This window comes from Ambystoma mexicanum, chromosome 1p (genome assembly GCF_040938575.1).
Source record: "Ambystoma mexicanum isolate Mex_15411 chromosome 1p, UKY_AmexF1_1, whole genome shotgun sequence".
Taxonomy (NCBI): domain Eukaryota; kingdom Metazoa; phylum Chordata; class Amphibia; order Caudata; family Ambystomatidae; genus Ambystoma; species Ambystoma mexicanum.
The window spans coordinates 193,770,236-194,000,628 of NC_090921.1; the positions used below are offsets into that span (position 1 = coordinate 193,770,236).

At 45.6% G+C, this 230,393-nt stretch overlaps 1 protein-coding gene across 1 annotated transcript; it reads right to left on the minus strand.

The window, feature by feature from the left end:
- Positions 1 to 98,331: 98,331 nt before the first annotated feature.
- On the minus strand, positions 98,332 to 213,132 carry LOC138464096 (extracellular calcium-sensing receptor-like). Its single transcript, XM_069607215.1, has 7 exons — positions 213,065 to 213,132; positions 177,146 to 177,440; positions 161,313 to 162,140; positions 142,301 to 142,517; positions 124,560 to 124,570; positions 99,356 to 99,479; positions 98,332 to 99,260 (listed from the first exon to the last, which is right to left on the minus strand). Exons 1-7 carry the CDS (start codon positions 213,130 to 213,132, stop codon positions 98,332 to 98,334), a joined length of 2,472 nt encoding a protein of 823 aa, XP_069463316.1.
- Between the last annotated feature and the right edge of the window lie 17,261 nt (positions 213,133 to 230,393).

The following is a 230,393-nucleotide window of genomic DNA, read 5'->3' on the forward strand; positions in this document are numbered from 1 at the left end:
AAGTTCAAACTATTGACTTTGACAATGCATGTTTCTTTTAACTAATGAAAGCAAGGAAGATCTCCTGTACTATCTCAGGTTATTACACCAGAATACCAAAGTGAAATTAAAATTAGATCAGGAAGGCCATATGACTGATGAAGTCATACAGAACAGATGGGTTAAACAGGGGTACGTGACGGCCCCCTTAGTGTACAACTTATATGTACATGATATACCTCTGACAATAGCCTTAGCTAATAATTGTCCTCCGAGTATTTGCAAAATACATTGCCCGTCTCTTGCATATGCTGATGATCTGGTGATCTTTGATCACACTATTAGTGGATTATGTCGATCAGCCCAAGCCCTCTGGGAATACTCTGGAAACAATGGCCTTGCTATTAATGAAGAGAAAACTCACGTGATAAGATATACAAGTAAAACAACTACACATGTTAAGCTCAATATTAATAGCGTTGAAATTACATATGTTCCTGTGTATAGATACCTTGGAATCGATTTTGAACGCAAAGGTAAATATCTTATATGCATGTGTAATTGTATGCTAAGAGCAGCTCAAATTACAGCCCTCTTTAAAAGTTTTACAATAAAACGGGGTGGCTATACCTTTTGGGGAACTTTCCATCTATATATATGTGTTCAAGTATTCTGTCCTATGATGGTGTATGGATTAGAAGCAATGATTCAACTGGAGCTGAACTGGTTACAACTGATAGAGGGAAGATATTGGAGGAAGGTATTGGGACTCCGTCCTGTATCCCAATGGCTCTTCTAAGACTTGAGCTTGGATTGATATCTCTAAAAGCATTGGTCTTGAAAAAGGGAGTAGGGCCTTATTTAAAAATGGTGAATGGAACAAGAAATGCTCTATTGACGACAGTTGCCCAGGAAATTAATAGAGAAAGTTTTAACTATCAATGGTAAAACAGATGCAACAACTACTAAGGGACATCTGTTGGTCACATTGAGCAGGGCCGTATACAGAGGAAATGCAGGTTGTATTCGGTAGAGGAGTAGAGCTATGGGACTGGCTGGAGAATTACGATCATCTCCGCAAGCTGAAAAAGTATAATTTTGTGCAATCTAGGTTATACACATTTAAGAAGCCGCAACAATATTTGATGCTATGCCCGTCCAGTCGGCTCAGAAGAGTTATACTCCTATTAAGATTAGAACATCTTCCCACTAAGATGATTACGGGGATGATAGAAAAGATACCTAAAGAACAGCGATTTTGCTGCCTCTGTCAGAAGCAAGAATTACTTGAAGCAGCTAAGCATGTCCTCACTGAATGGCAATCAATGGAGGGTGACATGAAATATTACCTTGGAAAATATGTGCATAATTGGGATATAATAGGGGAGATGTCGTTTTGGAATCATTGTATGAATACCGAAAGTATGCGGCTATTAACTGCACTTTATAATGTGTGGCTGAAGGTAGAAGTTTAACTGGGTGTATCATTATGAGGCCTGTTATGATATATACAGGCCAAGCTGGCAAGACTAAGAGATAAAGACTATTGTTGTGGGGTGTTTAATTTGGTCTTGATATAAAATGTATATTTTTGGTATAGTTTACATTTTTTTAATTTTTTCTTTAATGTATATATATTGTCTGTTTTTATGACATTATGTTATTATGTTTTTATGTCTCTATATGTAGTCTGAAATGATGAATATGTGTAAAATGTATTATTTAAACTAAATCACATTAAAGATATTATTAGTAGAAAGCAATTTGTTTTATAAGCAAAGTGTGTTTCACAGAACCTATACAAAAGTCCAAACTATTGGGCTTGAAAAGACGCTTTATTTTGTTAATGATGAAAACAGTTCGCATTATGAGCAAAGTGTGTTTCACAGAGCCTATGTTAGGCAGAATTATATGCAGTACCCTTTGGGAACACCACACACAATTAGGACTACAAGTGACAGTACACATTCACCTTTGGTACAAGCCTGTACTACACATTAAAGTGGTAGTGATGGCTGAGCAGCCAGACTTATCTCAAGAGTAACATGAGCAGTATCAATAGTTACACAAACGACAACAATTACTATGATTCAAAAAAACACTGACTCAAGGTTTCTGAGTAATAGAATATACATTTAATTACACATCAGTTATTAAACATTTCACTATTATCAAGCAGTTGAAAAATCACGATTCAGATACACAACTGCACACCCAATAGATTCGGGACAAGGTAGGCTCAAAATGAAGTTTGAGCAAAAGGGCACTCCAGTAATTTAAAAGGGAGGGAAAGACAAAGTTAGACAGAAGTTGAGCAGCACCAACAAGTAAGTAAGCAGGGTAATCTAGAAAAGGGAACTACAGTGAGTAAATCAAATCAAGAGGCCAGGGCCAAAGTCACTGGACCAAAGTCTTTGCAGAGTTTGACACAGTTCAGGGTAGTTCACGGTTAAGTATTTGCCAAGAGTTCAGTTACTTTAAAGAATAGAGATGGCCAAGCCCATGGATTGGCAAAAGATTTCACACACTTTCACCATGGCTGGACGAAACAAACAACCGGGTTAGCATAGTACCTTAACAGCAGAAGAATGCTGTAGCTGAGGCAGACGTTCCTAGCAGGTCCTGCAGGCTCATGGTTCCTGAAGTGACTGTCGGACTGACAAGAAGGAGGAAGACTGGAGGGTCCTACACTGCCCATGGAAGAAACCAGCAGCGGAGCAAAGCGATTAATAAAAGGTGTGCTCCTTAAAACCCAAGCAGGGTCCGACCTTCCTGGCTATCCAGTTCACTGTAGCTGTCTACAGCAAATTTGACCAGAGGAGGGAGGCCTGGCTTGCAGTTTGGCGAACTGGTTGTTCCCACCAGCTAAAGGGGAGTAGATTCCTTGCAGATCTTCCATGTCATCGAAGTTTGGAGATTCAGACCCACAGCAAGGCTTCACCAGGAGGTTCAGTCGTGCTAGAGGTCCTCTTCTGTCAGCTTCTCTTTGGTTCTCTCGATCCAGTGGCGACTCTGCCTTCTCAGTCCCAGAGACCTACTTTTTATGCAGTTTTCCCCCATTCACCCAGCCTGGCTGTCAATCACACAGCAGGCTGGCTGTCCGGCCAGGACAGTCACCACAGTTAATCATACCAGAGTGCAACATGGGTCTCCAAGGAGACCCTGTGCAGGGAGTCTCAAACCCCTCCCTCACATCCTGTCCCCCTCAGACATACAGGCGCCAAAGGAGGGCTTCTGTGCAGAAGCCCGTGAAAGGTTGCCGAACAAAGTAACCAAACCTGGTTTGGCGTGCAGAGTAAAACACGAGAAAGACTTTTACAAAAAGAAATGGTGAATAAACCAAGCCGGAACCGTATAAAAGAAAATATGGTCCAGCGGGATTGAGTTCAAGGCTACTAAGATAGCCTAAAACAATACCAAGGCTATTTAAAATAACCACGGTAGGAAAAATAGGGTAGTTACCACTGTCAACAGCCAAATCTTAATGAAAAGGGAACACAACTGTGGGCCTCATTATGAGTCTGGCGGTAACCGAGGCGGTAAAACAGCCTGGTTACTGCCGGACTCGTATTACCATTCCGCCTCCATGACTCCCAGAAATACCAGGGCATTATGTCCCTGGTGTCCCGGGAATTCCGGAGGCGGAATTTGGTTAATCCCCATTCCCATTGAGTCCCATAGGACTTAATGGGAATGGGGAAGTGGAAACATTGGCACCATCTCGTGATGGTGCTGGTGTTTCCACGTTGCCTAGAGGTGGGCGGTGTTAAACCCACTAGGTCAGACCTGGCGGGAACATCACCTCCGTCTGCAGGAGTCGGGATCGGGCGGTCCGGAATTAACAGTGGCGGCGGGTTTACCGCCACTGTTATTTCCGGACCGCCCGACCTGTAATGAGGCCCAATGTTCCATGAGAAACAGACGAAAAGGGATAACTAGTAACCCTTTCCCGTACTCTGTGTAAGATAGTTTGTACTGGGTCTGTGGATTTAAAAAGACAAATAAAGTCAATGGTAACCTTACATGTTCATAGAGATAGTGTCAGTCCCAGAAAATGGAGTCCGAGTTGGGAAGTCTAAAAGACAACCCTGTGTCACTGCACTGAAGGTGCTGTGTAACACACAGTAAAAAGATACCTATGGTGTAGGTGAGGCTCCACAGTCTATGAACGCAAAAATGTTAAACACACACAGCAAAACAAATGTAAGAGTGGGAAAAAAGGCTCACACTCTTATCAGGTGAAAAAATAAATCCTAGAAATCCAGCAAAGCTGCTGAAGGACTGAGTAGGTAAGGGAAATGAGTGTGCATGGCATCTCTGCAGGGGATTTATCCGGCAATTTTCTATAATTCTAGGATTTGAACCTGTTTATTAGAACTATTGAACCTTTGAAAGTCACAATGGACCACTCGATTTTCCGCGCATTTCATGGACTAACAACCATCTACATATAGACTCTTCATAGCAGGACTGAAATCGGGATTTATTAATCCCAGAGTGACTTAAGGAAACTACAATTTATTCAGGCCTTTAGAACGACCTGGAAGGTCTAAACACGTGTCGCCTGTTCAGAATAAACAAGATCTGAATACTCACCATTACATACTATTGTTCAAATTTGAATGCAATACTATTGATTGCGCAAGTTTTGTGAATTGAAGTTAGAGCTGAGCGCGATTCAGTCTGATGACATTTTCAGTGACAAGAGAAATTAGCCATTTTGGAGAATTCTCCCTAACAGCCTATACAAAAGTCTGAACTATTAGCTTTAAAAATGCATGTTTCTTTTAAATAGACTTTCCTAACTGCTTAGAGAACAGCCATGTTATAATCAAAACGTATATATGATCAACATTTGCTACCTGAGTAATTGTTCATTTGTTTGTGAGTGGTGGAACAACCAAGCAACATTTTGGTGTTGAAGGAGATGTCAAGTGCTTTGTCCTGTGCCTTTTTTTGCAGATTAGAGGCAGACTTTGAGGAGAACCATATATATTCCAGCAATCCATATGATGAAGAAACTTTTGTATCTGTCATTTGTATTTTTGCCATGGCAATAGTTTTTGTCTTTTGTGTAACTCTGGTGAAGACACTTATTCATTATTTGAAAGAAACACACCTTGTCAAAGGCAATAGTTTGGACTTTTGTATAGGCTCTGTGAAACACACTTTGCTTATAAAGCAAACTGCTTTCATTATTTAAAAGAAACACACCTTGTCAAAGCCAATAGTTAAGATGTTTGTATAGACTATGTGAAACACACTTTGCTTATAAAGTGAACGGCTTTCATTATTCAAAAGAAACATGCATTGTCACAATCAGTAGTTTGGTCTTTTGTATAGGCTCTGTGACACACTTTGCTAAAAAAGCAAACTGCTTTCATTATTTAAGAGAAACACACATTGTCAGAGCCAATCGTTAGGTTGTTTCTATAGCTCAGTGAAACACACTCTTCTTATAAAGTGAACGGCTTTCATTATTCAAAAGAAACATGCATTGTCAAAGTCAATAGTTCAGAATTTAGTATAGGCTCTGTGAAACACACTTTGCTTATAAAGCAAACTGCTTTCATTATTCAAAAGAAACACACATTGTCAAAGCCAATAGTTAGGTTTTTTGTACAGCTCTGTGAAACACACTTTGCTTATAAAGTGAACAGCTTTCATTATTCAAAAGAAACATAAATTGTCAAAGTCAACAGTTTGGACTTTTGTATAGGCTCTGTGAAACACACTTTGCTTATAAAGCACACTGCTTTCATTATTTAACAGAAACACACATACTCAAAGGCAATAATTCAGATTTGTGTATAGGCTCTGTGAAGCACACTTTGCTCATAAAACAAATTGCTTTTATTATATAAAAAACAAGCATTTTCAAAGGCAATAGTTTGAATTTTTCTATAGGCTCTGTGAAACACACTTTGCTTATAAAGTGCAATAGCTACCTTATTTATATTCTATAGTCACATAGGTTAAATGCAGCTACTCTCCATGTTATGGGAAGTGCCTTGGCAACCATTACAGTGTTTTGATTTGTCAACTTGGCCACCTTACACAACCACTACAATTGCAACACATAGGTTACACTTGAAACATTACCAATAGCAGTAATAATATGTACTTAATAATACACAGGTGTCTATTGGCACCTCCAACATGAAAAATCATAACTTTAGAGAGAGTACATTATTAAGAAATCAAATTTGCTTATGCATAAAATAGCAGCAAAGGGATTTTGCTTCAATTAATAAAGCCCTGTGTTGCCTTCTATTGGGTGTTCCAATTTCTTCTCTTGCCCGGGCAAAGGCCGCCTCCATCAAAGTGCGAGTGATAGATACAAAATTAAGTCATATGTTACCATAGGAGGACATGGTGGTGTAGAGGATTTTGCTGAATACTTGGCACTAACTTTTGTACTCAATCACACTGGTTGTTCAGACAGTAGCAGTTGTTGTAGAGGAAAACTGTATTCTTTATGACAATTGATCTTTTCCTTCAGCTATACCTAAGAAACACTTTGGGCCTCATTTCGAGAAGTGCGCTAAAAACAGGGTCATTACTGGCATGAAAGAACTCGCGGGTCCGTGCTCGTATGACGCCGCTAATAGCAGCTGATTATGAGTACGCGAGCATGCGCGAACCCCCATGCTGGTAATGGCCCTCCAACCCCCTGATAGCGCCATCACGGGACCCGCCGATACCGCTTCCGCTTAGGAGGCACCCCTTAATACCAACCCGGTAATAACATCATGCTAATACCAGGCTCGTAATACCGGACCTGGAAGTAACGTCATTGCGTCGGAACAGGAAATGCGCCCGGCAGCCATCTTTAAAAACACAATCCATTGCAATCCTTCCAAACCACCAGTGTTGCACCGGAGAGACCAGGGACTTCCAAATCAACATGTACAAGGCATGCAGAAAATCGAACCCCTGCCTGTGCAAGAAGTATTTTTCTGATGAAGAACTAATCATGTTGGCGGACACCTTCGCTGCCCATGCTGAGGACATAAATACCTATAACCTCTAGGGGGAGGCGCAGCAGAGGAAAAAGGAGATCTGGGAGGAGGTAGCCCACAAGGTATCTGCAGTCGGCGCAACCCCACGGACAGTCAAAGACTGTAAGAAAAGGTGGGATTACCTCCACCTTAGGGTACGCAACATCCTGGCCAGCAATCGGAGGGAGGCATGGCCACAGGCGGGGGTGTCCACTCCCCGACAAAATTAATGCACTGGGAGGAGACGTGTAGTACCTTCATCCAGATGGAGTCCATCGAGGGCTTCAGGGAGATGGAGACGGGTGCTGCAACATCTGGAGATGGAGGTGAGTGACCCTGCAGACGCCAGTAGGGGAAACCATGACGTAGCACAAGTGATCTGGAATAGAGTCAAGGCAAGGCAATGCATGTCCCAATACACACACATCAACACATACATGACCAGATGGAGGCCCAAACCCTGCTACACTGAAATGCATGCTGAGTGCTAATCCCATTACCAACAGACAGCCAACACACACTGACCATTCCCATGTCATACATAATGCAAGATGCATTAAATGGTGCTGTGGAGATTTTCATTTATCATGCATTCATATCTTACAGGTGTGTCACACAAGGTAGTTTGAAGGGGGGCATTTTGGCATTTGCCATGACGTATCAATTCAGGTATGCTGCATGGCCGGTGGCAAGCCGTTGTATTGTATACAAACCCCAATACAACGGCATGCCACCGGCCATGCAGCATACCTGAATTGATACGTCATGGCAAATGCCAAAATGCCTCCCTTCAAACTACCTTGTGTGACACACCTGTAAGATATGAATGCATGATAAATGAAAATCTCCACAGCACCATTTAATGCATCTTGCATGTAACACCATCACCACCCTGCATCTCTTCTACCTCCCCCAGGCCCGACGGAGAAGATGCAAGTGAAATACCACCCACAAGGGCATCCACGTCCCGGGCCAAAACAACTGCCACAGGCAAAACCATCTCCGGTGCAGCCTCGCAGGCCACACCAAAACTCAGGGCGAGTGCCCAGGCCATGGCCGCACATGAGGGCCCCACAGCTACGCCTGAGACCGGAACCACAGAGCTGGCAACACCAGCAGAAGGCGAGGCCAGTGGTACCGATTCCGCAGAAACAAGTTCTGTGGGCGAGGCAGCAGCCACTGCCCCACTGAGCGACATTGAAACTGGAGCGGAGGAGCATGTGGACGAGGAAGGGCTAATCCATGTGGCATGTCCACATACCCCAATCCCCCTGTCCACCCCCAACCCCACACTCAGGCCACACCCACCAGCAACATTGCAGATCCTGCACTCCACAGTTCAGACCTCAGCACCACCCCCCGTGGGCAGCCCTACCAATGCATGCCCGGTCGCAGCACCACTGCTGCTCCCACCAACCTTGAGGCATGGCTAGAAAGGGTGGAGGCAAGACAGGACTCCATGCTGGAACTTGTCAGACAATATGTGGCGGAGGGAGAGGACACGAGACAAGAGATAGCGCAGGCCATTGTAGCAAACACTGCAGCCATAAATGCCTCTGCGGTGATGATGCGAGACAGTCTTGGGGCCGTCACTCAGGTCCTGACCTCAATACTGCAGCACCTGCAGCAGAAACAACCTATGCCAGCCGTGCCAATCACTACAGCATCCACCCATCCACCACACCCCCATCCTCCATGCCCGCTTCCTCTGCTCCCTCCATCCCTGTGCGTCTTACAAGGCGCAGTGCGAGGCAGTCAGAAAGGCTACCCCGGACACCAAGAAATCACAGAAATAGTGTGGGACAACAATGGGAGTGGGGGAGATGTTGTGCGTGGGGTATAGGTGTCTAAGGGGGTGTTCTTTGGGGGTATGGGGAGTTCTTTGGGGGGAATGGGAAGATCTTTGGGGGTATGGGGAGTTGTTTGGGGGTATGGGGAGTTTTGGTATTTTGGTGGGGGGAGGGTGGGTAGTACTTTACTATTGTTCACATTAATACACCTGTTGTGTAAAAAATCATTTCATGCCTGGGCATTGTTCATTTCGTGTGTATCCATTTAATTCATGACAGTGCACAGTGCCCAACTCCCCACATACCCTGTGTGTATGTCCACATAGACCCAGTGCTCAGTGTAGCACTGACACATATCCATCAATGTCCCTGTGGGTCAGAAGTATTCATCAATCAGTGATTGGCATACAGCACGGCCATCTTGTGCATCACGTACTGGCAGGGATGCTCCTTCTCCTCCGTCTTCATCCTCATCATCCACACCCGGTGCATGCATGTCAATGTCAGGTGGCAGTGGTACATTTCTCCGGACGCACATGTTGTGCAGCATGACGCAGGCCATGGTTATCTTTGCCACCTCCTCAGGCCTGTAAATGAGTGCTCCACCAGACCTGCTTAGGCAGCGGAACCGCGCCTTCAACAGGCCAAAGGTTTGCTCAATCACAACAAGGTTACGGGTATGAACCCGATTGTACTCGTCTTCATGGCTGTTCCACGGGTTCCGCACAGGGGAAAGCAAATACAAATAGGTCTGTGTGAGTCACTCAGAGCTGCCACCTTCAGGATTCACAGCCATGGCCGCAGCAATTTGGTGTTGGCATGCACATGTCCCTGTACGTATGCACAAATGTTATTTAGATGCATTGTATATTGAAATATGGTGTGGTAGTCTGGATGGTGTTGTACAGATGATGCAGGGTGATTGCTTGCATGCTGATGCCGATGTACTGTGGATGCAGGACGATGTTTTGCCTCCCATGATTGCTGCGTATAGTACACTGTGCATGATCACACTAGCCACATTGGCACAGTTGCAAACATGTTTGGTCATGCATTGCTTGACATTCCCATGGTGGCCAGGTTGTGCGTCTTACATGTTGTCATTGATATGCGGCATTGGTCCAATGTGTGGCAGTGATGTGTCATGTTCGGGTTGGGAGGTTCAGGTCGGAAGTGTTTAGCTCTGCGTGCATTCTACACTCACCGCCAATTGCCACCCTGGTGGAGTATGCATCCACCCACCTCACAACTCTGATGCACTGCCATGGGCCAGTCAGGCAACTCACCAAGCACCAGGCACGTCATTCAGCATGTCGCTCCATGTGACGGGGTAGCGTGGAGTTACGCAGCACCATGGCATCATGTGCAGATCCGGGATATCGGGTGCAGCAATGTGTTTTCAAAACCCCTCTTTGATATCTTAGATTATCTGGGTGTCACCTACACCAACTATGCTGATGACACCCAGATACTCATTCCCATTACGGGTGACCACACGGCCGACACTAATGCTGTGAATGCTATCTACCAGGTCATCCAGGCTTGGATGGCCCAACACAAACTTTGTCTCAACGATGAAAAGACTGAGCTAGTCATCCTTGGCTCTCATCTTAGATTTAAAAGACTTGACCCCGCTTTTGAAGCCATCGTCATCGATGGTAACACCATTAAAGTTTCCAATGATACTAAAACATTAGGTATTTACCTTGGCTCTACGCTATCACTATCCAGACAAACTAATGCAGTAATCTCGGCCTCCGCTTATACGTGCAAGCTTATTACAGCCTGCCGCCCCTTCCTCCCCACGGCCAACTGCACCTCACTGGCCAGAACTTTGATCATGTTGAAAATTGACAACTGCAATGCCCTCTATTTAGGAATTAGTCAACATAACCTCAACAAGCTCCAAGTCACCCAGAATAATGCCATCAGAGGTGCAATAACATCCCTAGGAATCAGCATATTTCAGACACAAGAAGGAGCTTACATTGTCTCTCTGTATCTCAAAGAGTCTCACTGAAAACACTAGCTCTGACACATAAATGTCTGGCAAACCAAGCACCCAGCTACCTTTCCTCTCGCTTCACCCACCACACATCGAACTGCCCTTTCAGAGCGGCCCAGACACACTGTCTAGCTATAACCAGATACAAGCTCCAGAAATCAGGTGGACCTAGTTTCCCAGTCCTTGCCGCAAAACTCTGGAACTCACTGCCAAACCCCATCAGAGCTGAATCATCATTCCACGCCTTAAAGAGTATAGCCAAAGCCTGGCATCGCTCGCAAGACCACCATAGCACTACTAGTTCCTAACCTGCTCAGCCTCTCACTTTCCGCTGCTTTCCACTGACCACTACCTGATGTAAATAGTTGATAAACTTGCACGTGTGTAATCTTTTGCAAGCTTCTCTCACTGTACTGCTATCATCTATGTACATTATTTTCTATGCAAGTATTCCTGATTTTATTGTATTGCTCTCATGTATGTATATTATGTAACTGTAACCTCAAGAAACACGCCTAGATGCCTCTGGGCCTGGTGCGCTATAGAAATAAATAAAATTAAATACAATAGGGGGTGTAGCAGATAGACGCCTAATGTACTTAACCCTTGTAATTCTTCTATCCAGTATTCGATTTCATCACACAGGTGCCAGCAAGAGGGATTTAGTACTTGACTGCTTTTATCTACAGCTTAGTCCTCCAATATAACTGGGCACAGAATATCAAGCGCATTAATCCAGGCATTTTTAAAAACTGGAAATAGACATGAATGCAGTACTTGAAAGCACGTTTATTTCAAAATATGTGTCAAGAGAAGGTACCACCTCTGCCTCCTTTTGGCAAGTGTGTTAATACCTCTGATATACTCAACATTCAACATGCATTTGGGGAAGCAATGAAGGTATCGTAGATCCCAGGGATGGGTAGTGAGCATGAGCCCTGAGAAGAGATACCCATCCTGTACATGTGAAAACAAGAAGACGGGGAGACTGAGGATACCCATGTTTCCAGCATCCAGTCCTTAGGGCAGGTAGTCTTTTTAGATGCTTTCCATACACCAGATACTTTATAAATCTGTATACTTGTTTTAAGAGCGCTGAGTTATTGACACGTATGACTTTCATATGTTTCCCTCGCGGGTTATGTTTTGTACTTCAAGATAATTATGCTTTTAAGTTTTGACTCTATCATTTGTCTTTGTTTAGAACGTTGAATTTTGCTATATGTAAGTTTTCACAATTGATTTTCTGTTTTGTCGTGATACAAACTATGTATATTCGCAGCCCCTGATGTGTGTGAGTTTCTTTTTCCCTTCTGGACATTTTCATGGGCTACGAACTTAGGGATCTAGTCCATAAGTACAAGTATATAAGGTTCCTCAATACAATTTATATGTTTTGTTTCATTTATTGACACAAATTGGTGTGAACCCCTAGAGTAGCAGTTCTACCTTCTCTTTGGTTTTGCCATTGGACGCCTGGCTGCAACTGAGCCTGCCATTAAGTAGTTCTTCAGGGAAAAGATGTTTAACACTAGGGAACCGGAATCTGATTCTAGAAGTGCAGCGGTGCAAGCTGCACATGTTTGAGTTGGAGGATCAGCGGACTGCACACAGGGCCACGCTTAGTAAGTAGAGCTTTTCCAGGAGCCTGAGATAAGTCTAGACAGAGGATGCCAAAACATTTTGTTCAGACTTTTCAGCTGGGGAAGGGCATAGGTGCTGCTATGATAGACTGGAATTAGCTTTCCAACTCCAGGTGGTGGAGGAGATATGTTAGGGGGGATCCTTGATGAGTTGCCTGCTGACTCAAGGCATAGGTGCTGTGATCCAGCTTACCCCAGGGAATTCTCATTATGTTTTGCAAGACCTCTTAGCAATCCTTTATTAGTACTGGAGAACTCACCAAGAGGGCTAAGCAAACTTTCAAACTATTTGCTCATTTGTCTTTGAAGTTTCCACAAGTTTGTGTAAGTGGTAACAATGTTAAAGCATTTGAAGAATACATCATTTGGTAGCCAGTGATACATTCGACTGGGAAGAGGTCACCAGGGGGCAGTACGTTCCCCATATATTCTAGGACTGGAGTTAGAATAGTAATTCATACCTGTCCTAGAATATGTGTGGGAAGGCTTTTAGGCGTGCAGGGAAAAAAGTCACCTTCCTAGCAACTTTTTCCCAGGGGACATTTTAACATAAAACCCATAATTTGATTTCTATAGAGAATATTATGAACGATTGTGAGGCAGATTTCTAGAAACACCTTGTGGACAAAAAGATCACAGACTCTGCAGAGCTGGCCAAAGCAGCTGTCAGGTATGTGAGAATCCAATCCCAAGAGAAAACCCAAGCAAGAAAACCCAAACCAGAAAAAAACAGCATTCAAAACCACTAGACCATGCTTTGTGTGTGGAGACCTGTCCCATTGAAAAGGAGCTCCGGCTTTCAAGAGCAATAACAGCCTTTAGTTAGTGTCAGCTTCATAGATTAATAATTCCCACTAGGCCTGGGAGTTGCTGAATATGTGCTCTTCGTGGTCAGTGAGAAATGTGCTGCTTCCCCAGTGGGGTTTGCAGATCCTGAGGCCACATAGCTATTTATGGAGCATGTCTTCATAAATGGACACACGCTACCTGCGCCCAGTGACACCAGAGCTAGTGCCACCACTATCCAAGAAGAATGGGTACAACCTGAGTAGCACACCCAAGGCCAGGATCATGCTGTTAGAGGGTGGACCGGGCAAAACACGCACCCAGTGGCTAGTATAGAGTTTAGGGGAGGGTAGAAACTTCCCATCAATTTTTTGCTTTTAAACCTTAAATTCCATGAAGTTGTCTGTTTAGGTAATGACCTGCTTGATCCAGAGATTGTAGCACTGGTTACTAGAGCAAGAGGTCTGCATGAAGCCAAGTAATGGCATCTGAGTTTGTTGGCTCAGAGAATTTCTTCCTATTAGAGAGTCTGAATGACGAGTTACACCAGTAGCATCAAGTCCTGTGCTACAGTCCACTGACTTGCATTCTCCTGCAGGAGAGGCATCATTGGCCAGAATTTCCTGCTAGTGTAGAGAAGGGATCAGAGATTGTATGGTTGACAACTACTGTAGAATCCGAACTGGCATTGGACATAAAAACCGGTCATGAAGGGTATTCCAGATCTGAATAGGTTTTCATTAGCTAGAGCCCCAAACCAGATTGACATTTGCAGAATAAGAAGCACAGAGGAAAGCTTGTGGCTTGTTCAGATAGAATGACCTCCTTCAACAGTGAGTCCTTCTGAGCTGTAATGCAACCATAGGTGTCAATGGATCTGATTGCAATTTTTCCTTGTGTGTATTTTCCCAAAGAGGTTATCTCACATAGAAGCTCCAGCTTCATATTTGCAAATATGAGAGCAATGCGGGATGAATGTGGAGTGATATGGACGTTCTCTGCATTCTTCTATTCACAGATGAATGGGCTAGTGGAGAAACCCCTAACATGATGATAGGTGACTTGGTGGAGTTCCTAAGGAGGGAATGGAATGTTCTCCTGGTGTGTCCCATATTCATCTGGAGAGAGGTATCACAGAGTAGGATTTAGTCAATTTGTAGCTTCTGTTTGATTATCCTGTGGGAGTTACCATACATCTAGTAAGAGGAGTGTAGGAAGGTAATGCCCAAATGCCTTCCACATGACATAGTAGACTTGGATTAAGATCCTTAAATGTTCTAGTATATGGTCAACTTTCAGGTTAACCTGAAAGTCAGACACAAACTGGGTTGGATAAATGAACCTATCAAGTCCAGTCCATGTCAAGACAAGTGGACTGGACCCTAAACTGTTCATTAGAAAATCAGTGAGGTTAATTATCTCCATGCTACTAAGCTGTGATGATGGTTCTAAGGATGCACCCAAACCCTTCACAGCCACAGAAGTCACTGATGGACCAAGGGCTCCTTTGACCTGTCAGAAGAGCAAACTCAGGCCTGCTGGAATATGCTGGGACAGGTTAAAGATTTGTGTTTACAGACTCCAGTTTTAAAAAAACGGGCGTGTTCATGATGTTGACACAAGGGACAGTAACCTAGTGAAGCGAACGATTCACTGGATGTCCAATAGAGGGAGGGGCAACATCAAAGGGGAAGCTTCTAAAATATTGTACCTTTGAGAAAATTGAGTCATCCAGTAGTGCATGGGGTAGCTCAGTGGTATTGATTCCAAAGACATGGAGCCAGATATGGTTGTTTTTGTGTTAATTACCGAGGGTTCAATGCTGTTATCACAACAGATTCCCAACCTATAGTCTGAGCAGATGAGCTTATTGATAAGTTAGGCAAGGACACATTCATGAGAACCTTTGACCTCATGACTGGGTACAGGCAGATTGGCTTAACGGATGGTCCCAAGGAGAGGTCACCGTTTTCAATACCGGAGGGCACTTCCAGTTTACTGTGATTCTTTTTGAGTTAAGAGAACTGTTTTTGAGTGAGGGGAAGTGTGCCTACCATTTTCTATTGAGGGATAAATTAACCCCGATGGGGCACGAAGACTTCAGTATTACCTATTTAGTTGGCATTATTGAGTTTAGTCACACATGTGAACATCACCTAAGCCACCTGGAAAAAGTGCTTGAATGCTAGCTTACCTATCAAGAATTCAAAATGGCAGCAAGCACAGGGAACTGTTACCCAAGTGCAAGTTTAGTAAGAACCAGCCTCCCTAGGTTAATGTCCAGGTGTTCCAGCACTGCAGCATTTCAATGACAGAGACCCAGGCGTGGGCATGTCTTGATGTCCCTGGCTACTAGCACTCCTTTATTCATTGTATGAGAACTTTGCCCCTTCCTTGTATCATCTGACGTCCAAGAAATTATCAAAGGAAGTAGAGCGGAGCCCAGATTTTACAACTTGAAAGGTGTTTTCTTCAGGGCACTAGTTCTGAAGATCCTGGACATTATCATTATCCAATGATTATCCAATGCTTATGATTTTGGGCCTGGAGCATTTAGGGGTATTTAGCACAGTTACATTCTACAGCACTGTATTTAGCACAGTTGCATTCTACAGTAGCAATACAAGCTGGCTTCATTAGCAGACGGTTGACAAAAGGCTTCATGGTTCAGACCAACGGCAGGCCTTTTAGGTGATTAATAGCTATGGACGGTGAGAATCCAAGCTTTTGAACTGGACCATATCCCTACATGGACTTGCAGCACAAGCCTGGCTCTGAACACTCCACATTCCTGATGGCTTCAGTGGACCTATGCAATTAGAAGGTGCGCAGGACCGCTCCAATGAGTATGCCTGCCATTTTAAGCTGAGGCAAACAATTGGCAGAATGCCAACAGTGTGGGTGCACTCTCCTGAACCTTTCTGACTTTTGCTATGCGAGGTGAATATCCTTTCTCTGCAGAAAAGGGTGTTCTGCTAAACGGACACACTTAGCACATATGTCTTCTTGCTAGAAAGTAAAGCAGCGATTACACCAGAGCTGGTATGAAGCTCCATAAGTATGGCACACATTAACTGCAATTTAGATAGTGCATACATGTACATTTCAGCTGTGCACTTTGAACAGACACCAGTGGTTGACATGCCAATTAGCCACATACAGATGCAAAGGTGTCATGTTACTTTAAATGAGCACTGTTGAAACTATGTAGCAGCCTCTCATGTTAGGCGTCCCCTTAGCAGCATATTGTGCACCAGGGGAACAATTTCATATCACACAAGTACCTATGTACGCCTCTTACTCTGTTAGCATGGTCTTATGAAGAATGGGAAGGTATGGTGTGGCTTTCAAAAAGATTGCTAAAGTCTCTACTGTAACCATGGAACTGTATTTAAAATGATGCAGTCAACGCTACTTTACATTGGTATGTCGTTTTGTCTATCAAATCTGCTCGCAGTGTCTTCGATGCTTTACAATTGCAGGGTGCGCAGCCAGAACACCACCGAAGCACCCCCCTTTACCTGGCTGTCTATAGAAACAAAGTTATGTCCAATTTCACATTTACCTGCAGAGAGAAAATGTGCAGAGGGGAAATGTGCAGTTGTTTAACTTGTTAATTCACATTGGCTTTTTTCCAATTTTATTTATTTATTTATTTGTATTTATTGCATTTGATTATACGCCCAAACCCTTGGGTATCACGGCGTAAGTTACATATATCTTCGTTTTCATAGCAAGGTTACATACATTTTGTTTTGCAGTACAGTCATATGTACAGATTGGTTTTCGTTTGACATTGCAGTTATCTTGTGGTACTGAGAGAGGTGACCAACTCCGATGAAGAGCTGGTGCTGGAGTTTTAGTATTTGTTGAATGTTTTGAGTTGTTTTTTAAACTTCGGTAAGGAAGTTTAGTTAGACAGGTGAGGGGGGAGTGAGTTCCAGATGCGGTGGGCTGCAATGGGAAAACTGGATTGACCTACTCTTGTGGTGATGAAGCCTGAGATGAACAGCTGAGTATTGGCTTTGGATCTGAGTGTTCTGGGCGAGGTTTTGAGTGTAATGCAACTATTGAGGTAAGTGGGAGCAGCATCACATAGGCATTTGTGGGTGGTGGTTAGTGTTTTGTGAAGGATTCTTGCGTGCACTGGGAGACAGTGTGCATCTCTTCTATGCTGCATAATGCAGGGCCGGTCTTACACCAGGCGGGAAGCATTGTTGGCACCCCCCTACCTCCTGACCTCTAAAAATGACAACCAATAAGAGTCTAGGTCTAAGGATTCAGGAGGATAGCTCAGGGGCAAAGTGCTTGCCTTGGAAGCAAAACAACACTGAGCAAACACACTGGTTCGATCCCTGCGTCAGTGCCTAGAAACCTCTGGGTATTTAAGCGTGTTATAAATAACATATCGTATCATATGTAATATGACATTGACATATACAAAATAGCTTATGCTTCAGAACTGCATAACGCCTCTCCACCATCAGCATTGAAATGTATGTGATATTACACAATGCACTAGTGCAGATAGCCCACAGCGAGAGTGCGGAGGAGGAGATTATTATAGTAAAGAAGGGATGGATAAAAGAAGGGAATTTAAAGGAAAATAAATAGGAGTCACAGAGATGGAAAGAGAAAGTGGGCCCGGCCCCGGAGCCGGAGAGGAAATCACAGTCCAGAAAGAAAATGCGCGGGTGTCTGCATCAATGCTTTCTACCTTTCCCTCCTGCCAAATCCCATCCGACAAGTCTGGTTAATATCACATGTCACTGATGAACTGGAAAATGATGTTTTGCCTTACTGATTAAAAGGTTCCAGTGCGGTTGGGTGGACTGGGGGAAGGGATTATTAATAAATAGCTGTGGGGTGGGACGTTTAAGTTAATGCAGCATGTGTGCAAACTGGCACACATGTGCTCTATTAAAGGGAAATGCTGTATGATGCAGTTTCCTTTCATGTCAGTAGCCTGATTGTAGCTTAGTTATTTTAGATATACAATCGAAGGTACTCCTTAACATATTACTGCCCGCTGTCTGGAGGCTGTGCCAGCAGCACACTGAAGATAATAGTTGTGTGTGCGCAGCGCCCATTGGAAAACCTCCCTTAGCTTCGTGGCAGACTGAACCCGCTGTGAAGCTGGGCAGTCACCGTGCCAGCACTGCTTGCTTTTACTGCGCTAGCCACAATTGACGATGACAGCATGGCATTACGCCCTACTGCTGACACTTGAAAAAAGCCCAGCTCATAATTTGAGGCAAAAAAGCACAGCTCATAATTTGAGGCAGTCTAGATGGCAGCCTTCTATTTCTCGCAGTGGCCCTTTTAATGGCATCGCCCCGTGCCTTGCAATGCCTTGTAATTTCGTGTCATTTTCTCCTATGGTAGCATTAAAACCAGATGATGTTTGAAATGATACGGCCCATCTCGTTTCCCCTTCTATGTGATGCCGCTGCTCAAGGGCCGAGCTCATCTGTTTAGGAATTCGACATGCATGCCAAAAGTGCCCTCTAGAACTCGCATGCCAAAGCAAGCCAGCGAGACATGATTTCAAGCCTGGTTTAAAGCCCCACTCGCTGGTGTTCCACTGAAGGTGCAGGCAGCCACATAGGCTGCATCACACTGGTCTCGGGAGGATAGCTCGGGGGCAACACGCAAATGCTCGCCGTGGAAGCAAGACGACGCAGAGCAACTAGGGTATTAAGCGCGTTACAAATAACCAGTTACAATTTTACACCCATGGACCATGGTCACCGGACAGAATGGGCCTCATTACGACCCAGGCGGTAAGTTACCGCCTGGGCCGTGACTTTACCACCATGGCGTAAACTATGTTTACGCCATGGTGGTTGGCGGACTTACCGCCCCATTCCGAGGTTGGCGGGGCGGTAAATCCCCAATCCCCATTTACCCTTCCCCATTCCCATTTTTGCCCCATAGGGCATAATGGGAGTGGGGAAGGCGTTAATTACGCCACCGTAAATTACGGTGGCGTAATTAACTCCATGGTCCCTTAGCGCCATGGATTTTAGGTGTTAAAACCTCCATGGCGCTAAGGGACCTCATACTCAGGCGGTAAGGGTCGGCGCTGTTTACGCCGGCGTAAACCCCTTACCGCCTGAGTCGTAATGAGGCCCAATGCCAAGCTCAGTACTTATTATATTTATCTTCCATTTTGTTTGCATTTTGTGTACAGCGCTAAAAGCCACCCGCCGTCGCTTTAGAACGCTATACGCTGAAAGGAAGGAGGAAAGAGAAGAGGGCAAGCATTGCGATCAGGAACGTCTTAGATTCATCGTCCATGTGTGTGCGGGAATATTTGATTGATCTTTGTGCTCAGTATCTTGAAGCGACAAGGCGTTCCAAAGGGGCTGCCACTGTTCAACTCAACTTAATGACCTCTGAGAAGCCAGGCGCAGGAAAAGTAAGTAGGCCAGCCTGCTCACCTCCCTGCCCCCTCACCCCTAAAAACTTACCTGCGCGCACGGATGCACCCCACGTTGCATGCCCACTTCAACTGCAACGCTGTCGCCAATGCCAGCAGCCCCCAATCCCAATCTGTGTCACGGTATCAGAGTAGCAGTGCACTTCTCTGTGTGTGTCCGCATGGCCTGGAGGAGGGCACGTGCGCCCCTGGGCCTAGCTGGTGCCGGCGCCACCCGGGAAGTCAATAAAGCAACAAATGTTGCAAATTGGCCTGCCAATTGCTGCCCTGCCTGCATTGCTGCCCTGCCTGAGGGACGAGGCTGCCGCCCGCTGCAGTATGGAATACGAACGTACATTAACAACACATTAAAATTATGCATCATTGGGCAGTTTTGGGCTACCTAATGATGCATCATTTTAATGTGTTGTTAACTTAAGTTCGTATTCCTAGGCTGGCTGGCTTTGGCTGGTGCGTGCGACCTGGCCCAGTGACTTTGCACTGGCTTGAGACTGCCTGACACAAAGACCGGCCCTGGTGTGATGTGTTCTCTTCTCTTGATGCCCAGTGCTGCTCTAAGGGCTTTATTTTGTAGGAGTTGGAGTTTGGTTAGGTTTGTTTTTTTGAGGTACCTAGCAGTAAGATGTTGCCGTAGTCTATTTTTGTTAGGATGAGGTCTCTAACAAGAGTTAGGCAGTTGTCCACAGATAGGAGAGGACTGCTTAGAGTGATGAGTTTGGCGGTATGGGCCATTGAGCAGGCGAGAGGGCTAATGTGATTGTTAATGGTGAGGTTGGAGTCGAGGTGTACTTCTAGTGTTTTGACTTTGTGGGAAATGGTAATGGGTGTGCCATCAATCACTATGGAGGTGAAGTCTGGGTGGAGTTTGCTGAGTCTGTCCGGGGAACCGATTATGAGGATCTCAGTCTTTTCTCCATTAAGGCCTGTTATTAGCCATCTAGTGTTGGATATGTGAGTAAATGGTGTTGATGGTGGCAGTGTCCTGTTCCAGGTTGCCTGTGATGGGGATAAGGATCTGTGTATCGTCAGCAACGTTTGTATAAATTACTCCTATAGCATCTAGTGCTGCAAAGAGTAATTTAGTGTAGGCATTGTGTAGAGTGGAAGGGACAGGAGCCTTCTGGTACTCCTAGTGGTACCGGGAGAGGGTCCGCTGTGACTTCCCCTAGGGTGACTCTTGAAGTACAGTCGGAGAGGAAGGATTTTATCCAGGCGGTGGCCTACTGGGAGAAATGAAAGTTCGTGGATAGGGTTTGGCATAGTTTTTCGTGATCGACCAAATAAAACCAGCTGAGAGGTCTAAGAGTAGTAGGATGCACAGTTTACCGGAGTCCCTGATAGCGTCCATCTGGTTTTTTAGATCCAGAAGGGCAGTCTCAGTACTGTGGTTGGGGCGGAAGCCTGATTGTCTTTCCCCTAGTAGGTGATTTTGTTCAAGGTGGGATTGTACTTGGGTATAGGTTATTTTGTCGATGATTTTGAGGAGAAATTGTACTGTTGTTATTGGCCTGTGGGGATAGTTGGGTCTAGAGAAGGTTTTTTGAGTAGGGCTGTAACCCATGCTACTTTGATGGATGTTGGTATTTCGCTAGAGTTAAAGGACTCATTCACAAAGCTAGTGATAGTGGGTGCTAGTGTGGAGGCACAGTCTTTAACTACTTTAGCTGGCGTGCTGTCGCCTTTGCAATTAGAAGGCTTGAGTGATGCAATAGTTTTTGAGGACTTGCTTAGATCTCACTTGTGTAAAGTGAAATTCTGGTACTTCCGAATTAGTGGTCATGGTCTGATGGTGGGGGGGCAGAGAGGAGAGATCTAGTAGTTTTTTTGCGAGGCTATTTTGTTTTGGAGCACGGTTACTATGCAGGATAGAGCATCCTGAATGGTGGTGCACCAGGGTTTGCTAGGGATTATGGGGCTGGTGAGGTGGATAGGAGATTCTAGTTCTCTAATAATAGTAAATAGCTCTCTAGTATTGGAAGCTGCGGCCGCTATACGGTCGTGGAAAGATTCTGCTTTACACTAAGTTTGTAGGTTTTAGATATTTGTTGTAATTTGGTTTGAACTTCTGGAGAGTTGTTTTTCCTGGTTAGGTGTTCTAATGCTCTTTCTTCTCTTCTAAATTCTATGAGTTCAATGTTGAACCAGGGAGGTGCTGCGTTTAGGTTTGGGTACTTTGGTTTTGAGGGGGGCTACTTCGTCAACTGCTAATCTTAGGCATTGGTGGTAGTGCATAGCAATAGTCTCTGAGTTCATGCTGTCTAGTGGTTTAGAGTTGAGTAGGTTCTTGAGAACTGGGTTTAAGTTCTCAGGGGTGAGCTTGCACACATTTCTGACCTGGATGGGTAGTGGATTACAGGTTTTGGTTGAGTGGTCAGTATCTAGATTTATTTTGAAATTATTCAAGCAGTGGTTGGACCAGTGCAAGTTGAGGACATCTGTTATAGATACTGTGGTATTAAAGGTGAGTATTAAGTCGAGGATTATACCTTTCGAGTGGGTGGGGTGTTCACTATTTGGGAGAATTGCATCTCTTGGAATGCCTTTTGGCATGCAGCTGCTTTGCTGTCAGTGGGGTCATTGCAGATTGAGATCCCCTAGTAGGATGTATTTTGATTTAGGTTTAAGTAGGGGTGTAATTAGTAAAGGTAGGTCTATGTCTGGTTTACTTGGTGCGCTCGGAGTTCTGTAAACTATTAGGAAGTTGATGGTTTCATGATGGTTGATGGCTAGTTTGAGAGAGAGGGTTTCATGTCCACTAAGTACTTATGTTTTATATTCCCTGAAGAGTAATGAGGTTTTGTGGATGATGGCCACTCCTCCACCTATGGCGTCAGGGCGGTCTGCTCTGAGGAGGGTGTAGTCGGTGGGGACGGCAAGTGAGATCTGTTGGTCTGATCCAGAATGTAGCCAGGTTTCGGTGATCACTAAAAAGTCAAGTTTTGAACTCTAGAATGCAGTCATGTGTCTCGATTGCGTGTGCACCAAGGGATCTGACATTTAGTAAGGCTCCTATGAGAGGTTGTCTATATTGGGAAAAATGGGAGATTGGGTGGGGTGGGCTGGAGTGATGCTTGCTTTGGTGTTAGGAGGGTAGAGTGTGGTTGCTTTAGGGGTGGTTATCTGCTGGTGTCTGGTGATTGTGTTATCCTGCTGCTCATGGGTTTTGGGTGACATGGTGGTATTGAGATAGCGGTGGGGGTGGTGGTTGTTGATGGGGAGGTTGTTGGGTGTCCTGACCCACGTTTGAGCTATCATGCTGCAACATTTGGTGCTGTGGGCTTAGAAAATCCAAGATGGCCAAAAAGCCCACAAGTGCGCCAGAATCCAGGAGAACCACGCAGTTTGTGCGCACACCAAAATGGTTACCCCACTTGCCACCCACCAGTGTAAAGAAAGATCTTTGTTAACAAAATCCACTGTTACTGATGTCAAAAAGTTGCTGAAATCGTGGCTCACCAGACCACTTTAAAGATTCAACCCTTTTGTGGGGTTCCACATAACCATTTTACTGTAAGGAACCCAATCAAAACAATGTTAAGCAAGGATGTACTACCATGTAAGAACCATTCCTGTTTGGAATGCATTAATCCAAGAAAAATCCCCAAAATGGGTGCATTACCAGTACTCACCACTATCAGAAAGCCGGCGTTTTAAACCAACACCAGACTTTGTGTAAAACTGAATAAATGAACCCAAAGCAGACCAAAGAAAGACTTACTGAGAGGTGGATACAATGTAAAGTTATATTCTGAAGTGACTTGAAGGTTTATAACAAGACTGGCTGAGCTGTGGATTTCAGCAGTTTAAGTAAATTTGGACTGAAAGACACTAAAAATCTAAATGTTTAAAAGAAATGAGTGACCTACTTTTGAGTGTCACATAGGTTGCAATTGTTTAAATGTCATAGTTTTAAACTTAGAATCAGCATTCTAGCTGCATATGTAAAAATGGTTAATTTTATGTGAATGCAGAAAACTGGGTAACTAAAAGTGACATTAGCTGGGTCCTGGCTTAAGGAACTGAATTCTGCCCACCAGCTACCCCCCGACAGGAGATGAGACTTGCACAACAGCTGTGTTCCCAGGCCTAGCTGCCTTTTGCTGCTCCCACCAAAAGGGATATGACACTTCTCTGATTGAATTACCTGGGCTCTGCAGGAAATTGAACAAAGCCCTGTCCTGACTCAGGCAAATGTTTTATTATGGGGGCCGTAAAAGTGGCTTCCTCCTGGAAGGAAAGGGGAGGAGCACTGCCTGTGAGAGCAAGCTGGCTTGGCAGAACTGGAAAAACCAGAAATTCAACCTTGTGCTGGGGGGAAACCACACCCCTTTGGGGCCAGAACATAACTCTAAAAAGATGGATCATTCATAGAGCGGACTTGTGAAAATTATTTAAATGATACCATAATTCTTGTGATTTTTCTGCCCACATTTTAAGAGGTTTTTAGAACCGGTGGTATGATCTGGGGGCAAGCTAGCAGTTAAGAGGGTATTACTTAAAATGTATGCATGTTAAAAATCTGACACTTCATCAAGTAATGTCCATACTCCTTGCGCACATGTGTATACATTTGGGGTAATGTCCGATATTACGAAACCAGTTAAAAAGTGCAAATGTTGCCATTTCTGAATGCAAGCTCCCAGGAAGAGCAGATTTGGACAGGGTATACCTCCTGTGATATGTGATGGGTGCATGTAATTTTAAACAAATGTGTACCTGTGCAAATATGTCTTTTGGGTCAAAATATAGATTGTGTGTAATTTGACAGGGGTGGGTTCTCTGTACCATAAACAGACCTCATCATGATGACACTTCATTTCATTCCCCCAATCAAGGGGAAGAGGATGAAGTGGCCAATGACAAGTGGAGAGGGGTAGGGCCTAGGAAGCTAGACTCTCCACCCATTTTCAAAACACATAAAAGCAGACAGTCAGGACAGATAGGGACATTCAATTCCATCTGCTGCGGGACGCTCTGCCGGGAAAATCCATACTTTACCTCCATCAACCTCCAGAGAGCCAACATAGAGACTTCAATCTATCCACCTTCAGAGACCAAGACTTTACTTCAGAATTTGTAGCAGAGAGGTCAACTACAAGCTAAATCCCTCTTTAGCAGGCCTCAAATCATTGCCATTATCACAGCCAGGCGAGTTGTTTGAATTCTTTGCAAGAACTCTTGCCATTTGCCAGAGAGCAGCGTTGTATCCAGAGAGAGACCAGCTGAACCGGAGACCGCTGTATCCGGACCCACAGACCTGATCAGAACCAGAGACCCAGACCAGACCAGCAGAGTACAGCTGACCCAGACGCTGTGCGCAGAGACCGTCCGTTTCGAGTGAAGAAAACCTGACCAGATCCGTGGCGAGGCCCATTCTATTTCTAAATATATTGTGAGTACCTAGCAGAACTGTGCAGAACCAATCTCTTAGTTAAAATAATCTAATCCAAGCTATTTCAATCTAAGTAGAACTGCCTCCTAACTGTCACCTGTCATTTTGCAAAACTGTCACCTGTCATTTCTAGCTGCTAGCTGTCACTTGTCACTTTGAACTTTAAAATTTCAAATCTGAAAAACGACCTTTACCATATCGCTCATATCTCCGTGACCGTTTGTCTTAGAGACTTGCAGTAACTTTCCTCTGAAAGCTGGGAATCTTGGCTTTTCAAAGAACCTAGAACCGCAATCCTATTCCCTATATCTTTGCCGCAATCGCGAAAAACGCAAATTTCTCAACGTGTGAAAAAAGCAGCTTCCTTGCTTTCCTTGCTAAAAATTCGTTTGCCTCTTAAGAACCATCCCTGAATCATTGCTAGAGTGAGCCTGGACTAATATTAATTTGACACCACTCACCCTGAACCTCTAGCATATTTTTCACTTCATTGCCAGCACATATAAAAGCATTTTGGGCCTGTGTTTCAAACTTCTGTAGTCTAAGCTTGCTGGGGTGAACTGAATTACATTTGATTGCATTTCTGAGAACTGTGTGCTTTCCTTACATTTCCTTGCATTGCATAAAAGGGGGGGTGAATTGCCAGAGAAAAGTGATTACATTGTTTTGTTGAAATCATATTGAGTATTTTCTGTATTGCATTTTTCATTCAACATTACATCCATCTGAACTTATATAAAGTATTCTCTACCACCTTATTCTTCTGTTCCTATTCACAAGTGTGCTAGTGCCAGACTATTCATTATTGATTACTGCTCAGATTAAGTGTGATATTCAATTATTAATTATTATAAAGTGTGATATATATATCGATTGTTTAAATTATCAAATAAACCTTTTAACTTGCAAAACAGAACTACTTCTTGGCTCAGTGGGGTCAGGGGGATTCCAAGAGAGGGGTGTTATATAGGGGTAGTCATCCAGAACGCATGAACTGGACATAAAGATATACCAATAAGGGTTTCCATTCAGTATCCCAGACTAGGCATTGACTTAGCTGTAGTGTTGAATTGAATCCTCTTACAAATTGGGGGCTCGTCCGGGATGTTTGGGTTAGATCTACCATTTGTGCAGATTAATACAGCGTGCCAGCTGACCAGATACACATATCCGGTCGGATCACCACGCTGTGTTACGCTGTAAAGCACTCCTCAAAGGAACGCTCTAAGGAAAAGGTCTGTTTTGCAAAAATAAAATACAAACTTCTGTAAGTCAGGAAGGAACTCAAATCTCTAGAATGACGACCTTAGTAGACATGAAAATAGCCAGAGAGCACTTCTTACTTAAGTTATTTGTGAGAGGTGAGTGGACTCATCAGGGCCAGACGGTCTGGTTGCAAGCAATCACACCCCAGATCACGGAAACAGGGTCAGATATATGGAGAGACCAGGGTCCCTTACATGTGGTCCTGAGTGAACTATATATGTCCTCTAAGGCCAAGGATGAGCACAACAAGATTGCCAGGGTAGCGGCATATTTATATTTACATATGGGAGCCATGCAGGACAAATGTGCTGAAGGCCAAGATCTGGCGAGTAGGCAACTGCTGGCATTACAGAAGGCCCAATCTGATCTGGACTCTTCTGAGCAGAGGCTGCAGAGGAGCCAGGAGTCAGAAAATGATAGTAGGCAGTATATCATTAAAATAAAAGAGGACATGGATATACTGCAACAGGAAAAGGCTGACCAGGATACTAGATTTCTGGCCCTGCAGAAGGAGCACCAAGGCAGTTTGGACTCCTTACTGCAGAGCCAGAAAAAGCTGGAGCAACAATTAGACTTTAACAGGGCATGCACGGAGCAGGTAGCCACCCTGCAAAGTCATCTAGATAGAGTGAAGGCAGAGAGCAACAAGCTGATTTTGAAAGACCTGGATACCCAGGCAGAGTTTGATGAAGAACGCCAGAAAGCTGGTGCCTTTCAAAGGCAGAGGGACGACCTGGCGGCACAAATGCAGGCTCTTAGCCAGGAAAGAGACGCCTTAGGCCAGGAAGTCTGCCATTTAAAAAGAAAAACAGAAGAAAATCACTTGGCCCTCCAGGGGCTGGGTGACCTCCAAAAAGAACGCCAGAACTTGTTAGAACACACCAGGAGGGTGGAGGATGCTCTGGCAAGAAAGGAGCAGGCCAATAGGGACACAGCTCAGGAGGTAACCCTCCTGCAGCAAAGACTGGCCCAGTGCTCCAGGACCAATCAGGAGGCACAGAGAGAGAATGAGGCTCTCTGCCAGCACAATGATAGACTCCAACAAGAGGTAGCGATGCAGGAGAGACTGATAGAGTCTAGTAAGGCCTTAAATGAGGAACTGAAGGCGCAGGCTCTTGCATTGCAACAGGGAGCAGGGGCGGATAGAGATGAGGTCCGCTGGGAAAGAGAAACTCCTGAGCATAACCCCAGGAGCCCTAGTACCAGAGGCCTTTATCTCTCTCAGTCCCGGGACTCTGCCACCCCCATGTCCCCTGGCGCACATGAGCACAGGGCCACAGGGATGGCAGATTACTATCCAGCCAGAAGCATGGGGCTCATAGGCCAGTACCACCCAGGAATGGAGGGGCGGGCATCCGGGTATGGGCACCCAAGCACAGTGCAATTTGATGGGGAACCCCAGGAGAGTAGGCCCATTAAGGGCATCCTGAAAACCTCTGCCCAGTTAGGTCAGTGGGGGGGTACCCATCAAATCCTGGCAGCAAGGAGGGATCTGAAGACTCCTCTGAGCGGTACAGGACACAGGAGACCAGGTCCCCACATTCTGCCAGCCATTCCCAGGCTCGCAGAATCCGGGAAAACCTGGAAGAACAGACGGGAACATCTGGGAGCAGTGCCTCTGAGTCAGAAGATAAATGGACCAGGGTTACCCGGACCAAAAGGGCCAATAAGACAAAAAGGGCCTTGCTTAAGGACCCCTTAAAGCAGATTAAGGCAATCAAGAGCGTCATCACGCCTTATCATAAAAACGCCAAGTATTCTGTTTGGGAGCACTTAGAGTTGTTTGAGCAAATGATGGAGACTTTCCATTTGAAGGACAGCCAAAGCTGTATTCAATATGTAAAGGGGACCTTCTCCCCGGAATACTCCAGTTTCTTTGCGGGGCTGGAGGACCAAAATCATTTAAGATGGTCCACCTATAAGGCGGCCATCTTGAAACATTTTTCTACTCATAGAAATCCTCAAGAGGCTCGCAAGGCAGCCTACAATTTACAATGTGGGGAGGATCAGGCCCCACAAGAATTTGTGCAGGAGTTAAAGCGTGCTTTTGCACAGACCACAAGAAGGGTGCGCACGGATAGCAGAGAATTTATTAATACGTTTTTCCATGCCTTGCCCAAATACATAATGACCCAGCTCGTGAGGGATTTTCATGAGAAAAGATCTTTAGACTGGGTCATTGAACAGGCCACCCGGATCTATGAGGTGCAGAAGCCAATAGAAAATAAAAATAATGCGCCCAAAAACCTCAAAGCCAACAACACCCCTGCTGCTTCCAAGGTGGCAGAGGTAAAGGTCACCCCCGTTTTAGAGTTGGAGATGGGGGGGCCTAAAAACCTACCTGCACCTAATAATGCTAGGCCCAGAAGGTCCTCGGGCCAGTCACAGACAGGGAGCCAGGGAGGCAGCCCCACAAATGGGGTCCCACGCTCTCCTGATTATGTAAGCCCCCGGTACAAGGGAAACAGACCCATCCTGGGTTATATGTGGACTCCTCCAGCCCAAGGGGGGGATCCAGCCAAGCACCTAACCCAGAGAACTTCCCTCCCAACTTCTCACAGGAGGGCAGAAACTCACCAAACCCTGGGCAGAACTTCTTCCCCAGGTATCCACCCAACTTCCAGCCCCAAAATCCTCCACCCTTCTTTCCCCAATTCCCTGAGCCCAGACAACCGAATCCGGGAGAGGGGAGGCCAAGGGTGGAGGGGTATCCAAATCTTCCCAACCAGGGGTACTACCAAAGAAGGGATAGCTACCCTTCCCGGGATCAGCCCAGGGGAGAAAACAGGGCCCCGTATCAGCCTGAGCGGGTTTCCCAGTTAGAGCGCCAGGTTCAAAACATGGCGCGGGATCTGGGTCACATACTGAGGGCTCAGCAGAACCCTCAGATCGGCATGCCGGCTCAGAACGCACCCAACTATGGACCTGGTGCCCCAGAACAATGACGGGGGCAGCACCCCGATAACTCACCGGTTCCCAGGCAGGAGGCACAAAGGGAAGGGGGGTGTAAAGCCTTGGAGGAAGCTTCCTTCCTCACTTGTAAACAGCCCCTGGAAACCCAGGAACCGGGAACAAAATCTCTTGCCCCTGAAAGTCTACCTCCTAAGGAGCAGAGGGGGGGTAGCAGAAACAAAAGACCCAAACAGACTCAGTTTCAGAGGAGGTACAGATCTTCCAATTTGAGGGAGAGGGATCCTCAGAGGATCCTGGGAAAAGGATCTTCTCCTTCAGAGAGGGGGGAACTCCTCCCAAAGAAAAATGGGTCCCTAGGGATGCAAATCCAGACTGGGGAGATGTGGAGCCTGAGCTACCGCCGCCCACCATCTCATCCCAGAACCAACCGCAAGAAAATCTCCTGGTTCAAACCCATCCTGATGCCTGCCTCCAAAAAGGGGGGGGCGGCCCAGAACCGGAGCCAGGGGAACCCACAATGGCTCTGATCTCCAGTTGCCAACTTTTTCTTTCAGATTCCCTAGGCTCTCCACAGAATTCTGCCCAAATCTCTTCGCTAGCGATGTCCAAAACCAGAAAGTTAGCCCACCAGTTGTCCAAAAATGTGCATTATCTGTGCCCCCTTGAGGAGAAGGAGGGAAGATATTATGCCCCGGTACAAGTACAGGGGCAGGGTACGATTTCAGCGCTGGTGGACACGGGATCTCAAGCTACCCTTCTGTCCAGAAGGGCCTTTGATTAACTGAATGCAGGAAGGGGAGGGAATTACCAAATTCCTCTCACCTCACTTCCTGGACAACTCCAGAACTTTGACGGGAAGGAAATTCCCGTCGAGGGGACGGCAGATTTGGACATTAAAATTGGGCGACACAAGTTGAAACACCCGGTCATAGTTGTGACTCCAGAGGGCACCCCTTGTTTACTAGGGAATGACCTCCTGAGAAGGTTGTCACCCCTAATAGATTGCGTAAACAAGGTCCTCTGGACCCAGACTAGCCGACCCATAAAATTAAAACAGAGTGTCAACCATGTTAGTTTAAACGGCACCTGCCACATGGTTGAACAAAAATCTGACCAAGTAGAATTTCACTTCCAGAATAGCCAAATTCCAGACGTGACAGTAATAGCAGTAGGACAACAGACTGGTGATGGAGGGTCCTCTCTATTTCTGAAAATCAACATTCCTTCCAGTCTAAAGTGGTACTCCACGCTGGAAGGAAACACTCTGAGATTCTATACTAATCCACAATCAGAAACTCCCACTCCTATAGTCCAGAAAGATGTGAAATCAGCTCAGAGCCTGGCTGATATTCAGCAAATTGGAGAGCAATTGTTCATCCCTGTCCAATTAAATGATGGGAAGGACTCTGTTCTCGCTCGAGTGTGTGTGAACAACGGTAAGAGCTTCATCAGCGAAGCCATGTTCCGCCAACTCCCAAAAGAGCCAGCCATTCCCACATTCAAACTGATAGACAAATGGGAAATGGACCTGGAAGCACCTAATTCCAAACAGCTCCTGCCAAGCAGGTGTATGCTCAAAATCTCCATTGGCAACAAGAGCATAGTCCATAATTGTTGGGTCGTGCGAGACGTCACTGCCGCCTTTTACTTAGGCAGTGACATTCTCAATCGCTTTGCCATTAGTTTGGACCTAATAAACTTCAAAGCTTGGTCCCGATTAGCGGATAATCCCATGGGCTTTGATGATCCGGAAAAAGCATTTAGGTCAGCTCAATTGCTACCTTATGCAGTTGAAATTCAGATTAAAGAGGAAGTCACCACCCCAGAAAGGACCGGACAATTCTCCCTGGAAGTGAATGTTAAAAGAGGACAACATTTGAAAAACCCTGATGCTTACATACATCTAAACGCTTCTCTCCAACAGCAAGGGTTGGGGGTAAACCCAACTCCATTAGTCAACATAGAACATGACACCATTCCAATAGAGGTGGATAACAGCAACTTAAAGAGTATTACTCTAGCCGCAGGCACCATTATTGGAATGGCGGTTGATGACCGACATTTTTCCATAGATTTAGGTAATGAACTGTTAGGGCCAATCCCCAAGGACTGCTTTGACAGTGACAGTGATGACAATACAACACCAGACATTATTTTTACCCGGCATGGGGGGAACTTCCTGGTGTACACTTCTTGCCCTTATGGTAAGGAAGATGTGACTTGTGACTTCAGGAGGGATGAGGTGATTTTCCAGGTCCATGAGGGCTGCCTTTCCCACCTGAAGCCTCCAGTCCAAATCAGCACTCTGACCAGGGACTTCTCCACCCAGCTGGAGGAGGCCGCTGAAATAGCCAAACCAGATGTCTTTCCAGGCTTCAGGCAGATGGTGGAAGAGAGAGTCAACCTAGCTGATGCCTGTGTGACTCTGGAACAAAAGCAAAAGTTGAAACAAGTTTTCTTGGATTTCCAAGATCTCTTTGCGGTAGACTCATATGACTGTGGCCGCACCGACATCCACACAACAACAATACCCACGGACCCTGGCATGACTCCTGTGTTTGTGAAGCAATATCGCTTGCCTCTCGCATCAATGGAGTCCCTTACTGAAATAATTAAGAACCTTGAGTCCCGGGGAATAATCCGTCCAGTCCACAGCACCTTCAATAATCCGGTGCTGGGAATATTGAAGCCAAACGGCCAGTGGAGACTCTGCGCTGACCTTAGGGAGCTCAACAAACGGGTCCATACTTCCCGATGGCCTCTGCCCTACATTGACCAAGGGCTGGCCCAGATCCAGGGGTCACAGGTATTCACTGCAATAGACCTGACCAATGGATACTGGACCGTGCCTGTCAGCAGGGAGGACCAATACAAACTGGCTTTTACCTTTGGGGGCCAGCAGTACACATGGACCCGGACTCCCTTCGGATACCTTAACTCTGGTAATGAGTTCAACATTTTCCTACATAAGGCCATGCCCGACCTGGGTGCGAGGGGTAACCTGGCTTATGTAGATGATGTCCTCATCAAAAGTTCATCTGTGGAGGAACACATAGCGGAGATGCGTTATGTTCTGACGCAGTTGAGGGCCGCCGGAGCAAAACTTTCCTTTCAGAAAGCACAGTGGTGTAGAACCCGTGTTAATTTCTTGGGGCATGAGATTACTCCTCAGGGTCTCTGTCCCCAGGAAAAGAAAGTGGAAGCACTTCAGAAACTGAAAGACCCCACAACTCTGCGGGAACTAAGGAGCCTCCTCGGACTGACTAATTACAGCAGAAAGTTAATTGAGGGCTACGCAGAGATCACCAGACCCCTGATTCATCTCCTGAAGGGGGATATCAAGTGGGAATGGGGTCCAGAACAAGCCGAGGCGGTAAAACAACTCAAGAGAAGCCTCTCACAAGCGCCTTGCCTAGCTTACCCTATCAGAAACAAGGAGTTCTTCCTGGAGACGGGGTTCTCTAATACGTGCTTGACAGCAGTATTATACCAAAAGCATGACAAGGTCAATAAAGTAATCTCCTATGCGAGCAAAACTTTATCCTCTGTGGAGGAAGAATTCAACGATTGTGAGAAGGCACTCCTGGCAACGGTGTGGGCATTGAAGAATTACCGCCCATTTATCCAGGGGGAACACATCATAGTGGAGACTCCACACCAGCCTCTGTAATATCTCCAAAGTGACAGAATCCGGGCCGGAAATGTGAGTAATTCCCGAATTACTTCCTGGATTCTGTCAATGCAAGGCTTTCCTGTGGAGGTCAGATATGGCCAAAACAAGAAGAGTCCCCTCGCGCAAGGTCTGGCTGACTTGCATGATTGTGCCAGAGAAAACTGTCTCGAGGACGAAAGTCTAAAAATAAAGGACAACACGGAGGCATACCTTAATTCCCCACACAAAGTCTTTGAAGAGGACAAGTGTGAGGGAATGCCCACTGTCTATGTGGATGGATGCTCGTACCATGTTGACAACGACGGGGAGAAAGAACTGGTGGCTGGCGTAGGGAATGCATGGGTGAAGGAGTTCCCAGAACCCTCCGCTGGGTACAAAATTGGTCCCCGAAGTAGTCAGGTGGCAGAATTGATGGCTGTGCATCAGGCCATCCTCACTGCTGTCCAGCATCAACTCCACAAACTGGTCATAATCACAGATTCGGATTATGTACGGAACGGGTTCGTGGAGCACCTGGTTAATTGGAAAGCCAGAGGCATGTTATGTGCTAATAACAAACCCTTGAAACATGGGAAGTTGATCCAAAACATTGATGATCTGGTCACCTCGAATGAGATGACCATCTATTGGAAAAAGATCAAGGGTCATTCCAAAGTAGAGGGACCAGACAAAACTGGAAATGTCTTAGCTGATCAGCTGGCCAAAACCGGGGCCATCCAAGGGGATCTAATAGAGATTGAGTCCCTGTTGGGGGAAATCCAGGTCACTGCTATCACTAGTTCCCAGACAAATGCTCACAATGATCTTTCGATTGCACAATGGAGTAAGGAGACCCCTGATGCTGATTTGATTACAGCTCAGAAGGGGGATCCACTTATTGGTAAGTTTTACCAACACCTTGAGGACCCTGAGAACTTTCCCCTGATGGATACCGATTATATTGGGAAAGAGGACCTAAGAGTGTTGATGAAATGTCCAAAAATGTTCCGAATCCAAGACGGTTTGCTGGTAAGGAAATCCAAAGTGGGCCACGATCAGTGGGTGGTTCCTACCTCATTCCGAAGCCTGATGTTAAGTCACGCCCATGATGCGGCCACCGCCGGTCATAGGGGGTTTCACACAACATTGGAAATCTAAAGAGAGGTTGCATACTGGCCACACATGGGGCAGGACCTTGACCAATACTTGAAGGGGTGTCTTGTGTGTGCACAATTTCAGCCATCATCCCTCACGCACCGTGCGCCTCTCCAAAAGAGGGGGATGACACTGCCATGGTCAGATTTACAAATCGACTTTGTAGGCCCCGTGATTCGCTCTGCTAGGGGGAATAAGTACATGTTGACTGTGACATGCTTGTTTACCAAGTAGGTGGAATGTCTCCCAGCCCCAAATTGCAAGGCAGAAACTGCAGCTGTCCTGATGATTAACCACATCTTTTCCCGTTTCGGTCTACCTCAAAGGATTGAGTCAGACAGGGGTAGCCACTTCACCAGTGAAGTAATGACAAAGATGTGGGAGATACTGGGGGTCAAAAGGAAGTTGCATATTGCTTACCGGCCAGCTTCTTCTGGGGCAGTAGAGAGATATAACCGAACCATTGTGAGCATATTAAAGAAGTTTGTGGCAGATTCTGGGCCAAGTTGGGATATCCGATTACCTCTGGTCCTAATGGCCATCAGATCTACCCCTTCATCTGCAACCAAAATGTCACCATTCGAGTTGATGACTGGACGCAAAATGGTGCTTCTTCAGCATTTGCTCTACAGGACCCAAGAGCAGACACTGATAAATGCCTCCACAACTCATGAGAATGTGGAGAATTTAAGGAAACACCTTCAACATGCTTTTGCTTATGCTCAGCGGAATCTAGAAAGATCAGCTGATAGCATGAAGACCCACTATGACCTGAAGACTTCCAGGAAGGAATATCAGGTGGGGGACCGGGTCTATCTATACAATTTCCAAAGGAACCAGGCCAAACAGCGAAAATTTTTGCCTACATGGAAGGGACCCTTTGAGATTATAGACAAAATCTCCCCTGTGGCCTACAAGATCCGCATCCCCAAAGGCGGTTTGGCAGAGGGGGAAGACAAGAGGGTCCACATTAACCAGTTGAAGTGTTGCCATCCCAGGCACATTCTGCAACAACTGGAGGAATCCTCTGGAATCCTAGAGGGTACTGTCTCAGATTAATTCAGTTCTAACTTAAAATATCTGACATATCACCTATCAAATTCTGAGTTTCTCAATGTGGGTGTTTTTGTTTTTGAATGCAAAAATAAATGTGCATGTTCATATGTTTTGACTATAAATTTATATGCCACCCCACTATATCAATGGTGGGGGAGAAATGTCCATGAATAGGTATTGCCGCTCTTCCTTGTCGTCCTAGGAGAAAGAAAATCTCGAGACTGGCCAAGGAGGACGATCCGGAGACCGGGAGAAGAGACGCGAGGGGCCCGGGGTACCGCCCAATATTCCCATCAGGACCGGCGAGGAGAACCGATCGATCAGTACCGGATGCAGGAAAAGATGCTGAACTGTGCCATTTGCAGAATTGGAAGAATATTATGCGGACAGACCAGTGCATGGGTCAAAACCCTTGTGCACCCGACTCCCCATCGACTCAAATTCAAAGGGCAGTCACGTGGGGGGATCTGTTGGGTGTCCTGACCCACGTTTGAGCTATCATGCTGCAACATTTGGTGCTGTGGGCTTAGAAAATCCAAGATGGCCAAAAAGCCCACAAGTGCGCCAGAATCCAGGAGAACCACGCAGTTTGTGCGCACACCAAAATGGTTACCCCACTTGCCACCCACCAGTGTAAAGAAAGATCTTTGTTAACAAAATCCACTGTTACTGATGTCAAAAAGTTGCTGAAATCGTGGCTCACCAGACCACTTTAAAGATTCAACCCTTTTGTGGGGTTCCACATAACCATTTTACTGTAATGAACCCCATCAAAACAATGTTAAGCAAGGATTTACTACCATGTAAGAACCATTCCTGTTTGGAATGCATTAATCCAAGAAAAATCCCCAAAATGGGTGCATTACCAGTACTCACTACTATCAGAAAGCCGGCGTTTTAAAACAACACCAGACTTTGTGTAAAACTGAATAAATGAACCCAAAGCAGGCCAAAGAAAGACTTACTGAGAGGTGGATACAATGTAAAGTTATATTCTGAAGTGACTTGAAGGTTTATAACAAGACTGGCTGAGCTGTGGATTTCAGCAGTTTAAGTAAATTTGGACTGAAAGACACTAAAAATCTAAATGTTTAAAAGAAATGAGTGACCTACTTTTGAGTGTCACATAGGTTGCAATTGTTTAAATGTCATAGTTTTAAACTTAGAATCAGCATTCTAGCTGCATATGTAAAAATGGTTAATTTTATTTGAATGCAGAAAACTGGGTAACTAAAAGTGACATTAGCTGGGGCCTGGCTTAAGGAACTGAATTCTGCCCACCAGCTACCCCCCGACAGGAGATGAGACTTGCACAACAGCTGTGTTCCCAGGCCTAGCTGCCTTTTGCTGCTCCCACCAAAAGGGATATGACACTTCTCTGATTGAATTACCTGGGCTCTGCAGGAAATTGAACAAAGCCCTGTCCTGACTCAGGCAAATGTTTTATTATGGGGGCCGTAAAAGTGGCTTCCTCCTGGAAGGAAAGGGGAGGAGCACTGCCTGTGAGAGCAAGCTGGCTTGGAAGCACTGGAAAAACCAGAAATTCAACCTTGTGCTGGGGGGAAACCACACCCCTTTGGGGCCAGAACATAACTCTAAAAAGATGGATCATTCATAGAGCGGACTTGTGAAAATTATTTAAATGATACCATAATTCTTGCGATTTTTCTGCCCACATTTTAAGAGGTTTTTAGAACCGGTGGTATGATCTGGGGGCAAGCTAGCAGTTAAGAGGGTATTACTTAAAATGTATGCATGTTAAATATCTGACACTTCATCAAGTAATGTCCATACTCCTTGTGCACATGTGTATAAATTTGGGGTAATGTCCGATATTACGAAACCAGTTAAAAAGTGCAAATGTTGCCATTTCTGAATGCAAGCTCCCAGGAAGAGCAGATTTGGACAGGGTATACCTCCTGTGATATGTGATGGGTGCATGTAATTTTAAACAAATGTGTACTTGTGCAAATATGTCTTTTGGGTCAAAATATAGATTGTGTGTAATTTGACAGGGGTGGGTTCTCTGTACCATAAACAGACCTCATCATGATGACACTTCATTTCATTCCCCCAATCAAGGGGAAGAGGATGAAGTGGCCAATGACAAGTGGAGAGGGGTAGGGCCTAGGGAGCTAGCCTCTCCACCCATTTTCAAAACACATAAAAGCAGAAAGTCAGGACAGATAGGGACATTCAATTCCATCTGCTGCGGGACGCTCTGCCGGGAAAATCCATGCTTTACCTCCATCAACCTCCAGAGAGCCAACATAGAGACTTCAATCTATCCACCTTCAGAGACCAAGACTTTACTTCAGAATTTGTAGCAGAGAGGTCAACTACAAGCTAAATCCCTCTTTAGCAGGCCTCAAATCATTGCCATTATCACAGCCAGGCGAGTTGTTTGAATTCTTTGCAAGAACTCTTGCCATTTGCCAGAGAGCAGCGTTGTATCCAGAGAGAGACCAGCTGAACCGGAGACCGCTGTATCCGGACCCATAGACCTGATCAGAACCAGAGACCCAGACCAGACCAGCAGAGTAGAGCTGACCCAGACGCTGTGCGCAGAGACCGTCCTTGGCGAGTGAAGAAAACCTGACCAGATCCGTGGCGAGGCCCATTCTATTTCTAGATATATTGTGAGTACCTAGCAGAACTGTGCAGAACCAATCTCTTAGTTAAAATAATCTAATCCAAGCTATTTTAATCTAAGTAGAACTGCCTCCTAACTGTCACCTGTCATTTTGCAAAACTGTCACCTGTCATTTCTAGCTGCTAGCTGTCACTTGTCACTTTGAACTTTAAAATTTCAAATCTGAAAAACGACCTTTACCATATCGCTCATATCTCCGTGATCGTTTGTCTTAGAGACTTGCAGTAACTTTCCTCTGAAAGCTGGGAATCTTGGATTTTCAACGAACCTAGAACTGCATTCCTATTCCCTATATTTTTGCTGCAATCGCGAAAAACGCACTCGCGAATTTTACCGCGATTTGCAAATTTCTCCACGTGTGAAAACAGCAGATTCCTTGCTTTCCTTGCTAAAAATTCGTTTGCCTCTTAAGAACCATCCCTGAATCATTGCTAGAGTGAGCCTGGACTAATATTAACTTGACACCACTCACCCTGAACCTCTAGAGGGAATTAAAAGCATTTTAGCATATTTTTCACTTCATTGCCAGCACATATAAAAGCATTTTGGGCCGATGTTTCAAACTTCTGTAGTCTAAGCTTGCTGGGGTGAACTGAATTACATTTGATTGCATTTCTGAGAACTGTGTGCTTCCCTTCCATTTCCTTGCATTGCATAAAAGGGGGGGTGAATTGCCAGAGAAAAGTGATTACATTGTTTTGTTGAAATCATATTGAGTATTTTCTGTATTGCATTTTTCATTCAACATTACATCCATCTGAACTTATATAAAGTATTCTCTACCACCTTATTCTTCTGTTCCTATTCACAAGTGTGCTAGTGCCAGACTATCCATTATTGATTACTGCTCAGATTAAGTGTGATATTCAATTATTAATTATTATAAAGTGTGATATATATATCGATTGTTTAAATTATCAAATAAACCTTTTAACTTGCAAAACAGAACTACTTCTTGGCTCAGTGGGGTCAGGGGGATTCCAAGAGAGGGGTGTTATATAGGGGTAGTCATCCAGAACGCATGAACTGGACATAAAGATATACCAATAAGGGTTTCCATTCAGTATCCCAGACTAGGCATTGACTTAGCTGTAGTGTTGAATTGAATCCTCTTACAAGGTGCTGAAGATGGGTGCGTGCTGAGAGTCTGGAGTTTCTTTTGGTGACAGCAGTGGTTCTTGTTAGGGTAGTAGTGTAAGTAGTTCTAGATGAGAGGCATGTGCGGCGGGTGCTTCCTAGTATTGGGTGGGTTTTGGAATGGGATTGATGTGTGATCAGGAATGCTGGTTGGTTGGGGGGGAATGGCATGGGGCAGGGCAGGGGGTGGTGTCTAGGGCAATAGAGTCGTGACAGGCCTATCTTGTGCCATATGAATACTCCTTTAGAACATGTATTGTTGTCAATGCAGTCGTCCGTTTGGGCGCTCAGGTAGGTGATGGCTGGTTTGGTGGTAGTGGTACTAAAGGGCATGATTTGATGCGGAGAAGTTCTGTGTAAGAGGAAGATGAGAGGGCTGAGGATGGCGAGGCTGGTGTAGGTCAAGAAAGGGGCTCTCGCAGAAGTGTGGTCAGTGCTATTATGCAGAGGTTTGAGAATCTGGGAATGGTGTTTACCTGTGTGCGGTGAGGCATGAGTTTGCATTGAGGCGAGTGTGGGGGTTGATACTGGTGAAGATGTGGGTGTGTATTAATGGTGCTGTAGGAGTAGCTGATCTGATATCTGGCTATTGCGAGGTGTAGGCAGGCAGAATAGGCTTTTGCATATGTGTGGCTTTGCTAAGGTGATACTTTGAGTCAAATGATCTCTTGACTCTGATACTTGGTTGGCTGATCCTATGTCGGCTTGTAAAGAATTTAAGTTTTACAAATTTGCTGTATTAAAATGATTTGACTATTGGCAGATCAGGTGACAAATGCTGAAAGTATGTCCCGCTTATCAGAAATAAAAACAGACTACCCAGATTCATCCCAGAAATCCTTTGTAGCAGCTAGTGAGAAAGTAACGCCACATCCTCATGTAATGGCGCTGGGTTCCTGAGAAAGGCTTTGACATGCACATTGCAAAGGAATCAGGTAGCAAGGGGTGGGTGGACAGAAGGAATATAATTGGCAAGGAGACTCTGGCAACAGGAGACAGCCGGTATATGCGGCTAAGACAGCCAAGGGACCAAATTGGCTGTCTTTTCGCTGTGTTTGCCTCCTTTTCTATTTTTCCACACTGATCTTGCCTTTTTTCTTTCTTCTTCATTTGTTGCTTTTGTTGTTCCTTTTTCTAGCTCAGTGATCATTCTGCCAATTCCTATTTAATTTTAGCTCTTTCTCCCTCCTTTTTCCTTTCTTCCATCATGTTTTGCCAAAGCGAGATATGCACCCCACTACCAAGAGTAGAAAGTGCAAACACACTGCCAGCAATGCATGCAACAAGCCCAATTTCTAGTCACTAGTCATCTCTAATGAGTCCCTTAGAACGGAAATGACACAGAGCTCATCACTTCCCAAGACGTTACAGGTTATATAGCAGTAACCCGCAAAATCTGAATACATAGGTTACAATGTTATCCCACTACCATCATTGGCTACCAACTATAGAACACGCAAATACCCCTCTTTAGTCCATGGACTGATTGGCTGTACCTTATCTAAACCCATTCCCCTAGAAAGGTAGCACACTACATAGTCACAATTGATTCCAAGTACGGGATTGGTTTTGGCACTTATTAACACATTAATACTGCAAGACTGTCACATGACGTTTACCCCTTTGATCCAGACAACTGGCGAGGTTAACTCGGCTTTGATAAGACAATGGGCCTTCTCATTATACCAGATGCCATAGCACACACAAGCTGCACCCCCAATATTTTACTAAGTTTATTGCCATCACCTCCGCTCCTCCTATCACAAATCATGGCGCATTCCAGACATGGGCCCCCATTATCTCCTTCAACCCCAGGTGCCCAGTCATGACGTGACTGGAGCTCCGCTCTTAAGTCTGAATTTCAGGAATTTATTTCTATTCGGTTATACATGTGCATGTAATCAAAATGAGACGGCCACTCTTGGCTGAGCGCAGTAGTGTTCTAAATCTTCTCCTTGCCCAATGGCATCACAAAACCGTATACCCTATTTTCCTTTTTTTATTTTGTATTCATTCTGCCTTTAGTTTATATTCCGTTAAGAACAAACATTTGCACATTTAATACAAAAATATAAAATCACAATTTTTCAATCCAAATTATTAAAATAGATCAACAAACATTGCAATAATAAACATACAAATAATATGTTCTTATGTTCTAACCAAACAATTATACAATCTGGTTAACAAGAGTTGCCAATTTCCAAATGTTAAAAGCCGTTGCATTGACTACAATGGAGTCTCCACTTATTAAGGCTGCCCAAAATTGATCCCTCTTATATTGTCTATTGAGCGCACAAACCCTCTATATCCTTTGCTATACAGTGCGTTCAGGGCTGGGCAAGATGTCAATAAGTGTCTGCTGGACCCGCCTTTACCAGCGCAATGCCTGAATATGTCACCTTGTTCAGTTTTGGCCCACATATTCCTATATTCCTCTGTCTCTGGAATATTGATCCTGAGTTGCATTGTAAATCTTCTGACAGCAGGGTTGGACAGTTTCAGTAAATAGCTTCGAGGTTGACCCTTCTTAAAAGCCTGCTGAGAATATTCTCTATATCTACTAAGGCTGCTCAACCTATCTATTGCCTTAACCATGTCTGACTCAGACATCTTCTTTTTTTAAAGTGATAAGAAGTCTGGTCGCTCACGTATTATGTCCATGGTAAGGCCTAGTTTCGACAGTGGGCCTTCCGTAAACGTGTGAAGGTCTTTGACAAAGGTATTAGAGCGATTTTGAGTCAATTCTTTCCCCAACAATTGAAGTACATGGTTTGTGCCCAGAGTCATCTTGTCCATTTTGAGGTAGAGCAATACCCGTTTAAATGCCCAGCTTGAAAGTAAGGGCTGCAGGCCATACTCCAAACGCAAGGCCTCCACTGGGACACCTCTCGGCATCTTCATAATGGAGCAAAGTAGTTTGGCTTTGAATATAATGAGCCAGCTGGTTTCCCGAGTTGACAAGATCTCAAGTGCGTACACGATGGCAGGACAATTGCTTGTCTTGTAAATTTGTATTGCCACCCCTGTGTTCCACATATTATTTTATGGCTGCCCATCTCCTCCACATTTTTGTACAAATGTGATCTTCATATTTGGAGGCTGATGGGGTAGACCATATTGGGAAGCCCAAGTAGATAACTTCTTTGACCGTGTCCAAGGTTGAACTGTCCAAATGCCACTGTGGGTTCTTTGAGTTGTTTTGGAAATCCTTCAGACACATTGGGCCTCATTACGTATGGCGGTAATGCAACAATGGTGCCAGTAGCGCTACCAGCACCATTTCTACCGTACCGCTATACTACGAGTTCTGCTTGCGGATGCCTTTGCATCTACCAGGTCTGACCTGGTGGCCGTACCAGCACATGCAAGCAGAACAGAACTGTAGCACCGGTACCATTATTAACGGTACTGGTGCTACCACCTTCCCCATTCCCATTGAGCCTTATGGGGCTCAAATGGGAATGGGGAAGAATTTTTTCTGGCGCCCAGAAAAGGGAAATTACCGAGTCTGGCATGGTCGTAATGGGCACCGTAAAAAAATGAATACCGGTGGTAGCCATGCCCGTACTACAGGCACAGCTACCGCCAGCCTCGTAATGAGGAACATTTTTTTTGTTTTGATCTTATTTCTCACCATGTGATTTTCTTTCATGTACTGATTTACGGCGTCTAAAGAACGCTGAAGACCAATCTGCGTCTGATCAAAAATTATAATGTCATCAGCATAAGCCATTACAATGGGCCTCATTACGATCCTGGCGGTAGGTGGTTAACAGCGCCGGTAGATCTTCCAGTGCCGTTAACCCCCTACCGCCTCATTAAGAGGTCTGCTCGCGGGTCCTGCTAAGGACGCCTGGTAAAACCAGGCGTCCTTAGCGGGTCCCGCGAGCAGACCTTGATGCTAACAACGGCCCATCATTAAGAGGCCCGTTGTTAGCATCCTCCCCATTCCCTTTTAGCCCAATATGGGGCTCAAATGGGAATGGGTATGTACCGGGTCCGGGTTGCCTGAATGGGGAAATACCGGGCCCTCCAAGGTCGAAATGGCCCGGTATTTCCCCATTCAGGGAACCCGGATCCTTCTCGAAATGACGCCAATGATTTTTACGCCATTCATGGTAGTAGGGACATTTCTAGGTGCTCTAGTACTTGTTCCATGTCGGCTGTGTAGAGGTTATAAAGTATAGGACCCAATGGACAGCCCTGTTTGAGCCCCAATGAGGTGTAGGTATATTTTCTCAATGCCCCCTCCTGATTGAGTTGAACCTTTACAGTAGTGTTACTATGAAGTGTTTGTATGTGGTAGAGTATGGCCTGATCGACGCCACAGCCTTTTAATTTCCCCCACAGTCTGCTTCTGGAGACCAGATCAAAAGCGTTCGAAAAATCAACATAGCAACAATAGAGCTTATTCTCTCCATTTGGTCGTAGTGCCCATAGGTATTGTAATGTTGCTATGTTGGTGGTATTGTTGTGCGTTTTCCTGAATCCTGATTGGAATATGCTCAATATATTCTCTGTTTTCATCCAGGTATTTAGTTTCTTCAAAAGGACGTTGACAAACATTTTCTGGCTGTAGTCCATCATTGCCAGCAGCCGGTAATTCTTTGGTTTGAGTCTGTCCACCTTCTTTAGGATAGGGACCAAAATCGACTGGTGCCAACTCTCAGGTGTTTTGCCGGTCTTGCAAACTTCCCTAAAATATGGGGCCAGATTTTCGCCCAAAGACCTGGGTCTGCCTTGAAGACCAGGTTGGGGATGCCGTCAGGGCCCGGCCCGCGTGAGGCTTTGGATTTTATAATTGGTCTTTCGATGTTCCCTTTAGTAATCTCTTCCTCCAATTTCACTCTTGCTAGCCGGTCAACCTGACTCCATTCGGTTTGCGCCCACTGTTCTATCTCCCAAACCATTTGTTCCTTGTGAGAGTGCAGCTCTTGTATATGTTTAACCCAGATTTCCTGGGAGATTGGGTTAAGGTCAATCTTGGAGATCGTCCATGCCCTACCTTCATGAATCTGTCCTTCAAAGGGCACATCCATTCCTGCTCTCCCCTCAGTAAACATTCCGTTCCCATGGTGGTCAGTCATAATGTAGAATGCAATAATGTCGAAAGTCAAAATGTCGATTTTTTTTTTTAGAAAACAATAATGTCGAAAACCAATAATGTCGAATTTTTTTCTACATTTTTTCGAATTTTTTTAAATAAATAAATATATATAATTAAAATGTGTTGAGTATGAGGGGTGCGAGGGTGGTGGGGGGATGCGGAGGGTGGCCGGGGGGTGTTGGGTGAGGGGGGTTGGGGGGGGACCCCCCTAGTAAATGATACTCTTCTTGTTTATGTATTTATTGATAGTGCTAATTGACATTTTTTTCGACATTTTTATTTCTTAAAATTGACTCTTTTCATTATATGTATAGGTTTTCGACATTGTTATTTTCTAAATTTTTTTTTCTACATTTTTGTAAGTCGACATTTTTTTTTCTACCTTATGACTATAAACCATTCCCATCACGTCCAGGACCTGCAGCTGGATACCATTAGCATTTATCTGAGCACCTCGTGTGGGTGCCTCTGATCTCTACATCTATACTGGGGAACGGGAAAGGGGATTTGTTTTTTGAGCTCAGATAAAGAGAGCCTCAGCTCCACATCAGGGCCTGTGTTCTCTTCTGTTCATCATGTATTAGACCTTAATATCCAATATGGTGACACTTCGCCATGTGAACACACTGACCTTGCTTCTACCACAATAACACTCTGACTCCATCGTCCACCTTTTTCAGCTCTTCCCGCACATCTCACTACAAACTATATCTTTGGCTGCGATAACTAAACACAGGGCCTAAAATACTGCCCTAGCTATAACCTCTGCAACCCCAACATTGATTTAGAAAACTTTGCTCTTTCTATGTTACTATATGTGTCAAACCTAACTAAACACAATGCATGCACCATCTGGTGCGCAAACCCCAGTCTTTTCCCACAGTATTTTATTCCTTATAATATATAGATGTCACACTTCCCACCCCAAACCTCTGTTGTCATTTCTTTTCATATTTTATTCCTTTGATGCAGGTTTCTCAATTCAACGTTCTCATTGTATATGCCTTTCTGTTTCCCTTTGCTTGATACGCCTGTGTCTTGCATTATGGCTTGTTTAATCTACTTTTCCTTATAATTGTCTTATATTGCAGTTTTCTTTCTTTTTCACCCTTTTTCTTTTTTCATTACATTCCTCTTTTCTTCAATTGTTCCATCATTTCTCCAGGTTGCTTTTTCACAAGCCCTTTACCTCACTTGTGGCTTAAAATGAATATCCGCTTGTGAAAATAAGTCGATCTCGCAGGTTACCCCGTCTCTAACAACCGATGAGTGATGGCTTCTCTATTTTAAACAGTTGTAAAAAGGTTGGGAAACAGTCTTTAGGTATACACAGTTCAAACAAAATAACAATACAATTCCAGGAGACCAAAAGCAAGTGCTAGCTACTGGAGCAGCTAGGGAAAATTCAGCTATCAGATGATGATCACTTTGAAAATCTGCTGAATTTTAAGGGGGTTTTGTTAAATCTAATCACCCTAACTGTCCCTTAACTAAAGATCTCAAAGAATTTCAAGGGTTTTGTTATACCATTGTTTGTTCAAGGGCCACTAGCCATGCCCGTCGGTCGTGGCCACTGTACATGTTGCACCAATAGGTTTTCTTGGGGCCCACTAGCCATGGCATTCGGGTGTGGCCACTGCACATGCTTCACAAACAGGGTTCTAAGGGGCCCACTAAACGGGGCCATTGGAACTAAGACCCATTTCCCCATGCCTAGTACATGTGATCACAACAGATGTCCCCCAATAATGTTTTCCTCAGTTTCTATTCCCCTGATAATTTCTGCGATAATCTTGCTGTAATCTCTTGCTAATTACAGCAATAACCCTCGAAAATCAGAAAGCCTGATGCTGCTCCCCATGTGCCTCCTTCCTTTCCCCTCATCCCTCCACCCACCTTAGTTGATTTTTACTTCCCTTGCCCCCTCCTATTACTCCCTTTCTCTCTTTGCTTCGTGTGACACACATTTTCTTTTACGAGCATGTTTGACATTAATACCGCGGTAATAGCACAATAATTAACTGCAACTGGCTCCCTAGACCACCCCAAACTCTCCAAATTCACATGATGTCCTGTTTGTCCCTCCCCACATCTAGAGTGATGCAATTTCAACATTTTTCCTCCACCAAATAGTTTTTATTGCACTTTTAATTTTCTCATTCACCGGATATTACTGTGGTAATCGTTTGCATGGAGCAAAAAAGAAATGGTGGCTTTTCATTTCTGAAAATACTCTCTGCTGCAAAGCACCATGAAATATATACCTATTTTTTTGTGAAAGGGGGGCTCCCCCTTCCACGTCAAATATTTTAAAAACTACTGAACGGAATATCCCCAAATCTGTCCCGCAAATTAAGTCAATGTTTTGTGTCCAAGTTGTTTCTTATTTGGTCTAGTGCTCTCGAGCGGGTTTTGGGATTTGGCTTGATAAAATCTGGAATTTTCTGTATGAGAAATCTTTCCCTTTATTTCCAGTCTTGAGGGGGCTCGTGACAAACATTTTATTAGGAAAATATCAGTCAAATTTCTTGTGCAAGTCAAAAGTTATTAGCTGTAGAATTTTCGGATTTCCAAGGGCTCATCTCACTCACTATAAGAATATTGCAGTGAATGCCACACTATAATACACACACACCCTTGCATACACGTACGTACACCATTTCCAAAAACAACCCATTTTCTTACCTTTTCCTGAATCCGTTGTTGCTCCAAGGAACTCCTCTGCAGGTAGGCCTCTCTGGCTCCCATGCTCCACGTACACAAGGAACAAGCTCTGGTTTCTATCAAGCACAGAGCATGAGAACCAGAGCTTTCCAGGTCCTGTTGTGGGTGAGCCCTCGGAGTTAAGAAATTATTTATTTTTGAAGTCATTCTGACTTCAAAAAGAAATTATTTCCATTACTGCCTCTGCTACCCCTGGTTTGGTGTTGCAGAGGCAGAGAGAAACCAAAAGTAAAGAGGGCTCTGGCCTGCGCCCTCTTCTTTTGGTTTCTCTCTGCCTCTGCAACCCTTTACCAGGGGCAGCAGAGGCAGTGCCAGGGGTCCCACGGGAGTTGCAATTTTCAAGCCACCTGACTGTAGAACCAGTTGATCAAACTTCATGTAAAAGGTTTATGTCAGGTTCCGTACCTGTTTTCACACATCAGGCATTTTCATTATTTTGTCACGCATAGCAGGGGCACAGAAGGTAAATTACTTTCCTACATGCCCATACACTTTGCCTGCCAAATAAATATGCATTAACACCAACATGCTGGTGTTAATGAACAGGATGCCTGCAAAATACACCATCTTAAAGTAAGCAAATTCCATAGGAATACATTTTAAATGTCTCCCGCAAGTGCAAATTGCAGGTTTTGGCCTGTTTTCAATTTAATTTGTAAAAGCGTGTTTTTTCCAGGTTTATTTTTAAAGAAAATTAAGAAAATTGCATGGAGGGGACTGAAGCGCACGAAGCGCAAACACAAGGGGTCCTGTCTGTGTAATGAACCCTTTTTAGTTGGGGCTATTAGGTGGCACTTGCGCTACCTAGAAGACGGAACTATTGGATTGGAGTAGAGATAGGGAGAAATTATACATGAGGAGGGACACAAAGCTTATAGGTGTTATTTGACTATTTGCCCACCCATTGACTGCCCATGGCAATGCTAATGCCTAGGATTAATTGCTCATTAACCCACTAACAAGTTACCCAGTTACTCCTTTAGAGCCGACCCCTCGTTGAGATAATTTTTATGTGTGTAACAAAGACATTGTTTACATAGTTATAATGATGAACACATAGTCATAGAAAATGCATTAAATCATATCATTTGCTCTTATTAATACATCTCAATAGATATTTCCTTCCAACAAAATACTTCAACTCAAAGAGAAGAGAAAAGCATAATCATAATTTTAAACTATTCACCAGTTGTTGATACAGAAAACTGTCTTGAAAGACCGTGTACATATGTTTACTTAGATAACAATCCTGTATTACATCAGCGCAATTTTTACACCAACAAAGTTGATGTTCCATTGAAATGCTCCCATATCTACTACGCATCTAGGGAACCACAGCCCCTTCATCAGGTGTGAATGGTATTAGATGTGAGAATGCACTAATGGTAAAAAAATCTATAGGAACTAATAGGCCAATTGGAGAAGGTAATAATGAGAGAAATTAATCAGAAACTGCGAGTACCTTAGCTCAATATTTTAAAGCTCAAAGGATCCTCAGGGATCTGAGCGTGGACCTGGAGCCTACTTTATGTAGTGATAGTCCATATTTTGTTAAATGTTGAAGCAGATTTTAAATAAGTGTTCTTTGGATCTGATCCTCCTGACGATCGAGGAATTGGCAAAATATTTGTCACAATTTACTGAAGAAATTGAACAGATCAAAACGTCCCTATCAAGTTTGATCACCAAAGAACACATTTCTATACCTCTGGAAGAGATTAATATCAAGTTAGATGGCTTTAAGAGGGAGATAAGAGTCAAACGAAGTTTGGAAGTTCAGATGGGATACCATAGACTATAAACTGGATATAGTCTACACCTGGAAGAATTACTATAACTCCCAGAATATCCAACAGAATCCCCTGAGACCAAGAAGAAATTCAGCTACATTAACAACATCTTTGGAAGCATCAAGTGGATGGAATGAGGAAGAGTCAACAGCAAAGGATTCATCATAAGACCAAGGACAGTAAGGGCAGAGTGGAGAAACATCTAGTACAAAATAGGTTCCTTTTTAGGAAGTCGAAAAACAAGATTAGGCAAAAAGACAAAAATCCATTGCGAAAAGTAAACTTTCTGAGCAAAAAGACTTGGGGCCTCATTACACGGATGGTGGTAAGGATTTACCGGTACCGGTAAAATACCGGTACCGGTAAATCCTTACCGCCTTACTACGAGGTCCCTTTGTGGGTTGGGGGATTTAACGGCTGCTTTTTGCAGGCGTTAAAAACCAACCCGCAAAGGGACCCAGGGAGCTAATTACGGTACCACAATTTGCGGTACCGTAATTAGCGCCTTCCCCATTCACATTGAGCCCTATGGGGCAAAAATGGGAATGGGGAAGGGCAATGGTGGAAGGGGGAATTACCGCCCCGCCAACCTTGGAATGGGGCGGTAATTCCCCTTTCCGCCAAGGCAGTGCTGGTATTTTACCGGCATGAACCATGGCGCTAATAGCGCCATGGTTCTCTGCCATCCGTGTAATGAGGCCCACATGCAATAATTGCTAGCATTATCACAACGTGATAAAAGGCAATTATATTAATCATCATACAATGGTAAGAATATTGAATTACTGCACACATCCACATGTGATTCCTCTAATGTCATCTATGGTTTTATGTGGGACTTACTACAAGAAAAGCTAAATTGAGGTGGACAGAACAGAAATCTAATGTCCGTACACGTCAATCTAATTAGCCAGTTGTGCAACATTTGGAGAGTGCCCATCTCACTATAGCACAGATGAGATTTGTTATTTTAGAACATGTCAGCTGTTCAAAACGAGGTGGTGATATAAACACCTTACTTCATCAAAAAGAAATATTCTGGATAGAGCACCTTGAGGATTTCTGTCCAAAAGGGATGAATCAGGAATTTGACTTGGCATGTTTTCTTTGAAACATATCTATTCATTGACTCAATGTTAAAAGAATAGTACACATTATTATGTTGGGGGTTTTGGAAAACTCATATAGTAAAGTATTGGGTCAAAGATGTGGGGGTTTAAAATTGGCAGGACTATCTGCACATAGTACTATTGTTATGACTGTATTACTTCATGGTGATTCCTATGTATGTAAAGTATATTGGGCCTCATTCCGAGTATGGCGGTAAGGGATAGCGGCCACCGGTAACGAGACCGGTGGCGGTATTCCCTTACCGCCATACTCCGAGTTCCCTCTGCGCCCTCGCCCTTAACGCCTGCTTTGAGCAGGTGTTAAAGTCGAGGGCGCAAAGGGGCCTGCAAGCCAATAACGGTGACCGTAATGAACGGTCACCGTTATTTGCATCTTCCCAATTCCCATTGAGCCCTATGGGGGCTCATTTGGGAATGGGGAAGAGCCTTGGTGAATGGGGAATCACCGCCCCGCCAACCTTGGAATAGGGCGGTGATTCCACCATCCACCAGGGCGCTGCCGGTCCGGGTACGGCGTCAACCAAGGCGTTAAGAGCGCCATTGGTTAGCGCCGTACTCGGAATGAGGCCCATTGTCTTCAAAGTACAGGGGTTGTCACTTGGGTAAATCCAAAAACTTAAGTGAATATGGGGGTCATTCCGAGGTTGGAGGTAAGGGAAAAAAGATGGCGGTAAGGAATTATCAGCATCGCTTACTACTCTGGGCTATTCCGACCAGCAAACCCGCTATTAGTGGCACCGTAAATAACGGTGCCTCTAATAGCGGCATGGGCGCGGGCACATGGCCCATCATACCGGCAATAGCGGCATGCCGCTAAAGGGAGTAAATCACAAGTCAGGCGGACAAGTAAATACCGGCATCATGAAGGCACAAATAGTGGATACCGGCATGCTGTAAATACCGGAATCAAGAATCAACCGTAAAATGCTATGTGCCGTGTTCCCAACTGCCACAGGTGCACACTATCAGCACAGGTGGAGGCAATGGAGTCTGGGCCTGTACAAAAGGAGCACACCCACACACCACACCCCTTCCCACACCAAGATGATTCCAATAGTAGTAGCAACATTGGAGCTGGAGGACATGCTTGCATTGCAACACCAGCAACGACAACAACAGCAAAAGCAGGCACCACAGAGGAGATGCAGCAGGAGAAGGAGGGTGAGACAGGCCCAGCATGCCCCACCAGTCCATCCAGCGTAACCACGCAGGCAGCCACCAATCCCTCGCATCAAAGCCAGTCCTTTCAACCTAACCCCTGAGCACATCCACACCCTGTACAGTCTGGACCGGGACACCATCACCGCCATCGTGGACATGATACACAATGACATAGTCAACCTCATTGAAATACGCACCGCCATCCCCCCTATAATGAAGGTAGTGTCTGTGCTCCACTTCCTTGCCACAGGCACCTACCAGCACACAGTGGGGCACATGCATGGCATATCACAACCCTTATTTTCTCGCATTCTGAAGCAAGTGCTGGATGCCCTCCTCAAGCACACAAGGGACTACATATCCCTACCACAGACTCCCCAGGAGATTTTTGAAACAAAAGTTGGCTTCCATGCACTGGCAGGCATGCCAAATTGTATAGGTGCCCTCGACTGCACCCACGTGGAGTTGGTGGTCCCGCATGCCATGGAGGTGGTGTACCGCAACCGCAAGCAATACCACTCCAGATGCAATGCCAGCAAGATCATCACACATTGTTGTGCCCGATATCCCGGATCAACTCATGACTCAATGGTCCTGCTGAACTCCACGCTACCACGCTTCTCGGAGCGACATGCTGTACGACGTGCCTGGCTGCTTGGTAAGTTGCATGACAGGCACATGGCAGTGAAATGAGGGGAGAGATGCACACACCACCATGATGTCAATGATTATGTGACAGCACGATGTGCACATCGCTGAACACTGTGCCCCAAAGCATCCCACACAGAACATGACACCCAATTTCCATAGGAATGAAGTAAGGTCTACACCTATCACAACATGACTAACAGTAAACCAAACCACATTCCACAACCAGTGCATCACTCATCAGCAGACCTCACCCTCTGTAACACCATCCAGCAACATGCAGTGTATATGCACTATGTTGCTGTCTCCAGCGAATCACCACACAGGACAAGCATCCATGGGAGAGCATTGGACTAGACCACCAAGGGAATCCACTGTCTGTCACAGGGCCGCCACAACCACAGGAATGCGGCATGTCACCATGGGAAAAATCAGTGCTGAATGACTAATATTGCAGAGCCTACTGCCAACGCTCCTAATCAGAAAATCCTACAGAACACAACACATCACTAAATAGACACGGACACAGCTGTATGCGTACACAATGCATGAGCTACATGACGGTAGAGCACACCGTGTAGCATCTTGAAGATTCAACCCACACCATTATTCCATGGCACAGGACACATTCAGGGCCTAAAAATGGCGTGCATACAACCACGGACATGTGCATGTGACCAAAGATAATCTGCCGGCATGTGTGACTAGTACAGCTGTCCATCATCAATCTACTGACATATACCTTTTATTGCCTCCCATGCAGGTGACAGTGGTTATCCCTTGATGCCGTGGCTCCTCACCCCTGTCCGATAACCCACAGAACAGGCACTAGGAGGACTACTATTGATCCAACACCCGTACCCGTGTGGTCATTGAGCAGACCTTTGGCCTGTTGAAGGCATGATTTCGCTGCCTTAGCCCGTCGGGTGGGGCACTCCTCTACAGGCATGAGAAGGTGGCCAAGATCATCACGGCATGTGTCATGCTGCACAACATGTGTATCCAACGCAACGGGCCCCTGCCCCCTGACATTGAACTGCAAACACCCGGTGATGATGAAGGGGATGAAGAAGAAGTGGCTGCACATCATTGCGGTGCCGATGCACAGGAAGGACATGCTGTGCATCAGTCAGTGATTGCACAATATTTCTGACACACATGGCTGCAGAGGGTGACATGATAGTTGGACAGAGGGCACTGGGTGTGGGGGTACATGTACACTATGCACTGTATATAAATAAATGACACATGCGCAATGATGAATGTCCACTCAAGTCTTTCTTGTAACACAACGGGTGTATTGAAATATACAATGTAAACAAAAGTGCACTAACCCTCCACCACACTCAACCGCCTCCCCCCCACAACTGCCCCAACACACCCTGCCCCCACAACTCCCCCACACACCCTCACCCCCCTCCACTCCCCCCACAACTCACCCACTCACCCTCACTCCCCTCCCCCCACAACTCCCCCACACATGTCCCAACAAATGTCTAATGCCTTCATCAGGCTGGCCAGTCTACTTTTTGGCACTCCCTGGACCTGGTGGTGGCATGTCCAGCTGGCGCAGGGTGCGCGACGACCTGCGGAGTGGGCTGGTCTGGGTTGAGCTGGAGGACGATGGTGTGGCTGCCTGCTCCATCTGGGGTGCCGGACGTTCTACCTCCATAGCATTGGCGATACGGCTGAGGACCTGCCGCAGGGTGGAGACCTCCTCACACAGTTGGCTTGTATTGTCTGCAAAAATCTTGCCCAGGGAGGCGATGTTATCAGAAAAAATCTTGCCCAGAGAGGCAGTGTTTTCACGCCACTCATGCCTTGCCTGGACGTTGTCATTCACAAACTGACGCACAAGGGCAGTCAGCTCCTCATGACGCTGTGGCCCCGCCGGTACACCTGTGGAGGTGGAGGGTGCTTGGGTGTCATGTTGGACTTAGATGGGCTCCACTGTGGGACTCATGGCCCCTTGGTAATACTCCCCCACAGACTGCTCCGGGGTGGTGGCGTGGTCTGACTCCAAAGATGTGATCTGGGGGGATGGTTCTGGACTTGGTGTGCAGGGCTGTTCTGAAGATTCGTCCTCCACAGGCACACACACCTGTTCCTGCACCTCCTCCTGAGCCAGGGGTGCTGTGGCTGCCACCTCTCTGACTGAGCTGGACTTTGCTGAGTGTGGAGCATCAGCTGTGTCCTGTGGCAGTGGGACAGGGGTTGCGGCTTCCGTCTCAACTGCCCTTGGTGGCACCAGTACCGTGGCATCTGTAGGAGGTTTCCTTGGTGGTGCATGGTGTGTCTTGGGTTGGCCCTTTGAGGTGGAAGACCTGTTGGCCTCATCCTGGGCCCTCTTCCGGTGTGTGGTTGGCTGTGGGGGTGAGTCCTGCGCCTCGCTGTCATGGTCTGAGCCTGTGGGGCTTCGAAGAGAGGGACGGCATGAGTGATGGTTTGAGAAGCATCATGCATATATTTATATAATTGCTCATCTACACATTAGAGGGTAATAGGGAGTTGAGTTTGGACGATCTCGTTGCTTGCTACATAAGTGGGTAATGCAGGCATCCGTCAGTGGTCACTCATGTTGAGGCAGACATATGGTATGTGACATACATATTTCTTGGGGCCTGCATGCAGTGTGACTCATGCCATTGACATATTAGCGTGGTTTGCGTACGGTATGGCATTTCCTTGCTGCAGACATCTGCATGTGTCTGTGCTGCGTACCACAACTTTGATGGGAATGTGTGTGTATTGGGCCATGGCTTGCCTCTTTAGACAGACATTTTGGTGGACTATCATCAGACTCTGCATTACAGTGCTTTCTTAGGACACTCACCTCTGTCCGCCGATGACGTGGCGCCACACTCCATGTCTCCAACACCTTCTATTGACTCCATGCCAATCAGGCTAGCACATGTGTCCTCCCACCGGGACATCTTTATGGGGAAGCTTGCTCCTCCGCCAGTTGACATTGCCTGGCTCCTGTTGCCAGAGAGTATGTTGCGGACTTACAGCAACGCAAGTCGTCCCACCGCTTCCTGCAGTCCCTGATAGTGCGGGGGGTGTTACCGACCGCACTTACTTCTTGCGTATTATAGCCTACCTCTTCATGCTCTGGGCAAACATGACATCTGCATGTTCTTGCAGGGTCTCAGCTAGCATGGTCAGCTCATCTTCATTGAAGCGCTCCTTGCGCTGGTGGGAGGCGCCCTTCTTCACAGCATTAGGCATTGTGGTATGTTAGAGAATGAGATTTCACAAACAGTATCATACAGGTCCTGGTTGCTGAGGATGGCAATGGATTGTGTTTTAAAAGATGGCCGCGCTGCTCCTTCCCGTTCCTGTGTGATGACGCTACTTCCGGTTCCGCTTGTTTACGGTGACCGTTATTAGCGGTCACTGCTACTGCTGCATTGGTTCCTGCCGGTAGTGCAATCTGCGCTTTACATGATTCCGCTAAGGGCCTTTTTCGGGCCTTTTACGGCATGGCTGGGATGCCCTCAATGGCATGGCGCAAAGCTTGTGGCCGCAAAGTCATAATAGCCCTCTATTAGTGGGCTCATGACTACACGGACAGGTTATTTGCTCCTTGCCGGTAAGGACAGTTACTTACCTCCAACCTCGGAGTGACCCTTATGTTTTGAATTGTTATCTTAAATGTGTGATTAAAAACCATTCCAAGATGGTGGGCGGTGTTGCCACAAAGTGAAATGCCATGCAAATGTAGAAGTAGCAGTTATGAGGTGCTACATGAGCTTAGGGTCTGAATGTTGATATTCATGACTGTGTGTTTATACCCTTACAACTGTGAGTAATCAGAAATGCGATAGCCTGTGTCTTAGTGCAAGATGGCCACAGGAGAAGCACTGAATCCCGTGAGTGTTTCAGGAAGTTAGATGGGATGTCAGATGTGGCGCGTTCGTCACGTGATGATCCCCATTCAGTACATAATGCTGATACAGGATGGGAGGCTGCTCGTGCAGCTGCTCTCCGGTTCCTGTATCATGCATATATCCAAGGGCTTTAAGGTAAGATGCTGGTCATAGAACATTGGAGTTAGAGTCCATAACAGGGGCATATTGAGATGTCTTGTAGTCAACACATGAACACTAAGAGGGTATATTTCCTTAATTTATAGAACAACCTATTGAACTGTGAGTTTTACAATTTGGTGCAGTGGAATGATAACTGGATGTTGAATATAGAGAGATGGTATATCTGAAAATTAAATTGTGGTGTTTTTGCTCTCAGCATTCGCTATTGGAAAGAGAGCAGAAAGGAGAAAGGTTAGTTGTTGGAATAGATCTGTATTTATGTGACTGGTATCTTTGACTTAGCTTCAAATGGTGGTAGACATTTTTGATTAGACAAGACTATATATAGACTATATAAGGCTATGGGCCTCATTAAGCGGTAGGTGGTAAGGGATTACTGGCACCGGTAAGGGCACCGGTGCCGGTAATCCCTTACCACCCTATTCCCAGGTCCCTTAGCGGGTCCCTTCCTCAACGCCTGGTTTTGCCAGGCGTTATGGAAGGGACCCGTTAAGGGACTTCAGAGCTAATAACGGGCCCGCTAATAGCGGGCCCGTTATTAGCTCCATCCCCATTCCCATTGAGTCCTATGGGGGCTCGAATGGGAATAGGGAATGGTTCCTGGAATGGGAACTTACCGGGTCCTCCAAGGTCGGAATGACCCGGTAAGTCCCTATTCCGGGAACACGGACCCAGAATGCGGTAAGGGGGTAGCCATGGCACTATTAGCACCATGGCTACCTCCTACCACGTAATGAGGCCCTATATTGTTGCTTGGCTACCCTCAGAGTCTCACTGGGTACCAGGCTCTTTCTTGATCAGTCACCCTTGCACTGTCTCCGGGCCTACCATGCACATAGGGTCTGTACTGTAACCCTACAGTCCCTTGTTCTCCTTGCACTACCCAGAGCTGCGCTGCCCTGGCTGCACTTACTCAGAGCATTGCAGCCCTGTTTTTCCCTCCCCTCTCCCTTGCACTTCCCCCTCCCTTCCCCCTTGCACTTCTTGTTTGTGCTCTTGCATGATCTAAATTACACAAGGCCTAGTAAGATCGTTTGTCTTGTCATCCCTCTGTCGTCCCTCCCTTGTCTTGTCGCGCCTATAAAAACTTGTGAAAATGCGCGTTTTAAATGACATATCATATCATATCGTATGTTTTTTACAGCTCTCCACTTGGTGTTTATTCCATTAGCTGAAGAACAGACAGGTTAGTGCCATAATCATCTGAAACATTCTGATTGGAGTGGAGTACAGATCTTTAATTTGATCACAATCTCCTTCTATTTCTATTAGATTTTTTTAAAAGATAACCTTGATACCTGATGAAGGGGATGTGGGTCCCAAAACGCATAGTGGATATGGGAGCATTTTAATGCAATATCATCTTTGTTGATGTAAAAATTGCTCTGATGTAATACAGAATGATTGTCCCAGTAAACACATGTTTTTCGATACAGTTTTCTGTATTAACAACTGGTGAATATTTTGAAATGAAGATTATGCTTTTCTCTTCTTTTTGAGTGAATTACGAAGGTATTTTGTTGGAATAAAGTATCTATTGACATTTATTAATAAGAGAAAATTATATGACTTAATGCATTTTTTATGACTAATATTATGGGTCTGCCGGCAACTAGCACTGGCAGGGTTACCGCCGGACCCGTAATGAGGCCCTATGTGTTCGTCATTATGAGTATGTTTGTATAAAATGTCTTTATTGGGGGGGCGCTGTTGAGCAGCCGAAGAAAATGGCTGCCTAGTCAGTGAGCTCCGTCTCTACCCACTGCAATCTGTTGGACATCGGCGGTATACCGTATACTTCCACTACGAAACCACAGCGATTTTAGTCCCCCTATCATCCTGTGCACTCGAGTGAAATTTGGGCGAGAAACAGTGCTGGGAGAAGGAGTTACGGGCCTCGGGTCCTGTGGTGCGACGTCCCCTCCTCGCCAGCCCCGGAGGAGGCGACCTGCGGCCTCCTGACACGCCGCCCTCGCTGGCCTGCTGGGCTCCCCGCTCTGAGGCATCCCCGGACGGCGCGGATTCCCCGTGGGGGCCCGACAGTCGGGGCCTGCATACTGAGCGACTCTCGCCCCGCTGCCGTTCCGGGGGCGGGTGCGGGCCCCGGAAACCTGATCGGCTCCGGCTGCCGCGGATTGTGCTCCCGGCCATCGGTGCCCCATCGCCTCCTGGACACTCGCCGACCCCTGCGGTGACGGACCGCGGCCCCATTCACCGGCCCTGCGGGGCTCTGTTGCTGCACCTCTTCTCCGAACGGCGGGGGCCTGGGCGGGCCCGCATCCAGTATACCTCCCGCACAGCAGCTGGGCGCGGATTGCCTCCACTTGCTGCGGGCTGGGCTGCCCGGCCCCCGCGCCCGTGTGTGCTCGCGGCTGCCACATCCGAACCCAGATCCCCTGGCGGGCGTCACTCCTGGAGGGCCGCGTTGTTCCGGCGCCACATTGACCCCGAGGCTGGGCCTGCCTCGGGGGAGAACTACAGGGGCGGCGGGGATCCAGCTGCAAGGTGGGTGTACAAGCCTGGACTGGGCCTCATTCTCTCTGAACTGGCGGGGCCCCAAACACTCCCCTGCATTGTATTGGTGTGCACTCACGAACGTTGGCCCTGCTTCCCCAGCTCGGCCTGTCTAAGGCCTCTGTGAGGATACACCCCCGGAGTCACCTAATTTGAACAGTGGCGGGACATCTAGCCCACTCACCAACATAAAGTTAACAGAACACCCTGTACCTACAGTCATGGACGGTGAAAACATGCCGCACATAATGAAAAAACCCACTCTGCCAGAAGATTCCAAAATAAAATATACAGAGACTACATGTCAGAAAACTACTTCTCCCACAATGCACTATGCTGAATCACGAAGAAAAGCTGCCAAATCACTTAGTTCCAAAATGCATAGTGACCTTCACCTACCTTATTACCTCAGCAGAAGAAAGGCATTCAGAAAGGACAGAATATCAGGAGGGCGGGTGGAATCCAATAATAACCAGGGAGGTCAGGTGGGAGAGCCCAGAGAGAAAAGCGAGGAAAGGGTGGGGTTGATTCATGATAGCACGGAAAGATTGAACACACCTGGACTTGGGATGGGAGGGGAGGACAGCATTTTTAACGCATGCGTGGATTCAGAGAGGCTGTCTGTTCTTTCTTTATCCAGGGAGAAGGCGAGTGCAAGGAGAAATGGAAGGAGGAGGCAGCAGGTTTTAACTGGGCATACTGATTGCCAGAGCCACAGGCATGCAAGAAGTCCGTATGCGCGAACTCTCGCCGCAGAAAAACGCAGAGTCCCTCTGACAGGGGTTTACTTGAAAAGCACCATTTGGCCGGGATAAATGCTGGCTGTTAGACGACACGGGCATTGATTTATGGACTGTTTACTTTAACCCACGGAACCAAGGAAAGAAAAGGTTACCGGAATGGACATCTCTTTTTTTTTTTTATTGAACTTCAGATAGGAAGTCTGAAGCAAAGCTTAGTGAGTGCCTTAGGAGGAAAAAGAAGCCCACAATAAAAGGCAAGGACATTTAAAAGACTTCTGTTTTTTTTTCTTTCTTTACATTAATTTGGCCTTAACCCGTGTCACAGCACCAACCCTGATTTAAGGCCTTGTTCAGGAAAGTGAAAGAAGTGCTTCCTTGAAAAAAACGAAAATCGTGCTTGTGTTGAAAACTGCATTTAAAGTTTTTTTTTTTGTTCTGAATAAAAGGATTTGGTGCATCCTCAAATACGCCTCCCGCCTGCTGATTAACAGTGGTGGCAGCGGTGGGATAAAGATAGCGCCTCGCCAACCACAAAACAATGGAAGCGGTAATAAAAACCTTGGCTGAGGGTCAGCAACAGTTACAGCAACTAATCTAGGTGCAGGGACACCAAGCACAAGTAGATCGCCAGGCCCTGCAGCAGGCAATCCAGGTACAGAATGCCGCCCAAGATCAAGGTAGAGAAGCACTACGAATACTGGGGGAAGCCGTAGCGGCAACAAGAACTCAACAGGCAGTTCCACCCACAGTACTTCAGAAATACCAAACGGGGGATGACCCAAGTTTTTTCTTTGTCAATTTTGAACGAAAAGCAAGAGCCGCCCAATGGCCACAAGAGAGATGGGCTTTCTTTCTGGCCCCTTTGCTGACTGGGGTAATGCAGGGAGCCTATCAAGCAGCAAATCCCACAGGGGATACCCCATATGTCGAACTGAAAAAAACTATCCTAGAAAGACTGGGAATGGATGAAGAGTCCTATAGGATCAAGTATCGGGAGACCAGGCTCAAACCAGGAGAGAGCCCGAGACAACTATTTTATAGAATTCAGGACCTCGCAGAGAAATGGTTGCAGCCCAGCACCTCCACCATTGGGCAAATCAAAGACAAAATCATCCTTGAACAATTTGTAGAGGCCATGCCCGGACCTATACAGAGGTGGGTCAGACAACACCACCACCTAACACTACCAGAAGCCATAGACGTAGCAACTGCCTTCCAAAAAGCCGGTACCCCAAGGTCCTTCCTGACACCCCAAGTGAAACAAAGTGGAGACGCGGCCACCCTGTGCAATGGGCCTTACAGATCGATATCGGCAGAGCCCAGACCTCGGCCAGAGATCAGAGCGTCCTCAGGTAATGGGGGTCCGAGAACCCCTGGGGGCCCACAATGCTTTGAGTGTGGTGAATGGGGGCACATAGCAATATTCTGCTCCCGAAAAGCAAAATCAGAACCGATGGAGATTGGAACCATTCAGTCCCAGGAAATCCGAAGACGGCGACTCCCGTACGTGATAGAAGTAACTGTGGATGGACACCCCGCCCAGGCCCTGATGGACAGCGGAAGTCGTCAAACAGCGATCCAGCCCCATGTAAGCAACCAAGAAGATAACCAGGTGAGCGGAGTAGTTGTGAAATGTGTGCATGGGGATGTCAAAGAGTATCCTACCAGAGACATTACTTTGGGGATAGAGGGTGAGCAGATTCCAATAAAAGCAGCAGTGATACCTACACTACCAGCCCCAGTCCTGAGAGGTACCGACTTATCCGGATTTGAAAAATGGCTAAAAGAAGCACCGTATTCTGGATCAGAACTGAAAGGGTGCCCACTTCGGGAACGGTTGTCACGGGCACAGAAAAGAGAGAATAAGTGGGGATGGAGGGCAGAAGCCCAGGAAATAGCCCTGATAGATTGGAAAGTAGAGGATCATATACCCTCATTCCGCACCGAAATAGAAACGGATGACTCACTAAAACGGGCAAGAGAACAAGCTCATGACCCAACCCAAAATACAGGCTCCACCCCATATTTTAGAGAGAAGCAGGGTCTTTACTACAGGATAACCAGAGGGGTAGACCACACAGAAAAAGAACAACTATTGGTACCTCTGTCCTATCGCAAGAATTTGGTGCAACTAGCACATGACCACAACACAGGGGGGCATCTGGCAGAAAATATGACTCTGAAAAGACTACTCCTGAACTTCTACTGGCCGGGGATATATGCAGAGGTGGCTAAGTATTGTCAGGAATGTTCCATCTGCCAAAGGACCAGTAATCGTATTCCGCCTCGAGCCCCGTTGCAGAGGATGCCCCTTATTAAAGAGCCTTTCCAACGAATCGGGATGGATATTGTCGGCCCCATAGAACCTAGCAGCCGAGGGTATAAGTTTCTCTTGGTGATAGTGGACTATGCCACAAGATACCCGGAAGCGTTTCCCCTACGAGGCATCTCAGCTAAACAAGTCTGCGACGTCTTGCTCCCATATTACGCCCGAGTGGGAATACCCCAAGAAATAGTGACAGACCAAGGAAGCAATTTCATGTCCCTTGTAATGAAAGAAGTGTGTAAAACATTAGGAATAAAGCATCTGAAAACTTCTGTGTACCACCCACAAACTGATGGACTTGTGGAAAGATACAATCAGACCATAAAACAAATGTTAAGAAGGGCCACAAGTCCCACAGGATTGGGGTGGGACAGAACACTACCATGGGTACTGATGATACTGCGCGACACGCCCCAATCCTCCACAGGATTTTCCCCTTTTGAACTGTTATTTGGAAGGCAACCAAGATCTATTCTGAAAGTGTTAAAGAACATGTAGGAGAATCAAGAAGAGAAAACGTTGTCTGAGTATGTAAATGACTTACAAGAACATTTGGGGCACCTCCGGGAATTTGCACAAGAGAGGTTAGGTCGAGCCCAACTACAACAAGAAAAATATTACGACCAAGGAACCCGATTACGCACCTTTAAAGTGGGAGACAAAGTCCTGGTCCTATTACCAACAACTACCAATAAAATGCTGGCACAGTGGAAGGGTCCTTATCAGGTCACAAAAGTCTTAGGACCGGTGAACTATGAAATAGCCCAGCCCGACAGAAAAGAAAAAAACAAAAATTATCATGTAAACCTGCTCAAATTGTGGAGAGAGGATACCCCACAAATACTGTGTGCAGCCCTCTCAGAATTATCGGTGGCGGAACAGTTGGTGCCCAACGCACCCAGTGGTTTACATGATGTGATGGTCGGGCAACAACTGAGTAAGAATCAACTAGCAGAGTTGTTTGGATACCTTGATCCTGTATCAAAAGTATTTTCCGGACTGCCGGGGCGAACCAACCTGGTGTCGCACCACATAAAAACAGAACCAGGCAAAATAGTCCGCCTCAGACCTTATCGGATACCCGAGGCCAAACGGGAAGACATAAATAAGGAAATAAAGGAAATGCTGAGACTGGGCACCATCATACCATCCAAAAGCGCCTGGTGCTCACCAGTGGTACTCGTACCTAAGCCTGATGGGTCCACAAGATTTTGCATGGATTTTAGACAATTGAATGCCATATCTCGCTATGAAGCTTATCCCATGCCTAGAATTGATGAGTTATTAGAAAGGTTAGAAGCAGCAACATACCTAAGCACACTGGACCTCACAAAAGGGTATTGGCAAATACCACTGCACCCGGAGGATCAAGAAAAGACAGCGTTTGCAACCCCTCAAGGCCTCTTCCAGTTTACTGTCCTTCCTTTCGGTCTGCATGGGGCACCGGTCACTTTCCAAGCACTGATGGACCAAATCCTAAGACCACATGAACCATATGCAGCTGCCTACTTGGATGATATAGTTATTTTCAGTACCACCTGGGAGGAACACTTATCCCATCTTAAAAAAGTAATCATGGCATTGGGAGAAGCCGGCTTGCACATAAACCCAAAAAAAAACAAACTGGCAGCAACCACTACCAAATACTTAGGATACTCAGTGGGTGGAGGAGTGATAACACCTCTGTTAGACAAAGTACAAGCCATACAACAGCTCCAAGTGCCCACCACCCGGAAGAGGATACAAGCTTTTCTAGGATTTGTGGGATACTACAGAAGGTTCATTCCTCACTTTTCTTCTATAGCTGCCCCATTGACAGACGCCCTCAAAACCAACAAAATGCTAACAATCACCCCAGAAGTAACCCGGTCCTTTTATTCTCTGATCAAACTGATCGCTAACAGGCCGGTTCTACACTGCCCCGATTTTTCCAAGCCTTTCTTTTTACAAGCTGATGCTTCAGGGTGCGGCCTGGGGGCTGTACTATCACAGGGAACAGAAGATGAACTCATCCCAGTTGTTTTTATAAGCAGAAAACTGTTATCACACGAACTTCCATATTCAACCCTGGAAAAGGAGTGCTTAGCCATAAAATGGGCAGTGGAATCTTTACGTTACTATCTGCTGGGTAGACAGTTCACCATTTTCACGGACCATGCTCCTTTACGGTGGCTAGCAACACAGAAGGATTCCAATCACAGGGTATTGCGATGGTTTCTTACATTACAGCCATTCCGATTTGTAACCGTGCACAAACCAGGAAAATATCAATTGGTAGCGGACTATCTGTCTCGTTCCCTAGATCAGCCCGATCGGCATGATTCCTTGAGGGAGGTATGTGAGGATACACCCCCGGAGTCACCTAATTTGAACAGTGGCGGGACATCTAGCCCACTCACCAACATAAAGTTAACATAACACCCTGTACCTACAGTCATGGACGGTGAAAACATGCTGCACATAATGAAAAAACCCACTCTGCCAGGAGATTCCAAAATAAAATCTACAGAGACTACATGTCAGAAAACTACTTCTCCCACAATGCACTATGCTGAATGACGACGAAAAGCTGCCAAATCACTTAGTTCCAAAATGCATAGTGACCTTCACCTACCTTATTAACTCAGCAGAAGAAAGGCATTCAGAACGGACAGAATATCAGGAGGGCGGGTGGAATCCAATAATAACCAGGGAGGTCAGGTGGGAGAGCCCAGAGAGAAAAGCGAGGAAAGGGTGGGGTTGATTCATGAGAGCACGGAAAGATTGAACACACCTGGACTTGGGAGGGAAGGGGAGGACAGCATTTTTAACGCATGCGTGGATTCAGAGAGGCTGTCTGTTCTTTCTTTATCCAGGGAGAAGGCGAGTGCAAGGAGAAATGGAAGGAGGAGGCAGCAGGTTTTAACTGGGCATACTGATTGCCAGAGCCACAGGCATGCAAGAAGTCCGTATGCGCGAACTCTCGCCGCAGAAAAACGCAGAGTCCCTCTGACAGGGGCTTACTTGAAAAGCACCATTTGGCCGGGATAAATGCTGGCTGTTAGATGACACGGGCATTGATTTATGGACTGTTTACTTTAACCCACGGAACCAAGGAAAGAAAAGGTTACCGGAATGGACATCTCTTTTTTTTTTTTATTGAACTTCAGATAGGAAGTCTGAAGCAACGCTTAGTGAGTGCCTTAGGAGGAATATGAAGCCCACAATAAAAGGCAAGGACATTTAAAAGACTTCTGTTTTTTTTTCTTTCTTTACATTAATTTGGCCTTAACCCGTGTCACAGCACCAACCCTGATTTAAGGCCTTGTTCAGGAAAGTGAAAGAAGTGCTTCCTTGAAAAAAACGAAAATCGTGCTTGTGTTGAAAACTGCATTTAAAGTTTTTTTTTTTGTTCTGAATAAAAGGATTTGGTGCATCCTCAAATACGCCTCCCGCCTGCTGATTAACAGCCTCCCAGCCCTCCAGGGGTCAACACTTTGGCACTACCTCCCATTGGACGCCTCTGAGGGGTGTCCTCCCTGGGCTGCTGCCGCCTCATCTGGTTCTGCAAGATGTGATGTAGCATCTGGGGTGCGGATAGATCTGGGACCCCACACCCAGTCAAATGGCGCTGCACAACGTTTTGGCCTGCTACACCGGCGGACCTTTGATCTACACGCCTAGGCACATCTAGATGGTATCACATAACTGGCGACTACCTAACCCTTCCTGGATCACCCCCAACAGAACCTCCGCCACTAGTGCCCTCACACCCTGGCTACATGATACTTTGCCTACTGCTCTCGTGCGACTTAAGCGATAGAACTGTGGTCTAATCTCCGCCTCATCAGCAACGAGCCATCCTAAAGTAGTCATCGGGCATACCCAGGCGGGTGCCCCCTCCCTCCTCCGCAATGCCCAGTAAGCCAAGGCCTAACGGTAAACCAGGCACCATGGACAGATTCGCAAAGTTAGCGCCTAGAGCGGAGCACGCAGCGTCCTCTCCGCCACCTGAGGAGGAGGAATGCACCCAGAACCCCCCTCAGGCAGACCTTTCCACGATGATGGAATCCATGGCTAAGAACTTTGCTGCCTTCCATGAAAAGCTGGATGACATCAACGCAAACGTTGCCTCAATGAGAGTGAAGATCGATTAGCATGGGACCAGAATTGCCGAGACTGAGCAGAGGATCGGGGCTAATGAGGACAACGTCCACACCCTACAAAACACGGTCTCACAACTTGTCCGCGACATGAAGCCGGTTAAGGCTAAGTGTGATGACCTAGAATCACGGTCCCGGAGGAACAATGTCCACATTGTGGGGGTTCCCGAATCTGCGCTGAAGGGCCGCATGGAAACTGCGGTCGAACAACTCCTCAGAGACCTCCTTGACAACCCGCCACTCTCCCCGTTTTTTATTGTGGAAAGGGTACATCGCTCCCTGGCACCTCGACCTAAACCTGGGGATTTCCCTAGACCAATCATCGCAAAACTTCTGAGCTACAAGGACAGGGACCATATCCTCCGATTGGCCAGGGAAAAAGGGGAACTTAGGATGGATTCACAAGTCATCAGAATCTTTCCGGATTTCTCGGTGGCAGTCCAGGCGGAAAGGCGTCAATTCAACCGAGTGAAGAAGCTACTGAGAGAGCGGAAAATTGAATATGCAATGCTCTTCCCTGCTCGCCTCAAGTTCACCCACCGCAACAAACACTACTTTTTCACTGTCCCGGATGAGGCCGTCAAGTTTATTGAGGCGCAGATCCCGCCGGCTGACCCTCCTGGGGGGGCGGATGGAAGATGTCTAATATCTAGACCTGTGATATCCCGTAGTGGATACAAGGGATGGTGGTGTAGATGCTATGAACTGCCCTGGTGGGCTCTGACCCCCCCCTCTCTGTCAGATGGCGGGCATTTAGTGGCCCTGCAACACTGCAGCGTGAGCATATTCAATTGAGGGGAACGTACAGGGAGATCATTTATCTGTAACACCACACACTGAGCCTTGATCCGCAAAACTGTACAGCATTGTGTAAAAACGGACCTTAGGGATGTAAGATATACTTTTGCGGCTATATACCAACTGGGTTTGTCCCATGGAATCTAAGTGCTCCAGTATCCTCTCTCTGAAATCGTTTGCTTGTCAGCTGAAGTCCAGTCCTATATGATGTTATTGTAACTGATATTAGTAAAAGTGGGTAGAACGGCAGCGGCAGCCCCCACTGCGGCTGCAACTCTTTCTGAGTCTAAATGTTTGTGTTTTGGCCCCGGTTGGGCTAGTTTCCCTGTGCCGCCAAGTTGGGGAAGGTGCGCAATGGGTCAAGGTTTGGGTGGGTTTTCACACACTGCTGGTTGGCACAGGGCGGTGAGGGAGGGGGTGGCAGAAGCTGGGGTAGATTATATACAAAATGGCAGAGGAGTTGGGACTGGTTCCAAAGGGTGGCAACTGTTTTCCGGTACGGCACACATGACGAGAATCAATGTTAAATGCTTAACCTGGGATGTTCCATAAACCGGTGACATGGCGGTCAGGATGATGTCCTGGAATGTCCGGGGACTGACACATTTCACGAAGACACGAAGGATTGCGGCATATGCACAGAGACATGGGGTTAAGGTCCTCCTACTACAGGAGACGCACGCTCTGAAACATTTATCGTCCAATATAGCACACACCTGGGGTCTCAATAGGTATTACACTCAATATTCCACTCAAGCTAGGGGTGTCCTGACATAAATCTTTAAACTTCACACTCCACACGTCCCACATCGACACAGAAGGCAGATATCTTATTTTATACTGTACCTTGGCTCATGAGGATTGCATACTGGTCAACTTATACGCGCCCAACACTGATTCCCCCGAGTTCTTCGATAATGTGGCCTCCATTCTAATGAGATACCCAGATATCCCCATCATATGGGCGGGAGACATGAACCTGATAATTAATAATACCCTACACAGAACAACAACCACTCGCAGAACCACGACGCGAGCTGCAGTTCGACTCCGTGCACATATGGACGCCCTTAATCTGCATGATATATGGAGGACCCTCCACCCTCACGAACGGGACTACACATTCTATTCCACTGTACATGATAGTTCCTCACAAATCAATTTGTTTTTGCTTTCTGGAGGGCTAGTGGGCAGGGTCTCGGACGTTAAGATCCTGGCACGCACGCTGTCTGACCATTCCCCTGTGCTGCTACAGATCCTGATCGGCAACGTGGGTCCAACACGTCCCGCGTGGCGCTTTAAGTCTGCCGCCCTGGCGGACATTGTATTCAAAGCTGAGATATTAGCGGACGTTACCACATTCTTTGAAAATAACAGTACGTCAGAGACATCGGAGGGGGTCATGTGGGAGGCATTCAAGGTGTACATCAGGGGGATGTGCATCTCTAAAGAAGCAGGCATCCTGAAGGCCATTAGGCAAGCCCTAAACACTTCGGAAACTAAGTTCAAGGCCCTTGAGCAGAAATACCTTGCTACACCGTCCCCAGAGATACTAGCAGAGATCAGATCTGAGTTGGAACAGTTCGAGTCACATGCTATGAGGGAGGTGCAATACCACGCCCGTCCTGTCGCCGCCCGAAGATATGGATAGGGGGACAGGCCGGGTAGAACACTGGCTAGACTGGTGCGAGCGGAAGGCGGCAGGACCAGGATCAATTGTATTTCGGATGAGAAGGGACTGAAACACTGGTCTGACCACTCCATTCTTGACATATTTGCTACCTTTTATGCCGAGCTATATGGCCCCCGGCCCGGACACTCAGATCAAGATCTAGATGACCTCCTAGAAAGCATCCCTATGACTGTTATCTCCCAGGACACCAGAGAGTGTCTTGAAGCCCCGTTCACACTAGAGGAAATAGTCCAGGTGGTATCAGACCTCCCCAAAAACAAGGCTCCTGGCCCGGACGGACTGACATCTGTGTTTTACCAGGAACATGTGGCTGTTTTAGCACCAGCATTACACGGGGTCTGGACCGAAGCACTTCGGTTACGTATCCTCCCCCCCTCCTTACGGGAAGCCTTAATAACAGTCCTCCCCAAACCGGGAAAACCCCCGGAAGAGTGCGGGTCCTATAGACCACTATCCCTCATTAATACTGACATGAAAGTCTTCGCCAAAATAATTGCAAATAGGTTTCTCCCTTTCATGACCCACATGGTTCATCCGGACCAGAGCGGGTTCATCCCTGGTAGGTCCACGGCACTCAACATCCGTTGTCTATTTAACGTGATGTCCAGGATTGACCCGTGCGCTGATGTGGTGGCTGTAACTATAGATGCCCAAAAGGCCTTTGATATGGTCACATGGCAATACTTGTGGGCGGTGCTACAGAGGATGGTTGTGGGCCCAAACATGCTCTCCTACATAAAGCTCTGTAAGAGGATTCAATTCAACACTACAGTCTAAGTCAATGCCTAGTCTGGGATACTGAATGGAAACCCTTATTGATATATCTTTATGTCCAGTTCATGCGTTCTGGATGACTACCCCTATATAACACCCCTCTCTTGGAATCCCCCTGATCCCACTGAGCCAAGAAGTAGTTCTGTTTTGCAAGTTTAAAAGGTTTATTTGATAATTTAAACTATAGATATATATATCACACTTTATAATAATTAATAATTGAATATCGCACTTAGTCTGAGCAGTAATCAATAATGGATAGTCTGGCACTAGCACACTTGTGAATAGGAACAGAAGAATAATGTGGTAGAGAATACTTTATATAAGTTCAGATGGATGTAATGTTGAATGAAAAATGCAATACAGAAAATACTCAATATGATTTCAACAACACAATGTAATCACTTTTCTCTGGCAATTCACCCCCCCCCCCTTTTATGCAATGCAAGGGAATGGAAGGAAAGCACACAGTTCTCAGAAATGCAATAAAATGTAATTCAGTTCACCCCAGCAGCTTAGGCTACAGAAGTTTGAAACACAGGCCTAAAATGCTTTTATATGTGCTGGCAATGAAGTGAAAAATATGGTAAAATGCTTTTAATTCCCTCAAGAGGTTCAGGGTGAGTGGTGTCAAGTTAATATTAGTCCAGGCTCACTCTAGCAATGATTCAGGGATGGTTCTTAAGAGGCAAACGAATTTTTAGCAAGGAAAGCAAGGAAGCTTCTGTTTTCACACGTGGAGAAATTTGCAAATCGCGGCAAATTCGTGAGTGCGTTTTTCGCGATTGCGGCAAAATATAGGGAATCAGAATGCGGTTCTAGGTTCGTTGAAAAGCCAAGATTCTAAGCTTTCAGAGGAAAGTTGAACCAAGTTCCTAGCACAAACCGTTACGGAGTTATGAACGATTTTGTGAAGGTTGTTTTTCGGATTTGAAAAACTTGCAGCTAAAAAATGACAAGTGACAGCTTTGCAAATGACAGGTGACAACTTCTAGGAGGCAGTTCTGGTTAGATTAAAATAGATTGAATTATATTATTTTAACTAAGAGATTGGTTCTGCACAGTTCTGCTAGGTACTCACAATATATTTAGAAATAGAATGGGCCTCGCCACGGATCTGGTCAGGTTTTCTTCACTGGACTCTGGTCTGGTCTCGGCACTTCACAGTGATCTGGGTCAGCTCTCTGGTTCTGCTAACAGTGATCTGGGTCAGCTCTGCTCTCTCTCTGGTTCTGCGAACTGCTCTGCTTTCTCTGGGTACAGCACTGCTTCTGGATCTTTCTGCACAGCTTTCTCTGGACCCAGCGCTGATCTGCACGGCTCCTGGAAGTTGCTATTGCTGTTAGGTTTGCTGGATGCTGAGGCCCACTGAGAAGAGTTCTCAGTTTGAGGGTTTAGGCCCTTGCTTTGAGTTCTGAATCAAGTTTTTTGGAGTTTTAAAGTCTAAGTGTTGAATCTAGTATCTTCTGGATGTTGTGTAGTCCGGCAGAGCGCGTTGCAGCAACTGGAATTGAATGTCCCTATCTGTCCTGACTGTCTGCTTTTATGTGTTTTGAAAATGGGTGTGCGTACAGCATCACTAGGCTCTACCCCTCTCCACTTGTCATTGGCCACTTCATCCTCTTCCCCTTGATTGGGGGAATGAAATGAAGTGTCATCATGATGAGGTATGTTTATGGTACAGAGAACCCACCCCTGTCAAGTTACACACAATCTATATTTTGACCCAAAAGACATATTTGCACAGGTACACATTTGTTTAAAATTACATGCACCCATCACATATCACAGGAGATATACCCTGTCCAAATCTGCTCTTCCTGGGAGCTTGCATTCAGAAATGGCAACATATTTCACTTTTTGGTCAAGTTACCAATATCAGATTCTTACTCAAATTTACCCAAATGTGTGCAAAGCATGCAGGCATTGATTGATGAAGTATCAGACTTTTCACATGCAGACATTTTAAGTAATACCCTCTTAACTGCTAGTTTGCCCCCAGAACATCACACAAATTGAAGTTTGGGCTTGAATTGAAGGTACATTTTTTAAATTAAGGCTCTCAAAGTTATACATTTCTGTCATTTGATTACAAAGAGTTATCAGTGTTTCTGTAAAATATATATTTTGCTTTCAATTCAGTTCTCAGAGTGTTGGAGTCCGCCTCCAAGACTTGGGTGGGTCAGTCACATGTGTCTTCTGGCAGGCAGGCCTTTGTTGACAGGAAACAGTCAAAATCAACATTTCCTATTCAATTGCAAGACCCTATTGTGTGGTCTCCAGGAGGCTCCCAGCCAGTCTGCCTTCTATCAATCAAGAGGTCATGTGAGATTCTAACTCCTGGTGTGAATCTCTAGAGGTGAGAGGGTTTCCCAGGCTTCAGGCCTCTGGGAACAGCAGGTGGCTAATTTTTAATTAAAATGCAGCCTTTGAAGTCAGCTGAGTCAAATCCCTTTGTCAGCAAGTGCACTCAGTTCTCCTGTCAGAGTTTAGACCGCTAGCACCGCCTTGAGGATTTTGTTGGTACTGCATGCAATTTTGGGATCTTTCTTGGATTAATGCATTCTAAACAGGAATGGTTCTTACATGGTAGTAAATCCTTGCTTAACATTGTTTTGATGGGGCTCCTTACAGTAGGATGGTTATGTGGAACCCCACAAAAGAGTTGAATCTTTAAAGTGGTCCAATGAGCCACGATTTCAGCAACTTTTTGACATCAGTAACAGTGGATTTTGTTAACAAAGATCTTTCTTTACACTGGTGGGTGGCAAGTTAGGTAACCATTTTGGTGTGCGCACAAACTGTGTGGTTCTCCTGGATTCTGGCGCACTTGTGGGATTTTTGGCCATCTTGGATTTTCTAAGCCCACAGCACCAAATGTTGCAGCATGATAGTCCAAACGTGGGTCAGGACACCCAACAAGTCCCCCCACGTGACTGCCCTTTGAATTTGAGTCGATGGGGAGTCGGGTGCACAAGGGTTTTGACCCACGCACTGGTCTGTCCGCATAATCTTCTTCCAATTCTGCAAATGGCACAGTTCAGCATCTTTTCCTCCATCCAGTACTGATCGATCGGTTCTCCTCGCCGGTCCTGATGGGAATATTGGGCGGTACACTGGGCCCCTTGCGTCTCTGCTCCCGGTCTCCGGATCGTCCTCCTTAGCCAGTCTCGAGGTTTTCTTTCTCCTAGGACGACAAAGGAAGAGCGGCAATACCTATTCATAGACATTTTTCCCCCACCATTGATATTGTGGGGTGGCATATAAATTTATAGTCAAAACATATGAACATGCACATTTCTTTTTGCATTCAAAAATGAAAACACCCACATTGAGAAACTCAGAATTTGATAGGCGATATGTAGGATCTTTTAAATTAGAACTGAATTAATCTGAGACAGTACCCTCTAGGATTCCAGAGGATTCCTCCAGTTGTTGCAGAGTGTGCCTGGGATGGCAACACTTCAACTGGTTAATGTGGACCCACTTGTCTTCCCCCTCTGCCAAACCGCCTTTGGGGATGCGGATCTTGTAGGCCACAGGGGAGATTTTGTCTATAATCTCAAAGGGTCCCTTCCATGTAGGCAAACATTTTCGCTGTTTGGCCTGGTTCCTTTGGAAATTGTATAGATAGACCCGGTCCCCCACCTGATATTCCTTCCTGGAAGTCTTCAGGTCATAGTGGGTCTTCATGCTATCAGCTGATCTTTCTAGATTCCGCTGAGCATAAGCAAAAGCATGTTGAAGGTGTTTCCTTAAATTCTCCACATACTCATGAGGTGTGGAGGCATTTATCAGTGTCTGCTCTTGGGTCCTGTAGAGCAAATGCTGAGGAAGCACCATCTTGCGTCCAGTCATCAACTCGAATGGTGACATTTTGGTTGCAGATGAAGGGGTAGATCTGATGGCCATTAGGACCAGAGGTAATCGGATATCCCAACTTGGCCCAGAATCTGCCACAAACTTCTTTAATATGCTCACAATGGTTCGGTTATATCTCTCTACTGCCCCAGAAGAAGCTGGCCGGTAAGCAATATGCAACTTCCTTTTGACCCCCAGTATCTCCCACATCTTTGTCATTACTTCACTGGTGAAGTGGCTACCCCTGTCTGACTCGATCCTTTGAGGTAGACCAAAACGGGAAAAGATGTTCTTAATCATCAGGGCAGCTGCAGTTTCTGCCTTGCAATTTGGGGCTGGGAGACATTCCACCCACTTGGTAAACAAGCATGTCACAGTCAACATGTACTTATTCCCCCTAGCAGAGCGAATCACGGGGCCTACAAAGTCGATTTGTAAATCTGACCATGGCAGTGTCATCCCCCTCTTTTGGAGAGGCGCACGGTGCGTGAGGGATGATGGCTGAAATTGTGCACACACAAGACACCCCTTCAAGTATTGGTCGAGGTCCTGCCCCATGTGTGGCCAGTATGCAACCTCTCTTAAGATTTCCAATGTTGTGTGAAACCCCCTATGACCGGCGGTGGCCGCATCATGGGCGTGACTTAACATCAGGCTTCGGAATGAGGTAGGAACAACCCACTGATCGTGGCCAGTTTTGGATTTCCTTACCAGCAAACCGTCTTGGATCCGGAACATTTTTTGACATTTCATCAACACTCTTAGGTCCTTTTTCCCGTCGGGTATCCGTCAGGGGAAAGTTCAGGTAAAATTTACCAATTATTGGATCCCCCTTCTGAGTGGTAATCAAATCAGCATCAGGGGTCTCCTTACTCCATTGTGCAATTGAAAGGTCGTTGTGAGCATTTGTCTGGGACCTAGTGATAGCAGTGACCTGGATTTCCCCCAACAGGGACTCAATCTCAATTAGATCCCCTTGGATGGCCCCGGTTTTGGCCAGCTGATCAGCTAGGTCATTTCCAGTTTTGTCTGGTCCCTCTACTTTGGAATGACCCTTGATCTTTTTCTAATAGATGGTCATCTCATTCGAGGAGACCAGATCATCAATGTTTTGGATCAACTTCCCATGTTTCAAGGGTTTGTTGTTAGCACATAACATGCCTCTGGTTTTCCAATTAACCAGGTGCTCCACGAACCTGTTCCGTACATAATCCGAATCTGTGATTATGACCAGTTCGCGGAGTTGATGTTGGACAGCAGTGAGGATGGCCTGATGCACAGCCATCAATTCTGCCACCTGACTTCTTCGGGGACCAATTTTGTGTCCAGCGGAGGGTTCTGGGGACTCATTCACCCATGCATTCCCTACGCCGGCCACCAGTTCTTTCTCCCCGTTGTTGTCAACATGGTAAGAGCATCCATCCACATAGACAGTGGGCATTCCCTCACACTTGTCTTCTTCAAAGACTTTGTGTGGGGAATTAAGGTATGCCTCCGTGTTGTCCTTGATTTTTAGACTTTCGTCCTCAAGACAGTTTTCTCTGGCACAATCATGCAAGTCAGCCAGACCTTGCGCGAGGGGACTCTTCTTGTTTTGGCCATATCTGACCTCCACAGGAAATCCTTGCATTGACAGAATCCAGGAAGTAATTCGGGAATTACTCACATTTCCGGCCCGGATTCTATCACTTTGGAGATATTGCAGAGGCTGGTGTGGAGTCTCCACTATGATGTGTTACCCCTGGATAAACGGGCGGTAATTCTTCAATGCTAACACCGTCGCCAGGAGTGCCTTCTCACAATTGTTGAATTTTTCCTCCACAGAGGATAAAGTTTTGCTCGCATAGGAGATTACTTTATTGACCTTGTCATGCTTTTGGTATAATACTGCCGTCAAGCACGTATTAGAGAACCCCGTCTCCAGGAAGAACTCCTTGTTTCTGACAGGGTAAGCTAGGCAAGGCGCTTGTGAGAGGCTTCTCTTGAGTTGTTTTACCGCCTCGGCTTGTTCTGGACCCCATTCCCACTTGACCCCCCCTTCAAGAGATGAATCAGGGGTCTGGTGATCTCTGCGTAGCCCTCAATGAACTTTCTGCTGTAATTAGTCAGTCCAAGGAGGCTCCTTAGTTCCCGCAGAGTTGTGGGGTCTTTCAATTTTTGGAGGGCTTCCACTTTCTTTTCCTGGGGACAGAGACCCTGAGGAGTAATCTCATGCCCCAAGAAATTAACACGGGTTCTACACCACTGTGCTTTCTGAAAGGAAAGTTTTGCTCCGGCGGCCCTCAACTGTGTCACAACATAACGGATCTCCGCTATGTGTTCCTCAACAGTTGAGCTTTTGATGAGGACATCATCTACATAAGCCAGGTTACCCCTCGCACCCAGGTCGGGCATGGCCTTATGTAGGAAAATGTTGAACTCATTACCGGAGTTAAGGTATCCGAAGGGAGTCCGGGTCCATGTGTACTGCTGACCCCCAAAGGTAAAAGCCAGTTTGTATTGGTCCTCCCTGCTGACAGGCACGGTCCAGTATCCATTGGTCAGGTCTATTGCAGTGAATACCTGTGACCCCTGAATCTGGGCCAGCCCTTGATCAATGTAGGGAAGAGGCCATCGGGAAGTATGGACCCGTTTGTTGAGCTCCCTGAGGTCAGCACAGAGTCTCCACTGGCCTTTTGGCTTCAATATTCCCAGCACCGGATTATTGAAGGTGCTGTGGACAGGACGGATTATTCCCCTGGACTCAAGGTTCTTAATTATTTCAGTAAGGGACTCCATGGATGCGAGAGGCAAACGATATTGCTTCACAAACACTGGAGTCATGCCAGGGTCCGTGGGGATTGTTGTTGTGTGGATGTCGGTGCGGCCACAGTCATATGAGTCTACCGCAAAGAGATCTTGGAAATCCAAGAAAACTTGTTTCAACTTTTGCTTTTGTTCCAGAGTCACACAGGCATCAGCTAGGTTGACTCTCTCTTCCACCATCTGCCTGAAGCCTGGAAAGACTTCTGGTTTGGCTATTTCAGTGGCCTCCTCCAGCTGGGTGGAGAAGTCCCTGGTCAGAGTGCTGATTTGGACTGGAGGCTTCAGGTGGGAAAGGCAGCCCTCATGGACCTGGAAAATCACCTCATCCCTCTGAAGTCACAAGTCACATCTTCCTTACCATAAGGGCAAGAAGTGTACACCAGGAAGTTCCCCCCATGCCGGGTAAAAATCCTGTCTGGTGTTGTATTGTCATCACTGTCACTGTCAAAGCAGTCCTTGGGGATTGGCCCTAACAGTTCATTACCTAAATCTATGGAAAAATGTCGGTCATCAACCGCCATTCCAATAATGGTGCCTGCGGCTAGAGTAATACTCTTTAAGTCGCTGTTATCCACCTCTATTGGAATGGTGTCATGTTCTATGTTGACTAATGGAGTTGGGTTTACCCCCAACCCTTGCTGTTGGAGAGAAGCGTTTAGATGTATGTAAACATCAGGGTTTTTCAAATGTTGTCCTCTTTTAACTTTCACTTCCAGGGAGAATTGTCGGGTCCTTTCTGGGATGGTGACTTCCTCTTTAATCTGAATTTCAACTGCATAAGGTAGCAATTGAGCTGACCTAAATGCTTTTTCTGGATCATCAAAGCCCATGGGATTATCCGCTAATCGGGACCAAGCTTTGTTTATTAGGTCCAAACTAATGGCAAAGCGATTGAGAATGTCACTGCCTAAGTAAAAGGCGGCAGTGACGTCTCGCACGACCCAACAATTATGGACTATGCTCTTGTTGCCAATGGAGATTTTGAGCATACACCTGCTTGGCAGGAGATGTTTGGAATTGGGTGCTTCCAGGTCCATTTCCCATTTGTCTATCAGTTTGAATGTGGGAATGGCTGGATCTTTTGGGAGTTGGCGGAACATGGCTTCGCTGATGAAGCTCTTACCGTTGTTCACACACACTCGAGCGAGAACAGAGTCCTTCCCATCATTTACTTGGACAGGGATGAACAACTGCTCTCCAATTTGCTGAATATAAGCCAGGCTCTGAGCTGATTTCACATCTTTCTGGACTATAGGAGTGGGAGTTTCTGATTGTGGATTAGTAAAGAATTTCAGGGTGTTTCCTTCCAGTGTGGAATACCACCTTAAACTGGAAGGAAGGTTGATTTTCAGAAATAGAGAGGACCCCCCATCACCAGTCTGTTGTCCTACTGCTATTACTGTCACGTCTGGAATTTGGTTGTTCTGGAAGTGAAATTCTACTTGGTCAGATTTTTGTTCAACCATGTGGCAGTGAATTTGGTTGTTCTGGAAGTGAAATTCTACTTGGTCAGATTTTTGTTCAACCATGTGGCAGGTGCCGTTTAAACTAACATGGTTGACACTCTGTTTTAATTTTATTGGTCGGCTAGTCTGGGTCCAGAGGACCTTGTTTACGCAATCTATTAAGGGTGACAACCTCCTCAGGAGGTCATTCCCCAGTAAACAAGGGGTGCCCTCTGGAGTCACTACTATGACCGGGTGTTTCACCTTGTGTCGCCCGATCTTAATGTCCAAGTCTGCAGTCCCCTCAACGGGAATTTCCTTCCCGTCAAAGTTCTGTAGTTGTCCAGGAAGAGAGGTGAGAGGAATTTGGTAATTCTCTCCCCTTCCTGCATTCAGTTCGTCAAAGGGCCTTCTGGACAGAAGGGTAGCTTGAGATCCAGTGTCCACCAGTGCCAAAATTGTACCCTGCCCCTGTACTTGTACCGGGGCATAGAATCTTCCCTCCTTCTCCTCAAGGGGGCACAGATAATGCACATTTTTGGACAACTGGTGGGCTAACTTTCTGGTTTTGGACATCGCTAGCGAAGAGAATTGGGCAGAATTCTGTGGAGAGCCTTGGGAATCTGAAATAAAAAGTTGGCAACTGGAGATCAGAGCCATTGTGGGTTCCCCTGGCTCCGGTTCTGGGCCGCCCCCCCCTTTTTGGAGGCAGTCATCAGGATGGGTTTGAACCAGGGGATTTTGGTATTGTGGGTTCTGGGATGAGATGATGGGCGGCGGTAGCTCAGTCTCCATATCTCCCCAGTCTGGATTGGAATCCCTTGGGGCCCATTTTTCCTTGGGAGGAGTTCCCCCATCTCTGAAGGAGAAGATCCTTTTCCCAGGATCTTATGAGGATCCCTCTCCCTCAAATTGGAAGATCTGCACCTCCTCCTCGAACTGAGTCTGTTTGGGTCTTTTGTTTCTCCTACCCCCCCTCTGCTCCTTAGGAGGCAGACTTTCAGGGGCAGGAGATTTTGTTTCCGGTTCCTGGGTTTCCAGGGGCTGTTTACAAGTGAGGAAGGAAGCTTCCTCCAAGGCTTTACACCCCCCTTCCCCTTGTGCCTCCTCCCTGGGAATCGGTGAGTTATCGGGGTGCTGCCCCCGTCATTGTTCTGGAGCACCAGGTCCAGAGTTGGGTGCTTTCTGCGCCGGCATGCCGATCTGAGGGTTCTGCTGAGCCCTCACTATGTGACCCAGATCCCGCGCCATGTTTTGAACCTGGCGCTCTAACTGGGAAACCCGCTCAGGCTGATACGGGGCCCTGTTTTCTCCCCTGGGCTGATCCCGGGAAGGGTAGCTATCCCTTCTTTGGTAGTACCCCTGGTAGGGAAGATTTGGATACCCCTCCGCCCTTGGCCTCCCCTCTCCCGGATTCGGTTGTCTGGGCTCAGGGAATTGGGGAAAGAAGGGTGGAGGATTTTGGGGCTGGAAGTTGGGTGGATACCTGGGGAAGAAGTTCTGCCCAGGGTTTGGTGAGTTTCTGCCCTCCTGTGAGAAGTTGGGATGGAAGTTCTCTGGTTTAGGTGCTTGGCTGGATCCCCCCCCTTGGGCTGGAGGAGTCCACACATAACCCAGGATGGGTTTGATTCCCTTGTAACGGGGGCTTACATAATCAGGAGAGCGAGGGACCCCATTTGTGGGGCTGCCTCCCTGGCTCCCTGTCTGTGACTGGCCCGAGGACCTTCTGGGCCTAGCATTATTAGGTGCAGGTAGGTTTTTAGGCCCCCCCATCTCCAACTCTAAAACGGGGGTGACCTTTACCTCTGCCACCTTGGCAGCAGCAGGGGTGCTGTTGACTTTGGGGTTTTTGGGCGCATTATTTTTATTTTCTATTGGCTTCTGCACCTCATAGATCTGGGTCGCCTGTTCAATGACCCAGTCTAAAGATCTTTTCTCGTGAAAATCCCTCACGAGCTGGGTCATTATGTATTTGGGCAAGGCATGGAAAAACGTATTAATAAATTCTCTGCTATCCGTGCGCACCCTTCTTGTGGTCTGTGCAAAAGCACGCTTTAACTCCTGCACAAATTCTTGTGGGGCCTGATCCTCCCCACATTGTAAATTGTAGGCTGCCTTGCAAGCCTCTTGAGGATTTCTATGAGTAGAAAAATGTTTCAAGATGGCCGCCTTATAGGTGGACCATCTTAAATGATTTTGGTCCTCCAGCCCCGCAAAGAAACTGGAGTATTCCGGGGAGAAGGTCCACTTTACATATTGAATACAGCTTTGGCTGTCCTTCAAATGGAAAGTCTCCATCATTTGCTCAAACAACTCTAAGTGCTCCCAAACAGAATACTTGGCGTTCTTATGATAAGGCGTGATGACGCTCCTGATTGCCTTAATCTGCTTTAAGGGGTCCTTAAGCAAGGCCCTTTTTGTCTTATTGGCCCTTTTGGTCCGGGTAACCCTGGTCCATTCATCTTCTGACTCAGAGGCACTGCTCCCAGAGGTTCCCGTCTGTTCTTCCAGGTTTTCCCGGATTCTGCGAGCCTGGGAATGGCTGGCAGAATGTGGGGACCTGGTCTCCTGTGTCCTGTACCGCTCAGAGGAGTCTTCAGATCCCTCCTTGCTGCCAGGATTTGATGGGTACCCCTCCCACTGACCTAACTGGGCAGAAGTTTTCAGGATGCCCTTAATGGGCCTATTCTCCTGGGGTTCCCCACTAAATTGCACTGTGCTTGGGTGCCCATACCGGGATGCCCGCCCCTCCATTCCTGGGTGGTACTGGCCTATGAGCCCCATGCTTCTGGCTGGATAATAATCTGCCATCCCTGTGGCCCGGTGCTCATGTGCGCCAATGGACATGGGGATGGCAGAGTCCAGGGACTGAGAGAGATACAGGCCTCTGGTACTAGGGCTCCTGAGGTTATGCTCATGAGTCTCCCTCTCCCAGCGAACCTCATCTCTATCCGCCCCTGCTCCCTGTTGCAATGCAAGAGCCTGCGCCTTCAGTTCCTCAGTTAAGGCCTTACTAGACTCTATCAGTCTCTCCTGCATCGCTACCTGTTGTTGGAGTCTATCATTGTGCTGGCAGAGAGCCTCACTCTCTCTCTGTGCCTCCTGATTGGTCCTGGAGCACTGGGCCAGTCTTTGCTGCAGGAGGGTTACCTCCTGAGCTGTGTCCCTATTGGCCTGCTCCTTTCTTGCCAGAGCATCCTCCACCTTCCTGGTGTGCTCTAACAAGTTCTGGTGTTCTTTTTGGAGGTCACCCAGTCCCTGGAGGGCCAGGTGATTTTCTTCCATTTTCCTTTTTAAGTGGCAGACTTCCTGGCCTAAGGTATCCCTTTCCTGACTAAGAGCCTGCATCTGTGCCGCCAGGTCATCCCTTTGCCTTTGGAAGGCACCAGCTTTCTGGCGCTCCTGGTCAAACTCTGCCTGGGTATCCAGGTCTTTCAAAATCAGTTTATTGCTCTCTGCCTTCTCCCTATCTAGGTGGCTTTGCAGGGTGACTACCTGCTCAGCACATGCCCTATTAAAGTCTAACTGTTGCTCCAGCTTTTTCTGGTTTTGCAGTAGGGAGTCCAAACCTTCTTGGTACTCCTTCTGCAAGGCCAGAAACCTGGTATCCTGGTCCGCCTTTTCCTGTTGCAGCATATCCATGTCCTCTTTTATTTTAATGATATACTGCCTACTATCATTTTCTGACTCCTGGCTCCTCTGCAGCCTCTGCTCAGAAGCGTCCAGATCAGATTGGGCCTTCTGTAATGCCAGCAGTTGCCTACTCGCCAGATCTTGGCCTTCAGCACATTTGTCCTGCATGGCTCCCATATGTAAATATAAATATGCCGCTACCCTGGCAATCTTGTTGTGCTCATCCTTGGCCTTAGAGGACATATATAGTTCACTCAGGGCCACATGTAAGGGACCCTGGTCTCTCCATGTATCTGACCCTGTTTCCGTGATCTGGGGTGCGATTGCTTGCAACCAGACCGTCTGGTCCTGATGAGTCCACTCACCTCTCACAAATAGCTTATGTAAGAAGTGCTCTCTGGCTATTTTCATATCTACCAAGGTCGTCATTTTGGAATTTGAGTTCCTTCCTGACTTACAGAAGTTTGTATTTTATTTTTGCAAAACAGACCTTTTCCTTAGAGCGTTCCTTTGAGGAGTGCTTTACAGCGTAACACAGCGTGGTGATCCGACCGGATATGTGTATCTGGTCAGCTGGCACACTGTATTAATCTGCACAAATGGTAGATCTAACCCAAACGTCCCGCTCGAGCCCCCAATTTGTAAGAGGATTCAATTCAACACTACAGCTAAGTCAATGCCTAGTCTGGGATACTGAATGGAAACCCTTATTGATATATCTTTATGTCCAGTTCATGCGTTCTGGATGACTACCCCTATATAACACCCCTCTCTTGGAATCCCCCTGACCCCACTGAGCCAAGAAGTAGTTCTGTTTTGCAAGTTTAAAAGGTTTATTTGATAATTTAAACTATAGATATATGTATCACACTTTATAATAATTAATAATTGAATATCGCACTTAGTCTGAGCAGTAATCAACAATGGATAGTCTGGCACTAGCACACTTGTGAATAGGAACAGAAGAGAATACTTTATATAAGTTCAGATGGATGTAATGTTGAATGAAAAATGCAATACAGAAAATACTCAATATGATTTCAACAAAACAATGTAATCACTTTTCTCTGGCAATTCACCCCCCTTTTATGCAATGCAAGGAAATGGAAGGGAAGCACACAGTTCTCAGAAATGCAATAAAATGTAATTCAGTTCACCCCAGCAGCTTAGGCTACAGAAGTTTGAAACACAGGCCCAAAATGCTTTTATATGTGCTGGCAATGAAGTGAAAAATATGCTAAAATGCTTTTAATTCCCTCTAGAGGTTCAGGGTGAGTGGTGTCAAGTTAATATTTGTCCAGGCTCACTCTAGCAATGATTCAGGGATGGTTCTTAAGAGGCAAACAAATTTTTAGCAAGGAAAGCAAGGAAGCTTCTGTTTTCACACGTGGAGAAATTTGCAAACCGTGGCAAATTCGCGAGTGCGTTTTTCGCGATTGCGGCAAAACTATAGCGGTTCTAGGTTCGCTGAAAAGCCAAGATTCTAAGCTTTCAGAGGAAAGTTGAACCAAGTTCCTAGCACAAACGGTTACGGAGTTATGAACGATTTTGTGAAGGTTGTTTTTCGGATTTGAAAAACTTGCAGCTAAAAAATGACAAGTGACAGCTTTGCAAATGACAGGTGACAACTTCTAGGAGGCAGTTCTGGTTAGATTAAAATAGATTGAATTATATTATTTTAACTAAGAGATTGGTTCTGCACAGTTCTGCTAGGTACTCACAATATATTTAGAAATAGAATGGGCCTCGCCACGGATCTGGTCAGGTTTTCTTCACTGGACTCTGGTCTGGTCTCGGCACTTCACAGTGATCTGGGTCAGCTCTCTGGTTCTGCTAACAGTGGTCTGGGTCAGCTCTGCTCTCTCTCTGGTTCTGCGAACTGCTCTGCTTTCTCTGGGTACAGCACTGCTTCTGGATCTTTCTGCACAGCTTTCTCTGGACCCAGCGCTGATCTGCACGGCTCCTGGAAGTTGCTATCGCTGTTAGGTTTGCTGGATGCTGAGGCCCACTGAGGAGAGTTCTCAGTTTGAGGGTTTAGGCCCTTGCTTTGAGTTCTGAATCAAGTTCTTTGGTGTTTTAAAGTCTAAGTGTTGAATCTAGTATCTTCTGGATGTTGTGTGGTCCGGTAGAGCGCGTTGCAGCAACTGGAATTGAATGTCCCTATCTGTCCTGACTGTCTGCTTTTATGTGTTTTGAAAATGGGTGTGTGTGCAGCATCACTAGGCTCTACCCCTCTCCACTTGACATTGGCCACTTCATCCTCTTCCCCTTGATTGGGGGAATGAAATGAAGTGTCATCATGATGAGGTCTGTTTATGGTACAGAGAACCCACCCCTGTCAAGTTACACACAATCTATATTTTGACCCAAAAGACATATTTGCACAGGTACACATTTGTTTAAAATTACATGCACCCATCACATATCACAGGAGGTATACCCTGTCCAAATCTGCTCTTCCTGGGAGCTTGCATTCAGAAATGGCAACACATTTCACTTTTTGGTCAAGTTACCAATATCAGATTCTTACTCAAATTTACCCAAATGTGTGCAAGGCATGCAGGCATTGATTGATGAAGTATCAGACTTTTCACATGCAGACATTTTAAGTAATACCCTCTTAACTGCTAGTTTGCCCCCAGAACATCACACAAATTGGAGTTTGGGCTTGAATTGAAGGTACATTTTTTAAATTAAGGCTCTCAAAGTTATACATTTCTGTCATTTGATAACAAAGAGTTATCAGTGTTTCTGTAAAATATATATTTTGCTTTCAATTCAGTTCTCAGAGTGTTGGAGTCCGCCTCCAAGACTTGGGTGGGTCAGTCACATGTGTCTTCTGGCAGGCAGGCCTTTGTTGACAGGAAACAGTCAAAATCAACATATCCTATTCAATTGCAAGAGCCTATTGTGTGGTCTCCAGGAGGCTCCCAGCCAGTCTGCCTTCTATCAATCAAGAGGTCATGTGAGATTCTAACTCCTCGTGTGAATCTCTAGAGGTGAGAGGGTTTCCCAGGCTTCAGGCCTCTGGAACAGCAGGTGGCTAATTTTTAATTAAAATGCAGCCTTTGAAATCAGCTGCGTCAAATCCCTTTGTCAGCAACTGCACTCAGTTCTCCTGTCAGAGTTTAGACCGCTAGCGCCGCATTCTAAACAGGAATGGTTCTTACATGGTAGTAAATCCTTGCTTAACATTGTTTTGATGGGGCTCCTTACAGTAAGATGGTTATGTGGAACCCCACAAAAGGGTTGAATCTTTAAAGTGGTCCAATGAGCCACGATTTCAGCAACTTTTTGACATCAATAACAGTGGATTTTGTTAACAAAGATCTTTCTTTACACTGGTGGGTGGCAAGTTAGGTAACCATTTTGGTGTGCGCACAAACTGCGTGGTTCTCCTGGATTCTGGCGCACTTGTGGGCTTTTTGGCCATCTTGGATTTTCTAAGCCCACAGCACCAAATGTTGCAGCATGATAGTCCAAACGTGGGTCAGGACACCCAACAGCTCTTATATACTGATCCGGTTGCCAGGGTCCTTGTAAACTCTGTTCCTTCCCCCCTCTTTAAACTACACCGAGGGACTTGCCAGTTCTGCCCATTCTCCCCCCTCCTTTTTGCGCTTGCCATCGAGCCCATGGCAGACCATGTTAGAGGGCGTCACTCCAATAAAGGCATTCAGTTAATTGATGTTCCGGAAGTAATCTCGCTTTACGCAGATGACGTCCTCGTCTATATCAGAAACCCCTCCACATACTTGAACCCGATTATCCGAGACGTCACCAAAATAGGCACGTTCTCTGGGTTTGAGATAAACTACTCAAAGTCTGAAATCTTCCCCCTCACTGCAGCGACGCAACAACCAACATGTGATTACCCCCTGCGCTGGTCTCCGAATGGGGTCAAGTACCTGGGGGTTCAGGTGTCGCTGTCCAAAAAGACCCCACTAAAGGACAATTATGAAGCCGCGGCTCATCTCATCATTTCCAAGTTCTCCAAGTGGCGACACTTACCACTATCCCTGGCAGCCAAACTATCCTTGATAAAGATGATAGTGGTCCCCAAGCTCCTTTATGTTTTTACTAATGTCCCAATCTGGCCCGGAAAGCAATATTTCAAGGAGCTTCATTCGGAGTGCGCCCAATTTCTCTGGCACTCTGGGTCGGTACGCATGAAGTGGCAACACATGACAGCACCATATGATAAAGGGGGGTTTGCAGCACCAGACCTACAACTGTACTGGTACGCGGCCCAGGCCCAGCATGCCTCCCATTGGTATGCACTTCAGAAACCCCCTCCGCATGTAAAACGCGAAAAAATGGCCGGGGAGGGAACTAACATTATGACCCTATTGTTGCACCGCGGGCTCCAAACGGAAGCCCAGGCAGACCCAGTGACTGCCACGATAAGGGCTTGGTCTGCTATCTTACATACCGAGCAGGAGCTGCACCCGTACTATAAGTGGCTCCCCCTGTGGCGGTTCCCGGGACTCGCCCACACACACGACCAGCACCTCTCACGATACTGGGAACAACTTGGCAATCGAGGCCTGACAGACCTCTTCCCAGAGGGAAAGTTTATCACCCCCCAAACATGGCGCCCAGAACACACTAACTCCCTCCTTGAGATGCTTCAGTATTATAGGCTCCGAGCTGCAGTTTGTGCCATGTGGCCCTCGTATCCAGACGAACCCCCAGATTCACCCGAACTCCAGTACATACCGAACTCTGCGGGATCCAAGAGGGTGTTATCCAATCTGTATAAAATGCAGCTGGGGAAGAAGATGTTTGGGTCACTTAAATCACCTGAGGCGTGGGCGGGGGAGCTCGCAATAGAAATACCTGAGGGGCTGTGGAGGAAGATGTGTGCACATACACGCACAGTCTCTCTAAGCGCCAGATTCCGCTGCATTCAATTTAAATTCCTCAACAGGCTTTACTACACACCAACTAGGGTGGCGAAATTTGCTGGCGCCCGGTCCTGTGCATGCCCAAAGTGTAAATCTCCTGAAGCTGAACACATCCACATGTTCTGGACATGCCCTGCAATCCACGCTTTCTGGGTGGCTGTGGCGGAGGCGCTCTCCGAAATAACAGAGACCCTGGTGGATGTGAACCCACTTGCACTATTGTTTGGAGTCTGGGAGGGGGAAAGTGCAAGGAAAATGTCTAAGTTTTTGAATGTTGGTGCCATTGTCGCTAAAAGGTGTATATTGCAAAACTGGAAGCGTCACAGCCCCCCTACCTTCTCGATGTGGCTTAAAGCCCTTACTTGGACTCAAATGTGTGAAGAGGAATACATTGGGTCCTTGCCTCCCACATCACGACCCAAAAATTTGTGGACAGAATTCCGCAGCTACCTGAATAATAGAGACGAAGTGGAGTGGACGGCTTCCCCTCCCCAAACACGCTCCGCCACACCATGACACTGACTCGTGTCCCTTTTCGCCCAGGCTGGGCCGCTCCAAAAGCCAATTGTTCTCTCCAATGAGGCGGCACCCTGCCGTTATGTGTTGCTGGATGTTGTGCGATATTACCTGATTACTGTGATGTACCCTGTTATATGCCTGTCTTAACTTTCTGCCAATAAACAAAGTTTAAAAAAAAAAAATGTCTTTATTAAACCCTAAAAAAAATCTCGAAGAGAGGTTGCCTCTAAAGGAATGACTGGGTAACTTGCCAGTTGGTTGATGAGCGATTACTATTAGGATTTTATCCCTGTTGCGCGGAATGTACCCAGGGCACCTGAAATTTACTGAAATGATTCAGTTGAATTGATTGAATATAAAATAACCTAAATATATGTAGTGCACCCCAATCGAACTTTATTATTTTCACTGTAATGCTAATCCTTATGGCCATTCCCACCTAGTTCCTGTCCATACCCAACCAAATCACCCCCTCTTAGGAACTCTTTGAGCTTGCTTAATCAAGCAACAACATCACACTTAGCACTCAACGTGCCAACCAGGGGTTTTCCAAAGCAGTCTTCTGGGAGTTAAGGACTTAATTGGAGCTGTAAACATGCTACTGGTGTAATAAAAATGCCTTACACAGGCCTGTCTTCAACCACTCGATATATAAGCACTTTGCAATTTATAAGCACTATGTATGTCCTTCACTAAATGCCTGTAAAGAACAAGCACATGCAAAGCCTTCAGTTTTGGCTTGTGTATAAGTATTAGGCATTTGCCAGGCAATGCCCATTAGATACCAAGATATTCGCACCATTTGACACCTGATACCATCAATGGCCAGTTAATATCACTACAGCAGGGCCTGTCGAGTGACTTTCCCATTCCTGTAGAAAAGGCCAGACTGTTGACTTAAAATAAATATGATGATTCAGTTGCGGACCCTTGAACTCTATGGCTAGAGGGGAGCTGCACCTCTCAAATGGCAATGAATGAGGCAGAAACTTGTGTTGCTGATTGCTGTCAGGTCTTCCATTCAGGGCGCTTTTCCTTACATTTGTGGATAAAATGCCCTCATTGGCGGGCTGAGACAGATATTCAAATGGATGTTCAAAGATGAAATGGCACAGAGAACTAAAACATGATTGAGAGGGTTACAGTTCACAGAAGAAGCTATTTTAGCTTCAGCTCACTTTCATTCGAGGACTTCCCACATTGTAGGTTTGTTGCAAAGTGATGAGATGACTCCTGACCTGCAGGAGTAGATGATTGTTTGGAATGGTCTTCCTATGATCTGTTTATATACTGCTTAATTCTTCCCCATGCATGCATGGTGTGTAGTTGCAGGTATGAGGTTATGAATGGAATGCCAGCAGTGTGACTGCCTAGAATGTGAGTGTGTAGGAGATTCCACCCAGGGCAGTTGGTGATGATGTTGCCTGGGTGGTGGGAGCCAGTGGGCTTCCCTGTGACTATACTTCCTATCTCCTAATAGTACCTGATGAGATCTGATGAGCTACGCTACCTGATTAAAGTAACGTGAAGATTACTACTGACTACATTGAGTATCCTTATAAGTTACCCTGACTTATGAACCTAACAATGATGAGTAGTAGCTAATCTACTGACTTAGCCCTCACACTCAACAAACCAATAGTGATTCTAATTATAAAGGTAAAATAGGCAGAACCAAGAGATATATCTTTCCCTCGACTTTTATAGTAGCAAGGGCCGAGGCAAGCCTATACTCATTGATGAGGTGTGCATATGAGACAGTAGTAACATACAAAGTAATAGCACAACAGTTCCATTAAAAGACTGTCCAATCAATGCTTCCAGTTCTTAAGCAGTTCAATGGTATCGAACCAGGCTTCGAGAGGCTATGCATGCGGGTCGAACTGGGTTGGGCGGCAGTGAGTCATGTTGATCCCAGGATGGCAAATCTGCATCTAGTCTGGTTCAAAGCAGAGCTTTGTGCGGTTCGAAGGTGGTGTGGAGCATCAAGTGAGGCAAGTCATTGGGCCTCATTACAACCTTTGCGGAATAGCTTAACGGCTGCCGCTAATGGAGGCCGAACCGTTAAACCCATTCCGCAAGATTACAAGGTTCCCTCGCGGGACCCGGTAAGGAAGCCTGGTAAAACCAAGCGTCCTTACCGGGTCCCGCGAGGGGACCAGGGAGCTAACAACGGGCTGGTCATAATCGGCCCTTTGTTAGCTCCCTGCATCCATTCCCATTGAGCCCAATCGGAACTCAAATGGGAATGGGGAAGGTCCGGGCCCGGGTTCCCTGAAGGAGGAATTACTGTGCCCTCCAAACTCGGAATGGCCTGGTAATTCCCCATTTACGGAACCCGGACCCAGACCCGGACCTGGTTTTGGTGGCAGCCATGCCCTTATTAAGGGCATGGCTACCGCCAAAGTCCTAATGAGGCCCAGTGTGTCACCAGGATCGATTCGATGATTCGGGGAGTGGTTCATGTCGATTCCAGCAGTTTTAGTCGAGGTGCCGGGCTATGTTGGGATAATTTAGCATTGATATGATATGATATGTTATTTATAACGTGCTTACTACCCAGAGGTTTCTAATTGCGGACCCGGGGATCGAACCTGTGTTGCTCCGTGTCATCTTGCTTCCAAGGAAAGCACGTTGCCCCTGAGCTATCCTCTTATTGAACCTGTTTGAAGAATGCAAGTGGTGGTTCGAAATTTGAGATTGAGTGCCAAATACAGTACCGCAGGTCGTGGTGTTTCAAAAGCATTGCGACCTGGTTGCTTTGGCTTCTCTGGATGCTGGCAGATCCACTGCAGGGGGCTCCAGGACAAAGTGAGTCGTTGGGGTCATTATGAGTTTGGAGGTAGCCATGATGCTGTTAGCGCCATGGCTGCATCCAAACCCGGGTCCGGTCTGGCTGAATGGGGACTTTCCGACCTATGCGGACCCGGTAAATCCCCATTTAGTTAACCATTCCCCATTCCCATTTGAGGGCTCAATGGGAATGGGGAAGGCGCTAATAACGGGCCCGCAAATTGCATGAACGTTATTAGCTCCAACGTCCCTTAATGGGACCCGCAGAGAACGGCTGGTCAGACCAGCCGTTCCTGCTGGGACCCGCTAAGGGACCTTGGAATAGGGCGGTAAGGGTTTACCGGCACCGGCATCATTACCGGTGACTGTTAACCCTTACCGCCCAACTCGTAATGACCCCCCTTGTCTCTCTCTGCTCTCCCAGCCTAGGGAGTTTTGCTTGCAGAATGGAAGTCTTTTATCATCCCTCAGCAATGTCACTGCAATCTGCCTGGAGATGGGCAGAGAGCAAAGCTTTCCTCTGCTTTAGCACACCTGTCTTCACCGCTGGCAGAAGGCTTTGGAAGGGAATGCTATTCTCTATCAAATTCTTCCTGATGTCCATGAGTGTCCATAATTGAATTAAAAAAGGAGTGAAGGGTCACAGGGGATTGGATTATGTAGGATTCAATGGGGGCTCTGGATAGCTGGGGGGCTTAGCTGGGGGGCTTTGCATTACAGGGGTTTATTAGCTTAGCATGCACATGTAGTTTTAGTGTGGGCTTTATGCAGAAATATAGAAAAACAAACATATGCAAGGCATTGGTTTCCAATGCAACTGGCACACGCCAAATGGAAAATGTACAGAGTTCAGAAATGCAGAGCATGCTTAAAATTTGTTTCAATTCAGGATAATATTCCATTTTACTGAATTTGCACCAAACTTAATAACTAATACACATTACTAACTCAATCCAATCCCAATTAACAAACTGAATCCCAAGTCCTTAACATTGAGTGCCAATTAGTTTATATGTGAATAACCTGAATAACTACTTTTAAACAGAAACAACAACCTATTACTGTAATTATTTCCCAGGCACACTACTCACACCTCAATTTAAGACTGCGTATTCCCCTAAATCTGATGGTGATACCTCTGTCCCAACTTGGCAGGCAAACCGGGATCGCGTAGATAAGCATTCGCACAGATAAACCCATCAAACAGCCCTCAGCTCTCGAGTCTGTCTGCCGGCCAGCTCGCTGCAAATCACTGTTCCTCTCAGCACAGAATCCCAGGATGCCTGCCAGCCAGCTCGTCTCATCCCATCACTCGAAGATGTCTGACTTTATACCCACTCACAGTCCTTTTTATGCCCTCTCGCTGCCACTCAAATCAAAAATACCTCCCATCTAGATCATACCACTGAAACCCACATGATTTTATTGTTGGAGAGCAAGAAAATACATCTCTTCCTGCATTTCCTGACTCTACAATATTTCTTTTCAGCATAGCGCAATATCATGTTTTCACCACCCGTCATGAATCTAGCATGCACGTTTATTTTCCTAAGAAACAGAGCCTCATGCACAGATATTTGGATTCAGGTTTTCACATATAGACTAGTTTTCACTCAATGTTAAGTACATGGGGTTCAGTTTGTTAATTGGGATTGGATTCAGTTAGTATTTTAATGTATATTAGTTATTAAGTTTGGTGCAAATTCAGTCAAATTGAATATTATTATGAAATGAAACAAATATTAAGCATGCTCTGCATTTCTGAACTCTGTACATTCCCCATTTGGCGTGCACCGGTTGCACTGGCAACCTATGCCTTGCATATGTTTCTATTTCTGTATTTTTGTATAAAGCGCACACTAAAATGACATATGCATGCTAAGCTAATAAATCTCTGTAATTCAAAGCCCCCTAGCTATTCAGAGCTCCCCATCGACTCCTACAATGCACCCAAGCCTACTTGAGGAGGTCCAAGGTGAAGAATGCTTGCTGATGTCATACCCAGAGTGCATTATTTCTCAGGAGGTGAAAATGACAGACACAAAAGAATGACCCATAGAAAAGGTAGATGGAGAAACCCTTCCTCGAGCTCTGTTGGGTTCTCTGGCTGGCCTAACTTTTCCCCTCTCTCAGATTGTATCATCGAAATCTCTCAAGTGTATCGCCCCCTAGTGAGAGGCAAGTCTTTGATATTGTATTGCCTCTTTGAAGCTAGGCTCTTGGGATATCACCTGATTGGAACTACTGGACTTGGCAGGAAGTATTTTCAAATCCTCCAAGAGAGTCAACAGAGGTAGACATCCTGCCTTTGGTCTCATTCACTGGAATGCACACTGTCAGGCTGCTTGGAATCCATAAAGCATCTCATAACTGGTCTGAGCTCCAAGGGTTGGCACTGGTATGATTCCAATTTGATGTGGCTTTAATAATTATGTGTACTAGCAACCATACCAAAATTCAGCTATGGCCTATATTTAAAGATTATTCTGCCACAAGGCAAAAGTTTATAATAAATATACTGGTGTTTTGAATCGAAGGTGCTGAGGTTAAAACAGCCGCTGTCTGCAGGAACCTCCTGCTCCCAGAGCTGACAAAAGAGCACATGTGACCTCTGCACCTACTCTGTGCCGCTGGAGAGCAAGTGCAACAGCTCTGTCAGGAGACTGGTGCCACGGGGCGCACATGTACGCTATGCTTTTGCCATGTTGTTTTATGAAAGGGTATGGATTACCCACAATATTTTATTTGTTAATACAAATCCCAAAAGCTAGGGATTCTGTACCCTTGCCCATTCCTTCGATTTTAAATTGTTTATCATGTACCGAGGTTAAATGAAGTGTCTGTGCAGGCATAGCACATTATGTATCAAAGTCTATGACTACAACCCCAGCGGGATGGTGTGATGACTTCCCTGTAGTGTATGGATTCCCTACATTCCAACATGGCATTTATTGCCATCTAATGTACCATGTTATATACGTGTTCGATCTCTATTTCTAAAAAAATTGCTAAATGTGGAAACATACTCTTTAGCCTATTTTCCACTTTCCCAGGCATGTCTGATTTTGCTCCTTTTTTGTAACGCATACAAATGTATAATGACTCAGTGAGCAATTACATGAACTATATTTATGTCACCCATCGGAAAGGTCATCAAAGAAGTGCCCGAGGGGCTCAGATATATAGAACTCCCTAAGAGCCTGACCTTATTGCAATGTAATGAAGATAGACATCTTAGTATGAAGATAAATGACATAAATTTGCATGGCGTTACAATAGCTCCTTTAATTTGTTTACACTATCTACAGAATGAGATGCCTCTGAAATGTTTTCTGATTGCCCATCAGAAGGTTTCTCGTTGCAAATTATTTGTAGACATTGGGCCTCATTACACGGAAGGCGGTAAGGGTTAACGGTCACCGGTAATGGTACCGGTGACCTTTAACCCTTACCGCCTTACTACGAGGTCCTTTTGCAGGTTGGTACTTTAACGCCTGCTTTTTAGCAGGCGTTAAAAACCAACTCGCAAAGGGACCAGGGTGCTAATTGCGGTACCGTAATTAGCACCTTCCCCATTCCCATTATGCCCTATGGGGAAAAAATGGGGAAGGGCAATGGGGGAAGGGGGAATTACCGCCCCGCCAACCTTGGAATAGGGCGGTAATTCCCCTTTCCTCCAAGGCAGTGCCGGTATTTTACTTGAGCTGAGCGTGGGAGAGCGGTCGCCGGTAGCCAAGAGGGAACTTTTGGCCAGGAAGCCATGCCTGGCCCTAGCGGGCCTCTGTGAGTGATTTTCGGAGGTTTTTAAAAAAGTATTTTGCATTTGCGCTCCGAGCGCGTTGTTGTGCCTGCTCTCCCCTCCCCTCCCACTTCCTGGTCCTCCTCTCCCTCCCGCCTCCCTGCCCGCCCACCCCCCCCTCTGATTGGCTGTCTGGCTGCCTCCCTTCTGGGCTACTCGACGCCCGCTCCCCCTGCTCGCTTCTTTGTTGAGCTGAGCGTGGGAGAGCGGTCGCCGGTAGCCAAGAGGGAACTGCAGGCCAGGAAGCCCTGCCTGGCCCTAGCGGGCCTCTGTGAGTGATTTTCTGTGTTTTTAAAAAAAGAATTTTGCATTTGCGCCCCGAGCGCGTTGTTGTGCCTGCTCTCCCCTCCCCTCCCACTTCCTGGTCCTCCTCTCCCTCCCGCCTCCCTGCCCGCCCACACCCCTCTCCCCTTCCTCTCCTCCCTCTTCTATTACCACCCTGCTCCTGGGCAGCCCCCTGCGGCTAAGGGCCCCAAGGCCAAGGGCGACTCCTGCAGTTGCGGCTCCCTGTGTGTCTGCAGGTGTCCGCAGGGGACGCAAGGCGCAAGTAAATTTCACCTTTTCCACCTTCTTCCTGCCCACCCCCACCCACGCCTGGCCACTGCATTCACACGGTGTCTTCACCTCACTGTGTTCCACAGTTGTGGTAACTAGGGTTTTTCTCTACTCGCTGGATTCTCAAACTTAGGTGGCCTCTCCACTGTGTTCCTAAAACACAATACTGTTGTTGTTCTGAAATGTGGTAACCTGTCTTGCCGTTCCTTCCTGTCTGTGGGCTCTGGCCTCATCTGTCTTCCCCCCGTCCCCCCTCCCACTCCATGGTGCTCTCTATCTCGCCTATCCTCTCTAACTGCTTCTCTAATGACTATCCTGCTCTCCTCACTAAATCTGGTAGGAAAAAGTTTAAAAAGGACATCCTGGTCTCCAACCCAGGCCTCCCTATCGCTGACACCTACACTAGTGCCTGCTCTAAGGAAACTCTCACTGACATCCTCTTTTTCGTGCCTTCACCTGACCTATGGACCCTTCATATGGTCTCTGTGCTCTCTCCTTTTTCCTCTTCTCCCATTAATGGTGGCACCCGTTGGGATGTCCTCTTGGCCCCCTTCCACTCCTCTAAGGCCATCATTAATGTCTACGCTAATGGGACTGTCTTGGTCCAAGGCCCTCAGGCTAACCTTCACCTCTTTGATAGACGCTTCCCTCGCCTCATCAACTTCCTTTCCTGCTGTCCCCTCCCTGTCTTCGGCTACCTTGCCTCTACCCTCCCTCCCTGCCCCCTCTCGCACTCCCTCTTCACCTCCTTCTTCTACACCTCCGCAGGGCGTACCTCTGATCTGTACCCCTGCCCGGAAGTCCTTCAAGGATGGCAACCTTCTCCACTTTGCCACTCTTAACTCTCGCTCTGCCATCAAGCATTCCTCCGATATCTGTCGCCTTCTTGAGGAACTGGACCTTGACGTCCTCGGTCTCACTGAGACATGGTTCACAGCCAGATCTGTCACGAGCTTTGACACACTCCTACCTGAAGGTTACAAGATCCTCTCTGTGCCCAGGACCAACCGTGCAGGGGGGGGGTGTTGCCCTTATCTTCCCTGAGTGGATTCCTGCCACTGTCACTCCTACGCAGGCCTACTCCTCTTTTGAATGTCTTGTCTGCCGACTCTCTCTCTCTCCTAGCCATTCCCTTACCGTGGCTACTATCTATCGGCCACCTGGTCAAATTTCCTCCTTCCTCTCTGAGTGGGCTGACCTCTCCTCCTCACTCCTGTCCTCTACCACTCAACTCCTCTTTCTTGGGGACTTCAACATCCACCTAGATGCCTCCTGTCCCCCCACTGGACTCTTTCGTGACCTCTGCGACTCTCTCTCACTCTCTATTCTCCCGTCTGGGCCTACTCATTCTGCAGGGCACACTCTTGATGCTCTGATCTCTTCTGACCTTCCCCTCTCTGACCCTCTCTCTACTCCTCTCTCCTGGAGTGATCACTTTCTCCTATCCTCCCACCTCACCCTCTCTACCCCACAGGCAAAGCCACCCTCATCATTGCCACCCACCTTCTCGGTCATCCGACCCATGAAGCGTGTGTCAGTTGCGGCTTTCGCTGCCACCTTCTCGCCCCCCCCCCCCTCCACCTTCGGCTGACTCCCACCCTGACACAGCCCTCTCCTTGCTCCACTCTGCTATATCTGATACTCTTGATATCCTTGCCCCTGTCATGAAAATCCGCCTGAAGCCCAAAGCCAAATGTAACTCCTGGTATGATTCGGATCTCGTCACCCTAAAACGCAAGTGCAGGGTGGCAGAGAGGAAATGGCGTGCTTCATGTTCATCCTCTGACAAACTGGCCTGCCGCCTGCTCCAAAGGCAATACCGTCTCTCTGTTCTCACCAAGAAGAGAGCCCTTATCCAAGCCCGCATCTCTGCGGCATCTAACAACTCGGCTGAACTCTTTAAAATCTGCAAGGAGCTTGCCAACCCTGCTGCAGTCTCTACCTCTCCTGTCCCCTCCCAGGCCCTCTGCACTGCACTGGCCTCCCACTTCATCTCTAAAACTCAGGACATCCTGTTCTCACTCTCCTCCTATCACCTCCCCCCGTCTCTTCCCTGCTCTTCCTCTGGCCCTTCTGCAGCCACCCCTCCTCCCTCCTTCTCTGCCTTTCCCCTTTTTTCTGCTGACGAGGTTTCCAGACAAGTCCGATCTATGAAAGTCTCGTCTAAACAGATTCACCCCTGTTCCTCCAAAACTATCAAGGACCACATCGACTCCCTGGCTCCTGCCCTGGCTGACTTTTGCAACCACTCCTTCGCCTCTGGAGTCTTCCCATCCCCCCTCAAGCACTCCCTTGTGCACCCTCTCCTTAAGAAACCCTCTGCCGACCCCTCCTGTCCGGCTAACTATCGCCCAATCTCCATCACTCCCTTCCTGGGCAAGCTCCTGGAGAAACTGGCCATCTCCCAGCTTAACCTCCATGCTGAAGCTGTTGATAGTCTCCATGACCATCAATCTGGCTTCAGAGCGGCCAGAAGCACGGAAACTGCTCTCCTGAACATCCGTGAGGACCTGCTCTTGAACCTCGACTCCAACACTCTGTGTGTTCTCATTCTGCTCGATCTCTCTTCTGCCTTTGACACTGTCAACCATGCCATCCTGCTCAACCGTCTCCGTGATAACCTGGGTATCACTGGTCAGGCTCTGGCGTGGCTGACCTCTTTCCTTTCCAATCGACCCTCCCAGGTCCAACTTGGGTCCTTCCTCTCTGACATCTTTTTCTCCACCTGTGGCGTTCCCCAGGGATCTAATCTCTCTCCCTGGCTGTTCAACCAGTATCTGGCACTCCTTGCCCACCGCATCGCCGCCCTCTGCCCCAACTTTCAGTGCTATGCGGACGATACCCAGCTCATTTTCAGGCTACCCTCGGCCTCCTCCTCTCCCTCCCTCATCTCTGACTGTCTGTCTGCTATCCAGGAATGGTGTGCTGCCAATGGCCTCTGCCTTAATGCTAGTAAGACTGAGATCCTACTCATCGGCACACCCACTCCCTCCTTCCCTGCAGCTCTCTGGCCGGCCTCTCTTGGCCCTCTTCCTGCTCCTACCTGCAAGGCAAAAAACCTCAGGGTCTTTGACTCCACACTTTCCTTCTCTCCTCATATATCTGACGTCTCTAAGAAGTCACATTACCAGCTGCACCTCCTCAGAGTTATTCTTCCCTTCCTCTCCTTCACCCAGAAGCTCACTGTCTCCCGAGCCCTGGTTCTCTCGAAGCTGGACTACTGTAACAGCCTCTATCTTAATCTGCCTGCCTCCACTCTCTGCCCTCTGCAACTCATCCAGAACAGAACTGCGAGACTTGTCCTTGGCCTCAAGCCCAGGGACCGTATCTCTCCAGGACTGAAATCTCTACACTGGCTCCCAGTGGCTGCAAGGATTAAGTTCAAAACCCTCTGCATTGTCCACAAGGCCTTCTGGGGCCTGGGGCCTAAATACCTTCAACTCTCTCTTCCTAAATATCTTCCTTCCTGAGCCCTACGCTCATCCGTCTCCAACTCCCTCAGGGTCAGCCGCTTCTCGAAGCAACGAGCTGGGGGTAGATCTCTCTCCGCGGCAGGGGCCTCCCTCTGGAACAGCCTTCCTGCCTCCCTGAAACTTGAGGAGAACCATCTCCGGTTCCGGAAGCACCTCAAAACCTTCCTCTTCACTTCTGCTTTCTCTCTCCCTCTCCCCTGCTAAATTCTTCACCTAAACTGCATTGATTCTGCAACTGGGCCACTCTCACGACCTCGGTCCTGGGCCCAGTCACTCTTCACTTGCACTGCCTCCCTGGCAACCCCTGCACTGCGGGACTGTCTCTGTATCCCTACAGCTCCCCCCACCCCCCAGCTCTTGTCTGCACTTACCTTGCACTTGCCACCAGCTGGCCCTATTTATTTATTATTTTATTTCTATTCTACTTATTTGTACTGCACTCCCCCCTCCCCCTTCCCCTTGCACTTTTTCCCTTCCCCCTACCCCTGCATTTGCGGGGTCTGAATGACACCTGGCCTAGTAGGATCGTTGTCTGTCTTCCCCTTGTTCCCCCCTCCCTGCCTCGTCGCGCCTTGAAACACTTGTGTATAGGCGCGTTACAAATGCCATATCATATCATATCATAAGGTGCTAATAGCACCTTGGTCCACCGCCTACCGTGTAATGAGGCCCACTGATAGGTAAATACTGCTTGGCTAGTCCTTCCTCTGTCTCTGTAGTTGCTTTTCTCTCTTGTCATGCTTCTGGTTGCATTAAATGATGATAGTTTGTGGTTGAATTTAATCAATGTAAAACTGTGAGGGTCACAGTATCCAGCTCTGGCGGCAGCACGGCTGACCGTTGTCCCTATTGTGGGCCGGTCTTAGCTTTCCTAATGTACTTCTTCATCTCTGATGCTGACATGAGGGGGAATCAGCTGTACCGCTTGGCAGCCACCATCGCATGCCACTAGAAGGAGTTCTGGTGTTCGTGAGGGGGAGACTTTTCAGCTGGAGTTCTCCAATAACAATGAATCAGGAATACCCCTCGGGTATGGTATGCCCTGACCTCAGTGCTTTAAGAGAAAGGAAAAGAGTGATGGGTAAAGCTCTCTGCTGGGAGGGGTGGGGGGGTGGGTACTCATTTTTATTCATTATCTGGTTAGTCTTTCTTAATAGTGGTCCCAACCATGCAGCCTTTTCTGAGTGTGGAACCCACGTCCATGCAGATTAAACATCTGCAAATATTCTGATTACCAACTGCACTGAGTAAAAGAGGCCAGAAAGGGGCGAAACCTTTGCATAGGTCAGTTATGCAAATTTAACTGATCCTAACCTCTTGTAGACTTAACTGAATGTCAAAGTTGTTTGTTTTGGCTGAAAGGTGGCATTGCCACCTAGGTAGCCACAATGAAACAGTATTATGGGCATAATGTAGTTTCATAACTATATGGTTTCCTTCCTATTGATCATTCATAACATCAGGTTTTGCCTGACCATGACATGGCAGCATCACACACACACCCACATTAGATGATACAAAGCACATCTAACCATTTATCTAATCAGTTTTTGCCTGATCCTGACATGGCAGCATCAATCAAATCCTGAATGGGCAAATCCTTTTGCCACTCCATTCCTAACATCACTTCTTCCACCAAAAGCATGCTGCAAGCATCCCAGAGGATGACGTGAGAATCTGAACGGGGTACATCTGTACCTACTCCAAGGCTGATTGAACATTTATTGAGTGTGCCTGGGGGTAGGAGACAGGTTGTAATTTCAGATAACAATCATTGGTTGCAAAGACAAGTCTTTGATAAAAAGGTATGCATATTTTATTTTGTGACATGTAGTTTTACTCTCCAGTATAAGACTTTAGAAGTTGACCATACAGTTTTGTTGTCTTCCCCTCTCAATACACCCACAAGCATTCCCTTCCCACAAAAGCTAAGTGGAATAAATAGACAAGAATGCATACAGAAATAGAAACAGCGGCCACAATGTATGCCGTAGTGGTATATTATCATAATTATAAAAGGCAAGAGAGGGTTAATAATACACTTGAAACTGATGCATGACTAGGTTCTAGTTTCTTTTTATCTTGCTGCTGTGACTTGCTCCCCTGTCCATCAAATACTCCTTGGAGTTCATCTCGGGTCTTAGCTGGATAATGTAACATTTTGGTAGAAATATGCAGAAGACGAGAGCAGAGCTGGAAGACAAGATGGCGAAGATCTCCATGGCAACCGTGTACTTGCCCTTGGTGCTCAGATAGGCAGGAATAAAAGAAATCCAGACACTGAGGAAGGCGAGCATGCTGAAGGTGATATATTTAGCCTCATTGAAACTGTCAGGCAGCTTTCTAGCTAGGAAAGCAACCATGAAACTGATGGTGGCCAAGAGTCCAAGGTATCCCAGCATGCACCAGAATGCAATGGATGAACCATCATTACACTCAACTATTATCTTTCCAGGATCAGTGTGAATGTTCAAGTTTGGAAAAGGGGGAGATAGGATTAACCAAAGAACACATAACAGAACCTGGATGAAAGTACTGCTGCTGATGACCATGTAGGACAATTTAGGTCCAACCCATCTCCTCAGGTCACTGTTGGGTTTAGTCGCATTAAATGCAATGACCACAATAATAGTTTTTGCTAAGATACAAGAGACACACAGAGCAAAACTTATTCCAAAGGCAACTTGGCGAAGACGGCATTTCTCCAGGGTGGGATAACCAATAAAAGCCAATGAAGAGAGAGAGCACAGGGTGAAAGACAATAACAGGAAGTAGCTGAGAGAACGATTGTTAGCTCTGACAATAGGTGTGTCCCTGTGATGAAGGAAGAGTGCCAGGATTGCAAGAGGTATTGTTGATAATAAAACACTGACTGTTGCCAAGGTTACTCCCAAAGGCTCTTTATATGAAAGAAAGTCAATGTTCTTCGGTCTGCAGTGGTCTTGCTTCTCATTGGGCCAACAGTCCCATGGGCATTTGGAACACTCAGTGGAATCTAACAGAGGAAACAATTCCAAGTAAAGTAGGGGTCTGCACATTTTTGTTCTGCATCATCCAATCATTAATTCCTGTCGCCCATGGCTCACTTACCAGTTTGATTGGAAATCTCCCCCTGAGCACATCGAACACAGAGGTAGCAGCAGGCAGGGTGCCCTGGTTTTGCAGCTTTCCAGAAACCAACAGGACAGCTGGGATTGCAGAGAGAGAGGGGCACCTACAGATCAAAGTAATAGCTAGATTTGTGAATACAGCACACATCACTGTTGCTGATGTGGGTAACCTCAGGCCCAACATTGAGTCTAAACATGGTGAGAGATAACTATGGAAAACCACAGAAGACAGGTCTATACAATAGCATTATAGATGAGTCATTATTGCAACGCCTCAGGCTATAAGTCGGGGAACATCATTATCCCAAGCATTAATGACCCCTCCTGAGTTCTATAAGGCTATGAGCACATAGTGGTAGTAGCAATACATGTTTTGGAGTTTTGGTGGTGAAGTAGACAATGTTACTTTAATCGTGGGTAAAGTAAATCAACACATTTCTTAGTAAATTAAATGTGGTTTTATTTTGTAGCATTTAAATTACATGATTGTCTTCATAAGTAATCATTTTAATATGTTAATTGAAAACTTGGTTGGACTGAACAGAATTAACATGAGCAGGTATTAGGTGTCATGTAAAAAGTAAACAGTTTGTCTATAAGAAAGTGAAAACATTTCCCTATGTTTTAGCGTTCTCTTTTGTGTTTTAAGTTGTATGTTGCAGCAAAAAATGGTCCTCCCTGAGAGGAAATGGCTTGTTGAAAGAAATCCTGCCTGTAAATTGCATTGCTGTTTCCTTGTCTGCTTTAAATAACAGAATGTCCAGAATGCAGTCAATATCAGTTATTATTGACTGCACTCTAACCATGCTGATTGGCTGATAGATGGTCAATGACAATCTCCATGTGCTAATATATTTTAAGAATAAGGTAAATAAGATGTGTACCCAGATGGCTAACTATCAATCAATTTTTCAATGTCTGGATAAACCCTCCAAGATTAATTATTTCTGTATTCCAAACAATGATACCTGGCCTGATGCACTGAATTAGAAATAAATGTCCACACTTCCCAATAAAGACAGGCCTCTCAAAATGTTTTTTGAAGCAACTTGACCTTACAAGGATACATATGCATCATCTTCCTGCATGAATCAGATGACTTCATAAATGGCGGCTTGATCACAGAAAGAATCAGTCTGTAGTCAATACTACGGAAGCGACAGTGGCTATAACTTTCATGACTAATGATAAAACAAATCCTCCTGTGTTATGCCTAAAGGCATAAACATTAATCAATATAGAAACCATGTCACTGATGGCCAGCGGATTTCGTTTTAGGCGCTCATTAGGCATATATGACGCTATTTTAAATTCCACATTTTATTAAAATCCTTCCTCCTGAGCTGGATATTTTACAGAAGCCGTACATCAAAAATAGCCATACTCCCCGACGGTGACCGGGTCTGTAGCTGACATGCACGTGGGGGTCTGCTATAGCCTTGTGTATGTTATATTGTGTCCTAACCTGCTATTTGTGAAAAATTGCAAAATCGGCAATCGCCTGGAATTGCCTATACTGATAGCACAGTGCCTGGGTCCGCTCCACCCCTGCACAGGGCAAATTGAAAGGGTTGGTCAAATTCCAGTATCGCCATTGCACCCCAGACTGGTATGACGACCTTGCGTCCTAACTTCCTATTTTTGAAACAGTAGCAAAATCGTCAATCTCCAGAAATCGCCTATACTGATAGCACAGACCAGACCCCGCACTGTGCCAGGAGAATGGTTGGGGTTGGTCAGATTTCGGTATCGCCAGTACACCCCAGACTGGTATGCCAACCTCAGGCCAACATTTCGGCCTACCAACTGTTATGGGGCTGCAGCCAACAATCGCTAAATCGTCAATCTCCCAAAACTGAATATACTGGTAGCACAGGGCCGAACCCCACCCTGAGCAGGGCAAATGGGTGGGGCTGGTCAATTTTCACTATCGCCAGTACACCCCAGACTAGTATGCTGACCTTGGGCCACTTTTTAGCCCACCAACTGTTATGAGGCTTGAGCCAACCCCGAACATACAGCACACACTTTCACAAATATATATATGGGTTTTTAATCCGTGCAGCATTTCCTAAGTATACCTTTTGGTAAATATTGCATGCTCACCCATAATTATATAGCATTTTACAAAATAGGAGGTATTTAAAATACTATAGGCCTCATTACATGTCGGTGCAGCTCAAAACGGTTGTAATGTGGTGGTAACGGAATTACCCGGGTATTATCAGTTCATTACTGCACTGCCCAACTATGGTTTTGGTGGTGGGGTGGAGGAAATCCCTCCAGCAAAATGCTGCAGGTAAAAAACCCAATTTACCATCCAAATATTGCCGTTTCGTTTACTACTTAATTCTGTCAAAATCCCCTTTTGTAACCAGCAGTATTTCTGCTGCACCAAATGGCAGTAACGCTAAATCGGTTTGGTGGTATCTCAGCAGATTTACCACCAAGATACCACCAAACATGTAAAGAGCCCCTATGTTTTCACCATTACTGCCATTCTCATGATGATAACTATAGTGGCTGTTCCATCATCCACCTTTCACATTTTGGGCCTATTGGGCACTATTTTAGAATACTATGGGTTTTGAAACCCCATAGGACTATAAACTTCTGGATTGTAAATGGAGGAGGAATAACCACATGCACTAGTTCAGGCCATGCTCAATGGAGTCCACTGTGACCCCAAATGAGGAATAACTGGGGGAATTTAATTGATTATTTATATAGCGCCTATGCACAATGTGTTTCAAAGCACTCCAAGGCAGTGAGGGAACATGGGAAAATACAGTGATATTCTTACAAGTCCTTGATACATTCAGAATGTGAAAATTAACTATCATAATCAGCCTGGCGACATTTCAGATAGTGTAAGTGCTATAGGCAGTGATGGGGAGGGGCGGGAGAGGGAGAATTAGACAGACAAGCAGCTACAATACTATTCCTGGTGACAATTGAGGTAGTGCCAGAGTTTAACAAGAGGAGGTGGAGGGGGTAAGGGGGTTGGAGTAATTTCAGATAGTGCTGGAGGGTAGAGGTAGGAGAAAACAAGTCAGGGGGAGACAAACAAGAAGCTATCATATTGGTCAGTTGAAATATCTGAATAGCATAAGTGCTAAGGCTATAGTAAAGGGAGGGGGAGGGGAGAGGGTGGGACAACAAGAAGAGGGATTCAAGTGGGCAGACATCACAAGCCTGCAGGGCACACCTGGAGAGAGGGAGGTGGCACACGGTCAACAAGGTGGAAGAGAGGGCTGGGTGGAAAAAAGTAAAGATCTAATAGGGGAGAGTGTAGTACAGTTATAGGAGTCGGAAATAACACATAAAGATGCAAGAGAACAATGAAATGCAAACCAGAATTCGAGAAAAGTAAGGTCACAACATGATTCAAGGACCACCATGAGTAAACAATGCAGTGGAAGTCCAGCATGAAGGATTGAGTAATGGTGAAGCACCAGGAGACAGTGGGCCTCATTACGAGTTTGGGGGTAGCCATGTCCTTATTAAGGGCATGACTACCCCCAAACTCGGGTCCGGGTCCCGCAAAAGGGGACTTACCGGGCCATTCCGACCTAGGAGGGCCGTTAATTCCCTTTCGCGGGACCCGGACCCGGTACGTCCCCATTCCCATTTGAGCTCCCACAGGGCTCAATGGGAATAGGGAGGATGGTAGTAGCGGTACCATTCATAACGGTACCGTTTCTACCATTGTGGTCTGCGCACAGGTGCCGCTCTGCACGCCTGATCTCTCCAGGCGTGCAGAACGGCCCTCGCAAGCAAACTCGTAATGTTGTGGCATGGCAACAACGGCACTGGTAGCACTACCGGCGCCGTTGTTGCCTTACTGCAAAATTCGGAATGAGGCCCAATGAGTCCTTAAAAAGTCAAAATCCCAGTATTGGCCACAACACGGTGGTGGTGAACAAAATGTAGTAAGACAGCAACACAGGGGTCAAGTGGGGGGATGTGAGAGGCACGTAGGAGCAACACAGGGGTCAAGAGGGGGTGGGGGACATGTAGGAGCAACAGGGGGGTCCAGAGGTGTTTGGGGGCACATAGGAGCAACAAGGGGGACAAAAGGGGGCACATAGGAGAAATACAGGGGTCCAGAGGGGCGTGGGGACACATAGGAGCAACACAGGGGTCCAGAGGGGCATGGGGGCATGGGGGATGGGGGGCACATAGGAGCAACATGGGGGTCAAGAGGGGGGCATATAGGAGTGGCACAGGGGTCTAGTGGGGGGTGGGGTGCACAGAAGCATACCTGAAGCAGACAGGGATTAGACAGGGGCCTTCGATGTGGGCCTTAGTGCAGCTGGGCCGGCTCCTGCCTCAGTTGCTGTGATTGGCCTTTCAAGGCCAGGCAACCAATGGGAGGGGGAGTGAGGCCAGGCAGGGTTGCAATGTAGAAGAGAAAAGAAGTGCGGGCATCTTAGAAAAGCCGAGGAGTACTGATGCCCAGTGAGGAAGAATAGCAAAGTCTGAAAATCACTGGCATCAGAAGAAAGCAGGGCAGGGAAAATTCCATCCTGCAATAATCAGGCTGCTACATTCAAAATGTACAATTTCCGCAAGAAATTACGAAATTTGCACAACGGGCGTGCTGCACGGCAAAATTCCCAAGTCTTACCCCAGTAATACCACGTGCACATCAGGTTGTAGGTAGGCAGGGAAATAAAATTGTATGCGCAATGCAGATACTTACTGTTACTACAGCCAAACTCAAAATGAGGATCTTTGATTATAAATTGCTTTCCTTTCCTCCGGTGGATGAGAAAGCCAGCATCGCTGGTACATTATGATCGTTTTGTCTGGATTGCCCCAGCTTTCTTTATGTGGCAGCACCCTGATAAACTAATTTTATGCACTCATTCACATTGTTTTTATTTCGCTCTCTTGCACAAGCAGCACCTGCCTATCCTATATAAATGTGTTTTATGGACCAATGCCTTCTCATATTTTCTCTCAAGCAGGGCTCATGTCGAGGGTACACGTGGGGGGGCGGAGTCCTACCACTTAATTCAGAGAGGGGACTCAGTCCACCCCAGATAAAAGAGAAACATTGGATGTCCTATGTGAATTTATGAATTAAAGCTGACCTCAAGGATCAAACCGCAGTCGTCAGGTTTGCAGGCCGGACACTTCACCATTGCACTACATAACCTGATGAACAACAACAAATAACTAAAGGTGAAATATCGCATTGTGGTACTGCAAGTCCCAGGGAAAACATGTGTATTGGTTCTTGGAGTTTAAAATATGCACACGTTTTAACGTTTTCAAAAACATTATTAGCATAAAATATCCTGTCTTGGTTTTGTGTGTGTGTTGATTTTATGAAAGGCAAATGCCATTCGTCCTGTGCAAGTTGGGTGGTTATGGTCACATCCCATTGCATTTGTTGATGAGTCTTTAATAAGAGTTTAAAGCACGCCAGTTCTAATGTTGGAGGTCATCTGTCAAACACAGATGTCTCTACCGATACTCAGTCACCACTAGAAGAGACTGTGAAACTGAACAAACAGCACCAACTAGTCAGTTCAGTGGGATGGCCGAGTGTAGAGTAAAGTACCTGAACTGTGCATAATAAGGATATTAGAATTTACCAAGGGGCGTTGGGCCATATATGTCACCAGTGGAAGATACACTATGCCAATGATATTCAATCTGAAAAAACAGCCTGAAGAACAGAGAAAAGATGATATTGTGGCCTGCCTCTCAACAGTCCACGATTCGATGTCTTCAAACAAACTTTGCTTTAATGTAGGGATCAACATTAAAGGATCAACCCTGTCTGGAAATCCTCCCTAACTGGACGGGTTTACAAGGCCCTACTCCAACTGCAGTGGAAGAGACTTCGATCTTGCAAATTCTATTGAACTCTACCTTCTTTACCAGACAAAGCAAGTCACTTACAAGAAATATCTACTTACAGCTCTATACGTTAAAGTATATCTACCCCCTCCTCACTATAGATCAGATAGTGGAGTTAGTTTAATCCCTAGTCTTAGGCAAACTACACTATTTCCACAGTGTGTATATGAGCATTTTAGAACAACTCCTTAAGAAAATGCAGCTCGTTCAATAAACTCATATTTGCCTCAAAAAATTTGACCATATCACACAGCCTTAACTTCACCGATGTGGCTCCCAACAGAGGATGGACTCCAAGCTATATGCCTGACCCTCAAGAACTGTTGACAAACATGCATGCGGTACTTTTCCAATCAGGTACAACAGTAGAACCCCATAAGAACCCTAAGATCCACTACCACAAACTTGAAAAAATAAAGACTAAACGGTAGCTCCTCTTTAGGCAGAGACAAGACCATCAAGGGGCTAATACTGGCTCAGAACTGTAGTCTGATCAAATAATCCAGAAGGGATACGTAGATTTCATCACAGGTTTTTCCATCGAGGGAGAAATCATCAAATGTGTTTCAGTGAATGTTACCACAAATGTATGTGGGGTGGGGGGTTAGGATAGTAAAAAAAATGAGGATGGGGTGGGGAGGGCTGTTGGGGTCTCCTCCTGCATACATTTTCGGTAAAATGTCCTACAAAAAAAGAAAAATTATGAATTCTCCCTCAATGAAGAAGTCTTGAGGAATTAACATAGAAATCACTAAATACTTTGCCTTCAGATCTTTATGTTCCTCTGGCACCAACTCTCTGGGCCTCATTACGGCCCCGGCGCTAAACCATGGTGCTATTAGCACCACGGTCCATGCCGGGGTCCGCCATGGTGAATGGCGGAATTACCCCCCCATTCCAAGGTTGGCGGGGCGGTAATTCCCCATTCACCATGGGCCCTTCCCCATTCCCATTTTTGCCCCATAGGGCTCAATGGGAATGGGGAAGGCGCTAAGTACGGTGCCGCAAATTGCGGCAGCGTACTTAGCACCAAGGTTCCTTTGCGGCACCCTACTTTAACGGCTGGTAAAACCGCAAAGGGACCTCGTAATTAGGCGCTAATAGGTTAACGGCGCCGCAGCCTTTTACGGCGCCGTTAACCCATTAGCGCCTGGGTCGTAATGAGGCCCTCTGTATGCTAAGCACTTCGCTAAACAGCAAGCTGGTGGCCAATCTCTTTCCTCAGCAGGCTCCCCCCTATGGAACAGCCTCCCCCTTCCTCTTCGTCTTGAGCCGGAACTCCTCAAATTCCAGAAGCTCCTCAAGGCTTTCATTTTCAACTCCTCCTTCCCTTCCTCTCTCCTTTGCTAAATCCCACAGTTGTTGGGATTGGTGACCAGGGCCCTTATGTGTCCTCCCACGTCCTGGCCTCCCACATCCAATCACTTACAGTCTTCACCTCTCCTAGCACTTTGCTTTGGCACCCACTGGCCTATGTCACCTCAGGTCTGCACTTACCTATTTATTGGCAGCTGACCACTCCAACAAGGCACTTAGAGCTGCTCACTCCCTAGCACTTCGCTCTTGATACTCCTAGCACTTACCAACCCACTCCCTCATCCCTTCTCGCACTCTGCACTTGCACGTTCTGAATGTTCGCAAGGCCTGGTAGCCCCCCCTCTATCTTTCATTGTTATATTTGTTTTTCATTCCCATGCTCCATCCCTGTTGCCCTGGGGGCGTATTGAAACACAATTTACTTGATGTATAAACGCCTTACAAATGCACAATAAATGAAAAATAAATAAATAAGCCAATCCACAACAGAACAGCTTCTCAATACTATGTAAAATAAAATCAGGTATTACTTCCAGGTACCCACCAATCTGCAATGCGTTTTTTCTTCCGCACTTATGGCAGCCAGAAAGGACTACTTTTATTGGCCATTATACTGGACTGGCTCGTACCGTGTCTATCAATCCATAAACGGATTTGTAACAGTTGTCATGTTTTGCTTGTGTATTGTGCTTAAACATCCATCCTCTTTTGTAGGCGCCCTGAAGTGATTTACCATTGCATGGGGCACAGGTACACATCACAGGACATACATAGATACGGCATGATGAGTGTACTATACAGGGACAGTACTCTGAGGAGATGTAATATCCCTTTATTGTACATACCGGGGTCATTTCAATCTTTATAATACTCAAGCAGTTAATACTCAAGAAAGTCAAAATGCTACCCATTTTCTGTTGTGATCATCCAAAATACCAATGTTTTGGGAATTCATTTTGATTGGAAAGTTTTAGATTAACCTGCATTCGACATAGTTTCCTAGTTCTGATCCCAAAAAGGTGCATGGATGAGCCTTTGGGTAGAGTTTGGGATTCTGGCAGTGTTGAACCTCAGGGCGGGGATGGGTCTCAGAATGAAAATGGGCATTAGGTAGGGATGTGCCCTGAAGGTGGGATAGGTCTAGGAGCAGACCTGACCTTTTAAGGTTTGGAAGCACCTGTGGGCATCTAGGATGGGCTTCAAGTAGGGATCGGCCTGAGGAACAGATGGGAATAGGGGTACAGAGGGACCTCTGGCCGAGGATGAGCCTCCGGATACATTCATTTGCAGGTGGAAATGGGCTGTTAGAGAACATCAAGGGTAGTTTTTGGGTGAAGTGCTGGCACAGGCCTAAGAAGTATGTTTGTTAAAGTTGATGTACGCTGGCAATAACTGTAAAACAGTGTTTTTCATGTACAAAGCGATGACATCACACTAATTTGACTATATTGCAATGCTATAATTGTGATGTTATAAGTAGCTGTTATAAGAATACATTTTTACTGACATTTTATATGGAATAAAGTATCCCCTATTACATGTTACAATGATATTGGAAGTAACTAAGAAGTTCTGTGACTAGCTTGTGGATCGTGGCTTAGGGTGCCACCCTTCCTCATAATGGAGGAGTGGACATGGAAGCGTTCCTGCTACCACTGTTTTCCATGTCATACTTACACAATCCTGTGTAAGTTGCAAATACTGAAGGCTCACCACCTTGAGAAGTCCATAATCAGCGTATAACGCTGGAGAAAATACAGATCTATGAGATCACTCCAGCACTGAAAATGTCGAATCAGAAAATGCCGACTTCTGTTATGGCGAGGTGCAGTGATCACATCGATCACTTGTTCCCTTCATTCCCCTACTCGCTCCCTCCAACCTACGTAGCTTTTCGGTGGCACACTTCTGTGTGTGCCGCCGACGCCCCTCTATCCCTGTGATGTCAGTTCCCATGAACTTACGTGGGACGGAGCTGGCGCCGTATGGTCGTTATTTTTCTTCTACATTCTTGTCCCCCACATACAATGTGATGGAAGGAGGGGACACCCCCACAAACCTCGCCTCCCATTACATCGAACAATGGTGTAATGGGAGTCAGGATTTATTTTACCGCAGAATGCGCAGTAGTCGCGCATTCTGCATTTTGTAGTCAGTATTTTGGGCCAATACCGGAAACACTATCATTCTACTGTTTGATCCACTCTTCAAATCCACTTGTGATGCAGAAAAAGCACTGTCCCTGAAACATGAGGTGCCCATTATGCCATACTGACTGAGCCCTTGAGGTACACCCAAGTCCCTTAACCCATAAGCAGTTTTTTGTCAGGTTTGTGATCTGCCACTATCGTCGAGTCTGAGAGGCTGGCTAAGGCTGATATAATGAGCACCCTAGTCAGAGGTAAGGGAAAGGCCTGTCCCTCTCCACCTGCCACCATACTGAATACCAGTCTGATTATTTTATTTTATTTAGCAGTTTTATATGCACACACTTGACCCAAGAGTAACAGAGCACGACACAAAAGTACACCTTTCATAAAATAATAACATTGCAAATTCATCATGATACAAGCAGTACCTACATTTATTATAACATCATGTATCGATTAATTAAAGAGAGCATATCTCAACTAGAGATCATTTCCTATTACAAAAGAAGATTTTAATTCCTTCCTAAAAGACAAAGTGGATTGGATAAAATGAAGGTGTAGTAATATTTTCCATGCATGGGAATAAAAGGCTTGTGCCTGAGTTTTTTCCCATTTAGCTTTTGGGATCTGAAGTTTTAGGACATTAGCACTACATGCACTAGGCATCCACCATACCTCCTGTCTAATTTCAGCCTCTATAGCACACACCTTGAATTTGGGGAATTCTATATAATCCTGATCCTTACTCAGCCTGAATATATTTAGATCCTTACCCTGCCTCCCTCCCATTAACACAGGTCCTGAAAATAGAGTCCAGTTTCTTAATGATTGTAGATAGCCAGGGGATTAGGGTACAATGTTACTGGTGCCACCATCATCTTTACTGCCACTACACCCGCCACTATGATAGCATCAGACTAGACCACCACACTACAATAATCGCATCACTACAATAATCTCAGTCTTCTTAATAACATACACAGTTGGCTGAGAGGGAATCCTGTAAAGAAGGCGCAAATAAAACAGGTGGGTATTTAATAGGGTGTGGCCATGCGATGCTCAGATTAGCACAATAATCCCTAGTACAGCATTTAGTGAAATACATAATGTTGGTTTTATCAGTGTTGAGCTGATAGCCAGAGGCTCTAGAGTAGTCACTCATTTCATCCATAAAGTGGGGACGCAACTGCCAAATTATTGCTGTATGTGCGGACACCTTTATGGACGGATGAACTTAAATATGTCTTTTATCACAGCATTTATCCCACTACTGTCTAGTAAGGGCTCTTGAGATGAAACACACAAGAGTGCTATCAGAAGGTACCTCTGTCTACCTCCCACCCTAAATAAAATCAAAGAAACAAAAGTCCACCTCATCAAGAAACACAGAAGACATAGGACTATTATACAACATCTTCACAACACCACAAGGCCCTGAACAGGAAGCACCAGTCCACCCAGTCAAGGGCATCTTCAGTGTTCATGGCCATCGGAGCCCTGGGGGGTATGCACAGATTTATCTTGGAAAGGGGTCTTAAACTGCATTGCCAGGTGCCCTTTTACAGATCCACTTTGATCATTTCCAAACAAAGGAGGGAGCTTCCTACTCAAGTGTGTGGCCAGAATCTTACCATTCACCTTTCCATCTACGGTGCTAATAGATATTTGACTATAATTCTTAGGCAGTGTGAAAACCCTTCAGGGCTTGGGAGTGATTCTTACTATCACCTCTATATCGATGTTAGTGAAGGTGGTGGTCTCTCAGTGGCCTTCAGCCTTGAGCCTCTCAATTAGAAAGCTTCCCTAAATGGTTTGAGGGGCTCCAACTTCAGTAGACGCTTTGTAAGTAAGTGGTCTGCCGGTGAAGGTGCTCAGGTTGGTGGCTCACTTTTCGTTCTCTTCAGGCTGACTGCCCTCAAAGTCTTAGCAATTCCTCTGGGTCCAGCTGGCATATGCACCAAATACCAGGTCACTCCATCAGATGCAATTTTAATGCCTCCAATAGTAGTGGGGAACAGTGTGATGTCTGCAATGCCTTGAAACATAAGAGTAACATCCTATTCAAAAGGGGGTGACAGTGGATCAAATTACATAGGAATACACCCGTTTCGGTATCCCGTAGGAGACTCCACCTAGGCAGTAGAAGATCACTTATACCTCTCAATTATAGTATATGAGCACCTTGGCATTAGCACTGACCTTTATCCAACTCTTGATACAGTACTGGTATATTGTAATAAACTATTTCTGTCTAAAAGAAAGTCACCAGAACAACATGGTAGGCAACCTCGGAGCTTGGCTGATTGAATAGTGTATTTCTTCCATATTGCTAGCAAGGCTCCCTTCTCCATTCTTTTGAAAATAATTCCTCCCAGTTCTGCCATCCTCTCTCGATCTCTTTTCTCATTCTCTATCGCCCACGTGGTTCATCTTCTTGATTCCTTGTGGATCTTGACTTTCTTCTGCCTTTTCTTCTTCCTCTGTCTTTTCCTTTAACCCTTCTCAGCGACTTTAACCTTCATCTTGACACTATCCAGGCCTCTTTTCTGCTTATTTCCCTTCTGAACTCTTTCTATTTGTCGCAACTCCAAACTCCTCCTTCCCACTCTTCTGGTACTGCTTTAGCTTAATATTTGCCTCTTTCTCTTGAACCTCTGTGCATGCCTACCCTATATACTCCTCTGATCATTTGCTGCTTTCATTCCTCCCTTCCCTTCCCTTCCCCCTCCCCCTCTCAACACACGTCTCCTCCCACTCTTCTACACTGTAATCTCTCCTCATTCAACTCTTCATCTTTTCTTTTTTCACTTTCCTCTAATCTCCCTCCTATACATCCCTTTTCCTTTCGTTCTGTGGAGGGTGAATCTTCTCTTCTTGCCTTATCCTTGCCCTCTACTCTTGAACGTACTTTCCCGCTCGCTTTTATACTCCATCTCTGAAACCATCTGAACCTTGCCCATCCCCCTCTCCATGCTCTCTTCACTCGTCTCTTCGCAATGCTAAAGGAAGAAGTCTAATTCACTGGATGATCTGGTCTCTCTATCTTCTCTTTATTCTTCCTACAATTCCCTCTTACTTTCTGCTAAAAGACAATACGGTACCTCACGTTTACTTTCTCATTATTCTCATTGCTTATTTCAGTTACTGAACTCGATCCTGCCCCTCGCCCTCCAGACCTTACCCTTTCGTCTAATTTGTCAGCTACTAATGTCACATTTCTGCATTCCTCTTTCCTAAATCTTATGCTCCTCCCTGTTCTCTAGGTCCTTCCTTTCTCCCTGATTCCTCACTACATGTTCCTGATGTTTCTTCTTCTTGTTCTACCTCTATCTCTTGTTCTCTTCTATTGCTATCTTTATTTATCCCTCTTATCAATTCTGATATATCTTCATACTTGTTGGGTGCTCACCGCAAGGCCACTCCCTGAACCCTAGTTCTTCCTCTCTCATTTCCTCTATCTATCCATCTTTGATTCCCTATCACATGACTCTTATCAATCTATCCTTGACATCCTCCACCTTTTCTTCCTCCTTTAAACCTACTGCTTTCATCCCTATTCTCAACAAACCTACTCTTGATGCTTCTATACCATCACATTTTAGCATAATTTTCCTCCTTCCTTTCTTATCTAAACTTCTTGAGAGGGTTGTTTACACTCAGATCTCCTCCTATCTCCACCTTCATTCCATTCTCCCTACTCTACAATCTGGCTTTCATCCTGCTAACTCTACGGAATCTGTTATGCTACACGTCTCAAACTCATTTTTCTCTGCCAGGCACATCAAACTTCATTCTATTCTCATTCTCCTTGATCTGTCTGAGGCTTCTCATACTGTAAATGACCCTACTCTTCTCTCTTCTCGTTCCTCATTGGGTCTTTCTCAGTGGGTCCTCAAGTGGTTTGCATCTTATCTCTCTAACTGTTCATATTCGTTCTTGTGGGCTGGGCAGCTCTCTTGGCCCCCTTCTATTCTCTCTTTGTGCCATTCCTCCTTCTGCGCTCATCATCTCCTTTAATCTTTCATGTCACTTTTACACTGTTGACATACACATTTTCTTCTCCCTTTCTTCTTTCTCTCCCTCCATTCAACACACTGTTTCCTCCTGCCTATCTGCCACCAGGGCTTGGATGACCTCTCGTTTTCTCCATCTCAATCCAACCAAGACAGAGAACCTCTCCTTTCCTTCCACCTCCTCTTCTTCCTCTCCTTAGCCTTCTCAGCTCACTCTCCTTTTCTCTTCACATCTCGGCCATTGGCCATTCTGCCCGCTATCATCTCTTTAATCTTTGGTATGCTCGGCCATTCCTTGCTTTTCAGACTACAAAGCTTCTTGTCTAGTTTCTTCCTGACTTAACTATTGTTCTTTACTTCTTCTTGGACTTCCTGTCTTTCTACTTGGGCCCTTGCATTCTATTTTTAACTCTGCTATCCCCGTATTGTTTCAGCTCCTGCTCCGTTCCCATGTCACCCCTTCTCTTATCTCGGCCTCTCTTCTCACATTTGACTTCTATCTTCTTTTCCATTTTCTCTGATTTGTCTTCAAATCTCTCCATGGTCTTGCCCCTCCTCCCACCTCTGCGCTTTGGTCTCTTTATATATCCTGGCATGGTCTCTATGCTCTCTGTCTTTCTTTCTTCTTTCTTTCCAAAAAAGACCCTGTGCTTCCTCTTGCTTGCGCTCATTTGCGCGCCTTGCTCCCTTCCACTGGAACTCCCACTCCATATCCATTAATTCCCTGCCTTCCATGTCTTTCAGACTCAACTCAAAACCCATCTGCTTCAGTCATTATCCAAAACCTGATTCTGTTTTTTCTTTTTGTCACTTTCTTTACTATTTATACTGCTGTAACTTTTAATCATTGTCAAAGCGCTTTGGTGAAAGTGCTCTATACAATAAAATAAAAATACAATACACATCTGCTCACATTTGAAACTCCTCTCCAGTGTGCCAAATCAATGGTTCTACACACCACCAGCCATAGCTAAGTACAGCTACAGTTATTATCAGCTCCATTGGTTTCTGCCGGTGTCTGCTGGAGAAGCAGGAAGCTAGCAGCTCTCAACCTGCTGCGACAAATGAGGAAAGTTGAATCTGTGTGGTTCTACATTGCTGCTGTGCTAAAAAACGAGGCCTTCTTCCACATTTTTAGGAAGGTTAAATCTGTGTGTTTTTAAATTGTGGTAACTGTGGTACTGCTAACTGTCTCTCTTTAGGCTCTCTCCAGGTGTCCACCCCGTGGGAGTCCCACTGTACTGCTGAGTGCACCTGTCTGCTTCTCTGATGCGTTCCCTACTGTGTGTCCCCCCTGCATGCCCCACATCTGCGCCTCCTGAGTTCTGTGGCGCTGGGCTACACGTCTCTCTCTCTTCTGTCGTGCCTTTCTCCTCCCACCCTCCCCCCATGCACCCTCTATGGTGTTCTGTGTTTCTCCCATCTTCTCCAACTGTGACTCTATCTCCTATCCTCTCTCTCTCACTAAGTCTGGAAGGAATAAGTTCAAGAGGGACATCCCGGTCGCCAACCCTGGCCTCCCTATTGCTGATACCTACATCAGTGCTTCCTCCAGACAGACTCTCACAGACATCCTCTTTGTAGTTCCCGAACTGGACCGATGGACCCCTCATATGGTCTCTACTCTTTCTCCTATCTCCTCCTCTCACATTAATGGTGGCACACAGTGGGAGGTCCTCTTGGCCTTCTTCCATTCCTCCAAGACAATCATTAATGTCTACATGAATGGCACTATCTTGGTCCAGGGCCCTCGGCCCAATCTCCCCCTTTTTGATAGGCGTCTCCCGCGTATTATCAACTTTCTTATTTCTGTTGCTACTCCTACTAGCACCTCCCTAGCCCCTCTGCCACCTCCTTCTTCCGCCTCCTCTCTGGCACCTTCTTCCTCCTCTCTGGCTACCTTGCTGCCACCTGCTATCACCTCTGCCCACTCTTGGGCACCTCTACCACTCCCATCTGGTGCACCTCAAGGCTGTACCCCTCCCTGGAAGTCTTTCAAATGTGGCAATCTACTCCACGTTGCCACTCTCAACTCTCGCTCTCCTGTCAAACACTCCTCAGACATCTTCCACCTCCTCAAAGAGCTTGACCTGGATGACCTCGCTGTTACTGAGACATGGTTCACGGCAACCTCTTTCAAGGTTTTGACACTCTCCTCCCTGATGGCTACAAGATTCTATCCGTGGCCAGAACCAACCGAACCGGAGGGGGAGTAGCTCTTATCTTTCTGGAGTGGGTCCCGGTCTCTGTCATTCCTATGCAGTCCTACTCAACCTTTGAATGCCTGATCTGAAGGCTCTTTATCTGTCCTGGCCTCTCTCTGACTATGGCCACCATCTATAGGCCACCTGCCCAGGCTGCCCTATTCCTCTCAGAGTGGGCTGACCTCTCCACATCTCTCCTTCCCTGTACCTCTCAACTTCTTGTTGGAGACCTCAACATCCACCTGGATGCTTCTGATCCCTCAACAGGGCTCTTCTGCAACCACTGCAACTCTCTCTCTCTCTCTCTTTCTCTCTCTCTCCATTTTACACTCTGGTACAACACACATTGCCGGACACACCTTGGATGCTCACATCTCCAAATGCATCCCTCTTGCTAACTCCCTCACTACTCCTCTCTCTTGGACTGACCACTTTCTTCTTTCCTCTCACTTGACACTCTTCCCACCAGGCAAAGCCCACCCCAGCACTGCAACCTACCTTCTCCATCATTCGGCCCATGAAGCATGTGTTACTTGATGCCTTTTCCTCCACCATTGCTGCTCCTCCTACTCCTGCAGATGACTCCCACCCTGACACAGCCATTGCTCATCTACCATTTCTAACACTTTGGACATCCTAGCCCCTTTCATGAGAATCCATCTGAAGCCTACCTCCAAGTGCAACTCTTGGTATGACCCAACCTCACTGCCCTGAAATGCAAGTGCAGGGTGGCTGAGAGGAAGTGGAGGGCTTTGGGTGCATCCTCTGACAAACTGGCCCATCGCCTGCTCCAAAGGCAATACAGACTCTCCGTCCTGTCCAAATAGAGAGTTCACATCCAAGCCCACATCTCTGCGGCCTCTAACAACACGACCAAACTCTTCAAAATCTGCAAGGAGCTGGACAATCCTTCTGCAGTCTCCACCTCTCCTGTTCCCTCCCAGGCCATCTGTACGTCCCTGGCTTCTCACTTCACTACTAAAACTCAGGACATCCTTTCCTCGCTCTCCACTCCCTTCCCTCTACTACTCTTGGTCCCCCTACATCAGCCTCTCCCTCTCCTCCTCCTTCCTCCTCTTTCTCTCTGATAACACCTGATGATGTTTCTAGACAAGTGCTATCTATGAAAGTGTCATTAAAACAGGTGCTCTCCTGCTCCTCCAGAACCGTCATGGACCATATTGACACACTCACTCCAGCCTTGGCCGATTTCTGCAATCACTCATTTACCACTGGTGCTTTCCCCTCTCTCCTCAAGCACTCCCTTGTGCACCCCTCCTTAAAAAGCTATCCACCAATCCTACCTGTCTGGCTAACTATCGCCAAATGTCTATCACTCCTTTCCTGTGCAAACCTCTGGAAAAGCTGGTCATCTCCCAGCTTACTCTTCACAATGAAACTGTTGGCAGTCTCCATGATCACCAGTCTGGCTTCAGAGCAGCCAGAGGCACGAAAACTGCTCTCCAGAACCCCCGTGAAAATCTGCTCTCCAATCTCAACACCAGCACTCCTTCTGTCCTCATCCTCCTTGACCTTTCCTCTGCTTTCGACGCGGTCAATCACACCATCCTGATCAACCGGCTCAGTGAGATCCATGGAATCACAGATCAGGCCCTGGAGTGGCTGACCTCTTTCCTTTTGACCGACCCTTCCTGGTCCAACTTGGGTCCTTTCTCTCAACCACCTCTCTCTCCACATGTGGTGTTTCTCAGGGCTCTAAGCCACTCTGGCCCACCTAATCTCCACCTTCTCCACTAACTTTCAGTGTTATGCAGATGAAAATGCAACTCTCCTTCAAGCTCACTACAGCCTTCTCTCCTCTCTCCCACATTCTAGACTGTTTATCTGCATTTCAGGGCTGGTGCACCTCCAACGATCTCTGCCTTAATGCCAGTAAGATAGCGATCATTCTCCCCAGGACCCCTGCTCCCGCTTTCCCTTTCTCACTCTGGCCGTACTCCATGGGCACTCTTCCTTCGCCTTCCTGTGAGGCAAAAAACCTTCGTTTCACCTTCAACTCGGCCCTCTCTTTCTCCCCCTACATCATGGACATTTCCAAGAAGGCCCACTATCTGCTGCACCTCCTTAGAGGTACTCTTCCTTTTCTCACTTTCCCTCAGAATATCATTGGGCCTCATTACGATCGTGGCGGTCCGGAAATAACGGTGGCGGTAAAACCATACCGGCACCGTTTCCATGTCCGCGCAATCATGACCCGCGGCCCCGGTAATAGCACCACCCTAAACCGCCACCGCGGAAATAGGGTTCCCCTTAAGTCCGTCTGCACGGAAACCCTTCCGTTACCGGCAACACTAAACACCGTGAGCATCACAACTAGCGCGGACACGGAAATACCGGGAAAAAATGGCGAAAATACCGTGATCACGGTGGCGGAACCGCCGCCACCGCGAACATGGCGTTATACACTGCCTGCTGAACTGAATCAGGGCACAGGTGCACCAAATCAGCCCAGCTGGACCTAGCAGGCCACTGGGAGCCTACAAAAGGGCCACACCCAGCCCAACACAACACAGAACCATGCAGGCAGCAGGTCTAGTAGCACTGGGACTGGGCCTACTCAACCAACAGGCAGTGCTGCACATGGTGGCAGTAATGGCGCAGAGGAGGAGGCGTAGGCGGAGGAGGCGCAGGCGGCAACCAGCCAACCCTGCAGCTATGGCAAACCCCATTGCCCAGCCAGCCCGACCCCGCCGCCAGCCACCAATACCACGCATCAGGGCCTCACCCTGGAACCTCACCCCAGGACAGATCCACACCCTATACCGGCTGGACCGACCAACAATCCTGCACATCACCGCCATGATTGAGGACAACATCAGCAGCCTAATTGACACCCCCACCGCCATCCCCCCCCTCTTGAAGGTTGTCTCAGTTCTGCATTTCCTTGGCACTGGCACCTATCAACACACGGTTGGTGAGCTGCACGGCATATCACAACCGTGTTTCTCAAAAATCCTGGTACAGGTACTGGATGCCCTGTTGCGCCATGTGTCGGAACACATAGCCCTACCCCGCACCCTCCCCGAGGTCATTGCCACCAAGTTGGCCTTCCATGCCATAGCAGGCATGCCAAATTGCATAGGCGCAGTTGACTGCACCCACGTCGAGCTGACAGTACCACATGCAATTGAGGCGGTGTTCCGCAATAGAAAACTGTATCACTCTTTGAATGTCCAGATGGTTTGTGATGCCATGCAACTGATTACACACTGCTGTGCACGTTTCCCAGGCTCATCACATGACTCAATGGTACTGCGGAATTCCACGTTGCCACGGTACATGGAACGCTATGCCGGACAAAGCACATGGCTATTGGGTGAGTACAGCTGACGATGCTACAACATTGTCGTAGTGGTGTGTGTGTGTCCAGGCCAATGAGCATTGTGAGTGTGCCGCTGTGACCGCACATGCATCACCCCCCTTCCATCTACCAAATACACAGCGGATGCCAAACATCATGAAGGAAGACATGACAGGGCACCACAATGTGCCCGTGAACACGCTGCCACAGCCAATCCCGTCACTGTCCCATTAACCCTGTGCCACTGCAGACACCCACCCTCAATTGAAACACTGCCCCAAAAAGCACGGGAGGCGTGTAAATGAGACGACGTGTATTTACTACTTCCGTACAGTGGAGTCACTCTGCCATGTGTGGACAGCACTGCACCATGACATGCACACAATCAAATTTCACCCGCAGGGCGCAGTAAACATGCAAGTTAATGTGTAGGCCCATATGCAGTCAGCGACATACCTCGTGATGGCCGAAACATACCTCCAGACACTGCATGGTACATATGCATGAATGAATGATGATACAAGAATGCACAGCAGCAGATGAGGACATGATGCCACAAACACTGACATGTTCCCCCATCTACATCCCATGTAGGTGATGCGGGATATGCACTCACGCCATGGATGATGACACCTGTACGGAGACCAAGGAACAGGCATGAAGAGGCATACAATAGGGCACATATCCGCACACGTGGAATGATTGAGAGGACATTTGGACTGCTGAAGGCCCGTTTCCGCTGTCTGAGCAGATCTGGCGGATCACTGCTGTACAGCCCAGTGAAGACGGGCAAAATCACGCTCGTATGTGCCATGCTGCACAATATATGCCTGCGCAGGAACATCCCAATGCCACCAGACGCAGATGAGGAAGATGGGGATGGGGATGGAGATGGGGTTGGGGATGGGGATGGGGGTGGAGATGGGGTTGGGGATGGGGATGGGGGTGGAGATGGGGATGGGATGTCACCGCCTCCCCCTGGGGGTCCACATGATGGCCAGAGAGCACGGGATGCCCTGATTCGCATTTACTTTTGAGTCACAGCACATTCACAGAAATGCACAAACATGGTGACGACAATGAATTAATAGTTGCACTGCCAAATAAATGATCAATGTCCACACATGTATGTCTTGATTTGAAATGGTGATGTATTGATGTGATAACAACAGGGAAGAAGGTGCATTGGTTAGGGAAGCTGTACACCCGGGTCCACCCACCACCCAAACGTGCCCACCCCCACCCAGAGCCCATTGTCCAAACCCCCAAAACTACCTACCCCACCACCCAAACGTGCCCACCCCTCTCACACCCTTGTAGTCCACATGTGTCCTGCACTGCCCCACACACATGCCATCACTTCCGCGTGCGCTTCTGTGCCTGTGCAACCTTGCCCGAAGGACCCGTTAGCCTACTCGAGCGCCTCCTTGGACTGGCAGTGGTGGAGCTGGATGGGGTGGTAGTGTTTGATGGGCCAGAATTGGGATTGAGGGCATCCGTGCCAGATTTGCCTGTTGGCCAACCAACATGGCCTCTACAAGCCTGGAGGTGTGGTCGTTGCCCTCCCGCACATGGCGTGCAAGGGTCACTATGGTGCTCGCAAAGCGTCCAATGGACCTCGACAGGCGACGCACTGAGGTGCTGTAGCTCTCCCTCTGCAGCCTGGATTCCTCTAGCTGCCTCTCCACCAGCTGGGTGAGGGTAGCCTGCTGGTCCTCCATCCGCTGCATGCGGGCATTCAGTTCGGCCATGGATGGGGTGGGCGACCTCATGGGACTCCCCAGTGAAGTGGGGCTGAACCCCAGCTCATGGAAGGAGCCCAGGTCTTCCAATGTGGGCATCTCCCCCTGTGGCCCCGTTTCCGAGTGCTCTTGCGGGGCACTGTTATCACTGCAGGCCGCCCCCTCTGCAGTGCTGCTGCCTTCGGTGTTGTGTTGGGTGTCCATGATAGGTTCCCGTGGCACCTGTCTAGACTCAGCCAGTGTGGAGACGGTGGGGATGTCGGTGGTGGTGGTGTGCCGCACATCTGTAGTGGCTGGTAATGTGGCCAGAGGTGCAGAACTGCCGGCAGCATCCTCCTGTGTGGTGGCAGTGGCTAGTGTACTTGCCGATGCAGATTGGCTGGCCTGTTGTGCAGTATCACTGTCACTTGAAACGGCTGTGGGGACACAAAGGGCATGCAATTAGTGTTGTTGTGGTGGCAGATGGGTGCATCACATGCGTCATTAAGATTGTACATTGAATAGTGTTAGTCACATGCATCTGATTGCTGGTGTCTGCATTCAGTGATATTGGTTGCCATACGGATCATGATGGGTCCTTTGGCCCACACATGCACTGCCTGGGGGGGGGTTGTTAATGGGTCCTTTGGCCCACACATGCACTGCCTGGGGGGGGGTTGTTAATGGGTCCTTTGGCCCAGTACTCACAACTGCATATTTACATGTGGCATTCATGTTTGGGCACTTACCGGCATCTGCAGGTGGGCTCACTCCTGCCTCAGCCTGCCCGATCCCATGGATTCCCTCTAGGTGGAGGACGCTGCTGCAACGCTCCTCCCATGCTTGCAGCCTCAGTGGGGAAGGGGGTCCTCCGCCTGTCCCACTGCTGCGTTGGCGGTGCGTGGAAATGAGGTTGCGTACCCTCAGCCTCAGGTCGTCCCAACGCTTGTGGCAGTCCTTCACGCTCCTCACTGCCACGCCCACGGCGGTGCACTTGCGTGCAGCTTCGGCCCACACCTCCTTCCTCCGCTGCTGTGTGGCACGCCGTTGGTCGGCGCTGAACAGCATCTCAGCATTGTCCACAATGTGCTCCACCAAGACGGTTAGCTCCGCCTCGCTGAAGCGCTGTTTGCGCTGCCTCTGAGCAGGAATCCTGGCAGACATGCTGGTGGTCCCTTTTGGCTTCTCAGAGTTAGGATTGTGCTTGTGCTGGCTCTGGATGGCAATGGATTGTGCTTTTATATGATGGCCGCCTCTCTGTTTCCTGTTTTGGCGATCATGGTATTTCCGGTTCCGTGTCCGTGGTGGCGGAGGCGGAAACGGGTTTAGCGCCACTTGTGGCTTCGTTATTTCCATTTCCGTGGGGTTTTCCGTGACGGCGGTAACAACGTTTCCGAGTCCGTGTGGTGCGCGCGACCGACAGCGTGTAATCGGACGGTTTTTCCGCAACCTTGCGGACACGGAAACGTTTTTACCGCCGTCACGGATTTTGCACGGTCCCGGACTGGCAGGTTGTAATGAGGCCCATTGTCTCCAGAGCGCTGGTTCTCTCTAGGTTTCACTATTGAAACTTTCTCAATCTACTTTCCTCTACTCTACACCCTCCGCAATTAATCCAGAATAGGACTGCTAGACTTATACTTGGCCTCAGCCCAGGGACTGTATCTCTCCAGTCTTGAAATCTCTACACTGGCTCCCTGTGGATGCAAGGATCAAGTTCAAGACCCGTATCATCCACAAGGCTTTCTGGGGCGGGGGCCCACACTACATTCAACACTTTCTTCCTAAATACCTTCCTTCTTGTGCCGTTCACTCTGCTGCCTCCAACTCTCTGAGAGTCAGACACCTCTCCAGGCAGAGAGCAGGGGGTAGATCACTTTCCTATTCAGGTGGCTCCCTCTGGAATGGCCTCCCTACCCCTCTCAAACTTCAGCTGGACCAACTGAAGTTCTGGAAGCAGCTCAAGACCTTTCTTTTTTTCTCCTCTGCTTTCTATCCCTCCATCCCCTGCTGACCTGACTATCTGCTGCGCTGACTGGCTGCTTGGTTACCCTCAGAGTGTCACTGGATACCAGAATTCTCTTTGACGAGTCCCACCGCACTGCCTCCAGGCCTGTCACGCACTAGGGGCTGTAAATGTAACCCTTAGAGTCCTCTGCAGTGCTGCCCTGAGTGCACTTCCCCTTTCCCTCCCCCTTGCACTTCACCGTCCCCTACCCCTGCACTTTGCATTCCACACTTGCACGATCTGAATGACACAAGGCCTAGTAAGATTGTATGTTTTTTCCTCACTCTTTACCCTCCCTTGTCTTGTCGCACCTAGAAACTCCTGGCACATTATAAATGACTAATCATATCATATCATAATGAGAAAACATATCCATTCAAAATGTCTATGTCAAATGGGTACAATTTAGCATCTATTTGAGCCAAAACACACCTCATCACGAGTTGGCGGTATCCCGCACGCGCTACTAGCACTATCGCCAACCGATCCAGCGCTATCAGTGCCGGATCACTGGTTTGGCAGAACTGTAGTTCCCCATTCCCCATTGGGCCCATTCGGGAATTCCCCATTCACCATTGGACCCAAGGAAGAATTTTCGGCGTAGTTACCATTGGTGGTATTAATGCGCAGTAATACTGCCCGAAATCAGCAAATTCCCAGTGGTTCAGAGCAGTTCAGAGCCTGGGGTAAATGCTGCCAAACCCGTGATTTGGCGGACCCTTAAATGCGACGGTAATAGCATTACCACCGCATTTAAGGGTTACCACCAAGCTCGTGATGGGAAAGTAGGCAGAGTTCTGTGATTCTTGGCAAGTCTGCATGTAGGCGGACCATGCCCTGCACAAGAAGTGCTGATGTGGGATTATACCCTGGAAATAGCAGGACCGTGACCATGGGAAACCTAATGCAGAATATTGTCCCCATAACAGAACTAGATTCCCAGAGAAATATTTTTGGAAGCAGAGGACAGATTGGGGGCATAGCTGACTGGCTGCAGCTGATTCCAGCTGTGATGTCGCACCTTCCCTGGGCCTTTGAAAGCCAAAGCCAAAAGTGAGTATACCAGTGACTGAGCAATTAGATATATGTCCTCAAAATTCCATTAACAGTTAGGCTGTTAAAAAGGGATTGGGCTGCAAGGGAAGCAATTGGGGAAGTGATTTAAAATACAATACCATAGAATTCTGACTGCAAGATACACTTGGTCCTTTGACAGTACCCAAGTAAATCAAACCCTGAGTTTTTGTTTTATTTATATGAAAAGAGGAATTAGGGCGAAGCCACACATTTCTAGTGGGAAGAGAAGGGGAAGCTTGTCCACTTCCATTCCAAAGAAAATTATGCCAATTTAAATGACCAATGCCTTCTTTCCAACAATTCTATGGAGAAAAGAAGCAATTTGTAACAGATCAGTAGTCTGCATTAAGCAGACTACTCATGGCAAGTAGGATTAGGGATTAGTTCCTATTCCTTCAGAGAATTATATATTCATATGAATGTAATGCAGTATGCTGTGCTATCCAAAATGAAAGCACAGTTCCTGAAGCTAACCCTATGGATTTCCAATTCAACACATCACACAATGTATTTCCTATATATTCATTCACTTTTCGGTATCAATTTCGGTTGGGTGATATTGTATGTAAATAGGTGCTCTGTAAAGCACTTTGGATAAAGGCGCTATATAAATAACACCTCATTATCATCATTATCATCATACACTACAATGCAGCTACCTTGCTCTGCTATTGAGCATTTTTCTGATATTGGCTTGACCTTAAAAGATCTAGCTCAGCACCCCTATGCTCCCGCAATAATTAAAAAGAAAATGAGAGACTATGATCTCATTGCTAACATCTCTCTTTCAAGTAATAAGAAAATGTATTCAGTCTATAGCACACAGGGCTTTCGGCGTGATCATCCCTGATCCTACCTAAATAAATTATGTACTTTAAGAATGCGCAGATTTATTATTTACATGCGATTTAACATACAACCTACGTGTGAACATTTGGGGGATGGCATAAATTACCTTATGATGAATGACTCTGTCACCTTTGTAATTCGACTTAAGAAACAGCTCACCATCTTCTTACACAATGCCCAGCTTTGGAGCCCTGTTATGTAAGGAGCTATATATGCTATGTCCCAAATGTTCATTTTATTGCTACAGATCAGTTTTGGAGCTCCATATTTGGGGCTGAATCAATTGTTATGTCTGGAGGTGCCTTTTATGTTTTGATTAAAGTGTAAGGAATTCATGATGGCAAAAGTAAAGACCGACACAAGTGATCACAGTCCAAGGGTGTTTATTTGGGCTGGAAAAATGCCTAACCTCAACCTAAATCTAAGATGGGAGTAAGTGTCGACCATAAAATAAAAAATTAGGCAGTCCTAGTGGTGTTGTGTCAAAATAAAAGGGCCTATCCTAAGAAAAACCTATTGCCAATTCCTTACAACTTTTTATAGAAAGAGTGTGGTATAGGGTATCAAAATTAAAGCAAACAGTATTTAAATAATAAGTCAGGATGTGATTGCTCTGAGTTCTCCTTTCCCGAAGTTTTTAACATGGGGCAAGGTGGGACTCTGGAGCACAGCACATGCGCGAGCCTTCCTAGCACGAGCCGACAGTTCCGCTCCAGCTATCAGGTTCTTCGATGGTAAAGTCTCTTTCCCTTGAGGGCCTGATGTTTTCCACAACAAATAAACACAAAGTTCTGCTTCACGTATACTTTGGGTGATGGCTTCCCCCCTCTCTGTCCCCCTCTTCAGGGCGCAAACTCCTCAGTAGTTGTATTCAACCAATTCATATGACAGCTCCTTTCTCAGTGAACTTTGGGTGACTGCTTTCCACCTCTGGATCTCCCTCAACCGGGCTCAGATCCCAAATGACATAGGGTACACATTTGATGCAGATCTCAGTATCAGTCGCTGCTGTTCCCGATTTCCAGGATCCATCCACATTGCCATGGCCCTGAGGAACAGCATACTCCCTGCTTACATGAACACACTCGGAGAGCAGCCTACCTGGCTTTATGGTGCGCCCTTTTAAACAGGTTTTTGGCTTTGCCCCTCATTACTGGTTTCGCTCTGCCGGGGTCATTCTCGCCACCTTTTGGTTGTTGATTTCCCTCTGCCGGGTTCACTCTCACAGATCTTTGGTTGTCAGCTTCCCTCTTCCGGGTTCACTCTCGCTGATGGTTATAGACAGTTCATCATGGGACTTTAGACTTCACCCCTTCTCATTAGCATCCCTCTGCTGGGTTAACTCTTGCTAATCTTTATGAAATACGGTTCATGCATTAATATTCACCATGCAGGACTCACTTTCCTTAGCTTTCTCAATCATCTATCGGTTAAAGACTTTCGACGGTACAGAGGACTTTGCAAGACCCCTTTATGACCACTTTGACTTTTTTTCGCCTCTTCGCAGGCGCTTCTGGTTTACGAAAGTTTTTCTACCATTGGGTAATCGCCCAGAGTTTCCTGTCTGAGCACCCACATGGTGCCGGCCTCCTCTGTTGCTGGTTCCCCCACTTTAGCTTCTCAAAGTTCAAATTAGCCATTGGCTACTTTTTGTTCAACACAGTTCGGTTTCTTATCGATTCTCCCCTCGACTCATTGACTGTGAAGTACTCCTTAGCTTTCATTATCCTTGGAGTCAAGGTTGGTACCTCTAAGACCAGCGTCCTTCCTTGGCTTTGTTATCAGTGGAGGAGGGTCTTGCGTACTGTAGACATCTGCTACAACACACGCTGGCCTTTGTTCATAGTCTTATGTTTCTGTTTGCAGAGGTTTCACAGGCCTGACTTAGAAAGGGCAAGGTCACTTCTCTCCTTGTCATCCCCTTGGCCTGCACCGTCTTTCTCCTCCTCTTGAACTGCCGTTCTGAGTTAACTCTTACATCATGCAGACTGCCTTGCTCGTATCGTTCTGTTGTGCTCCACCTTTTATCCCTGTGGGGAAATGAAAGGGTTGTCATATGTGTGTGGTTCTGGTAAATTGCCTGACTTTGCTTGAACCTTTGGTTAGGACATGTCAGGTAAACAGTTTTATTGTCAGTCCGTTGTTTATCTTGATGGGAGAAAGTGGAGAAGTGGGTTGTGAGAGTTTCCAGACATCCCGCAGGATAGGAAGGGGAAACTATAACCTATGAATGAGGGAGTTTTGTTACATTCCGAAGGGCAAGATTTATAAGGGGTGTGGAACAAACTGGACTGACCAGGATTACTGTCAGAAAATATTGTGGGAACAGTAGTGTTTGGACCACGTAGACTGGGAGTGTGACAAACCATAATTGGAGAGACGTGGAGAAGAATGACTGGGAGTGTTCAGATAGGAAGCAGAAAACCAGGGATTCTGTGAGTTGTTGTTTTTAAGTGTTACAGGGTTGGGCTCCTAGCAGATTTGCCAGATATGGAGGGGTCTTTGGATTTGGGTAAGGGAAATGATGTGGGTGGAAGAGAGGTAGATGTGGAACAACCCATACATGTCTCAGGGACTTTGAACTCCTCACCTTTGTCCCTGGGAAATACTGCGTCACATCTTGGATATTCCCCCAAACCAAACTAAACCCTGAGTTCCCGTACCCAGGTGATCCAACCTTGCTCGTCCACCTCCAGGATTGGGGTCTGAGATCGCCAGCTCGTCCATGGCCACCTGAATAAGGGCTGTAATACCATCCAGGAACACGTAAAGACTGTGGCTGTCAACCTCGATGAAGAGCCCAAAATGTCCAGCCATATCAGTGCTTTAGCCTCTACTACTGCCAACACAGCCAAACTAATTTTCATCAGCAGAAAATTCATCTCACCTCAAAATTGCCTGACCCTCGCCGAAGGTACTATTGTAGGTAAGCTTGATTACTGCAACATGCTGTTTTCAGGAACCTCTGCCTAAAACTTAAATTGCAACTCCTGCAAACTAAGGCCCTGAGATCAGCCCTGGGACTAAAACTTTCAGCCCACATGTCAACATCAAGAAGGGAGGTTCACTGGCTTCCCATAAAAACAAGAATTGAATTCAAACCATTGACTAGCACACATTGATGTCTGCGCAAGAATGCCCCTTCTTACCTCATCCGTCATCCCAGGCATCTCACCAAAGCCAGTGACACACTCCCTCCGCTCCTCCTGAAAACATGCCTTACAGACGCCTCCCTACAACCTCAAATGAGCAAGGGCCTCCGACTTCAGTGTCACCGCTCCCACCCTGTGGAACTCACATTGAGAATGAGCCTCCTTTCATTCTCTTTAAACAACTCTAAAAACATTGCTATTCAACAAATAAGTAGAACTGGTTGTATTGTGCTCATCACCTGTTTCTGTCTGTAACCACTTACTTTGTACAAGCGCCATGAAACCTTCAGGTCTGGGCGCTATATCAAATTAAATAAATAAATATAAACACCACTTGTAAAGGAAGACAGAGAAATGCAGAATGTTATGAAGCAAAACACTCTGGATACCTAGTAGGGAGAAGAAACAGGCAAGAAATGCAACAAGGAGTTCAAAAAAAGGATATGTTCTTAATGGAAAAAAGTGCAAAAGGGACTTAACCAGTTGCTAGGGACCGGGGGATAGTAGTCAGGCTTGATTGATCGTTTGGTCATAAAGCATGTCCCCGTCTTGAACATTTGCTTGTGACTGACTTTGCGTGTGTGATGTGTGGATGTGGGTGTTCATTTCCGCTAAAAATTGCAACCCACAGTTTAACAAATGTTCGAGGGGGTGGGGGGGAATCCCACCAAAACACCCTTAGATTGGTTTGCACTGTGTTGCTGCTTTCAATCAATTCCGATAATTCAAGGGAAATATTGACGCCCATCCGCTGAAAAGATTCACAAGCGGCTGTGGGATGCCTCACCCTCGTAGTGTAAAGACTAAGGCCCTCATTACAAGTTGGGTGGTAAATCCTGTGGTAATTTGGCACACAGAATTCCTGTTACTGCTGTGGTGTCCTGCAGAGCTACCAGCATATTATGAGTGGACGGGTGCATGCAACAAACATCTGCGGTATCAGTAATTCTGTCCGACGGAATTGCCACTGAGAATCGTCATACAGCTGCGATTCCTTGAATTTTTTTGCGGAATTGCCATTACCACTGGGAAATTGGAGGAATTACTGAATGGTTAGTGCGCTGGTGGAATTAGCGGCTAGCGGAAAAATGTCATGTCGTAAATGGAAAGTTCAGCAGTTGACATCTTTTAAAATACAATCTACTAAAAATCACCATTTTAAATGTGTCACGCGGACCTGAACCCTTCTAAAAATATGCCTGGAGGCAAAGGAAAAGCTGATGTGCCTGAAATGCGGCTTCCAAAGCCAAACTTATCTGAGCCAGAGCACACTGTGCTTGTGGAGCAGGTGGTGACCCATGCAAATGAGCTATATGCAAATGAGCAATATGCACTCTTTAGTGATGCAGCATCCAGGAGGCCAAGTAGTCGGGGTCACAAGGACCCCTGGAGGACCTTGCTCTCCAAGGGCACTACTGCAGCCACCTCCGGGGCAACCGGTACAACTCCGACAGTTGTGGCAGCTACAAGTGAGCATGTTTGAGATCCCACGCAGATGACACCAGCCCCTCACCTGCCCACTTTGCGGCACTTGTGTCAGGCACCACTGCCCAAACTTTTCCAGCTGTCACAGTGAGCCACTTATTGATGGACTCTGCTCCCCTTCCTAGCATTTCACCTTTGCACACCGGTCCTTCCACCTTACCCTCTCACTGTGCACTACATTGCACCATGGTGATGACACAGACACACCTCCAGAGGATGATGATGCAGAAGAAGCACTGGCTTCTGAATCTGTGGGTAGACACAGCCATGAGCCTTCCTGCCCAGTTCGGCATCACATCCTGGATGCTATATGTGAGATGCTGGCACAGATGGAGAAATGGCAGGGGCGGATGGAAACCAGTGCCCAGGAATACGTGGCCCACTTCCAGGCAATGCAAGGCGCCATGCAGGAAACCTCCAGGGGGTGGATTCAGCTTTGGACCATTTGTGTTGGCATTCAGCAGATGCCACAGCCAGCATTACACTGATGAGCAAAGGGGTGTGGTAGTTGGCAGAGCACATGTCTGCCATTAATCAGAAGGTTTCACAGGCTATTACCCAAATCCTGCAGAATGGGCTGTGAAATGGCTAGGTCAGTGTCAGCCATCCAAAAAAGGTTTCAGTGGGAAGCACACCACCCAGGCACTCTCAGCGGTGCATCCCTCATTCCACCGCTCCTACTCAACAAGGTGGCAACCAATGAAAGACGTGAACACTTCCATGTGACTGACAGCTAACCACAAGGGTGTGGGGAGGAGAGGGTGTTGGGGAGGAATGTGTGGGGAGGGTATGGTGTTGAGGATGAGGGTATGGGAAAGGTATGGTGATGGAGATGAAGATGTGTGGCGGTTAGGTGTGTTGGCGATGAGGGTGTGGGGAGGCTATGGTGTTGGGGGTGAAGGTGGGAGAAGGGTAATCTATTGGAGATGAGAGTGGTGTGCACATGTTAATTACATCAGTTAAGAATGCAGCCAATGAATACAGTGCTTATTTCCTTTCAGTAATGCATGCACATTTAGTGAAAGGTAACAGTATAGCGAAAGGCGCATATGTGTCAAATCGAAAATAGTTGTCCATGATGTCTTGGTAAACTATGCATCCTTGTCTCACTTCCTCACAACAATCATGAGGTGCCTGTTGTCACCTGCACCTTCTTCATCATCATAGCCAGAGGGTGCATTGTCCACATCTGGAGGCATTGGAATATTCTGCTGTATACACATGTGCAGCATTGTGCATATGACAACGGCTTTTCCTACTTTTACTGGGCTGTACATTAGTGGCCCACCATTCTGGTGGATGCAACAGAATCTTGACGTCAGCAGTCCAAAGGTGCACTCAATGCATGTTCTGGTACTCATGAAAGGCTACCGCCTGTGGCATACAAGCATTACTCATAGGTATCATCATGCACAGGAACTGCGGATAGCCTGTGTCACCTACAACAGGTAGAAAGGACAGTTTTGGACATGACCTTTTATTGTCAAAGTGCTTGTTACTATTACTATTGTGCTGGTGGCATGTGTGTGCTGATATGTGTTTGTGCATGACACCTGTTACATCACTTCAGGGGTCTGTGGCATCGAATGAGCTCAAGCAGGAGAGTGATATGATATATGTCATTTATAACACGCCTGCACACAAGTGTTTCTAGGTGCGACTAGGAGGGAGGACAGGGGGATGACAAGACAAACGATCTTACTAGGCTTTGTGTCATTCAGATCGTGCAAGTGTGATGACGTAAGGTGCAGGAGGTAGGGAGGAGGGGAAATGTGCCAGAGAGACAGAAGGGGGAAGTGCAATGAGGGCAGCGTTGCTCTGAGTAAGTACAGCCAGGATAGCACGGCTCTGGGTAAGTGCAAAGAGACAGGGTACTGTGGTAACAGTTGCAGCCCCTAAGTGTACTGTAGAGCCAGAGGCAGTGCAGGGGAGACTGATCATAAGGACCCTGATACCCAGTAGACTCAGAGGTAAGCCAAGCAACCAGTTGGTGCAGGATCCTGCTGTGTATCCTGCGTCATCGTTCATGGGTTTATGTCTGTGTGGGCTCCACCCCTAACGGGGATACTTTCGCCATGGGACTGGGGCTTTTCATACCTATCCCCCATGATTTGGCTGCAAATGGCTTATGGGATTCGACAGGGACCTTGATTGATGTAAGGGGTCATGTGCCTGCTTTCATACGTTCTAGGACAAATGTACCATGTCGTTTGCTCTGGTCACACTGTGCCCAGAGGAAGGTTGGATATTCACCACAGCCTGTTTCCTGCATATTGGACTAGTCTAATTTGTTATCATACCTGTCTCCATTCATTATCAGTTTGACTATGTAACATAAAGCCAGGTATGCTGTTCTCTGAGTGTGTTAAGGTAAGCTGGGAGGGTGCTGTTCCTCAGGGCCATGGCATTGTGGGTGGATCCTCGAAATCGGGCACAGCGGTGGCTGATAGTGAGATATGCATCGCATGTCATCTGAATTTTCATGGAATGACACTGTTTCCGCTTCCGGTATACCAGTACCACTGCCTGGAGGGTGTATTAATGCTACAAATGTACAGTCCAGTTCTGCTATGTTTTTGGGGAACTGGGCAATGGCATATAGCCATTACTTTGAAGCGTGCACCTGGGCCAGGGTGGTAGACAGAGAATTGGGCTGATGCCTCATGAGCGCATCCAACTCTTGCTCCAGCACTTTGAAGAATGTTGGCTGGGATATACTGTCAAGACCGGTGGGGGGGTCTGTACTTCTGCTCTCTATATGGTAGAGGAGAGGCACAGAGGACCCCAGCCAAGATTCTCTATTATGGTAGCTATTGACGAGCAATCAAGGCCTAGCTTCTCAGGAGGTGATGCAGGCTGGTTCTTAAGTACAGTGTATCCCCAAACCCCCACAAAGGAATGTCCACACACTGTATTACTGAAAACACAGTCTTTATATAATTAATATTCAAGTGTTATGTACACTTATCACAACAACGCACTTTGTGCTCAGGAAAATCAATAATGGTAAATATCTATAATTCTAAAGTGGTACCACTAATATTAGACCTTATTAAAGTGCATTCATAATACTGTAAAAATGGCACGCAGATCAATAAGAAGGAAACCAACATTAGAGAGAGGAGAGATAACAGATGGTTGAAACAATAGGCAGAAGACTGGCCCTTGCTACTGGACACAGTTCTGTGTGGAGATCCCCCCACCTGGGCAACCTGTAAAATTAAGAGATATAACACAAGCCCAGTCCATATATTGTTCAATAGTCTTATTCTCTCCTACAATGTTTTTACCCCCCCAATGTACCTGGTGGAGTCGAGTTCTTCGAGGAGGCGTCGACAGATCCTTCTTGAATGACCCCCTTTAAAGCAGGAGTCACGGATCGTCGAGAGGCGTCGAGAAGCGTCGAGGAACTCGGTGTTCGGTGTCGGGGAATCGACGGCCCTTCTTGAATGCCTTCCCTTTCAAGCGGGAGACACGGGGCGTCGAACGTCCGACAACAAACAGGGTAGAACGGCGTCGATGAGGCGGCAGGCTTCGATCCGAGCGGTGCTCGTCGGCGTCGAGACGTCGGCGTCCTGCGAGGAAGAGGCGTGCGGGGCACCTCGGCGACACTAGTTCTGGACCGCAAAGATTGTGAATGACGGTGGCCCAGCAAGGGCGTCGAGTCGCTCGAGTCTTTGGAGTCGTGAGGTGGCGGGAAACCCACCGGCGGATTCTCCTCGGCGCGTTGGTCGTCCTCGACTTTCTCCGGCAGGACAAAAGCGGTCGACGATGTGGACGAGGGAGTCCTTCGAGTCAAATGTTCTTAGGCAAGGAGCGGACGGCTCCGGTCGTCGGCGGCACGGCGTCAAGTGGTTCCCACGGCTGGGCAACACAACTTCGACGGGCCTCCAGCGGTTACACAGACCTGCGAATCCTGGTCGACGGCGATGGACTTCGACGGCGTCGAGGTCCGGGTGCTTTACTTCGTTCTCCTCGGCAGTCCCCTTCTCCGGTCGGCAGCCTTTCGATGGTCTGGCGTCCAGGGAGCTTTGGCGAAAGTTCAGCGGTGCTCGATGGTCCCTCGGAGCACGGGAAGAGGGCGCCTAGCCAGGTCCTCCCTCGGATCAGTCCTCGACGAATTCGGCAACCTTCAGATCTGTCGAAGCAAATGCAGCAGGAAGTCTTCTTCTTCCAGCTGGGCATCGAGGGTCAGCAGTTCCAGTTACTCTTGAGTGGAGACTCAGCTTATGGACGCTTCTGCACAATTTCCAGTGGTGAGAGGTCCCCAGATATACTATCCTGTCTCTCATCCACACTGCTGGCACACACACAGCAGCCAATCACACAGAAGGGCATTCATGCAGTCAGTCAGCCAATCAGGCACACAGTGCATTCAGGCCACACTCCTCCCTTTCAGACACTCACAACAAGGAATGTAGATTGGGGCAAGTACCCAGCCATTCAACACTACACACTGCATTCAGGCCAGTTCCGGGCAGGGCTGTCTCAGTCTTTGTCTCACATGCCAGAAACCAGACAACCACAACAAGGAGTGTATATTGGTCACCCACTCCATTCACCCAGGTCCCACCCACAGGAGGTACCCACAACATACAGTCAATGGGAAGGCTCCAGTCAGTCTAGCTGGGCCTTCACAACAACACCATATATGGACCTTCCACCCAACAGCCAGTCAGGGGGAAGGAACAGAGTCAGGGCTTCCCAGGACTTTGGGAAAAACAAGATAACAGGCAATAGAAAGCAAGAGGCCACAGGGGCCATCTTGTTTTCTATCAGGAATCAACTGATCCCAATGGCAGGGCCTGGGTATCCCAAAATGGAGGACACCCAGAGCACCAGCCCATACCCTGCTCTGTGGGCCACCCACAGGTGCCCAAAAACATACACTAGGGGCATAGGGTTGTACCCCTACCCATGGGTGCCATAAGGGTATCCCATGGGTCTGTTCACCAAACCAAAAGAGAGAGCTGCACTGCCAGGAGTCCCACATGGACTCCTGGGCAGAAAACACGACAGAACACACGATAAACAGCAGTAAAGGACAAGGATTCAGAGGCCCTGTCCCTCTGATGCATTTCCAGCATCACAGTCGCCCCCCCCAGACTGAGGTGGAGGGTGCCTAATCTCCCACGGGATAGACACCCTCATCCAGACGGTCAACATACCTTCTGGAAAGGCCATCTGCATTATCGTGCTCTTCCCTGGCCTGTGCTCTATGGTGAAGTCTAGCCCTTGTAGGCTAATCGACTACCTGAGCAATTTCGGATTCTCACCCTTCATCTGCATAAGCCACTTCAGGGGCTTATGATCTGTTTGGACCTTGAAGGTGGACCCCGTAAGGTAGGGCCTAAAACGCCTAAGGCTCCAAACTATACTAAAACATTCCTTTTCAACAGTAGCCCACCTAAGTTCTCTACCCTTGAGTTGTATACTGATGAATATGATAGGATGTTCTCTCCCTTTGTCATCTAACTGGGACAAGACAGCTCCAATTCCGGTGTTGCAGGCATCCGTCTGGACGATAAAGGGTCGGCTGTAGTCAGGCGCACACAATACAGATGCCCTACACAGACCTTCTTTCAAGCCATCAAAGGCCCTCTGACAGTCTTCGGTCCAATTAACCTTCCTAGGCTGTTTGGGCGAAGTTAGCGCTGTCAGGGGTGCAGCTATGGTTCCATAGTCTGCCATGAAATTGCGATAGTACCCAGTGAGGCCCAAAAAGGCTCTCACCTGGGTTTGAGTAGTGGGAGTCTCCCAGTTCTGTACGTCCTGTACCTTACTGGAAAGAGGCTGGATTTGACCCCCTCCTACCTCATGACCAAGATAGGTAACTTTCCCCTGCGCTATCTGGCACTTGGTGGCCTTGATAGTGAGGTTAGCCCTTTTCAAGGCCTGCAACACCTTATCCAGATGTGTCAAATGCTCTTCCCAGGTGGAACTGTAGACGGCAATGTCGTCTAAGTAAGCCACACAAAAGGCTTCCAGCCCACTGAGCGCATGGTTGACCAATCTCTGGAAGGTGGCAGGGGCATTCTTCAACCCAAAAGGCATGACCCTAAACTGGTAGAGTCCCTCAGGGGTGGAGAATGCCGTCTTTTCCTTGGCATGGTCCGTCAGAGCTATTTGCCAATAGCCTGAGGTGAGGTCAAAGGTGCTCACAAATTTGGCAGCACCTATGGTGTCCACGAGCTCATGAGCCCTGGGCAATGGGTGCGCGTCAGTTTTGGTGACGGCATTGACTCCTCGGTAGTCCACACAGAACCTCCAATCCTTGGTACCCGCCTGGGAACTTGCCTTGGGGACAAGGACCACGGGACTGGACCAGGGACTGGTTGAGGGTTCAATAACACCCAGATCCAACATCTTGGCGACCTCAGCCTGGATGTGGTTCTTGACGGTATCTGACATACGGTAGCACCTGCTTTTGACAGGCACACTGTCACCAGTGTCAATTTCGTGCTTACACCACGGTGTAAGGCCCGGTGTCAGTGAAAACAGAGAGGCATACTGCTGGAGCAAAGCCCTGCAGGCCCTCTGCTGCTCTGTTGTCAAATCTGGAGAGAGACGTACTCCCTCCACTGAGCCATCCTGAGGGTTGCTATGCAGCAAATCAGGAAGGGGCTCACTCTCATCCTCTTCTTGCCCTGAAGCTAGCAAGAGACATGAGACCTCTGCTCGCCTGTGGAAAGGCTTGAGCCTGTTGACATGGAATACCTGAGGGGCTACCCCAGAGGCACCCATGTCAACCAGATAATTGACTTCGCCCATCTTGGAGATTATCCTGAAGGGTCCAGTCCATTTGTCGGCCAAAGCCCTTGGCTTTGTAGGCTCCATCACAAGGATTTTCCTGTCCCGGAGTCCAATCCACTTGCGAAGCTTTAAGGTCATGCCAGTACTTATTCAACTCCTGGCTGGCCTTGAGATTTGCTGTTGCCTGACCCATCATTTGTGTCATCCTCCGCCTGAGGCCTAACACATAGTCCCCCACTTGCTTGGCGGGACCTGGAGGAGTGGCCTCCCAGCCTTCTCGGATCAAGGCGAGGGGCCCCCTCACGGGATGTCCAAAGAGTAACTCAAAGGGGCTGAAACCAACACCCTCTTGAGGTACCTCTCTGTAAGCAAACAGCAGGCATGGCAGGAGGAGATCCCATTTCCTCCTTAGGGGCTCTTCCAAAGCACCTAGCATGCCCTTGAGAGTTTTGTTAAATCTCTCAACCAGACCATTGGTCTGGAGGTGGTAAGAGGTGGAGAACTTGTAGGTTACCCCGCACTCTTTCCACATGGTCTTCATGTAACTGGACATGAAGTTGGATCCTCTGTCAGAGACAACCTCCTTGGGGAATCCAACACGGGTAAAAATGCCCAGGAGAGCCCTGGCAACCACCTTGGCAGTAATAGTCCGAAGGGGTATAGCCTCAGGGTACCTGGTGGCATGATCAACGAAGACCAGGATGAACCGATGTCCACCGGAAGTGGGAGGGTCCAGGGGACCGACAATGTCGATGCCCACCCTCTCGAACGGTGTGCCAACCACTGGCAATGGCTGCAGTGGGGCAATGACCCTGCCTCCAGTCTTGCCAGACAACTGACAAGTTGGGCAGGTCCTGCAGTGGGACTCCACTTCTACTCCCATCTGGGGCCAGTAGAAGTGGGCAGAGAGCCTCTGCTTAGTCTTCTTGGTACCAAGATGACCAGCCAAGGGCACCTCATGCGCCAACTGCAGTAGGAAGGGCCTGTAAACCTGGGGTACCACCAACCTCTTGAGGGCACCAGGTTCAGGCTTAGTGGGCTCACTAACAAGGAGCTCACCCTCCCAATAAATCTTGAATGTCCTAGGCACTTCACCTTGTGCCTGGGACAGGGCCTGTTTCCTCAGACCCTCGACAGAGTGGCACTCTCTCTGTCCTTTACAGAAGTCTGCCCGGGAGGGTCCCCCTTCAGCTAACAAGCATTGAAGGTCGAGATGATCCTCCGGGTTGAGAACCTCTCCCACAGGAGAGTTTTCTGTCTCTTCTCCCTCAGGAGTTGAGTTTGGGTTTTTCACTGGACCCAGCCCGTCCGGAGCATGGATCCCAATGGGTGCTGTCGGAACAGCAGGAAGAGAAGGTGTTCCCCCCACAGAGGTGGCCTTCTTGGTCTTCCTTCGTCTTGCCTTAGGCCTCGCCTTTGGCTCGGGTACCTGACTCACAGCCAGACCCGGTGTCACCTGTGACCTAGTGACCGCAGCCACAGTCATGGGGAGACCATCCGAGATCAACCCCAACTCTACTAGATCATTTCCTAACAAAATGTTAGCAGGGACATTGTCCTGAACCAGGACAGGAAGCTTTGCTGTCTTGTCTCCAATCATGAGTGTGACTAAGGCTACAGGCGATAATTTGGGAGGCCCACCAGCTAACCTGGTGGTTCTCAGAGGAGCACTGACATAGTCCTCTGGCCTGAGCAGGGTCCTGTCCACCACTGTCATGCTTGCCCCAGTGTCTCTCAAACCAGTAGAAGGCTGGCCATTCAAGAGGACACTTCTCAAAAATTTACGGGTGTTCTGCGGGATAGTCGCCAGTACTTCTGCGTACTGGTACCAGGCCCCAAGGGACACTAAGGAAATCTCTACAGGAGCACCAAAGTTGATTCCTGTAGAGGAGGGGAGGACAGTGGCCTCCACCTCAGACATGGGGTAAGGGTAGCTCAGGCTGACAGCCTGTACTCCAAGTGCCTTACCTTTACACTTGGAGTCACCCCTTCTGTGGTCCAGAGCCCCACAATCCCAACAAGTGCTAGGAGTGCGAGGTACAGTACTGGAACCACTGGGAGCCTGCTTTGCAGCAGGTGGACTACTACTCTTATTCCCACCCACAGATGACTTATCCCCACTAGGTTTTTGTGTCTTAGGAGAGGAAGGTTTTGGTTTACCCGACTGTGATTGCTTTTGGGTCTCCTCAGCTTTCTGAGAGGTCCCCTTTTCTTTGTCCTTGTCCTTCCCACTGGAGTCCTTAGGGGACACCCGGTGGGAGACCCACTTGTCAGCCAACCTAGCTAGCTTAAAGGGGTCCAAAATGTTCTGGTCAGCAACATACTGACGCAGCTCTGGTGAACAGGCTTCAGAAAAATGCTCAAAAAACAACAGGTGGGATAATTCAGCAAAAGTTTTCACCTTGCACCCGTCAATCCACCCCATCATGTTCATGTGCGCAGCACTCACCCAGTCAACCCAAGACATATTCTCTCGTTTCTTAAAATCCCTGAACCTTTTAAGGTATTGGGTAGGTGTCTTGCCAAACTTGGCAATTAAAGCAGACTTCATACACTCATACTGACCCCTTTCTTCCACACTCAGCTTCAGAATACAGTCATATCCAGTTTGAGGCACTCTGCTTAACAAACACTTAGCCCAATCTCTTTTATCCACATCATGAATTGCACAAGCCATTTCAAACGCTTCAATCCATTGGAGGATATCTGAACCCTCCAAAAACACACCACCCAAATCTTTCATAAACTTGGTGGCTGGGGACCTGCCACTCTCAATTGGTTTAGCTGAAGTCTCCACTCGAGCTTTCTCTAACTGGATTCTCTGACATTCAGTGTCCTTTTCTTTGAGCGCAAGATCCCTATTCTTGAGTTCCACTTGCTGTGCCAGCTCCTCTTTCTTAAGCTCAGCTTCTATTTCCAACTTGCGATATTCAAAGGCTAACTTCATCCTTAATAACTCAAGTTCCATGGAATTGCTGGGGTTCGGAACAGAGGCAGCAGGAATGGCGGCATTCCCAGAAACAGATTCAGCGACAACCCCAGGGGCAGAGTCCTCACTGGTTGCATCCCCCCCTTCATCGAGAGTTTCACCATCAGTCTGGTAGTCCACCAGGGCAGCTATCAGCTCAGCCCTAGACTTATCCACAAAGTCTAACTCCCTGGCTTCACAAGCACTCTGGAGAGCCTCTAAACTCATCCTAGTCAATTTACCATTCGCAATGGACTCCATTGCTTGTAATGCAGTTATTTGGAACACACCCAAACCTTAATCTAATAAAGTGCGGATATTTTGTAAGTGGCACGGTTATACACTGAGTCTTAAAACCATAAGCATCCCACCGCTGCCACCAGCTTGTCAAGACCGGTGAGGGGGTCTGTACTTCTGCTCTCTATATGGTAGAGGAGAGGCACAGAGGACCCCAGCCAAGATTCTCTATTATGGTAGCTATGGACGAGCAATCAAGGCCTAGCTTCTCAGGAGGTGATGCAGGCTGGTTCTTAAGTACAGTGTACCCCCAAACCCCCACAAAGGAATGTCCACACACTGTATTACTGAAAACACAGTCTTTATATAATTAATATTCAAGGGTTATGTACACTTATCACAACAACGCACTTTGTGCTCAGGAAAATCAATAATGGTAAATATCTATAATTCTAAAGTGGTACCACTAATATTAGACCTTATTAAAGTGCATTCATAATACTGTAAAAATGGCACGCAGATCAATAAGAAGGAAACCAACAATAGAGAGAGGAGAGATAACAGATGGTTGAAACAATAGGCAGAAGACTGGCCCTTGCTACTGGACACAGTTCTGTGTGGAGATCCCCCCACCTGGGCAACCTGTAAAATAAAGAGATATAACACAAGCCCTGTCCATATATTGTTCAATAGTCTTATTCTCTCCTACAATGTTTTTACCCCCCCAATGTACCTGGTGGAGTCGAGTTCTTCGAGGAGGCGTCGACAGATCCTTCTTGAATGACCCCCTTTAAAGCAGGAGTCACGGATCGTCGAGAGGCGTCGAGAAGCGTCGAGGAACTCAGTGTTCGGTGTCGGGGAATCGACGGCCTTTCTTGAATGCCTTCCCTTTCAAGCGGGAGACACGGGGCGTCGAACGTCCGACAACAAACAGGGTAGAACGGCATCGATGAGGCGGCAGGCTTCGATCCGAGCGGTGCTCGTCGGCGTCGAGACGTTGGCGTCCTGAGAGGAAGAGGCGTGCGGGGCACCTCGGCGACACTAGTTCTGGACCGCAAAGATTGTGAATGACGGTGGCCCAGCAAGGGCGTCAAGTCGCTCAAGTCTTTGGAGTCGTGAGGTGGCGGGAAACCCACCGGCGGATTCTCCTCGGCGCGTTGGTCGTCCTCGACTTTCTCCGGCAGGACAAAAGCGGTCGACGATGCGGACGAGGGAGTCCTTCGAGTCAAATGTTCTTAGGCAAGGAGCGGACGGCTCCGGTCGTCGGCGGCACGGCGTCAAGTGGTTCCCACGGCTGGGCAACACAACTTCGACGGGCCTCCAGCGGTTACACAGACCTGCGAACCCTGGTCGACGGCGATGGACTTCGACGGCGTCGAGGTCCGGGTGCTTTACTTCGTTCTCCTCGGCAGTCCCCTTCTCCGGTCGGCAGCCTTTCGATGGTCTGGCGTCCAGGGAGCTTCGGCGAAAGTTCAGCGGTGCTCGATGGTCCCTCGGAGCACGGGAAGAGGGCGCCTAGCCAGGTCCTCTCTCGGATCAGTCCTCGACGAATTCGGCAACCTTCAGATCTGTCGAAGCAAATGCAGCAGCAAGTCTTCTTCTTCCAGCTGGGCGTCGAGGGTCAGCAGTTCCAGTTACTCTTGAGTGGAGACTCAGCTTATGGACGCTTCTGAACAATTTCCAGTGGTGAGAGGTCCCCAGATATACTATCCTGTCTCTCATCCACACTGCTGGCACACACACAGCAGCCAATCACACAGAAGGGCATTCATGCAGTCAGTCAGCCAATCAGGCACACAGTGCATTCAGGCCACACTCCTCCCTTTCAGACACTCACAACAAGGAATGTGGATTGGGGCAAGTACCCAGCCATTCAACACTACACACTGCATTCAGGCCAGTTTTGGGCAGGGCTGTCTCAGTCTTTGTCTCACATGCCAGAAACCAGACAACCACAACAAGGAGTGTATATTGGTCACCCACTCCATTCACCCAGGTCCCACCCACAGGAGGTACCCACAACATACAGTCAATGGGAAGGCTCCAGTCAGTCTAGCTGGGCCTTCACAACAACACCATATATGGACCTTCCACCCAACAGCCAGTCAGGGGGAAGGGACAGAGTCAGGGCTTCCCAGGACTTTGGGAAAAACAAGATAACAGGCAATAGAAAGCAAGAGGCCACAGGTGCCATCTTGTTTTCTATCAGGAATCAACTGATCCCAATGGCAGGGCCTGGGTATCCCAAAATGGAGGACACCCAGAGCACCTGTCAAATTCAGCATGGAGCTGCCACCAGCCCATACCCTGCTCTGTGGGCCACCCACAGGTGCCCAAAAACATACACTAGGGGCACAGGGTTGTACCCCTACCCATGGGTGCCATAAGGGTATCCCATGGGTCTGTTCACCAAACCAAAAGAGAGAGCTGCACTGCCAGGAGTCCCACATGGACTCCTGGGCAGAAAACACGACAGAACACACGATAAACAGCAGTAAAGGACAAGGATTCAGAGGCCCTGTCCCTCTGATGCATTTCCAGCATCACATATATTATGTAGCATCCCAACAGTGGGCTGGAATGGGCCACTGGCATAGAAGTGGAGGCCAGGCACCGGCTTCAGCTGTTTCCAGTTCCGATATACCAGCTCCCGTGCCTGCGGAGGGGCACTAATGCCACATGTTTACAGTTCAGTGCTGCTATAACGTTGGGAAACTGGCCAATGGAATAGAACCGTGCCTTTTCAGCATGCACCTGGGCCTGGATGGTGGGCAGAAAAATATGCTGATGGGCATGTGTCATGAGTGCATCCAACACTTGCTCCAGCACTTTGGAGACTGTTGGCTGGGACATGCCATGTAGCAGCATCCCAACAGTGTGTTTTGGAACGTGCCCGTGGCACAGAAGTGAAGGAAAGACAGCAGCTTCAGCTGGCAGTTTGATGGCAGTTCTGATGATGATGGCTCTCTGAAGGTCTACGTCAATCGCAGTCAGAAAGTCTGCAATGGTGTGCCTGTTCAGGCGATACAGTGTGAACAATTGTTCGTCATTGAGTGACCAGGGGGAATGATGGACACAAGGTGTGGCTGGCCTCCTCAATACACATCTCCTCCACCTTTGTGGTGCCTGTATCCTTCCCAGCTGTGACCTTGAATTCCGCTGGAGCTCAATGAGTTTGTGGATGCCATAATTCATGTCTGCGTGTCTTGCGTGAGGCTGCATGTTGCTTGGAAGTGTGTGGAAGGTGTGGGCCTTAAATACCCTTGTAGTAGCAATTATTGGAACTTCTGGATTCATTTTGATCACCTGGATGCTTTTACCTCCTACTATTAGGTGGAGGTACCTGCACTGTATTTCTGGAGGGATTACTGCGTGTTTTCGTGGTATTTCAGTGGTATTTCAGATTGTTATACAGGGGATTGTCTTTTTTGGGGATAATTTCCACCGCAGAATTACTGAATTAGTGCCTGTTTCTATGACCTGTAATTTAGTGAAAGGTTAAAAAAGTGGGGGTAATTCTGTCAGTTATTACTGCCACTTTTTTCTTTTGCTGTTCAACTCGTAATGAGGCCCTAAGGCAAGGAAGAGTAAGACTCAGCCTAATGAAAATTACTGGCAAGTAATCGGAGCATTTTAGGACCGCGAGATATCTGTTACAGCCTGATGAAAGTAGAACAGTATTTGAAATATTCATGTTTTTATACTAACATTCTACCATCTATTTGCAGCCATGATCTGATGAAACACAAGCATAACTGAATTGAATTAGCTATGGAATCAATACCTTTGTTTTACCTGCAGCCCACAAGAGAAGGCTGGCATTGATGGTGAGCACTTCCCCTGGAAGGGCGCTGGCATCGTAGCTTCCAACCATCACAGGCATGAGGGTGCCCCCTTGACCCCTTTGCCAGTTTACAATATCGTACAAGGCGGGCGGGTTTCCATGGTCATCAAAGAACAACGCGGCCTCGGTTCTTCTTTGCAAGCGGAGGGTCTTCAAGTAGTGAAGGAGCTGAATGTGGAAAGAAGTAGAGGGAAAGATCAGATCTCGGGGCCCAAAGTTTGCCAAGATAAGCTTGGTAAAGCACGCCCGTCATCAGTGAGTGGGAACGGTCGGGAGCTGTGTCCACTACATTTATATTGTACTGTTAACAGCTCTAGTACTTTTTGCACCGGATACCAGTTGCAGCCGAACTGAAATTTATTTCAACTCAATTGGCTGTCAACCAGCATGACTGCAACCCTTCAAAATGTGGTGCACTTTGCTCCTTTCCTTCTCACTCTGTCCCCTGCTGGAGTCACAGTTCCACTACTTTTTTGGCACACTTCTATCACTACCCATCATCCTACAGTCAGGTGACAGCCTTTCTGCCAAGCTTGGATGATTCTGACAGGGAGTTCTGTCCATGCACCATATCCACACCTGTATGTATGGGATTTTTCCTGATCCATGTCATTTCATCACGGGTTGTTTTTTCGCAGGGTTTTTTACCGCAATTTTCTTTACGAAAAAACCATCAATTTTTTTTCAATTAGTTTTGAGGGGGTTCCCCCAACCCCCTGCATTTTCTTTTGTTTGTATTTATTCCCAAGAACACACACCCCATGTATATAATTTACTAACCCCCCTAAAAGATTTGATGGGAAATTGCAGCAAAAAAACCTGTGAAAAAACATCCCACGATGAAAGGACGTTGTATCATTTTTCCAGGGCGAACCTAACTGGGGAGAAACAGATCGCTCTGCATAGGAGTAAAACCCGAACAGGAAGCAGAGGCAGCTGGAAAGGTAGGGTGGCACTTTCAAATTTAAAATGAAAAACTGTTCTTTTAATAAACATTTTTAAAAAGTTCTCTCGAAAGATGTTTATCTGCTTTGATTTATCTTTGACTTTGCTGAACTTTGAACTTCCAAGGACAACCTCTCTATTTGCTTCAGCTCTTGTGCTTTCCCGCTCGTTGACATAGGGGTGTCCTTGCAATACCAGTATTGGTGGACATCCCTGTGACCTGCGACATCCCCCTCCCCCACACACACACAGACACACTCCCAGGATCCCTGAATTGATTGTGCACACCCTCTAAAACCGTTCTCCACTTGTCTAATCCTGATTTTTAGCTTGCAATGCATGTTGCACACCACTTGCGCACGCTTAGCACCACATTACAAGAATGACAGTGACAGTAAAACAGGCAGAATTTGATATATTTCCTGTTTTTCTAATACTGAGAAATTATCAGTGCGGCACGTGGTACATAAAAAATACTACATGATGTAAAAAAAGGATCATATTTAGCCAGTGCTTCCATGTGACCAAGACTATAGGCCCTCATTAAAAGTTTCCCAGTATCCCATGGGTATTACAGGGGAGGGGTGTACAGCAAACTGCCCTTACCATCTCTGCGGCCCAATATCCTGGTATTACCAGGATATTACAGGTGGAAAAGAGACGGTAAATTACCATTCCGATTAGGGTCCCATAGGACACTGTTGGGTGTCCTGACCCACGTTTAAGCTATCATGCCACAACATTTGGTGCTGTGGGCTTAGAAAATTCAAGATGGCGGAAAACCCACATGTGCGCCGAAATCCAGGAAAGCTGCGCAGTTTGTGCGCACACCAAAATGGTTGCCTCACTTGCCACCCACCAGTGCGAGAATGAAAGGCCGGGTTGCCATGAGGGAAATGGGTTGCCAAAGGAAAAACAGTAGCGCCGGTTAGCTTCAAAGCGCTTTAAAACCACCATTGGACTACCCGCACAGTAGTCTGAAACCATTGGGAATGGCAATGCTGATTGCCAAATGCAACTTAGAATTGTGGGGAATTCATTTGTTAAATCCCAAAAATGGGTGCAGTACCAGTACTCACCACTATCCAAAAGCCGGCAGTTTAAAACCACCCTGTGTTTCTCTGAAGGCAGGCTCAAAATGCCTATTTTCAAACATTACAATATGTGCAAAATATTCACTGAACACCAGCAGACATTTGGCAGAATGGAGTTTTGTGTGCCTACAAAATCTGGGAAATGAAGAGCCCAGAACAATGTTTATAACAAAACTGGCTGAGCTATGGAGTCAGCAGTTTAAGTTGCACTGGATTTAAAGACACTAAAATCGAAAATGTTTAGATTAAATGAGTGACCTATGTTTGGTGTCACATGCCTTTGTAACTGTTGAAATGCCATAGTTTTAAACTTAGAATCAGCCTTCTAGCTGCATATGTGAAAATGTTTAGTTTTATTTGAATGCAGAAACTGGGGAACAGAAATGACAGCTTAAAGAGATTCCAATTTGCCTGGCAACTACCCCCATCAGGAGTGAAACTTGAGTCACAGCTGTGTTCCCAGGCCTAGCTGCCCTTTTGCTGCTCACACTAAGGATATGCCACCTATCTGATAATTGAATTACCTGTGCTCTACAGGAGCTCTGAACAAAGCCTGTCTTGACTCAGGCAAAGGTTTTATTACAGCGGTCGTAAAATGTAGCTTCCTCTTGGCAGAAACTGGGAGGGGGAGAAACTGGAGACAGAAGCTGGCTTGGCAGAACTGGATAAACCAGTATTTCTACCTTGTGCTGAGAGGAAACCACACCCCTTTGGAGCCAGAACATAACTTTAAAAAGATGGATCATTCATAGAGCGGACATGTGAAAATTTTATAAATGATACCATAATTCATGTGATTTTTCTGCCCACAGTTTAAGAGGTTTTTAGAACCGGTGGTATGTTCAGGGGGGTGTTAGCGGAAAAGTGGATATTACTCTAAATGTATGCATGTTAAAAATCTGAAACTTCATCAGTTAATGTCCATACTCCCTGCGCACGTGTGTGTAAATTTGGGTCAATGTCCGGAATTGCAAAATCAGTTAAAAAGTCAATTATGTGCCATTTCTGAATGCAAGCTCTTAGAAACAACAGATTTGGACAGAGACATGGCTAAATTCAGCCACACCATGTATATGTAATTTCAAGCAACTGTGTAACTGTGAAATATGTCTTTTGTTATCAAATATAGAATGTGTGCAATCTGACAGAGGAGTGTCCTATCTGCAAGCCATAAAATGACATCACTCTGACACAACTTAGCTTCGCCAATCAAGTGAGGAATAGAAATTTGACCAATGACAAGTGAGAGGGGCAAGTTTAGTTATGACCAACATACCCACCCACTCTCAAAACACATAAAAGCAGACAGACAGGACAGATAGGGAGCTTCAATTCCATTTGCTGCAACGCGCTCTGCCGGACCATACAACATCCAGAGATCCAGACTTTAAATTCATCAACCTCCAGAAAGCCAAACTAGAGACTTCAATCTATCCAGAACTAAGAGACCAGACCAGAGGCGAGTCTAAAACCTGACCAGATCCATGGCGAGGCCCATTTCACTCAAGAATATAGTGTGAGTACATAGCAAAACTGTGCAGAACCAATCTCTTAGTTAAAATAATATAATTCAATCCTATTTTAATCTAAGTAGAACTGTCTCCTAACTGTCACCTGCCATTTGCAAAGCTGTCACTTGTCATTTTCTAGTTGCAAGCTGCACTTGTCATTTTGAGCTTTTAAAATTTCAAATCTGAAAAACGACCTTCACTAAATCGCTCATATCTCCGCGACCCTTTGTGCTAGAGACTTGCAGTAACTTTCATTTGAAAGCTTAGAATCTTAGCTTTGAATCGCACCAAGAACCACCTTCCTACCCCTTATAGTTTTACCGCAATCGCGGAACACGCATCCGTGAATTTTACCGCGATTTGCAAATTTCTCCTCGTGTAAAAACAGCTGCTGCTTGCCTTCCATTTGCCAGAAATTCGTTTAACCTGCTAATCATTCCTGAATCATTGCAAGAGTGAGCCTGAGCTAATATTAACTAGATACCACTCACCCTGAACCTCTGAAAGGGAATTAAAAGCATTTTAGCATACTTTTCACTGAATTGCCAGCACATATCAAAGCAATTTGGGCCTGTGTTTTCAAACTTCTGTTGTCTAAGCTTGCTGCGGTGAACTGAATCACATTTGATTGCATTTCTGAGAACTGTGTGTTTTCCTCCCATTTCCTTGCATTGCATAAAGAGGGGGGGAGTGAATAGCCAGAGAAAAGTGATTACATTGTTTGGGTGAAATCATATTGAGTATTTTCTGTACTGCATTCATTGAATATTGCATCCACCTGAGCTTACATAAAGCATTCTGTACCACCTTCTTCTTTTGTTCCTATTCACCCGTGTGCTACCTTATCCATTTCATGTCAACTCCTTATTGATTATAGAGAAGCGTGTTAGTGCCAGATTCTCCGTTGTTAATATTTATCATATTAGATTAAGTGTGATATTCAATTATTAATTTATTATAAAGTGTGATCTATATATCTATTGTTTAAATTATCAAATAAACCTTTTAACTTGCAAAACAGAACTACTTCTTGGCTCAGTGGGGTCAGGGGGATTCCAAGAGAGGGGTGTTATATAGGGGTAGTCATCCAGAACGCATGAACTGGACATAAAGATATATCAATAAGGGTTTCCATTCAGTATCCCAGACTAGGCATTGACTTAGCTGTAGTGTTGAATTGAATCCTCTTACAAAGTGGGGGCTCGAGCCGAGACGTTGGGTTAGATTTACCACTTGTGCAGCTTAATACAGTGTGCTAACTGACGGGATACATACATCCGGTCGGATCACCACGCTGCATTACGCTGTGAAGCATTCCTCAAAAGGGACATTCCAAGAAAAGTTCTGTTCTGCAAAAATAAAATACTAACTTCTGTAAGTCAGGACAGAGACCAATCTCTAGAATGACGACCTTGGTAGATATGAAAATAGCCAGAGAGCACTTCTTACATAAACTATTTGTGAGAGGTGAATGGGTTGAGCAGGGCCAGGATGCCTGGTTGCAGGCCATCACGCGACAGGTCACTGAAACAGGGTCAGACTTATGGAGAGATCAGGGTCCATTACATGTGGCCCTGAGTGAACTATATATGGCTCCTAAAGCCAAAGAGGAACACAATAAGATTGCCAGGATAGCAGCATACCTGTACCTATATATGGGAGACATGCAGGATAGATGTGCTGAAAGCCAAAATCTGGCAAATAGGCAACAGATGGTGTTAGAGAAGGTCCAATCTGACCTGGTCTCTTCTGAGCAGAGGCTGCAGAGGAGCCAGGAGTCAGAAAATGACAGCAGACTGTACATCACTAAAATGAAGGAGGATATGGATGTGCTGCAAAAGGAAAAGTCAGAACAGGATACCAGATTTCTGGCCTTGCAGAAGGAACACCAAGAAGGTTTGGACTCCCTACTGCAAAGCCAGAAAAAGCTGGAGCAACAGCTAGACTTCAATAGGGCATGTGCTGAGCAGGTAGTCACCCTGCAAAGCCACCTAGATAGAGAGAAGGCAGAGAGCAATAAACTGATTCTGAAAGACCTGGATACCCAGGCAGAGTTTGATCAGGAGCGCCAGAATGCTGGTGCCTTCCAAAGGCAAAGGGACGACCTGGCGGCACAGATGCAGGCTCTTAGTCAGGAAAGGGATACCTTAGGCCAGGAAGTCTGCCATTTAAAAAGAAAAATGGAAGAAAATCACCTGGCCCACCAGGGACTGGGTGACCTCCAAAAAGAACACCAGAACTTGCTAGAGCACACCAGGAGGGTGGAGGATGCTCTAGCAAGAAAGGAGCAGGCCAATAGGGACACAGCTCAGGAGGTAACCCTCCTGCAGCAAAGACTGGCCCATTTCTCCAGGACCAACCAGGAAGTACAGAGGGAAAATGAGGCTCTCTGCCAGCACAATGAGAGGCTCCAGCAACAGGTAGCGATGCAGGAGAAACTGATAGAGTCGAGTAAGGCCTTAACAGAGGAACTGAAAGCACAAATGCAGGCTCTTGCATTGCAACAGGGAGCAGGGGCGGATAGAGATGAGGTCCGCTGGGAAAGAGAGACTCCTGACCATAACCGCAGGAGCCCTAACACCAGGGGCCTTCATCTCCCCCAGTCCCTGGACTCTACCACCCCCATGTCCCCTGGCGCACATGAGCACAGGGCCACAGGGATGGCAGATTACTATCCAGCTAAGAGTATGGGGCTCATAGGCCAGTACCACTCAGGAATGGAGGGGTGGGCATCCGGGTATGGGCACCCAAGTACAGTACAGTTCAGTGGGGAACCCCAGGAGAGTAGGCCCATTAAGGGCATCCTGAAAACCTCTGCCCAGTTAGGTCAGTGGAGGGGGTACCCATCAAATCCTGGCAGCAAGGAGGAATCTGAAGACTCCTCTGAACTGCGCAGGACACAGGAGACCAGGTCCCCACATTCTGCCAGCCATTCCCAGGCTCGCAGAATCCGGGAAAACCTGGAAGAACAGACGGGAACCTCTGGGAGCAGTGCCTCTGAGTCCGAGGACGAATGGACAAGGGTTACCCGAACCAAAAAGGCCAATAAGGCAAAAAGGGCCTTGCTTAAGGACCCCTTAAAGCAGATTAAGGCGATCAGGAGCGTCATCACGCCTTACCATAAGAATGCTAAGTATTCTGTTTGGGAGCACTTAGAGTTGTTTGAACAAATGATGGAGACTTTCCATTTGAAGGACAGCCAAAGCTGTATTCAATATGTAAAGTGGACCTTCTCCCCGGAATACTCCAGTTTCTTTGCGGGGCTGGAGGACCAAAATCATTTAAGATGGTCCACCTATAAGGCGGCCATCTTCAAACATTTTTCTGTTCACAGAAATCCTCTAGAGGCTCGCAAGGCAGCCTACAATTTGCAATGTGGGGAGGATCAGGCCCCACAAGAATTTGTGCAGGAGTTAAAGCGGGCTTTTGCACAGACCACAAGAAGGGTGCGCACGGATAGCAGGGAATTTATTAATACGTTTTTCCATGCCTTGCCCAAATATATCATGACCCAGCTCGTGAGGGATTTTCACGAGAAAAGATCTTTAGACTGGGTCATTGAACAGGCTACCCGGATCTATGAGGTGCAGAAACCGATAGATAGCAAAAGTAATGCCCAGAAAAACCCCAAAGCCAACAGCACCCCTGCTGCTGCCAAGGTGGCAGAGGTAAAGGTCACCCCCGTTTTGGATTTGGAGATGGGGGGGCCTAAAAACCTACCTGCACCTAATAATGCTAGGCCCAGGAGGTCCTCGGGTCAGTCACAGACAGGGAGCCAAGGAGGCAGCCCCACAAATGGGGTCCCTCGCTCTCCTGATTATGTAAGTCCTCGTTACAAGGGAAATCGACCCATCCTGGGTTATGTGTGGACTCCTCCAGCCCAAGGGGGGGGATCCAGCCAAGCACCTAACACAGGGAACTTCCCTCCAAACTTCCCACAGGAGGGCAGAAATTTACCAAACCCTGGGCAGAACTTTTTCCCCAGATATCCACCCGACTTTCAGCCCCAAAACCATCCATCCTTCTTTCCCCAATTCCCTGAGCCCAGACCACTGAATCCGGGAGAGGGGAGGCCAAGGGTGGAGGGGTACCCAAATCTTCCCAACCCGGGGTATTACCAGAGGAGGGACAGCTACCCTTCCCGGGATCAGCCCAGGGGAGAAAACAGGGCCCCGTATCAGCCTGAGCGGGTTTCCAAGTTAGAGCGCCAGGTTCAAAACATGGCGCGGGATCTGGGTCACATACTGAGGGCTCAGCAGAACCCTCAGATGGGCGTGCCGGCGCAGAACGCACCCAACTCTGGACCTGGTGCTCCAGAACAATGACGGGGGCAGCACCCCGATAACTCACCGGTTCCCAGGGAGGAGGCACAAAGGGAAGGGGGGTGTAAAGCCTTGGAGGAAGCTTCCTTCCTCACTTGTAAACAGCTTCTGGAAACCCAGGAACCGGAAACAAAATCTCTTGCCCCTGAAAGTCTGCCTCCTAAGGAGCAGAGGGGGGGTAGGAGAAACAAAAGACCCAAACAGACTCAGTTTGAGGAGGAGGTACAGGTCTTCCAATTTGAGGGAGAGGGATCCTCAGAGGATCCTGGGAAAAGGATCTTCTCCTTCAGAGAGGGGGGAACTCCTCCCAAAGAAAAATGGGTCCCTAGGGATGCAAATCCAGACTGGGGAGATGTGGAGACTGAGCTACCGCCGCCCACCATCTCATCCCAGAACCAACAGCAAGAAAATCCCCTGGTTCAAACCCATACTGGTGACTGCCTCCAAAAAGGTGGGGGCCGCCCAGAACCGGAGCCAGGGGAACCCACAATGGCTCTGATCTCCAGTTGCCAAATTTTTCTTTCAGATTCCCAAGGCTCTCCACAGAATTCTGCCCAAATCTCTTCGCTAGCGATGTCCAAAACCAGAAAGTTAGCCCACCAGTTGTCCAAAAATGTGCATTATCTGTGCCCCCTTGAGGAGAAGGAGGGAAGATACTATGCCCCGGTCCGAGTACAGGGGCAGGGTACAATTTTGGCACTGGTGGACACTGGATCTCAAGCTACCCTTCTGTCCAGAAGGGCCTTTGACGAACTGAATGCAGGAAGGGGAGAGAATTACCAAATTCCTCTCACCTCTCTTCCTGGACAACTCCAGAACTTTGACGGGAAGGAAATTCCTGTCGAGGGGACGGCAGACTTGGACATTAAGATCGGGCGACACAAGTTGAAACACCCGGTCATAGTTGTGACCCCAGAGGGCACCCCTTGTTTACTAGGGAATGACCTCCTGAGAAGGTTGTCACCCCTAATTGATTGCGTAAACAAGGTCCTCTGGACCCAGACTAGCCGACCCATAAAATTAAAACAGAGTGTCAACCATGTTAGTTTAAACGGCACATGCCACATGGTTGAACAAAAATCAGACCAAGTAGAATTCCACTTCCAGAACAACCAAATTCCAGACGTGACAGTAATAGCAGTAGGACAACAGACTGGTGATGGGGGGGTCCTCTCTATTTCTGAAAATCAACTTTCCTTCCAGTCTAAAGTGGTATTCCACGCTGGAAGGAAACACTCTGAAATTCTATACTAATCCACAATCAGGAACTCCCACTCCTATAGTCCAGAAAGATGTGAAATCAGCTCAAAGCCTGGCTGATATTCAGCAAATTAGAGAGCAGTTGTTCATCCCTGTTCAGTTAAATGATGGGAAGGACTCTGTTCTCGCTCGAGTGTGTGTGAACAACGGTAAGAGCTTCATCAGCGAAGCCATGTTTCGCCAACTCCCAAAAGATCCAGCCATTCCCACCTTCAAACTGATAGACAAATGGGAAATGGACCTGGAAGCACCTAATTCCAAACATCTCCTGCCAAGCAGGTGTATGCTCAAAATCTCCATTGGCAACAAGAGCATAGTCCATAATTGTTGGGTCGTGCGAGACGTCCCTGCCACCTTTTACTTAGGCAGTGACATTCTCAATCGCTTTGCCATTAGTTTGGACCTAATAAACTTCAAAGCTTGGTCCCGATTAGCGGATAATCCCATGGGCTTTGATGATCCAGAAAAAGCATTTAGGTCAGCTCAATTGCTACCTTATGCAGTTGAAATTCAGGTTAAAGAGGAAGTCACCATCCTAGAAAGGACCCGACAATTCTCCCTGGAAGTGAAAGTTAAAAGGGGACAAGAGTTGAAAAACCCTGATGCTTACATACATCTAAATGCGTCTCTCCAACAGCAAGGGTTGGGGGTAAACCCAACTCCATTAGTCAACATAGAACATGACACCATTCTAATAGAGGTGGATAACAGCGACTTAAAGAGTATTACTCTAGCCGCAGGCACCATTATTGGAATGGCGGTTGATGACCGACATTTCTCCTTTGATCTTGGAAATGAACTGTTAGGGCCAATCCCCAAGGACTGCTTTGACAGTGACAGTGATGACAATACAACACCAGACAGGATTTTTACCCGGCATGGGGGGAACTTCCTGGTGTACACTTCTTGCCCTTATGGTAAGGAAGATGTGACTTGTGACTTCAGGAGGGATGAGGTGATTTTCCAAGTCCATGAGGGCTGCCTTTCCCACCTGAAGCCTCCAGTCCAAATCAGCACTCTGACCAGGGACTTCTCCACCCAGCTGGAGGAGGCCGCTGAGATAGCCAAACCAGAAGTCTTTCCAGGCTTCAGGCAGATGGTGGAAGAGAGAGTCAACCTAGCTGATGCCTGTGTGACTCTGGAACAAAAGCAAAAGTTGAAACAAGTTTTCTTGGATTTCCAAGATCTCTTTGCGGTAGACTCATATGACTGTGGTCGCACTGACATCCACACAACAACAATCCCCACGGACCCTGGCATGACTCCTGTGTTTGTGAAGCAATATCGCTTGCCTCTCGCATCAATGGAGTCCCTCACTGAAATAATCAAGAACCTTGAGTCCCGGGGAATAATCCGTCCAGTCCACAGCACCTTCAATAATCCGGTGCTGGGAATATTGAAGCCAAACGGCCAGTGGAGACTCTGTGCTGACCTCAGGGAGCTCAACAAACGGGTCCATACTTCCCGATGGCCTCTGCCCTACATTGACCAAGGGCTGGCCCAGATCCAGGGGTCACAGGTATTCACTGCAATAGACCTGACCAATGGATACTGGACCGTGCCGGTCAGTAGGGAGGACCAATATAAGCTGGCTTTTACCTTTGGGGGCCAGCAATACACATGGACCCGGACTCCCTTCGGATACCTCAACTCCGGCAATGAATTCAACATTTTCCTACATAAGGCCATGCCCGACCTGGGTGCGAGGGGTAACCTGGCTTATGTAGATGATGTCCTCATCAAAAGTTCATCTGTGGAGGAACACATAGCGGAGATCCGTTATGTTCTGACACAGTTGAGGGCCGCCGGAGCAAAACTTTCCTTTCAGAAAGCACAGTGGTGTAGAACCCGTGTTAATTTCTTGGGGCATGAGATTACTCCTCAGGGCCTCTGTCCCCAGGAAAAGAAAGTGGAAGCACTTCAGAAACTGAAAGACCCCACAACTCTGCGGGAACTAAGGAGCCTCCTTGGACTGACTAATTACAGCAGAAAGTTCATTGAGGGCTACGCAGAGATCACCAGACCCCTGATTCATCTCCTAAAGGGGGGGGGTCAAGTGGGAATGGGGTCCAGAACAATCCGAGGCAGTAAGACAACTCAAGAGAAGCCTCTCACAAGCGCCTTGCCTAGCTTACCCTGTCAGAAACAAGGAGTTCTTCCTGGAGACAGGGTTCTCTAATACGTGCTTGACGGCAGTATTATACCAAAAGCATGACAAGGTCAATAAAGTAATCTCCTATGCGAGCAAAACTTTATCCTCTGTGGAGGAAAAATTCAACGATTGTGAGAAGGCACTCCTGGCAACGGTGTGGGCATTGAAGAATTACCGCCCGTTTATCCAGGGGGAACACATCATAGTGGAGACTCCACACCAGCCTCTGCAATATCTCCAAAGTGACAGAATCCGGGCCGGAAATGTGAGTAACTCCCGAATTACTTCCTGGATTCTGTCAATGCAAGGCTTTCCTGTGGAGGTCCGATATGGCCAAAACAAGAAGAGTCCCCTCGCGGAAGGTCTGGCTGACTTGCATGATTGTGCCAGAGAAAACTGTCTCGAGGACGAAAGTCTAAAAATAAAGGACAACATGGAGGCATACCTTAATTCCCCCCACAAAGTCTTTGAAGAGGACAAGTGTGAGGGAATGCCCACTGTCTATGTGGATGGATGCTCTTACCATGTTGACAACGACGGGGAGAAAGAACTGGTGGCCGGCGTAGGGAATGCATGAGTGAATGAGTCCCCAGAACCCTCCGCTGGATACAAAATTGGTCCCCGAAGTAGTCAGGTGGCAGAATTGATGGCTGTGCATCAGGCCATCCTCACTGCTGTCCAGCATCAACTCCACGAACTGGTCATAATCACAGATTCGGATTATGTAAGGAATGGGTTCGTGGAGCACCTGGTTAATTGGAAAACTAGAGGCATGTTATGTGCTAACAACAAACCCTTGAAACATGGGAAGTTGATCCAAAACATTGATGATCTGGTCACCTCGAATGAGATGACCATCTATTGGAAAAAGATCAAGGGTCATTCCAAAGTAGAGGGACCAGACAAAACTGGAAATTACTTAGCTGATCAGCTGGCCAAAACCGGGGCCATCCAAGGGGATCTAATTGAGATTGAGTCCCTGTTGGGGGAAATCCAGGTCACTGCCATCACTAGGTCCCAGACAAATGCTCACAACGACCTTTCAATTGTACAATGGAGTAAGGAGACCCCTGATGCTGATTTGATTACCGCTCAGAAGGGGGATCCAATAATTGGTAAATTTTACCAGCACCTTGAGGACCCTGAGAACTTTCCCCTGACGGATACCAATTACATTGGGAAAGAGGACCTAAGAGTGTTGATGAAATGTCCAAAAATGTTCCGAATCCAAGACGGTTTGCTGGTAAGGAAATCCAAAGCTGGCCACGATCAGTGGGTGGTTCCTACCTCATTCCGAAGCCTGATGTTAAGTCACGCCCATGATGCGGCCACTGCCGGTCACAGGGGGTTTCACACAACATTGGAAATCTTAAGAGAGGTTGCATACTGGCCACACATGGGGCAGGACCTCGACCAATACTTGAAGGGGTGTCTTGTGTGTGCACAATTTCAGCCATCATCCCTCACGCACCGGGCACCTTTACAAAAGAGGGGAATGACACTCCCATGGTCAGATTTACAAATCGACTTTGTAGGCCCTGTGATTCGCTCGGCTAGTGGGAATAAGTACATGTTGACTGTGACATGCTTGTTTACCAAGTGGGTGGAATGTCTCCCAGCCCCAAATTGCAAGGCAGAAACTGCAGCTGCCTTGATGATTAACCACATCTTTTCTCGTTTTGGTCTACCTCAAAGGATTGAGTCAGACAGAGGTAGCCACTTCACCAGTGAAGTAATGACAAAGATGTGGGAGATACTGGGGGTCAAGAGAAAGCTGCATATTGCTTATAGACCAGCTTCTTCTGGGGCAGTAGAGAGATATAACCGGACAATTGTGAGCATATTAAAGAAGTTTGTGGGCCAAGTTGGGATATCCGATTACCTCTGGTCCTAATGGCCATCAGATCTACCCCTTCATCTGCAACCAAAATGTCACCATTTGAGTTGATGACTGGGCGCAAGATGGTGCTTCCTCAGCATTTGCTCTACAGGACCCAAGAGCAGACACTGATAAATGCCTCCACTACTCATGAGTATGTGGAGAACTTAAGGAAACACCTCCAACATGCTTTTGCTTATGCTCAGCGGAATCTAGAAAGATCAGCTGATAGCATGAAGACCCACTATGACCTGAAAACTTCCAGGAAGGAATATCAGGTGGGGGACCGGGTCTATCTATACAACTTCCAAAGGAACCAGGCCAAGCAGCGCAAATTTTTGCCTACATGGAAGGGACCATTCGAAATCATAGACAAAATCTCCCCTGTGGCCTACAAAATCCACATCCCCAAAGGTCCTTTGGCAGAGGGAGAAGACAAGTGGGTCCACATAAACCAGTTGAAATGTTGCCATCCCAGGCACACTCTGCAACAACTGGAGGAATCCTCTGGAATCCTAGCGGGTACTGTCTCAGACTAATTCAGTTCCAATCATAAAACATACCACATCTAGTCTCTAAAATATTGTGATTTGCATGAAACTGTCTCTTAGTTATACTGTTTTTTTTATCAAAATAAGAATGTAATGTTTCGTCATGATGAAGATTATGCTGTCCCACCATCTCAACAGTGGTGGAAAAACGTCTATGAGTAGGTATTGCCGCTCTTCCTTTGTCGTCCTAGGAGAAAGAAAACCTGAAGACGGGCCAAGGAGGACGATCCGGAGACCGGGAACGAAGATCCAATGGGCCCAGTGGACCGCCCAATATTCCCATCAGGACCGGCGAGGAGGACCGATCGATCAGTACCGGATGGAGAAGAAGATGCTGAACTGTGCCATCTACAGAGTAGGAAGAAGATTATGCGGACAGACCGGTGTGTGGGTCAAAACCCTTGGGCACGCGACTCCCCATCGACTCAAATTCAAAGTGCAGTCGCGTGGGGGGGCTTGTTGGGTGTCCTGACCCACGTTTAAGCTATCATGCCACAACATTTGGTGCTGTGGGCTTAGAAAATTCAAGATGGCGGAAACCCACATGTGCGCCGAAATCCAGGAAAGCTGCGCAGTTTGTGCGCACACCAAAATGGTTGCCTCACTTGCCACCCACCAGTGCGAGAATGAAAGGCCGGGTTGCCATGAGGGAAATGGGTTGCCAAAGGAAAAACAGTAGCGCCGGTTAGCTTCAAAGCGCTTTAAAACCACCATTGGACTACCCGCACAGTAGTCTGAAACCATTGGGAATGGCAATGCTGATTGCCAAATGCAACTTAGAATTGTGGGGAATTCATTTGTTAAATCCCAAAAATGGGTGCAGTACCAGTACTCACCACTATCCAAAAGCCGGCAGTTTAAAACCACCCTGTGTTTCTCTGAAGGCAGGCTCAAAATGCCTATTTTCAAACATTACAATATGTGCAAAATATTCACTGAACACCTGCAGACATTTGGCAGAATGGAGTTTTGTGTGCCTACAAAATCTGGGAAATGAAGAGCCCAGAACAATGCTTATAACAAAACTAGCTGAGCTATGGAGTCAGCAGTTTAAGTTGCACTGGATTTAAAGACACTAAAATCGAAAATGTTTAGATTAAATGAGTGACCTATGTTTGGTGTCACATGCCTTTGTAACTGTTGAAATGCCATAGTTTTAAACTTAGAATCAGCCTTCTAGCTGCATATGTGAAAATGTTTAGTTTTATTTGAATGCAGAAACTGGGGAACAGAAATGACAGCTTAAAGAGATTCCAATTTGCCTGGCAACTACCCCCATCAGGAGTGAAACTTGAGTCACAGCTGTGTTCCCAGGCCTAGCTGCCCTTTTGCTGCTCACACTAAGGATATGCCACCTATCTGATAATTGAATTACCTGTGCTCTACAGGAGCTCTGAACAAAGCCTGTCTTGACTCAGGCAAAGGTTTTATTACAGCGGTCGTAAAATGTAGCTTCCTCTTGGCAGAAACTGGGAGGGGGAGAAACTGGAGACAGAAGCTGGCTTGGCAGAACTGGATAAACCAGTATTTCTACCTTGTGCTGAGAGGAAACCACACCCCTTTGGAGCCAGAACATAACTTTAAAAAGATGGATCATTCATAGAGCGGACATGTGAAAATTGTATAAATGATACCATAATTCATGTGATTTTTCTGCCCACAGTTTAAGAGGTTTTTAGAACCGGTGGTATGTTCAGGGGGGTGTTAGCGGAAAAGTGGATATTACTCTAAATGTATGCATGTTAAAAATCTGAAACTTCATCAGTTAATGTCCATACTCCCTGCGCACGTGTGTGTAAATTTGGGTCAATGTCCGGAATTGCAAAATCAGTTAAAAAGTCAATTATGTGCCATTTCTGAATGCAAGCTCTTAGAAACAACAGATTTGGACAGAGACATGGCTAAATTCAGCCACACCATGTATATGTAATTTCAAGCAACTGTGTAACTGTGAAATATGTCTTTTGTTATCAAATATAGAATGTGTGCAATCTGACAGAGGAGTGTCCTATCTGCAAGCCATAAAATGACATCACTCTGACACAACTTAGCTTCGCCAATCAAGTGAGGAATGGAAATTTGACCAATGACAAGTGAGAGGGGCAAGTTTAGTTATGACCAACATACCCACCCACTCTCAAAACACATAAAAGCAGACAGACAGGACAGATAGGGAGCTTCAATTCCATTTGCTGCAACGCGCTCTGCCGGACCATACAACATCCAGAGATCCAGACTTTAAATTCATCAACCTCCAGAAAGCCAAACTAGAGACTTCAATCTATCCAGAACTAAGAGACCAGACCAGAGGCGAGTCTAAAACCTGACCAGATCCATGGCGAGGCCCATTTCACTCAAGAATATAGTGTGAGTACATAGCAAAACTGTGCAGAACCAATCTCTTAGTTAAAATAATATAATTCAATCCTATTTTAATCTAAGTAGAACTGTCTCCTAACTGTCACCTGCCATTTGCAAAGCTGTCACTTGTCATTTTCTAGTTGCAAGCTGCACTTGTCATTTTGAGCTTTTAAAATTTCAAATCTGAAAAACGACCTTCACTAAATCGCTCATATCTCCGCGACCCTTTGTGCTAGAGACTTGCAGTAACTTTCATCCGAAAGCTTAGAATCTTAGCTTTGAATCGCACCAAGAACCACCTTCCTACCCCTTATAGTTTTACCACAATCGCGGAACACGCATCCGAGAATTTTACAGCGATTTGCAAATTTCTCCTCGTGTAAAAACAGCTGCTGCTTGCCTTCCATTTGCCAGAAATTCGTTTAACCTGCTAATCATTCCTGAATCATTGCAAGAGTGAGCCTGAGCTAATATTAACTAGATACCACTCACCCTGAACCTCTGAAAGGGAATTAAAAGCATTTTAGCATACTTTTCACTGAATTGCCAGCACATATCAAAGCAATTTGGGCCTGTGTTTTCAAACTTCTGTTGTCTAAGCTTGCTGCGGTGAACTGAATCACATTTGATTGCATTTCTGAGAACTGTGTGTTTTCCTCCCATTTCCTTGCATTGCATAAAGAGGGGGGGAGTGAATAGCCAGAGAAAAGTGATTACATTGTTTGGGTGAAATCATATTGAGTATTTTCTGTACTGCATTCATTGAATATTGCATCCACCTGAGCTTACATAAAGCATTCTGTACCACCTTCTTCTTTTGTTCCTATTCACCCGTGTGCTACATTATCCATTTCATGTCAACACCTTATTGATTATAGAGAAGCGTGTTAGTGCCAGATTCTCCGTTGTTAATATTTATCATATTAGATTAAGTGTGATATTCAATTATTAATTTATTATAAAGTGTGATCTATATATCTATTGTTTAAATTATCAAATAAACCTTTTAACTTGCAAAACAGAACTACTTCTTGGCTCAGTGGGGTCAGGGGGATTCCAAGAGAGGGGTGTTATATAGGGGTAGTCATCCAGAACGCATGAACTGGACATAAAGATATATCAATAAGGGTTTCCATTCAGTATCCCAGACTAGGCATTGACTTAGCTGTAGTGTTGAATTGAATCCTCTTACAACACCATGGGATGCGATTGCCTGAATCGCCCGCACTGGTATTACCGGTGCCAGTGATTCAGGCATTTCTTTGCCAGTAGGGGCCTGATCTACCGACAGGTTAGGCCTGCTGAGAAATCTATCCACCCAACCAGTAAACCAATAAACTGTTGTGCAAGTCTGGAAAAAATGCCAGAGCCGGAATTACCAGTATTTTTATCAGCATTATTTCTTGACCAGTACACTTTTAATGAGGCCCCTACCATACAATCCCAATTAATAATTAGAAGGCATTTCGAAAACATGTGGTATTTGAAGTACTGCATGTTTTATCATTGCCACCATACTCATCATGACACCCTAAGCAGATTTCTCACTGGAGGGTCACCAAATGTTACTCCTTTTCTTCATCACAGGCTTTTCTAACAGGCTTTGCACTTTACACTAGGGAAAACTCTGGGTTGTATTCCCTGCTTGCCAAGGCCTTGAGGTTAATTGTGTGCCATGTTCATGCTTTCAGCCACCTTCATGCATCTTAGAGTGGGAGGAGGGCATGGGGGAAATTCCTGTAAATTCGCTATGGAAAACGTGTGCAGAAATGTGTATGAAATTCACCCAATCAGAATTTCACCCAGACAAATATGACCACTTCCGTGCACAAATTTCCGAATTTTGTAGTCATTTCATGGACTAAATTACCATGAATTAGTGAAACTGGGAACGAATCACACATCTTTCGTGCACGATTTTGGCATGTGGAATACTTCATTTTTTCGGGGAATGGGTGAAGCTAAATATTTGGTCTAATTCGCCAATGCTGTCGTGTATGTGGTAATCTCACCCACCCTTATACCAGCGGCTCAATCCATAATGAGTATTCAGAGACCACATGCCCATCCCTTATATACACTTGACTTTCAGCATTCGATTTGCCAAGTCCAATAATCCACTTCTGGCATTGCTTTAGTTCATGTTTCAATCAATGTTGCTGATCAGACATCAACAAAATCAAACGATAACCTGCCATGAGGGCCCTGTTTTAAACTGATGATCGATTTTTAAAGGAATGTATTTATTTATTGTTTATTTATAGAGAGCTTATACACAGCGATAGTGCTTCAAAATGCTTCAAGGTGGGGGGGAACAAGGGAATACAGTAACCAACAAAACGAGTCCGGTCCAGCAGGGTCCTGGGTTAAGTGCAGAAAGGAAAGGGAACACAATCTAGGTTTTGATACCTTTCATTGGACTAACTGAAAATATTATGCTGCAATGTTATTTTTTTAGCTTGCAAAGTCCCAGAGACTTCGTCATATGGTGGACAATCGATACAGAATCAATACAAAAAATCATCCGCAGAGCTGAACATGTCTTTCAAATAGAAAGAACAAAAGAGACAAGGGACTTTCCTACTTTACACTCCATTGGCTGCAGAAAGAAGCATGCAACGAATGTATTCCTGAACGCCCCCTTTATCTAAATGGCCATGAATACAGAATGCAACAGACAAACACTGATAGGCAAATCAATCGCTCAAAAATTGCATTTTGATCAGAGCCACATAATTCACCTAATGTTTTGCATCTAATGCGTATTGTGTTAAAACACTTAAACATGACAAGCCTAATAAGTGGAACCCATTATGGTGATGATATTGTAGAGAAATTCAAAAATGGAAGAAATTCCCAAGTTCCAGAAGGAAAAGAACAAAATTTACCTGCCAGGGTTTGAAGTCCACAATATCTGCACAGGTTCCGTTCACGAAAGGACCTTCCCCTTTCTGGCACGAGATCAAATCCTGTAAAGCCATTGCAATAGCATAAACAGAAGTGTAGATGTTGTACGTGATTCTTAAGTCAATGACGTCGCTGTCCACAAAGGGGCTTCTTCGTTTCTCAAACCGCGTACATGATGTAGCATCAGTTTCACTGTTGTTCGACAACGTTTCCTGACCCAACCACTTGCAGCCAAAATGTTCTTCCCAGAACATTCTAAGGAAAATGTCGTCTGGAGAATTTGTAGGGTGGACTCGGCTGAGATGATCTTTAAAGCCTGGCAACTCACCACTGTGGATTGCAAACCCGATGGTGCCAGTGAGGATTTCGGCGTACCTCTCGGCAGAAAGTAGAGGAGAGGTTGACCATGCCTCTGAGGCCACCCAAATCTTCCCAGTCACATTCTGCCTCAGCATCTCCTCAACTAGAGGCACTAGCAGAGCATCACTGCAGAAGATGACAATGGCATTGGCTGTTGATTTTTTGATTACTTGAACAATATGGAAGGCGTTCTTATCTGCTCGGTTTGTGAGAATATTCTCAGAGAAAGCAACACAAGCCCCTGCCTTGGCCAGCTCTTGCTTTAGAATATGGACGCCCTGTTGCCCATAGTCAGTGTCATCAGCTAGGAGACCGACCCAGGTCCAGGAAAAGTTCATTACCAATTGGGCCAGCCCGAGAGACTGGAAGGCATCACTGGGGATAGTACGGAGAAAGGAAGGGAACTGTGTCCGGTCACTGAGGAGGGCGCTTGTTGAAAAAAAACTGATCTGGAAAAATCACAGAAGGAAAACCTTGCAGTTATTAAAAACATCTTTCAAGGTTGGGTGCTAAATTACCACAAAACATGCATGAGCAATTAACCTACTGTATGTGCTAATAGAGGTTTATTCAGAGTCAATAATCCACACCCACAACACCTGAGAGAAACCCAACGAAATTAGTACCACAACAGTCTAATGCTATTCTCACTTTGCGAACTAATGAAGCCAGCTAAAGTCTCTCTATGCACAAACAGAAGCACTGGTGTTTTCCAAGGAGCAATCCATTCCAACAATATACACAAGCTGTGTGGTTATTTTATAGGTTGCTAACTTTTATGCACAAAAGTTTGAGTTTTCATACCTTTTATCGGACTAACTGAAAATATTATGCGAAGGTGGAATAATGTATAAACTTTCAAAGTCACATAGATCTTCCTTATTAGCAAGTGGAGAAAGGATAGGAGTGGTAACATATATCAGCCTAAGGTTAGCATTTACACATTTACAAATTACAGAGTGTTCCTGAGGGCAGTATGCAGGAGAGATGGGTTTGGCGCTTAGTTTGGATAGGAGGGTGGAACTCTTTTGGGAACTCCTTCCATCACTAGCAGGTGGAGTTTGAGACAGATTTTGAAGAGTTAGACGGAGCAAGAGCATTTCAGTGGAGTGGGGAAACAATGGAAATGGAGTGAAAGTAGGAAGATATAAAAGTGGCAGGCCGAGGAGCAGAGAGGTCAAGAGGCAGAGCACAGCAAGATGGACCCAGTGAGGTAGTGTGGCGGGCGAGACTGTAGATGGATTTGAAGATGAGCAGACGCAATTTAAAGAGAGACCATTTTAGCATGGAGAGCCATCCCGTTTGGAGACTGTAGGTAGAGGTGGAAGAGGATCTGGGTAGGTTGAAAAAGGTGTGTGGTGCAACGTTGAGGAGTTTGTTGAGGGGAGCAAAAGAGTAGGGGTGTAGGCCAAGAAATAGGCTTTCACAGTTTGCTCAGCCAAGAGTAGCGGTAAGTGTTTTGTTGAGTGGTGCACAAGGTGTGGGTCTCTTTTTATAATGTTTCAGAGGTTGTGCCTGTCTGTGGTGGCAGTAGCCATGATTAACTGGAAGAGTTATATATATATTCACTAACAAAACATTGGGGACCTTATGGTCAAGTTGCACTACTACAAACCTATCCCCTTTACTGAAAAAAACTATGCTAAAAGATGGGTCTGGTTACAGTGGCCTATTAAAAACCTATCAACTTCAGTGAAAACAGGTTGGTGAAGGGACGTTATGCTTCAGTTGCTCTAAGAACAATTTAGCAACTTCTGTGCAAAAACGTTTGTTACAGGAATGTTCCAGCTACTTTGCACTAACAACAACCTATCCATACTATGCTTACAAGTAAAACCAAAAAACTGCAGAAATTCGCCAGTTATGGTAAGTTAAGCAAACATAACTCGTGCCACCACTGTGCAATGCTAAGACTAATACCCATGACATCAAATATTACATCACAATTGTCATTGATGAGATCACTGATGACATCACATGTGCATTTAACTTTCATGAAAAGCCTCCACAAGGGATTGTCAATATAATGTTGGGGGGAAAAATTATGTAGGTTTCTATGTAGGTGAGGGCCATGGGCGTAATTATAGGAGGGGAACGGGGGACAAGTCCCCCCCAACTTATGAGGCATGCCTTTTTGTCCCCCCCATCTTTTGGTGGGAGGGTCAGGGGTGGCACATTGTGGCCGCCGCATTCAAGATCATGTAATTTGATAGTGTGAGCCTGGCTGAGGTGCCCAGCCAGACTTGCGCTGTCTCTTTGCATAAAGCTGAGCTTGCGTTCAGCTGCGTGGATGTTTGTTGTAGGGCTGGGCTGCGGGCTGACGCTAGTGAGGGGTCACATTTGTACAATCACATTTGGGTTCAGGGGAGTATCCAGCATTGCAACATTGGAGGCGGGGGTGAGGTGAGCCACGAAATGAAGTATGTGTAATAGTCTCATTCACACCCCCAAACTGGCCCCCCGCCAATTTACCTTTTACCAATTTACCTTTTTGGTAACATTAGTGGAAGATGGCATTTTTACACATAAAAAATGAATAAAACTGCAAGATCGTTGCAGATGCAGGAAACTCACTTATTAAAGCTCTGGCCAGCCCTCTGGGGCAAAATCCCTGGAAACCTCCTATTTTGAATATGGATTGCACCAACAGAAGTGACTTTACAGAAAAGGACTTTGCAATGAACATCATCAGTATTTGATACTTGGAGGCACCATTGAAGTGCCTTTAGAATAAGTTGCCATAAGTAAGCTAAGTGGCAAATGACTTTGTGGTGCAAAATACCTAAATTGCACTATTGTTATATATGGAGCAACTCTATAGTCATTCGTTTTTAAAAAAAAATATAATAGCATGATATATTAACCTAAGCTTTGAAAGTTAATAAGAATCAAGTACAGAGCTTCAAAGAAGACAATGGGCCTCATTACACGGATGGCGGAGAACCATGGTGCTATTAGCGCCATGGTTCATGCCGGTAAAATGGCGGAAAGGGGAATTACCGCCCCATTCCAAGGTTGGCGGGGCGGTAATTCCCCCTTCCACCATTGCCCTTCCCCATTCCCATTTTGGCCCCATAGGGCTCAATGGGAATGGGGAAGGCGCTAATTATGGTACCGCAAATTGCGGTACCATAATTAGCTCCCTGGGTCTCAAAGGGACCTCATAGTAAGGCGGTAAGGATTTACCGGTACCAGTATTTTACCGGTACCAGTAAATCCTTACCGCCATACGTGTAATGAGGCCCAATGTGATTAAATGACTTGCCCAGGATCACACACTTGTTTTATATGGTGAAACTGGGAGACAATTTAAGCAACTGTGCACATCTTCCCAGGTTTAATTGATATGGATATTCATTAAGGTTTTGCTTTACATTTCATGTGCTTAAATATTTATTTCTGGCAATGCCTTGGAAGCAAACCACATTACATAATAAGCTTGTCTTTCATATTAAAATAACTATACACTATATACATTGTCATAGAAATATGTTGAGGAATGAGAGCATGGGTTTAGTTTTATTCTCCCCATCCTTCATGCAAAGTGACAACAGCATCATGCAGATTAATGTGAGCCTAACAAATCCCCCTTGGGTTTTAAAGGAAGAGTCATTATTTCATATAGCATGCAACATTATGCACCCTTCTCACTTCTGATCACTCCCTCCCATACACATTTCTAAAGGGACAAAAGTCCCTGATACTAGTCACTCCCCCCCATTAGTGTCTAATGGCTCACAGTGTAATGCTCTGTTAACACAGAGCAACGTGAGGACCCTCTGCTTCCAGGAGCCCCCTAGCAGTGGGACACGTTTGCCGTTCAGAAAGGGTAAGGTGTCTTGCTGCCAGGACAATAAGCGTGCTCAGTAGGAATTGCTCTGCACACATTGTCCTGCCAGTGGGACACCTTTCCCATTGTGCACCCTATTTGAGGTGCTGAATAGGATTGGTGTCCCAATGACAAATGTCCCGGTCTGGCCTCCCACTCAGTATGCTATTGCATGGGGTAATTTGAACACACGAAAATACCTTCATTTTAGAGTCTGAATGTTGCAAGTAATTCATTAAATCAGAATAACCAACCTAATGTGCTGTTTTAAAATCTTGCAGGCATCCATTTTGTATTATGTCTATATGCTTGTTTGAGTCATTGCCCCAGTGTCAATAATCAAACACCAGCTCCCCTCAGCCTGCTTACAAGCCCTCTTTAAGTAGAGGTGGCACAGGCGTTTTTGCTGTTGTCAATGCAGTGAATTCTAAAGACCAACTGTGGTTTTATAAGTTTCAGAAGACTGGCATGTCTTTAGAATTTAATTATAAAGCTACGCCACCAGTTTGAGGAAAGTTATAACAGAGCGTCAGCAATGGACCCTTGTGGTGTAGTACCTTAGTGTTATCAGTTGTCATGTCCCCCCCAACATTTTCACCAAAGTTACTCCACTGGTGAGGGCCATCCAATATTTACGTCTCTCAGCATGTCACCTATGGCATCCATGCGGGTGCTGCCCCTTTGGTACTGGGCCTTGCCTGCCGTACCTTCTGTGGCGTGTGTTAGAAGACCAAACTAAATAGAAATGAACTGGAAAAGGACAAAAGGGAAATAAAGAAAGCTCCTTTCAGAATTAAACAATGGAATTGCCAATTAATGGATGCAGGGCCGGCCGCACCGTATACGCTCCACACAATGTGCACAAAATCAAGGGAGGCGTGGCACTGTGCAAAACACTGTAGTGGAATCGGGTAGAAAGGGATTCGCTGTAGAAAAAGGTTTCTTTACGTGTTGCAGAGCGTTTTGAAGAGTGTAAGTGCGCAACACTTAGTATAGAAATTCTTCCACTACTTTCAAGAAGGGCAGCAAGGCAATTTGGATAGGACGTGCAGAAATTGAGATGGCAAGAATAGTAAGATGAACGTTATTGGTGGGGAAAACTGTTAGTGCTGTGAAACGTCATATTGCCATGTGTGAAGTACGTCATTGGCACATGTCGTAGAAAGGCACAAATAGACTTCTTCACAATGTACCGTGCTTTCTCCATTTGCGGACCATATGAAAAATAATGCAGCCACATCACTGTCTGCGTAATGCGATAGAAAGTTATGCAGGAGATCGGAAACAGATGCATGCCGTGGGCAAGTGCCTCCTTCATTGCAAACGGCACTGAAACTCGAGTAACATGCTGTGCAATTTTCCCTCCACAATGAAGAACAATAATGTCAGCATGATCGCGCGTCACCAAAGTGTCACACAATCAAACCAAAATCAGTCACTTCATTGTAGGTACTCCATAGCAGTACACATCCACATGATAGACTCCAAAATGAGCAGCCACTGCACAGTGTTTTCCAATCACTTTCAATCAATGTATTTAGAACTCCTCCAAAACCTGTACGCTGTGGCTCGTGAAACAAACAGCCATAACCGCACCCTTTGCATTTCTGTCAAGTACACCGTGTACCACAGTCTGTACATTCAAACCACACTTCCCTGACTTTCCCCGCCATGCTAATGCTCCTTTTGTAAGGTGTATGCACAAATTGCACAAATTGTATAAACCGCATAACTGTCTTTCCCTGCCATTCAAATGTTCCATCTGTAATGTGTATGTAAAAAACTGTATATACTGTATAACAATGTAATGTGTATGTATAAACTGTATAACCTCATCATGTAACCATTACCATAACCTTGCGCCCAGATACCCCTGGGTCAGGCGCACAATATAAATAAAATAAACAAACAAACAAACACCCAGAAACCTTATTGACTAATCCCATAGCCTCTACAGGGCCATTTCTATGGACGTCATCTGCAAAAGGGGCATATATGTAACACGTGCAACCCTGCAACTATCGCAATATCCGCTGAATTTTCATGCTGTGCGTGCCCAGTAGTGGGGGAATACATTTCAACCAGGGTAGGGGACGTCGTTACATCCACATGATAGACTCCAAAATGAGCAGCCGCTGCACAGTGTTTTCCAATCACTTTCAATCAATGTATTTAGAACTCCTCCAAAACCTGTACGCTGTGGCTCGTGAAACAAACAGCCATAACCGCACCCTTTGCATTTCTGTCAACAAGTACACCGTGTACCACAGTCTGTGCGTTCAAACCACACTTACCTGACTTTCCCCGCCATACTAATGCTCCTTTTGTAAGGTGTATGCACAAATTGCACACATTGCATAAACCGCATAACTGTCTTTCCCTGCCATTTGAATGTTTAATCTGTAATGTGTATGTAAAAAACTGTATAAACTGTATAACAATGTAATGTGTATGTATAAACTGTATAACCTCATCATGTAACCATTACCTTAACCTTGCGCCCAGATACTCCTGGGTCAGGCGCGCAATATAAATAAAATAAACAAACAAACAAACAAACACCCAGAAACCTTTCCCTTAGCCTCTACTGGGCTAAGGGAAAGCCTCTACAGGGCCATTTCTATGGACGTCATCTGCAAAAGGGGCGTATATGTAACACGTGCAACCCTGCAACTATCGCAATATCCGCTGAATTTTCATGCTGTGCGCGCCCAGCAGTGGGGGAATATATTTCAACCAGGGTAGGGGATGTCGTTAGCTGTGACGACTCTGAAAAGAGGCTTTTTAAACAAAAAAGTTTTTAAAGGTGCTTTCAAAGAAACACCTTTTTGCGGTTTTTATATGTATTTTTGTGTTTTGTACGTCAGCTCACATTCTTACAATAGGGTCTTCAGTGCAGCCTGTAGATTGTGAAACAAAATATCATTGCCACTGGTCGACAAAGACATGCCATTTGCTTTGAAAAGGTGTATATATCAAGAACCAATATTCTCATTCTCACAGGAGAACATCCCAGCAGCACTCAAGAAGTCACACATGCTTCTGTTGATGAGACCCCTTCCGACCTCTGGCTGGCGACATAAATCATTGGAATAGTCCCATACTATTCTCGGTAGTATACATGAGAAAAGCACCTTGTCAGTGGGGAAAAATGTGCTGCTCTACTTTCATCATCTTCTTCAGTTGACAGTACACACGTGAACAAGGCAAGGAACCCAAAAAGAAGGCTCCAAAGTGCACGACTACAGCATATACAGTTACAGAAGTGGCCATGCATCGACATTCTGCAAGCACACTGCTGAAACAGCACGCTTCGACACTGCACCACAAAGCCTCCACTCCATCTAAATCGAAATTGGCACAAAACCCTTTTTGGAGGGCATACAGGAACAGCTGTTCCACAAAGACATCACCCACGACGAAAAGCCATGTTTGCCAGCTGCACTACACAAAGTAATGAAAAAAATTATTGCCACACGTTCCTGTGACGCACACCCTGAGCACCTGATTGGACAATCCCCACAGTCCCATTTACATTGGCCAGCAAGGTGATAAGCGCAGAATGTGGCACATGCTCTTCCCCAGGTACTGCGAGGGCCGCGCCCCAGCAAAGAAGGAGGAGTCCTTCTTCCTATTGCACCTGATTGGACATTCCACACAGTCCTATTTTCACTGGCCAGCATGGTGAGAAGTGCATAATGTGGCCGCGCCCCAGTGCAGCAGGAGGAGTCCTTCTCCCTATTGATGCCCTTGCCTGTGACGCACAACCTCAGCACCTGAATGGACAATGCCCACAGTCCCATTTCCATTGGCCAGCATGGTGAGAAGCGCATAATGTGGCACGTACGCTTCCCCAAGCACCGCGAGGGGCGCACCCCAGTAAAGCAGGAGGACTCTTTCTTCCCTGTGCACTATTTCTTGTCCATCATTACCTCATTGGGGTCTGTTAAATAGTCATACACACATCCACCAATGGCATTCAAGACGTTAGCATCGTACACTGTCACTTCTGTACAACACTTCATATGTACCGGTGCACATTAAGCTTAAAAGTGGTGTGTCATTGTAAAGCACGTCCATTAGAAAGTTCAGTAAAATAATAAAACATGTGTGCATCAACATTCATCCAATGAGCACCCATCACCATAAACTGGGGGTATGAATGTTATTTGTGCGAAATGTGTACAACTCTGTTATAAGTACCTGCTGTCGTAATGGCCCGATAGCTTGTGCCGCAACCTGTTTGCGTGACCTCTTTCCGTGGTGAGTGGTGGCAGGTGACATTCAGAAGGGGAGTGAATTGCACATGACATAGGGTGGGTGGGAGCGCGGGTGGCTGTGCTCTGTGGATGGATTGCGGTAGTTGGGCACATAGTGGCATGCATGGGTGCATGAAGTAGTGGTGGGTCTGTTGAAGGATTAGACTACTGGGTGCATCGCCGATGGCTGTACGATGTAGGGCATGCACTCGAGAGCTTAGGGCTTCAGCATACCCACTGCAGCAATGCATGTCTGACTCTGCATCCAGTGGAAGGTGGTGCTTGTATAGTGTGGTCTGTACAGATTGGTTGGAGTAGGGCCAATGTTGCGGACAGTAGGTGCGTAGGTTGCCAGTGACACAGTACTTTGTGAATGGAAGTAGGTACGCCCATAGTATGTGAATGAAGGTGCGCAGGGGTGCAGGAGACAGTGTTTTCTTTCTACATTATGGTAACTGTTGCAATTTATTGCTGCATAGCTCCATGGTGGTGCGCAGGTTGGGTAGGAGTGCTGGTTGCAGTGGTGTGTATGTGGATTGTCGTAGTTGGTTACATGGTGACATGCATGGTGGCATTATGTTGCAGTGGGTGTGTTTAAGGCCTAGACTATTGGGTGCATTGCCGAAGGCCATAGGCCATGCACTCAAGAGCCCAGGGCTTGAGCACACCCACGGCAGTAATGCATTTTAGACTCTGCATGAGTTAGAGGGTGGTGACTTGTACAGAATGGTTGTGGAGCACATTTTAGATGCAATAGAGCTGCAGAAGTGAGCTGCCATGCGTGTATGTTTGGTTTTGCAGATGAGGTCACTGTTAGAACATGGTAAAGTTTTTCATGTGTGGTTGGAGATGGTGCAGTGAAAAGTCACGTAGTGTGGGCACTGGGTGCAGTGTTTACATACTGTCAGTATGGAAGAGGGTGTGGTTGAAGTGCAGCTTATATGTGCTTGGATAGTGTGCTGCGTGCAGATTGCTTGGAGTAGGGGCAATGTTGTGAACATGTTTTGGTTAGGTTGGCAGTGACACAACACTTTCTGAGTGGAAGTGGGTAAGAACATAGTATGTGAATGAAAGGGAGTAGGGGTGCCGGAGAAATTGCAATGTCTGTAGATTATGGTAACTTGTATTTTACGCTGTATAGCTCCATTGTGGTGCAGAGGTTGGGTAGGGGTGCTGGTGCCAGTGGTGTGTATGTGCATGGTTGTAGTTGGTGACATGCTGACATGCATGGTTGCATTACGGTGCAGGGAATGTGTGCAAGGAGCACACCCACTGCAGCAATGCAGGTTTGACAGTGCATCAGGCACAGGGTGGTGTTCTTTGGAGAATGGGTGTGGAGCACATTGTAGATGTGCTACAGCAGCACAAGTGAGTTGAGAAGCGTGTCTTGTCCGTTCTATGGTTGTGGTGATAGTTGCAACATGCTACAGTATGTGGTGTACGGCAGGAGATGGTGCATTGAGAAGTTGTGCAGTTTGGCCACAGGGTGCAGTGTTTATATAATGTGAGTATGGAAGAAAGTATGGTTGAAGTTCAGTTTATAGGCACACCGTGGTGATCTTTGGAGAATGGGTGTGGAGCAAATGGTAGATGTTCTACAGCAGCACAAGTTTGTTGAAAAGAGTGTATTATGCGTTCCATGGTTGTGGTGATAGTTGCAACATGCTACAGTATTTGGTGTACGGCAGGAGAGGGTGCATTGAGAAGTTGTGCAGTGTGGCCACAGGGTGCAGTGTTTATATAATGTAAGTATGGAAGAGGTTATGGTTGAAATGCAGTTATATGTGCTTGGTTACTCTGCTGTGTGCAGATTTATTGAAGTAGGCCCAATGTTGTGAAGATGTTTTGCTTAGGTTGCCTGTGACACAATACTTTGTGAATGGCAGCGGGTAGGTGTGCTGCAGGCTGTGGTATGTTACATGTGTGCATAATGATAGCTGCCCTCATGGTCTCATGCATGGATCCATAGTGTTGTGGTGTGTGTGGGCAAGGGCTGCACTGGTGGGTGTGCCTCAGGATCTTTGTGGATGCTTCAATCATGCATTCTTTAGCAGAAGTTTCTGGGGTAGGGGCTTTGGAATCAAATGGAACTTCCACTGAGTGTTTAACGGTAAATATGGAGTGGTTTACAGAAATGATAGTGTGCAATGCAGAGGTTTTGTATGTGATTGCTGCATGCATGTTTGAAAATGTGACAGCACCCAATGAGGGAGTGCTGCAAAAATGCCAGTGCAAAGGGAAGAAGTATTGTGTCTGCGTTACTTGGCCATGGCTCTCACTGTAGATAGGAAAGTGCACATGCCACATCCTGCCATTATGAGCATGGTGCCCATGGAAATGGAATTGTGGGAAATAGGCAATTAGGTGTTTAGGGTGTGGTTGACCGGAAGGGGCGGTACTATTCTTCCCAACACTGTGTCGTGAGGTTGGTCGAGATGGAGAGATGCACAGTGCTTATTGTCGGTGATACCTTTGTGCACCATCTGCACATGTGTTGTGTGCAAAGAGGGGTTGCTGGTAATTTCGGGTTGGAAGGAGGGGACGCTTTCTGGGGCTGTCAGAGTGACTGCAGTTTCGGCGGGATGGTTCGTCTTAGATATGTGGCTTCTGTCACAAACGTACTTTGTCGTGGTGCACTATGGAATTCTACATTTGGGTTACATGTCGTGTGGACATTTAATCCATCACCTGAAGAGGTTGTTGAACGCAGTGATGCAGATTTTTCCTACTGCCAAGGTTGTTTTCTCATGCATGACACCAAGAGGAGTATGGGCCCATGCCGGTGTAATTTGTCCCCAGCCAGAGGTCGGAAGGTGTGTTATAAACAGAAGCATGTGTGAATTTATGCAGACTGCTGGCATGTTCTCCACCCACTATGAGATCAAGAGGTGGCAAAATAATCAGTGGTTCCGTAGAAATGGCATTTATTTGAGCATCATTGGCAATGCCTTTTTCTTTTACACTGTGCAAGAAGCATTGACCAGAATGTGGTAAAAATGTGAGGAGAGGCAAACAGACACACATATAAAGAGAAAAAACAAAAGAAGTTGCTTGAGTGACGTAAACTTGCTATTGCTGCCAAGGTGCTTTTCTCATGTGTACCACCAAGATTATTATGCACCTATTCTAAAGATTGCTGTCGCAAGCTAGAGGTCGGAAGGGGTCTCATTAACAGAACCACGTATAATTTTTTGTCAGTTCGTGTAATGTTCTTCTGCAACAATGACCCCATCAGTTGTGGAAATGCGGAGCTGTTCCAAACAAATGGTATTTTGTTGTCGTCCATTGGTAATGCAGTATTCTTTGCTCGTCTACAGGATGCGCAGAAGAGTTTACTGTAATAACGTGAACACAAAAAAACACAACATCAAATAAAAACCGAAAAAAAGGTGTTCATGTACTGCAAGGAAATCTGTAATACAATGGTGTGTATAGCAATGCATTGCACAATGAACTACTTATCTCATGATAGTTCTTCCAATGATCTTTGATAGTTTTCTGCCACCATTACAATAACAATCCCTTGTGGAGGCTTTCCATGAAAACTAAATGCACATGTGATGTCATCAGTGATGTCATCAATGAGATTTGTGATGGCATATTTGATGTCATGGATGTCATGGGTGTTAGTCCTTGCAGTGCACACTGGTTGCTTAGCTTACCATAACTGGTGAATTATTATTATTTATTTTTTTTTGGTTTTACCTGTAACCATAACGTCCATGTAACAATATGTTTCGATTGCATTTCATAGGTTTTTGCTAGTGCAGCTTACCCATAACGTCCCTTTAGCAACGTTTTTTGTTAGTGAATATATATATATATATATTTGTAGCAGTTCATAAAAGTGATTATGCAGCAGTCCACACCTTTACTCATGTGATAGATCTACATGCATGCAAAATTGAATGGCGAGGAAAATGGGGCATAATGGGGCATAAAGGGTGGCCATTGCCCCTACTTGAACCTACAAGGGTGAAAAAAAAGTTGCCCTTTGCTTAGATCCCCTTTCCATTGATGCCTGGTACTGGGATGCCTTGGGAAAGTTAGTATATAGATGGAACATGTCCAGGCTGACCAGGAGGACACCACCAGGCCTAAATGGCTCCTAAGCAGGTCAGGGTCCCCGGTACTCATCAGTAAGTAAGATTAGAAGCAGGGGGTCTCTTGCAGAACTCCAATCAGGAGGATGGGCGAGCACAGGCTTACCCTAAGGCCTGGAAGGTTTGGGGGTCTTGTAGGGCTTGCCGCAGAGGTTTGCTGATTTTTCTTACAAAGTGTTCCTTCTGGCCAGAAATGTCTTCCAGGTCAGTGACAGGTAGTGGATCAGTTCTGTAAACGAGAGCCAGGGGCCCTCTTGCAGGGCTGTGCTATGTCTGAATATTGCACTACTGAAAATATATGCACCAAAGTTAAATACTTTCCAATCCTGGCTGTTTACCTGAAGGCTCATTACTAACTGTCTGCAGTGTTTCTAACATTTGCCAACATTTTATGAAAGGCACCCTGCGTGCCTGGAGAACTGTGTGTTCGTTTTCCTTCAAGTCTGGGCAAGGGCTGTGTGTCCGACATGACTTAGTAGGGTAGGACAGTTACTAGCAGTTACATAAACCTAAGGCAAAACATTACAAGTGTTCACATGGTATGCTGCCTGATGGACTAGGTCAAAAAGTTCACTACAGTCAGACATGAAACCTATGCCTCCGTTCAAACCTTTGATTGTTAGGTCAGGTGACTATGACTTTGAAAGATCAGGCCTTATTCATAATGATATTTTCATTTGGTCCCAAGAAATGAAAACTAAATCTTTCTGACGTTTTCTAAAATTAGACTAACATGGCACCACATATTTTTGGGATATACGTTTTCTACAGCAAGACACATGATTTGAATTATTCTTTTTTACGGAGCTCTCATCGAAATACCTGAGTCACGCAAACATAACCTTGTTCACATGTCCACCAAAATAAACGATATTGGAAAATATGATTCATTTATTGTTGACATAATGTTAGAGAAGTGAAGAAATCTATACCTTTGTACATCCAAAACAATCAAGCCGGGGCCTGGGTTGACTTACTGTGGAGGAAAGTAAGGCATGTCTTCCAAAGCCTGTGTCGTTATTCATTAGTGTCTGTCACAGAGAATCACATTCTAGGTCTCTGTCCCTGTGGCTGACATTGGAGGCCATGGAATTGTGGTCTATCACGGTGAAAAGCTTTCCAGGCCTCTATGTCAGAGGAAGTGAGTGGAGGAGATGGAATCGTAAGATCTACTATTGATATACTTTCCAGAGGTGTGTGTCAGAGGAAGTGACTAGAGGCGATGGAATCTAAAGCTATCCTAGTGATACACTTTCCAGAGGTGTGTGTCAGAGGAAGTGACTAGAGGCGATGGAATCTAAAGCTATCCTAGTGATACACTTTCCAGAGGTGTGTGCCAGAGGAAGTGACTAGAGGCGATGGAATCTAAAGCTATCCTAGTGATACACTTTCCAGGCCTCTATGCCAGAGGAAGTGACTAGAGGCGATGGAATCTAAAGCTATCCTAGTGATACACTTTCCAGAGGTGTGTGCCAGAGGAAGTGACTAGAGGCGATGGAATCTAAAGCTATACTAGTGATTCACTTTCAGGGCCTTTGTGCCAGAGGAAGTGACTAGAGGTAATGTAATCTTAAGCTATCCCAGTGATACACTTTCCAGGCTTCTGTCGCAGAGAAAGTGACTGGAGGTGATGGAACATCAGGATATCCCAGTGAACCACTTTCCAGGCCTTCTGAGGAAATAACTGGAGAGAAGGACGCTGATTCTGCGCCAATGAAACAATGTCTGATTCTGAGACACAGGCAGTGGAGGTGATTAATAACTGGTCTCTTCCAGAGAAATAATGTATGCCTGTCGCTGAGGCAGAGATGGGCATTTTTTTTTTTTTTATTTATTTGCATTTAGTTCATTTACAAGAATAAATTCGAGTAGAACCTTTGCAAAAGAGCAAGTTAAAATCCATGTATAAAGAAAAGAAAATTTAAACATTTGAAATTACATTATTTTACATTAGCACACAATACTTTAAAATGCTTTAAAATACAAATTAAAATACAGGTGAAAGCAAAGATATACCAATCAGTTTACCAACTCAGCATTTCATTCTCCAGTCAAAATAAGTTCTTTTTCTATATGCTTACAAAAGCTTACTAATTCATAGATTAAACGGTAGTGAGTTCCTTGCATCATGCGAACCCATAAAAACTCAAGGCAGTCTTCAAACTCTATATCAACAAATTTCATAAATCTTGCTGTACGTATTTTGTTGAAATGGGGGCAGTAGAGTATGAGATGCTTCATTGTTTCATATGGTTCGTTACATTCATCAAATCAACATCCCACAGCAAATGTGGTGGCATTTGTTCGCCAGTTCTTTATTCTATCTCTAGTATGGTAAAGATTAAATCTAAATCGAATATATGCCTTCCTGGTAATTTCACAGGGGAATAAAGTGATATGTGCATAGCGAGGGATGCGCTGTTTAACAAAGGCACCATATTCTTCATAAGATTTATAAGTCATAATCCGATCAATAGTTACGCACCAGTCGAAATCAAAAATTTTTTTTTTTGCATAGCACGGGCGAAGGTGGATATCATTCACTGTAATATTCACTTCACTTAAAAGTTGTTGCATTTTCAGTTGGTAATTATAGAAGGAAGATGGGCATTGATGAGCTCTGGTTCCAATTCCAATGAAAGGCTTCTTAGCTCTCTGTCTGCAGCAGGTAGAGGTGGTGGCCTCTTGGCATTTGCCAGTGAAATACCGTGTCTACCCTAGAGGTAGTCACTGAAGCCAATGGACCATGGGTAAGTGCCACTGTTGTTCACCTCTGTCTCAGAGGCATCACCAGCATTAATGGATCCTGAAGAAACATTGGCTAAGTCTCCATCCAGTAGGAGGTCACTGGAAGTGATGGTCCCTGAGTCTGTGCCAGCTAAAGACTTTGCTGTGCCCTGTCCCACCGGAAGTCACGGGAGGTGACATGAACTGAATTGCTGCTGGTAAAACACTTTCTATGTCTCTATACCAGGGCCAGTCACTGGAGCAGATGAACTACAAAGTGCCAGTACAGCACTGTCCATGTCTATGTTCCAAAGAACAGCCCTTGGTATGTGTCAGCAAAACCCTTTCCATAGCAGCGGCTAATGAATGAGTTTTTATTGAAAGAAATAAAAGAAGTACTGTCGGGAGTTACGTTGAATAGTATTTAGAACAAGCGAAACCATGCAATTAAGCCTCAAGACCTTTCTCCAGTGAGGGTTTTAATCTAAATTGTAATTAAAAAAAAATATTGCAAAGCAATAGTTATGAAGTGTTACCTGGGGATATCTATAGAGGCCCAAGATGCGAGCCATCATGATTGACCGCGTCGATCCCGACTCCCCAATAATGACAGAGGGTGAATGATTTTTCTCAAATCTGTAGTTGGGAATTGGTTGCTGATTCCCGGTGAGGGTCCATAGTACCCCGTGGAGAGCTTGCTGCAGCAACCGGCAGGTGTCGTAGATCTGGAACCCGATCGTGATGTTGGGCAGGAAGTTGGGGTTCTTGTTAATCTCCTCTATGGCAAACACCATGCTCTGGACATGCCACTGGTAGTACTGGAAGGAGAACCTGGTAAATCCAGAGAGACAACAATGTTCAGACCTGTTGATTTCCATACAGTACACAGAATGTCATCAACTTTCAGTGTTCATGACAGTTACAAGCAGACGTAATGCGATTACAATTAAGAATGCTCTGTCTGTGGTGTACTATTTTCACCTACATCCATTCTGAGTTCCTTGAGATTATACAATGTAAAGAAATCCCTGTCCTGTGACCCTACCAACACGGATTTAAGCATGTGAAACTAAAGACCACAGAACTCACCTGACCTGCAAAGTATTTGACTTTTGAAATAAAGAATACTTTGAACCCAACATGGAATAAACATTGAGAAAGCATAGCACATGTGAAACACATGTCAGATGATTGTTAATGAAGCTTTATCGACCTAGCATGAAGGCGGTATAAGGAGTTATGGGCCCTGAACATCGAGTTAAAGGCCTGAGTGCAGCAAGGTCATTTAACGAGGTATCCATGCCCAGAACCTCCTGTAGGTCCAAGGGCATGGTCTGTAAAGCAATTAATGCACCCTTTGTTCTGTTAAATCTATAAAGAAAAAATAACTATGAAAAATCAAATTGCAGCAAAGAAAAACCATTGTATTTAATGTCTACTTGAATATGTTCAGGCCTTTTACCAGCAGGTGTAGATAATTACATTTTTGTTGGCCCTTTATTTTTGTGTTCACATTCTAACTACTCCACTATGTTGTGTTGTTCTAACATATCCCAATGTTCTGAGGGTGGGGGAACAGCCAGACTTTGTCTGAGGTGTGTGGCCCGGCAAAGTAATGGAGTGCCGTTTCGAGGGCAGTTATGGGCGGAGGCATGGCTGCATCTGCAGGTGCAGCCTGAAGAAGATTAGGGTTCTTGCGGGTGGGATCATTGCCCCCAAAGGAGGAGTGGGGGGATGGGTGTGGGAATTTCTGGTGTCCAGCCCACATCTGCAGCTGCTGAAGGTGCTCTTTGCTTTTGCTGATGTTTCACCACTAATTTCAGGTGGTTGTGCGGATAGAGTCGGAACAGTGCCTCTTAACTCTATGCTGATAGAAGTTAGTTACTACTGGCACTCCATAACCCCCACCCAATACTGAAGGTGGCTTCCATTGCAGTCTGGACTTTCATTTCTCTACCAAATTCTTTATGCTGCATGTAGTCTTAGGTCACTTCAATTTAATGCAGTAATATTGGCCACAACATTGCTCTTCATCCTATTATTTACTCTGCATATTACCATAAATAAATCTTAAAATGATGGCTCCAAATTAAAACTCAACATCACCCTTAAATACCCTCCTAGCATGGTCCATTCTTGATATCCTCTGCTGAGCTTTCCAAAGAGGTCTGTCCAATATCCATACTTTGGAAAGAGCCAGAGACACTGCAAATATGATATTGTAGTGTTGTGGGATTAACACTTAAAATTACCAGCATCATTTTGAATTCAAATCGAAAAAGCTCAGGCTAGTCTGCCCTGAGAGATGGCATTTGTGAGGAATTGCCATCTGGTACAGGTGCCAAGCCCTGGCCCTTTTTGATTTTAGTATCTGAAATGATGCAGGTGATTGCTTCTCCAAAAGGGTATTCTGCAAATCAGACCCCCCTTTTGTCGCAACGCCAAAAGTATACTCCACTTGTGCCCTGCTGCATCAGCACCCTGAATCTGCAGCACCCTCTCTGCTCATGGTGTAGAGCAGTTTCAAAGGTCACAAGATGCCCACTTAGCCTCTGCAGTGACAGTAAAGTCACTGCAGCACTGGGTGACATTTAAGAGATGTCCCTGTACCCAAACTAAGATGATCATGAGTATGCTGGTGGCAGGGAAAACTCTAAGAATTTGCCATGCCTGAGTTTAGGCACAGTGCATGGCAATTCTTTACATAATGGCTGACACATCCAAATTGATATTGAACATGTATCAGATCCTGTGAGTCATCTCTACTGCAGGAGGGATTGTGTATTCGGGTCAGACAGAAACCCAGAGGACCCAGCCTCTCTGATTCTCTTGCAAGGGCCGGTAATGTCCCCCTCCCCACCACCCAGCCTGGAGACAGCTGCACAGCAGGCAGCTTTCCCGGTCCAGGTATAAAAGGGGCACAACTATTCAGGAGGAGCAGCCTCACACCAGGGTGCTGCACATTCAAAGGTCTTTGTTGGAGGAAGGGGGTGGGAGTACAATAGACAGCGGTGCTCTGGGCAGTGGAAGAGGCCTTCCACCATTTTGTCTCTTGCTGTCTCTCCTTACCTTTCTGGTCACCACCATTTGGTCTGGAGGAAGGAACTCTGGATGCAAGATCAAAAGGGCAAAGTCCACTCCAGCCAGGAGCAGGGGTTGGTTCCCTAAAGCAGGCTAGCTTTTGACCAATCACCTAGAGACTTAGACCATTAAAAGAGGGGGTCTTCAACAGAACACCTACCATTCCTTGAGGACCCTTTAAGGCTGAAGAGACATTCTGAAGACTCTCACCTGCACATATTTTGGGACAGTTGCACTGGCTAAAGTCCTCCGCCGGAGGTGTAGTAAGAACTGTCCCAGACAGAAGAAAGCTCTGTCCCCAAGTCACTCCCAGGGAACAAAGGGAGTGACAAGTGCTGTGCTTGAGGACCAACAATCTGCAATGGATCTTCTATGCCAGCAAAGTAGACCCTGAACTGGAGTATCCTGTCCTTGAGTCCTTTGCAAAGGACTCACAGCAACCTAGAGGGCCAGATCAGCTGCAGCTACCTGCTCACCCACACAAACTAGTTGCTCTGTGTTCACTGCATATTGAGCAAGAGGGAAGGCCATGGTATCTGTGTTCCTCCAAGCAGCCAAAATATTGTACTGTATTAAGAGGAGCTCAACACAGCATTGTGTCATTGCAAGCATGTCACTTGCCAGGCCCGAAGCGCCTACTCACCGATCAAAGAACCAACACCTCATTTTTACACATCGATGCTCCCTCGAGCATCACTTCACGGCCAATGCCTGCTGGCCCGGCCTGCCCAACATTGAAGCATTCATGGGACCTCTGTGACATGCAACACTTGAACCACCACGTTCGACCGTACCAAGCATAAGCCAGTCCTCAATGTTCGCTATTTCCCAAGTACTCCACGATCCTATGTGCCTGACTGAGCTTGATCAGCTCATACTGTTGTTCAACCCCGGTCTGATGCGTCAGCCCACCAAGAACCAAATTCAGGTACACTTACACTGAACTGCCCCTATCACCCTTGAAACTACACTCAGGGCCTCATCACAAGTTTGGCGGTAAACCTTAAGTGTGACGGTAGCGCTATTACCGCCGCATTTAAGGTCCTCGAAATCACTGCTTCGTCTGATTTCCCCCCAGCTCTTAGCTGGGGTGAAATCTGCCGAAATTTCACGCTCTTACCGCCGGTGGGAAATCTGCCGGCAGTAAGAGCGTGAAATTTCCCCATTGAGCCCAATGGGGAATGAGGAATTCTCGAATGGGCTCAATGGGGAATGGGCAATAACCGTTCCGCCGAACCCGTGACCTGGCGCTATTAGCGCCCGGGGGTTCGACAGTAGGGCTATTAGCGCTGGCGCTAATAGTGCCAGCGTTACCGCCCAACTCGTGATGAGGCCCTCAGAGTGATACTTTCTCCAGCCTATCATATCTCTTCTATGCTTTCCTTGAGAGTGTGTTTTTGCATAGTAACATCTTTCCTTGCTCTTGCAGATGGTGTGTCTTATTACAGTGTTTATATTCGTATAGAACCTTGATTAGACATTCCCTTTATTTTTGGGCTATGAGACTGTGTTTTTTGGGTAACTACCGGTTCCCCTCCAAACGCCTGTAGTCTGCCCTCAGCCCACATTACCACAAAAGGCAAAGGAGTTATATCTCTTAACTGTCCCTGTTTTACCTCTATGATTTCTTTGGGTTTTGGTTTTTAGAAGTGTGAGGGCCGAGCGAGCTATTTTGTCCCTGCTCACCCTTGCAGTCCTCCGAATCAGAAACCAATTTGTCATAGCACTCTGTCACACTACTTCAACTCTTCCCTCTGAACACCGTTTTCCTTAACTTCCTCCTTACTGTTCATTAACTTCTCTCTATGGCATCTTTTTCATATACAACTCTAAATAAAGGGTTGACTTCCTCACCTCCTCTTCCTTGGATCCTCTCACCAACTCCTCCTTAGCTTCTATCCCCTCGTCCTCATTATATTCTGTCACCACCCGCTCCTTAAACAACTCTGTGACATGACAAACTTTCCAATCTCTCTTTTTCAACCTCCTGGTTCCTTCTATACCTAACCTCCTGGTTTTCTCTGTCAACAACCTCTTCCGTCTCTCTCGTCCTCTCTCTTTCCAGGTATGTGGGTCTTCCTCTTCCAATCCTCTTACATCCCTCTTTTTATCCCTAACCCTCTGAGTTTCTCTCACCCTGTATCCATTGTTGTGTTACTCCCCAGGATTCTGGTTCTCTCTCCCAACCTATAGTCTTTTGCTCCCCAGCTTCCTGGGTTCCCCTCTCCCTCTCCCCAGCCTCTAGTGTCTGTTACTTCCCAGACTCCTGAACATTTTGCTTCCCAACCTCCTGGGTCTACCTCTCCCCAGCATCCTGGTCGTTCTCACTCCGCAGCCCCTGGGTATTCCTCTCACTATTCCCTCTGTGCCTTTCTCTCCGCAGGCTCATAGGTCTCTCCTCTTGTCTCCTATCTCTAGCTTCTTCTGCACTCTTCACTAACCTTCTCCAAATAGGTTCATACTATGGACTCCCACAGCCTTCTGCCACAGGCTCTTTTGTTTATATGGCCTTGCCCCTTTCTTCCATCTTCTCTCTGGCATAAGTAAACTCAGGTGTGTATCCCAATACAATTGGTACAGAGATGGGCTGATGGCCCTGCCTCTGAAGATGGCTTATAGTTTTGATGTGTGATTTGAGGTGGGTTAATCCTTCTGCATTGGTGGTCCTCCCTCTGTTTGCCACACTCTGGCCCGCCTTTGGAGAGGACTCACATAGCCTAACAAGCCTTAAGTGTATGCGTGTGTAGACCTTATGCAGAAACTGATTAAAGGCTCACGGTTTCTGTCCTTCCGTCTGTGGTTTTGAATATGATGTATGCTCCCATAGGAGGGAAGATGTGCATGCAGTCACTAGCAGCTCTGAGTGATAATCCCTCATAACTAGTTTACTTAAAGGAACAGCAACTTCTAAGGTGTCAATATGACATGTCCCTGTCTCCCACACAGGCCATGGTGGGCAAAGCCTGGAGATTCTCACCACACTACCCCTAGGCATAGCATCACCTGGCTTTTGGCAGTACATGGTACCTTTGGCAGTCCCACAATCTACCAGTAAGGTCAGTAAGGGTACTTTGTCACAATCCTCTTGATTAAGACTAGACATTCAATCCTCAGCTACCTGTATTATCATTTTTTCTATACCTAAGGTATACATGGGATACGCTGATGTTTTTAATGATAAAGAGCCTGAGCAAGTGCCCCTAGCCATGAATACAACTATTCTATATATGTACAGCCAGGCACAGCTTTATCATTCAGACACATATATGGCCAATCTTGCAAGGGGAAAGCTTACATAAATATGTAAAGAACAGTCTCAGAATGGAGCGTGGCTTGGCGATGAGTGTGATGGCGGGCTAATTTCTCGGCTCCGCTCTCCGCACACTTAAAGTCAAAACCGAATGTTTTATAAATAGGTTTTTCAACACCTACTTCATATTTATGGGTGCATTGGAGGTGAACGGGAATGCTGCTATGGTGTTCTGGAGACCCGAGGTGCCAGCGGTCTGAAGTGCAGGGAAGGAAATGACTGAAGGCCGTGAAGCAGCGTGCTGGTGTTGACAGCGTCGCTGAAATTCCTGTCAGCTGCTCCAGCAGATGGTATGCGTACGTGTCGCCTGTATGCCTGGAAGGGGCAGCTCTTTTTCTTCATAACACGGACCGATTAAAGGGACAGGCAAGCACAGGAAAGAGTATTGTAGCAATGTTTTCTGGTGCTCCAGGTATTTAAATGATTATATAACTAACCTTTTATCATCAAGGGAAGTTAGCCTATTTTTTGTAACTCCCATTGCTAGCCGAGGGCTATATAACTGCTACTCTGAAGTCTCCCTGCAAACTATCGCTACAATATCGCCTCTCATGCATGAAAGTATCTTTTTTCTTATTTAAGAAACACTGAGGTGCTTTGCTTTAATTTCCATTACATATTTAAAGTTCTATAATATTGAGAGTCAACAATAACATCCAACACTACATTATTCAAGTTCTTTCACCCCTTCCTAATAATTTATGGCTGCAACCAAGAAAAACTGAGGCACACATTCTGCATTAACATCAGCCACCACATTAAAAAGGCAAAAAAGAGGGTAGGGACCCAGCTATGCTTGCTATTCTGAATGAAATTAGAGCCTTCAAACCTTTTATGGTGGCAACTAACAATAAACTGCAACTTCTAAATGGTAAATGGTCTGCATTCGAATATAGGATATTTGAAGTAGAGCGGAGAGTAAGTGATGCTGAGGACAACCTGGAAAACACATTCGATGTGCTCCAAAAACATTCAGAAAACCTAGAAAATAGAAATAGAAGAAACAATCTTCGCATCATTGGCCTACATGAAGGTAGTCAAGAAGAAGATACTATTCTATTTCTTACTAATATGTTACCTAAGTTATTGGATCTATCCCCTTCAAAGCAACTCAATATTCAATGTGCTCACAGGATTGGTCCTATACGTCCTCTGGCTAGCAAACGAAATTACTCAAGAACTCTCATATTTGCTCTCCAAGACTTCAAGCATGTACAACTTGCTATTAAGAAAGTTAAAATGATTAAACATCTCACCTGGAATGGAAACAACATTTTCTTCTCTCAAGACGTTGCAAATAGTACTGCTGCTAGAAGAAAGGAACTTCTAGCGCTAAGGTCGGCTCTGAAACAACTCAGTGCCAGATATGGCTTTGTTTCCCTGCATCATTAAAAATAGCCCTTAAAGGCCATATCACTTATTTTGATAATCTTGGAGATCTAAGACAATTCATACAATCTCAAAGAGTAGATGAAATAGATACTGCTGGTCCTTCTTCAAATATTGCACCATAAAGCCTTTCGAATAAGTCAATCTTTAACTATTCAAGCATTATTGTGTGGGAGTGTTGCCTTGGATGGCCTAGACTCGCTGGGCACCGCGCCCTCATTTTTTGAACTGTTCTCTCCAACATGAAATGTTTTGGCTGTTTCCTGCTAGCCATTCTGTTGTGTTATATTAAGTGTTATAATCTACTTTTACTAATGTTCATGTTGTCGTGTGTCAGCCCTTATTCCTTATGTATCTCTCTATCATTCTGTTTTCCCCCCAGGGTGCTGTAACATTCATAACAATTAACTGTTTTGTCAAATTTGCGATGAGCTCCATATCTTCATACTCTCCCAAAACGTATTTAATTCATTATTTAAAGCTTATATTGTTTATTCTTGAAGTCTCATGTCTATAAATACATCATCATGGAATGTTAAATGCCTTCATAATCCCATCAAATGACAAACAATACCTTCTTATCTCAATAGAACTAAACCTGCAATTGTTTGCATTCAAGAAACTCACCTTTCAACCCTAGAAGCTGTAAAACTTAAACAAGCTGTGGGTGGGAAAAGTGTTCACTAGTGCAGCACAGGGTAAGAAAAATGCTGTTATTACTTTGATGAATACAAATTTTGATTGCAAGATTATTATTTCACAATCTGATGACATAGGCAGATGGGTCCTTGTAAACCTTCTCTCTGTTTCTATGTATTACTCTTTCTAAATGTTTATGGACTTAATATCTCAGATCCTATCATTTAGAAGCAACTCAAAGAATGTTTGCTTTGCTCAAATATACAAAACCATATTGTATATGGAGATTGAATTGAAATAGTAGACCCAACACTAGACAGAAAGTCAACAACAATTTCTAGAGATTATTTCCAAATTAAGCCGGGCAGATGCATGGCGCTTACAGCATCCGCCGGACAAAGAATTCACCTTTCACTCCATTCCTCATGAATATTTTCCCAGAATTGACTATATTATCCTAGCTAACTCTATAACTGCTAACATAATAGACTCTAATATAAATTGTATATCTTTATCTGATCATGCCCCAGTCCATATTATACTAAATAACATCAACTCAGTTTTCAAATCAAATAGATGGATATTCAATTCGGATGAAAAATGTACTTCTTTTCTAATACATGCCCATAATAATTATTTTGAGACTAATAGACTGAAGATACTTCTATTCCAAACAATTAGGATAGTTATAAAGTAGCACTTATAGGAGAGATAACTCTGTTGCAAAAAAAAAGAAAGATATGAAACAAGAATCTAAGGAGATATTAAGAAAATTAAAAATCCTTGAAAAACAATATATTTCCAATCCTTCTCAGGAAAAGTATCATAAAATATAACAGCTAAGAATTAAATATAATAAATTTACCTCTGAATAATCTTGTAATAATCTACTAAAATATAAATAAAAAATGTACCAATGTAATAATAAAATAAGCACATATTTAGCTTCTTACCTTAAAATAAAAAAATAAAGAAGTAAATTACATCAAGAAAGGATTAAGAATGGTAATAGAAAATTCACAGATGAGGATATTATTAATGTATTCAGTACCATCAATTATACTCCTCTGATTCTACACCCAATAATCTAAATACTGCTGCCTTCCTACCAAATGTTAATTGATCAAATTACTGAACTATTAATTTTGACTCACTTAAGTCAACCATTACACAAAATGAAATCATTAAAGCTATACATGATAGATATATTAAATGTGAACATTTTTAATTTACAGCTGAACAGATTTGAATCTATTTTACCTCTACCAATAACTTCAAATTCATATCACTGTTCATATGGTTCAATACTCTTATATGGATTAATGGAAGAGTAATTTAAAAAAAATATGTTTAGGAACTTTTTAATCAAGGTATACCGCTGACCTTTAATGAATCCAGAGAGACATGTTTCAACCTTAAATCCTTTTATCACCAATATTCTCTTTTAATAGATGCCATTATAGAAAATCTGCAACCCCTAATGGAGTCTTCATGTCTACCACTTTAAAGAGCTCACCAACGTTGAAATGGAAAATACCCAGTGGAAAACACAGCAAGAATGGCAACAAGACTGTTCTATAATTCTAGAAGATTACTGTTGGCCATTGTTTTGGAAAAAAACTCTCAAATAGAACAATGTCAGCCAATCTAACCCAAACCCTTTTCTTTATTTGACACAGAACTTTTACTACCCCATCTATGCTATTTAAGTGTAAGATTTCCCTAGATAACAAGTGTATGGCGCATCATAAAATGTATCTTTAAAGTAGATGAACCTTTTCATTTTCAGATTTTATATAAGGGGAGTACTCTTTTCCAACATCATTTAGACACATACACATCACATCTATTTTATCTTTTCACTTTGAATGCTGTTCAAGTTATCACAACTAATTGGAAGAAGTTCGACCAGATTAATCATAAATTATGGTGGCATTCCATATGCAATATACATTGAATTGAGGGATGTATTGCTTCAAATAATTATTGCATCACAGACATGATTTGAAATGGAGAATCTTCTCTGATTTCCTAATATCAAAAGACTATATTATTTAATATGATGTCTCTAGTGTGGTTTAAAACAGTACCCTCATCATGTCTTTCCCCCTGACCCCTGGCCCATCCCACTACCTGACCTTCTTGTTTGTAATGTATGTTATATGTCCACCCCAACTTTAAAAACGCAATTCTTATTCTTTTCGCTTTGACTCGTGCCAGGTCCAAACCTAATGTGTCCTACCTTATATCAGCAATCTATGTTACCAAGATAGATTACCATACAAATGTTTGAGCTTTGTCATTTCACTCTGGACTATGCTGTATTTATATTGCTTGATGTCTTTAATAAAAATGTGTAAACATAAAAAAGAACAGTCACAGAAAGTAATGTATGACCCTTTCAAATCACTGGCTGGCACCCCTCTTTTTTTATAGAAAGAAACATGGGAGAGAAGACTTTGGATTACAGAAAACTGTACACCATAGCCATTGGAAAACAATATCTGTTAATATACCAAATGGGGAATGCACTCTCAGTGTTCACATTTTACAACCTACTAAACAATTCCAAGCAACACCAAATGTATATAAATCACAACCGAGGTGCTGGTATGTAACAGGGGTTGGCTCCCAAAACCCCACTACTGCACTGTGCTAAATCTCTGAGCTTGTGCTGCCTAGAACCCAACATGCACACTCACACTGTGTGTACCTGTGTTTCTACCAGCCCTTAATAACATTCCTAAAACCATGTATCCACACACGAAATATACTTCGAATACATCGATACTCAAATGCAATTAATCTTTTGTCTGAAAATGAAAAGAAAAATCATTGCACAAACATTCTCTCAAAACCAAACAAATATTGTTGCCAGTTCACCCTGTATTGTCAGATCATACAAGATGTTTTAGTGCAGCCTTGTGCCACTCACAAAACTCTAAATTTGCATACACCTGGTGGCAATAGTGTTTGTACAATAACCTTTTGATTGGAGACTCAATTGGGATAGTGAATTTCATGTACAAAAGATTAACTTTGTGAAAAAACCTGAAGTTTGGGATTGGGCATCGAATTACGAATATATTGCTACATTGAACAGTTATAAAAGAGCAATGATTGTTACACACACACATTTAAGATGCCAGGGTATTATTTATTATCATGCCCTTCATTGATGGTGCGTCGACAAGCAGCCCGTATTGTCTGTCTTGGGTCCTGAGTTACTACTTACCCCACATATTAGATGCTGCCATATAGGCAAAATATCTACAACATTGGAAAATGCAAGGCATGTACTGACCCAGTGTAGGGAGCTGGGAATATTGTATATGAACTGCTTAGGAACATGTGTGGCCCACTATGACAGTATAAGGATGATGCTTGTTGGAAATACTGTCTGAATGGTGAAAACAAATCGTCGCAACGTGCAGTTTATCACGTGTGGCTTGAAATAAAGGTTTTATTGAAGTGAGGATAGTATGACAGTAATATTTGTGATGACGATTATGTTGGACAATCTATCTTTTTAGAAGATGTTTACATATTCTTAGATTTTAAATTAAAAGCTGTGCTGAGTATGCACTATGACAATATTAGATTCGAATGTCCTATCAACGTTCATGATTCTTCAAAACGACAGTGCAAGATATAGCAAGATAGGGCTGTGAGAATGGTGTAATGTTTACATACGTATTTTGTTATATTTGCTATGATACTGAAGTTTTTATAGTAAAAAATTTATATTATGTGTTTGTATATGTGTAAAGTTCATAAAGAACTAAACTAAACACATTAATAATAAATAAATACAAATACAATTATCTCACATTTCATGTAGAGAATAGTCTATGCTAAATGCATCTACCTTGGCATGCCCGACTTCCTCACCAACAAACTACAATGAATACAGATCACAGCAATAGGGCGGCTGCCAAGATTCAACAAGTTAGAATATATCACACCAGCACTAAAATCATTGCACTGGCTACCAGTCAAGAAAAGGATCTATTTCAAAACACTCTGCATTGTCCACAAAGCAATTCACAGTCAAGTACCAGAATGCCTACACAAATATTTCCATTTAAAAACAGAATACCAATGTAAAGCAATGATAAATGTCTTGAACTGAACCACTATTAAAAAATGAAAGAGTGGAGTTCAGCATAAACAAACATCTCTACTAAACTCTGGAACTCACTCCCCACAGGAACTCCTGGCCTTTGAAAAAGCATAAAAACATTTCTGTTTTATGCCGCGGAGCGAACCAGCGTGCAGTAGACCACTGTCTAATTGTAGCCAAACATTGATAACCACAGCACATCACGTTTCAATTCCCCAACAAGTTACCAGTGTGACTACGACTTTTCACAATGCCATGAGGATTGGACTCCACTAACTCATAGGAACAACCTCCATACTACTGCAAACTTACCACATGCAATACCGACTACGACACCTACAAAAGAAACATTTATAACACACCCCACACTGACACAAACAGCAAACCTCTACCCTCCTCCAATTACTGGCACAACCTCAACACATCCAAGTCACCCGTATGCCATGGTCACCCAAGGCCACCCATATGGACTCAAGCACATGCACTTTCATCAACCGAGACCACTTGGAAGCAAACCCGTGCACATTGACTAGTTTTTCTGAACTGAAACCACTAACACAATAATAAAAGCACTCTTAAGAGTCCCTCTCCTCCCACTAACTCACCCCTCTCATATGTTCAGATCTGCAAGAGCTCCTTGGGACCATGCAAATGGCAGCGGTTAGCAGTATAAATCCCACTAACATAACATAAGATAACATGACCGGCATAGTAATCCCCTGTGTTTTATCCTAGCACATTTGATTTGTCTGTGAGAAAAAAAAACAAAAATAAAGCACTCATAGTTTTTTTTTTAATGCAGGTAGGAATGGATAGGTTCTTACGTTTTGCACATGATTGGCTCGGGCTCTGATATGAACCTGATGTCGGGGTACACCCTGTCAGAATGCACCCAGGAGATTCCGCCGAGCATGATGTCGCCAAGTCGGGAGTATCCACTGGCCTGGGGGATGGGCAGCCGACATTGCCTTTCTGCTCTCTGGGCCACAGGAGCTGGCATTAGGCAAGAGACGAGCAGGCACACAACAGCTTTCGGGGCGAGCCGCAGGCAGCTGGAATTGGTCATTGGCATGGTCTGTACATCTGGGGCAAGCAGAACACCCACCAGCACTCTCTGTAGGAGAAAAGCAGTTCCAAGGCTCAGTAGACACCCTATAGGTATTAGTATAGCCCTGTGTTAGTAGTTTCTATGTGAATATGTCTGTGTGTTTTTGTTTTGAAGTCAGTACACTCCCTAAGTCCCACACACTTCTTTGCAAAGGACATTAACTAAACTGGGCGAGATGGTCAAATGTGTGTACCTTTGCTAAAAAGTGAGAAAGTTCACCTAGCACCAATGTCACTGCTTGTGTAATACGGATTGGAGCAAACAGGTTTTCCATCAATCCCTTTGAAAGGGGTCTGAAACATTTGTCTCTCCAGATGTTTCGGACTCCAATTGCCCTCAGCCTAGTCCAGCCTAGTCAACAGTGAGGGATCATGGGAGCTGTCGTTCAAACCATCTGGCGTGCCCCAGTTTGCCGTGCTGTTAGAGATTTGTATTGTGGTGAAATCATGTTGCCCGCTTTTTCTATCAGCATTATAATTACTAGAGCAAACAGGGATTGCTCGGAATTTAGATAGCAGAAACTTTGCACCAGTGCACGATATGCACATTAATGCAAACATTGCCCTAGTGCAAAACACATATGATTTCACTGCATTTTTGCTCCAGGGAAAAGTCTGCCCGAGTGCTGATACCATTCACAATACACCCATCAGAGGAGATATGATTGCTAATAACGTTCAGTATTACCACTAGGGAAGAATTTGCCCTAAGAGAAAAATGAATTGAAAGAATAGGGATTTTGCACTGCGAGGATATTTGCATTAGTGCTAATTTGCATTAGTGCTAATACTGTGTAAAGTTGCACTTTCACCAGAGAAAGGTTTCTGCAATCTGGCCCTAGCAGTGTAACATTCATTGTTAGACCACGTCACCCTTTAAGAGCAATAATACCACTTGAAATAATTAATACTTACCGATTGCCCCTCCTTTTGCCTTAGTTCCGACAGCAATGAGTATGTCAAGCAAATTCAGGGATCAGCACTGTGCAGAATAAAGGCTTGTCATGCCCGGTTTGCTTCTGGGTGGCTAGATCATTTACTCTACAGTAATGTGACGCGCTAGTGCCTCACAAACTACATGCGGGCAGTGCCAACCCTTCCATCTCTTGCATATCATGGCAGCACATTTGAGAGGAGATACGATTGCAGATTCTCATGCAGCAAGGGACCTGGACACATCTTGCCCTCTAGGTCCCATACACAAGCACATTCCTACTGTGGGAAGCATCTGAGTTAAGCTGATATTGTTGTTCAGCTTCTAAATTAAGATGGCTGTATTCTGCAGTGGACAAGTTAAGGTATTGATCTTCTGCATTGAAGCTTAGTTGGCTGTGTCTAGCTATGTTCTTTAAGGTCTACGTTAAGTGCCCTGTATTCTTCAGTGGTTATTCCATGAGATAGGTCCAACCTATCCTTTGTCTGTGATAACATACTATGTCTAAAAAGCATTTAAATCCCTGCTCACAGTGCCCTTTGCTTCAGCAGAAGTTGATGCTGGTGGTGCGCGGCAATGCACTTGCCCCAGCTCAGATGCTGCACTTTTAAGTGAACCCGGCTTCCTCCGGGAGGTCACAGTGGGACTATGGCTATCATAGCTATCATACTAATTGCTTCCAATCATCCAAGTTCTTTATACTCATGGGAGTTTTCTTGTGAAGAACATTTAGTTCATGATTGCTGGAGGGATGCAGAGAAAAGCAAATTTAGTAGTCAGATGATTACCCGATTGGTTTTTTATATTTATTTTCTTTGTTTTCTGATAACGTTACAACAACAACAACACAACACTTGGCTGTGTCGGCTTAAGACTCGTCCTTCCTATATATCTGGGAGTCATAAATAATACTGTGCAAGTAGCTGTTATAGGCATTACCGCAACATACAGCCCAGGGCGAATTCCGCTTCCCATCTCTCCTTTGTCAGTCAGCCTCCCCTGCCCAACCGACCCACAACCTTTGAAATTTCTGTGGACATCCTCTGGCCTTGTAAATGCGCCGTTCAAGGGGCATGCATCTGTCCATCTCCGCCATCCATTGGCGAAATCGTGGACTCTCTGCAGAAACCCACATCATTGCAATTATTTTTTTGACAGTCCCAGTGCAACGACCAGAAATACCTTTTCATATCTTGTGTACCCTGTATCCTCCCAAATTCCAAGTACAGCCCCCGTGGTCCAGTGGTCCGTCACCCCCCCATTTTACCAGTGCCGTTAACGGGTAGTATACCCACTGAAATATTTTGTATTGGATCAGGCGTAGCCTGGCCGCCATCCCAATTTCTCTCGGGAACGTAAGTGCTTCGACCCACTCATTTAGTTCCAGTATCCCTACATCCGCTTCCCACCTACCTCCAAGTTGGAATAGTTCCGGCGACCCGAAGGCTGTCAGTACCTGGTATAAAGTTGAGGTAACCTTCCTGCCCATGTTCTCCGGAAAGACATTTGCCTCTAGGGGCGAACATGTGGGGACTTCTCTTAGAACAGGGAACTTTGAACTCATATCATATATCTTAGCTGCACATACTTATAGCGGTCACTCCCTGGCACCCCAAATGTGTCCTGCAAGGTCATGAAGGGAATGCGGACCAAGCCCTGGACTATGTTTGCAAGATGCCTTATCCCCAGCTCTTCCCACTTTTTGAAATGCCCCATTTTCCTGAGTTCTGGGAGAAACCTGTTGTTCCACAAAGGCTGGTCCAAAGTAGGTTTCTTCCCCCTCCCAATGTCATGGTGTGCTTCATGCCATACTTGCCTAGTGTGTTTTATTATTTGGGGGAGTGCCGGTTCTGTGGTTTCATTCCTGTATAGTATCTGTTGGGGCGCTTTCCCCCTCACCGATCCCTTCTCCATCACCACATGTCGGAGCCCTGTGTCCCCATGGAACCAGTATTTTATCATGCCCATTTGTGCCGCCCAGTAAAACCGTCGAAGGCAGGGGATCCCCAGGCCACCCTCCCACACCGGGCGTTGGAGTGTCCTAAGCGCGATACAGAAATAGTTTTTACAGTTTTTTTGCTTTATGCAATATTAGAAAATACAATACTATAAATAGCCTTAGCAACTGTAAATAAATTGATCTGTAAATGTTTAAAATAAAATATAAAATGCACGCAAATCTAACAAAATGATTGTTATGTCCAGGTGCCAGCAGTAAATGGTGAGGAGGTGACCACTAGTTTCAGTCATGTAGCTCAAGAAAGCCACCCCCACCTGTCTTTGAGCTCTACGCTCTTCTTTTTAAGACTGCACAATATTCTGAAAACGAGCTCCTGTTTCATATCCATTCCTACATTTTGGGTATTGTGATGGGATTTCCAATTCTGCAGAGCAATAATTTTTCCCACCAAGCCCTTGATCAGCCCTTTTTGAGTAGTTCAAAAGAGGGTGAGGAAATCTATAAAAATATGGGTCAAATGTACACTCTGTAGCATGCATTGTTAGTTGACATCAAGACTGGACCGCCATCTGACTGTAAAGGGGCAACTCCAGAGTATGTGGACTATAGAGGTGTGGGTTGCTTTACATCTATCGCATTTGTTTCATTCCAGTGGATAAGTTTGTACATGTTTCTAGTGGTTCAATAACATCCAGTAAGAATGTTTTGTTCTATGTATACCGGCTGCAGATTAGGGATTACATGAATTTATATTGGTCTCATTACAAGTGTGCCGGTCTGGAAAAAATGCTTGTAATTCCGACTCCAGCATTTTTTCCCAACGGGCACACTTCAGGATTGTCGGTGTGGGCTACGGATTTCCTGGCAGGTCTGACCTGCTGGTAGATCAGGCCCCTACTGGCAAATAAATATAGCTATTAATTAACAGAACCGGTATTACAGGTGCCAGTAATTATGGCAAGCCCATCCCATGGAGTCCAATGGGACTCCAGGAATGGGAACTTACTGGCATCCCACCGCCCGAAATATCCCAGCAATACCAGGATATTGAGCAGCAGAGACGGTAAGGGCAGTTTCCCAGTATCCTGCCGGAATTACTGACGGGATACTGTGAAATTCTTAATGAGGGCCATAGTGTGACCAGGTGATAGTGCAATCAAGCTCACCGTCCTAGTTCATTTTGTTTTTGGAAATGGAACGTCTGTCGATGTCCTGTAGTCACAAATGTGCAGAGCATTGGTGATGAGTAAACACCAATTATTAATTTCTCCACAGAAATGATTCCTAGATGGAGCTAATTTCTTTGACAATATATTTTTTAAGATCATTAAAGCCTTTTTGTTTTCATTTGAAACATTCGACAATTTAACAAATGTCTTGTATCGTTCTTTGAGTGTGGAATGTCTATTCAGCTGTGATTTAAATCAAGAGATTATTTTTTGTGTATAGCATCTGTTAAGTTACAGATGCAGGACATGCTGTAACTTCTTAAGAAGCTTTATTAACAAGCTTAATACCAAAAGGACCCCCCAGCACAGCCAAGCACAGCCACAGCTCAGGCTGCTGCTCTCCAACTGCTGTACATAGAACCCCCAGCAAAAGTAAACACAGAATAACATTCTCAGAACAAGAACACTCTAATATGAATCTTATACATCACACACTCCATACCCCATCATAACATACCATCCAGCAAGCAACACCATAGCAGCATCATGCACACCTAATAGAATGTAGCATGTAGGATAGGCCTCTTCCATGGACATTCATCCTAAAGCAGAAGGCTGTGATTAAGTAGGGCACTGGAGTGGGATTAAGCAGCTCCCAGGCCATGTATGTGAATAGACTTATTCAATACAACTGTTAAAAAGATTGCATATGGAACCTGGTCCATTACTTCAATAAACACTGGTGACAAGAAACATGAAGAAATGTCCCCGAATTGTGTTGATGCAGAACCGTCAAGTAGATTTATCAACCTGACAGCAGCATACTAGTTTTATTGTGGGTCTGCCAGTTCCCTGACTCACAATCAAATTCACACGGAATTGTTGCCTATTTTGGAAATAAACTGTGGCTTTGTGCCTAGAAGGATCCTGAACAGTTGGAGGTCATCAGACCAAATTAAAACTATTTAGTGGCTGTAGTGGCTGTGTGCCATTGGGGCCCCACAGCAGTTGACTGAATGTCAAACAGCTAGCACACCCTAGCTGATGCAACACACCATAAAATGTGCCTTCATTTTTGTAATGAAATGGCTACGGCCCGCAGGAGGACAAGGTGAGCAGCTGCTAGGATCCCTACTCAGCCTTCAAACCACCAACAGTGATCAAGCACATACTGTGTATGCCTTTTGAAGTAATGTGGGCTGAGGTCAGGCAATACTCTTAAAAAGGGTGAGACTGTGAGCCTGTGAGACATTAGAAAACCAATTAGTAATAGTACATCAGTCCAAGTAAAGGAATGTCCAATTAAGGTTTTATAAGAAGATCTATACTTTAATTAAACACACCAATATGCAATAAAAACTGTACTAGAAACAATAACAAAAACGCACTGCTGTAAAGCAAGACAGAGAAATATGGAATGTAATCATGCAAGCACTTAGGGAGGATAAGGAAATAAATTACTAACATTTTGTCAAAATGTATATATCTTTGGTTGAAAAGGAGTCAAAAGGGGGCTCAACCACTCTCCATCGTCCCAACAAATGGGGGGCTGGGGCCTTCCACCAGTGCCATAATTAGCATTGAGCCAGGCTTTACAACTTTGTGTTAGACGGCTGGACCAGATTTGGATGCAGTGGGTCACAGTGATCCAGTCTGGGATAAGGAATGGAGTCTTGCTCAAGATTTAGTTTGCTGCGGTATGATGCAGTGTTCCAAGAATGCGTGTCGATGAGGCCATCAGGGTGGTTCAGCTATCGAGCTGGGGTTGATGATGAAAATGCTGGTGGCGAGGTGCTATACGTGACATGCCGTTCAAAGGTGTCCACAGTGGCAAGCTTCTTGTTCGAGCTAGGCCGATCAATGCACTTAGCTGGTGCAGTGTGGCTGCAAATTGGCTTGAGGAGCTGCAACAGCAGTTCTGAGAGGTTTGAAAACGTGCCTAAGGCAGCACTGCATGTCCTATCAAACGGTCGCTGACCAGGTTCAAACAATGCGTTTCAACCTGGTCAGCGACCATTTGATAGCATCGAATGCAGGAGACCAGCAGTTTTGCTTCTTCTAGCACTGTTAGTCCGAATCTCTGGGCATCAGGGGCAAGATGAGTCCTTGTTCTCATTCTTCCAACCCAGAAGGCTGACTAACACTTTGAGGAGTCCTTTACCTCTAGTAATAGACCTAATGTAGGTGGCAGACTTCGGACTTAAAAAAAGAATTGTACACTGGTTCTCTGTAAGTAATTTGTGAAATTAAAATAGAAATTGTAAGAAACAACTTTGAAGATTCTATTATAATCTGTTTATAAAAAATGTAATCTTTTAATGTGTACATATAACAATGAATATACTTTCAATTAAGCAAAATATATAACTAAACCAAGTACTTGAAGAGAAATAAAGTAGGCCATACTAGTCTCAATGTTCATATTTTACCAGAGTTAACAGTGTCCATTAAAGTATTCAAAATGTTAGCAATCCTTATTAAAGAGAAGGTAATGTGTTTCAATGTTCTCTCAAAGCGTTTTGGTCAATACTGTGCCCTTCTTCAAGAGAATAAGGCCCTAACATAAAAACCATTCTAAAATAAGAAAAAAGAAAAAATGATATAAACATTTGGAAAAATATACTCCAGGGTGTAAATATATACATTTTTGATAAACCTTACTCAGAGAATTCATGTGAGAGGTACACAACAATTTCTTGCCAGATGCATCCAGCAACATATTCAGGATTACACCTTAAAGGGATCCAGAAATCCCATGTCAGAATCAAAATATATGTATACATATCTGATATTTTAAAAAAACAATATTAAATATCAAATGTAAAAAAGGTTCAAACAATTCAATATAAATCAACACCTTCCTGTGTAGAAGTGTGTTAGGAAAGGACTTTGCTAATTAAAATAAAGTAACACTAGAAAAACAAGAACAAATAACCTAATGTTCTTATAAGTTTACTTCTTTCAAAAGCCTTACCAACTCATTCAATGTTGAGAAGGAAAACATTTAATAAAAAGCCAAGCAATCCTTACCTAACACAGGAATAACTGCAATCTTCCCAGAAACGCTTATGAAAATGTTAATCAAAGTGCGGCAAAAGCCAGATTGCCCTTATAAGTCTTTACTGCTTCCTCTCTGACGAAACAACAACCAGTCCATTAATAGATGGCTTACAAGGTGAAAAATAGGCTCCATATTGATCAAACTAGATGCTTCTCATTGTCAGAAAAGCATTAGAGGAACCCTTGGTTACCCTCGGTTACAGTATTGACAAGTGAGAAAGTCATTCAGACAAGAGAAAAAAATTGACCTATGTTGTTGCAAAGGTATAATCACCAGCATCATCACAAATATAAAGACACTTACGCAAAAGACTTTCAAACATGGCGAGAATGTCAATGTTCTGAACAAAGTTGACAAGTCAATAATAGAAGCTGTAGGGCCCCATTACTGTATGGCGGTAAGTGGTAAAATTGGAGGTAACTAAGTTACTCCAATTTTAGCACTACGCCAAATTATGGGTTTTGGCTTTGAGTGGAAGAATTACCTTCAGCAAAACCCTGGAGGTAAATCTGGCCACTCAAAGCCCAAAAATCTGTAGAATTGGGGGAATTCCTGCTGTGGCAATTCCGCAAAAAAAGCCCCATTGGGTCCAATGGACCAAAAGTAAATGGGGTTTTTCACTGCTACCGCCACTTCTAATCAGGCAGAAATTCTGCCTACCAAGTGATGGTAACTGTAAATCTTTTTGGTGGTCTATAACAGTATTAACAAGTAACATAGTCATTCAATTAACAGGAATGAATGTATTCTCAATAATCATGTGTAATAGTGTAGTTATATCAACAAAATGGCAACAAATTGTGTAGAAGAGTATATGATAGAAACCATAAACTTTAATACAGTAGATAAAAAAGGGTAATAAAAACAGTTTGAAACTGATTAATGATCGTTCAATATGGAAGAATGCAAGGGAGCATCTGCTTTGCTTCATCTATAACTACAAGTCTCAATCCAGGGGCTCTGGGGTAAGATGAGTCCTTGTTCTCATTCTCCCAACGCAGGAGGCTGGCTTACACTTTCAGGAGTCCTTCACCTCCATTGAGGTCCTGGGTACCATTGTAGTTAGTTGAGATGCAGGTGTTCCTAAGCAGCAGTTCTCTCTGAATGTGGCGTGGTCATGGTTAGGAAGTAGAGCTTGCCTCTGCCTTGGCACACTTCTTCCTCATTTCATTGGTGGAGGACCTTGGAAAGGTCTGATCTCCCAAAAGAGTCGAAGGAAGGGGGGGCGGTCATCTTCCTTATAATGCAGCAAGCGCCTCGGGATTGGTTAAAAGCAATCCCTCTTTAAAGGGCCCAATCACTTTTAAGATAACTTATTGCATGAAACCCAACGTGCTTTGCTGTGCAAGAAGTGTGGGAAGCAGGAATGAAAGATAAGCCCACAGAAAACTAAGATGTTGGTATCCTTCCTACCTTCGATTTTGCTCTTCTTACCTGTCTAAAACCTCCCCCTTATCTGGCGCTGAACATCAAAGGCTCTTTGGTGTGCATACCCCCATTGTGAGGTAGGCCTTTGTTACGAAATTGACCCTTTGATGCCATGATGATAGGCCATCTCCATCTGGGAGATCACAGGCCTGGCAGGGATTGGGGAGGGGCTACCCAACCTCTCAGGATTTCAATAGAGGAAGGTCTCCTGTCCTTTGTTATAATTCAAGTGAATGCATGAAGGTAAGTGCCTTAAATGTAATTTCCTCTCAAAGCTGGTCTGAGCTCACAGGTGTGACACAGGTATGTTACAAATCATAAGCAGCTTTTAATAATTATGTGAACCATCAGCCACCATACCAATACCTAGGTATTGCTTATATTTTACATTATCCTGATACCAGCTTTATAGCGTATCAAAATTTGGTGGTTTTGGAACAGAGTTGCAGATTTAAAGGTAGCCTCTGGACTGCAGCAACTTTGCCGGCACAGCAGCTGTCAAACAGATCACGTGTAACCTTTCAACGTGCTCTTTGCCACTGGAGAGCAGGTGCTACAGATCAAGATACTGATGCAAAAGGGCACAGGTGTACACTGCGCTTTTGATATGGAGTTTGATGAAAGAGGTGGTTTGGTTAGCACCCACATCATTGTATTCTTAATGATAATGAAAAAAAATCTAGCGTTTCACCTACCATTGCCAGACGACAATCCTTCACAGTGCGGGCCTTGCAGGTACAAGAGACCCCTTGGGATTTCATGGAAACCAACCAACTCTACTGATTGTTGTGTGAGACTACCAGTGTTTTTGTCCGAGAGTGTTGACATTTCACAAAATGTTATTACTGTCTCCCGCCTAAAAAGTAATTTCATCCAATGCAAATCCATAGGGCAAAATCCAAACCTATGTCTTCCTGCTTAAAAACCACCCTCGTGACTATTTTCAAATGTTGGACTGTATGAATGCATAACTGTTACATGTGGGTGAGGTGCTGTAGCTTGCATTTCGAGACCCTTGGAGGTGGCTTTGGAAGGTAATGTTGTTTAGGTTTTGACAAGCTCTGCCACTAGCACAGTCTTGCTTAGGTTTAAACGCAGCTGCAGGTAATGTCAGGATTCGCACCTGCTCTGCTGTTCTGTTAGTGGTGTAAAGGTGTTTTCTTCCTCAAGTGCATTTTTCGGGACCCAGACCCGAGTTTGGGGGTAGCCATGCCGCTAAAAATGGCATGGCTACATCCAAACACGTAATGAGGCCCATTGTGTTGAACAGACACTGGTCCTGATGGTAGATGCTATTGCTTGTGTATTAGAATTGTAAGAGAAACCTACAAAGATAAATAGAGTTGTGGAGACATAAAGAACTCACTCTAGTTTGAAACATTGAATGTTATAGGGTCAGAGACATGTATGCCCTTCCTTGTTGTGCTTCAAGTAAAAGGGCAAGGTTGGAATGAATATTCCTTCAATAATATTTGCCACTGAATGTGAGAAAGAAGGCTCTGTTTGTTCACTGCCTGTGGAATGCATGGCAGAGAGTATTCAAGAGACTATGTGAAACATGGGAGACGGATGGAGAGGAAATGACTGGCATGTCCAAGATTAACATAATTCTCAAAAGGTGTAGATATTGCCCACAAGAACACAAACAGTGAGAATCTGCAAGAGAATATATCACTATTCTGTGTGACTTGACACCAAACAGCAACATTACTAAAGGGCACGCCAAGCACGTGAGGGCCCGGCTCTATGCAATTTCATTGAGGAGATTTGGTCGAATCCAAATTCATCGAATTCCTTTTCTCTTTTAAGCCATTTGGCCGCGAAAATATATGTAAAGGCAAAGACCCCCGTAGTCCCATTTCCCCCTCCCGCCCCCACCTATCCTGAGGGACCTGTTTAGGATCAGGTGCAACAATGATTAATTAAGGATGGACAAATAAATGAGGTGACGACCCTCCCTTAGACCAGGGTAGTGATTGATATAGCTAAATGTAGTGTACATTTCCTTAGATCTGTCAAGAAATTAGAGAATGAAGACATAAGGAAAGGTATAATAAATTATGTAAGAAGCTCTCAGGTAGTTCCAACGAAAGGTGTGAACAGAGCAACATGCCAGGCCATGTGGGAAGACAATCACAACATTGATATTTCAGATGTGGAATTATGTCCCAGCTATCCAATGGCATAGCATTGTATATTTTGAAGTTTCCTGGCTGGGAGTGTGGGGAAAATGGGTACTAAGCCTAGTTTTTTAAGAATTTTGAGACACCACGCAAAGTATATGAAGTGGTGACACTGAGAATGTACTGGAACTGGGTACACTCAGAATATACTATGATTGTCACACTAGGAGTATCCTAGGGACTCTGGAAAAGGACTTGTAATGGGAGGGCAACCTCTAATTATACAGGAATAGTCAAAAAAGGGAATATGAAATTCTCAAACTTGGATGTACTTTGCTTTTGCTAAGAAGGATTATAGTTATAGCAAGGTTCTGAAACTGGGAGTTCATTATGATCCTGAAACTCATGAAAAACGTGAATCCACTGCCATTATCTCTCCTCCTATGCATAGTCCCCCCATCTATAATCACTCTTAAATGACTTTCTCATGTTGCAACCTGAGCGACTTGGATCTTTCCAACTTTACAACATCACTTACTTCTTCGCTCCAGTCCCTCAATCTTAATGACTCCTTCGCTCCTAATGATTCCTGGAATATTGACGATGCTACATCTGCTCTGATGTCAGACAACCAGTCCACTCTGGATTACCTGTATCCTTCACAAACATGTGTTCTTTCCACTAGTTATAGAACAAGATCTAATGAGCGCATTGGAAAATAACTCATCTCTTTACAGATCTCAACACCATTTCTGCTTAGATTCATTGGATAATAACACTATCTTTCTTGCTAAAAGAGCGCTATTGCACCTCATTGATTACCTCTCTCTCTCCTCATCCTAAACAACCTTCTCAAATTCTTAGGCGCTGTCTCCTTCTCCTGATCATTCCACTTCTTCGGTGCTGACAGCTTTTGACTTTGCATCATACTTCACTTTAAAAAAATAGACCCTTTTTTTGTACTGTGTTCCTTCCTTCTTTTCCTCCCTCCTGCTCATGGGAGGACTCTCTCCACTCAAGTACTAGACTCCTTTCCATCTATTTCAGGTACAGAAACGTGTCTTTTTCTGTCTCGAGCCCACCCCTCCTCTGCACAGCTCGATACTAATTTAAGAAGGTACCAATTCTTCTTAAGTACTTTCCTAATTGCTTTGGTGTTTTCACAGTAGGTGGTGATAAATTGTACCACGTCTTGCTGTTCTAGTCATTAACTAATGACTATAACAGCAACACTGACTCCTAAAACTAAACCTCAAAAACAGCAAGACTTGGTACAATTTATCACCATCTACTGTGAAAACACCAAAGCAATTGGGAAAGTACTTAAGAATTGGTACCTTCTTAAATTAGACCCTCAGATCGCCAAGAACATCAAGGACACACCAACTCTAGTCTTCGAAAAAGCTAAAACTTTAAAAATGAGTATCAGTCCATTAATACTACCTGACCATGACGAAAACATCAAGACTAACTGGCTAAACCAACCAGCATCCGGCTTCAGAAAATGTGGCTTTTGTAGCATGTGTGCACATGCTTTTCCAGCAAGTACCATATTCACAGACAGTAATGGGATTAAAACTTCAATCAAACAACAAATAAATTGTCATTCAAAATATGTGGTTTATGCAATTCAATGCACATGCAAACTCATTTACATTGGAAGTACCATCCGTGAATTAAGAACCCGCATAAGGAAACACCGTTCAGCAATGAGCAGTCAAGACAGCAACTTGCCCCTCTCACAACATTGGCAAACGACTCACCAAATGGACAACAAAAAGGGCATCACATTCATTGGCCTACAGAAAATCCAGAGAAACATGAGAGGGGGAAACCAAGAATTATTTCTCAGACAAACTGAAGCAAGACTCATTTGGCATCACCGACCAGTAGATTTTGGTTTGAATTCGGATAATGAAATGGCACATTTCCTTTGATGTATTCTTTGTTATATACTATTTGTTCTCTCTTGAATCCATGTTAAACGTAAACAGGAATACTTATTATTTTTCTTTTTCCATTTAAATAGCGGGCTTTTTAGCCATGTATTATTTCAGGACCATGGATATAGTGTGCACTTCCATATGTGCCCAGAAAATCTACACCTCTGGTCAACTCTCTCATTACCTCCCCTTATTTAGGCATTCTTCCTAACTACAATAACCATAATACCCCGCAATAGTGGTACCATCCTATACCTAGAATAGGTCAGCAAGCCACACCTAATACGGTGTACTAATGATATGATATGATATGATATCGGATTTATAACGCGCCCATACACAAGTGTTTCAAGGCGCGACGAGGCAGGGGGGGGACAAAGGGAGACAGACAACGATCTTACTAGGCCAGGTGTCATTCAGATTGCGCAAGTGCAAGGGAAAAGGGGAGGGGAAAGTGCAAGGGGGAGAGGGAGAGGGGAAGTGCAATACAGGGTTCGTAGTATAACAAAATAAATAATAAATAAGGGCCAGCTGGTGGCAAGTGCAAGGTAAGTGCATACAAGTGCTGGGAAGGGGGGCTGTAGGGATGCAGAGACAGTCCCGCAGTGCAGGGGAGAGTGGCTGGGCCAAGGACCGAATTTCGGTGAGTGGCCCACTTGCAGATTCAGTGCAGTTTCAGTAATTTTAGCAGGTGAGAGGGGGAGAGAAAGCGGAGGCAAAGAGGAAGGTTTTGAGGTGCTTCCGGAACCGGAGGTGGTTCTCCTCAAGTTTCAAGGAGGCAGGGAGGCTGTTCCAGAGGGATACCCCTGCTGCGGATAGAGATCTACCCCCAACTCGTTGCTTAGAGAAGCGGCTGACCCTGAGGGAGTTGGAGGCGGATGAGCGAAGTGCTCGAGAAGGAAAATATTTAGGAAGAGAGAGTTGAAGATATTTTGACCCAAGGCCCCAAAAGGCCTTGTGGACAATGCAGAGGGTTTTGAACTTAATCCTCGAGACCACTGGGAGCCAGTGTAGCGATTTCAGTCCTGGAGAGATATGGTCCCTGGGCTTGAGGCCAAGGACAAGTCTCGCAGTCCTGTTCTGGATGAGTTGCAAAGGGCGGAGAGTAGAAGCAGGCAGATTTAGATAGAGGCTGTTACAGTAGTCCAGCTTCGAGAGAACCAGGGCTCTAGAGACAGCGAGCTTCTGGGGGAAGGAGAGGAAAGGAAGGATACCTCTGAGGAGGTGTAGCTGGTAGTGTGACTTCTTAGAGATGTCAGATATGTGAGGAGAGAAGGACAGTGTGGAGTCAAAGATGACCCCGAGGTTTTTTGCCTTGCAGGTAGGAGCAGGCAAAATGTAGATTTTTAGTTAAATATCATCCCCATTTCAATAGCAGGGATTTGACTAACCATTTTATTTTTGGGTAAGACCAACGAATATTTTTCTTTGCCTTGAATGCACATCGTACATACTGGAATGACCATGTCCCCATTGAATTGCAGTGTCAGCACGTCGTTTATTCCCTAAATATGGCCGCCACTACTAAACACTAAGGAAGGACTTTTACATTAATACACTCGAGCCAGTGCATCAGAAGCGTACCACCCGGCACACAGAGGACCTTTCTGAATGAGGTAGGACATCTCTATGTACCCACCCACACTGGGGGGATTTCTCAAATTTTTTCCTTAGGACTTGGTCACACGTGCTGCTGAACACCGCACACGTGTTATTGTACTCTTATTCTGCGCACTGCCGCTTGTGCTCGTAATTTGGAAACCCATGTTGCCTTACTTAATGTAAATATAAGCCGACAGAAAGAAACCGTAATGTAGGTTCAAAACCATACTGTGACAAACCTCGTTGTTTTTCTTAAAAATGTAACATAAAACATCTGTTTAGGTCACTAATGCATTCATATTTACATGTACGTGCGGCACTACTCTCCTTGGTTTCATTAATTTCTGCCAAGACACCAATCCAATACTAATTTATCAGCTTGCTCTAAATGCTGCATACTGATTTTCGTATGACACAACTGTCATGCAGTCATGCCAACTCAGTATCTTAAAACCACACTCCACAGACTCAATAGTTGCAAAGATGTCTACTTATTCTTGAAATGCCAATATTTCCAAACTTAATGAGTTTTTCCACAAACTCAACACAGGTGGGATTGACCCCATGACTTACCGCTCTCCTTTGCATCATGCTGATATTATTTTGAAACAGAATCAGGCTAAGAACCCATGTTATTTTCTTCTAATTATTGGTGAAGCTAAGCTGCTTTGTTTACCTTTTACCATATATCTCCTAGCTATCGTTTTGCAAAACTGTCTTGACCACAGCCTCCATTCCCCATCCCGTCTTTTTCTGAATTTTTCCTTTCTTAATGTTTGGAGCATTCTACTTGTACCAAGTGCTGATATGACATATTTTTGTTTTTGTTTTCTTCTTTTTTATAATTATTTAATTTACCAAAATTATGGGTTATTTTTCCATTTATTTGCTTTTATTGTTTTTATTGTTTTCTTTTTTGTGAAATGTTCATCTAGCCTGGATTTGAAAAAGGCAAATATAAATTCTGCCGGAAAATTTGTCATCCGCAAAAGCTACAACTTTAATTAAAAGGAACAAAACACTCAAAAACGTCTTCATCTCTTTATTTGATGGCGCATTGACATCTGTAAACTCACCCAAACCAAAACTTCAATATATTCTACACTTTCAAGATAAAATATAAACCTCAACTAGTTAAAATGTACAGATAACTGGACCTCTAAAGATACAATAAAATGTCCTGCCCAGGTGCTCAAAAGCAGTGTTAATATATTCACATATGTAAGGTAGCCATGTTCTACATCTAGCCTAATTGTGTAAGGTAGCCATTATCTGCATTTGGCCTGATTTGTAAGGTAGCCATTATCTGCATTCGGCCTGAGTGTGTAAGGTAGCCATTATCTGCATTTGGCCTGATTGTGTAAGGTAGCTTTACTCTGCATTTGGCCTAGGTGTGTAAGGTAGCCATATTCTGCCCTAAGCCTGGTTGTGCAAGGTAGCCATCTTCTGTACAATTGTACAGAGTAGCCTTACCCTGTATTTAGCTTAGTTGTGTAAGGCCGCCTTATTCTGCATTTAGCCTAATTGTGTAAGGTAGCCATGATCTGCATTTGGACTGATTGTGTCAGGTGGCTGTATTCTGCATTAGGCCTGATTGTGTTAGGTGGCCATATACTTCATTTGGCCTAAGTGTCTAAGGTAGTTATATTCTGCACTTGGCCCAAATGTATACAGTAGCCTTACCCTGCATTTAGCCTAGTTGTTTAAGGTAGCCATGTTCTATATTTAGCCTAATTGTGTAAGGTAGTCATATTTTGCTTTTACCTGTGTGTAAGTTAGCCATATTCTTCATTTAGCCTACTTGTGTAATGTAGCAACAGATTGTATAAAGTGTTTCTAAAATCAATCACTCAATTTCTGTCTATGCATTTTACGCCCTGCTCCCTTTTTAAATCTAAGCGTTTTCCTAATTGTATTCATATTATGTCTTGCTACACATTTTAGGCCTTGCTCTCCCTTTTGAATCTAGGTGATACGTAGCACTGTACATAGACAGAACCCTGGATGTAAACATTGCTGTTTGTACAGCTAAACCATTTTCTCCCGACACACCCCACACCTTCGCAATTTAGCAGAAGGCACAGGCTCATTTCACACACCCTGCACTCACATATAACACAAACACTATTGCACAACACCTCTGTCATCAGAATGAAGCAATTGTGAATTGTAGCTTCCCACATAATTCTCTATCTCCTTAAACACAATCCACTCTGTTTAGTTCATAGTTTACCTCTGCTGCGCACATCCACACGCCTTTCAGACATGGGTGACTAGCAGGGTCTTGGCCACCCTCGCATAACCTTAATGGACGAAATGCACAGAGGCATAATAGCACCCCCCCCCAAACTCCCAATTACTCCCAAATTTGGATTCTGGTCCCTCCGAGGGCGTTCAACCAAACAGCGCTTTGGGATCATAATTCTGGTGAAAGGCACTATATAAATGATAAAAATTAATGAATGAATGATTATGCAAATGTGCATGGTACCTACATGATGAGAACACTGTACCCATGATGAAGTGTAAAGGGTCTCATTGTGAGTGTGTTCTGGAAGGTAGTTAACATACCATGACCTTATCTTGCAGAAATCACTATCTACCAAGATTCTGAATAGGCAACATATTGCATCATTAAGAACAGAATATTTAAAAAAGCGCCAACAAACACGCAGCAAGCCATTTTTTAATAAATGTTCCCAGAGCTCTATCAGAAGTTGGGCGGCATTCCGGCGGAATATCGCCCAATGCCAATAGCGTTCCGGCAACTTGGTCTGGCGCTACTAACGCTGGATCAAAATTTGCGGTGACAGTGTAAGTCCCCATTTTTCTTGAGTCCCAATAAGGCATTTTCAGCGCAATTGCCCAGAGCTGGAGGTGAATGCTCTGAGTTTCCCCCAAACTCAGGATTCAATTGAATGGTAATACGGCGGTAATAGCTTTACCGATGCATTTTAACCGCTCTGCCCAACCCCTGATGAGGCCCCATTTATGTAAAATACAATTCCATTAAGGACCATGCGGTGAGTCTGTGGAGAGGATTGTGACGCTCTGGCGAATGTGAGTCCATACACCACGTATAATGGGTGTTAACCTAAGCAACTCTTATAACACATTGTAAATGCCCACCCCTCTGCTACATCAAGGCAACAAAGTACTTCTATTCCTGTGCACAGTACTATGCAGCTACGTTTAGTCCTGTTTTCACAGGGTCCATCCCCGTCCCAAACACCCATCGTTTGCACCTAGTATGGACAGTATCCTCTCGTTATTAGCTTCTAATGCCTGTGACTGTTGCCCCTTTCATTACAGCTCTCTCGCTGCCGATTAACCCTCATCACACCCCTACCCAGCCTCTCCTGCCACTACATGCCTAGATGCCCTCTCTGGCCATGGGGCCTCTGCGGAGAGGGACAAGAGGCTGAAGGTAGCAAAGTAAGAAACATCCTTAAGACCTTGCCAGCGTTAATGTTCCCCGTGGTGGTAGATTGCTTTCTTCTGCTGGGGCCACCCTCTGGAACAGGCTCCCTGCCTCTCTGAAACTTGGGGAGAACCATCTCTGGTTCCCGAAGCACCACAAGACTTTCCTCTTTGCTTCTGCTTTCTCTCCCCCTCTCCCCCTCTCCCCTGCTGAGTCCTGGCTGAATCTGAAATTGCACTGGTTACCTGGCTACCCTCTGATCTCAGGCCCAATTCCCCACCACCCCCCACGCCAGCTGCACACATGCACTGCCACCCTTGCACCCTGGGACTGTTTCTGTATCCCTACAGGCCCTACTAGCACTTGACACCTGATATCTGCACTTACCCTTGCACTTGCCACCAGCTGGCTGCACTTTTATTTATTGTCTTTATTTATTTTACTGTTATCCTATGCACTGCACTGCTCCCCCCCGCACTTTTACCTGTCTCTCCTCCCCTGCACTTGCGCAATCTCAATGTCACCTGGCCTAGTAGGATCGCTGTCTCTGTGTTCCCTCTGTCCCCCCTTTGCCTCGTCGTGCCCGAAACACTTGTGTATAGGCGTGTTATGAATGCCATATCATATCATGGCCTCCCCAACAGGAAGATCTTACACATGTTTTGGAGGAGAGCAGCGATTATTAAAAATCAGCTATACACATTTTTGTTTCTCCATGTATTCACTCACTAACAATGCTGAATTGTTTCTCACAATATATCATTGCCTGATTCCTGTGACTGGAAATTAATTCCGACCTTCCGCATCTATAGTAACTGCAAGCTTTCTGAGCAACTGCACACAGCTGAGGCTCATGTCTGCATTGCCCGTTTTTCATGTGTCCCCTCCTCCTAAGCCTTTACCATGTGAAACAATCTGGTGGAGGCACAGGCCTGAGAAGCGTGCCTGCAATCTGGGATTTGTGTTCAGTTCCCTTTAAACAGGGGCCTGGGTGCATAGTGTTGGACTTTGTCTTCAGGCATGTCACGTGCATGCAAGTGGATGTGTAATACGCCACGAGATTCACGTGTCCACATATAGGGTTCATTGTGGGTGTGTGAAGGTATAAAGGCCCACTGGAGCCTTGATACCAAAAGTTTTGCACCCGCGCGCTTGGTTGTGTGTTATCTTTGGAGGGGATTGTGACAAGGTAGCTCAGTGGGCTTAATGCTTGTGCAATGTGGAATGCCCCCCTCAGTCCATATGTCCGGGTTTTTGCATACTTGATTCTCCCATAAATCTTGAGACTGCTCGAAGATACAAACGTTCGTTCATTTTGACCTACCTTTCCTGTCAACACTGTCTGATCCTGGGCAAATCAAGGTGCCTCCTGCCACCTTCTTCCCTTGTACACAGTGGGAGTGACCACACACACGTAAAAGCACCAATATATGCTCAGCTAAATAGTAACTTCCAAGTGGATTTTCCTTTAGTTGATGCACGTTTACAATTTAGTTGCACATACTTCTATGTTTATGAATAATTATACTTACAGAGGGGAAGCAGCTGTGGCTCAGCCGAGTGCTGACCAAACTGCCGCGCCCCTCTTGTAACCGGGTGAGAAGCCAGGAGTGGGTTGTGGAACGAGAAGATTTTCACAGAGCTTGTTCCTGATTCTAGGGAGGCATAGAAGAAGGAAGGCTAGGTTTCAGCTTGGGTCCCAGAGCGCCTCCTGTGCTGCGCCGTAAGTATGCTTTGATTATGAGTGCCACACAGACCTGAATTTTGATTATCAGTGCCATACAGAACCCCCCCTTTGAGCGAATATAAAACAGATCCAGTCTGAGCACACTTAACACATGTATGAAAGATTGATTGTAGAATATAACAGAATCATGACCACTTCCTTGGACCAGATTGCCCCTGCCAAACTGAGACCAAGCAAGCAGAAAACTCACCTGAATAAATGGTTTACACTCCACCGAAGAAATCTAAGACAACAAAAAAGAAACTGTGAGGCCACATGGAAAAAACATCCATCTGATGCAAACAAGATCAAACTCACCAAATTGTCCTCCCTCTATAAAAAGAAATTTGCCTAGCGAAACGATTATCCTTTGACACCCGCATTTCCCATGCTAAATCAGACATAAAGGAACTTTTCTCCATTCTCAAAGAAATAGAGACCCCGATTGCAGTACCTGACACATGTACGAAAGACACAAAATGGTGTGAGGATATCCAACACGCCCTAGCCAATAAAATTGCCACTTTACAAACCAAAATCTCTTGCAAAAGAGCTGTCCTAAATTACCTTCCTGCATCCAAAATAATTGATAATACCAACACCAACGATTCGACCCGATTCAACTTTACCAAAGTTTCCATTCCCGAAGTGGAAAGAATTATTCTGTCCCTCAAACCCTCGAACTGCAAGGGCGACCTATGCCCTGCGCAGCTTATCAAGGATGCTGCCCGAAACCTATCCCCTTTCATCACCAAACTCATTAATGCGTCTTTCTCTACTGGCATCATCCCATCTAACTTGAAACAATCATGGGTACTACCACTCTTAAAAAAAAACACTCTTTACCCATCCACACCCACCAACTACAGACCTATCACTACTGTGCCTTTCCTTTTAAAAATCCTTGATAACAAGGTAGCGTACACGCAAATACAAAAGCACTTAGAACTTCACCACTTGCTAGGAGCCAGACAATCAGGTTTACGTCCCCAACACGGTACGGAACCTGCCCTTAGCCATCTTAAAACCCAAATCGATGAGCTGAAAGATTCTGGCAAATCAGCACTCCTCCTCCTCCTAGATCTGCCAGCTGCTTTCGATTTGGTTGATCATACTATTCTATGCAGCCACCTAAACACAGCAGCACATTTCTCTGATGACACGGTTACCTGGATCAGATCCTTCTTAAACGGCAGAACAATGAGGGTTTTCACGCCGCTAGCAGCTGCAGACCCCATACCTATCACTTGTAGTGTGCCCCAGGGATCATTGTCTCGCCTACACTCTACAATATTTTCACTAAGCCCCTCTTCGATGATCTGGATCATCTTGGTATCACCTACACTAACTATGCAGATGATACTCAGATCCTCCTCCCGCTTTCAGGGGATTATGAAAAGGATTTGGCCTTGGTAAATAGAGTGTATATCATCACCCAGGCATGGATGGCCATACACGGTCTGTGCCTGAATGATGATGAAACTGAGTTTATCATCCAGGTCTTCCCGTCTAACCAAACAAAAACTAGGTCCCAACTATGCCTCATTCACAATCGATGGCAATATTATCAAAGTAGAACATGAGGTAAAAACACTTGGTTTTTATCTTGACTCTAACCTCTCATTCACCAAACAGGTCAACTCACTAGCTTCCTCCATGGCCTACACATGCAAATTGATATGCACCGGCAAGCCATTCCTCTCTGATAGTAGTTGCATCACCCTGTTCGGAGCCCTCATCCTGTCGCGCCTGGACTACTGTAATGCCCTCTGCCTAGGATTGACTAAAGACACCATTAAAATAATTCAAACCTTACAAAATAATGCCCTTAGAGCGGCTCTAGGCATCTCTAGAAGAGATCACATTTCAGAGATCTGTAGACAGAACAATTGGCTCCCAACCCACGACAAGGTACTCCTAAAAACCTTGTTGTTTACCCACAATTCACTCAACAATGCTGCACCCATTTACTTAAGGGAGCGATTCCACAAACAAACTTCCTTGAGACCGGCAAGACTAGCTAACAGAGACCGTCTCTCCATGCCACGTTTGAAACGTGCCACAATTGGTGGTAATAGCTTCCTGGTGAAAGCGGCCAAACTATGGAGCTCGTTGCCTCCTAGTCTAAGAATAGACCAGTCTTACCACATGTTTAGATCCAACATCATCATATGGCTGAAATCTAATAACCAGCATCAATAACCCTTGATTAGGATACAGTTAGAGCTGATCGCACACCATCTGGTATCCACCGTATGATATGATACCTGAACTACTATGCTAGCCTCCTTGCACAGATATCCTTTCTTTTAATTTTCTGTATTCTATGCCTGTGCCTGTATATACATACCCCTACATATACACCATGTAATTATTGTAATTATTTACATGTATGTAAACTGTATACTTTGTTGTGTAACTAAGCTTCACATATACCTGTAACTGCTGCGCCCTGTTACCCGGGGGTATGATGGGCAATATAAATAATAAACAAACAAACAAACAAACAAAAAAACAAACATCTCCTCCAGGACTCTCAAGCTCTAATGGCATGAGCACACTATAATCAAGGAGGGATGTGTTTTCTGGGTGTAACCTGCTTTGGCCAATCACAGTACTTCTTGTGTTTGTTACAGACATGGGCGGTGCTGTGATTGGCCACAGTACCTCCCTGCATTACATAATGTTGCTTTTACTCTCTGTGTTGAGTGAGCAACTAGGAAGCTTTAGGCAAGCTACTCATTGCGAGTAGATTATCCGATTGTTCTCTCTACTCTTTCTACTCTCGGGATTTCAGGATCTCTTCTTTCAAATCGCTGATACACAATATCCTGAGCGGTACAATCCTATAGCTCTCAACCATTTGTGTTGCAAAGGTGGGTGAAATCACCCGATTTTGTTTTTGGCGGGTGACACCCGCCAAAAGCGTGAGTTGAGAGCTATGCAATCCTCAGCTGCACTTCCTTTATTTTTTGGACTTCCTTATGGCTCCTTATTAGGTCCTTTACTCTTCCCTCTTTACACTTCTCTGCTATCCAAAAATATTGCTTCCTTTGGGCTGTCATGTCATTTCTATAAAGACACAAGGATTGTCTTTTCTTTCTCTTCTTGGTCAGACTACCTCCATTCCACTCTTTCTGCCTGACTCTCTTCTCTCCAAAATGGATGCTGTCCCACTAACTTCATCCTAACCCTACAACATCCCAGGTTCTGTATTTCCCCCATTCTCATCTTCCTGTTATCGTTCCCCCACTCCAGACTTTTTTCCACCTACTTATCTTTCTTTTTCATCTACAAGAATTCTTGGGGTCATTTTTTACTCACACCTCTCTGTCCCAACTCATACTTATAGCATGTCTAAATCCTCTAGATACGCCTTGTATACCATCACAAAAATGCATCTATTTTTGATGTTCCATGCTACCAGAATTCTATTTACCTCTCTGGTCTTTTCACCAGGTGCCGGTCTGTGATTGCGGCCTTGTAGGGCACATTCCTCTCAAACATCTTTGCAACACTGTTTTAGAACAATGAATAGGTGTTGTGGTGGTTGGGGGTGTAGGCTGTCCTCATGGGAGCTCGGGCATGGCTGCAGATTTCTCTCTTCTCTCTTCTCGTAATTTGGGCCTAGTGATGCAATGCCGCAGTTTACCGTACATGCCTTCCCTTCTACCTGTAGTTACTAGTATCTATGCAACATAATATCAGCAATGAAAAGAAAGACATAATGTGTGAATGTATGCATGTATGTATCTATGTATGTATCTATGAATGCATGTATGTATGGGGTTGTCAAGTTCAAACAATATAAATGTAATAAACATTAACTATGTAAGGTGCATTGTGCATGGCTTTTCATCCCTATAATCTTAATCTTAAAACACATTTTTCAAAACAAATGTTCTAAGCAAACAGGTTCTTTTGTGCAGTCATGTTACACAAATGAACCATAAATGGTATTTTAGAATTGTGCCAGCAAATTATAAGTCATTGTAGTATATTCAGGAAAATGTTTCTCTTGGTTGGTATTGTGCCTGTCCTACTAATTTACTGGGAACAAGCTTAGTCCTGCAATGATTAATATACACACACAATTTCTTTTCAAATCTGTTGTTTTATAGTACTTTGATTTATTCATATTTAAGTTCTATTTCACTGTTGTGTGATCTCTGGGCCTACACATGTTTCCAGCCAATGCTCTTCTTCAGGACTCTTGACTAGAACTGTTAAGTATACAGACTTCAAATTATAAAGGCTTTTACAAATGGAGGTTGTGTAGTAAGACACCATAAATGTATAACATACAGATAATGCACATGCACCCGAATAACTTGAATATTATAAATGAAGAGACATTTAACAAATAATAAATCAAAGCACATGCATAAATATAATCATTTGCAGAAAATAAGCGAAATGCAGGGCAAGGGTAATAAGACAACGAATTAAAACATGGATTAGTACATTAGTGTTCATCACCTAATACCTTTTTAAAAGTTTGTAGCTTATCTAAAAAATACAGTCCATATTTTTTTCAGTTAGTAGCTGGAGCACAGAAAAATTATTCTGCACTATCCCTTTGTTGGATTTACAATAGGGGGGCCAGTTGGGAAGTGGTCTACATGAATCGGTCACCAGGGTCCCAAAGTGATCAGGTTAGATAATATAAATAGAAATTTAGTTTTTATTGATAAGGGTGCCATCTACATCCTATTTGAAATTATATTTTGTTGCCTGCTACTGTAATTGAGATGAAGTATCTAGGTGAAGCTTTCCTTGTATCATCAATGTTTTTCTTGATGTTGAGTACTTTGTGAATCCTATTATGATAGGGAATCCTATCAATAAACCAATAAGAAAGTGTAATTAAGCCATTACTAGTTCACTAAAGAGATATTGTATTCTAAACAAACGTTCAAGGACTAGCTTTGTCATATTTATGCTTTACGGACTATAATGCTGTGTTAAGAAGTCGTTTATTTAAAAAATCCTGTGTTTTGTTTGCGATTTCCACTGCAAAATAGCAGGTGGCTGAGGATTTCATAGTATTCTGTTGATTAAAGTCAGAAAGTAGATCCCATAGTATTGAGGCTGAATAGCAGTGCCCCACACATTACTAACCTTACTTGTTCAATGAACATTTTCATAAAAGATGCATTACATCTTTGGTCTTGTTCACATTACAAACGTGATTGCTAGAAACAAACGATGGATCGTCTGATGGAACAATGAATATCTTTTTCTACAACAAGGGTGCCATTTTGAAGTGCTATTTCTGATTAAAACACAACAATGTTCTATAAGAATCCACATATCGATGCAGTATATTATTATGCACATTCAATTAAACTTGTCGATAAGACATACATGATTATAAGTTTAGTTACATGGAAAGTACAATATTAGCATTTCTACTTGCATGTATGACACTAAAAATGGAAAATGCAGCTGCAACGTTCTGGCCTGTACTTATTCAGAGATCAGCTCACAAGACATGAGGTCAGAGATCAGCATTATGCCAGGCACACCATTAATCACTAACTAATTAATTAGCTGAGCTGAATTGACAAAGCTGTGGGTATTTAGAGCATGTGTTCCACCCTAATAATACAAGATATGGTAGCCGTTGGATTTCAAAATCCACACTTTGCGGATCTTCACAGTTTATGAGGGGTGCAGGATCAAAAGAGCAACTCTCTAGACAGCCCTTACCCTTTTGGCCTGAGCCACAACAATTAACAATCATCTATTGTGTATCTGTTTCATGGCCTGACTTCTCCAAGGCATTTGTTCAGTGTTCTTTTAATGATGAACTCCCGTTAAAATATGTAATGCACAGCTTCAGGAAAAATAAAGGAAAATGTATGCATTTGAATATACCAAGGCATTCGAACTTGTCGCTCGTGCATTGCTTTGGCGAAAACGTACTGCTTGGGGTATAGATGCAAACTTGCTGCGCTATATCCAGCAATTGTATACTAACACATCAATTACAGTCAGACTAAATCTTTATGGTCTTTGTACTAAAAAACAAAAGACAAATAGTTGCCTACAGTAAGAGTGTACTGGGACTGTTATTATTGAACCTTTTTACAGTGGATCTGAGCTTATCTTTCAGATCACTTAACAACTCAGAAATGTCCCATCCCCGAAATGCCAACATAAGGCCCCATTGCCTCCCAACCCTCCCACCACACCCGGAATAAAAGGTGCCCTATTAAATGCCAGATCCTTGTTGGCCCACGCCACCGAAATAGCAGACACAATCCTAAATGAGAACCTAGACTTCTTGGCTCCATCCCGCAGCAGGACCAGCTGTTATGTTAGCCACCCCTGACAACTACACCATTATCCGTACGGATCGCACCTCATCTAGAGTTGTCAAAATAATTGTCAAAAATAGCTTAACCCTCAGACTATCCTCACCCCATAAAACAAACTCCTGCGAATCCCTCACAGCTAAACTCACCATTGCCAACAATCAAACCGTTATCATCCACCTGTTATATCGCCCACCAGGCCCTTTCGGCTCCTTCGAGGATGACCTTACGAATCTACTATCCGACAACCTAAAGAACTCCACTCAAAGCCTCATCCTAGGTGACTTCAACATCGGATTTAATGACCCAAACGACCCCAATGCCCTACAAATTAATACCACTCTTGAGGAACTAGGATTCTCCCAAAAGATCACAGCTCCAACACATATCAAAGGAAGGACCCTTGATTGGATTGCCGAACATAACTGCCCAATCAACATCACATCTATAATGCCCCAGCTACGGTCTGATCACTACTTGGTATCTTTCACCGTAGAAGCTATCATGCCTACTAACAACAATACCCTAGCCCTCACTGCACCCACTAGAAATAAGAAAAATATCACCCCAGAAAATCTCATCCCCCTTATTCTCCCCACCTTAAATTCTATCCCAGATCAGACTGACCCAGCATTTATGGTAGAAATATGCAACAAAGTGATGCTCGCCTCTCTGGACACTATTGCACCACTAAAAGTCAGGAAGAGTAAACCCCGCCAACACCTAAATACTTGGTTCACACCCCAGCTCAAAGAAATCAGACAAAAGAAACGCCTCAGCGAAAAAACCTGGAGATCTGACCCATCAGACCAACAAAAACAACCTAAAGAATCTAGCCACTCTTACAACACCCGTATCACTCAAGCTAAATCTAACACAAAAGAACTTTTCGCCATCCTGAAGGAAGTTGGATCCCCCACCCAAGTCCCCGATTCTTGCCTCAAGGACAAGAACTGGTGCACAGGTATCCAAAATGCCCTTTCCAACAAGATAACTATGCTTCAGACGAAGATCAATAACAAAAAAGTGTCCATAACTGCCCCAAACACTGTTAACCTAGACCCTGCTACAAACCCATCACCAATTCCGAAACCGTTAGACAACACCCCCTTCCAGTTTCATAAAGTATCCACTAAAGAAGTTGAGAAAGTCATCCTCACCCTCAAACCTTCCAATTGCCAAGGCGACCCATGCCCAGCCCAAATCATAAAAGACGCCACACGTGACCTTTCTCCTTTCATTATTAAACTTATGAATGCCTCTTTCACATCAGGTACTATCCCTAGCAACCTGAAAAATTCCTGGGTCCTCCACCTCCTCAAAAAGCAAACCCTGGACCCATCTATCCCTACTAACTATCGCCCTATAACCACTGTGCCATTCCTATTGAAAATTCTAGATAAAGTTGCCTACCAACAAATTCAACACCACCTGGAACTAAACAACCTCCTAGGAGTCCGACAGTCCGGCTTCAGACCACAACACGGTACTGAGACTGCACTCCTAGACCTCAAGGCACAAATAGACACATTTAGAGATAACGGCACAACCTCACTCCGACTACTCCTTGACCTTTCTGCCACCTTGAACCTGGTAGACCATACAATACTATGTAATCACCTGGTCACGGCAGCCCTCTTCTCACAGGAAGCAGTTGCATGGATCCAGTCATTCTTAGACAACAGGACAATGCGAGTATTCTCTAACCCTAGCAGCTGCAGACCCTGCACTCATCACTTGCGGCATACCCCAAGGATCGTGCGTATCGCCTTCCCTCTATAATATTTTTACAAAGCCCCTTTTCGATGATCTAGACGGTCTTGGTATCACCTACACCAACTATGCAGACGACACACAGATCTTAATCCCGTTGACGGGAGATTATGACAAGGATTTGGCCTTTGTGAACAGAGTCTACCTCATCATCCAGGCATGAATGGCCGCCCACGGCCTGTGCCTGAATGATGACAAAACCAAACTCCTCATTCTAGGCACCTCCTCCAACATCAAAAAACTGGGCACCTAATATGACTCTTTCATAATTGATAACAACACCATCACGGTAGCCAAAGTAGTCAAAACCCTCGGTTTTTACATAGATTCCACGCTCTCATTTGACAAACAAGTGAATGCCATGGCCTCAGCTACCTCTTATACATGCAAACTAATCAGGGCAGCTAAGCCCTTCCTCTCACCCAATAACTGTGTCATCTTAGCAAGAGCACTAATCCTATCGAAACTAGATTATTGCAATGCCCTTTACATAGGCAGCAACAAATACATCACCTCTAAAATTCAAACATTGCAAAATAATGCCCTGAGAGCTGCACTAAATTTCCCTAAAAATGCCCACATATCAGACCTTAGGAGATCCACTAACTGGCTCTCCACTAAAGACAAAATCCTCCTTAAAACAGCTTCCCTCACTCATAAATGCCTTAACCATGCAGCCCCGCAATAGCTAATAGACAGATTTACCAGACAAACAGCCGCCCGTCCCCTACGAAAAGCCAACTCAAACCTCTTATTAGTACCCAGATTTAAACTCACTAAATCTGGCGGGAGTAGCTTTGCTGTCAAAGCAGCACAACTGTGGAACTCCCTCCCAACCAATCTAAGAGAAGACCTTCCCTACCAGAAATTCAGATCTAACCTGATCCAATGGCTTAAAGATCATGATGTCTAACATCTCGCTACCATCACTCAAGATCTCATGTATTTTCTGTATTTTTAACTGTTCTTTATTGCTGTCACATCTGTATACTGTAGGTGTAAACCTGCTGTGCATACTCTTATGATCTTTTGTCTATATTCGCCTACAGCACTGTAACCATAGCTGTACCCCTTGTTTATATGCAACTTGTAAACTAAGTTGAACAATCCTCTTTCTGCCTTCGCACCCGAATACCCCTGGGTCTGGTGCGCAATATAAATCAATAAACAAATAAACAAACAAACAAACAAACAAACTTTCCGCCTAGGATGAATGGCGTTCAGACACCTTGGCTGTCTTACGCTGATGATATAATTCTCTTTCGTCTCACCCCTATTGGCTTACAGCGTTCGATAAACCCTTTAGCAAAATACGCAAGTGCTAATAATATGGTGATTAATACAATCAAGACTAAAACATTGTGCTTAAGTAAAAAATACATAGACAAGGGGACATTTAGATGGCACATCAATGACAATTGCCTCGAGATAGTAATTGAACATAATTATCTGGGCTTCCCGGTAACTTCAAATCCCAGTCAAATATACTATCAGGAAAAGACTTCCAAAGCCTGGAGAAAGTGGCTTGCAATAAAACGTTACATCGTACATAAAGGAGTACAATATGAAGAGCTTTTGGAGACTTACCGATCAAGTATGGTACCTTCCATACTTTACGGTTTGGAACCCTAACATTTAAAGCAGTTCTCCTGGTTAAAACAATTTGAAGGCAAACTCTTGAGGTCTGTCATCAATCTGTCATGTTCAGTTCCTGTTGAGGCTTTGCGGCTTGAGTTGAGGGGGTAACCTCACTGAAGACTCTATGGTATGTGCAAATAATTCTTATTTATGCCACATTTTTGGATTGTAGCCAAGTTTCTAACAAAGTACTGCAACTATTTGGTAGAAGAGCTGCATGTCTAGATGAAAACAGTTTCATTATTGAGCTAAAGGAAACTGCATCAACGTTTATAGATAAATTAAATTTGAAAATGATAGATTAAAAATGGACCCAAATTATGAAATAAAAATGAAAAAGAAAGCTTGGGACTGGGACATGGCAAAACATTTTGACCAGTTGCACAGTAAGGCCAGATATGGAGACATGGCTAGTCAAAGCTATACAAGTCACATTTCGTCTTCCTACCTGACTGGGCTGTACACTATAGAACTCAAACATTTTGTATTATATTTGCGGCTCAACCTATTGCCTACTAAGCATTTTATTGGTGCGTGGCATAAAACGCCTCACAAGAACCGGCTATGCAGACTTTGTTTGGCTCATATTGAAACTTGTCATGTTCTGACTAGTTGCACAATCTATATATATGTTATTATACTAACTTTGTAAGTAACATCAAAGATTGTTCAAGTGATCAATTTCTATTTCTCTTTATTTAGTGCATCATCAATTGTTATTGTGGCTGCTGCTTTTAATATATGGAAGGAAGTGTTGAAGACATGATGATCTGATGTTATACTTCTGATGTTTAATTGCTTTTGTACTTTGCTCTTTTCTTAGATTAATTGTATCTTTTAGTGTTTTTTTATTTCTCTATTTATTGTATTAATGTTCACTTTGCATTCCATTTTTAGATGTGCCTAAAGCTTTGTATTTAACTAAGTGCACAATACAATAAAAAAGAGACCAAAATTAGATCATATTTTTGGCATACAAATTTGATCAATTTGCTTGAGTTAAAAAAATGGATTTGAATTCAGCAAAGTGATCCACATTATACACTCAAACACATGTTATAGTAATACATCTGGATTATTAATACATTAAAATACTTAAATAACGTTCTTATAATACTGGAAATCGGAACATGAAGAATGTCTACAAATTCACAATATTCTTGTGATTCTTAATATTTAGACCTCAATAATGGTACCTGCCTATTTCAGAAAGGATGCTAGAAAAATAGATTTCTGTCTAATTTGATCCTAACTCTGGATGGTAGCAGAGTAACACTTCCCCTTGTCACTTGGCACAATACATTGGACCAATCTCAACAAATGGGAGGATGATTTAATTTGCTAGCATATTGACCATTCTTCATTGTAGTACCTATTGGCTTTGAGATTTCATTGAGAATGATGAAAATGAGTAATTTGTTTAAATTTTAAATCTAAATAGATCTTCTTTGCAACCCTGTGTGTTTCTTGTCCTTAAAGGAATGGGAGGATGTACAGAATCAATAATGGTAAACTGGCTTAACTCAGGCTGTTAAAAATAACTTTGTTTAATAAATAAAAATTGTGCTTGCTTGATTTGGGGTATGTGGAAACTTCCCCTGAACTAGATGTTGCCTGATTAAAACACCCTACACTATTGAATGTTTCCAAATCTTAATCATTACCTCACTGGTGAAATTACTTCCCTTGTTGGACTTAATATTCTGGAGGGGGAAGGCCAAAATGAGAAGAGATGTGGTTGAACAATAACATAACTTGAGTCTCCGCTTTGACATTCGGGGCAGGGAGACATTTAACCCTGTTCGTAAAGAGGCATGTGACCTTGTTGCTATTAGGCATATTATAAAAGGACAATTATAATTATAATAATCATCTGTTCATATAATTGTTGATGTTCCCAAACCAAATATTTAGCATTTTTATGGTAACGAGTAATTCAACTTGTTATGGCCTTAAACTCTTTGATTGGGTCTTTCACAAACTGGTTGTGTGATTCATTATCTATGTCTCTTCATTTGGGTCCAACTACCATCATCAGAGTTAGAGCCACTTCTGCAAACCCCCTCTTTATTTGCATATTTGTCCCTGTGGAAGTGCTTGCAACGCAATTGAACTTCTGCAAGGAGAGTTTGTGCAGTATGGATCTGTGTTTTGTGCACTGGAGGAGGGTCATCTACAAAGAGGCTCACACACCGTGCTCACATTTGTGTGGGTGAACGGCTGCAATGGGGGTATGTTTGGAACTCTTATAACACCCTTGGACATGTACACACTTTATGTAATGCCACATTCCTTTTCTTGTGTTACAATATGCACATCAGGCACGTTATGTGTTCTCATTTTTGAGAGCCTTGTGCTCTTCCGCTTGAGAATTTACTAGATTACTAGCTATTTTCACATATCTGATTCCAACTAAGAATCTAGAACCTCTGTTGTACCGATACCGATAACCATGACATCTAATCTTCAAGAATATCTGCAAAGTTGCCTTGTCTTTAAAAGGCTATAGAACGACCAATAGAAGAATGTGAGACTTCTTTTCTCTGATTGTGCCAAAGACTGGAAATTGATGCTACCCGGAGGAAAAGGACTCCCTGTCAAGAACACCTTATATGTGTGATATTTCTTCCCCAAAACCCTACTCATTTATGGAATCACTGGATTCCAGCACATTTTAGGAAAGTTAACCACCACTTGGAAGTGTATTGCTTCTGTTTTGAACAGCAATGGCTACAATGGGGTAGGTGCTACAGCATTCAGTGGGGCAGAGAATCCCTTATATCATTGACATATGGATCAGTGGTCGTTCGATCTTGTGGACCAGTCATTGCTGCTGGAGAGGCTGGGGTTCATCGCAAACTGCTCCAGTAGTGCTCTACACTGGCTAGCCCACTCTTTGGGCCCTAGATCTGCCCGTGTTGTTAAATCCCCCCAAACCTCTTTTATGCAGTGTCCCGCGGGGAGCTTGCCTCTTGCCTAGTCCTTTTATTTATCTCCTTGATAGTCTCAGCTTCGAATATACAAATTACGCTGATGATACTCAGGTAAAAAAAAGATTAAATTAAAGAGTGACTATGAGATGGACTTTGAAAAATTCACATTATCTATGCGAAAAATAGAAGAATGGATGATTAATAACTCCCTGGCACTTAATGGGAACAATACCGAGCTCATGCTCGTAGGTACCACTCAGCACCTTCTGAAGCTGGAACCTAGATATGCTGGGCGTTTATCGTGATTCCTCATTAAATATGAGGAAACATGCTAGCATCTTGCACTTATACTACATGGCTTAGGCAAATTAAACCTTTCCTTTCTGAATCTAATACTGCTTCCGTTGCTGTTGCCCTGTTCAACTCTAAACTTGACTATGGTAACAGCCTGTTGGCAGGTAACTCTAGGTCTAACTTGGACATACTCCATGTTGCCCAAAATAATGCGGTTCGAGCTGTGTGTGGCCGCTATAGAAGGAATCAAGTCACAGAGGCACATATATCCCTTCACTTGGTTCCCATTAAACATTGTATCACTTATAAGGTCTTGCTCCTCACTCGCAAGTGCCTCACTGATAAAGCGCCAGTCTATCTCAAGGATTGAATCAAGAATTCCTGTATTTCCTGCTCACTTCATTCCAGCAACTCGAACAGATTTGAGCTACCTGAATATAAGTTTACTCAATTTGGTGGTACCAGCTTTCATTCCATTGTCTGTGGAACCTACTCCCCACATCTCTTTGTCTTTGTTCCGAATGACTTTCCTTTAAGACATCTCTTAAAATGTTTCTTGTTATTTCTAATGATTAGATACCTTATTTTCCCACTGGCGTCCTCCTGGCTCTGACTCACCTCTGTCTCGTGGCAAACTGAGGCCTTTGGGTGAGTTGCATCTTATAAAAGTGATATACCAATAACAATAACAATTACAGTAACAATAGCTCTCACAGCACAATTGGTGGCCTTTCCTTGCTCCAACAGCCATGTGAGGGCTTGGTGTAAATCACAGGGGCAGCAAGCAAGTGCAGTTTGGTGGCAGGCACACTTGTGCATGTAAGGGTTTCAGGGCAGAAGTCACGATCATGTCAACATCTGGGAGGACGAAGCACATTGGCTGAGGTTTCGTAGTTTGCATATGGGCTTTTTTGCAGCAGACAGTGGATCAAATGTCCTTCTTGCATTACGAATTGGCAAGGACATGCACATCCCTTGTTTTGCCCATGTCTCCTTTACCTTGTAGTCAACACGTTATAATCAATTGCGAGCTTTTGAGAAGAAAATTCCCTGTTACTCAGAAGGATAGCTGTAGCTGTGACTGTGCCTGATAGGCACTGACCATATGCTGTCTTACGCATGCCATTGTGTTGACTACAGTGCCCATACTATGTTCTAATCCCAATCACACTTGTATCAAAGGTTATCATGTTCTGCCATAGGGCAAAGGTTCTTGGGCTGTTTTGACAGGGCATAGCCACTTGTTCGGGTTCACAGTTTCTCCAACTGGGCACAGCCACCTAATAGGGTTTGCAGGTTCTCTCACATAGCATTTTCTAAATATTTCCAGCACTCACACATACTGCAGTCACTTTTACAGGTAGAGGAGACTATCTGTTATGCTAGTCCCTCCTCATGACTGCCTTATTCCCTCTCAACCATGCACAACACCCAACAGGAGGGAAGGATGGTTAAGCTACATAATTCACTTCGGGTTGGCCACTGGCACTATACAGTTCAGTTCCACTGGCGAATAGTAGCACTCTGAGTGTAGTTCCAGGCGTGGTATGTAAGGTACTACCATAATAAGGATATTGGGTTGAAAACAGAGATGGTTGTGACCTAAAGAGTCTCTACGGCACTGTTTTTAACACAATGGGCCTCGTTAGGACCCAGGCGGTAAGGGGTTTACGGCGGCGTAAACAGCGCCGACCCTTACCGCCTGATTCCGAGGTCCCTTAGCGCCATGGCGGATTTAACACCTGCTTTTAGCAGGTGTTAAAATCCATGGCGCTAAGGGACCATGTTGTTAATTACGCCACCGTAATTTACGGTGACGTAATTAACGCCTTCCCCACTCCCATTATGCCCTATGGGGCAAAAATGGGAATGGGGAAGGGTAAATGGGGATTGGGGACTTACCGCCCCGCCAACCTCGGAATGGGGCGGTAAGTCCGCCAACCACCATGGCGTAAACGTAGTTTACGCCATGGTGGTAAAGGTACGACCGAGGTGGTAACTTACCGCCTGGGTCGTAATGAGGCCCAATATCTTTTTTATGGTAGTACCTTACCCAACATTCCTGGAACTACACTCAGAATGCTACTTTCTGCAGTCTGTCATATATTTTCAGTTCTTTGATTTGGCATGGGTTTTTGTATAGTAATCTCTTTTCATTCTACATCCAGATTCTGTGTTTTATTCAAGTGTTTACATTTTTATAGAACCTTGATTGGATATTGCCTTTATTTTTGACTGTGGTACTGTGTTGTTTGGGTCACTACTGTATACGCACCTTACAAATGCACAACAAATAAATAAAGGCTGCTTTACCTGCAGAGATCGGAAACATAGGTAGGGAGATCCTGACTACAAGTCTAGAGTCAAGCCGGCCATAGTTAGCCCTACACTCATGGAGGAAGAAGAGGAGGAAAAAGTTAATGTAGGCATCTTACATGATGAATTTCCACTTGGCTGAGGTTTGCCGAATGCAGCCTTGTATCCCTGAGTGGGAACGCTACTGTGTCTCCCACTGAGGCCCCAGATATCTTTTTGGACCACATGTTCATTAATGGGAGCAAAGCCCAGGTACTGCTGTGAGTATCACCATTGTCCAACTACAGTGGTTGTGAGAGGAACAGATTATCCCTGTTACTCCCAGACTAACCAGGGGATTCGATGGTCTCACCTGATGCCCACTGGCCAGCTCCATGTCATTGTAAAAGATGCCATTCTGGTAGAGTGTCTGTTAGGAAATGATAGACCTGATGCTGAAACCATTGCCACGGTCATATGGGACCAAGAAGGCAGCTTAGATAGCAGCCATGGTGCCAATGGGCCCTGGGACTCTTCCGGTCAATGGTGGCATAAAACCGCTCTGCCGGAACTACCCAGTGCAGATCCAAGGTTGACAGAGACACCTGCTCCTGCCAGAGATGATGTGGTGGCTACTGTAGTGCCTGCTGCAGTGGCATACGATTCAGGATCCTCAGAGTTTCCTATAGGCATAGAACCAGACCCCGAGGTAGAGGACACAGTAGATTCAGACCTCACTGGTCTCCACAAATTAAGTGAATTGTCCTTACATGGGGGCCCGAGCAAGGCTGCCCATTGCCAAGTGGAGCACAACGGTCCAACTTTGGCAGATCTGCTTGACCAGGCAGAGAGGCAAGCCCAGGGGGAAGCCCCTAATATGTTCAAGGTGTACTGGGAGAATGCACACCTGTACAGTGACCCCAAGACTTCTGAAATGGTGGCCAACCAGAATTTAGTGGTTCCCCAGTGCCACAGAAGGCTCTTGTTGGACTTGGCTCACAACATTCCATTGACAAGTCACCTTGTGATGAGGAAAACAGGCGAGCAGCTGTCGGCCCATTGTTACTGTCCCCCAATGGGGTCAAAGATAAAAGCATTTGTCTGTTCCTGCCACATTTGTCAAGCATCCGGCAAGGCGGGTGGAACCACCAAGGCCCCCTTAGTTCCACTACCCGTGGTTGGGAGGCCTTTTGAGAGAATAGGTATGGACATTGTGGGTACTTTGGATTCTTAAACCTCCTCCGGAAAACAGTAGATCTTGGTCATATGATATTATATGATATGATATTTTATTTGTATTGCGCTCATACACAGGTGTTTCAGAGCGCGGCAAGGGAGGGGAACAAGGGAGAACACAACAGCAATCTTACTAGGCCCATTGACATTGAGAACGTGCAAGTGAATTGGAAACTTAAAGGGGAAAAGTGCATGGAAGGGGGAGAGTGGAAAGTGAAGAGCAGAGGAGAAAAACAGATAAATAATAAATACAAATAATTTGATAATGGAGGCAATAAACAATGGTAGTGCAGCCAGCAAGTGGCAAGTGCTGTGTTTACGGCAGCAGAGCTGGGTAACACTGATACGTGCAGAAAAAGAAGGAAAATGGGGGAGGGTGACTGTATGGGTACAGATACAGTCCCGAGTGCAAAGGTGGCCAGGAGAAAGTGAAGAAGGGTGGCAGGGTGAGCAGGGGACAGTGGGTGGCCAGGTGCACAGTGCCAAGATAGAGCAGATCAGCAGGGGATGGGGGAGAGAAGGAAGAAGCAAAGAGGAAGGTCTTGAGGAGCCTCCGGAACCGGAGATGGTTCTCCTCAAGTTTAAGAGTGGCAGGGAGGCTGTTCCAGTGGGAGGCCACGGCCGAAGAAAGAGATCTACCCCCAGCTCGTTTCTTTGAAAAACGACTGACCATGAGGGAGTTAGAGGTAGAGTAGCGAAGAGTTTGAGAGGGGAGGTATTTGCGGAGGGATAGCTGAAGGTACTTTGGACCCAGGCCCCAGAAAGCTTTGTGGACAATGCAGAGGGTTTTGAATTTAGTCCTTGCATCCACAGGGAGCCAATGGAGAGATTTCAGAGCTGGAGAGATACAGTCCCAGGGCTTGAGGCCAAGGACAAGTCTTGCAATCATGTTCTGGATTAGTTGCAGAGGGCGGAGAGTAGAGACAGGTAGATTTAGAAAGAGGCTGTTACAATAATCCAACCTAGAGAGAACCAGAGCTTGGGAGACAGTGAGCTTCTTTGGGAAGGAGAGGAAAGGCAGGTTACCTCTGAGGTGGTGCAGTAGGAAGTTTGACTTTTTAGAGACCTCAGAGATGTGAGTAGAGAAGGAAAGTGTGGAGCCAAAGATGACCCCAAGGTCATAGTTGATCATGCCACACGGTACCCCAAGGGTGTCCCCCTGAGGAGCATCAATACCCCAGTGGCTGCAAAGGTACTCGTAAAGATATTTTCTCAAGTGGGATTCCCTAAGGAAGTAATTTCTGATAGGGAATCTGACTTCATATATGCGTATATGAAGCCAATGTGGTATGAGTGTGGGATTACCTTTACCTTCTCTACAGCTTTCACCTACAAATCAACAGGCTTGTTGAGGGGTCAACAATACCCTGAAAGGCATGATAGGTGGCCTGGAAGAGCCACTTAAGAGAAAATGGGATATTCTCCTGCCATTCCTCCTGTTCACTTACTGGAGGTGCCACAGAGTGGTGCTGAGTTCTGTTTTTTCGATCTTCGCTTTTCCCATCCCAGTAGCGGTGCACTAAGTCTGGTTCGGGAAGGATGGGAGAGCAATTCCCAAACTCCTTCCCACAACATAGTGGACTATGTGCTTGGCCTCCGATCCCGGATGGACAAGTGAAGGGAACAGACCACCCAGAACCTGAAAGCCAGCCAGGAGCTCATGAAGCACTGGCATGCCCAAAAGGCGACCAAGCCGGAGTGCACGCCAAGTCAAATGGTCTGGATCATGGATCCCATCATGCCCAGTGCCTTATACAAAAAGGGGACTGGGCCCTACATGGTGCTGGAAAGGGTAATTTAGATGAACTAACTCATCGACATGAGGACCCTGAGGCAGACGCATCAGCTCTTTCACGTAAACAGTTTAAAACCTCATTACAGCCTGGATGACTTGGTGATGGCTCTGGTCACAGATGACGAGATGGAGGAGAAGACGGATGCCCTCCCTGACTTATTACATTCAGAGTCCACCCATGGGTCTCTCAAGGGAGTTCAACTGACTGTTCTCCCTGACTCCTGGGAAGATCAATTGTTGTGCCCATGACATCGAAACTGGAGCCAGTAAAATGGTGAAGAGTAGGATTCACCGGACATCGGACAAGGCATTAAGGAGGAGCTCACCAAGATATTGGCCTTGGGGGTTATTGAGCCTTCCTGCAGCTCCTGGGCTAGCCAGGTGATACTGGTCCCTAAAAAGTCCAGTAGTGGGAAGACCGAGGACCACTTTTTCAAGAACTATCGGTGGCTCCATTCTGTCATGAAGACAGATGCACACCCCATCCCTCAGGCAGATGAGCTAATTGACCTGTTAAGTGCTGCCTGGTTCAGCAGTACATCCAAACTCATGTCCAGCTACTGACAGGTCGGTCTGACTAATCCTGACAAAGAGAGGTCTGCATTCCCCCGTTCCCCGGATGGGCATTTTCAGGTTTCTGTTATGCCGTTCTGACTAAAGAATGCCCCTGCCAGAGGATGGTAAACCATGTTCTAACGGGGCTAGAAGACTTTAGCATCGCCTATCTTGAAAACGTTCCCATATTCAGAAGCACCTGGGAAGACCATCTACCCCACCTGGAAAAGGGGCTTCAAGCCATGTAGAAAGCTGACTATAAAGACGTCCAAATGCCAGATAGCGCAGGGCACTGCAACTTACCTAGGACTTCAAGTTGGTTTTGGTAAGAAACAGCCTCTCCTGGCCATAATCCAGGTTATTTCAGATTTTCATTAAGGGGTTTGGGACTCTTGCCCTTCCCCTGAATGATGTCACCTCAAAGAAGCTGCCAAAAAAAGTCACTTGGACCCCTGCCTGTTATCATTCTAGACCTTGAAGGATGGCCGGTGCCAGGCCCCCTTTCTGAAGATCCCAGATTTCGGGAGTTTATCATACAGACAGACACTTACGAATTTGGCATCGGTGCAATGTTATCACACTGAACTCTGAAGGGTTAGAACACCCTTGTGCATACCTAAGTAGGTGCTTTACCAAGTGAGAGAACAACTGGGCTACCATTGAAAAGGAGGCATTTGCAGTAGTTTCAGTTGTACATCCCTACATTTGTGGGTCTCACTTCACTTTCCAAAATGACCACAGACCTTTGAGGTGGCTCATGGCTGTGCAGGGAGAGAATCCCAGGTGACTGCACTGGGCCATATTCCTACAGGGATTGGACATGGACATCCAACACAAATCAGGGGTACTGGACTCCAATGTAGATGGCCTCAGTAAGTACTTTCACCAATAGGATGAGCCAGATCCTTAGAAGTGTGAGTTTTCTTTTTGGCTGGGGGGGAGTGTGAAGAATTTACATTTGGCAAGGGTGAAAGGGCCGAATTTTTAAATTTGTGTTAGTACATAAATAGAAGCGGGTGATTTCTTCTCCAAAGCGATAATCTGCTAATCAGATCCCCCTTTTCTGCAACTCAATGCCAAAAGCATAGTGCACTTGTGCACTGATGCATTAGTAGCGTGATCTGCAGCACCTGCTCTGCATATGGCACAAAGCAGGTTCAAAGGTCACAAGATGCACACTCGACCGGCACAGCGACAACAAAATCACTGCGGCACAGGGGGCGATATTTAAGATATGCACCATTTACCCAAACTCATCATGATGATCATGAGTACCCTAAACTGGTGGCAGGGTAATCTCTAAAGAAAATAAAAATTTCAAACTCAGACACATATGTCACTTTTTAAAAGTCTGCAGCACTGACATATGGCTCGAAGCCATATAGAAGATTTGTTATGATCTCCATTTTGTAGCAGTTAATCAGTGGAATACAGGAGAACCTGGAATACCTTGATCTAGCTCTCCTCATTTGGTGCATCAAGGGTGTCACTCCCATTATTATTCTAGTAAAGAAATCTCAGAGTATGAATGTTTTTAGACTTTTCCAGTACCACAGGTGGTGCTCCTCGACAGTAAGGAGTTAATTCCAAAGGGCTGCCCCAGTGGCTCCACCAACTATACCTCTTCACCTTTCACTTGGGGCAAGCAGGGCCGGAGCCCCAGAAGTCTCTGAGCATGATCCAGAGCAGCTTGAAGCTGATACAGCCTACAATAGGGAGCCTATGTAGAGAGAAGAACACTGGTGTTAAGCAGCGAGTCAAGCTAACCGCCTTGTTCTGATTGGTCAGGAGTTGATGACTTAGGTGTTAAGGAGACAGAAGTAGATGCTCACAGAGTAAAAGAGAACAGATCATGTATGCCAAGTGAGCTGCTTTCATGGCCCCCTTTGTCTATTCGCCTGCGCTGCACGTTTTGTTCATACTTGTTTT

What these genes read in the sequence shown, in the direction of transcription:
- LOC138464096 (XM_069607215.1), bottom strand. Translation starts at nt 213,132, where the DNA reads ATGTTTGAGAGGAATGTGCCCTACAAGGCCGCAATCACAGACCGGCAC. An exon ending in GCCTCTATAGATATCCCCAG is followed by an intron (nt 162,141 to 177,145) that starts GTAACACTTCAT and finishes TGATTTTTCCAG; the next exon opens with ATCAGTTTTTTTTCAACAAG. An exon ending in GGAGATTTCCAATCAAACTG is followed by an intron (nt 99,261 to 99,355) that starts GTAAGTGAGCCA and finishes TTCCTCTGTTAG; the next exon opens with ATTCCACTGAGTGTTCCAAA.